At 44.1% G+C, this 288358-nt stretch overlaps 3 protein-coding genes and 1 pseudogene across 13 annotated transcripts; 2 read left to right on the top strand and 2 right to left on the bottom strand.

Moving 5' to 3' along the window:
- Positions 1–17286: 17286 nt before the first annotated feature.
- IKZF1 (IKAROS family zinc finger 1) lies at positions 17287–122624 on the top strand. 9 transcript variants are annotated; one of them, XM_084857692.1, is made up of 9 exons: positions 17288–17532; positions 38936–38989; positions 53297–53416; positions 77236–77295; positions 85284–85538; positions 103880–104047; positions 105357–105482; positions 114270–114374; positions 118247–122624. In XM_084857692.1, the coding sequence occupies exons 1-9, from the start codon at positions 17364–17366 to the stop codon at positions 118951–118953; spliced, it is 1764 nt and encodes a 587-aa protein (XP_084713818.1). In that variant the 5' UTR covers positions 17288–17363; the 3' UTR covers positions 118954–122624. The 9 variants fall into 9 exon arrangements, with proteins under 9 accessions (XP_084713820.1, XP_084713819.1, XP_084713822.1 ...); XM_084857691.1 differs by having other exon boundaries at positions 114270–114404; XM_084857694.1 differs by lacking the exon at positions 77236–77295 and having other exon boundaries at positions 17287–17532.
- Positions 122625–145015: 22391 nt separating this feature from the next.
- Positions 145016–150441, bottom strand: LOC146344588 (fidgetin-like protein 1). 2 transcript variants are annotated; one of them, XM_084857689.1, is made up of 3 exons: positions 150355–150404; positions 149488–149557; positions 145016–148510 (listed from the first exon to the last, which is right to left on the bottom strand). In XM_084857689.1, exon 3 carries the CDS (start codon positions 148505–148507, stop codon positions 146459–146461), a length of 2049 nt encoding a protein of 682 aa, XP_084713815.1. In that variant the 5' UTR covers positions 148508–148510; positions 149488–149557; positions 150355–150404; the 3' UTR covers positions 145016–146458. The 2 variants fall into 2 exon arrangements, with proteins under 2 accessions (XP_084713815.1, XP_084713814.1); XM_084857688.1 differs by lacking the exon at positions 149488–149557 and having other exon boundaries at positions 150355–150441.
- Positions 150442–158881: 8440 nt separating this feature from the next.
- DDC (dopa decarboxylase) lies at positions 158882–288085 on the bottom strand. Of its 2 annotated transcripts, none has more exons than XM_084857686.1 (14): positions 287884–288085; positions 224716–224935; positions 218005–218118; positions 216246–216365; positions 212553–212687; positions 206474–206617; positions 200304–200370; positions 187343–187437; positions 183298–183365; positions 182758–182834; positions 171886–171905; positions 171465–171563; positions 166676–166777; positions 158882–162602 (listed from the first exon to the last, which is right to left on the bottom strand). In XM_084857686.1, exons 2-14 carry the CDS (start codon positions 224914–224916, stop codon positions 162396–162398), a joined length of 1449 nt encoding a protein of 482 aa, XP_084713812.1. In that variant the 5' UTR covers positions 224917–224935; positions 287884–288085; the 3' UTR covers positions 158882–162395. The 2 variants fall into 2 exon arrangements, with proteins under 2 accessions (XP_084713812.1, XP_084713813.1); XM_084857687.1 differs by lacking the exons at positions 158882–162602; positions 287884–288085 and adding exons at positions 163514–163567; positions 237681–237729.
- On the top strand, positions 284584–285765 carry LOC146344587 (syncytin-2-like; annotated as a pseudogene).
- Positions 288086–288358: the final 273 nt, after the last annotated feature.

Below are 288358 nucleotides of genomic sequence, written 5' to 3'. Positions count from 1 at the left end.
TACCTCCTGTGGGTTCACAGGTGCTTCTAGATAGGGGATTTGGGGGCATTAGGCCTTGTGATTCAGCACACATGATACCCACATCTCTCATAGGGACTACCCTATCTCTCATAGGGACTCATAGGGACATAGATTACCACCAGATCGAACTGTAGATAGGGAGAAGTTAGCAAGATCAGTCCAAATAAAGATTGGCGCAGAGGACTTGTGGTAGGGTGGCTATGAGTCCCTCTTTTGCAGAAGACAGTCCTCTATTATGAAAGTGATTTCCATTTAAAGGGCTGTCCAGTCCAAATCCAGTTTAAAGATCAAGAACCATCAGAAGGAACAGCTGGGCCTTCAAATTGCCCATCCACAGCACCTGGACAGCAGACTGAGCAACGCACACAGGTCACCTGGTCACAGTCTTCCACACTATGGTGAGATGTACTGTATTTCTATTTAAATTATAATAATTATTTCTAAATTGGTATCTATACATATAAATCACCCTATGCAGATTTTGTGCAAATTGGTGTTCTCTTTTGTCCTCTCTTGTTCTTTCATCTTTTTGGATGATTCATAAGTGGCCATCCTAACTTGTCACCAGGTTAATGCTTTTGCAGCAGTAGTCCTCCGGTAAATTAGTGTACACATCATATTCTTGTGGCTTTCAGCCTGCTTGGTTCTGTTTCTTTAAAAGCAATTCCAGGAAGCCCACTAACCAAAAGAGACTCAATGCTTACGACTCAAAATTGGGTGGGAACAATGGGTGGTATCCAATGTTAGTCCTACTTAGAGTAGGAAATTAATGAGACCTAAGTTAGTCATGACTAAATTACTTTCCATTCACTTCAATAGGTCTACTCTAAGTAGGACTAACTTTGGATACTACCCAGTGCAGCCATTCTTCATGTTCTCAGATAGAGGGACATTTCCTTAGCATAGGGAAATTTTGGTAGAAGGAGAGGAAGAAGGATTTTTTTTTAAGGGGCATTTCTCAGAAAATGAAGCCATCAGCAGCTTAGTTGTGTTGGTTTCAAAATAGATGTACTTCCTTGGTTCTTGACCTGAGCTGAAGACTCCGCTGGCCAATTTGTGGCCTGTACTGTGGTTTTTGTCCAAGAAAAGGCCTGTTCTGACAACTGTACAGTTAATGTCTGCAGGGAAATATTATTCATAAATGGAAATTTGAATGCATATGGGAAGGAAACGTGAAAATATATAAATGTGTAGCTGCCATCAAACTGCATCTCTCCATGGCAGCTTCTGGTAAAAGAAACATATGACATCATCTCATTTAGCATTTCTGTGCCCCCAGCCCCTTGCAATTGTCAAGAGCTTGTGGGTGGGGAAACACCATACTTCCCACCTCTGTCTTGCAGCGAACAGGCTGAGAGTCACCTTGCATGTTACTTCCACCAGCACTGCCACTAGCCCCTATGATTCCCTAACTTGAGTTGGGCCACAGCACAGTTATGGGTTTTCCAGAGAGTAAGGAAGTAATGCTTACCAAGGCCCAAACTAAATCGAAATGGAATGAGAAATGCTTCCTGTTTTTATCTGGATTTTCATGAAATCGGCTTTGGTCCATCAGCGGCACATGAAGCAAGAAAAGCAGAGTATACACCACCTAAAAACCCACTTTCACAAGTCACACAAGAGCACTTTAAACCACCTTACTTTGGGGTTGGGTAGAGTCCCACCCACTGAAGTGAATGTCATCAGCCGCAGAGATGCTGCTCAGTGAATGAGAGAGGCTTGTTCCTTGCGCTGTCCGTGCTCCTGCTACTGGCTGGCCCCTCTCCTTCCCCTCTGTGTATTCTTTAGCTTTCAGTGTATCGCAGTAACGATACTGCGAAATACCACCACTGCTGGCTCCCACTGTTGGCCACCCCTAGGGATGGTGGAGAATTCTGCCACGGACCCCAATTTCTAAAGAATCCGGCCTCTGGAGTCTGTGGCGGAACGTCACTACTCACCTCCACCTCCCTCTAGACCCATGTGGAGCCGGATCCTCCTCACTGCGACTCCGCAGAGCTGCCAGCTGGCTCCACAACGCCAGCGATATGGTCTCCATTGCCGTGCCGTATCGCTGGCTGAGGCTGACTCTGGATGCAAATGGCGTCCGCTACGCCATTTGCGGCCGTAAAGCCCTTAGTTTAAGCTAAATGCAGCCATTTATGGCTGCATTTAGCTTAATCTAAGAGCTTTACGGCCGCAAATGGCGTAGCAGGTGCAATTTGCATCCGGAGTCAGCCTCAGCCAGCGACCAGCATGGCAATGGCGGCCGTATCACTGGCGCTGCAGTGCCGGGCGGCCGGCTCCACAGAATCAGCATGGAGCGGAGCCGGCCACAGAGGATTCCGGGGGGAGGGAATCCAAAGGCGGATTCCCCACCTGAGCCGCAGGTAGGGAATCCACCCATCCCTAGCCACCCCCTCTGTGAATGAAACTGCCCTATTGTAAATAGGAAAAAGAGGCTATAGAGCTAGTGTGCTACTCTGAAGGCCTGAAACAGCGCAGCTCCGGTTCTCTCAACGGGAAAAAGACGCTACAGAGTCTCAATGGGGGTAAAGCAGGAAGCGTGATGTGCTGAAGGCTTGAAACAGCACAGCTCCAGTTTTCTCGATGGGAAAAAGACGCTACAGAGTCTCAATGGGTAAATGCTTGTGAATGGGAAGTTGTGCTAAGTAGGAAGAAGCCTGTGTCCAAGAAGGAATGGGGGGAAGGGGCCCCCTGATCAGGTCACTGCCAGATCACAGAAATACGCACACCCAGGATTTAATGTTGGGGATGGGGCACACTGCAGCAGAACCACTCCGGAGCCACATTTAAGAAAAACACAGCGCTAAAGAGCCAAAATGTGCCTTTTCCAGAGGGAAGCTGCAAGGTGGCTGCGGATTGGTGACATCATCTGTCACAAACAGCCCTGATGTGCTCTCCCTCCACATTGTATCGACTGTGTAGATTGGCTCTGAGTCTGCCTGTCAACACCAGCCAGATTTAGCCTGTTATTCCCATCCCCCGATCCTCAGAAAGGTTACCAAGTAGTGGAGCAGTTAGATGAGTGCACAGGATACATTCTGGGTCGTGCAGAACTTCGTTAATGGTTAGTTTTCTGGTTTTAAATGTTTTAACAGAGGATGTTCTGTATTTCAATCTTGCATTGTAAACGGCTTTGAAATCTCTTTTCAGAGATGTCACGTTTCAGAGTAGCTGCAGGCAGAGGTGCCTGGATTCCATAAGTGGAAAGGGAGGACAATGCTCCTCTGAGCCAGGACATTCCCCAAAGAATGATATTTTTATGGGGGAGCTCTGGTGCGTATGTGGGGGGGGGGGGAATGAGACAAGGATCCAACCAAATAAAATTTTGACTGTCCCAAGTTGTTGCACATATGCACGGATGAGAATGCTTTGCACATAATTGAATTCCTGGAGATGTTTTGAGTAGCAAAAATTAAAAAGGATATCTTTCTTTCCACCCTTCCAGTCAGTTCCTTATGTATTGGGGCAAAACAAGAACTTAGCCCCTATATGCTGTCATATTTGGGGATTACAGAAGTCTTTGAGCAGAAATGTGGATTCTAAAGAAAAAAGGGGGGAACTGGCTTTTCCATTACACATGGTAACATCACAATTATTTTATTAGACATTACTAGGGAGATAAATAGGGCCGCGGTGGCTTAGTGGTTAAGATGCTGACCTGCAGACCGGAAGGTTGGCAGGACAGCAGTTTGAGACCCGAGTGCCGCGTGACGGGGTGAGCTCCCATCTTCAGTCCCAGCTCCTGCCAACCTAGCAGTTCGAAAGCAAGAAATTGCAAGTAGATAAATAGCTACCGCCTCGACGGGAAAGGTAACAGCGTTCCGTGCACCTCGGTGTTCAGTCATGCCGGCCACATGACCACGGAAGCGTCTTCGGACAGCGCTGGCTCTTCGGCTTAGAAACGGGGATGAGCACCGCACCCTAGAGTCGGACACGACTGGTTGGGGACACCTTTACCTTTTTAGGGAGATAGATGCATGGGGGAATTATGGGTCATCAGCCACTATGTGTCTCTAGTAGGCCCTTCTTTGTCAGTTGATTTGGAAGGGGAGGATTTTTTAGTCTACCCTTCAACAGGCTTCCAGGCCAGCTTACAATAAGTCAAAACTGCAATAAAACCAATTAAAACAACAACATTAAAACAACACCACGCTGCAATATAAAAGCAGTCAGTGGAGTTAGAACAAGCACCAAGCAGCATAAAAACAATGTAGAGAGGATTTAAAAGCATGAGAAAATAAAAAGGCCTTTGCCTGATGCTGAAATCACATCAAGAGAAAGCATCAGGTGAACCTCCCTGAGGAGACAATTCCATGGTTGGGGTCCCACTACTGCATAGGCCCTTTCCTCTGTAGCCACCTGCTGCACCTCAGGTAGCAAGGGAACCTGAAGAAGACCTCTGTTGAAGATTTTGGTGTATTAGTGGAGGCAAGCAGTCCTTCAGGTATCTCAGTTCCAAGCCATGAAGTGCTTTAAATGTGAAAAACAGCACCGTGAACTCAAATAACTGGAAGCCAGTGCTGTTGTCAAAGCAGACGGGTATTGTGATCATATCGCCCAGTCCCAGTTAACAGCTTTGCACGTGCATTTTAGACTCATTGCAGAGTCATATATAATTGTAGCAGTCTAATCTGGAGGATAACAGGGCGTGGGTCACTGAAGCCAGGCTATCTCTGCCCGTTGTGTTGTGATATCAACCTAAGCTGGTAGAAGGTGCTCCATACTGCCGAAGCAACCTGCACCTCCAATGACAACAGGCACTCCCAGATTGCGAATGTGTTCCTACAGGGGGAGTAAAACCCTGCCTAGCACAGGTTGAGCCCCACCAACCCAGGCAGATGAAACACCCACCAAGGCCTCCATTTTGTCTGGATTGAACTTCAGTTGCCTAGCCCGCATCCAGGCTATTACTGTACAGAGGCACTGGTTTAGCACCATAACTGCGTCATCTGTAATGGATGAAAAAGAGAAATCAAGTTGGGTGTCTGCATACAGATGGCACCTCAGACGAAAGCTCTGGATGACCTCACTCAGCAGTTTTATATAGATGGGTTGACATTTATATGCCACCTTTCAGAATACAACCCCTCTCAATGCAGCTTACAAGTAACATAAAAATAATAAAATCACAATAAATTATATATTCCATAACCACAAATCTGCGATTCTGACCAAAACCAAAACAAAACAGAACTGGAGCAGCCTCTTGCATGACATTTCAACTCACCTTCACATAGTCTCTTGGATTACAGTTGCTTCCAACAGAACAAGCAAAAGACAATGACATGCTTGACAAAAGGGAAACACTTTGGACCCATAGACTGAGAACTCTTAGTCCCAATTGCCTTAATCTGGAGGACAATTCATAAGCACTACACCAATCATCCCTCTGTTTTTTTTTCTCCTAAGGAGCTTTCATCTCCAGGTATTCCAAACTGCCACTCCTGATATGCATTTAATAACGCAGCTACTGATGAGGGCAGAAGCCAAAATGTTTAGCTTAAATATATTTTTGAATACTCTGTTGTTAGTCTTTCTATCTTTCATATATCAGGAGGGGGAGTCCAGCTAGGGCATACTCTGAGGTCTTCTTCACCTGCCTCTCTCCCTATTTCCATGTTTTAAAGCATGGGGACAAAATAGAACCCTGCATGATCCCCATACCATAGATGCCAAGGACTTGTGTAGTAGTCTTCTAGCACTACCTTCTGCAAACAGCTGTCCACGTAGGAATGGAACTACCTTGGCACAATGCATCCAATTCCCCAACCCAGACAGCAGCCAGGTTCGCATGATTGTGGTGGCTTAAATAAGGTTAAATAAGCCACCATGGTTTGTGGACACCTGTTCTGTAAATCAAGCCCTCTCATAGGTTGTTGTGTTGTGCAAACCCAGAAACGGTGCGATGTTGACATGGGTAACAAACCACCCACAACCCTAAAACAGCACATGGGTTGTGGGTGGTTTATTAACCTTGCCAACAGCCCACTCTTGTTTAAGCCACTGTGATTGTGTGAACCCGGTCAGCTTCTCTAGAAGGACACCATGGCCAATGGTATCAAAAGCTTCTGAGAGGTCGAAGAGACTCAGTGGGGCCACATTCTCTCTGTTCATCTTCCAGCATAGGGTATCCATCAGGTCTAGTCTTGAAGCCCAATTTAAATGGATATAGATCAAGAATAGGGTGGCTGCTTCGGCATCACTCAAAAAGAGGGGAAAGGGGGAAACCAATTTGCATAAAATTTACACATGCTAATTGATGCAAATTTCAAAACTACTATAATTTAAACAGAAACACAAAACATCTCAACATAGTGTTCCTGCTCAGTCAGTCAACTGTCTAGGTACTAACTGATGCTGGGTAACTTCAGGGTCCTTGTTCTCCCTTCTTATATATTATATCTTTCAACCGCACTTGAACAGGACAGCCCTTCAAATAGGGCTCTGTCCTTTGTAAAAGAGGACACATGGTGAAACTCAGTCTCACTGGGACATTAGTAATTGGTTGATCATTACTGACATCTTTGCTGTGCTCAACAGGAGAGGATGTTTGGAAGCATTTGCATCATTCAGCTGCATAAGATGAAACATAAAGGGAATAAGACGTCTCTGGTGCCCTTTCACTTACCTGACCCGCTGGTCCATCCATGCCATATCTCTCCCTGCCTATAATCACCAACATAGGGGCACCCTTTTCTCCCCCCAGGCCACCAGAGGCAACATTCCTGGTGCAGATGATCACACCAGCTTGGAGCAACAGTAAAAACAATCAGACTCTTCCTCTTGGCAATAGGAAGTGCTCTCACTTGATGCTTGAAGTGGTGAAACCCAAAGGAGTGTCCCGCTGCCTGAGTCAGACCTGGGTGAAAATAACCTGCCCACCTTTGAATGGCTCCTACAGCCAGGTGCTTCGAATGTCCTGGGGGGCCTTAGTTGTTCTACTCAATATAAATCGACAGAGTTGTTTTATGGTCAACTTTTTTTCACTCCCAGTTCCTGGCCTAAAAGGAAATATTACACAGTAGCCACTAGCCTACCTGTAGCATAATGTGAGATCAATTGTGTCCCTGCCTTGTATCCATCCAAAGAAGAAAAAACCCTGGTCCCAGAATTTTTGCTTTTGAAGACTTTGAGAACAACAGTGAAACTGCGATGGAATCATTTATATCCCCTATTGCAGTTTGGGAATGCTGCAAAGGTGGAGATCTGAACAAAGTGTAGAAGGATAAATCCTGCAAGGGATCATTTTATATTGCGCTAATTTGGGGAGGTTTTTTTCTTGCCAGACTGCAGAATCTTGCTACAAATTTTTAAAATGATGCTGGGGGGGAAACCTGAGCTAGCTTCAGCTTCACTGTGCTCTACTGAGACTGTGGCTGCTTTGAGAAGACATCATGTATGTGTCCAGATAACATTGTCTTCCACTTGTAACTCTCCCAGGTTTCCCCCTGCTTTTACCACCTTATTTTCTTTTCACATACAAAAAATCTATTAAGGAGGGAAAGATGGAATAGCTGCACAAGGCCTTGTGGTTTTGGATCTTGGAAGGATCTTGCAATTGTTGTAGATCACAAGCTAAATATGAGCCAACAATGTGATGTGGCTGCAAAAAAGACAAATGCTATTTTGGGCTGTATTTGTTCAGTTGTTGTTCAGTCATTCAGTCGTGTCCGACTCTTCGTGACCCCATGGACCATAGCACGCCAGGCCTTCCTGTCCTGCGCTCTCTCCTGGAGTGTGCTCAAGTCCATATTCATTGCATCAGTGATGCTATTTGGGCTGTATTAATAGCTTCCCAATCCTGTGAAGTACTAGTTCCCCTGTACTCAGCATTGGTTAGGCCTCATCTTGAGTCCTGTGTCCAGTTTGGGGCACCATACTTTAAGAAAGATGCTGGAACGGGTTCAGAGGAGGGGAACGAAGATGATCAGGGGACTGGAAACAAAACCCTATGAGGAGAGACTGAAAGAACTGGGCATGTTTAGCCTTGACAAGAGAGGGCTGAGTGGAGATATGATAGCACTCTTCAAATACTTGAAAGGTTGTCACAGAGAGGAAGGCCAGGATCTCTTCTTGATCATCCTAGAGTGCAGGACCCGGAATAATGGGCTCAAGTTACAGGAAGCCAGATTCTGGCTGAACATCAGGAAAAACGTCCTGATGGTTAGAGCAATACGACAATGGAACCAATTACCTAGGGAGGTGGTGGGCTCTCCCACACTGGAGGCATTCAAGATGAGGCTGGACAGGGATACATTGGCTTGGATTCCTGCACTGAGCAGGGGGTTAGACTCAATTTTCTTATAGGCCCCTTCCAACCCTACTATTCTATGATTCTATGATTGGTAATGCCAGCAGCTATCCAACTGGAAGTACCCTGGAAGCAGCATGTTTGCCATACTGTGCTCTTTTATTGTGCATTTTATCATCAGCCACAGAACCAAGGGCCACCGGGAGGCTGTACTCCCTGTCTCCCAGAAAGAGCATCATCACAACAAGGTGGGAACCAACCTGGTCCTATACATCAGCTAGAGAGGGAATTGCTGCAGGGAGCTTGCTCCACCCCTCCCTGCCAACAGGAACACTCAGCTCCAATGGACAGTTCCCTGGGACTGCAGACTCTGGCCCCATCCATCGGACAGAGAACCAAGGGCCACTGGGAGGCTGCCAGACTCCCTGTCTCCCAAGAAGAGCATTATGGCAAGGGGGAGGCCAACCTAGCCCAATACATCAGTCAGCGATGTATTTGCTTGCTTTCCCCTCCTCCCTCCCAGTCCCTTTTCCTTTTGTGTCATGTCTTTTAGATTGTAAGCCTGAGGGCAGGGATCATCTTAATATTAACCTCCGTAAGCCACTCTGGGAGCCTTTTTCAGCTGAAGAGTGGGGTAAAAATCCTCTAAGTAAATAAATAAATAAATTGTGGACAAATGAATCTTGATATACTGGGTGCTTCCAGACACGGCTCTTATCATGCCATTGCCTGGCCTCATTAACAGAATTTTTTATGGGTGTGTTTGTATCCAGATGACATTGGCTTCCACTTGTAACCCTCCTGCATTTTCCCACAGCTTCTTCCATTAGGGAAGAAACTGCACAATGTCTCTAGGAGCCACCCATCTGGAAATACTCAAAGCCTGCGCCTAACATTGTCATACTCTAATACAGAGGTGTAGAACCTCAGGCCAAATCTGACCCTCTGGGGTTCACATCCCTGTCCTCTGGCTCCACCCCTATCCCCCAACTACTGATTATTTGGAGGTTTCCCAGCTTTTGTGCAGTTTTTTCCCCCCATTCTAAAATGATGAAATACCTCTCCTAAGGCTTTAAGTTAAAATATGACGATGTTTTCGGCATTTCTGCATTTTGGGCCCACTTCTTCTGCCTTTGGTTCTACCCCCTTTGCCTTTGGCCCTGCGCACCACTGGAACATGGCCCTGACAACTTCTCCAAAATGTAATTCAGCCTTGGGCTGAAAGAGCTTCTACATCCCTGGTTGAATGTGTCCAAGAAACAGAATCCAGAATGGAGCTCTTCAGATTAGCATAGCCATGATTCTTAGTGGATGGCGCCACCAGGCAGGAAGTAGGTTTCACTCCACTCAAGAGACAGGCCACTTCAACTTCTGGACTGTCTTCACAGGCAGCCCCTCATGTACTTTGCCCTAATCCATTCCAGAGGTTACCAGAGCATGGATGACTGAGGCCAAATCCCTATTTGAGATAAGCGTATTCAGCCAGCTCACTGGCCTAAGCTGGACAGAGGCCCTCTCAGCCATCACAGCCACCCAAAACTCAAACAGGAACAAGAATCCAGCGGTGCCTCTAAAGCCATGAAACATATCCCTCAGGGGGAGCATAACCCTATCTACGGCAGATCTTCCCATCATCCTTACATCACTAGGCTTGGCCTACTCCATCATCACCTCAGCCTTTTCTGAATTAAGCCTCAACTTGTTAGCCCTCATCCGGCTCATAACCATTTCCATGTATTTGGTCAGGACCTGAATCAATGACTGAGGATTACAAGAAAAAGGGGGAAAAATAGAGCTTGTTGCCACCAACGTATTGATGCAACCACACTTCAAGCTGATGAACAAAAACTTCCCAAGACGGCCTACAGGCAGCACTAGTGATTGTGAAGCCAGAACGAGGGGTTGGTAGGTAGTCACTAAAATAAGGATGTGCTTTGGATTTGGCTGAATCCCGAACAAAATCAGATCTAACAGTTGTCTTCCATTTGTAACCTTCCCATGTTTTCTTGCTCCTTCTTCCATCATTTTTTCTTTCCTCAAAATAATCCCTTTAGGAGGGAAAGATGGAATAGCTGCACAAGGCCTTTTGATTGAACGTAAGAATATAAGAACAGCCATGATGGATCAGACCAAGGGTCCATCTAGTCCAGCATTCTGTTCACACAGTTGCCAACCAGCTGTCAATCAGGAACCCACAAGCAGCGCATGAGCGCTACAGCACCCTCCCACCCATGTTCCCCAGCAACTGGTGCACATAGACTCACTGCCTCTGCTACCAGAGGTAGCACATAACCATCAGACTAGTAGGCATTGAAAGCTTTTTCCTTCAGGAATTTATCCAATCCCCTTTTAAAGCCATCCAAATTGGTGGCCATCACTAGTTCCTGTGGTAGCAAGTTCCATAGTTTAACTATGCACTGTGTGAAGAAGTACTTCCTTTTATCTGATTGGTCAGAACTTTAATTGTTGGGATGCTTTCTTGCTCTGACACAGCGCCTCTTCTATTGGCTGCCTTGACTCTGACTGGGTGCCTCAGTTCTGCCTTGACTCTGATTGGATGAGGCAAAAGTATTTTTCAGCCTCACCTTCTGCTGCCTGCCCACTTCCGTTCTCCACCCACTGAGCTGCTGTAGCAGAGCAGTAATTCCACCTTCTGTCTTAAAACCCTTTGCTGCTCTAGCACAGTGCCCTGCCCAAAAGAACCATGTTCATGAGTGGCAGCACTGAAGGCAGCACTGTGCGTTAGCCACCATCCTCTGCCCACTGAGATGCTCTAACAGTACGGTAACTCAGCTCTCAAACTTAAGAGTTATATCCTTCAGGAATATGTCTGATCCTTTAAAAAAAAAAAACACACCCATGTATTCATGTTTCTTCCTGGACTGAAAGAGAGCGGAGGTTTTTCTGACTCAAATTAATTTCTGACAGTAAGTCATAGGATCTCATTAATTCACATCAACACAACCTTGAGATAAGAGAGAACATAAGAAAAGCCCTGCTGTGTCAGACCATCAGACCATCCAGCATCCTGTAAAGACTCCTTGCACAAAAGCCCTGCACCTATATAATGGAAATTTGTCAGACTTTATCCCCACAGAAGGGGCAATTATGCCTGCAAATGGCATCTAGTTCTGTCTAGGGATGAGGAAGAATTTCTCCCCGAAACTTCGGGGGGCTGAGTGCCAACGTATTCGGCCCCCCGAAGTAGTTTCGGGGAGAAATTCTCCGCACCCCCCCGCACCCCGCACCCCCCCCAGGATGGGATTTACCTTTCCCGAATGTCGCTCCCGGTGGCGGGTCACAGCGGCGGTTCGGCAGGGCTTCGGCAGGGGCGGCAGCCGGTCTTTCGACCGGCTGCCGCCGCCGCCATTCCAAAAAAAGTTAAAAAAAAAAAATGCCCCCGTGATAGGCTATGTGACGATTAACGTAGCCTATCATGGCTAGATTTGCAAAGTCAGCCATGAGAGGCTACGTAAATCGTCACGTAGCCTATCACGGGTGACTTAAAAAAAAAAAAAAGCGTGTACGGCTAATGGCGGTCCCCATAGGGAGCCGCCATTCGCGTTCCTTATTTGGTCGCTGTAGTCTACGTAAAGATTTACGTAGACTACAGCGACCAAATAAGGAACGCGAATGGCGGCTCCCTATGGGGGCCGCCATTTGCGTACGTGCTTTTTTTTTTTTTTTAAGTCACCCGTGATAGGCTACGTGACGATTAACATAGCCTATCACGGCTGACTTTGCAGATCTAGCCGTGATAGGCTACATAAATCGTCACATAGCCTATCACAGGGGCGTTTTGTTTTGAACTTTTTATTTCGTGGCCGGGCGAGGCGCCTCCTCCCCGGCCTGAATTTCGGCCGTGCGAGGCGGGAAGCCTCCCCCCCGGCCAGAATTTCGGACGGGCGAGGAGGGAAGCCTCCCCCCCCGGCCTGAACTTCGGGGGGAGCAGCGAAGCGCCTCCCCCCCACCGCGAAGCAAGCTGCGAGACCAGGTAAGTGACTTTCGTGCACCCCTAGTTCTGTCAACAACAACAACAGTTATAGATGTTTTCCTGTTTTTAAAAAATCAAAATTTAAAGAACCCTATAACCCAAACCCCTGCACCTTTCTGTCTGAAAGCAGGCAAGTTGCATTACCTCAGAAGGGTCAAATGTCATCCGATTCTGCTAAAAGGTTTTTGTTTGTTTGTTTGTTTTAAAGTTATAACCATTTGTGGATTTCCAACTATAGTGAATGGGGTGGGGCACAAAGTTTTGCATCTCCAAATTTCACTTTGGATTTGGCTCTGAGTCGAGACAGGTGGCCTCCAAATCAGTCCAGGGTGAATTCGGCTATTTTCCAAATTGCCAAATTGCGGTCTGAACAGCATCCTGTGGTTGGTACACACCCCTGGTTATTAACTAGCAAAATGGCCCATGAAGGACTTCAATTTGCAGTGCACACAGATGGTGCAGTGCATACAGAGTAGGGATGGCGGAGAATTTCTGAGAATTTCTCCACGAATCTCGGTGAGGCCGAATGCCAACGCATTCGGCCCCCTGAAATTGGCAGTGAAATTCTTCGCCACCCCCCACCACCCCCCCCCGGGATGGGACTTACCTCGTGCGAATGTCCCTCTCGGCGGCAGGTCCCAGCGGCGGTTCAGCGGGGGCAGTGGCCGGTCTTCTGACCGGCTGCCGCCGCCGCCATTACAAAATAAAGTAAAAAAAAAAACCCGTGATAGGCTACATAACGATTAACGTAGCCTATCACGGCTAGATTTCCAAAGTCAGCCGTGATAGACTACGTTAATCGTCATGTAGCCTATCACGGGTGACTTTGGGGGGGGGAAGCGCATACGCAAATGGCGGCGGCCCATGGGCACTGCCATTTGCATTCCTTATTTTGGCACGTCTAGTCTACGTAAAGATTTACGTAGACTACAGCGAAAATAAGGGCAACGCAAATAGCGTTCCCTTATTTTCGCCGTAGTCTACGTAAATCTTTATGTAGACTAGACGTGCCAAAATAAGGAACGCAAATGGCGGCACCCATGGGCCGCCACCATTTGCGTACGCGGTCTTTTTTTCCCAAAGTCACCCGTGATAGGCTACGTGACGATTAACGTAGTCTATCATGGCTGACTTTGGAAATCTAGCCGTGATAGGCTACGTTAATCGTTACGTAGCCTATCACGGGGTTTTGTTGTTTTTTTCACTTTTTGTTTCGCGGCCGGGGAGACGGGGTGCTTCTCCCCAGCCTGAATTTCGGCCGGGCGAGGCGGGGCGGGGCGCCTCCCCCCCTGGCCTGAATTTCGGCCGGGCGAGGCAGGATGCCTCCCCCCCCTTGCCTGAACTTCGGGGGGAGAAGCGGAGCGCCTCCCCCCCACCACGAAGCCAAGCTGCGATAAGGTAAGTGACTTTCGTACATCCCTAATACAGAGATACACTACATGCATGTGTTGACACCCAGAGATAATATGTTAAGGAGTGGCAGGTTACCCAGCACCAGCGATGGAGATGGAGAGCAGGGTTTGCCTTCTTGAACAACATCTGGGAGAAACTAAAGAGGTCCACCGAGGGACATTATTGTTGTTAGGCAAAACCTGGCTGTTCCAGAAAGCTTGTTGACTTTTTTCATTCAGTGCTGCTGCCCTCTTTATTTTTTCACTCAGGGATTTATCTTGTTATATTTTCTTTGTTGTTCCTTTTGTAGCTTCTTCTGTAATACAAAAACATACACTAAAGTAGTGGTTTAAAAATCCACCCTATGAAAATATACTTCCGCATTGTAAAAGATGTTTGGCAATGGATTAATTGGCTATACGATTTCCTTCCTCGTAGCGTTTAAGAAAAGTCTGGACAAGAAGGCACCTGCTGGAGTTGCTTTAAAGCCAGGACTAGATCTGGGGTGGCCTGCAACCTTAGGGGCTCACCCCTATTTTCCAGACACTGGCCTGAGGGCTGGAAGTGCACATATTCTACCTGATTCTACCATGCCCCCCATGGATGGTAATCGTACTAAAGTTGCATAATAAAAAAATAAGGCTTACTTCCAAGTATATATGGTGACGACAATTAGACTACAATCCCTAGGAAAATTCTGGACCAGATTATAAAGCAATCACTGTGAAAGTACCTTAAAAACAATGCAGTGACTACTCGAAGCCAACAACATGGATTCATCAAGAACAAATCCTGCCAGACTAATCTGATCTCATTTTTTGATCAGGTCAGCTCCCCTGTGGACTGTGGGAATGCGGTGGACATAATGTACCTTGACTGCAGCAAAGCTTTCGAGAAATGCCCCATGATATCCTGATGAGCAAACTAGCTAAAAGTGGACTAGATGAAACAACTATCAGGTGGATCCACAGTTGGCTACAGAATCGGACTCAAAGAGTGCTTATCAGTGGGACCTTCTCAAAATGGGGAGAGGTAACGGGCAGCGTACCACAGGGCTCAGTTCTGGGGCCAGTGCTCTTCAACATTTTTATTAATGACTTGGAGGAGGAGATGCAGGGAACACTTATCTAATTTGCAGATGACACAAAATTGGGAGGGATAACTAATACCCTGGAAGACAGAAACAAAATTCAAAGTGATTTTAATAGGCTGGAGCACTGGGCAGAAAACAACAGAATGACATTTAATAGGGATCAATGCCAAGTTCTGCATCTAGGAAAAAGAAACAAAATGCACAGTTACAAGATGGGGGAGACTTGGCTCAACAATGCTACAACTGAGAAGGATCTTGGAATTGTTGTAGACCACAAGCTGAATGTTGAGCCAACAATGTGATGTGGCTGCAAAAAAGGCAAATGCTATTTTGGGCTGCATTCATAGAAGTATAGCTTCCAAATCCCGGGAAGTACTAGTTCCCCTCTACTCAGCACTGGTTAAGTCTCATCTGGAGTACCTGTGTCCACTTCTGGGCACCACACTTTAAGAAGGATGCAGACAAACTGGAGAGGGTTCAGAGGAGGGCAACAAAGATGATCAGGGCCTGGAAACAAAGCCCTATATGAGGAGAGACTGAAAGAACTGGGCATGTTTAGCCTTGAGAAGAGAAGGCTGAGGGGAGATATGATAGAGCTCTTCAAGTACTTGAAAGGTTGTCACAGAGAGGAAGGCCAGGATCTCTTCTCGATCATCCCAGAGTGCAGGGCCCGGAATAATGGGCCCAAGTTACAGGAAGCCAGATTCCGGCTGGACATCAGGAAGAACTTCCTGACTGTTAGAGCAATACGACAATGGAGCCCATTACCTAGGGAGGTAGTGGGCTCTCCCACACTGGAGGCATTCAAGACGAGGCTGGACAGCCATCTGTCAGGGATGCTTTGATTTGGATTCCTGCACTGAGCAGGGGGGGGGGGTGGCCTCAATGGTCTTCTAGGCCCCTTCCAACCCTATGATTCTATGATTCTATGACTATAAAACTGCACTGCATAGTTACTTGGTACTAGTTATCAGAAAGGCAATGAGAAAGGTAAAGTGTAGGACCTCTATACAGCTTCCATGAAGCGTTTAGCCTGAAACTCAGATGCCCTTTATATGTTACTCTACCTATGTGGGAGATGCTTTTCCACAAGCACCCACATTTTGGAACCCTCTCCCACGTGTGGTCTGAGAGGCAGAAACGGTGGCAAGTTTTAAATGCCTCTTGAAAACACACCGCGTAGGCTTTCCCTGAGCTGGGAGGGACTCTCTTACTACCCTCTTGTTGTGGTTGTTTTTGTAGTATTGTAATGTTTTTACATGCTTTTCATGTTAAATTATTCATTATTTTATCTGGGCTGTTATATTGTCATGTTGTATTTTAATGTGAACTGCTTAGGGATTTTAATATATTAAGCGGTATAGGTGTATTTTAATTAATAAATAAAGAGCTCCCCCTGCATGGCTTGGGTAACTTTTAAATGACCCAACCATGTGGGCTGGGGCTAACTGTTTGCCTCTTTTCCACGGAATTAGCACCCTTCTCCCAGGAGAGTGTCTGTGTCCATTCTCTGGTCAGCCCACAGTCACATGAGGAAAAGTGAAAAGAGTAACACTTAATGGGCGCCTCTAGCTAAAATTTCACAATCTGAATGGTGTTATGTTTGTGTTTTTCATTGCATTTACACAGAGTATATACCAGCCAGTGAGCCACAGCAATTGCAGAGCCTTCCGAGCATGTGTACAGACTGTAAAAAAAAACCCTAACACATATGTAAGACCCTCCAGATTTGACAATCTACAAGTGGGCTTCACCATAATTCCTACCCCACAGCGCCTTTTGCACGGGAATTCTGTGATGTGGGAAGCAGCACTCGGGTTACCTGCTTAAGCACACTTACTCAGAAGTCCAACTGAGATCAACGGGTTGGATCCAGACTTAGTCACACTTAAAGCATACGTCCCTTGCAATCATGGTCCCTAAGAGCCATGACTGACTTAATTCCCACTGATTTCAGTGGGCCTTCTCTTCTGGATCCAACCCAATGAGACTCTGTTCCAAGGAACTGTGTTTAGGACTGGAGCATCATTTCCAAGCAAAGGATGGTTAGGATGAAGATGCGAGCTTAAGATCCGAGGCTTGAGGGGTGGGAGAGACCAGAAGAACTGCCCTGGTGGATTAGAACAAAGATCCGTCTTGTTGAGTAGGATGTTTCCAACTGTGACCAAGCCACAGGCTTCTGGGGTCAATGCAATTAGGGTGTGCAGGAAACAGCCCATCATCCAGTACTCCGAGGTACACTGCAACTGAAGATGGAAGCTCCATCCTGACTATTAAGTGTTGCTAGGCCTATCCTCCTCCATGCAATTTTCTATTATTTTATTATTATTATTATTATTATTAAATAAAAAGCAGCCCCGGGGAAAGACCTGCACGCTCTTCGCCCCTCAGGGCCCGAGAAGGCGAAGGCGGGCGGCTCCGTCGCAGGTGCGCGCCCGGGCCCTGCCTAGGAGGGGGCAGGAGGCAGCCCACGGGGGTGTCGCCGTCGTCATCTGACAGGCTCGACGAGCCTCCGCGCTCGCGCTCTCCCTCCTGCCCACAAATGAAAAAGCTCCGCGCAGCCGGGCGCAGGGGCGAGATGCCCGCTGGAGCCGCCGTCCGCCGAGATGCTGCACTGGAATGAGGAAGTGGAGTGGCGAGGGGAGGGACCGAGAGCGGGGCTGCCTCCCGCCGCTGCTGTCGCTCTGCTGGGGCGAGGGGCGGCGGCGGCGGCGGCGGCACATGGAGCTGGAGAGCTCTGGGCGAGTTGCCTGCATCCAGCCCCGGCCAGAGCAGGTACCGTATTTCTGCGCCGCGGCGCGCGCGCACATCCCTCCGCCGCCCTCTTCGGCTCGTGACGCTTCTGGCTGGTGGCGTCGAGCGCTTCCTTCCCGCACCTGCTCGAGCTCTTTTGCTCTTCGGCTGCTGGGGCAAACTTCTTTTCTCTGGAGGGGAGACAGAAAGTTTGGGTAAGGCGTGAGGGGACGGCGGAGAGGAGCGTGCCGTGCCGTACGTGTGCTTGGGCAAGTGGCAAGGAGTTCCTCCGCCTGCCCGCAGAGCAGAGCGAAGAAATATCGAAGTCGGGGGAGCTGTGCCCTCCGCGACTATGGAAGACTTCCAGGGGGAATGGGAGAAGTTCGCAACTTTTAAAGGGACAGGCTGGCTCTGCAGTTTAGGAGATGCTTGCTAAGTTTGTTTGTCTGAGGGGCTCGGGCGGGGGAGGGTGTTGAGTTTGCATTTTTGTTCGTAGCAAATCGATCGGTTGGAATCTGGCAAATGGAGACAGAGACGCTTGGCAACTAGTTCCCCAGAGTCTAAATTTCTGAAAGAGATAATTTGGGCAAAGGGGTGGATTCTTCTGTGTGTGCAATTTAAACATGAAGGGCAAAACAACACAAACAAAAAAAACCCAGCAACACTAAATTAACTCAAAGCTGAAGTGGGGGGGGGGGGTTGTGAAGGTAGGAAGTTTCAGAAAGCTGTTAAAGAAAACTGGAATATTAATTTCTGAATACATGTACATGTTACAAGAATTTCATTCCCCCCCCCCCCAAAAAAAAAAACTTAGGCTACAAACATACAAGGAAGAGCCTGAGATCAATGCATTTATGAATTTTCATAAACGTGTAAAAGGAAATGGTTGGTGTTTTTGCAAGGCAGAGGTGTTCAGTAAAAGATCCAGAGAAAGGGACCAAGTGCTGATTAATCCTGAGGAATAAACCAAACCTTAAATTTCCAACAGGTAGCCATGTTAACCACTTACAGCAATAGTCCTGTGGCACCCTGAAGACTAACAAATTTACCATGGCATTTGTCATTGTAGGCAAGAGTGGACTTTATCGGACATATGAATCTATAAAAGCGCATCCCACTATTAAACAAAAAGTGCTTTCCTTCTGCATCCCAGAATATTATCCAAAGGCCGTATTAACTAAAATCCAAATGTATACTCCTTACAGCGCAACCCAGAAGTAAGTCCTGTTGAGTTAGATTTGAGTTTTTTCCCATGTAAATGGGTATAGGTGTGCAGCCTTAAAGAGACTTTAAAGCTACTGAAGTGTGGTATCAAAGGAGTTGTGAAAGTAATCCAAGGCTTACAAAACCCACCAGAATGAAGGTATCAAGTTAGATGTCAGTTACCAGAAAATTGACATGCAAAAGAGGTTAGGTTCGGAAGTTTTTAATTCAGGACCTAGCAGGTATTTAAGGGAGAGTTTTCTTTGTAACCAATGTATATCTAAGAAAGAATGTACACTTTTAATTTTCTATATAGCATTTTAAGAGTTTTGACTGGATTTTAAGAAATAAAGTCAAGTTTCCAGGTTTCTGAATATATCATTGAAAGGTCGACCAAGACTAGTGTCTTAAGAAAAAGTGATCTTTTTTGGAGTATCCTCAAACTTTATTTCGTATTAGCAATATATTATTCATTTACAAGTAAATGCTCATTGCTGTAGACTCTACAATTTATAAGATCAGGTGTGGGCCATGAAATTAGTGTTTTTAAATTGTATAAAGCACTGAACCCAACAAAGAAATTGGTTCAGAAGATAAAACTTAGTTGTAATTTTTTAAAGTACTGTTATCGTACTAAAAAGCTTATGTGCTACGCAGATATTTCCTGATAAGTTTACATGTAGAAATGAAAAAGAAGAATGAGGAAATCCACTGTACTTGTCAACAAGATAGCTGGTAATATGTCATTAGCTGCATGACATGCGTTTCTTCCATAGGTAAGCAAGGTTAACTATCGAAAACCGACAGCAGAGAAATACATTTAGGCTGCAATCCTAGACACGCTCAATATGGCGTAAGCCTCACTGAACACCATGGGAGCTCTTTCCAAGGAAACCACAATGGATCACACTGTTAGTAGACTAAAAATTAAGCACAAGATCAAGCCAAACATAATCATTTTTACTGGGACAGATTTAAGTTAGATCTTGTCCTAAATTCCTCTAATTATCCCAACCTCTTTCTGTTTAAAAAAACTATACTTTTCTCTTTGTCCATAAAGCAGACACATTTGATTTGCACAATTTAATACAGTCTTAGTATATATCAAATGCAAATATATATTATTTTATATGCAAATATATGCATCTGTCTAGCCTTCAGGCAAATGAAGGATTCAATTTGGGCACACCTACTTTAGAGGATGTCCCATTGAACTCAGTGGGGCTTACTATCAAGAACAAAATTCATCAGATTGGGCTGTACTGTTAAGGTACTGTAACTGTCACATCCATTTTAAATCAATGGATTTCCCACATTGTTTAGGATGCTTAAGAGCACCAGGTTGTCAGCACCATTGGAATGTGCTTTTCCAAAATGGTGAACAATCCTGCCGAATCCAAGCTATTAAACAGCCAGAATCAAGAGTTAACCAGGTGCTTAACTCTCCCCTGAAATCAACTGGACATAAGACTGCAATACTGAGTGAACATAGATGGAAGTTAATTGGATTTATTTCTGATGAAAACATACAGGATCAGATTGTGGGTTAGTTTAAAATAAATCTCACAAAGAGTCACAAAGTGTTGACTGGAAGTATTAGAAATGATTTGTACCCTTCACTTTGGGTCTTTGAGCTGCTGTATTATAGAGGTTCTCTCTTTGGGATGAAATATAATTCCTTATGCAAAGCACTAAACGCAGGTGACTGAATTAATCTGATTTCTTCAGATGTTCTTACAAACCAACTAATTTTTTTCCATTTTACTCCTTAAAATAATTGTTTAATATAATAATTATACAAAAATAACAGACATATACTTGATAAGGAGGAGGAATTAAGATTTCTTATTTCTGTTCCTGGATCCAGAATGCTTTGCTTCCGAATAAACAAGTTTTCTGAAGTGAAGTAACTTAGAAGGTATATGAAGGAGCTGAGAAGTATTTATCAGACATTTAAGATCAGGCACCTGTACTGGAAAGGGAAAAGCATTTGTTTTATATTAAAATAGACACAGATGTTTATTCTAGGCTAAACACAGGCTGTTTAAAAATAATTTCCAAGAAATAAATCCTACACTTTCAAAATAGCATGTATGAATATTATGAGTGTGTGGAAATGGATCTTGGAAATACACTTTTATTTAAGAAGCTACGATCCACATTAGCTTAAGTGATTAAAAGAAGACATAGGCATCTTGGCAGATATGTTTCCCTTCTTTGCAGTTAGTGAAATAACGTCTATTTTCTAGTTATACAGCCAGCTCCAAATATTTCCTATTGAAAATGGGATAAAACTTGTGGTGATGACTGAAACTCCGGTTATTTTAATTTTAAACAGAAAGTTAAGTTCTAATCCAAATATTTCAAATTAAATATTTACATCTTGAGATTTAATTGACATTGTTAAGATTTTAACTTAGTTGCAAACCCCCGCAAATTAGATAGAGGTGTTATGCTTACAGTTCTATTTGGGAATGTACCATGTGCATTAATTGGGCTGAAGCAATAGTAGCTGTGCCCGAGACTGTAGCAAAATAGTAACCTAAATTTGTGCCACGCAGGGCATATTTGTCCACTTGTTGATCCAAATATCAGTGCACCTAATTATCTGACACACTGATACCATGGTTGTTGTACCAATGTACCTGATCTTTCACTGGATCTTTCTTTTTAGGGCTGCCAACTAACTAACTAACTAACTAACTAACTAAGTAATATTCAGTTGATGACAATCTGCCTTTAACCGATCAATTACATTTAAATAAAGCAGCATGTAGTCAAAACCTCAATATAGGCACCTTTTTGAAATAAAGTATCAGAACATAGAATTTAATACTTAAATGCTACAATTCATTATTAGAAGGAAAGACTATTTTTAATAGTTGCTTTTTCGTTCCGTTACTCTAGCACACCAGAAAAGACAAGAATAGAATAGGAAAGGAAAACAAGTATGCCTTAATTCTCAAATGCCAATTGATTGATTAATCTAGCAACTTAAAAGCACTAAAGCTTGCATTGCACTAAAGATTTACTGGAAGAGTAAATTCATACCAAGGTGACCTGTTGAAACATACCCATTTTATCCTAAGTAGTACAGGTATATTTCTGGTGACTCTCATAAAATGATTTCTCTGATTTTTATCAGATATATTCTGATGTTTGTCAGAGAGCACTATTGTATTAGTATATTTAGGAGCCAGTGTGGAAACCTACAGATAAAGTTTTGCGGTTGAGCTCCTTAACGTGAAGAGAACAAAACAAGCATTGAAATTCCTAAGCATGATTGCTTAGAAGTAAGTTTCTTCTCAAATCGGAGGGGACTCCCCCCCCCCCCCGAAGGGAGCATGTTTAGAACTGCAGCGTTGATTTCTTAGTGTATGCAATGAAACTGCAGCAGGGCAAAGGCAGTGCTGAACATGTGTCATGTGCCAACTCCTATAGGACATTGGTGTTGAAGACTGTGGGATATTGCAGTTTCAACATGTGCTTGATAAGCCATTTCTGGGCATCATAGTAAGAACATGCATCACCTCTTCTCCTTGTTATTAAAACTGGATGTTCTTTTTGTATGTTGTTGTTGTTTTAGCTTAGGTGAAACTGTTTGCACTCCTGAAGGAACTGTTCTGAAATCCATTGTGATAGGAGAAATAGGTTCATAATAGTGTTTGAAAGTAGTTTTGGATCATTTTTAGATTCATGGAGGAAACAAAACCAAATCTTCAGAAGCATATTGATGGATGTAAAATATTTACATTACACCATAGTCTAAAGCAGGGATGGCCAACTTTGTTAGGTGGGGATGAGAGTGGTCCTTTAGATGATTTGGACTTCAACTTCTATCAGCCCCAGCCAGCGTAGCCAGTGGTCAGGAATGCTGGGAGTTGGTGCCCAAAACATCTGGAGGGCACCAGGTTGGGGAAGGGTAGGAAATTGAGCATACTTTTTACGTTGCTATATGGAACACAGCTTTGCTGGCATTTTATTTATTCCTGATATCGAAGGAGCTCAGAATAACATTTTAGCATCCCAACAATCCTATGAGATAGTTTAAGTTGCAAGAGAGTGACCGGCCCAAGGTCACTCATGCAAACATAAGAAGGGTCTTTCTGGATCGGAACATGCTGGCCCATCTAGTCCAACATGCTTGTTTCCAACACTGGGTTGGCAAATGCCTCTGAGAAGCACATAAGGAGGCATGAAGACAGCAGACCTCCTCCAATATATGGCCCAATCTTCTGGTATTCAGAAGTATACTGCCTTTGAATATGGAGGTTCCTTTTAACTATTTTGGCTAATAACTGGTGAGGTTCATGGCTGAACAGAGTTTTGAATCTGTATTTCCCAAATTCAGATCCACCACTTTAGTTACTACACCAGCCTTCCCCAACCTGGTCCGTTCCAGATGTTTTGGACTTGAGCCCCAGCCAGCACGGCCAATGGACAGGAATGGTGGGAATTGTAGTCGAAAACATCTGGAGGGCACCAGGTTCAGATAGGGTGCACTATGCAGTATGAAATTGTTTACCTATATCCTAGGAAAAGACGTGGATGCCTAATTTTTGCTAGGCCAGTAAGTATAACGTGTTTTTTCTTTAAATATACCTTTGTTTACCTTTGAAATAATTTTATACTGACACAGTTCAACTAAATGTTAATTTATAAGCCTTGTCAGGCTGTACATGGTTTTAACATTTTTTTTACCAGTCAAGGTAGCAAATATAGTTTGCAGCCACTTTTCCACCTTCCTGTTTGCAGCCTGATTCCCCTTGAAAATAAATGAAATTATACTGGTTTGTGTGCAGAGGTGCCAATTTAAGGAGTTTGTGGATCACGCCAAACATGCATATCAAATACCGGATTTCTAGACAATGTATAGTGTGTTGTGCCCTGTTGGACAATATGTGCCCCTTTTGTCCTGTGATAAACTCAAGCTTCTGTTCGATCATTCCACAGAGGGGTTGTGGGCAAGAGAGTTCCATTTCCCCTATTCTACTTCCTGTAGCAATAATCGGTAACAAATCACTGTGGAAGTTCTGGGCATAATCCCAGAATTTTGCACAGTTCCCTCTTTAGTTCAGTGGAGCTTGTGCAATAAAATCTACCAACTGATCCTTTCTCTAGTGTCTGTTGTTTGGTGTTCAGCAGATGACAGCAGAGAGAGGTAACTGGGGCCCCAGGAGCCCAGTGTGGTTCCCAGTAATCCTCCATTCACCAAAGACAGGGGCAATTGGTTTTGAAACCTCTTTCTCCCAGCTAAGAAAGCAACAGAAGTTTTGGCAGAGTCAGAGGTGAACAAAGTCCAGGGCCCTGCAGCCCAGAAGAGAGCCAAAAGATCACCCAGTGATTTAAGTAAGTTTAAAATGCGAAACTGCACATGCTCCGAGGATGTTTCTCAAAATCAGGGTTGGCAAACAGTTTTGTCGTCAGCTTTCAAGCATATCAAGAATGTAGGAGCTGTTTGAAAGCATGGCAGTTGGGGGAGGGAAGAGATATGTTAGCTGTGTGCTTCACAATGGAAGTAATAGTATATATGACCATGTAAAGGTGACCCCCATCAGACAAGTATGACCAATAGCTGGAATTTAGTTTAATATACATTCCCAGAGGAATTGCTCTAAGTATTTAGATCTGTTTTGTATTACATACTGTATGAAGGTTTTATTCCTATTGATTAAAAGGGGAGACATGATAGAGGTGTACAACATTATGCATGGTGTGGAGAATGTGGAGAGGGAGTCATTTTTCTCCCTCTCTCAAAATACTAGAACCCAGGGTCATCACGTGAAGCTGATTGGTGGGAGATTCAGGACAGATAAAAGGAAGGACTTCTTCACACAGCGCATAGTCAAACTATGGAAATCGCTACCTCAAGATGTAGTGATGGCCACTACTTTGGATGGCTTTAAAAGGGGGTTAGATAAATACCTGGAGGAGAAGGTTAACAGTGGCTACTAGTCCTGATAGCGGTGTGCTGTCTCTGGTACCAGAGGCAGCAAGCTTATGTACACCAGTTGCTGGGGAACATGGGTGGGAGGGCGCTGTTGCATTTGTGTCCTGCTTGTGGGTTTCCCATGGGCAGCTGGTTGGCCACTGTGTGAACAGAATGCTGGACTAGATGGACCCTCGGTCTGATCCAGCAGGGCTCTTCTTGTGTTCTTATAATTTATGGAGTCACTTTAAGGATGGAGTATTATAAAACCTTTTCAATAATCCTGTGCATAATCTGCTCTGGGAAACACGTTGAGAATCCTCAGCCCTTGTTGCTTCTGTCCCAAGTAAGAACACTTGAGTTATGATCTAGCCAAAAAAACAACACTTTCCCAAAATCCAGAATTGGTTGTCTCAAACACGGCGATCTCCAAAGAAGAGCAGAAATCTCATTATAGACAGGCAAACCACCCCTATCTCCACTGGTTAAAAGAGATCCTGCAAAACCTCTTTAATTGTATGTCAGCTCAGTGGCGAAGAGCAAAACTGATTAGACGAAGCAAGTGCTTCTGTGGCTTGCTTGGCCCAGCTGTTTAAACCATGTGCACAAAATGCTCGCCTGATGAGCACTGTACAGGGAAACTGTGATATTTCTGCGACATTTTCTCACAGCACTGATTGTAACTCAGATCTTCCTGATCTAGGCCAATATGAAAATGGTCAGCCCTATTCATTTTGGTGTGTGCTGACTAGACAAGGTTATTTCGGGCTCAGCAAATCAGTGGGGCAGGTCTACCTTTCCCTCTCCTTTGTACAAACGCCTTAGCAATTACACTGTGTGTTAAGTCTGCTGAGCTGGAGCCAGGCTGCAGCAGGTGCTATGCAAGAATACCATGAGTGAAATGGGTGGCGTTCTCCACAGGTTGCCCTTCAAAAGAGCACACCATTGTATGCAGAGCAGCCTTGCAAAGAAGCCCACAAAGGTTACTAGCCAGCATGAGCATCATTGTCAGAAATACAGGATATAAATGAATAAATACATATAAAAAGGCGGCTTCCAATTTGATACTGGCATTAACACCAATAGCAGGAAACCCACCACACCAGCAAATGGTGCCAGAGATGCAATGTAATTTATGTTAGTACTAGTGTCGAACTGGATATTGCCCAATATTTCCTGTTTAGTCACCTGGAAGAAATTCTTACCACAGATGCCCAGGTAAGTGGCTATTTACAAATGTGTAACAACATAAGAAGAGCCATGCTGGATCAGACCAAAGCATCCTGTTTCCCACAGTGTTTTCAACCCAGTGCCTATGGGAAGCATACAAGCAAATGGCAGCCCACAGGCAAATAAAAATGAAGTTGTTGGTTTATACGTGGCCCTTGTTCTCTGGTGTTTTACTAGAACAACCTACCAGCAGCTTGGAATGTTTAGCCTTCTCGTCCTTTTTGTTTTGTTTGTTTTTTGTTGCCCTCGACATCTGACATATCAGTCCAGAGACACATGGCTCTGATAACCTATATCTTGGTCTTGACCTGCTATTTGAGAATCATGGATGTAACCAGAATTGCAAAGGCATCTACAAAAGTTAATCACCCAGACTAATCCTTACTAGACTTCCTGTCCATAGCATTCTTACATTAAGCATTTGTGGCACCAACAATGGGTCTGAAAGGAAAAATCCAGAGGTTTTTTTATTTTTTTAGTTATCCATAAAACAAAGTAAGCTGTGTTGGTCCATAAGAAAAATTCCCAAATCCAGACAGGCAATATTTTTATGGTCCTAATAAAGGGGTTGCCTGACTGCAGTATTTGCAGGTCGCCTGGAATTACCACAGGTGAGTAGCTCCTTATGCATCTGATGTTAGTGTTGTTCCTGCTAAACTGTATCTTTAATCTAAGTCACTGAAACATTTCTGTCGGGTAGTAATGGATGTAGCACGGGGTAGACAACCTTGTGGGCCCATGGGCACATTTGGCAATTTGAGAAACTGTCCTGGATACTACTACAACATAGTTGCCATGGGAGGCATGCTTAGTCACAAAATGCAAGTAACCTGCCCAAAAGACTGAGTACAAGGCCTAGGTTGGATCTGAGCCCCAACGCACTAAACAACTCCTTTGAATCCAAAGTTTCAGTGCCAACAGAAATCTGTTTCACAGAAGGCAAACTCCCCCTGTCTTGCCAGCAAACACATTCCCCCTTCACTTTTTCTCTCTCACTCTGGATCACCACTCATACACTTGGCAGGAACGAAGAAATGTGTCCAGGGTGCGTTGGTGCCCATGGGCATCGCATTGCCGACCCCTGATGTAGAATCTTTGCAGGATCAGCTGTGTGGCTTGAAGTTTATTTTTAATCTAAAACCAAAAGCTATTTATTAATTCTGTATATTTAGACACCAGATTAAGACCTTCTTCCTTAAGCAGAAATGTAATCATTAATCTGTTGCTTGGTTATTAATTTTATTCCTGGCTCAGCAGTGTTTTTAATATTTTTAATGTATAATATTATATTATTTTCAGACTCTTATTGTTGTATTTTTGTTGTTATTTTGTTGTTGTCATTTGGTTTTATGATTGTAAACTGCCCCAAGGGTATTTGCCAGTTGGGCGGTATACCAATCTAATAATTAAGTAAGTAGATAAATAAATACAATGTATATGTTTCGCCATTGGCATAGTTCTAAACCAGCCTTCTCTAACCTGATGCTCTCCGGATGCTTTGGAGTTTAACTCCTGTCTGCCCCAGCCAGCATGGTCAATGGTCAGGAAGACTTGGAGATGTAGTCCAAAACTTCTGGAGGGTACCAGGTTGGGGAAGGTTGTTAAAGAGAAGCATAGGACAGTTGAAGTGAAACGGGAGTTTACTTGCTACATGAACAGCTGTGGCAAGCAAAAGTTTAAGCAGGCTAACTTAGGGTGCAATCCTATGCATGTTTAGACAGCGAAAAGGCCTACACCTCCCAGCATGCCCCAGCCAGCTAGCTGGGGAATGCTGGGAGGTGTAAGCCTTTCCTCTGTCTAAACATGCATAGGATTGCACCCTTAATGTATGGGGCGGGGGAAGAATAAAAATGAATATGGCCATTTTTTCCCTTATCAGTAGAGCATCCTTTCTCCTCTGGGAAGGAAATAAAGTGGCTAATTGAAAGAGTGAAAAGGACTGTCTGTGTAACACCAGGTCAGGGACAACTGCATTCATCATTTTAATCCACCCCATTGAAATTAATGGGATGTCACTCATTTAATACTGGAGTCGGCAGGCACAGAGGTGCTTTTCAGAGACTCAAGTAAATAAACTGAAACAAGATGAAGAGGCAGACGATAAGTTGATTGAAGTCATTTTAGGAATCCTTTTGCCTATTTGAGTTGCAAAAATGCCTCCAGAATTAAAAGTTGATGGGTTCCTCCCTTTTTTTCTTCATTTGAAATGCTTTGAACAGTCCTAGCAAAATTAGGAAGTAGTGTCAGACTGACTGAATACAGTTCCTAAAATGTCTTGGAATTGAACAAGTCAAACATACTGAGGGTTCTTGCCTTGACCTGGGTATTCTACGGACAGTAGGGAACCTTGCTGATCACCAGTCTATGCTGTGCAAAGCAGATTTCTTTATAAATTGAACTACAAGTTGAATATTGGGAAGATTCTCAGGGCTGCAATCCAAGGCACTTAGGCACATCTAACTTCCTGGGACTGGGTTTGAACATCAAGCTTGTATATAGTCTGTAACATTTGCAATAAAATGGAAGGTTCTCCCCCTGCCCCATGCTGTTTTGAGTACATATATGTGAAAACAACGAAGGAGAGCTTTAACAGTTATTACAAAGAGGATATATCCCTTCTGTTATCACATATGTTGGTATAAATTTTCCTAAATAGAAGAAAGTGTTCTTAATAAATAATCTAGTAGATAGTCTTACTAGCATTCATAGTGCAGTGACAACAGATGACTATGTTACGTTTCCTGTAAATATTTCTGTTCACAACTGATATCTAAAATTTAGAGTAATTAAATTTTTACCTAGCATAGAAATGCTTCATGTTTGCTGCCCAAACCTGTGTATATTCCAGTCCCAGTGAGCTCAATTGCACTTTCTTCCAAGTCAGTGTGCATAGCATTGTGATATTAGTCACATGCAGAGCTAAATTTGCAAAAAGGTGGAGGAAAAGGACTAGCTTCACCTGGTAGACAGGTGCCTTACGTTAAATGTTGTAACTTGTAACTGTAGCTGTCAATTCCTATAACTCACTAGGGTAGAAACAATGACTAAATATCTCCCTTTTTTCTATAGAAAAGTTCCATACAGATGTGCTAAGAGAAAGGAGGAGGAAATGAATTGATCTTAATTATAAACTTTGTTTCTTACACATCTTGATAGTCCTTGGGGGAAAAACTTACTTAATGGAAATGAGAGAGCGCCTGGCCTGTTTCTCAGTTTCTGTTTCTAGAATGGACTTTTTTGTTAGTTATTATTTGTAGTGTGCGGGAGAGGAAATTAAAAATAGAATTAAAATGGTTTTAAAGTAGAATCTTTCATAGGGATTGAGAGGTCTACTTTATTAAATTCCAGTAATAAAGTTAATTATCAGCTGCTGGTGGAGATATTGAACACTTTTAATTAAAGCCAGTTTGCAATTTTGGACAAGGATTTCCATCCACATCCATCCAGAAGAAACTACATTTTTCAGTCCAGGGAAAACTCTGGTCCAGATAATTCTAATTATTGGGTGGCCTAAAAGTGAAATAAATAAATAAATACAACTGTGTGCATGTCTGTGTGTGTGTGTGTGTGTGTGTGTGTGTCTGTCTGTCTGTCTGTCTATCTATCTATCTATCTATCTTCTAAAGTATAAGTAAGTATATAAGAAGAGCCCTACTAGATCAAACCATATAGGCATCTAGTCCTTCCTTCCCCAACCTGGTGCCCTCTAGTTGTTTTGGATCTCAACTCTCATCAGCTTCAGACACCATGGCCAATGGTCAGGAATCCTGCGAGTTGTAGTCCAAAACATCTGGATGGCACCAGGTTAGGGAAGGCTGACATCATCCTGTATCCAACAATAGTTAGCCAGGTGCTGTTTGGAAGCCCACACCAGGCAGTGAAGGCAGTAACCCAACTCTGTTGTCTATCCCCCAGCATCTTATATTCAGGACTATACTACCTTTGCCATGGTGTGTGTGTGTGTGTGTGTGTGTGTGTGTAGATAGGCATAAGAAACATTCCAAAATCCATATTAATGTAATACCTTTATTAGGCTAACCAAAACATCACAAAAATGTGAAAGCTTTCAAGATCTCCAGATCTCTTAATCAGGCAAGATGTTACAAGGTGATTTGGCAGGGAGAGGGGTGAAGATGAGGAGAAGAAAACCTGACTTGATGGTGAACTCACAGTGGGGATCTCTACACCTCAAGTTTATTGTGCATTGCTCACTTGCTGGATTGTGCAGTTCCATTACATGATGTTGTCGTTGTCCAGTTATTATTCCACTATTTCCTCCCACCTATCCCGTGTTTTCCTCAAATGGAAAAAATGGGGTATTTTTCCAGATATGTGCAAATGGAGTGCCATGTCCTCCCTATATATTTCTCCCCTAGCGTGAATGAAGCACTGAGTGTGGTTGTTGGGGGCATGGTCATGATGTCGAAGGCGGTGACAAAAGTCTGATGGGCATTCAGCCTTCCTGCTCCTGAGCCATTTTGGCTCCTTGCCATTTTCAGCCTGCCTGTTCAAAACAGAATGGCAGAGGGGCAGAGGGGCAGCGTGTGGTGGTGAAGGGGGGGTGGCGGAGGGGGGGTGGCAGAGCGGAGCAGCAGCAGAGGGACTGAGCAGCAGGGACTGGCCAAAAGCATGGAAGAAGGAGGTGGGGCCCGGGGAGATCGTGGGGGGGCTGTCCATGTGTCAGTCCCCATCCACCACTAATGTGCAAGCGGAGGGAAAAGGGAACCTAGGAGCAAGTATCGCTGAACCTGGAGCATGTGTAATGCCTCTCCACAGAAACATAACGCTATGGGAATGGCCATCTACAGAGAAGGAAGCACGTGTAAAGAGAATCAGTTGTGATCCTGCATTTAAAACGGAAGTGGAAAGCCCCGTTTTAAATGCAGGATTTTAGGCTGGTGTAGAAATCCCCAATGTCTGCATGTTCAGAGTCCTAAATTGAAGTGGGGGAGGAGGAGTCTGCAGACATTCAAATTAGGCTTTGCAGGTCATCTAATGCTGGACCTGGAGCTGCCCTTGGGTTGCTGGTAGCAAGAAAGGGAGAAGTTCCATTTACCTTATATGGTGGATAGCCATTGGTAGACTTATATTCCCATGAATGTGTCTAATTCCCACTTCAAATCATATAAACTAGTGCCCATCACCCCATCTTATGGCAGTGAATTCCATATGCTTGTGATGTGATATGTGAAAGAGTACTTCCTTTTATTCACCCTGAACTGACTGTTAATTTCACTGAGTGACCTCACGTGTTGATGTTAGCTCTGATCATTTTTGCTGACCCTTTTCTAGCCCCGTGAGATCCTTCCTGAGATGGGGCAACCACATAAGAGGTAACCCACCTCTTTGTTGACCTTCAGTCTCATAACAATCTGATAAAAAGGAATCAAAGATAACATCTAAGACTTTGCAATTGAAAAGTGGGAAATAATAGAAGGATAATAAGTAGACATTTACAATTTGGGGCAGGAGGATTCATCCATCAATAGCGGTTGATCACTTTTGGTATCATTACAGATAACGTTGCAAGTTTCCAGATGCGTCTTAATCTCCAATTCTTGCTTTTCCCCTGCCCCCAAGACATGATATTAACTTGGCCTACTGGGCCACCATACAATGGATGGTTGGATGTGATCAGCTTGATGGGTTGCGCAGGCCTGGCTTATGGGATAGAGTCACAAGGGGCTAGGGCAGCACGCACACTCTGCACCATAGATTGCCCATGCCTGAGCATTTTTCTAGGAAGCAAAATTAACATAAAGTAAAATGACTGATTATCACTTATTTAAGGTAAAATAGAAAGGTTAGCTTTTCTCATTGAAATTTGTTGTTAAGGGTCTTTTAAATGAAATTGTTGTCCTGTCACGTTTTTAAAGAGACAATAATTTGCTGGTGTTGCTGTGGCACGGATTGTCAAACAGGTGTTGTGCAGTGAAACGTATGCATATTGGCTTGGAAGTAAGTCCCGCTGTCTTCACTCGGTCTTCCTCCCAATCCTTTGCACAGTTACTTACAAGTCAATCCCAATGAATAAAGTGAGGTAATTCAGAGTGGATGCGGTATAGAACTGGGGTGCCCACGCGTCAGCAGTACAGCTCTTATTTACATTTAACGATGGGATACAGTGTTCCTTGCAGCTTAGGTGCAAAGCGGTTAAATCTCGCCCACCGAAATCTGCGTGTCCTAGTTTGCTTAACTTTGTCAAAAATCATGCCACTCCAGTCTTTAAATATGCTCAGAAATTCAAGGAAAGCTTGGTTGACACGTGAATGGCTTCTCAGGGCCATTTCACACATCGTGTAGCAGCAAATATGGAAGCTGTGACCAGGAGCTGGAGCCAATTCTGGCTCCCAGATGAGTGTACCTGTACAATATACATGTCTGCAAACTCCTGCATGTTGCATTTCGCAAATTACAATATTTAGGTGTGCAAGTGTTGTTCATCTTAAAAGCCTGTATGTGTGAACCTGCATGTTAAGAATGCTGCATCTCAGGACCAAACTAGATGCTTGCTGGGGCATGCTGGGAGTTGTAGGACTTTTTTCCTGTCTAAACATGGATAGGATTGTGCCCTAACAAAATTAATAACTGGCACAGGGGGCATCATTATCTGGATTGGGACCTTTAACCCTTTGCCCCCTGCTGAGGTCCCAATTTGGACCACCCACCCCCACCTATTTGAATGAGGGAAATGTCCCATTAGCTCCAATGGGAGCTTTTTCTTATGCAAATAGCAGGTGTGGGGGGCCCAATCTGGATCAGGACCACAGTAGAGCGGGAAAAGATTAAAGCCCCCCTAGCTCCCCCTCCAAGTTCCCCATCTGGATCAGGGGCCCCCTGTTGGCTATTTTTTTTTAAAGCCTGCATCCTGTGTGACAAACCTGATGTATAGTTTGACTCCTAGAGGCTTTTCCCTTCCCTTGTGTTTCCAAACACATGTTGGCCTTATTCATACATAACATTTAGGTGTAACATGTAAAAAAAAAATATCCATAGGCATATACTTTAAAAATGTAGGGCACGGTACTGCCCAAGATTTGTGCTTTTAAGTTCCATGATTTCAGTGATATCTCTCACTGATATTAGTAGGACTTACAAACAAAAAGAGGACTTTTAACTTTGTTTGTATCATGTCGCCCATAATTTGTGACTCAGCCTTGAGCAGTATGCATTTACTCGAAGATGTCAGGTTTTCCCTTCCATCAAATACAGTATATTTCCCACTGATTGCTGACTTGGAATAATTTAAAGGGGAAACTAATGTTGTTGCAAGTTGTGGAGCAGAAATGAACTTGTTTACTTTGACCAAGCTTTGTTGTTCAGTCGTTCAGTCGTGTCCAACTCTTCGTGACCCCATGGACCATAGCACACCAGGCCTTCCTGTCCTGCGCTCTCTCCCAGAGCGTGCTCAAGTCGATATTCATTGCATCAGTGATGCTATCTAGCCATCTCATCCTCTGCCGTCCCCTTCTCCTTTTGCCTTCAGTCTTTCCCAGCATCAGGGTCTTTTCCAGAGAATGTTCTCTTCGCATTAGGTGGCCAAAATTTGAGCTTCAGCTTCAGTATCTGTCCTTCCAAAGAGCACTCAGGGTTGATTTCCTTTAGGATTGACTGATTTGACCTTCTTGCAGTCCAGGGGACTCGTAAGAGTCTTCTCCAGCACCACAGTTCGAAAGCATCAATTCTTCGGCGCTCAGCCTTCCTTATAGTCCAGTTCTCACAGCCATACGTTACTACTGGGAAAACCATAGCTTTGATTAGACGGACCTTTGTCGGCAAGGTTGACCAAGCTACTGTGTGATAAAAGCTTTTACCAATTGTTTGGAAGAGAATGAAATTTGATACAATGTAGAAAACAAAAACATTGTAGTAATTAGTTGCCAAAAGAGTTTCCCATAATAGCAGGATGGTGTGGAGAAGATTCAGCTATAAAGCATTTTTTGTCATAAAAATCCACAACAAAGGTCAAAAAGATGGTGCCATATGCACAAGATAACTCTCCATTCTGGGCTTCTGTTCTGCCTCTCTGCATATAATTTTTATGGACAGAAAGAAAAGCTATGTAAACATAAAGGAAAGACAATACAGAAATTTGGAGCATGGGCTAATCCAGTCAAAGTTAAGTACATTCACATTCCATTGATTTCAGGAAAGAATTAAAAAGACATGCTTAACTTCCCTGTTGAATTAAGCACTTAAAAGTGCATAACTTTGGCTGAATTATGCCCATGCAGCATGGGAGCTACTTATCTTATGGCACAATCCCCACACAGCTGTGGTATGCATGTGAATACTGCAGTTGTGTGGGCACAACCCGTCATGTGGATTCATTTTTCCCACCCAGAGCTGGCCCTACCATTGGGCGGAGTGAGGTGGCTGCCCTCCTCTGCCTAAGCTAGTCTGCTGCCCTCTAGTACACTGGAGGATGCCATCCCATTGACAGTATTGAAGAAAGATTCAACTGCCAGTCCAGTCGGCTTCTGTACATGGAAAGGGGAGCACCATCTTGCTTTTTCCCATCCAGTCATCACCAGCAAAGAAGGAGGGTAACCATCAGTTAAGAAAGACTTACGTGATTGGTCCTGTCCAAGTGGTATAAATAAAATATATTGTGGCATCTTGTGCAGAATATTTTTAAGTCACAGGCAGAGGTTTTTAAGTTTATTGTACACCACCAAGTGTAGCCTTCATGCATTATTAAGATGATGATGAAGAAGATCTATAGGTCTTCAGCCCATGTTTATTCATGTGTTGTCTGATCCTCCATAATTTTGGGTTAACAACATATTTGCACTGAGTTTCTGGTAGCCTCTGTTGCCCATCTGTGAGATGAGAATCACAGTGACCTTAACCAGATTTATAATTGAGACAGAAAAGTTGTTGCTGCTCATGTTTAGGGATAGAGTGAGATGATCTAAATCAGGAATGGGCAACCCATAACGCTCTAGATGTTGTTGGACTGCATCTCCCATCAGCCCTAGCCAGCATAGCCAATGCTGAGGGATGATGAGAGTTGTAGACCAAAACATCTGGAGAGCCACAAATTGCCCACCTCTGTTCTAAATAGATGAAATTAGTGGAAATGTTTCACACATAAAATTATACATACTTAAAAGATTTGTGTATTGTACTTGAAGCATGAGGAAGTGTGAACTACTTTCTTAAACCACCATTGAGATTAACATCAAGAGATGTTTCTCCACTGTTGAATTATTGGGTATGAAATAGAGCTGCAGGGTCTCCCGAAGCTCAGACCTTGAGCATCAAATTATAGTTGATGCATCATTAGGAACTGATGCATCATTAACTGCCTTGAGTGCCATTTTTTTGGTAGAAAGGTAAGATACAAATCAAATAAATAAATGTCAGATTTTTAAAAAGTGGGTTTAGGGCCCCCCAGTTTTCATAAGGACTGCAACATGCATGAAAGGGAGGTTTAACCCTTCTCTTCCCACTCATGATGCTGATGAAAGTCTCCCCCCTACCCCCACTGCAATTAGGGGTTAAAAAAAGCCCCATTCGCACCAATGGGAGCTTTTTTCCTAAGCTGTGCAAGGCGGGGGGCTATTTTCATCAGGCTCACATCTGGGAAGGGAAGGGTTAAACCTCCCCTCCTTGCACACTCGGATCCTACTGAACACTTGGGGACCCTGCATCTGTCATTAAATAAATAAAACAAGTTGACAGAGTTTGTAATGATGCACTTAGTATCACGTTTAGTTTGAACCTGAGATGCAGAGGCAGTGCTTGGGAGAAAAGGGGTGATGCCTAGCAGATCAATGGGTGGAGCCTGGTGGGATAGTGCGTAGAGCTTAGTGGTGCCAGCTAGTGGGGGCAGAAAATGGCGCCTGTCGAAAAACCTGGCTGTGCCTCCCCGTAGAACCAAATGGACAGAATGAAGAAGGGGATTGGAAGCAGATGGCCAAGATTCTCAAGCCAAGCTGAACATAACCTGCCTCCTTGGTTCTGGCCTGTCACTATGTGATTTTACACTTTTGCATGGAAACATTTAAGAAGAAAGCTAAAACCCTGAGGGTGCTACAAAAAATAAGAAGAGAGCTCAAAGTGCACTCACGGTGATATGAGATTCCTTTTACGTATATGTGGCTCTGTAGCATGTAAGCAAATCCAATGCTGGTATGTGCTCTCACTCATCCATGCTGGCTGGCTGTTCTGGTCCCTGATGTCTCCTCCTCCTGTTAGGGAGTGAAACACCATCTTAGGCACTCAGCTGCCGGAAGCATTCTTGCCCTGCTTTCTCATCTGCCCTCTCTCAACTGCTGCTGTTGCCAGCGCCTTCATCACCTTGGAAAGAAAGCACCCGACTGCCATGTGCCTGAGATGGAAACAGCACAGCATCCTCCCATCTCAGACAACCAGCTGTGAGGCATTTCATTTCCCAACAAGAGGAGGTGGAGGTGAAAGAGACTGGGGGCCAAAACTGACATTGCTTTAAATCTATGTCTAGCAGCTATGTCTTTCGTTCATTTTTACTTTAGAATAGGCACAGGGTCCCCTGATCCAGATCTTAAAAGGGCCCCCGCTACCTTCCGTGCTAGGCTCCCAGTATGAACTGGGGGCCCTGTGCCTACTTCTACAGTACCAATTTTTTAAAATTTGTATCTGCTAGATACAGATTTAAAGTAATGTCTGTTTTGGCCATGAGTTGACCAATCAGCATGGAGGGGCATTTTGAGTTCTCACTTTATATTGCGTTTGTGTGGACTCTGAAGCTGTAGGTTAAAATTGCTGAGTACTGGCAATGAAGCAATATGGCCGGTACCTTAAGGCCCAGAGACAGACAGTCTGACAAACTTTGAGGGATGAGCTTGCAGTCAGCCCCTTTAGGACAGATATATACATTTCAAAAGGAAATCATGCCAGGGAGCAACCATTTCTTCCTTTATCCAGGAGAGGCCAGTGGAGCAGTGTGCTGATTGGGTGGAGCGGTGTGCTGATTGGCCGAACCTCGTAGCAATAATAAAACTGCTTCCTTCCCCCCTCCACCCTCTTCTGAGTTCTGTAAAAATTTGTTTGTTTGATTGATTTACATTATTTCTTGGCTGCCATTCAGGACAGGAGCCTTCCCAAAGTGGCATGCAACAATAAAGCACACAATAAAAACCGATGCAGTATTAAAAATGGTAAAAACACCATAAAACAGTAAAAACAATAAAAACAGCAGGTTTCTTCCCGCTGTGTGTGCGTGTGTGTGTGCGTGCGCGTGCACCATATATATGGCTGAACATGCCAGGTGCCTAAGAAAATGTTTTTAAGGGGGAAAAAACACCTAAAGCCTGTACCTGTTGCAGGGGTGGAATCCAGCATGGAGTCAGAAACAGGCATATGGCCAGAGGAGTAAATGTGAAGGGAAGCCACAGCAGAGGGAAAAATAACCCCAGACCCACTCCTAAAGGGAGGTCTGTCTGTCTTGGGCCTAACTTAGGTGGCCTGTTTATTTCTTCTACCAGCTCTTCTTCAAAGGAGTTCTGAACTGCATTTTAGCTCTTCTAGAGGACACCTACAAATAGAGGACTGTCCTCTGTAAAGTAGTAAAGTGTAAAGTACGCTGCATAACCTTTTACCCACCAAGCCAAATGCAGCCCACAGCCATGTTTTTTGGCCCTGTCAGATGCTTGACTGCGCCTCTTTTGACGGTCCGAGGAAAGCTGCAACCACAGGTGTGTGAAGCCTCAGGTGGGCTGCCATATGTGGCTGTGTTCAGCTGTGCAGGCCTCTTTCAGTGCACCACACTGGGGCAGTCATTTCAAGAAAACAACATGGCACTAGGTCATATGTTGTACACTGGCCCGCAAATCCTCCTCTCTTTCCAGCTCCTTTGTGAAGGTTGACCTCTGGCTTTCTGTGGCAACTTTTGAAAGTCCAGAAAGCTAGACCACTGGAGGAGATGCCTTAAGCGTAAAGACTGCAAAAAGTCTCTGTCGTTAAAGGAACGGTGTACTAGTGAGAACCTGGTCTGAGCTGCTTTTTCCTGAAAAGAGGTTACCTGAGTTGGTGGCGCTGTGCTTAGAGAGTTCATTGCTGGGGTGTGTTGAGACTTGAGAGTACTTGCCTTAGCAAGGCATTTATTATCCAAAGCGCCAGCAGATGTCCACCCTAGGCTCTGGAGACCTCAGACCTGTAGTCTTGCATTCCGAGCAAAGGCTTTGACTTTTTACTTCTACCTCACTAAGCCCAGCCATGCTTCCCCCTGGTGCTTGTGGTCACTGTGCAGCTTTATTCTTTGGAACATTACGTGTTGCAACAGAAGGGCAAGCAGCTTCCCAGTATTTGTTACCCATCTGTGGAGCCGAGCCAGCTGTCAGCGAAACAGGAAGGCCTGGGTTCCCTTTCTCTCCAGGGCTCGCTTTGCTATTTTGGGGAGTACCTCTTCTCCCCATGTCGAAGGGAGCCACTGTGGTTCAAAGCAAAGGACTGCCGAGCAAGAGAAGGGCAAAAGACTGAAGCGGCTGTTTTGCCCATCTGCCACTGCTTGAGGTGTATTCATTATTAATGGAGGTAGTGGCAGTTGCTGTTCAGATATGCAGGCCTGCCTGGGTAAATGAGACATTCTTCAGCAAATTGCTTCGTTTTTTGATTGCTGATTGTACGCGTGTCACCAAGCTGACTCAAGGTTCATCGATGCATGCTCAGTAAATTAGAAAGAACATAACTATGGATCAGCCAAGAGAATGAATTCTTTGCCTACAATGACCCAGGGCCATTTAATTTTCTGCTTAATTTTGTTGCAGTCAGTTTGCATTTTGGGTTATTATGCAGTAGGAAATTAACAATAAATAACAAATTTGGTCCTCCTGTGCTTGTAATGATATTTTTATAAATCTTTGTAATGCTCTTTTTAAAAGGATCAAGGTCTGTGCCAGCCTGATACCCCCACAAGTATGCAGGATGGGAAAGAGAGAAAAATAATACATTAGTCCTGCCAGATAATCTCATAGTTAAATAGCAAAGATGTTTTTCCCCTTTCTCCCTCTCTTCTCCCGATCTATCTCTCTTTCTTTCTCTCCTGTGATTTTGTATTTCATATTAAACTTAAGGCTTTTATTTTTCTCTTTCTTTCAGATAACTTAAGGAAAATGGAAACAGATGGGGCTCAAGATATGTCTCAAGTTTCAGGTGAGATCTGCTAAACAACATGACTGGGAAAGGAGTGGGGAAGGAACCCCTCCAACCTCAGATCCATTTGGTTTTCTACCAAAACACAGTACTGTTATTATTGTCAGTGTGATTGCTTTGGGTCTTTTGTATTGCCAGAGTGGAAATCAGGATATAATTAATGTTTTATCACTTCATATCAAACCCAATAGTGCATGGATTTCTTTTTAAGTAACTTTACATAAAGAAATAAAGGAGCCCAAGAAGAGGGAGGGGGACAGTTCAGTCTTCCTTGCTATATCGGCACATCAATCTGCGGGGCATGTTCTGGATTCATGGCCAGCTTTACATCAGTGTCATATTTTCTCAAACCCCAACACACTGACCGTAGCAAATATAAACTGGGGTGAGAGGAGGTATTTGTTTTCTTTTTAATATACCTTTCCTGTCAAATTACTGATATTTCTCTAAAGTTTCTGTGACTTCAATTTTAGGATAAAAACCAAAGATGTACCACCTAGGTTTCCATGCAGTAGAACCACAGATGCATTTCTGTGTGATGAAGCAGAATGTAGTGTGCGAGTTGTGGACGCACCAGCGCTTTGGGCCTCAAGTAGGGTGGCCAAAAAAGAGGAAAGGCATCACCAGAAAAGGGGACAAAAGAAGGCATTGATTTGCATAACATTTGCACATTTTAATTTACATATATAGATGCACATTTAGAAACAATTACTATAATTTCAACAGAAATACAAGCCATTTCACTATAGTGGGGAAGGCAGACTAGGGCTGCCATCCAGTTTCTAAGTGTGGAAAGGCAACTTGAAGGTTCTAGCATTGCCTTCTTGTGGATCTTTGACTTTAAACCAAACATGGGCTGGACAGCCCATCACGTAGAGGATACCTTCAAATAGAGGACTGTCCTTGGTAATGTAGGACGCTTGGCCACCCTAGGCTCTCACGTAGGCTGCTGAGACCTGGAAGCTTTCTTACATTCCTGGTACACCTGCCATGTATGCTCAGTGGTGTAGTGGTAAATTTTGAAGTGCAGGCACTCATCATGACAGTCCCCATAGCCACACCCACAAGGAGAGTCCAAAAATGCAGGCAGTTGCGTTGATCCATATCAACAAACCAGTTCTTCCAGTTTTCATCTCCACCAGGAGCAGGTCTTCCGTAAAGCTAATAGGTCTTAATTGCTCATTCAAGGCCAGGCCTCCCCAAAGTACTTTGCATTAGAACAGGGAACAATATATTGTTGCTGGGGAAAATAATTCCCCCCGCAGCTACTGTGAGGATTGCAGCTTAGCCCAGAGGGAACCGGGAAGTCTCCCGGCAGCACATGACATCAGCATCGCTGCTACTAAAAAAGTGCTGGTGCTGTATCGCTGTGAGCCCGGGCTCCGCTACACCACTGCCTATGCTTCTGAGGACTGTGGAAAAGACTTGGAGAGCTGGCAACTGGAGCCACACACAGTGGGAAGAAGGTCAGCTTAGGTATTCTCTTTCATCCAGGTTCAGCTGCCAAGGTCAAGGTCTTTCACCATGCCTCTACAGCAAAGCCTGTAAGAAGGAGTGTCTTGTTTAGCAACCTGATCTTGGAAGTGCTAGCAAATGTAGCTAGGTTTCCCAGAAGTTATACTTCCCAGAAGATATCCAGGCCCTAGCCAGTCCATAAGACTTCTTGGATGACATGGAATGGCACCTGGAGCCCGGAGAATCCCCAAACACAAGGCCATCACACCCTTATTTGCCCATTCTAGATTATAAATTGAAACAGGATGAATGTTTTTACCAGGTCGCAGCACCAGTGGTAAGACATTTTCCAGGCTGCCCCTTTTGTTTATTTGTTTAAAATTATGGTTTTTAATAACATAAAACCCTCTCAAACTGTAAAAGCAAATATAATTCTACTACTACAAGTCACCATTCTTTGGTTCAAAACCTGGTTCACTCTGAGTTGGATTTGCCTATAAATTTGTGGATAGAATCATCTGCAATTATGGCAGCTTTGGAAAAAAAATCTCCTGCATTGTTTCCCCAAGTGTCTCTTTTCCCTATTTGGGAGAAATGAATGTAAAGTCATCCAAGCTTTCCTTCCCTCTGCATGTAGATACGCAGACACACACATGTCTGCACACTCATTCTTAACTTCCAGATTTGGCCCACAGTTGCATTTCCAATTTGGGCCTGTGCAATCTGCACCCACCATGCCAAATGCAGTTTTTCTGTAGATTTTGGGGCAGCCCACCAATGCCAACAAACCTCCTGTTTTTGCTGCTTGCCAGAGACAGCTAAAATAAGGTTGTTGCCAAGCCCCAGTACATGACGGATGAGCTGCATTCGCCTTTTGCCGCATATTGTGCAGACTTGTCTTAATTCAAAGTTTCAAGTGGATTGAGAAAGAGAGAGAGAACTTTTGAGTGAAACTTAAAGGCATATGTCTAAGTGAGTGGCAAATCCCGCTAAAACCAAGCCGAGGAGGAGATGAAGTACCATTTTTGCAGTATTTCCTCTTGTCTGTGGTTTCCTGTAGAGACACCTGCATAAGAGGGAGCGGGTGGGGATTAGGGTGGGGGCGAAAGCCAAGCTGTGCAGGGCTTCAGCAGGCTGGATATTAGGAGAGGAAGAACTTACTCAGATATCAGACATCCACTGTTCTAAAAACCAAGTAGTTATCTATCTAGAAGCGTCTTAACTCCCACCATTGAACCTCTATGATAGGGATGGGGAATGTGTGGGTCTCCAGATGTTGTTCGACTACACCCCCCATCATCCCAAGCTAGGATAGCTAATGGTGAGGGATGATGGGACTTGCAGTCCAACCACATCAAGAGAGGCACACATTCCCCATCCCTGCTGTATGTAACCCACATCTCCATGAAGACCAACCAATTATACCAACAACACTTTCAGGTTAGACAAATTCATAGAGCAGGGTGCAGAACCCAAGACCTGGGAGCCAAATCCAGCCCTCCAGGGTTCCCAGAAAGTTATGGCCCTTCCCTAGGCCTTGCCCCCAACCACCAACTGTTTGAGGTTTCCCAGCTTTTGTGCAGTTTTTCTCCATTCTAAACAGTTGAAATGCTTCTCTTAAGGCATTTTGTGACTGGCAGTAAGAGCTATAAGGTAAAATATGCTGGTATGTTTGGCCTTGCCCCTTTTGCCTTTAGCCCTGCCCCCTTTTTCCTCTGGCCTCGCCCACCACTGTAATGTGGCCCAAAAGAGCTTCTCCGAAATGGAGTTCAGTCCTTAGCTGAAAGAGGTTCTGCCCCCATGTGATAGAAGGTTAGGTTTATCCACAGCTGTGAGCCATGATAGTTAAATGGGAGCTCTGTGTGCAAAGGCAGTATTCCTCTGAATACCAGATACTGGGGACAAACAACAGAGCCTGGCCATCATTTGTTGGTGAGCTTGTAGTTTCCCAGAGGGAGCTAAGCTGGCTACTGTTGGACACTGAATGTGAACTAATGACTCTTATTTTCTTAGAACTACTAGTTAGCAGCAGCGCCACTGCTCTATACACTGTGGCCTAAATTTCCAGGGGACTGGTGGCCGCCTTGACTCACATGCTGGAGGAGGTGACATTCTTCACCTTCTTTATGGCCTGCCTTTACCCGGAAGGAAGTAGCTGAATGAATTCATTACGGGAGTGTTGATTTTTCACTAAGTCAACAAATAAAGACCATTCTCCTACCGAATCTCACCTTTACATTCGATGTAAAGTGTGTGCTTGGGTTCTTCTTCCTTTTCTTTTTTGACAAACTGATTCTGTTTTCACCAGAACAGAGGTGGCAGGAAGATACTTTTGCTGCAAATGATCTTCTGCTGGCGTACAAACTCTAGTGAATTTTAACATTTGTGAAATAGGCCCAGAGCTGAAAATAAATAGCTAGGGTTGCCAAAGGGGAGATATAACAAGAGGGTCTGTGAGAAAAATTCCTTGGCCATTAAGCCAGAGGGTGGTGGGGAGTCGGGGAGAAGGATTCACTTACACTGTGAATTATGCTATCCATAGCCTATTTTCAGCCCTTATCCAGTGTGCAAATGCCATTGTGATGCACTTCCAAGACCTAAAACTCTTGATTCCTATGCTGTGTTTGGGCACAATTAGACATTATGAAGGAAATGTGGGAACACTGCCTCATAGTGGAGGCATTGCAGGGGAGATTCAGTGGACATGTGTGTGCGCACTTAATTTTCTCCCATCCACCAATTCTCCCCCACAAATCCCCCTGTCTACTTTTAATAGCCTTTTTCTGTAGCTGGACTGAAACTGGAAGTAAGCTTGGCTGTGGATAAGCAGCTGCCAGGATGGCATTTGCAGGGGAGAATCAATAATCTCGGGGTAGGGGTGAGTTGTGCACCCTGCCCTCCTGCTTACTGATCTTCACCTGTAGTGCTCCGACATTCCCATTATCTCTGCTAACATACAATTGCCAATATAAGAGCTTATTTTCACCCTCAGATTTCACAAATGTCTAGAAAAAGAACACCAGGGGCTATGACTGGAACCTAAATTTCATAAATCCCTCCTCCCTACCCCTCTGCCAAGGTAACACTACCCCTTCCAGCTGGATGTGACCATAAGGGGAAGAGGGAAATGTCCCTTCCTTAATTTGAGAGTGTGGGGTGGGGATAATTCAGCTGCTCTGTGTGTAGTCCTGAGCTTGTAGTTCTTCATCCCATACCTCCTGTTCCTCTGTCCCTGTACCTTAAGGTTGGAAAGAATTCTCCTACCTCATGTGGTAATTTTGCTGGCAGTACAAATTTTTTAACTTCAATGGCACAGACTCCTTATGGAAAATGAAACCCACCTGCCCACAGTTTCTCTTCCATTTTGTAGGCAGTTTGGAGTAGTATAGCCCCTGGCCGGTTGCCTTGCAAGTCTACCTGATGCCAAAACAGACATCACCTTAAAAACATAGCTAGCAGCCAAGTCTTTTGTTCATTTTCACTCTAGAGGAGACACAGGCAACCCAAACCTCGAACCCTAGCGTGGGGAGTAGGGGCTTTAACCCTTTACTCCCCTGCTCTGGACTCAATCTGCATCAGGGGCCCACATCTGCAGTTTCTATTGCAAAATTGTTACTTGTTTGCTGCCAGCTACATTTTTCAACTAATGTCTGTTTTGGCCCATAATCCTTTGTGTGAAAGAAGCAGATAAGAGAGGAAATTCCATTTTAAAAGCTTGTGAGAAGCACACATATGGAGTACATGTCAGGGAAATCATTTTCATTTTTAAATTGATTGAAATAGGGGAGGGTGGATCAAGGGCGCCATTTTGCATTTTAATAGTGGGGTAGGGTCATGAGGTTTAAAGATGCAGGAAAAGATTCACACCAAAGTTCAGAGGGCCTGCTTTTAGATACATGCAAGATTAAATTGCAAAACAAACTAACGAAAGGAGCCTCAGTGCATTTTAAGAGTATTCACTGTGGGTGTTTTATTATACTTCATAACTATAGCAATGTCATGAACAAAGATCAGTCACCCCATTATCCCCTGCCCTTCTTTCCCCCTATTATTCCAGTTCCCTAACCTAACTGAAAGCAGGATCCTCTGTACACAGAACAAAGCATATCCTGCAGATAAGTATTTGTATTTCCTGTGGCAGCCCCTCCAGCCCCCTGAAAATGCTACACAGAGAGTCAGGAGATCCTGCTGAATGGATTGAGCTGTTGTGTCATGGGGGAGGGAGCAGGGGATCTCCCAAAATTGGGTGGAGGGACCTTCCATGAATGGAGCCCTTCCTCTTGTGAAAGGTCTCTTCCCGTCACGGAAAGCAGATCCTGGATCCATCTGATGTCTGCAGAATGTACAAAACCCTGTTGAGATCTGCACATTCTCCATAGCCTGTTGGAGATTCAGCATATTGACTGGAAAATGTACAAAATGTTGTTGAGATATCAACATTCCCTAAGGCCAGTTGGAAAGTATTGACCGGGAAATGTACACCATTCCCTCTTAAAGCACACCAAATGTGCACAATGGCTGGTTTATTATTTATTTATTTAAGTATACCTCCACCTTTCCACCAAACATGGTGCTCAAGGCAGCTAACAATAATAAAATACAGGTTAAAAACAACATTGTAATTAAAATGTAACATAAAAACAGATCCATTGGAACACAATTAAAACCACAACGATAAAAGAAATTTTACACAGCATCCAACTAATTAACCCCGCGCCCTTCTGCCATCTGTAAGCACCTTGAAAACAATGCAGTGATTACTCGAAGCCAACATGGATTTGTCAAGAACAAGTCCTGCCAGACAAATCTGATCTCATTTTTTGATCAAGTAACCTCCCTTGTGGACCGTGGGAATGCTGTAGACATAATATACCTTGACTTCAGCAAAGCTTTCAACAAAGTGCCCCATGATATCCTGATGAGCAAACTAGCTCAAAGTGGACTAGATGAAACAACGATCCGGTGGATCCACAGTTGGCTACAGAATCGGACTCAAAGAGTGCTTATCAATGGGACCTTCTCAAACTGGGGAGAGGTCATGAGTGGGGTACCGCAGGGCTCAGTCCTGGGCCCAGTGCTCTTCAACATTTTTATTAATGACTTGGAGGAGGAGGTGCAGGGAATGCTGATCAGATTTGCAGATGACACAAAACTGAGCGGGATAGCTAATACTTTGGAAGATAGAAACAAAATTCAAAGTGATCTTGATAGATTGGAGTGCTGGGCAGAAAACAACAGAATGACATTTAATAGGGATAAATGCAAAGTTCTGCACCTAGGAAAAAGAAACCAAATGCACAGTTACAAGATGGGGGATACGTGGCTCAACAACACTACAAGCGAGAAGGATCTTGGAATTGTTGACGATCGCAAGCTGAATATGAGCCAACCATGTGATGTGGCTACAAAAAAGGCAAATGCTCTTTTGGGCTGCATTAATGGAAGCATAGCTTCCAAAACCCAGGAAGTACTAGTTCCCCTCTACTCAGCACTGGTTAGGTCTCATCTGGAGTACCTGTGTCCACTTCTGGGCACCACACTTTAAGAGGGATGCAGGCAAAGTGGAGAGGGTTCAGAGGAGGGCAACAAAGATGATCAGAGGACTGGAAACAAAGCCCTGTGAAGAGAGACTGAAAGAAGTGGGCATGTTTAGCCTTGAGAAGAGAAGACTGAGGGGAGATATGATAGCACTCTTCAAGTACTTGAAAGGTTGTCACAGAGAGGAAGGCCAGGATCTCTTCTCGATCATCCCAGAGTGCAGGACACGGAATAATGGGCTCAAGTTACAGGAAGCCAGATTCCAGCTGGACATCAGGAAAAACTTGCTCTCAATACGACAATGGAACCCATTACCTAGGGAGGTAATGGGCTCTCCCACACTGGTGGCGTTCAAGACAAGGCTGGTAGGGATGTCAGAGAATTCCGCCACGGATCTCGGGGAGGCCGAATGCCAGCGCATTCAGCCCCCCGAAATCGCTGGCCGAACGGTCTGCCCCACCCACCCCTGGGACGGGACTTACCTTGGGCGGATCTTCCTGGCGGCAGCAGCTCCAGCGGCGGTTCGGCGGCGGCAGCCGGTCTTCTGACCGGCTGCCGCCGCCGCCGCCATTTCCAGTTTAAAAAAAAAAAAAACGTGATAGGCTACGTAAATCTTTACGTAGCCTATCACGGCTGATTTAAAAGAAAAACACACACGCATGTATGCAAATGGCGGCGCCCATGGTCGCCGCCATTTGCATTCCTTATTTTGGCACGTCGTAGTCTACGTAAACATTTATGTAGACTAAGACGGCGAAAATAGTGTCTACGCTATTTTACGTTCCCCTTATTTTCGCCGTCTTAGTCTACGTAAATGTTTACGTAGACTAAGACGTGCCAAAATAAGGAACGCAAATGGGCGGCCCATGGGCGCCGCCATTTGCATACATACATGCGTGTGTGTTTTTCTTTTCAATCAGCCATGATAGGCTACGTAAACATTTACATAGCCTATCACGGCTGACTGCAGGGACGCAAATGGTGGCGGCTACGGCCGCCGCCATTTGCGTTCCTGCTAGCCAGCGGCCGGATGTCCGGCCACTGGCGGAGCCAGCCGGCGGCTCCGCAGAATCCCTGCAGAGCGGAGCCGGCCGGCCAGGATTCGGGGGGGAAGGACGGAGCGCCTCCCCCCCTGGCCAGAATTTCGGGGGGAGGGACGGAGCGCTCCCCCCCCCACGAATGTCACCCTTCGAAAAGGTAAGTGACTTTCGTTCATCCCTAGAGGCTGGACAGCCATCTGTCAGGGATGCTCTGACTTGGATTCCTGGATTGAGCAGGGGGTTGGACTCGATGGCCCTCCCAACCCTACTATTTTATGATTCTATAACAGACTAGTTTTTATGCCACAGGCCTGCCTGAATAAAGATCTTTGCCTGCTGGTGGAAGGACAACAGAGAGGGGGGAAATCTAGCCTCTCTTGGTTCTGAGTTCCAGAGCCTGGGAGCAGCCACCAAAAAGGCCATCTTTCCCATCCCCACCAAACATGCCTCTGATGGTGGCGGGACAGAGTTCTTATGTACAGGAGCCGTTCATTACCCCCTAACATATACATACAAACTTCCCAAATGCCACAGGATCACATTACAGGGAAGTGACTCGCATGCCTCTGGGCGTGTGTGTAATACTGGCAAGATTGGATGAAAAACAAACCAAGATGGCATAATTTTAGTGGTTATAAAGAGAAGAGAATTGATCCCTGACTTAAGGCAGATTTGGATTCAAGCTTGCTTGAGGCAGCAGATAAACAAGCCAGCGAATGTAAATGAGACAAGAATGGCACATCTGTTCCCACTTCTTGGAATATGGCCATTGCTAGCTCCTGAAGGAACTCCCTAGGCTTCATGATAAGCTCAGAGTTCACACTTCTGTCCCTCTCCTGAAGGCAATATTTATGAGGCAAGCCATTACCATGCTAAACTGGAGGTGCAGCAGTGCTGACACACATTTAACCGAACAGTGTGTGGCATCAGTGCAGAAGGTGCAGAGATGATATTATCTGACTGGTGCAGCAAGTGTTTGCCCTGCTGTTTCTTTCTGTTCTCTTTAATTTCTGGATTGGCTTCAACACAACCAACGAAAGAGGGATGCCTAGCCCTGCAGTGGAAATACACACACACACCCCTCTTGTTTATTGTCTTTTGGGATAGTTGGGATCAACTTAATCAACCTAGGGTGCAATCCTATGCAAGTTTAGGCAGAAAAAAAGGCCTACAATGTCCAGCCTGCCCCAGTCAGCTTTTCTGGTTGGGGCATGCTGAGAGTTATAGGCCTTTTTTCTGTTTACACTAGCATAGGATTGTCCCTTTAGTCAACTGACAGCCCATCGATTTCAATAGGTTCTACATGGAAGAGACAACTATTATTCTGTTGTCCCTATAGCCCCCTCTACTCCCCTGAGCTCCTTGATAGCTGCTATCACTTCATTGTCTCCTGAGTAGGCCTCAGTTTAAAATAGTCCCCATTTCTGTTGCTTCTCCTCCTCAGCCTGTCAGCACACATAGCCTCATCAAGGTGTCTTCTCCATACACACACCGAGACAACCAGCTGCTCCTTCTGAGGCATTACCTGTGGCCCACCTTCCTTGAAAACCCATAGAGGTCAGGTTGCCACTTCCTTCTCCTACAGCCATATCTTCAATGTGTCCCACAAATTCAACAAGGCTTAACTTTGTGCTCTGTTAAGAATTACAGCCCTAGTCTCTGTTGATCCTGCTGTGTATCACCTCTGTCTAGGTGGCCGTAGGTAAGGCCTCTTTCTTAGCCTCAGTGCCCCCCACTATTTGCAACATGTATTTATTTATTAGATTTATATCCTGCCGTTCACCATGAGGTGATGCATAACAGTCAGTAACAACAATAAAATGCAACACAGTACAAACAATTAAAAAAATAAATCCATAAGGATAAAACCAGGAGAGCCAGCAGATAAAAAATAACACCTACAAATTATTAAAAGGACTGTAAGGGTGCAATCCTATCAAGATAGGTGGCTGCCTCTGAACTCAGAGGCGACCGCCTATCCAAAGCAAGGCAGGTTTGGCACGGGGAAGGGGGGATCGTTCCCTCCACGCCTCTCCTGCCCTGCTATTTTCCGCTAGACAGCTGTTTTCGCCTCTCTAGCTGCAGGGGGCCAATGGGGAGAAGGGGCTGCATGTACGACACATAGGATGTGTCATACACGCATCTCCGCTCTCCCCACCCTGGAACAGCCCCAGCCCTTTTCAGTCACTTTGCACTCCTCTTCTGAGCGCGGAGGATGGAGCATCTCTGCACTGCCTCCAAGGCAGCATGGATGTGGGGGGAGGTAGGTTTTCCGGGAACCGACCTTGGAGCATGGGCTCTGAGGTCGGTTCCTGGAAAAGAGCATATCCTATGGCCCTCTAGACATTGTCTAGTGGCCATAGGATTGCTCCCTAAATGTCATTAAATGTGGCTATAACACTGGCCTACCTTACAGGCTTGTTGCAAGGATTACTGAGATAATATATGAATATATTATCTTGGAACATATGAGTGCTAAGCTAAGTATTATTTTAATCTGTCAGCATGAACATACACATTTCAGATATTTGGTTTTCTCTTCTCAGAGTTCATGTTGGCCCTGATCCAACTGAAGTTAGTTGTGACAAAGACCCATTGAAACTAAGGGTGAGCTGCAATGCCCCCCCTTTTCTCAATCCCATTTGCAGGTAGCAAAAAATGGGACATTTTGGCAATTTGGCAGGGGGTGGTGGTGTGCAAAATGGGAACACAAGGGCAGCTTACTGGTGACAAAATGGTGCTTCTCTGGATGACTGGTGGCTGCTGTGAAACTTCCAGCAGTGAAAAAAGATGAGAGAGGTATTTTGTGTTAAATCCCCCACACACGCCAAAAAATTCAAGCTGAAAGTTCTCAGTAGAGGGCTTTCAGCTCTTATTTGAAATCAGTGGAGCAAATGACACACAACATGGGAGTAAGGAAGTACCACAGAACACTCTGGGTTGGATCCAGACTTAGTCATTCTTGGAGTAGACCTATTGAAACTATAGGACTTAAGTTAGTCATGACTACCTTAAGTCCCATTGATTTCAATATGTCTCCTCTCAGTATGACTTAAGTCTGGATCCAACCCCCAGGAACATATTTCTGAATCAGCATGCATGTGATTGGGCTGTTAGTAATAACTAACTTTAGCTTAGACCGGGCCTGGGTGAGCTCCACTGTGCCCTTTGAGGCCTCTTGTAGCGTGACATCAATGTGCTAGTGTTGTGGAACCAAATGTTCAACTCTCATTATGTTAACAGCTTCCTCTTCGTATGCTTGTCGACACCTGCCATAAACAGAGGGGTGAAGTCTAGGACAGGGCAGCAACTTAAGGCTTCACTTTTCCCTTTTAGCTTAGGCATCCCACATCACCCTTCTAATGTGCTTGTTACTGTTCTGTGAGAGATGAGAGGGAGTGCAGGGCCATTCCACCAGCCCTGCTAAAATAATTTTTTTTTTGCTCTTCACTTCCCATTCTTTTTTCCTTGTTTGCCATGTCTTTTTAGATTGTAAGCCTCTGGGCAGGGATTGTCTTGTCTAATTTGACTGTATGTAAGCTACTCTGAGAGCCTTTTTGGCTGAGGAGCAGCATAAAACAATAAATAAATAGTCTGAAAGAATGATTGCAAGGACTAGAACAAGGCTCTCCAAGCTCTCTCTCTCTCTCTGTGTGGCAATGGCAGGCATAGGAACTCCCAAGAATCCTACATCAACATTTTGTAGGAAAAGGCAATATTTAAACAGACATTCCAAATCAAATGCATGCAGGTGAATGAAAGTGCTTCTTTTGTGTTCATCTTGATCAAGCAGGAAAAGAAAACATTTAGGACTCCAGACGTTTAGATGGCATTTAAGTATTTTTGACCCAATATTCGCTTCTCGCTTTGCAATTGCCTACCTAGCCCCAGTTAATATTCTGGACATGCCTCTTAGAAATTAAATGGAGAATGGCTATTCCCCCCCCCCATCTTTCCACTTTGAAAGTCATCTGCTAGAAAATGTTAGTGTGATTACATATCTCTAAAATTGCCCCGCAGTTGTGAACTTATCAGGGTCTAACAACGTAGATGAAGTTAAGGCATGAAATATGAAATATCATGCTCTGGCGTCCAAGAGAAGAGGAGCCAACATGTATCACTGTGAATAAGCTTTATTTTCTCAAAAGAAAGGTTGTGCTGAGAGATACACAGGCTGGAGAAACAAACTCTTTATTTTCTGACAGGAGGTGTTGGGACAGAGTTTAGGAATACCCAGCTGTACAATGCTGGATTTTGGCTTCTGTTTAGGGCTAGTTTATGCAAGTGAAGTGTACAATGTCCTGCAATTTCTGTAGAATTGACAAGACTCTGGAGTATGTGGTTAGAGTATTGCACGTTATAACTGTTACCCCTCTATTCTACAAAGAGGTATAGATTAGTGCTGTGCCGAAAATTTCTCCCACATTTTTTGATCATTCTCATTCAATTTGATAAAAGAAAAATTGCTTCAAAAAACAAATTCAAAGGAGGAGAAATTTCAGAGAAATTCTCAGTGGTTGGGTTTGGAGTTCTTGTGCTTACCTTACTTGTGAGGTGGCTGGGGAGTGTACACAAGTGTCCTGTCTTTCATTGTACAATAATCTCTGTGGCGCCATCATGAGGCAATTCCTCCCATGGGGCATTTTCAGTTCAGGAAGTGCAGGTGGCTGCAGAGCAATGGAAAGATGTGTAATAGGGAGAGAAAGCACACACAGCACCCTTGGCCACCTTGCAGTGATTAGGTAAGCTCAAAAGTGCTACCAAAAGAAATTCAAAATTCTGCCTCAAAAAGGTGGAAACCGCGACACAGTTGACGCTGTTGCCACCCACAGAAGCAGTGCAATAAACCACAAACCCTTAGGAAAAAAAGAAAGAACCTGTGCTACAGCCCCTGCCAGTGGTGAGCCCCATCTGTGAGGAACAGTTGGAGAATTTCTCCTCCCCCGGGAGAAATTTGGTGAAATTGTCCCCCCAGTTTCTCTGCCCACAAATAGGCTGGAGAATTTTGAGAGGCCATTTGCACACAGCTCTAGTATAAATGAACATTGATTGATTGATTGATTGATTGATTGATTGAATTTCTTAATCGCCCATCTGGCCAGTCACCTGGCCACTCTGAGCGATGTACAGTGATACAATTTAAAAAAAATAAAATTCTACTTTAAAACATCATAGTTCTAAAAATACCCTAAGCCACCCCAAATGCCTGCCTGAACATCCACGTTTTTAATGCGTGGCAGAAGCTCATTAAAGAGGGGGCATGGCGGACTTCCCTAGGGAGGGAGTTCCACAGAGTGGGGGCCATCACAGAGTAGGCCCTCTCCCTCATCCTCACCAGCCTAGCTGTCCTGGCTGATGGGACAGAGAGAAGACCATCGGAGGCTGATCTTGTTAAGCGGCCTGTCTGGTGTTGCTGGAGGCGCTCCTTAAGATGGGCTGGGCCGGAACCATATAGGGTTTTAAAGGTCAAAACCAACATCTTGAATTTGGCCCAGAAAACAACTGGAGCTACTTCATGAACCATGATGGGAACAGGGAGGAGTACCAGTGTGGAAGGGTTTTTGGACTTCCCTTTACCATGCTGCTTTTAAGCCAAGATGCCTCCTCATCCCACCAAAAATGTTTCCTTTGAGCTATGAAAGGGGATTAGATATGTAGTGTAACAAAGTAATGGTCCTAGGGAGAATTAATTAATTGTTTATAGGAAATAATGTATGGGAAAAATATCCATTTATGGCACAGTTGCAGAAACTCAGGCCTGGGGGCCAAATCCAGCCCCAGGCCTGAGATTCCAAATTTTCTCATATTATGGTGAGATTCCAAATTTCCCATAACATGAATCTTCTTGTATAATGTATAAGACAAAAGTAGGTATTGGGTTGGATCCAGACTGAGATAGTTGCACTTAGGTGCCATTGAAAGCAGTGTGAACAGTTTGTCATTACTAGCTCAAGTCCCATTTATTTCAATGGGACTTAATTGCAGTTAACTTGGCTTTGACCCAATATGTTAAAAACAAAACCAAATTGTCTCTTTATTGTCACTGGATGGGCACGAGAGAAAGGTGGAGTAAAAGCTGCCTGCCTCTTTATGGCTTGCTCAATGCAAAGGTTTTCTCTTTTGAAAAATAATTGCTGACTAGGAGGCTAGCATGATGGTTCATTAGGTTTCGATGGTTTTGGAATGATGAGATTATCCACATGTTATTTGAAAAGGGACACGAGCAGAGCATATGTCTCCCTTAACTTACTTGGGCTCCTTCCTTTATCAATAGGAAAAGAAAGTCCTCCAGTAAGTGATGTTCTAGATGATTCTGATGAGCCCATGCCTGTACCAGAAGATCTCTCAACCAGCACTGGAGGACAGCAGAATTCTAGGAACGAGAGAGTTTTGGGTAAGAGTACTGATGGTTCTGTTACTGCCATACCCAAGGTGCTTCTAAGATTCTTGAAAGTCTGAGATCTGCCCTCACTTCTGACAGGCATTTTTATTTTGTTGCTTTTCTGTCTTAAACATAACAGGCCTTTTCCAGTTTTAAATAAAGGCCCAGCCTGTTACCTAGCTTTAATGTATAAGATTCCATCAAAAACTTCCCCCTTCTCATTATGCACCAAAATGCTTTCAGGATAGAGAAGTAAGTGAATGAAGCACATGGTTATGGGGAAAAGGAGTGGGAGGTAGTATGCGGCAACCATTCCCCCTTTTCTGTTCAAATTCTCAGAGCTACCTTGGGATATCCTGAGGGTCCTTTCAGATAGAGGGCTCCTGGCACTATGAATCACAGTGCCTTGCACAACTATTCTGTCTTTCCCTCCTTGATATTTTGTGGAGAGAAAAAGACAGAAGAAGTGATGGGAAAACATGGGAGAGTTACAACTGGAAAACAGTGTTGTCTGGAACACCCATGCAATTCTGTGAATGAGACAGATTTATTCCACAATAAAAGCCTTGCCTGGTAGCACCCTTTGAAAATCTAATATTTCTACGGACGGACGGATGGTCGGTCAGTCGGTCAGTCTCTGGAATAACTGCAGTACCACTATCATTATCCAAATATCAATTTTCTATCATTCCCAGCCATCTAAATAATTGATGTTCATCTGGTGGTTTGCAACTCACAATTGGAGGAAAAGAGGGAGGAAGGAGGGGAGATGGTGAAAAATGTAAAATGCAGCTCATATTAGAGGTTGGTTTCAACAATGGATGGATGAATCTTGGGTCTGAAAAGGCAGAAGGATCTAAATTCAAACTGTTGCTTGCTCTCTGTACATGTATCTACAAAAAATGAGGCCTTCTCTATAGCCAAATTAGTGATGATTATCAAGAGGTTTGTGAAGTTTTTCCAGCCATTTGGATTTAAAACACAGGATGTGATCCAGGCAAAGTCCCATAGATTTGCCATTGCTGAGGGTTACAAATTTGCTTGACTCTCTCCTGCTGAAGTCAATGGACCTTAAAAATGCTTAACTTTGGCTGGATCATGTGCACAATAACAGTCCTGAAACTTTGCAAGGGGCATCTGTAATATGTGTCTATTCTCTATATATCTGATTGTCACCTTCTTTTTTTGTAATGCAAAAAATGGGGTTTCTATGTTAAAAAAAAAAAAAGCTATAGGAGTCTAATTCTCTAAAGATTTGTTGTTTGGTTGGTGAGCTCTTTGGCCATGCAGATACAGATTTTAACACTCTAACACTTGTTAGAGTAAGTGCCCTTTATTGAGTCAATGGAACTCCCTCCTATATCCCCTAATGTTCCAGTTCTGCCATTGTCCTGTGTATGATTTTCCTGGCTGAGTTTGGCTGTTGAGTGGCTCATTCAGAAAGGAGAAGTAACAGAGTAAATGTGATACTCTTTGTATAATTTGACCATTTTCATTCTCCATCATTGGCCATCTGTTGATTACCCAGCATTTGATGACTGTCAGGCAGCTGGAGGTATGAATGGGCTCCATTGAAAAACAATTTGTGTCTGAGGTGATATGAAAGCTCTGTCTGTGGCACTTAATCTGTGATGGCTCAGTCACACATGCAAGTCACTGCTCCAGATGAACATACATGTGTGAACAACCCATCACTGGAATCCGGCCTATAGAAATGCAGACTTGTTCCATCAGGCAAAGTTTCTAAAATGCAGTCACACAAATGCTCAACCACCACAGCTTTGGAACCACATTGGGAGAGGGTTTCCTGTTTTACTCTGTCTGTGTTTGTTTCTACTAATCGACTACTGTGGTCCCTTCCCACTCTGTGTTTCTATTGATTCTAAGATAAGTAACAATACAGATAAGGCAAGAGTTTCTTATCATGGCAGCTGCAGCACAGCCATGAGGAAACATTTTTACATGGCAGATGGATGATGCGTCACTATATGGTGGTGTGTATTTTTAATCAACAGAGCCATAGTTTCTTCCTTTCCCTCTTTATTGTCGCAGGCACCAGCAAACTAGCTGACTGGCGAGAAATAAACTTGTGTAATGCAGGGTCAGCAAACTCTTTTTTTAATCATGGGGGGCATTCTGTTTTTTAGAACGCTAGTCTGGGGTCCGAACAATCGTATCCCATCAGGTTCTATAAATAAAGGTGGCATCACCAGCTGTAAGGATTTGACCTTGGATGGTATGAGGTCACTGGTGGGGTGAGTCTGCCTGCTTCAGGCAGCAGGTTTGAGGGTATCGTTCAAAGGCAGCCAATTACCCCCAGTAGCGGAGGCAGTATGCCCCTGTATACCGATTTCTGGGGAACATGAGTGGGAGGGTGGCATTGCACTTGTGCCCTACCTGTAGGTTTCCCACAGGCAGCTGGTTAGCCATTGTACGAACAAAATGCTGGACTAGGTAAGCCTTTGGTCTGATTCAGCATGACTCTTCTTACTTTCTTAATTGGTTTGTTCAGACTTCCCCAGTGTTGTGCCCTCCAGATGTTTTGGACTACAACTCCTATCGGCCAGCTTGGCCAATGGTCAGGAGAGCTGTAGTTCGAAACATCTGGAGGGCACCTGATTGGTAAAGGCTGGGTTAGTTTTTAACCACTACAAAGGGTGACATTTAGTTTTTCTGCCTCAGGCACCAAAACAACTTGTGCCATCTCTGATTATTGATTGGGAGGGGGCAGCCAAATACTTCCTGAAAGATCCTCCAAGAGACAGATCAGTCATAGTTCCTTGTCTTTCCAAAATGCTTATGACATAGAAATATAACAAAATGTATATGAAATATACATGCAACCTCGTATGGTTTTCTTAACAAAAGTAAACTATGAGCAATGTTTTGAACCACACCTTGAATAAAATTTGGAAGTGTCAGCAGGAGCTACCAGATACAGTTGCTTCAGGGGCTGGATTTGGCTGATGGGCTGCAATGCATTGCAATTCCTGCTGCAATGCATTGTTGCAGCAAGTTTTTTGTTTTTTTAATTAACTGGAGGAGGTGTGGATTATAGTAATCAGCAAAGGATGTCTAGGGGGAAATATTAAGTAGATTTGTTTTCTATGATCGCAAAGAAATCGTTAAATAGTTAAAAGATTAAAAAAAAGAAGTTCTGTGCACATAACACGGGGCAATCAGAGCAACAACCTGAGGTGCATTTCATGTAGGAGGCATCTGTCAGTCAATGGCTACTAGTCATAATGGCTGTATGCAGTCCCCAGGTTCACAGACAGTATGCCACAAAATCCCAGCTGCAGGAGAGCAACTGTGAGGTTATTGCCTTTATGTCTTGTTTCTGGGCTTCCCATAGGCATCAGGTTGACCATTATGAGAAACAGAATGCTGGACCAGATGGCTGGTCTGGTCCAGCAGGGCTCTTCTTATGTTCTCAAGAGCTGAAAGGTGTAAACAAGTATCTTGTGGAGGCCACACAAAATTTCTCCCCTGGGGGCTGCCTATCCACAGCAACTTGCCGAACAAAGAATCTTCCTGGCACCACACCATTATTGGATCCAGGACACAATTGCAATCCTAAAATCCCATCCTGTGGAATAGACTCACTAGTATCTGTGTGATTACTCCAGTTCAAGGATTCTAGCTTGCAGTATCCAAAGGGGTAGGCGTGTTAGTCTGTTGTAACAAAAATAAAGAGCCTTGTGGCACCTTAAAAACTACCATATTTATTCTGGGATAAGCTTTTGTGGACTATATATAGTCCACTGAAAACAGAAATAGAGGGAGTGATCTGGTCAAGGCTTAGGACTTCTAGGTCCAACTGATTTTCCATGGGAGAGAGCTAAACGCTTAGTTCTCCCAATGAAATCAATGGGATTTAAAAGGTGCTTGATTTTGGCTGGATTGTGCCCAGATTTCTTAAAAATGAGGAGATTCAGATAATGGCAGGGTGGGGGCGGGGCTGCCTTTTCCAGGAACTGTTCTTGGGGTCGTTGTTGTGTTCCTACAATACTGGGCATCTTCACATGGAGCTTTTATCCTGCTATTGAGATTGCTCATTCACGGAAGTTTGCGGGTCCTTTAGATGACGTCTTCAACCTCCAGGGCATCTCCTGTACTAAATGACCTTTGTTCCATTTTTTAAAAGATCAGAGATAATGAGTTAACAAATTACTGCGCTTGAGTTGCACTTGAATTCCCTCCTGCAAAGAGGAAAACTCACAATAAGAGGAGCTAGACCAATGAAACATATGGAAGACTAAGATAAGGGGGGAAGGGGGGGGGAAGCATGTGTAAAGGGAGTACATCATGATCCTGCATTTAAAACAGAAGCAGAAAGCCCATTTTAAATGCAGGATTTTAGACTGGTGTAGAGATGATCATTGGGAATGTGGTAAGCTACCATGAGTGCACCATAGGATTGACATGATGGTTAAATGGAACCTCCATTTTGTTGGAAACAACAGATCAGCTCCATTAACCTTGGTCTGATGCACAAGGCAATTCTTACATTCTTATCTCCATTTCGTTCTCTGTCATGTTCTGGAATATGGGCCAAGAGAAATCCCTTAAAGCCGGGACCATTTTGAATATGTATAGGAAAGAATAAAGGACAGTTGTCTGGAAAGAAAAGGCGCAAAAAAGGCAGGGGTGTCAAAGGAGAACAATGAGGAAGTGTCCTGCCCCAGGTTGAGAAATGCAGTCCCCTTATTTGGGACAGGATGCTGTTGCTCTAGCAACTGTCTTAACAAAAGTAGTGAATATCCAGAACTATTTACTGGCTTGAAGAGCTATGGAGTTGGGTTCTTACAGCTTCCCTGTATGGTCCCCAAAACCTTGTGGCGGAGCCCTCCTAGCTCTGAACCACTTCAAACTGCAGGTGGGAGTGGCATTGCATGCCACGTCAAACGCTCCCTTATAGCCTAGCTTTCTCTCTGATGTGATAGTTTTCTACATAGTGGGAATTTTTCTTGTGGGATATATGTGAACTCCCATGATGCAGAATACTTGTATATTCTGAAATGGATGTGGTTTCTCTCAACACACAAACCTATCTTAAGTTTTTGAGTGCTCTTTGCTCTAACTATGCTCATGAAGAAAGGAAGGAAGGAAGGAAGAAGGAAGAAGGAAGGAAGAAGGAAGGAAGGGGAAACAAACACTTGAGAATGAAATGGGTGTTGGGATGCTTGTATTTCTTCCAAATTGCAAGGTTATGGGAGAATTTATGCTGCCAACTAAGTACTGCATGAGTGATGAGCCCCACTCAATTTGAAAAACAGAATTATCCCACAGATATACAGCACCATCAGTGCACACGGCACTTTACACCATATGCAAAGAAGGCAGCTCCCTGCCCCAAAGTCCTTACAATCTCAGTGTTAATAGTGGGGAAAATAGCAAAGGAAGGAGGAATGAGAGAGGCAAAGATAAGTCAGCAAATGCAATTAACATGTACATGGTCTCATTGAGTTCCTGGGCTTGCTCCCAGGAAAGTGGGTATAGAATTGCAGCCTTTATTGTTTGGTTCTGCAAAATACAGTGATACTAAAAAAAGAAAGAAAGAAAGAAAGAAAGAAAGAAAGAAAGAAAGAAAGAAAGAAAGAAATCTCCCCCCCCCCCCTGTATATGTTAAATGTGTGGAACTGATGCCCATTCTGGATTACAGAGTAACACTGCAGGCAAAGGCTTGCTGATTTCCATTGATCTTGAGGAAAGGAACAAACATTTGGACCTTATGTGCTGGGGAAAGGAAAACAGCAGAGCCCTGGCTAAACTGGAGATATGAGTGTGTGCTTAGCTGTGTGGCTTTTTTCAGTTCTGATTGTGAGCCTCCTGATCTTATCTGCAGTGGGAGGAAGTCAGCTTTATCTGAGAAGCACATCTCTCCCATTTCTGATGAAGTCCTGCTTTAGCTGGGGAGTTGACATTATCTAGCGGGATCTTTGGCTCAGCAGCAGCCAGGCTCAGCTCAGGCAGGTAAGCTCATCCCCCCCCCCCGGGGGGGGGGGCTCCTCTGGACTGAAGATCCAGCAACACATTTAACCTCCATATCTTTTAAGGATCTACGTAACACTCCTGATCCTCTTCCTTCCCTGTGTAAGGAAGACTGGATAAGCCAAGTCCAAGGGCTTCTTCACACAGAGCTTTTACCCTGCTATTGAGATTCGTTACTCGGGGAAGTTTGCAGGTCCTTTAGATGACGCTGTTAACCTCCGGGGTGTCTCCCACACTAAATGACCTTTATTTCATTTTTTAAAAGATCAGAGATAGTGAGCTATCAAATTATCCCTCTTGAGTTCCCTGTGTGAAAAAGGAAAAGCTGCAATAAGAGGAGCTGGCCCAATGAAACATATGGAAGACTTAGATAAGGGGGGAAAAGAGGGAGAAAAGGAAGGGGAAGGAAGCACATGTAAAGGGAGCCCATCGTGATCCTCCATTTAAAACAGAAGCAGAAAGCCCTGTTTTAAATGCAGGATTTTAGTCTGGTGTACAGATGCTCCAAGTCTTTAGTTCTCTTTGACATGTGCTGGTTCTTAAAAAGAGTTCATACCACTGTTTTCCAGGGTACATCCCCAGGAAAAGCCGCTGTCATTCACATCAGATTGCAAATTGATGGTTAGTGCTCCACTTCCAAGTTTGTTAGTTCAAAAGTGAGTCCTTTAAAAAGGTGCATTACTTTCGCATAAAAAAAAAGAGTGTGGCTTTCCTGCAAAATTTCCCACAAATCATTGCACACAGGTCCACTGGAACTGTTGCTGAAATTTTGCTTTTTTTTTAAATTAAAAAACTTCCCAAACACACAATTTCAAGAGAGAGAACTCAGCATGAACAGAAACACACAAAGTTTATTTCAGGACAAAATGGGACAAAGCAGGTGAAATACGTCAATAAGAGAAGTTACGTTGGAAGAATGCTGGTGATGAAAGCAACTATTACCTCAGTAGCTCTGGTCATACAGTGAAGCCCACCCAGTCCTTCACACCACATACTTACATGTGCATATGCCCACACACACACACACACACACACACACACACACAGTCTGCCATGATAAAATACAAGTAATGTCGTGAAATGGGGTGGAGTACGTGTGCTTTGAGTGAGTTGGACACATTTTTCAATTGGTGTTGCAACTGATTCAAGATGAAATATTCATTCTCTCTTACTTCATCACTTAAAAGCATCCTGTATTTGCAACATCACCATATTGTATGGATGTGAACTTCCTGCATGTCTGTGTCTTCATTTTGACAGAAGGCAGTGAATCTTGGGGGAAAAAATAAGAAAATTGAGCTTTAGTATGAATTCTGTTATCCAGAAGGAACTTGCATGTGACTGGGAGTTTTAGTAGGTTCTTCCAAACCAGATGTGATGCAAGAGGTCCTTTAATAGGATCTCCTGCATTTAAAAAAAATCCAAAGCAACCGGGGGGGGGTGAATTTGGATCAGGACCACAGGGCTGCAGGAGGGGGTTTACGCCTTTCCCCCTCTGCTGTTTTCCAGACTGAGATCCTTGAACCCATCCCAAAGCTGCTGTTTGCTTTAACGGAAGAAATGATGCCTCTGTTTTCTCCTAGATTTCATAGGGCATTGCATCAGTAGGTGCTTGCAAAAATGCTGCCACCCAAAAGGTTGTGTCACTGTCAGTTTTGTTCCAGCCTAATGCAAACGTACTCCAGAAAATAACAACACTTTACCCACTAGGGTACCTGAAGTGCCAAGGCACAGGGTAGGGGTTCGTGGCTGCTGATCTTTCTCCTCTCCAAGGCTATCCCCTTCCCCTGCTGCAGCAGAGTGAGCAAAATCTATCCTTCTTTCAGCCCACCTCAGCAGATTGCTGTTGCTCCACACTCCCTGGAGATTCTGCTCATGCCATCACTGTGGGGAAGCTGCAGGAATGATCTGAGAAGGCTTGGGGCTCTTAAGGACACAGGAAGAGCCCTGCTGGATCAAACCAACGTCCATCTAGTCCAGCATTCTGTTCACACAGTGGCCAACCAGCTGCCTTTGAGAAGCCAACACATCGGACATGACTGCAATAGCACCCTCCTGCCCATGTTCCCCAGCAGCTGGTATAGAGAGTCATACTGCCTCTTAAACTGGAGGTAGCATATAGCTGTCAAGACTGGTAGATACTGCTAGCCTTATCCTCCCTGAATTTATCCAATCCCCTTTTAAAACCATCCTGATTGGTGGCTCTCACTACATCTTGTGGTAGCAAATTCTATGGTTTAATTATGTGCTGCGTGAAGAAGTACTTCCTTTTATCTGTCCTGAACCTCCCACCAATCAGCTTAATGGGATGACCCTGAGTTCTAGTATTATGAGAGAGGGAGAAAAATGTCTCCCTGTCCACTTTCTCCACACCATGCCTAATTTTGTCTCTTGTCCATTATATGTATAGATTAGGGGAGGACAACATCATTACCCTCCCAAAACCCACTGGGAGGCACACCCCTCTCTCTCCACCAGTAAAATTGCTTCAATGATGGCAACCCCCCCCCCCATGATTTTGAACAGAAACAAGGCATGAGGGGAAGCGTGTGCCTTGTTTACAAGCAGAATTGGGCTCCTGGGACACCCCGGGAAGCGCAATTCTGCTTCCAAACAAGTTCATGATTCCTGCACATCTTAAGTTTCTTTCAAAATCATGGGGTGGGGGCGGTTTGCCACAGCTGCCATGTCTGAAAAGTCAGCAGGGGCAGGGAGCAGCAACAATGGCCATGGTGGGTCGGTGGTGGGGGAATGCATGCAGGCCACAAAGGTACAGATGAAACTGAGCAAGAAAAACGGGGAAAATAGGTCTAGTCTATATTTCAGTGGACTCCCTTGACCATTCCTCGTATTTGATTTCCCTATTCTATCATCAGTATTTGTCTCTGGCCTGAGGCATTTTTCATACCACATTTTGTTTCTACCACTTCCGTCCTAAACCTTTCTGCCCAAGGGTGCTTCCAGACAGAGGGCTCCTAGCACTGCAACTCGTAAGGCACTGTGCAACTATTCCATCTTTTCCTCCTCCATGGATTTTCTGTGGTAAGGAAAAAGACGGAAGAAGCAGTGGGAAAACACGGGAGAGTTATGAGTGGAAGACAATGACATCTAGAGCACCTATAAAATTCCATGAATGAGGCAGAGTGATGGTGTGATAAAAGCCTCATCTGGAAGCACTGCAGTTAGCTGTTAGAAAGCAACAGAAGTAATGGGAGGGACAGGGTTTTCCTTAAGAAACTTGACTCTCCCATTGCATTAAGGCAGGAGTAGGCAACCTGGTACCCTCCAGATGCTTTGCCCTACAACTCCCATCAGCCACAGCCATCATTGTGAGAATTGTAGTCCAACATGTCTGAAGGATAGCATGTTGCTTACCCCTGCACTACACAAAGGTGCTGATCATCACAGTGTAGTCAGGCATATTTATTTATTCTTTGCAATCCTTTATTATTTATTCTTTGCCATCCTGGGGGTTTCTTCTGCCTGTTGGCCTGCACAGCAGCCTAGAAATTAAATTAAGAAATGTTAATTCATGAGAAGATTTTGTTGGCTTTGTAGGCCATCGTACATAGAAAGGATGGAATAACAATGATAATGTGGTATTATCTGTGCCTGCAACACATTTTCTTAATTTTATCTCAATGTTGCTAGTATATCCACGTGAAATTGGTATCCTGTGATGGGCTTTATGTTAATGCTAAATGGAATTTCTTATACTTCTAGCATAATTGGTTGAGGGGGGAAAGTCGTCTGTTGTTTATTCTTTAATGGAATCCAAGGAGGTCTTGTACGTTTAATGATCATCGGAATGACTGCAGTAAGAATTGTTCATATGATATGATTTACCTTGACAGCAAAGGCAATTAAATTAATTAATTAATTGAACTTGCAGGCTGCTTTCCTGTAAAAACAATACCCAAAGCAGATAAATATGTTCAAAGGGACTTACTCCCAGGTAAGTGTTTCTAGGATTGCACCCAGGCTGTCCCCTGAATGTGTTGGTATAAATCAGCTTTCCCCAATCTGGTGCCCCCCCCCAAGATGTTTTAGACTACAGTTCCCATCATTCCTGACCATTGGCCATGCTGGCTGGGGCAGATAGGAGTTGAAGTCTAAAACATCTGGAGAACACCAGGTTGGGGAAGGCTAGTATAAACCCTTTAAAAAAATCCAAACTGAATTGAACCAACTATACATTTACCGTGCAAACCACTGGGAAGCTGTTCTGCCCAAGCCCTATTGAAATGAATTAGTATTGAAGACAAACACATCTATATTTGGTTTACTGTAGGTCCCATTCACTTCAGTGGGGGTTGTATTTGTGCAGGAAAATGTCCTTGTGAATTGTGCCATTAGTCATTACCAGCTGTTTGTACTAAGCATGTGCAGACAGTCTTAGCAGTGGATGTGGGATCCTGCATTAAATATCCCCCAAATTCAGTGATTAGAATAAATTATGTAAATAGCACTCAAATTTAGAACACACCATTCTTGTTGGACTTTTTTTTTGCAGCAGCAGCATTCAGAGTTTTGTGTTTATTATCATGCATTAGAGAAGAAAGATTGGGACAAATAATATTATAGCGGGTGGGTTAGGAAAAACTATGTAGGGGCAAAAGAACAATGAGACTCAGATGGATCCAAGAAACTGTGCTCAGGAAAGTACTTCTAGCTCTAGACTGATGGTAGCGTAATTTAGCTGTAATCCTATACACACTTACCTGAGAGTAAGCCCCATTGAACTCAGTGAGACTTACTTCTGAGTAGACATGTATATATGTATGTATTTCTATACTGCCCAATAGCTGAAGCTCTAGAGTTGTGCTATTACATACCTGTTTTTAGAATGCAGTCCTATCTATGCATGTCTGCTCAGAAGTAAGTCCCACTGAGATCACTGAAACCAGGTAAGTGAACCTTGGATTGCAGTCTTAGTTAGTCAGGGTAGAATGCATTTCTTTATTTACAAGATTTATATACTACACTACATCCGACTGAACAACAACAACAACAACAGCTACATCCAATAAAATATAAAAACAATGATCAATAAAAAGGAGGAGGAGGAGGATGATAGGAATACAGAATTAAAACTGTTAAAATCAGATTAAGAAGTTCTCCTGGGCAAGCCCTTGTTGAAATGAATGGGAACTATGCAAAAGCACAGAAGTCTATTGTCTTCTGTGTGTTTCCTCAGCAGCCATGGCAGCTAAGAATTTTGCTCCTGCTGAAAGTGAAAAGCTCAGGTCTTCAGAATTCACTGGCAATTAAAAGATTCCATGTTAGAAGAACCCATATTTGCAGGCTCTCTCTGCAGCCTTGCAGACTGCTAACCATGCAAACATAGAAGTGCATTAAAAAGGTAAAGGTGTCCCCAGCCAGTCGTGTCCGACTCTAGGGTGCGGTGCTCATCTCCATTTCTAAGCCGAAGAGCCAGCGCTGTCCAAAGACGCTTCCGTGGTCATGTGGCCGGCATGACTGAACACCGAGGTGCACGGAACGCTGCTACCTTTCCCGCCGAAGCAGTACCTATTTATCTACTTGCAATTTCTTGCTTTCGAACTGCTAGGTTGGCAGAAGCTGGGACTGAAGACGGGAGCTCACTCCGTCACGCGGCACTCGGGTCTCGAACTGCTGTCCTGCTGACCTTCCGGTCTGCAGTTCAGCGTCTTAACCACTAAGCCACCGCGGCCCTGCATAATTTTGTTTTTAACAACCTGGGAATGTATGGGAATCATCCAACAATGCTGAATCTGGGAACAAAGTCATCTGCTTAACAAATGTTTGGTCTGCAGGTATTTCCCTAATGTACAAGTAGCAAAGAAGGTCTTGCTTAGCTAAGGATACATTGTGTGGCCTCCAGAAGAGTGGGCAGTCCCTCAGCATTAATATCAGTAGGAGGAGATTTTTCCAGCTTTGTGACATGTGTCTTCTCCCAAATGTTCCAGAGAAGCTGTTCTTGTCCTGTTTCCTTAGCCATGACAATGGAAAGAAGCAGAATCTTCAAACCAATTCCATCTTTCTTCTGCAGATTGGTGGCACCATAGGTTGGATCCAGAATTAGTCATACTTAGCGTAGACCCATTGAAATCAATGAGACTTAAGTTAGTCATAGCTTACTTCAGCCCCATTGATTTCAATGGGTCTACTCTAAGTACGACTAAATCTGGATCAACCCAGTATACATGTACCATCTACAACTATCCCTTTCTCTTTATGTAACATTTCAGTTATTTAATCCAATGTCAACAACAACTGCCTGCTCACTAACGCTCGAAGATGCGTACTCACATAAGCTTACCGTATAAACCATAGAACAGAGAAGAACCAACAAATCCCATTAACTAAGGATCACACATGCAAGCTTTGTATACCACGGTTGTGCCTTTGGCATGTTTAGATGCACGTCGAGTGTTGTTGCACGCATTTCAGAACCAAATATAAGATACCCAAAGTAGTAAGTCAAGCAAGCGAGTGGTAGCAATGATGAAAAACAGGAGGAAGAGCAATAGGAGCTGGTGACAATGGCAGTGGGAAGACAGACTCACTGAAGGAGCAGGCTCACTGGGGTGCCTTGCCCAAGGGCCCTCAAGAAGCCAACACTGTTTCAACAAATGGAATAACGGCTTGTTGTCCTGTTTTGCTTTTAATAGTGTTATCAGCCTCCCCCTCCAGTTGTGTCGGACTACAAATCCCACAATTCCCCAGCCAGCATTGCCAATGGTCATGCTGGCTGAGGATAATGGGAATTGTAGTAATACACCTGGAGGGTGCCGGGTTGAGGAGGGCTACTAATTATAGCCAAAGTGCTGGTGACATATAGCTGTACGCTAAATGTAACCCTTTACTAGGGTGACTTTATAGGATTTGATTGCTGGTCATTTAGTGGGACCAGCCTCCCACAGCCCAATCAACCGACGTAGTCAAGACCACAAAGCAGGTGCACTATAGTGAAAGGTACCTGCAAAACAAAGAGCTTCAGATGACGTAGGCCCTGTAGTCCTAGAAAACCCCATTCTTCCTGTGTGAAGACTGGTGTTGGCTATGTGAAATTCATTCTTCCTCCTCTTTTTTTTTTTTACCTTTGCAATATTTAGATTGTCAGATACGTGCGCATTTCCTGAGAACAGAAAGATCCAGTCATTTGGGGCTGTGGCTTTGCTTGGGTTGTGTTTTTCATGTTGAGACAGGGGCAAAGAGATCAGCAGATAGGTTTGGAGAGAGTTCTAGCAAATAGCACACTGAACACAGCAGCAGCAGCAACAGTTGCACAAGTCGTGCAGGAAAGTTTGCCACAGTGCACTGCGCCAGCACTACAGAGACCCTGCACACTTTTTTCTAACGACATCAGTAGCAAATGAAATCTGTCTCCCTTTTTTCTGCCTCATTTCTCCGAAGCACCACTTCCTGATATATGGAGCCTTAGGTCAGTGGATTTCAAACTTCCTACTCTCAAGGGACCTTTCATGTTATGTGCCTGTTCGTTCACTTATCCAGCTGAGTGTCTTGTTTACAAAAGAAAAAGGGTGTGTGGAAGCCCTCATGTTAGATATGGAGAGTAGGTTTTTCAATAGCTATGATCGCTAAATGAAACCTCACACAACGTGCTACCAAATGTGGATGATGGAGGGAGTAGGACATGCTCACTTCTCAGCACGCAAGGAGGATCAACAGCCAGGAGAGTGTATGAGCTGACTTGTTGATTTCTGTGCTGAAGAATCCTTGTTTTGCAGAGGATTCTGAGGCATGCTCTAGCCCACTTCCTTTTTGCAAGCACATACTGGTCTGGCCTGTTGCAAACTGGCCAGGAGGAATGGGAGTGGGGGCACCTGGTGTGACCCAACAGCCAATGGAGGCAGGCACCGAGGATGCTGGACTAAATCTTCACAACCTTGATTTTGGATGACTGAAAATAGTTGAAATTGTTGAAAAAAGAAATGGATGCCAATTTTGTTTGTAAACCTTGGAACAATTTACATGTGGCATGGTTTGACTCATTTCCACAAAGCAGGGGTGAGCAATTTGGGGCCCTCCAGATGTTTTGGCCTACAGCTCCCATTAGCCCTAGCCAACATAGCCAATGGTGAGGGATGATGGAATTTGTAGGCCAAAATATCTGGAGGGCCACAGGTTTTCCATCCCTGCCACAAAGCATCATGCATCCCACCTTTTCCACCCTTCATTGGTTAAAGTGAGTCACTGATGAACGCTTCTCTGAGCCCACTCTAGATTTCAGATATCAGTGCTGGAAAGGTCTCTGCTTGAGACTGTGGAGAGTGGCTCCTAGTCAGAGGAGAGAATACTAGACTCAGTGAAGCAATGACTTGACTTAGTGTAAAGCAGCTTCATGGCTTCATTTTAATCCTTAAGCAGTGGAGGCTGGCGGCTCTGATGTCAGTGGGGCGGTGAATCTGTTCCAGGTTTCAGTCAGGACTCTAAAGGAGCTATCCAAGGTGCTCCACAAAAAAAGCTCTGTTTAAAAACACTGATCCCTTAGTGTTGGCCATGTAACTTAAAGGGGGGGGGGGGACATCTATCAGGCACTTCTAAAAAACCCTCTATAACAGATGTCCAAAGGATTGTCAAATCACTCTGAGGAAGGAAGCTGCTACCCATGGTTATTTCAGGGGATACAGCTGGGAGTGGTGGAGGAAGCTGCTAGCCAACTGAGGAAACATGTCTGGAGCCTGAACCAGATGTTCCATAGTCTTGTAATATATACAGGCTAGGTCAGCCTTCCCCAATCTGGCACCCTCCAGATGTGTTGGACTACAACTCCCATCATTCTCTGCCAGCATTTCAAATGGTGAGTAATGATGGGAGTTTATGTCCAAAACATCTGGAAGGCACCAGGTTGGGGAAGGCTTGGCTACATGATGTGAACCTATGAACTGCCTGGTATCCAGGCTTTAGTGGAAAACTTCTTTGAGAAAGTGCCCTCATAATCCTTGTCACGGTGGAGCTCTACAACTAAGAAACAAAGCTGTTCTGAGGTCCCCAGGCACAACTACACGTCTGTTCACATATGCATATACCCAGAGCCGGCCCTACCACTAGGTAGAGTGAGGCAATCACTTCAGGCGGCAGATGCTGAGGGCAGCGGTGGCAGCCTCCTGAGCTTCCCGGCTACCCCCCCATTTGAGAACAGAGCTGTGTATGCCACAATCTGTCCTGTACCCCCCCCAAACTAGCCTGAGATGTGGTAGAGGACACTGTCCCATTGCCAGTTCTAAATTAAGGTTCAACTGCTTTTGTATGTGGAATGGGGATGGGGTGCCATTTTGTCCTTCACCTCAGGCAGCCAAGTGCCCTGCATGTACCTCACCTAACTCAAGTACTCAACACAAGGATGACAGCTGACTGTGTGGACTGACTCTGCTGAAAAGGACTCAGGATTAACGTTCATTCTGCAGTAATTAACCCATGATAATTGCACAGATTCTACAGGCAATAAGTGATGGAATCATGGGTGTAAACTAGTCCTAAGGCAAATAGGATTTGGTAAACAGAACTCACTCTTTTTCCCAGTATGGGCTAGATTGATCAATTGGCGGGGGGGGGGGCAGGAATTAGGTGCCGTTCTTTAAGTTCTTCCACCCATGAAACAAACAATAAAAGCAAACCGTGTATAATCTGCTGTTTGACACATTTTGTTGTGGAACGTGTGAAACCCATAAAGCCCTGAGCATTGACATGGAGAGTCTCTGACCTTTCCTAATTTCTCATCCTTTGGCACATCATGAGGGCTAGAAACAAGTCTGAGGTGCTAAAAGGACAGAGGAGGGGCTGCTCCTCTATGGTGTCTTCCCCTTCCCCCTCTTTTAATGCTAACCACTTTGAAAGAAAATGTATGGTCCTCTTAGCATTCATTCTTTATGATAGGTAGAATTAAGCATGGAGAGTTGGGAGGAGAACAGAGGCGGCTGCTTTCTAAATGTACAAGTAACCTGTAAGAGTAGAGGACAACTGCAGATCCTTGGTGCCCCTTACGCTAAGGCTCCTATCTGTGTTTCACTTGCTCTGCTATTTCAGGTGACTGTATGCCAACCTTATTTTAGTGAGTCAGGGCCTTCCTCGACATCAGGGGTTGGCAACCTGTGGCCATCTAAATGTTTTGGCCTACAACTCCCATCATGCCTCACCATTGGCTATGCTGGCTAGGGAGCTGATGGGAGTTGTAGGCCAAAACATCTGGAGGGCCCCAAATTGCTCACCCCTGCTCTACATGATGCCTCCACTTCCCTTTAACTCAGGTGGCTAGGCACCACTATATTGAAAACCTGAAGGCTATTGCATGGATCGTCTCGTTCAGCCAGCTACCTTGCATCAGTTCAACTCCATCTAAATTAATTAATGTTCCCAAAATGCACTCAGAACTCCTGTTGTCTCCTAGCTATCCATATAACGACATAGAACATTAACGAGAAACACTCATGCTATCAAAGAATCATTCCCCTGAAGTCCTTTCTCAACGTTTTGACATTCTTAACAAGGAAGAACCCTACTGAGATTTCTTTTAGTGAGATTTCTTTATTTCATTAACAGACATTCCTATTAAAGTTGATAGAAACACCTTTAGAGCTTTCTTAAAAGTATCATTTAGGGCTAGATCTAAACTATTGATTTTGTTTTCTTCTGTTAAAGCAGCCTTCCCCAAACTGGTGACCTCCAGATGCGTTGGACTACAGCACCCAGCATATTTTAATACACTGGGAGTTGTAGTCCAACACATCTGGAGAGCACCAGGTTGGGAAGTCTGCATTAAAGCATGTCAAAATGAACTGGCGTTTCAGATCTGTGTCCAAAGGAGAGCTTTATTCCAGTTGACTCCCTATCTCTGCTTGGGGGGTGGGGAGAGAAGAGGAAATGCTTAACAAGAATCTAACCCTTCCTGTTGCATGGAAGTTTCACTCTGAATGAACAGGATGCAGAATGTCACAATCTCTTTGGAAAGACCTTCTCCATTATCTGCCTCCATGCGTTGGTAGGTCTAATGCAGGACAGCCACTTATTGTCATCCTCTCCACATGTGCATTGACATGTTGTGTTTTGCAAGTAGCAAAGCAATCATCTGTCACATGCTGCATTTTGTAAATAACTCCACAATTGACTGCAGTAACACAACTGATAGGAACAGCATTAATAACATTGCTCGACAGCTGGGTTTTGAGTCCGTCATTCCAGAAGCATGAGTTTTGCTGTGCTTTTGTCTAATCTTTATGTTCATTTGTGAGTAACAGGCAGTAGTCATTCTCTTCTGCATAGCCACCTGTGGCAAAAAGATTGCATTGCCTAATGTGAATGGAAAATTTAGGGAGCTCCATCGTTTTCATTCTTTTCCTTTTCTTCTTCTCCTAGCTTGTTCAGCAATTGCTGTTGTCCATTCGATAGTCATTCATTTGCCTGGGCTAGCACCTTCTCATTTTGCAATGTTTTTTAAACTGTGTGCCTGAGAGCCCCAAAGGAGTTTGTTGGAGAACTATCAGGGTTTCCTCAACAGTAATGGCAGACAGGTTTCCCACAAAGGCAACTATCTTATCCTCTGTTTCTAATCTTCCCCTGCAATACAGACAGGGGAGTATAAGGCACACTGTAAGTTCATGTGGGGTAACAGCCAGGCTCAATGAGCCTGGACAGGAACTTATATGAATGGAGAGTGTGCTTTAGTACAGGGGTAAGTCGAAGGTAGAACTCTAGATAATTTTGGACTTCAACTCCCAGAAGCCCCTGCCAGCATGGCCAATGGTCAGGAATGCTGGGAATTGAAGTCCAAAACATTTGGAGATCTAGTTTCTGCCCACCCTTGCCTTACAAGACCCTGGGAAGTGCTGGGGTTGTACAGCAGATGTTCAGAGGTTGTTTGACCGACAAATTGGAAATGGAACAGTTCCCTGAGGGCAGAAACTTTGAAAACAGCTGAGTTATGTTGTAAACAAAGGGGGACTGGTGTTTTGCGTATTGCTACACAGGGCTTTTGTACTTTGTAAGACAGAGGAAGGCAACCTGGTGACCTTCAAATGTTTTGAACTGCGGCCCCAGTTGGCATGGCCAATTGTCAGGGATTCTGGGAATGTTTGTAAGACATTAGTCATTGGACTGCAGCATGGAAAGCTGATTCAAGGCAGAGCAGGCTCTCTTTTCTGCTGGCTTTGTTGTTGTTTGGCTCCTCAGCTAAGCCACCAAGTGCAATTCCTGGCCTGGGCTTCCCTTTCTGTCACTTCTCCATAACTCTTAGAATTTCAGTTGGGCTCTCAGCTGCCTGCTGCTTCCTCTTTTTCCTGCATTCCTATATTTCATTATTTGCAGCTTCTTCCTCTTCAGCCACTTTTACAACAACATAAGGAGGATGTGGAAACCCAGTTACATTATGAGCAGCAACCAAGTCAGAAACTCTGAAAGAAGCTGCTGTTGAGTTTCACCTCTTGGACTGTGGAGACAGGTTGCTCTGAGCATGTGTGAATGCATTGCTGCATAGCGGAAGAGCACAACCAGAAAGAAGTTCCATGGATGTCCCTTGACATAAATGGGAGATGAAAAAGACTGCATCTCCATTCATGTCAACGGGTCTTGTGCAAAAAGATTTTACTCAAAGAACCAGAGTACAAGAAGCCCATTAAAATAGTTCCACCACAAATATAGAAGAAGGGAACTGAAGCTTTGCCTTGTATTCCCCAACCCTGTCAGAGGACAAAAGAGATTCTCAGGACCTGTCTCTCTAAGTCACCCAGTAGAGTTACCCACCTGGGTGTTTTCATTTTCACTTCATTCTTTCTCCCATGCACAATACTTCAGCCAGCAGAAGTTAAAGGAATGGACAAATGAAGGCCCATGAAGATGATCTCCAGTAGATCCCAAAGACCAGCCTTCTCATTGTGGGGCATTTCCAGTGGGCCTGCAGGACTGGCCCAAGAAATGTTGGTGCCTGAGGTCCTTGGCCATGATTAGACCCACTGGCTGGAAGGATTCTAGCCTGTTCCTTGAAATAAGGGCCTTCTCAGACAGAAGAATGCACTTCTCTAGGGCCCTCCCAGCCAGCGGGCACATGGGAAAGCACCCAGCCTGCTACTTCTCATGAGAAGCTAAGGGTGCTTACTCATGAGTAATAACTTCGCTGCCATTTGTGGAGGCAAAGTGGTCATCTGCAAAGAACAGCAGAAGAACATTCTGGTCAGAGGAGGGAGAGCATCCGTTTCTTTCTCCCAGCACAGAACTCCATGGCGCAAACAACGCACCCTGAGATCAGTTACAGTCTTGTGCACAAGCAGATGAGGAAGAAAAGACTGGGGGGGGGGGGAACCAACTGCGGGAAACGGAGACCAGGCATCAAATGCCCAGAACCACTATGTTGGTGGATGGAGCTAGAGAGGAACAGTAGATGGAGGTTTCCTGTTAGACCAGACAGGGGGAAGCTGTGATATGCTGCCTCAGCTATACTATCCCAGTTCCCTAGGGAACTCAAAAGTTCTTCACCTTTTACTTCAGAGCAGCTCTTCTGGCTCACATAGCTTCACTACCCAGCCCGCCCTTCTAGAATCTAGATTTTCAGCATTAATTTATAGTGGAGTTAAACAGGATCTAAAACACAAGTTTTATCAGCGGCCAACAGTTGTCTACATGCCTTCTGTAACATTTTGTTTATTTAATTCATTCATTTATATTCTGCCTTTCCACTAAAAATAGAGCTTAAGATGGCTAACAGTAATACTGTAAGCTGCCCCACTGGCATTTACCAGTTGGGCGGTATACAAATCGAATGAATGAATGAATGAATAAATAAAAATAGGTAAAATACAGAATTATAATTAAAACAGAAAAACAAATCTATTAAAATACATCAGCAAAAAGAAATAAACAGTACTTACCAGATAACCTACTTTAGCAAAACCTACTTTAGCAAACAAGTCAGCTTAAAAGCAAAAAAGCCTTTCTGGATAAGAATGACTTTTCCTACCAGCAGAAAGCCAACAGAGATGAAGCTAGCCATGTCTCCCTTGTCAGGGAGCTCCAGAATCTGGGAATGTCCACCAAGAAGGCCCTCTCTCATGTGCCTGCCAAATGTGCCTCTGATGGTGGCAGGACAGAGAGAAGGTTTTTGTGAACCGCCCAGAGAGCTTCGGCTATTGGGCGGTATAGAAATGAAATAAATAAATAAATAAATAAAATAAAATAAAGGGCTTCTCCCAAGGAACTGAAAAGCCAGGCAGGCTCCAACTGTGAACCTGAATCTTCAATGGGAACGTTACCCCACCCAATATAGGTTGAATCCTTATTCCCTGACCTGCCTTTTGACAGACCAGGAGCACCTCCGTCTTGTCTAGATTAAATGTATTTGCCCTCATTCTCTCCACTGCTGACATCAGACACTGATTTAGGACCTGAACAGCTTCCTTGGATGGAAAGGAGAGAGTTGGGTGTAACCCCCAAACTCCAGACAACCTCTCCCAGCAGTTTTATGTGTAGGTTAAATAGAATGGAGGCCAAAAAGGAAACCTGATAAAATGGTGCCTCCAAGTCCCATCCCAGACAGGTGGTCCAGAAGGATACCATGGCTGATGGTATCAAAAGCCACCAAGATGTCCAGCAGAACCAACAGAGACACACTCCCCCTGTCCAGTTCTTAGCATAGATTATCCACCAAGGTGACTAAGAGAACAATCCTGTGTCCCCTAGCAGCGTCTGACAGAGATAGGGGTTTTCTGTATCCCAGCTCCGAGCTTATAGACAGTGCTATGAGCTCGCAGCCAGGAAACCGTGCTCCCCACCCCCTCCCTCTCATAGCTGGGGTGGAGAGAACCACGGTGGCTGCCCCTCCATGCCTATCTGTGCTCGTAACATGGAGCATGGTCAGGGCAAAAACGGGGTGTTCCCGGGGGAGGGGAAGGGATTGCAGAAGCTGTTCCAGACAGCTTCCTATGCGGTCCCCAGCCCCGTTCCTGCCCCTTCCCTGGAGTCGCGCTTAGACACCTAAAATGGGGCATCTAAGACAAACTCCAGGGCAGCCAGAGCACGGAGGGAAGCCTCTCCTCCATGCTTCAGCCACCCTGCATTGGATATGCAGTCACCTCCAACTTCAGAGGAAGTCAGAGGCGGCCATCTATCTCAACAGGATTGAGACTGCGCCCTAAAGCAGTCTGTCCTATAACCAGGCCTGAAGCCAGATTGAAATTGATCTAGATAATCCATCTCATCCAGAAATCCCTGGAGCTGAAAAGCCACCACACACTCCAGCACTTTGCCCAAGAATGGAATATTGGAGACTGACCAGAAATAATCCAATACAGTGGGGTTCAGGAAGGTTTTTTAAACCAAAGGTCTCATCATCGCCTCTTTTAAGCATGATGGAGTTACACCCTGTTCTAAGGAGCCTTTCACCAGTACCCCTTATCCACTCAGCCAGTCCCCACCCCAACCCCGGATGCTTTTATAAGCCAGGAAAGGCAAGGGACAAGCCCACATGTGGTCACCTTCACCTCTCCAAGGATCCTGTCCATATCCACAGGCTGTACGAATGGAAAAAGTATTCATTATAACTGGACAAGCAAGGAAAATAATACAATACACAGCTGAACAAAATGCAGATGGGTCAGATGTTAATTATCCATGGGAAATATCAGGCAACATTCTTACAATATTGTAAAAATAGATACCAAAACATTCAACTCCGGTAAGGATTCACCCCAGAGGGGTCTTTACTATAGCACAGCTTTTATCTACTGTGCACCTTCCTCAAGCAAAGCATGGGTGATGGGACCATGGGAGAAGCAGGGTGGGGGCTTGCACATGATGATCGTCTGGCCCCATTGAAAATTATGGAAGCATCTATTCATGTAGGCAGGGATGCTGATAGAATAAGGTCAGGATGATTACAGTCAATATGTTGCAGAATTTGACTCTATTTTCACGAATGTCTTAGCAGTGGTTTAAGCTTCTTGCTAAAATTGCAATTTTTAAAAATCCACATTTATTTATTTATTTATTTATTTATTTATTTATTTATTTTATTGCATTTATATCCCGCCTTTTTTCCTCTTGCAAGGAACCCAAGGCGGCTTACATTCTCCTCCTCTGCTCCATTTTATCCTCACAACAACAACCCTGTGAGGTAGGCTGGGCTGACAGTCTGTGACTGGCCCAAAGTCACCCAGTGAGCTTCCATGGCTGAGTGGGGACTAGAACCCGGATCTCTCAGCTCCCAGTCCAGCCCTCTAGCCACTACACCACGCTGGCTCTCTGTTCTTCATCTGTGCATCTAGTTGTGAATCCCTTTGTTTTGTACGTTTCATTTTAATGTGACTGTCCCAATGATAAGATCATATCTACACTACAGACAAAAGTTTATTCTCCTTATCTAGACAACTCCAGAAATAGGGTGCAGGGATGACGGATCACTAACAGAGAATTCTTAGCACCCTCACCGAACGACCATAGCTTAGAGTCTTTGTCTTTGGGGGACGGCATGACAGATACACTGGACTAAAACAGGGAGAGTTTATATATGGAATTAACAGCTTTAGAACTGCAGCCTGAGCCCATTGGCACAATTCACCAGGAAGGTCTCCTCCCCGGGTGCCATTGAACTGACTGGGAACACCACAGGAGCCTCTTGTACATCTCCCATTCATTTAAATGAGGCTTGTACAGGAGATCCTCTTGTTGGGCTGTGACCATATCTGGTTGTTTGCATTTTTATTTTTGCACACAATTTAAAATTCTTACTCTAGAGAGTAAGCTGCTGGAGGATTTGGATCACAGTTATAGTTCTAGCCCAAATAGAGACAGCCAAACTAAAATAAAAGGTCACGGCATTTCTGCCTGCGGTTTGTCTTGGGTGTTTTCAATTCAGGTTTGAAAGTACGCACAGACAAACCACGAACCTCTGGAGATGGGTGGAGCTCATTTCCCTGGTTGTTTAGCAGGAGATAGCTTATCTGTGGGAGGCCACTTTGCAGAAATCATTAATATTTACTTGGAAGTCCAACTCCAAAGGCAGGGAAGGAATTAACACACAAAGCTGGTTGGTTGGATCTGTAACCAGTAAGAACAATTCACTGTTCCCTGGGAAGATTAACCAGAATTTGTTGTCATTCCTCATAATAGGTTTGCTGCAAATGCAGAGCCCCCAAGCTGGGGATCCAATGGCAAATCTACACAGCAGACTTAAGCTGGTGTAATAGTCACCGCCACCCCGGTATCTTGAGAACCGTAGTTCAGTGAGGGGGCTCAGGCTCTCAAAGAGAGAATTCTTAGTACCCTCACCAAACTATAACTCCCAGGTTTCTTTGAGGGGGAGAGGGAAATCATGACACTTAAACTGGTATAAAATGGATGTACATTTATAGTGTAGTTATACCTTCTAAGTGTTACCCTTGTATTCATTCCTGGCCAACTCACTGGTTCCATGTATCGAGTGACATTTATAAACATTTAGCTGGGCACGTGCACTAGGCATGCATGCCAAATCCCTTTCCTTCAAAAGTTGGGTGACTTACCTGTGTTGATACCATTGCTATAATCATGGTGACATATCGGAAAACAATGCTGTTCAAGGGGGGTTGTTCTTTCTGTTTTGCAATTGAATATTTCACAGCACAGGTCTTTAAACCATGATGAGACTATCCCCCATCCTGAAATGGCATCCATGGTACAATCGCAGTATTAGATACCAAGGGCTTCTAAAACCCCATGGGCTTGCTTCTGTACTGTCATTTCTTTCTATATCTTATCTCTGTTGGTAGTGGTGCCTGTCCCTTTCATGGAAGCAATGTTTTTTATGGTTCTTTGACTTGTGCTGCTGGCTACCTTACAACCTAGCATCCTGTTTGCCTTCTGTATTGCAGCTGCATATGGGGCTGACGGCTTTAGGGATTTTCACGCCATCATCCCCAAATCCTTTTCTCGTAAGTATATACCGTGCATGTCTTGCCAGTATATTGCTGAGCTTTTCCACATCTTGCACATGTTATTTCTGTCAGTCTTGTGCTTCCATTTGTCTGTGTTTTGCTGTACTTGAACTGCTGTGTTTATTTCACTTCCTATTGTTCTTTTTGCAGCTTGCGAATATTTTTAGTGTTAGACACGAGTATATCTGTTTAGAGAGAAGACTTTATTTGCCTGATAATGTTATGCAATGGGGGGCTGGAAGCCCTGGTTCAGAACTGGTTAAAAAGAGTCACATGAAAGGATATCATCTACTAAAATCAGCCAATAACTAGACACTTAGCTACATTGACTTGTAGAACCATGTGCACAATGCAACTAAAATAAAGCACTTTTTCTTCCCATTGATGTGAATCTGAGAATGAAGTGTGGGCTTCATTTTCTCCCAGTGGCATATAGAAGTAGCTGGATTATGACCCAGATATAGATTTTCTTAGATCAATCCATTGCTTTTTAATTAATTAATCCATCACTTTTTGTTGTCACCATCATTACTTTATTTTGGTTTTTGAAAAAAAAAATGAAGAATAATTTCAATTTAAGTTATAACACACATGGCTCACAGCTTCCTGTGTGTATTTAAGAATATATTCATTTTTTAAAAAAATAGCATGACCTGCGCTGAAGCTAACCAGGTCTGGGTCTGATGACAAGTGCCTAGCTTGGAGGCTGTTATATGCCACCTTGCATTCTACGGAAGAAAGGCAGGATAGAAATGTAACTAAACAAACAGTAAGTACAAAGTATCTAGGGCCATTGGTCAGTGGTAGAGCACATGCATATATAAGGTCCCAGGTTCAATCTTGAAGGATTGTGAGTAGGAATGGGGAAAGACCTCTGCCTATTTATTTATTTATTTATTTATTTAAAACATTTCTTGGCCACCATTCAGGGCAGAAGCCCTCCCAAGTTGGCTTACAGCAGTAAAATACATTTAAAAAGTTAAAATATTAAAAGCGATAAAAACATTTTAAAAAATAAAAACAACAATAAAAGCCAACAATAAAACCAGCAACAGAGATAACAGCAGTAGCAGCAGCAATAGCAGTCATATCGAGAGACAGCCACGGTAAAATAGTATGTTTTCAAGGTCTTTTAAAAGCCTGCAGTGATAGAGCAGTCTTCCCAACTTGGTGCCCTCCAGATGCCTTGGCCTACAACTCCCAGCATTCCTGATCACTGGCCATGCTGGCTAGGGCTGATGGGAGCTGAGTGCCAAAGCCTCTGGAGGGCACCAGGTGGGGAAGGCTGGCCTAGGCCTTGGAGAGCCATTGCTAGTTAAGTAATCCTGATGGGCCAGTGGCCCGACTCAGGGTAGGACAGCTTCTTCTGCCCCCATGTATTCACCCGGATTGATTCAGAGCAGGGGTGGGCAACTCAGGAGCTATGGGGACCATTTTCTCACACACACACACACACACACACACACACCCCAAAACCAGCCGCACCCTGCTAGATAAGCCCAAAATGCATCATTCACACACACACACACACACACACATATATATCTGTCGTTAAGTCATTCAGTCGTGTCCGACTCTTCGTGACCCCATGGACCATAGCACGCCAGGCCTTCCTGTCCTCCGCTCTCTCCCAGAGTGTGCTCAAGTTCATATTCATTGCATCGGTGATGCTATCTAGCCATCTCATCCTCTGCCGTCCCCTTCTCCTTTTGCCTTCAGTCTTTCCCAGCATCAGGGTCTTTTCCAGAGAGTTTTCTCTTCGCATTAGGTGGCCAAAATATTTGAGCTTCAGCTTCAGTATCTGTCCTTCCAATGAGCACTCAGGGTTGATTTCCTTTAGGATTGACTGATTTGACCTCCTTGCAGTCCAGGGGACTCGTAAGTGTCTTCTCCAGCACCACAGCTCGAAAGCATCAATTCTTCGGCGCTCAGCCTTCCTTATAGTCCAACTCTCACAGCCATACATTACTACTGGGAAAACCATAGCTTTGATTAGACGGACCTTTGTCGGCAAGGTGATGTCTCTGCTTCTTACTATGCTGTCTAGGTTTGCCATAGCTTTCCTCCCAAGGAGCAAGCGTCTTTTAATTTCATGGCTACAGTCACCGTCTGCGGTGATCTTGGAGCCCAAGAAAGTAAAATCTGTCACTGCTTCCATTTCTTCCCCTTCTATATGCCAGGAAGTGATAGGGCCAGATGCCATGATCTTAGTTTTTTTAATGTTGAGTTTCAAACCAGCTTTTGCACTCTCCTCTTTCACCCTCAACAAGAGGCTCTTTAGATCCTCTTCGCTTTCTGCCATTAGGGTGGTATCTTCTGCATATCGGAGGTTGTTGATAATTCTCCCCGCAATCTTAATTCCGACCTGTGATTCATCCAACCCGGCATTTCTCATGATGTACTCTGCATATAAGTTAAATAAGCAGGGTGACAATATGTAGCCTTGTCGTACTCCTTTCCCAATTTTGAACCACTCGGTTGTTCCATGTCTGGTTCTTACTGTTGCTTCTTGACCCTCGTACAGGTTTCTCAGGAGACAGGTAAGGTGGTCTGGTACTCCCATCACTTTAAGAATTTGCCACAGTTTGTTGTGATCCACACAATCAAAGGCTTTAGCGTAGTCAATGAAGCAGAAATAGACGTTTTTCTGGAATTCTCTTGCTTTTTCCATGATGCAGCGAATGTTGGAGATTTGATCTCTAGTTCCTCTGCCTCTTCGAAACCCAGCTTGTACTTCCGGTAGTTCTCGGTTCGCATACTGCTGAAGCCTAGCTTGTAGGATTTTGAGCATCACCTTGCTGGCATGTGAAATGAGCACAATTGTGCGGTAGTTTGAACACTCTTTGGCGTTGCCCTTCTTTGGAATTGGAATGTAAACTGACCTTTTCCAGTCTTGCGGCCATTGTTGAGTGTTCCAAATTTGTTGGCATATTGAATGCAGCACTTTAACAGCATCATCTTTTAGGATTTTAAATAGCTCAGCTGGAATACTGTCATCTCCACTAGCTTTGTTGTTAGTAATGCTTCCTAAGGCCCACTTGACTTCACTCTCGAGGATGTCCGGCTCAAGTTCAGTGACCGCACTATCATGGCTATCAGGGACATTAAGATCTTTCCTGTATAGTTCTTCTGTGTATTCTTTCCACCTCTTCTTAATCTCATCTGCATCTGTTAGGTCCCTGCCTTCTTTGTCCTTTATCATGCCTGTCTTTGCACAAAACGTTCCCTTGAGATCTCCGATTTTCTTGAAGAGATCTCTAGTCTTTCCCATTCTGTTGTTTTCCTCGATTTCTTTGCATTGTTCATTTAAGAAGGCCTTCTTGTCTCTCCTTGCTATTCTCTGGAACTCTGCATTCAGTTGGATAGATCTTCCCCTTTCTCCCTTGCTTTTCGCTTCCCTTCTTTCCTCAGCTACTTGTAAAGCCTCATCAGACAGCCACTTGGCTTTCTTGCATTTCTTTTTCTTTGGGATGGATTGAGTTTCTGCCTCCTGAACAATGTTACGGACCTCCGTCCATAGTTCCTCAGGCACTCTGTCTATCAGGTCTAATCCCTGAAATCTATTCCTCACCTCCACTGTATATTCATAAGGAATATGATTGAGGTCATACCTGAATGGTTTAGTGGTTTTCCGTACGTTCTTCAATTTAAGCCGAAATTTTGCAACACGAAGCTCATGATCTGAGCCACAGTCAGCTCCAGGTCTTGTTTTGACTGACTGTATAGAGCTTCTCCATCTTTGGCTGCAAAGGACATAATCAATATATGATATATACACACACATACATATATATGGGGAAAATTGCATCTGTAGCATCAAAAAGGTTAGATTTTGCTCATCTGATCTTTTTAGGTCTCCGTAATGCTACAGATGCCTCCCCCCCCCCCAATTTAGGAGGGCAGCGGAGGCCACACTGTGGGCACTGAGAGCTGCATGCATCCCGTGGGTCAAATGTTGCCCACTCCTGATTCAGATCCTCACTGTACTCCATCGAGTTGCTTCCTGATTATCTTCAGTGGAGGGGGCAACCCTGTGCATTCACAGAGAGCCCCTTTGCCTGGTAGGAATTGCCAGATCAGGATGATGGAATTTAAGGTGTATGATAATGTTCATCAGATCCCCTCTAGTCCTACTGGCTCAAGGAATAATCCACCCATAGCTAATCCATAACTGCAGACAAGTTCTTGCATTGTAGTAGTGGCTTCCCACACTGCTCTGGCCATCTTTAATCCTGGGAGGTTGTGTTATGTGTGTATATTTGTGTGTGTGTGCTTTGATGGTGTGCTTGTGGAAAGGGTTCTTTCCCATGCCAGCACTGAGCAGTGTGATAAGAACTAGTCCAGATTAACCTGGTGTTTGTAGCTGATTGCTGTAATCAGTTATTTTAAATTTTAAATAATAGAACTTGTTCTGAAGTCAGATTGTTAATTTGTTACAACTGGCTTTATTTTAGGACAAGTAAAGAGCAATCCCATGCATATTTACTCAGAAGTAGGTCCCACATTGTTCATTGTTCATAAGTGTGCATAAGATCACATCCCCAAAGTCGTTTTCTGTTTAGAATTAAAGAAAGCAACAAACTGGAGGAATGCAATCAAAATACAGTGGATTGGATCCAAATGTAGTCATGCCTAGACTAGACCCCTTGAAATCAATGGGACCCGTTAGACATGACTTACTTGCCCTATTGATTTTAAATGGTCCCCTCTAAGCATGACTAAGTCTGGAGCCATGCCAAAGTCAGTTTAAAAAAAATTACCCTTCTAAATTTCACATTTAAATGACAACTGAAATTTCAGATTTTAGTTTACACTTTTGAAGTCTTTCTGGCCTTGTTGAAATGATATAAAATAGTAGAATTTGGTGGAGGGGGATGTTTTGGGTCCCCAAACAGGAAAGTGACAGAAAGCAAGTACTTTAACTCACTATTGTAAAGAACAAAGAAGAGTCGTCCTACGATCACAGTAAAGTCATTCTTATTTCATCACTGCATATACATTTTCTCACTTAAACTTTGCAATCATGTGGGTAAGAAACTTGCCAGTAATACAAAGAAAGCAACCTGAATCTCCCAAAAGCTGGGTTCTAGTTTTTGCTCTGCACTCATAATATGAAATATAAATTGTAATGGTCTGCAGAGCTTCTGCAAATACTTCCCCTTTAACATTGTGTTAAAGGTAACAATGGTAACACAGTAGCATTTTCCCTACTGTGGAAAAATGCTATTAGAACAATACTATGGAAGGATAAGAGCCAAGCTACATGAACAGCTGAGTAATGTGATACAGCTTTAGCTGTGCCAGTGTGGGATAGCAAGTTTGCATGTTCTCCACTATTCAAAAATAAAGCTCTCTGAACATAGAAAACTAGTAGGTCAGGAAGAAAGGCTCCAGCCTACTTTTCTCCCCAATGTCCCAGTTTTCCCTATTAAGAAAGCTGCTCTATATGGGAGAGCATTCCAACATGCAATATCCCTGGCCTCCAGTCTTGAGTGATACATTGCAGAAAGAGCTGAACCGCATGCTTTTCCTGACCATGTAGATTGGCCCTGCCTGGTGAAGTTATTGTAAGCCATTCATCTAGTTCATTCTCTGAGTTTTCAGATCTGCAGTGCATGTGCATAAAGATAACAATCACCTATCAGAGAAGTTATTATATTGTACATGACAAAATGCTCTACCTCTAGTGTATGCAGATTTGCAAGGGGAAACATTTCCATTTATGTCCTTTGACTTGTAGCACCTTTTCTGTGCAAGTAATTCAAATGTCTTCATTTGTGCAATGAAAAGAGAAAGGGGTAGGAGGACAAAAACAGAAAAAGAACTTTTTTTTTTTTCTGGTTTCCTTCTTTCTCTAGAAGAAAGAAGAGTTAAAGTACAAATCAGTTCCATTATGCTAGACCTGTACAACTTGTGACCCACCTAGGGAAAGGCACCACATTAGCCAGGTATGGTGGCCTCTAAGGCAGGGATTTCAAGTGGTCCTCAGCCTAATCTCAGAAGTCCACTGCATGAGATCAGCCTAGACCTCTGGTGGAGAGTGAGCTGCCCCTTGCCTTGCAGCCTACTGGGTGATAAGGAAGAGGGTGAAAGAGAAAAGCCACCCATTTTTGGCTCTGGCCCTGCCCACCTCTGACTTCTACCTGCCCACCACTGACATGCAGCTCCCAACAGATTCCCCATGGGCAGGGCTGGATTATCCATTAGGTATAATAGGTACAGTGCCTAGGGCCCCGTTAACCCCAAGGGCCTGTGAAAAAGTTTGGGGCCTACAAAAGGCTTCAGTTCAATTCAAGCAAATTATTGTTTGATTTAGCAGCTTACTCATACAGCTATAATATGTCTTAAGTCAATGTAAATTAAACATTATGGCTCTTTTTGTTAGCAAAATCACAGATTGCATCTTCAAATTTCATTTTTTGCAAAAGCTCATTCTCAATTGAGGTTAGTGCATGTGAAGGAAGATAAGTCGTTTTTGTCCCATGGTTGATCTAAGACAGTTCTTTATACATTTCAACTTTGAAAAAGAGCACTCCCCTTACAGCTTGTTCCCAAAATGGCGAGATACATTCTAAAAGTAATAATGACCTTTGGAAAACTTGTTACCAACTTCTCCATTATTTGTGATATAGTAATTTCTGCCACAATTTTCCTGTCTGCATACCTACATGAGGACAATAGAAATTTAACCGTGAATGTATGTTCAATATCTGATTGATCAGTGTCTTATAACGAAACCTTTAATTGAGTGTGCTTACTCAATTAATAGGCTGCTTACTGTCTGCCCATCTCAATGATAAGTTTATCCGTTATAGAAGGACGGTATGCGGAATTTGTCACTGGCGCTCAAACCCAAGTTAGTATTATCCATGCCACCTTTATTAAAAAAAAACACATACACACAGGTTCTCAGTTGTTTGCATTCTGTAGTCTCCTTGTAGTTGGATGGTGTGTGTTCTTTTGCAAAAGTATTCTCATTGGCTAATGGCAAGGCAAGGCTTTCAGACTTTAGCTTTGCCAAATTTTGTTACCAGTGGGTGTAGCCATATGTCTGATGCTAATGGGTCAGTATTCCAAACCTTTTGAAAATCAAAAGGAAAAAAAGGAAAAACACCAGGCAATCCCACCCCCCCAACCACCCCCTAAAGACAAGGGATAGGACCTCTCTGGGCAACTTTTCTGATTAGCTGTGCTATGTAAGAGCAATTGGTGACAACAGCACAGGTCAGCAGAAGCACAGAAAAGTCCCGGTATGTTCAAATGAAAAGATATGGATATGGGGGGAGTATCTGGGGTCTCTGTTTTGGGGTTCCGTGTGGATATTTTGGAGGCTAGCATCTTCCCAGGGTTATGCCCCACCAGCCCAAGGTAAAACACTCATTGTCCCTGTGTATAGATAGATGGGACCTATACAATGTAAATATTTATCTATAGATCTATCTTGGGGGCCTGCAATGATGAAGGTGCCTAGAGCCTACAAAGATCTTAATTTGGCCCTGCCCATGAGGGAATATGGCCCTTGACAGAAAAAAAGGTTGCCCAACCAGCTCTGGTTTTGCTAGGATTCCAGAAAAAAGGCAAGGTTTGCTTAGCGCTTGGCAGGCCACAATACATGGTCAATGGGCTGTGATTGGTCATGGTGTGCATTGTTTATCCAATCGCATTACGAGGAAGCAATACTGGTTGTGCATTAAGGAGTCATTGTGGCCTGCTAAGTGCTTGACAACCCTACTGTTTTGTGACTAATATGGGACTTATGAAACATAGAGGTATCCATGTAATAACCATTGCCTAATATTGCACATGCACTTGAAATAATCCCATTGGACACTTAGCAATGTAAGTACGTCAGGAATTTGTCACTTAAGTGTATTATACGTTCTGCTGAGAAATGCTTTCCTTTGTGTTCATTGTTTCTTTGCCACAATGTTTTTGATTGTCTAAAAGAAAAACACTGAGTGGCATCCCTCTATTGTTTCTTTCAGCCAGTAATATTAAAATAGAGAAACAGAGTGATGAAGAGAATGGGCGTGCCTGTGAAATGAATGGGGAAGAATGTGCGGAGGATTTACGAATGCTTGATGCCTCTGGAGAGAAAATGAATGGCTCACACAATGGCAGCAAAGCCCTGTCAGGAGTTGGAGGCATTCGACTCCCTAACGGAAAGCTAAAGTGTGATATCTGTGGGATAATTTGCATCGGTCCCAATGTGCTTATGGTTCACAAGAGAAGCCACACTGGTAAGGCCTAGCGGAGTTTTTTTTTTCCTATAGACTCTGAAAAGGTTGCCACAGCAATAGGAAGATATTTATTTATGTGAGGCTTGTGAGCATGTCATCTCTTGCCCGATGTGTAGAACTTCTTAACTAGTTATGGTGTCTTCCTCTCACACAAAGCGATTTGATTCCATGAAGTCATAAATGCCCTCTTCACATATGGGAAAGAGATGTATGGAGACAGTTCCACAAGTAGATTTGCTTGTTGGATTGGGAGCTGTGTGTACATGCACGCACGCGCGCACACACATACACACACACACACACTGATAGGATGGGGATGTTTATCTATATTACAATGCACATTTGGACAAATGGGATTCATTGTGGTCTCTGTTCACACCAGACAGTGGCTTGGATCCAGGATCTGCCTTCCTCATGAGGACCTTCCTTGAGAGAAGGGCTCTGTTCGTGGGAGGTCCCTCTACCCAGTTTTTGGGGCTCCCCCCCCCACACACACACACCATAGCTCACCCCCATCAGTAGGGTCTCCTGACTCTCTGTGTAGCATTTTCGGGGGATTGGAGGAACTGTTGTGGAAAGGAGTAGGGTTGAGAAATCCACTTCTACCAATGCAGTTGATCCAGCATAACTTTGGGTCCAACCCAGTATGTATGGAGATATGCCTTTCCATCTACATTGTCATCCAGATGGAAATATGCCATCCCAAACATTTTCATACTATGTACACATTGTAGCATACAGTTATATCTGGAAGTTTAAAGGAGGCCATAGTTCACATGTGAAGTCCTACCTTTTACCTATAGGTAAATTATGTACATTTTTATTTGTTCTACTAGCAACTCTTGAAAATGATCCTAATGATGGTATAAAAACTTCTGTTTTCATATCTTCCATTTTTATCCTACTTTTCAACCAGGTCAACTCCAAAAGCATCCTAAAATTAACTGCAATTATATCTGTTTTATTCTGGCAAAATTTGCTATAAATATTTCAAAACTTCCTTAAAAAAAAGTGATTATCAATTTTTATTATTCCCCAGATTAGCACATTTTTTGTGAGATCTATAATATGGGCAATACAAATTATATATGACATATTTTACAGTAGAATTGAATGTTTTGGTTAATGCATACACTGTGCAATCTTATACATGTCTACTCAAAAGTAAGTCCCATTGGGCTCAATAAGGTGTACTCCCAGGTAAGAGAATATAGGATTGTTCTGACAACTGATCAATCAGAGGTTAAAAATGTAAATGTTTAGTTTGATTTCTCTCCTCTTTCTTAACCACCCTTCATCGAAAGAATTCCAAGGCATAGTACAAAGTGTGAATAAAACTATTCACACACCATATAAATATAATATAGTAAAAACAACAAATAACCATAATAGAATACAGCAACCAAAAAGGAAGAATAAAAACAGACTAAAGGCGCAATCCTATGCATGTTTAGACAGAAAAAAGTCCTACAACTCCCAGTGAGCTGGGGAATGCTGGGAGTTGTAGGGCTTTTATCTGTCTAAACATGCATAGGATTACACCCTAAGACAGCAATTCTATGGTCACTGGGAGAGCATCCCAAGGATTATAGGGATTTTCAGATTCCACCTCCTGGGGCCGTACACACTCCTACGACTTTGGAAGCGGGACTTCGAGTTCTGATCCCTCCCCCCACCTCCTCGCAGACACTGTGGAAAGAACCGTGATGGCTGCTTCCCAGGGTCGCAAAGGTGACTTTGGGGTGTGTGAAAAGGGGGGCATTCTGGTGGACAGGGAGGGGAAGGGAGAGGGGAGGCTAGGATATGCAGTAGCCTGTCTGGAGGAAAAACGACAACAAGGAGGACAGAGAGGCAAAAATCTCCACCGTCGCTCCTTCTGCTCTGCTTGGTGTCTGCCTGCAGAGCATAGGCTATTTGGAGCGCTCTGAAATCAGAGCACTCCTTCAAAGGATTGTGCTCTAAAGCATAAAAATGGAGCCAAATTTCTTCTAAAATACCTGGGCAAATAGGTGTCTTGACATGGCACCAAAAAGATTGTAGTGTCGGTGCCAGTCGAGCCTGTTTGGGAGGAGCATTCCACGGTCAGGGGCCACTGCAGGAAAAGCTCTCTCCATTGTCAATGCATAGCACACATCTGCTAAAAAGTGTACACTCAGAGAAGGACTTTGCTTTGAACCGTTTGTTATAACTAATAAATAAATAAGAAAATGTTTCCAGTTGCTTTAAAAGTACATAAGAAAATGTTTATAGTCTGGATAGTTTGTTATATTTTCATATAAGTATGTAAGAAAATTTCACAACCAGGACAGTAAAAATGTTTGTTTGTTATAACAAAAAAATAAGAAAATGTTTGAATCACTGCTCTGGTTGTCGTTTGTTACGCAGCATTGGCAGTGCCGGTTTTCCATTTCATAAAATGGAAAAATTGGATTATTCACTTTAGATAAACATCCGATTCATTTACTGCATTAAGTGGTGTGATGTCATCACCTTTTCATGCAGTGGACAGGAACCTCTGTCCACTTACTGTGGTTTCTGAGAGATGCATTAAATGGAGGAAGGTGATGTCCTTTTCATGAAATGGATTGAAATGTTTTCCAGTTACTGAACAAAATTGGTGACAGTGTGGTATCTTCTCAATTCCAGGCAGTGCTGGATTATGCTGATGATTTAGATCCATTCTAGTCCAGTTTCAGACATGGTTTTGGGACAGAAACAGCCTTGATCTCCCTTGTAGATAATATACACCAGGAAATGAAGGGGGCAGTGCAATCCTGTTTGTTCTCCTGGACCTTTTGGTGGCTTTTGAAACCATCAACATGGAATCCTGAATAAACTTTCTAGGCTGGGCTTTGGAGGTACAGGGTGAACCAATAACCTCCATAAACTTTATGGGGTGCCGCAAGGTTCTATCTTGTCCCCTCTGCTTTATAATATTTATGTAAAACTGCTGGGGAAGGTCATCAGTATGTAGGTGGCACTCAGCACTACCATTCATTTCCATTTACTCATCCCAGGGAGGCTGAGGAACTCTTGAACTGGTGCCTGGAGGCAGTTATGGGTTGGGTGAGGATGAACAAACTGAAACTTAATCTAGACAAGATGTAGGTACTGTGGACAGGGAAAGTGACTCTTCTGGATGGAGGCTTGAAGCTGCTCCTAGATCGGCTTGCACTCCCCCTGAGGGACCAAGAACAGTGTGTGGAGGTCCACCTGGACTCACTGCTAATCAGGGAAGCTCAGGTAGTGGTGTGGGGGCCAGTAGTGCTTTTCAGCAGTTTAGGCTGGTACATCAATTGCAACCCTATCTGAAGACGATGGACCTTCCTTCAGTTATCCATGCTCTGGTGGCATCCAGGCTGGATTACTGAAATGTGCTCTATGTGGGGCTGCCTTTAAGCACATTTTAGAAACTTCAACTGGTACAAATGCAGTCACTTGAGTACTGATTGGTGTTAAGCAGTTGGATCATGTGGCACCTAAATTGTATGAATTGCACTGGTTGCCACTGCATCTCCAGGCCCAAGTTAAAGTGCTGGTATTTTGGATTCTGCATTGGAAACATGTAAGGTATATATAAGTGTGTGTGAAAATACACATACCCTATTTAAGTGATTCAGAGAAGGGATGCCTTACTGATCGATGTGTATAATATGTATTGCATTAATCTTGTTGTATGGGGCAGGGGAGTTCTGGATGATTGTACTAGCAGAACAACAATATGCAAACTTTAAAAAATGCTGGCATTTACCTTTAAAGCCCTAATTAGTTTGGGTCCAGGTTACTTGAAGGACTTTGTCCATACCATCCTGCCTATACTCTGAGATCAACATCAGAGGCCCTCTTTGAGTGCCTGCCTGTAAGAGCAATTAGGCTGCTAGGCACAAGGAACAGGGCTTTCTTAGTAATGGCCCCTATTGGTAGAGTTCTGTTCCAGTTGATGTCTGCCAGGCTGCATCATTACAGACTTCCAAGTGGGGCCTGAAGACTCACTTTGGCCTATAATTGAGTTAGGACTCTACTGAGGCTTTTATGTATATCATATTTTTAACTGTTCATTTTAATTTTATCATTGTTCTTGACTTATTCTTTTACTACGTCTTATGGTTTTAATTTTTGTTGTATGCTGCCTTGGGAGAGTTTACCTTAAAATTAAATTATGTATTATATATTGTTAATGTATAAGCTGTGTAAAAGGTGGCAGAGCCTCTGATATAAATATAGATAGATAAATAGATAGATCCGGATTCAACCATATCATTTAAAAGAAATTTAACAAAAAGGGTATGATCCACTTGCACCATGGGCACTGCAACTGCAGTATGAGTGGATCATGCATGGAGTGATTTGTCTGTGTTATTTGGCAAAAAGAAAATAGATTGAGTTTATAGGCATATTGAAGTATTGTTGGTTTCAGTGGGCCATTGATTTCATCTTTGGCTGGGTTTTGTCACATTTCTTACATATGAAATCATTTTGTGTATTTTTGAAATGCCCATCATTCTGACAAGTGGGGGGATTCTTCTCTTTTTCTGTTGGAGTGCATTTGCACTCCTGTGCAGACAACGTAATGAGGCATGAGATGGCACTTAAGTGGTCAGACAAGAGAGAACTATCCAAAATAAAAATATAGAAAATAGGGATGAAGGGAAGAGTTTATTGACTGAGCATTGAGCATCAAGGAAATACTTTGATCTGAAATTGGCAGATTTTCTATATCATAAAGAGATTGAGATATCAGATCACAAACTAAAGGTAGAATTAGAAAATTCAATAACAAATTGGCTACTCTAGATGTATTAACAAAATGCAAAAGGATCTAGTAGAACAATGAAAGAAATTGAGTGATAAGTTAGCTAAGTAGGAGCAACTATTAAACAAGTTAATTGTGCAAGGTGGCAAATTCTTAAAGAGATGGGTGTACCAGGCCACCTTACCTGTCTCCTGAGAAACCTGTACGAGGGTCAAGAAGCAACAGTAAGAACCAGACATGGAACAACCGAGTGGTTCAAAATTGGGAAAGGAGTACGACAAGGCTACATATTGTCACCCTGCTTATTTAACTTATATGCAGAGTACATCATGAGAAATGCCGGGTTGGATGAATCACAGGTCGGAATTAAGATTGCGGGGAGAATTATCAACAACCTCAGATACGCAGACGATACCACCCTAATGGCGGAAAGCGAAGAGGATCTAAAGAGCCTCTTGTTGAGGGTGAAAGTGGGGAGTGCAAAAGCTGGTTTGAAACTCAACATTAAAAAAAACTAAGATCATGGCATCTGGCCCCATCACTTCCTGGCATATAGAAAGGGAAGAAATGGAAACAGTGACAGATTTTATTTTCTTGGGCTCCAAGATCACCACAGACGGTGACCGTAGCCATGAAATTAAAAAACGCTTGCTCCTTGGGAGGAAAGCTATGGCCAACCTAGACAGCAGAGTAAGAAGCAGAGACATCACCTTGCTGACAAAGGTTCGTATCATCAAAGCTGTGGTTTTCCCAGTAGTAACGTATGGCTGTGAGAGCTGGACTTTAAGGAAGGCTGAGCGCCGAAGAATTGATGCTTTCGACCTGTGGTGCTGGAGAAGACTCTTACTAGTCCCCTGGACTGCAAGGAGGTCATATCATTCAATCCTAAAGGAAATCAACCCTGAGTGCTCATTGGAAGGACAGATACTGAAGCTGAAGCTCAAATATTTTGGCCACCAAATGCGAAGAGAAAACTCACTGGAAAAGACCCTGATGCTGGGAAAGATTGAAGGCAAAAGGAGAAGGGGACGGCAGAGGATGAGATGGCTAGATAGCATCACCGATGCAATGAATATGGACTTCAGCACACTCCGGGAGAGAGCGGAGGACAGGAAGGCCTGGTGTGCTATGGTCCATGGGGTCACGAAGAGTCGGACACAACTTAACGATTGAACAAATAATTCAATATTTTGTGGTGTCCCTGAAGGAATGGTGAGGGGATAGCTTCTTTATTAGAGCTGTAGGCAGAAGAAGCCAGGCATGATTCAATATTCATGCTAAAATCTGATCTGATTATCCTGGTGATATTCTTAAATGATTTAACTGTGATTGAAAGTAGGTGATGCACATTGGGGCAAAAAATATGAACTTCAAATATAACCTGAAGGAATCTGAGCTAGCGGAGACCAACCAAGGAAGAGATCTTGGGGTTGTGGTGGATGAAAATGTCAACCCAGTGTGCAGCTGTTGTAAAAAAAAAAAAAAAAAGGCATACTCCATGCTAAGCTTAATTAGGAAAGGAATTGAGAATAAAACTGCCAATATCATACTGCCCTTATACAAATATATGGTGTGACAACACTTAGAATACTGTGTACTGTTCTGGTCACTTCACCTAAAAAAAGATACTGGAGAGCTGGAAAAAGTTCAGAAAAGGGCAACTAAAATGATCAAGGGGCTGGAGGAACTCCCTTCTGAGGGATGGTTAAGAGAGCTGGGATTGTTTAGCTTGGAAAAAACACAAGTAAGGGGAGACATGATAGAGGCATACAAAATTATGCATGGTGTGAAGAATGTGGACAGGGAGACATTTCTCTCTCTCTCTCATAATAGAACCCAGGGTCATCCCATGAAGCGGATTGGTGGGAGATTCAGGACAGATAAAAGGAAGTACTTCTTCACACAGCGCATAGTTAAACGATGAAATTCACTACCATGACATGTAGATGGCCACCAATTTGGATAGTTTTTAAAGGGGCTAGACAAATTCCTGGAGGAGAAGGCTATCAATAGCTACTAGTCCTGATGGCTATATGCCACCTCCAGTGTCAGAGACAGCATGGCTATGTACACCAGTTGCTGGGGAACATGGGCAGGAGGGTGCTGTTGCACTCATGTTCTGCTTGTGGGTCTCCTGTCAACAGCTGGCTGGCCACTGCGTGAACAGAATGCTGGACTAGATGGACCCTTGGTCTGATGTAGCATGGCTCTTCTTATGTTCTTAACAACATACCGTATGGAAGAAATCAAATTTGATGACTGATTTTTTTTCATCTAGATACTATAAGTTTCACCTGAAACTTTAAGAAATCATAGGTTGTTAAATGGGATTGGCTCTTCATTGCAAGATTAATTATCTGTAGGTTTTCCCCTTTAATTATATTTTTCCCTGGGAGTGAGATAGTATATATTCTACTCAGGAAGAAGGATATTTGTTTTTGGAAAGAATTGATGTTAGGGAAGAGAAAGGTTAAAGTAGGTGTGATCTAAGTTATTGTATTGTATGATCTTTTGAATGAGTAATTCCACTTTGCAGTATGAAGGATCTGCCTAATTTCTTTCAGTGTCTGAGTGCACCCTGTTGTATCTATGCTGATGCTGACATTTTGGTTTGAATAGTCTGAGATGGTTGATGTTCTGTTAAATGCCTTTGGATATCACATATTCTTTTCTTAATTTCAAAACAATAAAAAAAGGCATTTTAAAAGAAGCAATTCCCAGCATGTTTTGAGCCAATTGCTTTCCATTAGGGGAGACCATATCAAGCAAAACATTGATGTTGTGATCAGTGTCAGTAATTTTACTATCAGTCTTACTTGCTATAAGGGGGATTCACATGACACCCCCTTAAACATTCATGAACACATATGGGGGGAGTGAAATTGTGCCGACCAACCATGCCCATGCATGCTAATAGGCACATCTGCCATGCCAGTCATGCAGGCATTATGTAGTCATGTGTGGGAGAGAACACCCTTGAGTGCCGATAATGAGGGAGGCCTCTGTGGAACTCTGAATGGAAAGGTAGGGGAACCGGAAGGCCATCTTAAATATCAGGATGGGTTCACCAGTTTGGGCTTGTTGCCTTGTGAAGCAAGGCCACCCCTGTCATGAAGCAGAATGCTACCTCAGGTGGGAGATTTTGAAGCGAAATGAGTTTTGAAGCAGAATTTTCAAAATTTTCAAAATTTTTGAAAATTTTAAAGCAGAATTTTCAAGGCTACCCCTGTCATGAAGCAGAATGATGGGGCCACCTCATGTGGGAGTTTTTGCATACTATTGTCAGTTATTATCATACTATTTAATTTTTTTATGGGGGTACCATTTGGATTTTTTCACCTGTTGTGAAGTCATTTCCATATGCCTGGGGCAGCATTTTCCAGATTTTCTGGTCTCAAGGAACTGCTCCACATCATTTTGCCTGTCGAGGAACCACTGAGCCTCTGCCACAGAATCTGTGGGTTACAGAGAATTTTGTAGCTAAGGTAGGCCACTGAGCAGGCCTGTTGGTCTGGCTGTTAGCTCACATGAATTGATAGTGGCACATTAGAATTTACCTAACACTTCCCTGTCCTATTGCTCAGGAAGATTGGTATTAGAAGTTGAGCTGTCTCTCAGGGAAGCTTGTTTCGCGATTACAATCTGTGACACTGCAGTCTGGTAAAAAGGAGAGGACTAGACCCAGTGGCTCCAGGCATTCTTCCAGACTGCCAGATCCTCACTGAGTGCTTCTTCATGTGCTTAGGACCTCAGCCTTAAAAATATATGCAGCACCTGCAGGTTGAAACCTGGACCAGCTGACTGACCTTGAGGAATCTTTCCACTTTCCTGCTTGAGCTCCATCTGGCTCAATGATTCTGAATGTTCTGGACTTCACCAGCTGTCTTTCTCTCCCCTCCTACCTCAGAATCATATTTCTGTACTGCTGGGTTTTTAAATCCCTCAGCATTAAACAGACAATGTCAGTGTTGGCTCTAGGTTTTAGGTAGGGTGGCTAGGTGTCCTCTTTTACAGTCTTCTATTTGAAGGGCTGTCAAGTCCATGTCCGGTAAAGATAATGAACCCAAAGAACTGTTGCCCATCAACAGTTAGCACCTGGGCAGCAGACTGAACAGGCAGGTACAAAGGTCACCTGGTCACAGTCACCTGCAGTACGGTGAGATGTACTGTATTTCTGTTTCAATTACAATAATTATTTCTAAATTTGCATCTATATTTATACATTGGCATATGCAAGTGTTATCCAAATCACTGTCCAATTTTGATCCCTTTTTTGGTGATGCATTTCTTCTTTTTTGCCAATTCATAATGGCCACCCTAGTCTGAGGAGGCCCTTGGCAGGATACCCTAAGTGCCCCCACCCCTCTTCGAGTGGTCAGTCCTCCTCCTTGCCACTGTCATCACTACCCATTTGCTTGCCCCCTACAATTGGCACCCCACCCCCAGAGGGAGAACGCACAGCAAGTGGTGGATGCAGCTCCATTCCCTCACTGTGGTCACTGCTTGCATGCTTGGAGAGGCGAGGGGAGCAGGCAGCAACAGTGAGAAGGAGGTGTGGCAGGGCTGTGAGGGCAGGGTTGGCAGTGCGTCCCCTGCAAAAGTGCTCCATAATGTTGACCCCTGATGCCAGCCCATTCAATAATATGACCCTTTCACAGCTCCTTTATTGAATAAAGTTCATGTCAGTAAACCCCATAAATGTGTTTTGTGTTAAGGAACTGGGAAACGAGATTAGGAATAAGCCCCGCTTTTTCTAAAGGAAGGGGTGTAATGAGAAAGCAGTTGCAGCTCCCACCGCCCAGGCCTTTCAGCAGCACTGTAAGAATTAAATGTGGAAATGGGATGCCCTATTAGTAAGATTTCAGTATGTGTCTGATGAAGGTATGAGGCTTGCAACATCAGGCCACTAATTTGTCTAAATCCTACATATCTCATAGACAGATGTTCTGTTAAATAAATATTTTATAAATGAATAAAATTCTGGCATTGTAAGTGCCAGTTGTGATGAAGGACTGACCCTAGTTGAAAGGCACAATCATGTTCAAGAGAGACACCTGTAGATATGCAAAACAAGTAACTGATATTTTCCATTAAAAAAAAAAAGACTGTAAAGATAACTGAACTGATCTATTTTCCCCCTCCTTGCCGCATAATATTCTCTCCACAAGTGCCTGACTGGTGCTCATGTTTCAGCCTTTTAAAAGTACTTAAACCCTCTGCAGTTGATCCAAGCCATAGCACAATACAGTAAGCATTGTAGTGCCTTTTACCAGTGTTCCCATATGTTGCAGGTATCCTACTTTTAATAAAAGTGGTTAACCCAGGGCCCCATCTACACTGGAGATTTACTCTGGTTCTACTGTGCCTCACAGATGATCACGGCATATGATGTTCTCCCCTCCCCGCAGCAACCGCACGGTTTCATGCCAGAAAACCCGCATTGTTGCAAAGTCCTTTTGTGATGGATTTTCCCATCACGCCAGCTTCAATGTGATTTGGGAGTCTGTGTGACCTCAACTAGCGATTCTGCCTTCGATGCAGGCTAGGGGGTGTAGCGCTGATAGGAGGAAGGGAAAGTTGCATCATATCCATAGGATCAGACCTGCACATGATCATGCTTTGTTTTCCCCCGATTGAGCCTTAACACCAGCACATTGTTGTGGAATGACTTTTGTTCTTTTGAAACCTGCTCTTCTGCCCCGAAAGCAGCCTGCTGCACATGTGTACTCAGAAGTAATTTCCATTGACTTGCACTGCACTTACTCAGCACAGAGCCAAGTTTTTTAATAGGAAGCTTGTTGATGCCAGGAGACAGCTACCACATATGCCCGAATTAATGCCATTTCTCGTCTGCGACACAAAAACGGTTCTTTTTTCCTTTTTCTTTTTCTTTCCTTTTCTTTTTTTGGTATACATCACTTTAATTGGCTGCGTGTGCCATGGGAGGACCAAATTTGATTTTATGAAAATGCAGTTTTTAACTGAACCACGTTGGAAAGTGTCTGCGTGTAGATGGGCCCCAGATCTGTTCTGGACTGGCCACTGTGCAACTCAAGGAGGATTCCACTGAATACTGCTGAACTTCGATGAGTTGCTTCCATTTGAAACAGCATACTAAGCAAGGAAGCACTGTGTAAATGGCTTCGTACCACTTACCATGGCACAGTGTAGCCTGGCTGGTCTTGAGCTGCAAGGAGTGTACTTGAAATCATCCTTACATTAAGATCTGAGCATAATATATTGTATAAGCTTCACGTAATAAACCTTATATGTCTCAGATTAACTTCAGTTAGAGAGCAGGTAATGGCCGTGAGCAGATGTGAAAGTGTTTGGTCATTCAGGATAAGAGCAGAAAGCATTACTTTCACTCTGAATTGGATTTGTGACATTGTCATGTAACCAATTGTGAGTGGCTACATGGCATCTCATTCAGAGTGAGAGCAGAAGTATTGTGAGATATTGCATGTTTACAATGTGGTTCCCAATTAGTCCTAGGAATAAGAAATGTGGGTTTCTTTAAAAAAAAAAATTATGCTGGAGTGAAGGCTGAACCCCCAAAATCCCTTTGGTTCCTTTTTGGTTTGAATGTTGAATGCATGGGAGGTGAACCCAGTTTTTAGGTATGGAGGGCAAAAATGGTAGGGGACTCACTGCTGCCACTCAGAGTTCTTCCCAGCAGATGCCAGCTACCCCACTGGCAGCCGCCATTTTTCCTCTGAAACTCCTGTCAGAGTGGTGCTATGTCATCTTGATTCAGCTGGAGGATTTGAGGAGGGAATGGTCACTGCCAGCTGGCAGCTGCCAGGAGGACCTCCAGGCAACAGTGATGAGCTTTGCCCCACCCACCCACCACCCATTTCACTGGAAAATGGCCCAGCTATTTCTGACTAGTACTAGCTGGAGCACATCAAAAGTAAACACTGGGAGCTTTTCAGGGAACATTTTAGGGGGCCCTTCCATGTTTGCTTGTGAACATTCTTCACAGCGCTAAGCTAGGAGGATCCCTTTGACTCAGTTATTTCCAAGGCATTTCCTTTTTGATAGCACATTTCATACAATATAAAATAAAACAACAAAATAACAAAGCATTTACATATCCATCTAAGATGAATAGGCAAATTCTATATTGCTACAATTTAAACAATTGCTCTACATTTTGAAGAGGTGTGTGCCTTTTTAGCCAGAAATCAATATTAGGGTTCCAATTTGGGCAGATTTTATAATTTTTGTTTTCCTTCTCTTAATCTGATAAAATTAGCCATTTTGGTATATTCATATACCAAAATGCTTCCCATGCTTCCCATTTTGAAATAGTAGGAATCAATGTCATTTTCCTTAATTTAACATAGCATCATCTTGCAGCTATGTTAATATATGAGATAGTTTTGCATTGACACCTTGGTAAATTTCTGATATAGATTAACAAGAACAACAGGAGGTCCAATTCTAATATTATTTTAGAGATTATTACATCTCTTTCCAATATAACTGCATGTCCGCATATGAAAATAGATTCTAATATCTTACATAGTCTGGCATTTTCAGCACTGGTTATCTAATGTATTTCACTTTCTCAATAGGCATCATCGTTTTTTAAAATTTTCCTGAAGCATTCATGTAGCTCTAAGTATTTGTGTCACGAAAGGTGATGAGAATTCGTTAACCACTTAAGCTCATCATATGACTAGAAATAATTGCAATTAAACAGATCTTTGTACCTATACGTGTTATCACAAGAAACAATCCTAAGATTGCATTTCTTTTAAAGTCAAGGTCATAATTAACTGCCACTCTTGGGAACTTAGAGGGTTAATTCTCCACATATATGTATCTCAGAACTTAATTAAACTACCTGTAATACACTTTTGTTCATAATATGCCGATCTTTCATGATTTTTATTTTTTCCTGATTTTTAATCCATAATAACAATTTCTTTTATAGTATATTTTCAGTCTACTCCAGGTCAACTAACAGCTGACCTGATTGTACAATATCAAGTTAGGCATGCCAAGACTTCCCTTTCTTTTATCATCCTGCATTCTTTTTTCTTTGCCTTCTGGTTTCTTTTTTGCCCAGAGAAAATGTAATTTTTGCCATTTTTCCAGATAATTATCATCATCAAGTTTTATCGGTAATATTTAGAACTGGAACTGTGGAAAAAGCATAGTTTTTGTAGTGGCCACTTACCAAATAATTCAATTCCCCCCCCCCCCAACAATGCCAATAGCAAACACCCTGATCTTGCCTTCATTAGGTATTTTTGATCACTTGCTATTGGCCAATATTTTAGGTCTGGGTGTTTTCATATATAGCCTTGATACATAATTCGGATTGGAACTGCTTCCAAATTTGAAAGGTTCCAGTACTTTAAAAAGAAGGGCTATTCAACATTGTCAAAGGCTTTTTCCATGTCTCGGAACACAGTTATTGACCCTGTGTTGGCCCCAGACTTAGTCATAGTTAGAGTATACCCACTGAAATCAATGGGACTTAAGTTCATCACGACTAACTTAAATCCCATTGTTTTCAAAGGGTCTGCTCTGACTAAATCTGGATCCAGCCCCCTAAGTTTCTTATTCTTATAAAGCTAATAGAACATTTCTCAAGTATTCCACTGCCTGGTCTCTTGCATTTGGGGGCCTTTGAAAGCATCATCTAATTGCAATGTCAGTATTGATTTGCCAGCTTCTTTTTTCTTTCAGTACTGTTATGAGTTTCTAGTGCATTCCTGCTGTCTGTCTGTTGTACACAACTTGTGTCTTTGCCCTTTGACAATGAGAGCTGTTGTTTAAAGGGAGATTTCTATTTACTATTCACAGTATATAGTTATTATCCTTTTCTAGGCTATCTTAGCAGTTGCAGGGAAATTTGGAGCTCAGGGCGTTTTCAAACACGTGACATGCTCCCCCCATGTGTTTTCAGTTGCATTGAGAATTGCCTTTCTTAATTCAAGCTGGCACTAAGTGTAGAGTTGCAGCCAGGTCTGACTAGGGATGAACAAATTGTGTAAAGTCCATTCTGTCTGTGTTTTGCGGAAAGACAGGCGCCTTTCATTCCACAGCCTGCCTATTGCCGGAATCTGGGTTTTTTTAGCTCCTAATTTTGCACAAATGCACACTTGCGCAACTGCACACATGGGAACATGCGCAAATTGCCCCAAAATATGCAAATCCCCCCCAGATGTGCATTTTCACACTTTAGTCTATGGAGAAATGCGCATTTTGGCTGGTTTGGGGGGTATTTTTCACCGATGAAATTTGCGCAGAATTTGGAAAGTTAGAAAAATGGTCCACAAGTCAGTAGAATCTTCCCAACGGGAAAACTGGTCCGCTGCAGAATCGGATGGTTGGATTCATCAAAATCTGAACTCATTTGGTTCCATTAGAGATTTCTCCAACATCCGTAGGCCTGACACTGTAGCTGATAATCATTTGCTGTACTTCCTAATTTCCTGATTTTGGGTGTCGCCTTTTCCTGGATGTATTCCTGTGCCTTTAATTACAGCCTGACACTTAGGAGTTAGTAGAGTGAAGGTTTTCCTGGAGTGGAGATACATAATGGCTTATGTATGGTCCCGCTGGCTTATCTCTATGGGGGTGCTTCTGCACTAGCTGTTTTATCCAGTATTGACACCATTTTCTCCTTTCATTCATTCTGGAGAATACAGAGGACATTCATATCAAGCTGTTCCATTACTGCATCAGTGACGTTGTTGGTAACTCTGTAATCTTGCCAGCCCAGCCCTAGCAGCACTGGCCCGTCCCCTGCTTCCAGCATTTTTTTTTTAAGAGCAGCAGTGAAACTAACAAAGTCCTCCCTCAGTAGGGAGTCCCAGAAGCCCAGTGAACTAACAATCATATCAGTTTCATAGTCTTTCTGCAGAGATAGTGGAAAGCTTTGTCAATTTCACAATTTCTTTGCATCAACTTCAAAGTGTACAGAAGCCTGATTAAACTGAGGGCTTTGTCATTTTTCCAGGCTTCTCCAGACTTCTTCTCCAGAAATGGGGAGGTGGGTAAAAAAAAAATCAAAAAAAAATCTGAGTACTTTGATGCGCGCGCGCATGCACACACACGCACACACAGAGGGCGAGAGAGTCTTTGGAAGAAGAAAACACCAGCATGGCAGCACTTTCTTGGAGACTGGATAATGTGCATTCACTACCCAACAGGCCTTGTACTAGTATAGAATCATTCATTCATTCATTCACAATATTTATATATTGCTTCTCATTTGAAACAAATCCCAAAAGTTGCTTTTTAAAATTGTGATCTAGAAGCACTCTGTGTCGGGTTGATGTTAAAGGCACAGAAGCAGGACCCCCCCCCCCAAAAAAAAAGAATGGCAAAACTAACTCCAGTTCTTTATGCCTTTGCTCTGTTCCAAAGAACTGTGGAAGAAACTGTTTTGATGTGTGGGCAAGGAATGTGGTTTCACATGTGAATCCATATTGTGGCTATAGTTTCCTTGTTCCCCATGCACCCCCTGCTTCTAGACATCCAGTACAGTAGACCCATATGTCAAAACCTATTTGCATTCATTAGATTCTAGCATCTGGATGGAAGTAATACTTGGAAAGAAGCCTGCCCCATATCCAATATGGTAGGCTTTTCCCTAAGTCCTTCCAAACGATACACATATTCTATGTGTATAAACCAGGGTTAGCTGCCTCTTTTTCCTGGTTAAAGCTGCAGAGACAGTCATGAGCATTCATTTTTATTTTTATTTTTGAGGAACGTACTGAGTTGGATCCAGTCTTAATCATACTTAATCACACTGAAATCAATAGGACTTGCGTTAGTTATGAGTTAACTTAAGTCACATTGATTTCAGTGAATTTGCTGTAGGTATGGCTAAATCTGGATCCAGCCCTCCGATTCCATAGCACCCATAGCCATATATGACAGTCACACACAGTCACATTTTAAAAACACAGAGTTTTTGACCACATTGCATGGACTCAGGGTGAGAAAAGGTGACATTTTGATGTAGTATCTGTAGGGCAGGTGCACAACAGTCTGCGCTGTATTTATGGCATTTGTAGGCTACCTTTCCTCTAAGTGTTGTTTTCACCTCACAACAACCCTGTCAGGGTAGGTTAGGCTGGGAGATAGTGGCCGTGTTCACATGATCAGCAGGGGGAACTACGCAGCATGGGTTGTTTCCCCTGCCCCTGTTCATGCACCTCGCATGACCAGCATTTCCCTAATTATCCACGCTGTGTTGCCAGTTGCCATGTCGTCCAAACCCAGCTCACAGCGTAGCAGGGGTGACTTTTCACCCATCACACAATCCCTACTTCACGCCGTGGGTTGTAGGGTGGGTAAGAACCTACCCCCGCCATGCCACGCCCCAGTTTCAGACAACACAGCAACCTGCAACGTGGTGCGGGTAGTTAGGGAAATGCCGGTCACGTGACCAGCACGCCCAGGGGTGGGGGAAACAACCCATACTGTGTTGTATCTCCTGCTGATTTTCTGAACCTAGCCAATGACTTGATCAAGGCTACAAAGTAACCTTTGCAGCCATGAGGGCTTGAACCTGGGTTTTCCACATCCAAACCTAGCACTTTGGCCACTGCGCCACGCTAGCCCTCAAGATGAAATTGCTTTATCCATAAGGTGTGGGATTACAATTCATGACTATACAGCACTCTAAACATTATGACACTACTGCTGTGTCTCAATAGTGGCAAAAAGAAGAACGATTCTAAACTGGTTTAATTTTCTAAATCAAATATGCTTGCCCTATAGATTAAATTCTTAATTTGAGATAAAACATATGTTTGCTGTTTACATATAAAACATGAGAGAACTTGTTAGTTTACTCACGCAAACCTATTTAATGCACAGCAGCAAATTAGCATTAAAAGGCCCACTAACTTCACAGTCTGAAAACAGTATCTTAACAACAATTGGCAAGGATTAAGGGGATGATCCCTAATATTTCTTTGTCGTTCCACAACTGGCTGCCTCTTTGGATGCATTCTGAAGGTCTCCACTCTTATCAGAAAATGTAAACCATTTGTATAAAATTGGGGCAAGTTCCATCCTTCTACGGGCAGTACTCCTCTGGGTAGGAGTAACTTGAGTGCTGGGAATTGGAGGGAGGGCTGGATCATTGCAGGAGACAGGTACATCACCATTTTCTCCTACATGGTAGCTGGAGTGCTATGATCTGTGCACATCAAAGGAGGGAGAGGGAGGGGAGGATTGATTGGGCTTTATGGCATTCCATTTCAAAGGAGTAGGTGCCTCTGCAAAAGACTGGATCTTGTCTTAATATTGCAAGGTCTTGTCGTTTTAATTGATACATTGATCAACTAAAGCTTTGGTTGATTAATCATTGGGGCCAAAGTTTAATCAGTTAAGGCCAAGAGTACACTTTCTAAAGGCTGTTTTGGTTCTGGCGTGTTACTGTAGTAAGGAATGACACAGAAATATTCAAAATTCCTGTTCCTTCTAAAAATGAGTGATAGCATTAGTGCATTGTAAGCTAGCATCTTCTGACCTCCTTCAGTGTTTAACAAGGCATCTATATTGGACCTTTGTTAATATGTAAATTTATTTACATTAATTGTTGAAACGTAATTAGCCTATTAATTGGTTAAAAGTAGATGACTGAGCAACTAAAAAACCTGTAGTTGATTGGCAGTGCTAGTAAAACTCATCTGTCTACCCAAAAGAGCCTATCGTCCTCAGGAGGCAGTCATAACAATAAAATAATCCCATTTATAAATCTCAGTATTGCCAAATCAGACTACATAATGTGTGCTAATTTATACCAATTGTTCTGGACTTTTTTCCCTAAAGGATTAAAACCAAAACAAAAAGCAAAGTATATTAGCACAACTCCTGTGCATCCTACCTAAGAGGAGGGTCAGGACTTCTGTATGGAAGATGCTATTTCCTTTGCTCTGTCTTAACTTCTCTTTTTAGTCCACCCCACCCCACCTACCCCCACGCTTTTCTCTGTCTCCTTCCTGATTTGGCTGCTTAGGGACAGCCAGGTAATGGAGAAGAAATTGAAAGGGAAAATACAGGGAAAATGTAAATGAAAAGAAGTTATTATAACTGTTATAATGAAGTGCCTTTCATTTAAATATAAGAATGTAACGCTGAAATGAACTTGTGATCCTGAAATGCATTTTTAATGAGTTTCCTTTTTATTTTGCTGCTTCAGTGGCATATTTTAAAGACCCTTTGAAAAAAGCCACATTAAAAAACCCCACCAAATGCCACAACATGCAAAATTGGATATTGGTTTATTCCAAAACTGCTGATCAGGAAGAGTGGCTCTTCAACACAAAATGTTGCAGTCACTTTATTTAAATGAGTTTGAATTTGCATTGTGATGTGCCATTCTGATTTAGGAAAAAAAAATTAGATTTTCAGATCAAATTGACCCAGCCAGTGAAGCGTTAAGGAACTGGCAGGTTTAGTCTGAAAGGCTCATGTTATATCAAACCTGCAGCCGGTGGAAGTCATAGAGCGCCAGTTGGAAAACAACTTTCTCACTGAAATCTTCCTCCTGTTACAATGTAAGAGTTTTGTTCTCACATATTTTTCCCTCTCGTTCTCCCTGTAGGCGAACGCCCCTTCCAGTGTAATCAGTGCGGGGCATCCTTTACTCAAAAAGGCAACCTTCTCCGCCACATAAAGTTACACTCTGGCGAAAAGCCGTTCAAGTGCCACTTGTGTAACTATGCTTGTCGTCGTAGAGATGCTCTTACGGGCCATCTGAGGACCCATTCCGGTAGGTGTCCACATTAGAAAATTCCAGAAAAGGTTTGCTGGCTGCCTGGCCAGGCCAGACATCAAGTGCCACATCTGTGACTGGTTCAGGATGAAAGATATGTCACTTCAGGTTTCCTCTACCCTTGTTTTGAAACCAAAGGCCTACTATTTTTGATGTCTGGAACTATTATTGTTAGTTTGTGTTCCAGTGGGCCTGCATAGGTTGTGCAGATGAGCTGAACTCAGCCCATCAGCCATGTAAGGCCTACCAGATGCTTGGTGAACCTCCTGTGATTCCTGTCTGTCTGGGATTGTAAGAACAGGGGAATTGTCAAGCCCCGGCAAGGCACAAGACATGGCTGATAGGCCACGTTCTGCTTGGCAGGCCATAGGTTTTGCAGACCTGATTTATGGCCAACAGTTTGTCAGAGAATAGTAAATACTGCTGAAGCAATTCAAGCCCTCCTCAGTACACTCACAATCTAAGTGGCACAGGGAAAAGGAAGATATGAAATTGAGTGTGGAAGAAAGTTTTAAAAGAAAGGAAATTATCCTAGTTAATGTATTACATGAAGAACTCAAGCTCTATGACTTCAGAAGCAGATTCCACAGTGCAAGGCCAGTAAAGGCCTGGACTGAATTCAAGCACTGGAGCAGGTTATTCTAATGTTCTACTGTACATGAGCTGGCCTGGTTGGAGGTTGTGTTAGGTTTGCCTGGTAGGTAGGTACCAGCCAGGAGAATTCCTGGAATCTGTGTCTGACAAATTTACTAGCAGGAACTCCTTCGCCATCAGATGCCCGTATAAACCCTTTAATGCTCCCATTTCACAGATGGCGTGGGGGGGGGGGGTGAGTCCTGGCATTAAACCAGTTTCCAAGACAAAACCTCACCAATCTTACTTTTCCTATATAAGAAATTCAAAATGACTGTTTCCAGACAGTTTAAAGAATCAGCTAGTTTTAGTTGCAAATCAAAATTTATTTTGATTTGTATCAAACTCCGACTTTAAACCCAGTATTGAACAACCTCTAGTTTGTCAGAATTAGTTCCCTTCTTGTTAGTGGTCCACCCTTCCTGGATGCTTCTATAAGAGAAGACAGAAATTAAACTGATATAGAATGGGCCTGTTTTTCCCTACAGCATGGCTGAAACACATGCATCAAGAATACAAAGACAAGTGTTGCTTCTGTATGGAACATTGATTCTAGGTGTTTGCTTAACTCTGCTTGATTCACTGATTGTAGGCATTTGCATTATTTGACTCAGGATTATGTTACCCCATAACTCATTTAGCTTATACGGTCAATTCCGTTTCCCCCCTGCAGTTGGCAAGCCCCACAAATGTGGATATTGTGGTCGGAGCTATAAGCAGCGCAGCTCTTTGGAAGAACATAAGGAGCGCTGCCACAGCTATTTGCAAACCATGAACCTCTCAGGTGGCCTCTATCCCGGTAAGAGCGCTAAGCAGAAAGGAAAAACCAAGTGCTTTCCTATCATTTCTCTCATTGCAAGATGCCATTATAAGCAGGGCAGGCCCAGCTGCATAAGCAACCCAAGCAGTCACTTGGGGTACCAATATTTGGGGGGTCATCAGTGAAGCAGGATGAATACTGAGGTGCATGCTGCAGCCTACCTTACAATGTCACAGAGAATGCTGGAAATTATCTTCAGAGCATCAGTACATTATGGAGGTGGGAAGAACTGGCGGAAATTGTCCCACCCACAAGTTCCCAAAGATGGTGGGGAATAGGGATGGACAAATCTGTCTAGCTCAACTTCACTGAAGTTCTCATTTTGCCACTGCTAAGTTTATTCCGTCCCGTTTCCACATTGGATTGCATTTTTTCCCCAGTCCACATGAAAATGCATACGTATTTCTGTGCGCATTTTTCACATTTCAAACATTTTGGTACACATTTTGCAAGTGTTTGCTTTTTTGCACACACTTTCAAATGTACACATATTTCGCAAGTGATTCACTTTCCATGAGACAATCGATCAGCACTCATCCCTTTCCCAACTCCCCCACTGGGTTAGGGCCTCCTCCCACACAGATGCTGCAGTTCTTTTAGATGTCTATCTGCGTAAAAAGACTATCACTGCCTCCTTCCATTAAGCAGGGATGGGTAGGTAGTGCCATTTGCTCCGGATGAGGGCAAGTGCTACTATGAGCTCTTAACAATACCAAGTGCTTTGGGTGGGGCGGGGGGGTCATCTGGAAAGGCTCTTAGATAAAAGATACAGTTCTTTTATCCAGCAGAACTAAAAGCTGCTTTACGTGGTGGGGGTTCAGCAGAAAAGCAAAGGGGAAAAGTTAAGTAGCTCCTCCCCACACCCTGCAGCAGCCTCCTTCTTTAAATGGTAGTCTTAGTGGCTGCATTTTATATACAAAATTATATACATTTTATATACAAAAGTCTGGGATAAGAATCATGGAGCTACAGGTAATGTGTGTATATTATATATGTCAGAGGTGGGAAACCTCTTTTAGTCTGAGGGCAGGCTGCAGTTCTGGAGAAATTGAATACCACCAGCACATTTACTCTTAAAGCAATTACTGCCAGTAACTAAGGAGAGGATTTCAACTGTTTAGAATGGGGTAGAGGGGAAGCATACAAAAGCTGGAAAACCGGTAAATGAGTGGCAGTCATGGGAATGGGTTATGGCCAGGAAAACAGTGTATGAGCATCTGTGGAAACCTGGAGGGAAGGATTGGGACCCCAGGAGGACTGGATTTGGCCCACATGCCCGTATACACCTACATCACCCATGGAGGCCTCATCCAATGTACAGGAGTTGCCTGTAGGTGTTCCACCCCTTTCCAAACAAATAGAGGCTGAGTAGTAGACACAACTATAAAAGCAGTGACCAACCCAACTAAAGCAACATCTAGAAGGTGGGAATTTGCTAATATTGGAGACTAGAAGGCAACTAGCTAGCGACCTAAAGCAAGGGTGAATGGTGCCCCCCTAAGATTCTGGTACTGTTCTTTCCCTACACGAATATGTCTGCATAGCATTCAGTTTTGTTTAGGAGCAGCAAGGACATATGCTGTGATCCAAAGTTCTATATAACTTTAAAGCAGACACAGAGCTTTGCTTGTACAAGGGTCACTTCATTGGTGGATAATACTGCATGAATGCAGCTGTCCAGCATGGAAGAGCCAGTGTGATGTGAAGAGCCAGTGTGTTGTAGTGGTTAAAGTGTTGGACTGGGACTTGGGAGATCTGGGTTCTAGTCCTCACTTGGCCATGAAGCTCAGCGGGTGACTTGGGGCCAGTGACTGACTCTCAGCCTCACAGGGTTGTTGTGAAGATAACACGGAGAGGAGGAAGACCATGTGAGCTGCCTCTGGTTCCTTGTGAGAGGGAAAAAAGGCTGGATATTAATGTAATAATGAATAAATGGAAAGTACATAGACTTTGCTTGGTGCACAGAACAGTACGCACAGACACACACCCGTGCGATTCAGGCAACTGTCTGAATCTTAGAGTTGATCTGCATAGTCTAGGTAATCATGTAGCACAATCACTTCAGACTGCACGTTGGAGATTGCATGTTCGAATGCTCCCCTGTGTAAAACTAGCACACATGAGGGTGAGGACTAGGCTACACAACGTTCTTCTCAATGTGTTGGTTTTATGGATGCAGGGAGGTCTTGTTTGGTTTGCACTGGGGAGCGTTTAAAGATAGGATGCCCCCCTGCAGGGCTAATGCAGACAGTGATTCTGAATATACAGCTCGGCTCTTTGAGAACACAGTATCTGAAATTGGCACCAAACAAAGATACAAATTGTGTGTGTGCAGCTAACTGCCTCTAAAGGGGCATGGGGGCAGAGGAGGCTTATACATGCATGATGTATATAGGAGGGGGAGGCAATGAGATGGAATTTAAGGTTATAATTGGTGAGATAAACGACATTCCCTGTATATCTTTTTTTGATTCTGTCAGTACATATTATGCAGCTTGTCAAATGACAAAAAAGGAAGGTTGCCCATGACCTAGCTGTAATAATGTCTCATTTAATACTGCCTAGCTGGACAGTGCTTGGGTAGCTGGGTTTTGTTTTATGGTGTTATCAGATAATGTAAAGTGCATGTATGTAATGATAACACTGAAAAGCAGCTGGGAGGCTTTTGACAGACAAGCATGTTGAAGATGTGTGGCCCTTTTGCTGAGTAAGTGGGGAATGTGTAAATATGGGGAAAGGCTGAAACTAAATGGACTTGCTCCATCCATCCATCCATCCATCTATCTACCATATTATGGTGGTAGGCTTTAGAAGCTAATGTTTTGCCTGGAAACTGAACTACTCTTGTCTGCCGGGGGTGGGGGAGGTTGCCGCAAACTATTTCAATACAAAAATTCAAAGATGGAAGAAATCCAGTGGATTGAACACAAGAAGCTGCTGTATGCTGAGCCTAGAGTAACCACTTAGAGATATTTTAAATATGGTTAGCGGTATATAAAGAGATTAAATATTATTATTAATAATAGTAATAGAGTGGGGCCTAGCTCAGCAGCAGAGCACATGCTTTGCATGCAGAAGGTCTTGAATTCAGTCCCTAGCTTCTCTAAGTAGGACGAGGAGAGAATCCTGCCCGAAACCCTGGAGAGCTGCTGCCAGTCGTGTTGACAGTACTGGGCTAGATGGACCCATGGTCTGACTCCATATAAGGCAGCTTCCTATGTAGAGATGTGAAGGCCTGGGGGAAAACACAAAAAATGGGGACAGGGGGAGAGACTGGACAAATAAACATTTCTCCCCATATTTTTGCCAGGAATTCTATGGCAAATTTGGGGAAAACTTTTCCCTCCCCCAATTTTTCAGTTTCCCCCCCCCAAGCATTCACATCTGTAACTGAGCCAGACCAGTGAATTTGGGTGGGGGGGGGAGGATTAGCCCTCTCCTCCCAGAGCACCGAGATCCCAATCTGAATTGGAGCCACACACCCTCACACAGGAGTTAAAAGTAAAAGAGGCTCAGCTACATGCTATGCGATCGGAGTAACAAGTCTGGCCCTTGGTATGAACAGATTCCAGCCAAAGTTGCACTGATTTTAATGAGCCTTAGGCTGAAGTCCAGCATTCCCTTGTCTGCAGGTACGCCCCATTAAGGTCAATGAACATGTTTCTGAGCAGATATGTAAAGGATTGCAGTTAGTCCTTACTCAGTTTTTCTGGATAGTGGCTCATTTTTCTATGGAGAGTACAGTCTTCAGACTATCCATTGGTATGGATTCCTTTTCTTCACTTTGTAGACTGAACAAACCATAGGAATGTCAAATAAAATGTACTGGGGGCACAATCCTAGGCATGTTTGGACAGAAAAAATCTGACAACTCCCAGCATTCCCCAGCCAACATGGCTGGATGGGGAATGCTGGGAGTTGTAGGCCTTTTTTCTGTTTAAACATGCCTAGGATTTTAGCCTTAGTTACTAAAGAGCAGTGAGAGGAACTTCCAAAGACATTGCAGTGAAAATAGCAGACGTTTGCATTCACATTCTAGCAAATTTCTCCAATGTTCATAAACCTAAACAGATTAAATATCAACAGCAATGAATTGCTGCTCCTTGGGATGGCTGGAGTCGTGCAACAATCGTTTGTAATCTTACAGCTTTGGTCATGGTGGCCCAAGAGCTCAGCAGTCATAATACAACTACCAGCTGCAGGTGGTTAAAACCTGCAGCCGTGTCTGACTAATCTCTGGGTTCACAGGGAAGGTTAAAAGATGCTATCTTTCTCCCACTAGTAAACGTTTGCTGATGAAACAGGGTGAGCTTTTGATTTTCAGAAAGCCTTTACAGTAAAAACAACAACAATGATCTGAGTGAAACAGAGGGTGCTTCCAGATGGAGGGTGCTACCCATGAAAAGGTGGTATGCCGCTCTTACGCCTTTCTGTCCTTAACAGAATTTTGTGGTAAGAAAAAAGCAGCAGCAGTGGGGAAACATGGGAGGTTACATGTGGAAGATGCCACTGTCTGGATCCCCCTGCCCCCATAAAATCTGGTGAATGAGGCAGGGTGATTGCACAAGAAAAGCCTCATCTGGAAGCACCCGGAGTGAACTTGTATGTAACAGATTTCAGGCACAATCCTATGTATGCTTAGGCAGAAAAAAGTCCTACAACCCCTGCATGGCTGGCTAGGGAATGCTGGGAGTTGTAGGACTTTATTCTGTCTAAACACGCATAGGATTGCACCCTTAATTGGCTCATTAACTTAAGGCCTCCCTAGACCAGTGGTAGAATGCTCTCCACAGAGAGGTTTACCTGGCACTTACCTTATTGTCCTTTTGGTTCATGGCAAAGATCTTTTCATTTTCCTGAATTTTTCAGATACAGTTTTAATCCTGCTGACTATTTTCTACTGCCTTTATGATTTTGTGGCTTTTTGTGTTATTGGGGGGGCGGGGGTAATTACACTGCAATTGTTTTATTCTTTTTGTAAGCTTCCCTGGGAATATGTTTGCATGGCAGAATAAAAATTCTTTACATAAATGGGCTTGTACTACTCTAGCAGTCATTCCGTCTTCCCAGGGAATTGCTGTGAGGATGGGATGGACGAACAAACAATTCTTACCTTACCTTACCTTACCTTACCTTACCAAACAACAATTTGCACAAAGCCGTAACAGTTAAAACTATAAAACCATTCTCCGACAGTTTACAGTGTAGATGTGTATTACATGGACAGCCTCCAGAAAGAAAAAGGTGATTAAGGTTGCCATCCTATACACGCTTACCTGGGAGTAAGCTCCACTGAACACAATGCAAGTACTTCTGAGTAGACATGCATAGAATTGCACTGTACGGCTGCAGTCCTAAACACACTTAGTAGGGAGTAGGCCCATTGAACACAGTGAGACTTGCTTCTGAGTAAACACGTATAGGATTATGCTGTCATTTCTGTTTGGCTGCATGCTTTCCCATGAAAGAAACTGAAAGGCACCATGCCTTTCATGTTGACATAATTTTTCTCCACCACTCTTCATTCCAGTTACTATTTGCACCAATCTTCATTCATACCTTTAATTTTTTTTAAACTTGACTGTTTAAAAAAAAACTCTCGGTGTTTCTGCATAGACACCAGGTGAAAATATGTTGTTCAGTTTCACTGGTTCAATAACGTTCATGCATAGAGGCACTCCCCCATATCATTTTTTGGAAAGAGGTACGTCGGAGTCCATGCACACCATGTCCACACATGCTGATCCCTGTATTAAGAAGGATGGTAGCGGGATGGAAAGAGATGCAGCAGGTGCTTCAGCAGGCACCCAGTGACACAGCCTAAAGCAAAGAATGTTAGAGCGGGAGAGCATTGGTGTTTATACTGGCTGGATTGTGAAATACCAGCCTTTATTCTGTATTCTTTTATTAAAAGAATAATAATATTAATATTATTACTTTTAATAATAATATTGTTTTATTAAAAGAATAATAATAATAGTATTATTATTAATATTAATAATAATACTATTATTTTATTCTGTATTACAACAGCTTGCAAACCAGAACCAGGAAATATGGGTGGTGGTGGTATGGGAGATAGATATGCAATCCAATGTGAACAGCACCAGCTAATCATGCTGGGAAAAGAAAAGAAATGAACTACAGCAAACTCGCCCTTTGCGAGCATGACCTTTTTGAACACAGAATTTGCACAGGAAGAATTATCCTGTATAGGAGTCTTTCCCAACCTGATGCCTTCCAGATATTTGGGACTTCAACTCCCATCAGCCCCAGCGAGCATGACCAATGGTCAGAAATCTTGGGAGTTGCTGTCCAAAGCATCTGGAGGGTACCAGGCGAGGGAAGGCTGCTGTAAAGTTGCACCTCTCTTTCCCGTAAGGAATGGTCCTACGGTCAGATCCTTTGGGCCTGCTGCATTGAAATGGTTGCTCATAGGATCAGACATATTTCATGATGGGCTGACAGTCAGAATCCCCTCCACAATCAGAGGGGGAAGGGAATACAATTAAACACATCTGCATCACTTTGTGCTGGTTTTCCAAATGAACCTTTAGTTCAAACTCAAACCAGCAGTCACATAGGGGAGCGTGTAGAATGAGTCACTTTATGACTCAGGCTGCCTTGTCTCTTTGGAATATGGCCAGGCAAAACCTTCCTATGGAGGGAGTCCGTTTTCTTCTAGCCCTAGCTTTGCACTAGAATCCTGGTTGCCTATTGGATCCTCTTCCCTGCAAAAGACAAACACAGTTCTGCCTGAGGGCAGAGAGAAAACAACCCACAGTGCTTGCTTATTGGATTGGACCATATACTTAGGACTTGTTGCCTGGATACATTTCAGAGAGAGAAGGGGCAGCTGGACTCATCCCATGGTTACTCAGCCTCTCCCCGCTTGTGCTTGAACTATATGTTAGACCCACCTGATTAAAGATGGTGTGTTTTTTACCAAACCCAGAAGATATCCTCCTTCTTCCCAGATGTATGGAGGGTGGTTGTGACAATGCAGTGGTGTGGTCCCCTGCCCATTCCAGGACCGAGCCAGGGTATTGCAGATAAGTCCTAGTGCTAAGTTCTGGTAGGCCTTGGCTCAACTTAGTTAGGGACAGGAGAACCAGAGCTCATCAAAATTCTTCAAACTTCACTTCAGCTCACACCTGTTTTCATTTGTGACATGTTTTTTGGTTCATTCGAACAGGGAAAGTGTGCATTTCTGTGCACATGTTTCAACACCGCACACTTTCTCCCCCTTCACTTAAGCCTGAAAATGCTTTTTTTTTAAGTGTGCATTTTTTAAAAAATATGCATTTTTCAAATATGATTGCAAGTTCAGGAATGTGCAAACATTTTCTGAAAAATGCTCTCCTGTTCACTTTTAGGGTAAACAAACGGGGCAAGTTTGGATGAGTTATGAACTGAAACAAAATTCTCATACATCCCTAAAATTAAAAAAAATTCTGTATGCAACCAGAAGCAAGTATTCCCAGACCATTTAAAACCTTGGATGTATCTGTTGTTTTGGTGTGGGGCAATGGGATGTATTCCCTAACAACGTATGAACTTATTCCATGTGTTATGGCTTAACTCCAAAACGAGAGGCACTGAGGCTCAGTTTTGTCTAGACCAGGAGTGGGCAGAAAGCAGATCACCAGATGGTTTGGACTTCAACTCCTACGGTCCCTGACCATATGCCATGCTGACAGGGGCGTCTGGTCTGGATGTCATGCTGGAGACCTTTCATGCAGAAGCTATTCCCTTCTTCCATGAATGTGTTGTGAATACTTGATGTTTCTTAGTGGACAAACCATAGCACACTGCACATGTCCTCCCCATAATGCTGTAAGTGCCCTACAGTGTGGTAAAGGGACCTTTCTTTTTTTGCTTGTTTATTTTAATTGCAACTCAGTGAAAACCACATTTGTGAGCCCCATCAACTCAAAAAATCACCCACCACCAGTGCCACAAGGTCAGTTGTGCCTTTTGTGCAGAGAAGGGCAGGTTTTGTGCAGGCTCCTTTATGTGAGTTTATGGGCTTTTCTGTCTCAAAGAAAGTGAAGAACCTGCTGTAAACATGCACTGGCCAAATTGGGGGGGGGGGGCTAGAACTGGCTGACTCCACCCTTCCAGCTAACATTGATCTATAAGCACTCTCTGCCTGCCTGTGCTGTGGACATCAGAAGAGCCCTCCTGGATCAGACCAAGTGTCTATTTTGTCCTGCATTCTGTTCACACAGTAGCCAAGCAGCTGCCTACGGGAAACCCACAAGTAGATATCAATAGGCACCTTCTTTTTAATAATATTGCAGTCATGCTTCCCACTTTGTATACAGGCCCCTAAGCTAGAGGACTGGCTGAGAGAGAGAGAGAGAGAGAGGAAATCAATAAAAATGGATCTTATTTGTGCAGTTTTGGATCATCCTGTTTATTCATAATCACAGGAGTGATGGATGGGCAAGTGTTTAGTTCAGACTCTGTCATCCTTTTAGAGCAGCCTTTCCCAACGTGTCACCCTCAAAATGCTTTGGACTGCAGTTCCCATCAGCCTCAGTCAGCATGGCCAGTGGTCAGGAATTCTGGGAGTTGTAATCCAAAACATCTGGAGGGCACCAGCTTGGGGAAGACCGACTAAGAGACACTAACATTGGATGTCTTGAGCTGCTTCTCTTTTTGCTACTTCTTGGCCACTACTGTCTGTAGACTGTGTCTCAGCAAAAATCTGGACATTTGTGTGTCTAAGACATCTGGTCTCCTTTAACTTTTTTTTTTCAGTCATGAAAGAGGAAACTAGCCAGGGTGAAATGGCTGAAGACCTGTGCAAGATGGGGTCAGAGCGATCCCTGATGCTGGACAGACTAGCAAGTAACGTCGCCAAACGTAAGAGCTCTATGCCTCAGAAATTTGTTGGTAAGAGTTAAATGTTTGCTGCCTCCTTTATGTGGTTGGATTGTTCAATTGTGTTTGTATTTCTCCATTGCAACAGGAAGGGCAGGGCAAAGCAATTAACCCTCCTAGCTCCGGTCAAATCAGAAATAGGCAAATATTTTGGATGAGTCCTTTACCTAGCATTTTTAATCTGAGAAATCTTGACAGCATTTTGTTTGTCTCAACATAATCAAGCACCATATATATATAATTTTTTTGAACAGACAACATGACATCCTGGCATTGTGCACAGAAGATTTTGCTGATTTAGGGCTATTTTCCACCACCCCTATCCTTTTTTCTTATGAAAGCTCAGGGTGGTTTACAGGAAGCTCCCAGCAGCCTCCTCTCCAGGTACTGATCAGAATCCACACATGTTCTGTTTCAACAGTACTGTAGCATCTGGTGCTCAAAGAACATTCACTGGACCAACCTTCCACAACCTAGTGTCCTCCAGGTGTTTTGGACTTCAGTTCCCATCAGTCCCACTGATCATGCCCAGTGGTCAGAAATCCTGGAAGTTGCAGTCCGAAACATCTGGAGGGCAACACACTTGGGAAGTGTGTGCTAGAATACCTAGAACTTCAGTAGCAGAAGGTTTTCCCATTTTGGCTTCCCTCCCTTAAAGCACTTTTACTGGTCATGGCTTCCTCTACTTGTCTCAACATTATCACAATCACTGCTTTAAAAAACGCAATATTTTAAGTGTGTGTGGGAAAAGCTCAGCTTTTGCAGCCAGACATACAAATTAAGTGCATATACATAAGAATGTGAATTTGTGTGATGTCCCTTGGAAACAGAATTAACAAGTGCTCTGGGCAGAAGCTAGAATGTGCCTGGTACACAAAAAGGGCTGGATAACTAAGTTCATCCTGCAGAATGTTTCACTAAAAGCATAATCCTGTGCATGTTTAGACAGGAAAAGACCTACAACTCCCAGCATTCCCCAGCCAGCCATGCATGGCTGGCTAGGGAATGCTAGGAGATGTAGGACTTTTTTCTGTCTAAACATGCATAGGATTGTGCTCTTATTTGTTCAATTCATTATTCAGTTTCTACCCCACTTCCCATTAGTGCCCTCAAAGCAGCCTACAATGCATGAAACACAATACAAAACACATAAAATGCCATAAATATAGTTTTAAACATTTTAAAATGAATCCAGATAAATAGCATAAATCATAAAACCACACTAAGACTCACAGTGTGGCGGTGCATAATGTACAAGGGAGAATTCCCCACACATGCGTGCAGACGTGCGCTCTCTCTCTCTCTCTCTCACACACACACACACACACAGTGTTTCTATCGATTTCCTAAAGGAGGAGAATAAAGGTGTCAGAACAGCCTCCTTAGTTGTGGCACTCCAGAGGTGTGACATCACTTCCAAGAAACGTCTAGTCCCAATTGCTGCCTAACGCACTTCTGTAATAGTGGTACCCTTGGCAGATCCTCCTCAATTGAACATAAAGAATGGGCAAATAAACACCTTTCCTAATGGACATCCCCGATGGTTTAAACATGTTCCCTTAAAGAACTTTTCATGCTTTCCCCCAGAATTGATTCCTATGGGGTGGGGAGACCCTGTCTTCAAAGGCTGGATTCACACAACACGCTAATCCACCATGGGTTATCATGTTGTCTGAACATAGCACATTTTCCGCAGGGTGGCTTCTAATCCATGCAGTGTGGTTTATTTTTCTCAAACAAGCCACCTTGAGAGCCCATGGCTTGTTGTTAGATTGTTCAGGGTCGTTAACATGCCACACTGCATGGTTAACGAGCAATCCTGCGGAAAACGCACTGTGTTCAGACAACAAGATAACCCATTGTTCAACAACAATCCACACTGGGTAGGTTAGCATGTTGTGTGAACCCTGTGTGTCTGTCCTGTGAACTTATTAAGAAAGGAGATTTTACAAGGATTTGTCAAGAACATTTTCGGTTAAGGATGTGTTCTGCTCCGGGAATGGGGCCAGACTCAGATTTCATTCTCTCACTTCCTTACCCTTTTGGTAAGAAAACCTGCCACATATGAGGACTAGAACACTGGCGTTTCCTGTCAGTTATACGGAGTGTGGTGTAAGAAGATACCATAATGACAGTACAAGTTTAGAGAGGCCCAGACTAAACTTCAAAAGATTCCATTCCTTACTGGCATGGAATCAAGGGTAGCCCACATTTCTTTGCCCTCCCAACCTCAATTCTGCTTTCCCTACAACACAGAATCTGTTTGCCCTTTCGGTTATTTCTTTCTCTCCCTCTCTGTTGTATTTTGGATGACCATGTGCCATTACAGTTTACTGTAGTCAGTGCTTAATTTCTAGAAAAAGGGATGGTGAGCCTCATGTCTGAAACACCACCTCCTAATCCTGGATGTTTGGGTGTATCTGTGTAGCTACTCAGTGGTGAGTGAAATGTAGTCCTCTGTGCTCAGGACAGAATTAGATGAGATGGTGAGGGATCCATGACTGGAGATCCTGCATTTGTATAAAGTTAAAAGTAGCTGGAGCAGAGGGGAGATAGAACTTTCCCCCCGCCCCCCACCCTGCACATGACATTGTCCCAATTTAAATTATCTCTTCCCCCCTCCTCCCAATATAGACACACCCAAACCTGCTATTTGCTACCCAGGAGGAAAATGTACAGGTCCGCACAGGTATGCATGGTCCTTCAAAGGAAAAGCAGCTTTGGGGGATAATTATTTAAAGCAGTGGTGAGGGAGAAGCACTTCACAAACGTGCAACTGGAACCTCACAGTGCAGGGAGTGGCTTGTGTGGGGAGTTGCAGAAGAAAAGCGATAGGTGGAGGGAGTTTACATGTAATATGTTGTTTGGCCCTAATATTAAAATCTCTGCAGCCTCTTCTGGCACCCTGTTTCTGCTGGGACAGAACTAGATGGGCAAGAGAGATGTCACGTGGAGGCCAGACAAAGGCGGGGGGGGGGCTCCTTCACTTTCCTTCTTCCAGCTGTTCCAGCCGTTGGCCTTCATGCTGCTGTCTCAGCAGAGGCTGCACTGCCTGTTCAATTTGCCCTTAGAGGAGAAGTGGGTGAAACAGTTTTCTCTGTTCACAGACTGTGTTGGTCTCTTCACCAGGGGACAGTGGATTGGGGTGGTCGCCCCCAGGCCAGTAGACTGCCTGTGACACTCCCCTTTCCTTACAGTGGAGGAAGCCTGGCAAATAAAAGGAATTCCAGAAATGGAAGGAGGGTTTGGTGCAGAATTGCCAAGTTCATTCTGAAACCCTTCCCTGTGGTGATTCCACAACAGGTCTATATATGCCAGCCTTCCCGAACCTGGTGCCCTCCAGATGTTTCAGGCTTCAGTTCCCATCAGCCCCAGCCAGCATGGCCAATGGTCAGCAAAGCTGGGAGTTGCTACTTAAAAATAATTGCTACAAAATGGCAACTTAGCTGGCTCAACAAAACAGTTCCACGCCATTTGATTTATGAATGAAGTATGTATATACATATGTGGTTATTTATTTTTAAATATGTACCGTGCTCTTTGACCATCAATGGTCCTCACATGATGATTTATGATAAAGCAGAATAAAAACAATCAAAAGCACATAAGACAATGGAATTGTTGAAGTGCATTCCATACTGATCCCATTTTTAATTTCCTTTACAAAATATTTGCAACTTTGCATAAACTTTCCCATAACAGCTTGAACTCACTGAGAGCCACACCATCCACAACAGCTTCAGATGTAGATTGTGTTAGGTTCTGCAGTGGCACGTTCAGTTCTGATTAGTTAATACAGATCTTGAAAGAGCCTTTCGAACCCATGCCTAACTTCTGACTGCTTTGCATTGCAGGTGAGAAATGTGTATCTGATGTTCCTTATGATGCAACCACGAGTTATGAGAAGGAGAATGATATGATGCAGACCCATGTCATAGACCAGGCTATTAACAATGCCATCAGCTACCTAGGGGCAGAGTCCTTGCGCCCCCTGGTGCAGACCCCACCGGGTGGCCCTGAAGTTGTGCCCGTCATCAGTCCAATGTATCAACTCCACAAGCCCCTTGGGGACAACCATGCTCGATCCAATCATGCCGCTCAGGATAGTGCGGTGGAAAACCTGCTACTGCTTTCTAAAGTCAAATCCATCTCTTCAGAAAGGGACCCTTCCCCCGGCAACAGCTGCCAAGACTCCACCGATACAGAGAGCAATAATGAGGAACGCGGTGGCTTGATTTACCTAACAAACCACATAGCACCCCACGCGCGGAATGGCCTCTCAATAAAGGAAGAACACAGGCAATATGATGTCCTGCGGGCAAGCAACGACAGCTCCCAAGATGCCTTCAAAGTCATCAATGGCAATGGGGAGCAAGTGAAAGTTTACAAATGTGAACATTGTAGAGTCCTTTACTTAGATCACGTCATGTACACCATCCACATGGGCTGCCACGGGTTCCGTGATCCTTTCGAGTGTAACATGTGTGGCTACCGCAGCCAGGACAGGTATGAGTTCTCTTCTCACATAACCCGTGGGGAACATCGTTTGCACATGAGTTAAATAAAACTCTTCCTGTATAGAAGTTGCCCATACGACTGGAGCTCCATGAACAGCAGCCAAAAAAAGCAAACAGACAAAATATTACAGGACAGTATCAAATAAAAACAAATATCAGAAGGCTGGATCCCAGAAATGAACTCTTCTTGTAGCATGCACTCATAATTCAGTTTTATATTATTAATATTGATGTTTTTATTGCAAATATAGGTCATCCAAAACTTTAGTATATTAAGTAGGAGCTTTTGTAGTTAGGTAGAAGAAACCTTTTCTTGCTAGCAGTTGTTTCCTGCAAAAAACCCTCCCAGCCCCCCTTTTCTTCCATCCCATGGCAGTTAACTGTGCACACTCATATCCAAATTTGATTGAAAACTAGAAAGATTTCAACATTAACTGTTTTTGTGTTGATATTCTGAAAATACACTTTTTTACACCGTACATATTTGACTTTCTGTAACGATTTAGTACATTCACTAACTAACAGCAATAATCCACACTTTGAATAGGTTAAAGATCACATAACATTTTCTGGTGGTCTCGGCCTACTGAATCCTCTCCTGGGCATAATTTGTTTGATTTATAATATACAGAAGATGAATGACCTGGCTGCCCTCAACACAGGTTACTCTGAGTATGCTTAGAATGGTAACTGAGCATGCTTAGAAGGATCCAATGTGGTGTTGCCCATGGTGGACAGCATGGCTGCACTTGTGTTTATCACTGATACTATTCTCAGAAAAATACCAGTTGCAGCACTTGTGCCAGTTACCTTGGGGGAGCATTGAATACTTTGGTCAAACCCAAACTCAGACCATGTAAATCAAACATTCAGGGCCTTGTGACTCTGATCCAATAAAAAATGCACCTAATCGAGATACAATTTAAGTCAGTTGGATGCTCAGTCTAGAGAAGTATGAAGGGAAGACCCTTAAAGAATTGCCTTTGTGTAGTGGCGCTTTAAGGAGCAATCATCTGCATGTTTAGACAGAAAAAAAAGTCCTACATCTCCCAGCTTTCCCCAGCCAGGCATGCTGGCTGGGGAATGCTGGGAGTTGTAGGACTTTTTTCTGTCTAAACATGCATAAGATTGTGCCTTTAATCTATTTTTGCCAACAGTAGCGCCCTGTATTGCATCTCAAACTACTATTTAAACTCCTCTGGGTTTATAAAGCAACATGTAATGCTGTGAAAGGGAGAGGGGGAGCCGCTATTCAACAAATGGTTTAACACACACACACACACACACATCACCATATGTGTGCAATCTACCATGGGTACAGGAAGGGGGTCATTGGGTTAGGGCCATTTTGTGGAAGTCAGTCTTTGTGGAACTCCATCTCCACAGAAAAATGCTGCTGTCAGCTTTAGTCCTATAAAAGGTGGATGAAATAAGATGGTAAACCAGATAAGACAAATGTTGTAAATACCAAAATATGCACTCTAGCATGGCTTGTATTGGTTCACCTGCATAAGACTGTTTCAAGTACATTAAGGCCACAATCCTATCTATACACACTTACCTGAGAGTGAGTCCCATTGAAGTCAATGGAACATACTTCTGCGTAGACATGCATAGGACTGCACTGTAAAGGTCTTTGTGTAACACACTGCAGTTGGACTTGCACATTTTCTACAGATGAAGTTAGCACGTGGTTAATAAACTTCCTGCCTGCCTCAGCACTCATCTGCCACTTTTAAAATCAAAAGATGAGTTCCCTCCTGCCCACTTTTAAAAAATATGAAACATATGTTTAAAAATGAAAGAAAGTTCATGGTTGGTATTGGGTGTTTATAGAATCCTAGATCATAGGGGCCTACAAGGCCATCAAGTCCAGCCCCCTGCTCACTGCAGGAATCCAAGTTTGTTGTTGTTCTGGTCCTATTAATTCTCTCTATTGGGGAAACAAAGACTTCTGATCATGAGACTAAACCACATCTGCAACACACACTTTGCCCATTTTGCATTGGTAAGTGCATCTTTTGCTTTTATAAATAGTCCTCCCCTTTGTGCTACAGCTTTAGCACATTGGGCGCAATCCTGTGCATGGGTAGACAGAAAAAAGTCCCACAATTCCCAGCATGCCCCAGCTAGCTTGGCTGGCTGGGGGATGCTGGGAGTTGTAGACCTTTTTCTGTCTAAACATGCACAAGACTGCACCCCTAGTGAAAAATTCTGCAGGATGAACTTATTTATCCATCTCCTTGTGTGTACCAGGCACATTCTAGCTTCTGCCCAGAGCGCTTGTTAATTCTGTTTCCAAGGAGCATTACAAAAAATAACATGCTTATGTAAATGCACTTAATGTGTATGTCTGGCCGCAAAAGCTGAGTTTTCTGCATACATAATTTAAAGAAAATTTTAAAACATGCACAGAGTTGCAGCCATAGTGGCTAAAGGCTGTTTCACGCAATACACAGCAACAAACTCAGGTTTGCCACTGAGTCTACACTGAACAGGGAGATGCAGCAGCCAACCCGGTCGCCATATTCACACTCTGCGTTTTTATGTATATGCTTTAAAAAATGTAGGTATGTACCTAAAATGCGATGTGTGAAGAAACCTAATACTGGATGCCACAGAAGAAACACACAACTGCACAAAGCCATAATGGGGTACACCCCTTTCCTTTACTATAAAGAATCAACCTGTTTTATAGCAGCATTGCATCTGACCTTAAACCATCAACCTGTTTTAAAGCAGTATTGCATCTGACCTTCATAGTTGAGAATAAGGCTTTTAAAGGTATGCTATCTGAGTTGTCATATTGGTTGGTCACTACTGAGACTTCCTCACTCCTATTCAACATTTTCTTGCAGGCATTGGCACTCTAGTACACTGCGCACGCACACACCTTTCCTATCAGCAAGGACTATCTTGATGTATTTCATTCGAGGCAGCAGATCCATGGCCACGTTCTTTTGGGCTCAGCTCCCTTCACTGAACTAAGTGGGCCTCCTGTGTACACCCAAGAGTTCTGTGCGGGCATCAGAATGCACATGGTGCTCTGGACTGGAGAATCTATATGCAGGTTGATGTCATTTTTAATGTTTACAAGGCACCCATGTGTACACATAAAGGTCTATATATATCATAGCTCTTCTTATATAGGCATCAAGTAATACATTACCAGAGTGGATGTGTTTCTTGGGTCTAGGTTTTCCCATCTATGTTGTCACTGAGTGCATGGATATTGAAAGCAAATACAGTTTGGTGAGTTACCTTATTTGTCAGCTACACTTTACAAGAAGTCACGGCCTACTGTCTGAACTGTCACTTCCCCCAACCGACCCCAAATCAATCTTGTTTTATTTGAAAATAAAATGTCCTGTTTATTTTAAATGTATGGTTTTGATAAACTTGACGCTGAGAACCAACTCTATTCTGAACTATTTATACTCTCAGAAGAGTGAACTGGATGAATTGCTTTACATTGATGTTTGTTACTATAGAATGCCTCACATCTGTAAATAGCAACAGATAAAGAAATGCTTTTCAGAATTCACACCCCATCCCTACTTTGACACTGCCTTTTTATACTTGTACTTAACATATTTTTTGCCGTGGTTTTATATTGTAATCCCAGTTACCTTTTCAGACCTATGTATTTAAAATGAAATGAAGCACATTTCTTTAAAAAAAATCAGAAAGTAAGTAAAATTTTGTCTGAAGGCAAAGACATATTCTTTTGTCTCACAGGGTACTTGGAACATTTCTTCTAAAGAATAGAAAGCGTGGCATGTTGAACAATTTTGGGTTTGTGATTGACTGCTTGTGTATGCATGCAAATGTTTGTCTGTGTGTGGTGGGGGGGCTGGGGTGGAGGAATATTTACAGAAAGAATGAACAGATAGAAAGGAAAAGAGATACAGACCACTGCTGTGTCCACCGCAGTGCCCCTTAGTACTGCTGAGAGATTGCTTTTCTGCAATTAGCTAGAAGTAGAATGAAAACTGTGATTCCACACCACACTATTTTACCCCATCCTCCCCATCCCCAGGGCCAAGATCCTTTTCTAACCTTTAATCAGAAGCAACTCCTATACACCAAAGGTCATGCAATGTTCATCACAGCCTTCAGCCTTGCAACTTCAACCCCCTGTATTGCTTCCTGTTGAGCACAGCAACATTTGTACATTGACAGAAAAAAGAGGAAATGCACTACCAAAACAAAAAGACAACACCAATTGTTAACTGGATGCAAATTTAGAAACAATTACCAGAATTTAAATAGACATGCAACAAAACTCAACATAGCGGGGAGAAGGCTGTCACCAGTGTGCCTGCTCAGTCTGCTGTCCAGGTGTTAAGTGTTCATGGGCAATTTCAAGGCCTCTGTTGCTTTTCCTACTTAGGGTTCCTTATCTTTAAAACAGACTTGAACTGGACAGCCCTTCAAACAGAGGATGCTTTCAATTAGAGGACTATCATCTAACAGCCCTTCAAAGAGAGGACTGTCCTCCATAAAGTAGGATACATGGCTGCCACCCTAACAGCAGCATGATCACTAATAAAGAGCTTCTTTGTTACCACTTACTGTTGTGTTTCGTTGCAGGGTGGGAGTGGGTATATAGCAGGTTTCATCTCTCTCGTCTCCCCCTCCATTTTCTTTTTTACATAGTGAAATAGCACTATTTTACTATGAGAGGAAACCAATATTTAAGGCTCCCCCCCCCCAATTAGGGAACTGGAACTGACATTTAGGGGTAATTAAGAGAGGCTATTCAAGGGGCAACTAACAGACTACTCATCAGTAGCACCACAGCTGTAATCAGCAAGAAGCAATATAAGGGACAAATGCTGCAAGGCGGAAGCTACTAATTAACAGCACAGTAGGTGCTGAGAAGCTTCTATAGCACTTTGCCAGTCTACAGTGGACAAGCTGGTGAAGCAAGTCTATTTTAAATATTTTAAATAATTACAAATTGGATCTGGAGAGGGAGGAGGAGGAGACCACAGAAGGTACTAAAAGGAATGGTCTGCCAACAATGTCTCATTTCTCTGTGAAAATGGAGTGAACAAAAGATGACAATTCCAGACTAAACTGTTAGTATGGAAGCAATCTATGACAAGCTAATCAACAACTCAGTTAATCCAAAGCATTTTAGTTTAAACCAGATTAGTCCCATTAATTACCTGAAACTTCCAAGCCACGTGATCAGGAGAATCATATGGTATGAATGCACAGAGATTGCACATTAAGAAAATAACTTTGCTGCTTGTAGAAAGCTAGTGCATTGGGGAGAGCAGCTAAGTGTAATTTCCCCCCCTCAATGTGCTAGTTTGCCATGTCCAGATTTTTGTGGATGTGGTGGAGGGGGAGCACAGGGCAGGGAAACTGAAACGTTTTTTTTCAGAGCAGGAATTATGATGTCATCTGCTGGAGCAGCCAGGTAATTGACAGCCCCCTGTGCTCTGGCATGTGACTAAGGCTCTCAAGTTTTGCTTTTTCTTTTCTTTTTTTGACAGATTAGCCTAAAGTCAGAAAATGAGGAAAATAATTAAGAGGCTAAATACTTCTTTGATGGATTTCCTACTTCACACTAGCAGTTTAAATGGTAACACTTTGCAAGATTGTTTGCATTTCCAGTTAAAAGTTAAAGGTTGCATTTCAGCTGGCTGAAGATCTTTTGAGAAAGCTCAATGTGTTTATGTAGTCAGGAGTAAGCACCACTGAGTTCAATGCAACTTACTCTCAAGTATTGATGCATAGGACTGCAGGCATGCCCCATAAACTTAATTGTGAGATTTTATTAATGGTTGGTTTGGGGGCGCCTGCGTGTTATGATGGGAGTTTTTAACCAGAATATTAGCTCCTTCAAGTATAAATCCAAAAGCAGGAGAATATATCTCTGTACATCTCCAGGATATATCTTCAGGATTCTTGGGATGTGGCTATGGAGGCTGTCTTGATGAGCTCCTGTGCTTCAAAATGTGCCGCTACACCACTGCATGGGAGAGCGTTCAGACATGTAACCATCACCTACAGTCTCAAGACGTACAATCCCAGCAGGTTGCCCCATTAATTTGGAAATTTGTGTCCAAATTTTGTGATTTCTCTGCATTGATTTGGAAAGGTATAAAGTCACTTCAGTGTTGGGATCAATTCAATTTCAGGGTGTTATTTACTGGTTGATGTTCAACACCCTTAGAGCACAGTCCTCTCTCTAATTATCCTGTTTCTAATCTGATTGGTTAACTGAGCAGAGACACTACATATGTCCCCAACCATTTGACTTGCAACGTGAGTTACAACAACAGATTTCACTCATGTGTTATGTGGCTGTGTGTGTATAAAGGGCTTTGCACAGGAGGCAGTATTCTTTGGCTGACCCCACAGTGTCCTAAGTCTCCATTCTTCCATTGCCCAGCCTCCCTGTACATCTTGCTCTTTTTAATTACAGCCCTATTCTGCACAAAGCTGTTACCTATCACAGAGGTTGCACAGCCACTCTGGGTACACAACCCAGAATTCTAGCACAAATTTAGATTCTCCAAAGGGCAATGTCCAGAGGGTTAGTCTGTTGCAGAAAAAAAAAACAGAGTCTTGTTCTTAACAAAGCTGCTATGAATTTACACATTGGTTCATTTGAGTTGCTGGGATTCAACCATGCCTTCTGCTTTAGAAGCCCTTGGGTTGTGATGACTTAACGGTTAAGGGGGACACTTGGCACTTGCTCAGAGGCACTCTCCTGTTATGATTTCACATGCTCCAAAGCTGAGCCTAAGCTCAAATTGAAGGATAAATAGATAAGTAAAGAGGAAGGGTCTTTTCCATGTTCCCTGAAGCCAAAACTCTTTATTCATCACACCAGTAGTTCTAGCAACAGAGCTTTGGCACTCTCTGCCTACCAAAGAACCTGTGTGCTTCAACCAAGGTTGGAGACAAATCTGAGTAACTACTGGATTTTATATTTTCAAAATGGAGGAAATCAGCCATTACGTGTTCACTTGTCCCAACTGTCCAAGCTGTAACCTGAAACCTCTATGACACTTATTAGAGTCTAATCAATTTAACGGTGTGATTCTTCCTCCATTCCATGTTCTGACCATGGAGGCATCATGGCCTCATCAGATCCGCCCTTCCCCCCCCTCCTCTTTCCCCCACCCCACACTTTTTGTTATCTCTTGCCTGATGAAGACATCTGGAGATCTCAAAAACTTGCCCACAATTTTGTGCATAATTGGTTGGTCCTAATAAAGTATTTCTTGACCATGGGTTCTGATTTTTTTTCTTGTGGGCTAGGATGTTTTATGAGTTACATAAAAGTATTTGACTCTATTTTTTTATTGGTAATGTTTATGTATCCATATGCGCTCCACATATACTACTCATGCCTTCAATAGATGGCTGTTCATATGGGATGTGGCTTTCTAATTCAGCAAATGAGAAGTGACCTGCTCCAGAAAACTTCCTAGCAGTTATGAGAGCCTGTTACCACAATCCAGCAAGGAGATGCATGCACCATTGCAGGCGTGTGTACAAAACCAGTGCAAACTGAGATTAGGATCTGGATGCACAGCCGCATCTGTATCACAATGCTTACCAAGGCATTATTGCACTGGCTGGATGCATCTTTTGATGTGGACGTGCAGCCTCATCAGGGCTACCAGTTGTTAGTGTGCAACAAGATGCCCATGTCTAGAGCAGGATCAGGGCCACTGTTGAGAAACTGGTCTCTGTGAGCATTCCACAGATCTTTGTAAATTCCATAAAATGCAGCAAGTATAGTATGGATGCAGAGCATCAGGCCCAGGGGATCCCAATCCTACCTTCTGGGAGATCCCAATCCTCCCCAGATGGCCAACCACTCCCTTTCCCAGAACCACCAATAGTTTCATGGTTTCCCAGGTTTTCCCCCCATTCTGAAAGGCTGAAATGCCTCTTCTAAGGCTCAGTTACTGGCAGTAACAGCTTTAAGCTAAAATACACTGGTAGGTTTGGTTCACACCCACCCCTCCCTGAATGGAGCTCCTGAGACATTCTCTGAAATAGAATTCAGCCCTGAGGCTGAAAGAATCATAGAATAGTAGGGTTGGAAGGGGCCTAGAAGGCCATTGAGTCCAACCCCCTGAAGTATAGTCAGATCAGAAAGAGGTTCTGCACCCTTGAAGTATAGTCAGATCTAGTCTGTGTACCTTAGCTGAGCAAAAACAGTTGCTTATAAAACTATTAAGAGCCAGATAAAATAATTAACCTGGGGTAGGTTACTCTTTTCAGGTTCCACAGAAAACCTTCCTAAGTCATGGGAGGTTCCCTAGTTTTTTATCTATTCCAGCCATGCACGAGGCACATGGGCAGCAGAAGGCAGCTGCCAAAGTCATCCCTGCTGCAAATCACACAAACCAACGCCTTCCTGTCCCTTGGGAGAAAAGTGAAGGTTCTGGTTTGTAAGCAGTTCAGAAAAGAAGAGAAAAAAAAAAAAACACCCGCCCATCTACACCTTGCAGCAGATAGCGGGCCTCGGGCTGGCTGGGTGAGGAAGTTAATCAGCACAGTGCAGGGTGTTCGGGATGAGGCCAAACAGATGGTTAGTCTCTGAAATGGCAAAACGGGAAGCAGATGTGGCCACCCCTTCTCCCCATGCATAACTGGGAACCAGCCGGTTGGGGAGAAAATTTGCATAACAGGGATAATTTGGTATCAAAACTACCCCCTTGAAGTGATCTGCATGGATCTGGGTGCAGTCAACTGTTTTCACTTCTTGTTTCCCAGTCTCTTGAGTTCAGCCAGATTGAATTTTAATTCTCAGCCAATTTTACCTACAATGAACTAATTCAAGGATTCTCATGCTTGTGAATACGAACTGCCTCAAGTCAGGAGAACTATTCAAGCTTCTCAACAGTAGGGAAGATTCAGACAGCTTAGTTAAGCCCCCCCATGTTAAGCAGTGGGAGGGGGGAGGAACAGAAAGGGAAGGAGGGGTGGTCACATGGCCCGCAGCATGCTTTAAGGCAGAAATATCAAACATAAGGCTGGTTAAACCCCTTGGTAAGGACAGAGCCTTGCTAGAAAAAAGGTAGTGTTGAAAATAAGACTCCAGGGCTGGCTTAAGTTATGCCTTAGGGGCCATCTACACTGGGCTTTTACTCCAGGGTGCGTGCAAGTCGAGGTCCCGCATGATAGATGATAAAGTCACAACTTTGCAGCCATCCGTGGTTTTCGCCCAGAAAATGAGGAGTTCCAAGGAGTCGTTTTACTGCGAGTTTGGGGGGTTGCTGCGGGTTCCCCTGCACTTGTGGGTTGTCTGTTCCTTCCCCGAACCGACTTCGCATTTTGCAGTGGGTGTGTTGTAGGCATGTGTAGTGCCTGTGTCATTCTGTGATGCCCCTTTACTCCCCCCATCCCTTCGCAGCAGTGCAGTTACAGAGGCACAGAGGGGTGTTTTCATCTATTTAATCGCACTTTCACACAGTTTTGCAGCTTCGCAGCTTCGCAACGGCTATGGACTCAATACCCAAGGGCCGGGGGGGGGCATCTTGGGGAAGGGCCAACACCACTCTAGCCACCATTTCGGAGCGATGGCTAGGCACGTAGCGCTCACAGTTGTGAGTGAGAACCATCACGAGCGTCTCGGGCTAGGGGACCGGCAAACTGATGGTGCGGAAATGAAGGGGCACAAAACACTCACTTTTTACCTAAAAAGGGATGGAAAGACACAGCAGAGCCCCTCAAATACAAAACAGCCACTGAAGTGTTGCACCCCCACACTCACGGGACTGCACAGCTGCGCATTTCAGTAAAATGGGGGGGCAAGGCAAGTCTGTAAGGGAAGCACACAGTACATCACGAGTGTATCACAGGGCATGCTGACTCAAAGCTGCATTGCTGCGCAGTTGCGACGGGGTGGGGGGTCAGAGCGGTGCCATATAGATGCAGCCTTAGGCACCATTTATGCTTTCCAAAATGAGAGTGCTTTTTAAAAGTTCTGAGGCTCCAAAAGGAGCTCCTTTCCAAAATGGTGCACCAAAAGCTTGTTTTTATAACAGGAGGACACTAGAAAACCTCACCTATGTTCCCTGCAAGTGGTAGGGACGGGCTTTGGTAGAGGTGGGGAGAAGAAGGCAGCAACCCCTGTACTGTCTTACAAAGAGAGAGGATCCACAGATTCTGAATGCCATCCTGTTTTGCTTCTCCCCCAACACAACTCTGTCACCGTGATCCAATTTCAGTCAATGGAATTACTGTGCTGATTCCTAGGTGGAGACTAGGGCTGCGAAATGCCTAGAAAACAAAACTAACTGTTGATGTAAAAAAACATCAGAATAAGCTTTTTACAGCACAGAGTTAAACATAATGACCACTAAAGTTTGCCCATCAAGCCACTATTAAAGGCACTGCTACAATGGCCAGTTGAAAAGCTGGTCACCTTAACCAAGACCAGGAGCACGGCTTGTAACTCCATTTCCCCCTATCATCCTGGTAGCATCAGGCTTATGTCACCTGCTTCCACTCAAAGTTCTTCTCCAGCGTCATTGAAATGACTACATTCCAGTAAGAAATCAAGCTGATAATTTTGAACTTAACAGCTTCTCAAACCACAAGAGTCATATGGCACCATAATGAAACAAATTCCAGGCACCCCAATAAGGGTGTCAGGCAAGCGATCAAGTGCCAGATGCCTGCTCACTGGGATGTGAAGGATTCTGCAGCAGTTCTCAAAATTGCCTTTGCCATGTGTTGAAATTTTGTAAGATAAACATTCCTGGTTGGGTCCAGATTTATGCTGGATCCAACCTTCCATCCATGCCACTCTTGGCCACCACATAACAATAACCAAAATGTTTTATCTTGCTGCAAGAGGACTGACAAAATGGTGGTAGTTTTCTTGTAAAGAGGCCATTTTCTGATATGCAGAAACAGAAGCTGTGTCACATATGTGTGAACACACATTCAAGCTGGCAGCAGCCATATGGCACAAGAGGAGTTGAGTGGTGCTTGAATAATATTGGTGTCTGACCGCACACAACAGAAATCAAGACAGAGGTGCCTCAACTTCTGACCTATTTCAAGGCAAGGTAAAGGAAAGAGTTGTGATTTTGAGGCATTCTCACTCCTATCAGTAGCCCTTAGGTGTTTTTGTATACCCATGAAATTTCTCATAACCAAACAAAAACCAATAAGCCACAACACACATCTCATGAGTTCTGCCCCTCATTATTAGGGTTGCAACTTTTTATCTTTTTTTACCGACACTGGTTTGGTGTCTTTGAAAAGCAATCTAGCATGCAGAATTTGGTCAATGAAACTTCTCCTCCCATGGAGATACATGATAGTGGAAAAACTGCACCTGTGAAATATCTTTGCAGTAGGAAAAGACACAGGAGCAGTTAAAAAAAAAGAACCCTACACTTCATTCAGATGTGCTAAATTGAACAGGCACCTAAACAGAAGGCAGATCTACACTACAAATATATTGGTTTATGTTGTTGTTGTTCAGTCATGTCCGACTCTTCGTGACCCCATGGACCATAGCACGCCAGGCCTTCCTGTCCTGCGCTCTCTCCCGGAGCATGCTCAAGTTCATATTCATTGCATCAGTGATGCTATCTAGCCATCTCATCCTCTGCCGTCCCCTTCTCCTTTTGCCTTCAGTCTTTCCCAGCATCAGGGTCTTTTCCAGAGAGTTTTCTCTTTGCATTAGGTGGCCAAAATATTGGAGCTTCAGCTTCAGTATCTGTCCTTCCAATGAGCACTCAGCGTTGATTTCCTTTAGGATTGACTGATTGGACCTCCTTGCAGTCCAGGGGACTCGTAAGAGTCTTCTCCAGCACCACAGTTCGAAAGCATCAATTCTTCGGCGCTCAGCCTTCCTTATAGTCCAGCTCTCACAGCCATACATTACTACTGGGAAAACCATAGCTTTGATTAGACAGACCTTTGTTGGCAAGGTGATGTCTCTGCTTCTTACTATACTGTCTACCAGTGTAATTGGGGATTGTAGTTTCGGGTGTGGCATGAGAGGAAGAGAGATATCCACTCTACTCTGTCTAACAGAACTACAATTTTCAGCATTCCTTGGAAAGAGCAAATTATGGTTAACTAATTTAAATCTATAGTGTGGAGACCTTGAAAGAACAGGCTTTATTGTTTTATCTCTCATTTTCTTTCAAAAGACCCACTAACGATAGCAACATCATTGATGGTTAATTAACTAGTGACAACTGTTAAAGGAGCCAATCTCAAATGCCTGGAGAGAGAGAAAGAGAGACTGTAAGACCTCTATTATATTTTATGGCCTAGCTGAGTCTTAAATGGCTGAGCAATATTTTGGCTATTCAAAGCAGAAGAAATGTACTGGAAGTGTAGAGAATGCAAGGAAAATGTACAGTAGCAGAAAATTGGGTAGAAAATTAATATCTCATATGGCGCAGTAGTGGCCTTCAAAATGCCCCCCCCCCCCCCGGCAAAATCCCTGGAGTTCAAGAAAAGGGACGTTTTTCCTCCCTTGGATTCCTGCTTTCAGTTGAAGGTATTTTTTACAAGTGATACTGAGGCCTAATACACTAGTGACTCAATAGCCATTTGGGCCCATGCTCTACATTTGTAACTGTATGTGGCCATTTCAATTCAGGCCATTTCAATTCAGGCCATTTCATCCATAGTTGCACATCTTTTTTACTTACTCCCCCTAACCCAAAAAAGAGGATATTCTAGCATGGTTGAAATTGGTCAAGCCATGGAGGCAGTCCCTTCTCACACAGAACAGTTCTCATGTGACTCCATTTTCAAGCAGCTACCGCACCAGGAATGCTTTAACTGGGTCTAAGAACCCCTTTTAGTCTGGAACATGTCCATTCTGAATGGTATTACCAAACAGGAAACAGACGAAAAGAATTTTGGAATAAAAAGTAAATAAATATATCTGATCAATGTGGATTCCCCCTCCTCATTTTACTTAGTGATTCAAAAATGCAAACACTCATGAGCATCTCTTGTAAAAAATAAGACAGTTCCAATTTGTGCCCTTGCTTTTACTTCAGTTGTGGAAATCAATTTGCAAAACGGTTGTGAAGTGATTATTCCTTTTAAAAAAGAAGATGCCACTGCAAGCTGAGGGTTACACTAAATTAAACAATACAAGACTATTTTTGTTGTTATACAAAGTAGGACCTGAAGACCTCATCGCATTAGCAACGTGTTGTTTTTTAACTGGGCTTTACTCCTGGCCCACTTTGCTTTATGCTCATGTGATGGGTATATAGAAAGGGAGATCCAGTAAACTCCCAGAATGCTGTGTAGTATCAACATATCCTACTCTTACAAATTACAAAATTCTTAAATGTAAATAACTTTGTTGTATTAATCTTGATTAATATACATTCCCTATAGATCATCATGGGATAGGTAGGTATAATTTCCCATTTTGTAATGTGTGAAGCAAACCAAACTGGACTCCTCTTCCCTGCCTAAAAACACAAGAGCCACATTTGGATGATCATATATCAGCTTATAAATTAAAATATGAACAAGTACTTTGCACTGTCATGGAGCTCCTTTGCTCCTTCACAATGTGTGCAATCAAACCAGGAATTCTCTAATTTACCAGTTTCCCATTGTGTCTGAACCAGAACCAGTAACTATGATTTGATCCAGCTTTAGAACAAGCCAGGATAGTAAATCATTTGAAACTGGATTAAATATCTTGGTTTGTTCTGAAACTAATAACCATAGTTTCCTAGGTCGGACAAAATAGGAAACTATTGGGGCTTCTTGGTTTGTTCACACTGCAAAGGGAAGAATGAAGGGGCTCCATGTGCAGAAAAAGTCCATATCTCAGCTAATTAAGCTACGATTGTCCAAATTTTTGTTTTTCATTTATTTCTCTCAAGGTTCATCTCAAATTAAAACAACACCTCCCCCGCCCACCACCAACCCCCCCCCCCCCCCGATCAAGACTATATTGCTCTTTATGTGTTTGGTGTGGGGGATAAGTCTAAAGCACTGGATTTGGTAAATGTACTGACTTGCAACAGAGTAAGAGGCACTTAAAAAAAAAGGAATTTGTACAAACGCCAACAGGCAAAAAGCAGCCCAAGATAAGCTATGGGGAAGGGGCGTGGGATTTCCAGAAAATAGGGAAGAACTTGCTACACCCTGCTTGTCAAGTTCTGCAGGATCTGGAGAAAAGAAAGCCAGAAGGACAAAATAGCCTAACAGCTTTCCTTTTGCTTCTGCTTCTCCTGAAGAAACTGCTTGCCTAATTTCCTTTACAATTAAATAAATGTTCCCTTTTAAAAACCATGATTTCCACACACACACTGCAGCATGTACATTTTGGAAGCATGCCTAGTTGGAATAAGTATATTAATTATTGGTTACTTTTCTGGAAGTAAGTCCCATTGAACTCAGTTGGGCATACTTCTGAGTAGACTTGCAATGAATTTTACTGTAAGTCTTTTACTGGGAGAGATTTATGCTTGTGTGTAACTCTCCTGTTTAAATCAATGGGACAAGCAAGTGCGTAACTTTGCCTAGAAATTTTTATTCTTGTTATGAACATTTATTAAGGATATGACACCTTTCCCACTTTACCTTGCAGAGAAAGCTTCAGGGGCTAAATGTTTGTTTGCCAGGCTGCTGTTATTAAGTTGATATTTGTTTCGCATTCTCATGGGAAATGTTTGGGGAATGTTAGGTGCCAAGAAGATACAAAAACTAGGGACAAACTGGGGAGGGTAGAACTGTGTAGCATTAAAACTTTCTAAACTTAACTAGGACAAGTAGCAGGCAACATACAGACAATGCAAGCAACCGTTGTTGCAATATTCCACAAGGGACAAAGTTCCTATGCCTTAAAAGAGTCGTTCAGAAGAGAGAATTGTGGCAGGCATAGCTTCTCCCATTAGTACTAGGACCAGAAAAGCAATGCCAGTCAAAACTTCCCTTCTAAACAACCCTTTGAATCATACCAGCTGTACACCCCATGGAATCTTGCAATCCTATCCTCAAGTAACCTATTAAAAAAATGAAACAGGAAGACTGTTGAGTAAGGCCTTTCCTGTGAGTATGCACACGGCTGATTTTGTACAGCTTTTAGCCAATACTCCCATCTGACCCATCCATCTACCAATCTTCTCCTGGTCTCAGTTCTGCAAAGGCAACAACATTAGACATTCTGCCTTTGCAGTAACCCACTGAAGTCAGCAACACTGCAGAACATTAAGCAAAGAAATGTTTGCTATTTGATATACAGGTTGGACTATTGTTTAACTTTTCCAATACACAGGAATATATACCTCACTTGGAACTTTCATGATGACCTTAGTTTTTCTGCAAGGGCAAAAAGGTCTATAAGCCCTCCATAGGGTTGCCAACTTTTCAGAAAGAAAAAAAAGAAAGAAAACTGCCTACCCTGCTGTTGTGCCTAATAGCAGCTTGCTCTGCAGAAATCACCAGGTGAAGACTTTCACAGCATTTTCACTTATTAATGTCTCCACATAAAGCTGCTAAGGGGACAGTTACGGTGGTAGGTTCAAAATCTAGCAGCTGCGGTTCTCCAGAATATCAAGATTTAATGTTTGCTTCCAACTTACAAATATACTTGGATGATTAGAAAACAGGACTGCTGCTGAGGGATCTCCAATTTCTCTCCTATTCATCTAACCTTCTTGTGTTCTTTGAAGTATGCAGAGAATTTATACCGTAGATTTTTAAAAACATAAGAGCTATGGTGGATCAGACAAAAGGCCTATCTAGGCCAGTATTCCGTTACCCACAGTGACCAAATATTTATACAAGATTCTTCTATAATGTGTTCTCGTAAGTTCTGTTCAGCAAATGTATTTTTAATGCTAAGTGCAAGCCTTCTGTTGGAGATTCATTTTATTGCTTCCTCCTGATCCAGACTTGGGATTAAAGGCGCAATCCTATGCACATTTAGACAGGAAAAAAGTCCTACAACTCCCAACATCACACTAGGCAGCCATGGTGCCTGGGGCATCCTGGGAATTGTAGGGCTTTTTTCTATCTAAACATGTATAGGATTGCACCCTAAGTGATGAATAGACTAAGGGTGCGATACTATGCATGTTTAGACAGAAAAAAGTCCTACAACTTCCAGAATTCTGGAAGTGATATCCTCTCACTTTTTTTAATGTCAAATCAACACTAATAAAATAAAAAAATAGAGAGGTAAAGTGCCATCATTTATCTTCAACCCCATTAGTAACACCAAGTAACACTCAGAATGAAATATGGCAGTTAGTAGTGACTAAATCTGGATCCCATTAAGTGGATGGGATTGACAAGTACGTGGAGAGAGACGCCTCCCCACCTGCAAGGTAAGCTTAGTAAATGCAAAGGAGGAAAATTAGCTTCAGATAAGGTTAGGAATGGGGGGGGGGGCTAACAGAAAGCTTTTTGGTTAGAGCTAGATCTTCCAAAGATTTTCAAGAACTCTCAGGAAAAGCTCAGAAAGCATAAACCCACTCTAAACTGAACTGGAGGGGAAGGGGGGGAATTTACCCATCATCTCTCATTACGTTAGATGTCGTGATACTGAAAGAATACACACACATATCCGTTATCAATGAGAACATCACTTTCCTTGGAACACTAATTTGTGCTCTTTACCTACTGGGCTCTATGTGCTTTGTGGTGGAGACTGTGCTTTCTAGATGCAAATCATTTATTTTTTTCTTGTACGTTAACCATCTGTTAAAAGTTCCTGTTCCCTAATTCACTATGTTGCCCTTTATAAATTTCATCTGACATTAAAGTCAATTAAATATGCCAGGTTAAAAGCATGCCTTTTATTTATCTTCTAAACTGAAGCTAAATAAAGCCTTTTCAGATGACCACAAACATTGCTCCAGATTTGACTATTATTAGGGCACAATCCTATTCATATTTAGATAGAAATAAGTCCTACAATTCCCAGCATTCTCCCAGCTGGGGAATGCTGGGAGTTGTAGGGCTTTTTCCTGTCTAAACATGCATAGGATTGTGCCTTTACTGTTTTATAGCCATAGCCCTGATCCAGTTCATGGCAAAATACTTAACATTTGTAAGCAAATGTAACATGTGCTTATTTTTAGCATACACCTTTCAGAGGATCATCTATGTCAGTGTGTTGTATCAAAAATAACCAGAAGCCTTGTCATAGACCTCCTCTAACATTTCCCAAGGCAGAAATGCTATGTAGAGCTTGTCTCCAGCGCAGTCTATCTGCTCAGATAAATCAAATGCGTTGTGTTCCTATGATAATCACACACACACACACACACACACACACAACTGGGATGAGATGACTGTTTGCAGCAGCTGCAAATTTGTAGGGGATGCATACAATTTTACACATCTGGAAGTACAAGACAGGACACAGCATTCTGAAAGTCATGAACAAATAAAATATGAAAGCTAGTGCCCAAAGCTTTCCAATTTGCATGCTAGAAGTGGAAGTAGAGTCAGAAGGTTTAGCTTTGGTTTTTAAATCCTTTCAAAATCCTGCAGCATCTCTAGTTTAATTAACAGAATCTAGGACATTGTTGGTGGGCATCAAGGGGAGCAAGCTACAGCTTAAAGTCATAGGATAGAATGTGCACCGTGATATTTCAGGCCCCTTCCTTTTCACCTTGCAACTGCTGAAAAGCCACTCCTGATAGGGGCACCCACAGTAGCATGTCAGATGTAAAAGTAGCGAAGTCTGTAAATGCACACTTGTGATTCTTTAATCCCACCTAGTGTCCAAGTTTGAATTTAGAGCTATTCGTTTCAGACCAGAAGAACGTTCTGTACCTTTAAGAGCTGCAAGGCAGGACTATTAGGGGTGAATGGTAACCACAGGTTAAAAAGAGCTCTAAATTGTTGCATCAGCCTATGTAACAGTAGTCTCACTTCTGAATTTTCTTGGATGCTCTTCCTGTTTGTGCAGGTGCTTAAGGAAACACAGCGATTCTGTCTCTCTTTCACTCAAACACACTCCCCTCTACCTCTATCTATTTCCAGAGCAGAAAGAATAAAAGTATATGTTCACCCTTATAGGCATTTATAAATGCAAGCATTTATTTGAGAAAATACCTCCACCTGCTGGCAGACTATTCAAAACTCTTGCAATGTTCCTTAAGTAGGAGAATTGTCAGCAAGGGCAGAAAACAAGGAAACATAGGGATAGCAGAAAGGAAGAAAAACATATAAAACCTTCACCCTGAAGTCAAAACATTTTACTTTTAGGGGAAACACTTCCCGTATGTCAGATATAATGAGTACAACCAACCAATCTTCTAGCCACTCATCTAAGACATCAGGCAATGCAAAGGAATAAGACAACAAGGATGAATAAGCAGGCCTGGATGGGGAGACCCAAGGGGGAGTTTCAAACATTACATTGCATTGCATTGAAAGCCAAAGCAAAAGATCATAGTATCAGAAACAGAGTAGCACAGCTTTTATATATGCATGCTCTTTTACAGATTGGTTTATAAGCAACATGTTTACATTCAATTCCTGTTTTTTGTTATGCTTATTATATTATCCCATTAAAGTTATTATTAGTTTCAGTCTGTTACCACATGTCTTCATTCTCACATCCACGTGAACTCACGGTTGTGCACATCTCTGATGAACTCAGATATATAGGGATCTTTCCCAGAGGTGTGGCATGCACACATGCATTGCATTCCCACAAAAGGGGAAATCCTTACTTCAAATGGGGAAAATTAGCTTGAGAACAAGAGTGAATAATGCAAGTTTTATTCTATCACAAACATTTTATGGAAAAGAATGTTACATTAGCATACCAATATCCCCTAGCACAGAGATGGACAATTTGTGGCCCTCCAGATGTATTGGCCTACTGTTCCCATGATCCCTCACCATTGGCTATGCTGGCTAAGGCTGATGGGAGTAACTTGTAAGCCAAACCATCTGGAAGGCCACAAGTTGCCCAACCGTGCAACTAGCACTATTCCTAATAACACTAACAGAGAAAGATGAAAGCGAGGAATTCGTGTTTGCCAAATAAGGAGTGAGGAGGGTGCTACGGAAATAGCAAGGCAGGGTTTAGAAGGCTATACGCAGGGAACTTCAAGTTCTGATGGCACAGGGTGGGCTATGTAAGGGGCAAAATGGATAGATCCAGACAGAAAGTTTTCAGGAGAAAGAGGAAATAGAGCCAAAGTAGGTATAATTTCCTTGTTCCACAGCGAGGAGAACCCAAAGGACATTAGTTCCTGGTTGGTCACAGATACTTGAAAACTCAGACTTCACAAGCTACCTTCCAGTCTCCTAGCTTTCAGTTATACATTCAAAATGGGATCATCATCCTTGTATTGTTGACAAAAGGATGCACCACGTTGTCCACAAACATCCAAAAGAAAGACTTTGGGGTGGGCAATGATGGGAAGACCAAACAGCTGGCTAAGCCATTATTAGGAACCTCAGAGCCAAAACAATTTGTTTGGAAAATTTGAATTTGGAATAGAGAACCTGAAAATGAGGCTTCTCCTTAGGCCACAGGCGCTGAACCTCTATCAGCCTGTGAGCCGAATTCTGTTTCAAAGAAGCTCTTGGTAGCTGCATTTCAGTGGTGGGCGGGGTTGAAGTAAAAAAGGATGGGGCCAAAATACCAAAAATGCCAGCATGTTTTAGCTTAAAGCTCCTATTGCCAGTAACTAAGCCTTAGGAGAGGCATTTTTAAACGTTTAGAAGGGGGGACTGCCCAAAAGCTGGGGAACCACAAAACAGCTGGTGGTCAGGGGAAAGGCCCAGGGGAAGGGGGTGTGGACATCTGGGGAACCAGACTGAAACCCCAGGATGGCTGGATTTGGACCCTAGGCCTGAGATTCTGCACCCTGTCCTTAGACCCCGACTACTCCAGGGAAAATAAGCAACCTGGACAGAGGCAAGAGAACTGGGGAAGGAGACAATAGAGAGAAAATAGCCAGGAGTATGGGTATGCAGGTGGTTGCACTTGAATCAAGTCTCTTAGGATAACTTCAACACAATGCCCAAGACTCCCAGCTTGTCAACCAAATGAATAATCCACTGGACTCAAGAGTCAGAAACTCATCAGGAAAGCATATCCTCCCACCAGCCACAGCTCACCAGAAGGGCAAGTACTGAGCCCACAGTCTGGCCCTGGAAACATGGGCGAGGCACCAGGGTAGCAGTGGGAGAGTGCTAAGAAGGATAACATGGAATGGGCTTGAGAGACAAGAGAACCTGGAGATGTACAACAGAGAGTCTATCTATGCTGAGTCCCACAACTGAAGAGAAGCTAAGCACTGGGTGCTCAAACTCAAGGCCAGTTATAGACTTCAAAACAAAAGGCACACAAGGATCATGGCTCTGAGCTGGAGTCAGGATGGGGTAGAACAAAGGGATCAATAGCTTTGCTCTTAGGAATGAAAGGAAACTTCAAGGAAGTTCCTGGCTACTTGGTTGACTGAGCATTACAAAAGCCATGTGTCTGGGAGACAATTACATAGAAGTATACAGAACAAAAGGTACCACAATGAGCGCCCAAGTATTGCTTTAATCCACTGATCTTTTTCTGTTGAAGACTCTTCAAGATTGGCCATGTTTCTCACCAAGGGTCTAGACAGGCCAGTTTAAAGGACTGTCTGGCTGAGATGGTGATGTGGTAGTAGTTGCTGGAGTAGATAAGCCTTTACTCTGATCCAACAAAGCTCTTCTTATGTTCTTTTTTGGAGTTCCCATGGGGGCAACTCCTTGGAAGGCGCAATCCTATCGGGATAGCCGGCTGCCTCCGAACTTGGAGGCAACCGCTTATCCAATGCAGGACAGAAGCACGGGGGGGATCGTCGTATGTTGGATGTGTCGTACCGACATTTCCGCCTTCTCCGCCCTGCAACGCCCCCCAGGAACAGCCTGTTTTTGCCACTCCGCGCTCCTCCTCTGAGCGCAGAGCCATTCCGAACTGCCTACAAGGCAGTGTGAGAAGGGGGGAAGGTCAGTCCCCAGAAACCGACATATCCTATGGCCGTCTAGCCGCTGACTAGTGGCCGTAGGATTGCTCCCTTGATCAGTAGAGGTAATTAGCAATTATTCCCCTGGTCGCCCGCTACTGTCCAGGGCTCTCTTGTTCCTGGCAGCCGTCAAGCCTCTTGCTGCCTTTCTCAGAACAAGAGATGCCGGTGTGGTGCCAATAATGCTACAAAATATACATCATAGTTGAGCTTCTCTGTAACAAATCAATTGTTGTTGTTGAGTCGTTAAGTCGTGTCCGACTCTTCGTGACCATAGCACGCCAGGCCTTCCTGTCCTCCGCTCTCTCCCGGAGTGTGGTCAAGTTCATATTCATTGCATCGGTGATGCTAAACAAATCAATTACATCTGCCTTAATTTACACATCAATACTATGGAAGGAAAAAAGCATACTTGTTCTAAGATTATGCATGTACACATCACAGTGGGAAGCCTCTTAGAAGAGGCATTCCCCCAACTGAGACAGAAGAGGGGGCTTGCCACCCACAGCTTTTGTAACAACTGTTTTTTGTACTTTTGTACTAAAATCAAAAGTTTAATGGATTAATCTAAAAATTGACTAAAGCTGCAGTCCTATACACACTCACTGGGGAGTAAGTCCTCCTGACTAGGTCTTATTTCTGAGTAGACATGAAAAGGATTGCACTGTAAATTTTTCAGCCCTAGTATTATAAAGGTTGTTGCCCAGGGTCCTAAAAGAATAAGAGAGTCAAAAATGAAATACATAAAGCATGTCAAAAGTATAATCTATGTCAGTCATAGGTAGGGATGCTATACCCAGCCTGTCAAATTTCAAATAAAAAGTAATGATAAAAATGTAACTATGGGTGACTTTTTTTCCTGCCCCAAGAAAACCTGTTTTCTTCTTTGTGGCTTTAACAGCTGCATCACAGGGAAAAATTCAACAGGTACTCACTAGTTTAGGTAAAGGCTTTCAAATTTCAGAAGCTCACGGACCTTAGCAGAATTTATGCTGAACACTATGTTATAAGCTTTTACTTTTAAAAACTCAGTCCATGGAAAAGTCAACCGCTAACACCCCCTGCCCCCACGAATATGTGTTTTAAAAATGAATATTTATTTAGATTTGTAGAAACAAACAAGTTCCTTATTTGAATATTTCAATTTCATTCAAAACTTGTCCATAGTTTTAGTTTATACTGAGGTTATTTTTATTAGAGTGGTGATCATTACTGTCTCATCAAGTTCTACATCCTAACTGGTCTAGTTCTTTTAAATGGAAATGTAGATGATTTCTAAATGTGCCAATGCAATTTAGCTAAGTTAGATATGGAAAATGTAGGAAGAAAATGAAAATATTTTGAACTGTCTTCTTAATGAAGGTTCACCTTTCCAAGACTGCAGAAATTATTTACTACAATTTAGGAGAAAGTGGGGGGGGGGAGCACCTAATGTTACTGAACCACATAAAAGAAGAGAGTTCTGCATTTCTTCTCACTAAGTTCAACCAGCCAAAAAGAATAAATAAGGGAGTATTATATTTTTGCATCTACTGAACATATCCATTAAAGTGGATTTATCTGCATCATTTGCCTTAAATTGCAGTCATGCCCTGCTTTGTTGCAATTGTCTATATTTTGTGAAATTACGTTATTTTTCATTTGGGGTAGCATTTTAATAGATTATGGAACACATACAGATTAGGCAGTCACTTCTTCGCGCTGGTTTCAATGGATCCACACACAATTTTCAGTAGCCAATCCGGATTTCTGCAAAATGGTGGGATAAATATGCATATAGCCTAAATACTAATGAAAGAAAAAGTCATCACAGAAGGCAATTTCATTTTAAGCACTTTTTTTTCTACATGAGCATAGACAGACAGAATATATGGAATACAGATGTAGAGACAAATTTTTGTATGCATTTTTCTTAGTTCATAAATTATGGGGCAGCCAACTTTTCTTTTAATGGCGATCTTACCACATGCAGAGAATAGGATTCAAAGAACAATTTTAGGTGCACTATGCGACTGGGCATACTCAGTGCCATTTTGGACCTTTATCTTCTTAAAATGGTAGACTGCCACTCCCACACCACACCCTGATTTTAATACCCTTCTGTTTCAAAAAAAGGTTTGTGGTATGGTATGCAGGGCTGCTGTCTTCCAAGGAAAACAAATCCAATATTTCCTCAAGTGTTCAGAAATAGCGATATAATTTTTTGGATCCAAGACAGTGATGCATGTGCAAGTAACACTGGATGTAATGGGACTTACTCTGAACAAGGTATCAGACACTTGATTGTTTCGATCAATCCCAGTAAGTAGCTTACCTGCTTTATTTTGGACTAGCTAAATTTTTTGAACCATTTTCACAGATAGTCCCACATACAATGCACTGTAGCAATCCATCCAGGAGGTTACCAGAGTGTAGATAACTGCTGCCAGTATACTGCCAGCCCAGATAGGGTTGCAGCTGCTATACCAGCCTAAGCTAATAAATGGTGCTCCTAGCCACCATCTGTGCCTCAAGTGACCATGATGGCTCTAGGAACTCCCCAAACTGCTCATCTGATCCTTCAGGGGGAAATACAACTGCTCCAGAAACAGCTGAAAACCACTCAACTGGGAAGATGAACTCCTGACTAACAGTACCTCCACTTGTCTGGATTGAACTTCAATTTATAGGCCCTCATCCAGTCCATTACCCTGCTCAGGCACTGATACAGGACATCCACTGTCTCACCTGCATTTGATGAAAAGAAGTGGTAAAGCTGTGTGTCATCTGCATAGTGACTTCTCAGCCCACATCCCCAGAGAACCTACCCCATTGGTTTAATGTAGATATTAAATAGCATAGTAAACCCTTTTTGTTTTTTTCAGTATAAGTGTTCATAACACCTCAAATATAATGGACTGTAATAGAATATTGATATTCTGTATCATAAAAATGCATGTCAAAACTATTGAGTATTATGTGATGAACTTTCTTTCTGCTGACTGTAACTATTTTCCATATACGACAATGATTGTCATCCCTGTTTTAAAAATATAAACTTGGACACAAGTTCCATCAATTCCTGTGAAACTAATTTCCAGGTAAGTGTGCTTTGGATTGTGGATTAACTCCAAACTGGCCATTACAGGGAACCTGTGGATGCCACTGACCTGCATTAAGAAAGCCTACCGTTATGCAAAGTAAGATAGCTACCTCACGCAGTGGGTGCTCGGGGATGGGGCAGGGCAGCAAAGTGCTAGAAGACAGAGTTTTGTACGCTCCATGGCTACCTCTGTATCCTAACCAAGCCTGAAAATCTGGTAGGGTGGAGGATGCTAGCCCATGACCAGTGCTAAAGTAAAATTCAACTGCTAATATGATTGGCTCGCATATGTGAGGGCTGGGGGAGGGGGGGGAAGCAGCTGCCATCTTGTCCTTTGCCTGAGGAAGCAAAATACCCCAGTAACATCCAGTAAAAGACCATCACATGACATAAGTGTGCTGTTTCTCCACCTCCTGCCTCACTTCACTGACTGCCACTCACTGGGTAGGGGAGAACCCTATTATGGTATCATCTTTTACTAAACATTACACCAGAAAGATGTCATTTGGCAGCAGCCACACATCCTTGCAACATCTACATTAGGCCTAAGAACAGACTGATAATGCATCAGTTTACCACTTCAAAAAGTAGGCAAGGTATCACATGATTGAAAATCTCACATTTAAAAACACCTTCCTGAATATTAAAAGCTATCATGTCAAGAAGAGACTAAGCTAAAATCCTTCTCCCTGGCATGCTAGCTTGCCACGTACATACATATATATGCTAGCTTGCTAAAATACTTTCAGATGCACGAAAACAGCTAGGGAGGTGATTACACCTTGGAATGACAACAGAGTTAAAGGAGTATAAGAAGACTGCAGAGAAACTTAATGAATTATTTGTGGCTGTCTTCACTGTATATGATGCAGGGCAGATACCCATGCCTGAACTTATTATTTTCAGGATGCGAGTTTGAGGGTACTGAGGCAAATAGTGATAAAAGATTAGGTTCTGGACCTTATTGAGAAATTGAAAGCTAACAAATCATCAGATCTAGAAGGTATCTATTCTGGTGTTCTTAAAGAACTCAAATGTGAAATTGCAGATCCTATCCTCTAGTTACCGTGTTGTCTGAAGGAGGCTTGCCCCACAGTTTGAGAACCATTGCATTATATGGTTAAATAATAAAATGTAGCTTATGCTACTGTTCCTTTGATGAATCAGTTATAAAGTCACACTGCAGCTTTTCAGAGGTTCTTATACGTAGTTTTATGAAGACATTTAGGCAGTTGGTTCAGCAAAACCAAAACATTTAAAGCAGCTAGTTTATTTTGTGTGCTGCCTGAGAATAAGAATCTTTCAGAAAAGAAATTGAGCTTTTGAAGAAAATGCCAATTAAGTCAAACTATTCCTTGTTTACAAATAACCAAGGGAAATTATATTTTAAAAATAAAAAATTCCTCCTGTGTTTTACTAAATTAACACACATCTAAGCACACAATCCTATTGGATCCGCCGATGACACTTGTAAGCCTCCAAGTTTGGAGGCTTCCAAGTATCCAAATTGCTCTACAATTTAGCTAGACAGGCGTTTTCGCCCATCTAGCTGAGGCATCAGGGAGGGACAGAGCCTGGGGATAGCTTGTACCCCACTTCCCCAGTCCCCTCCCCACAGCATGCCCCCTTTCCCTCCTCCCTGAGCTTGCATTTGCAAGCTGGGAGAGGCAGCTGGCACAGTTCTCTTCCCACTGGATGCGAGGGGGTGGGGGAAGGGGAGCTTAGACTTCTAGGTCTGAGGTCGGACCGCTGTCTCCGGTCTCAGATCTAGGAATCAACATATCCTATGGCCCCCCCAGACGCTGTCTAGGGGCAATGGGATTGCTCTCTAGTTTCATGTCAGCTATTTGAAATGTGGGAGAGGGAAGGATATGCATACTGAAATGAAATAAAAATATAGATTTTATGAGATTCAAATAGTCATAGTTTTGAGAAACTTAGCAATATATCAAGAATGATCTCTGAGGCAAGTGCTTATTCATATTAGGCATTCCCGTATACTCTATCCTGTAGTAAAGATTTCCCCTATGTAAATAATTTCTACATTTATCATGAGGGAAAAGTTGTTTATTTGCTATGAATATATTTTCAAGCTTACACTGATACAGACAAGGAAAGGAGCAAGACTGAGATACAAATATTTTGGTCCCTATCTGGCACTAAAAGGAAACTCAAGGCAAAAAAAAAAAATTGTTAAATGCATCTCATTTCAATAAAAGGATAAGAGAATCAGTGCCATCAGTGATAACTGCTGCTGGCAGCAATATGAAGCTTTAGGAGAGACCCAATGTTTCGGATAAATGCTGACCCATTTGTAGCAAAAACACAAGACCACTAGATTTGTTTTCTGGGTACTGTCTACTGGTTATGATGGAACAGCACTTTTACTCTATGGATACTGCAGGGATATGCATGCATATTTACTCATTAGTAGGCCTTAATGAATTCAAGGAGGTCTGCTTCCTAGTAAATGTGCTGAGGATTGTAGTAATAAATGACAAAGTATGACAAATGTTTGCCCCAGTAGTCTTTGCACTCAGCTAAACTCAGGAAAAGCAAGATTTCCCACCTAAGGTCAGGAAACATGTGCATTAGCTAAAAAAGTTGGGGAAAAGGATAAATGCTAACTGGACTGTTGTTAACATGTTCAGGTTATGATGCAAATTAGTGAACATAAAATATTAAAAGTAGTAAACCAGACCTATGAAAGAGAACCAGGTAGCATCTTGTTTTGAAATACAGCACTCCAAATCATAGCTGGGAACTTTGGATAAAATTATAACATATTGTTAGAAAAATTCCTGTCTTGTGGGAAACATACATCATTTAAATAGGAGAGCCAAAGCACAGGGACTGGCAAGACATACCACCTGTCCTCATGAGAGACTGAAACACCTGTCTCATATTGACTTCTCTGCTCTGTTTTGCTATAAGCTCAGTAATGCCATTTGGGTAAGATATTTTATTTTTACTTTAAAGGCAATGCTCCTAGAATTAAACTTAAAACAATTATTCAGAAACTTTTAAAATGTAACATTGTAACAATATATTCTGTATCTGATCTGTACTCTTATTTCAAATGTGAATCATGTAGAAACTGCTTAAGTTTTTAAAGTAAAAGATGAAAAGACATGCCTTATCTCAAGAGTCCTTTATCTAAAAATTGTATGTATTAATACCAGGAATTTTGTAAACTTAGAATTGCCATGGTGACACTTTCTTCTAGAATATGGTTACTTATGTGCTGATCCATGAGCAAGCTAAATACAGAAGTCCCATATCGTAATATCCTTAGGCAAGCACAAATCCGTCTCAAAAGAGTGTCTCTTGCTAAGCAATTTATCTGCAAAGAGGGCTTAATAGCTCAGGCAACAACACAAAAATATGTTCAAATCAAGAGTTTCCTCACATTTATTAGAATACCAGGAACATTTTAGAAAATGGAAATCAATCAAAATCAAAACTACCATATAACTTAATTATGCAAATTAATTCCTCTTATCTTCCACACCCAAATGTTTGATTCCAGGTTTCATACAACTCCAGGTCTTTGGAGGACACACTGGGGCGAACAGTTTTTAAAGCATTGTCAAAATCTTGAAAAACAATAGATCGTACTTGCTCAGGTGTGACAGTCGTAATGTCAACTGATTGAAGGCTGCGGATGGGGCCTAGAGAAGCCTCTCGACAAAGCTGAGTCATGTCAGCCCCAGAAAACCCGTCTGATTTTTTAACAATGAGATCCACTTCTTCTTCTGTTAGGGAGCAATGTTCCTTTGACATCAGACAGGACACTATCTGCTTTCTGGCAGTAGCTTCCGGAAGCGGGATGTACAGTCTCTTTACCAGTCTCCTTCGGGCAGCCTCATCAATCTCTTGTGGCCGGTTGGTTGCTCCTACGACTAGTATGCGGTCTTCAGAAGAGGTTGTCGCTCCATCTAACTGGACCAAGAACTCAGTTTTTATTCTTCTGGAAGACTCATGTTCACCATCTCCACGCTGGGACAAGAGAGAATCAATTTCATCAATGAAAATTACTGCTGGCTGCTGGCATCGTGCCACAGCAAACAATGCACGGACCATCTTTTCTCCCTCACCTACCCACTTGGAGGTCAGCGAAGAGGCACTGATGCTAAAAAATGTGGCCCCAGATTGGCATGCAATACATTTGCCAATTAGAGTCTTTCCTGTCCCAGGAGGACCAAACAGAAGAATACCTTTTGGAGGACCCCGTAAGCCAGTAAAAATGTCAGGCCTCAACATAGGCCACACTACTATCTCCTTGATAGTTGCTTTTGCAAACTCAACTCCAGCAATGTCATCCCAGTTTACTGGAGGCCCATGGTCCATGATTTCATGCATAATAAGTTCTATCATTTTTGGTTCTATATTCTTTAACCGTTCATCTGTTGGACAAGCCAGCTCTGTAGATACAGTTCCATAAGGTTTGCACTGCATTCCTATGTCTGCAATTCCATCTTGTTTTGGCACTGGAGGGACAAACTTTCCAAATGGACCCCGAGACCTTCCAGCTCCTAAAGACTTTTTTGTACCACCATAAGATGGGAATGGTGTACGCTGAAGTTGGTTTTGGTATTTCTTCTGCTGGTCTACCCAGAGTTGTTCTTTTGCAGTTTTGAAACTAGATGCTTTGTTCTCACTGTTTTTGCTTCCACACCCTGCAAAGTTCTTTCCTTCTGTATTAACTGACTTATTAGGAATGAAACCAGAAGATATATTACTGCTTTCTTCACTGGAAACAAAAAATGTTTTCCTTTTTCCCAGGTTGGCCATCCCTGCAGGGAAAGTTGACTGAGTGGAAGTTGATGTATTTTGTCCAAGACTAGAATTATGTGTAGCTGTCAGAGAACTATTAAATGCCAATTCATTGTTTGGGGTTACATAAGAAGAAACATCAGACCCTTCATTTATAAGCAAAGATGAAAAAGAATGTGCAACTCCTGCCTTGGTTGAGGAAAGCATAACATTTTGATGATGTTTCAAAGTTGCGGGTCTCTCAAGGATAACTGGTCCCTGATTTGATGAGCCAGCCCCAAGCACAGGTTCCCCATCATCACAGCAGAGAGTCTGTTTGGGAAGATTTGAAGAAACAGAGGCAGTGACCTCTTTATCAATGCTTACATCTGCTTGTGTCACCAGAGAGCTCTGGAACTTTTTGCCAGCCTGCATTATCTCCTGAACACACTTCAGTTCCATCACATTACTTGTTGTCAAAGCAGATTGCCACTTGTCACTGTCACTTTGCTGACATCTTGCCAAAGTTAAAATGTTTTTAGCATAGTTATTCAAGCCAGTCTCTGCATTGTCAGAGTCAATAACTGCAGAGTATCTTTCTGCATATTTTTTGAAGAGGTTGGCAGCACAAACCTGGGAGATCTCCGAGTTTGCCCATGCATACTGAATGTGTAAAATCTGTGCACGATACGCATCTGCCTTCTGTCCTGGTGTACAGGTGCTAGAGGTAACAACAAAGTAATTCTTCTGCCATTCACTCAGGTGTATGTCACTGGGGCTGTTGGTCTGCATGATCTACAGAGAAATAGACAAAAATGTGGCGATAAGGGGGAAAAGAAGACGCAATCAAAACAGTACTCTATTGTTTGCCACTTCTTATTTGACCACCATGATATTTGTCAAATATATTTCAGACAGTCGGGAAAATAATCTCACGTCTCTTCATTTAAGCAGTATCCTATCATTCAAACACTTCATAGTGTCATACATTAGCAAGGTCATGAATTTCTGCCTTCACTCATGGAGAGCACTACAACCAAACCTCCTGTTCCTCATACCATCTTTCCTCATATACACACAAGAATCCTTCCCACAAGTAGCCCTGACACTCCTCTTCAGTCCTGAAGTTTAATTCGCCTCCACATTAGGCCAAGTTGTCTGCAAGAACTATGTACATATACAGACAACCTGAAGAGCTGCTTTATTTACAGAAATGCATGTGGGGTGATCCTGACAGTGACCTCATGCAATTCTTATTTATTACTGTTGCACATAACCAAGCACAGTAAATGGCCTGGCAACAAATCATCCTCTTGGAGACCCACATGGTGAACATGGGAAGTTTATATATGCCCCATACCAGTCCCTGTCAGTTGCACCAACTGGCGGGGGGGGGGGGACACACTGAAGCATCTTAGACACCTGGACTACAGAGAGAGGTAGCACAGAAACCCTGCTTGCAACTTGCACTTTGAGAGCTGTCTAGTCAACTCCTGAAAGACATATTGTTTCTAGCTACTGGTTAAAATTTCATTCTATAAGTATAAGTATATTTCCCATCTCTGTTTGTGTATATCCTTTTGAAATACAGCTAAGCTGTCCGCACGTAGCTGTCCACATGTTGCCTGCTCAACAGGCTTTACATATAGTATCATACAGCTGAATCAAATGCATGTTCACTCAGAAATCCCTCTTAACTTTAGCAGGACTTAGGCTGCAATCCTATACCCACTTTCATGGGAGTAAGCGCCACTAAACGCAACAGGACTTACTTCTGAGTAGGCACGCAGTTACCCGCTGATAAATGTGCTTAGGATTGCGGTCTCAATAAGGCTGACATCACTGTATAAGATAGGCCACAATTATTATCCCCGCATTTTTGTGAGCCGCCCAGAGAGCTTCAACTACTGGGCGGTACAGAAATGAAATAAATAAATAAAATACTGGAAAGGGCAGGGAGGCGCACATGCTAAGGTTGACAGCGTGGCTGACTTTGAACAAGCTCAGGACAGGAGCTCATAGCAGAGCTGAGACGCTGCACCACCTAGGCTAAAATATTATTTTTCCCAACACAAAAAAAGCATTAACAGCACATTCTTAAGCTCCTTTCATGCACAACTACACAGAACATTCTTAACTGAAATCTGAGGAGGGCCTGCGAACAGAACTGCTGAAAAGGCGCCCTAACCACAGAGTACTACTGGGGACGGCGAGTATAGATAGATAAGTTCCAATGGTGTTATGATTACCGGGGGGGGGGGGGGGGAGATGAAATGTGTTGCACTATGTAGAAGAATTTCCAGATATACCACAGACCAAACCGGGGGTGCCCGCTGTGGGTCACTCTTAAAACACGCCCAGGGACTATTTCACTGAGGGCAAATCTCCCCTGCCCTGCGCGTTTATTACAGCCTCACTACGCGGGTATTGGGCGGAAGGCAGCGCTCGGGTGATAATGGCGCGCAAAGAGGAAGTCAGATAATGCGGCGGGGGCGCTTGCTCGCCCCCCCTCCTCCGCGCGCGCGGCGAGAGAGGCGGCGAGACTGGCCACACAATGACTCCGGCGGTTGTTCAGTCTTCAGGCAAATAAGGGAGGTGGACGGGAGGGGGGAGGGGCAGCGCTCCAATTCACTACGAACCAGGCGACGATCTTGGGATCTCGGCAAAGTCGCCTCAGTCAGGGCCGCCGCCGCGCGCCAAAAGCGAGCGAACGAAATCCCGCCCTTTTCGGGAGGGATTAACGGCAAATTAACGACGAACGGCGGCGTTGGTTGGCCAATCAGCAGCGCCTGTGCGCTCGTCGGTCTCTCTCCAGAAGAGGAGGTGCTTGTAGGCTGGCCGGGCGCTCCACCCGCCCTCATGAAACACAGGCTTCGTTTTAACTGCCGGAGTCGAGCCGTGTCAAGTGTATCGCGGCAGACACGATGGAGTCTTGTGGCGCCCTAAAGACGAACACATTTATTCTGGTATAAGCTTCCGTGGACTACAGTCCACGTCATCACGCGTGTATTATGGAGAGTTTGAGGTTTATATACAGTACATAAAGCTCAAACTCTCCTTAAATGGATAAATTCCTTCCTTGAGTGACCAGCCGCGGTTTATTCGGTCTTATCAGAACTGGTTTCTTTTTAAAATGTTTTAACAGGGGGGCTCATCCTTTTATCTTTGCTGTTCACTGCTCCGAAATCTTTTGATGTGGAGCGATATATAAATATTGTAAACAAAATAAATGAATGTGTTAGGATGCAATGCTACGCATGTTTTTTAAAAGCCCTACAACTCCCAGCATTCCCCAGCCAGCCATGCTCCCTAGGGCATGCTGGGAGTTGTAGGATGTTTTTCTGTCTAAACATGCCTAGGATTGCACCTTGAGTCTTTTTAAGGTGCCAGAAGATTCTTCATAGATTTTGGTTTGCCAGTGAAGCAATTATAATTCCCATCACACAGGTAAAAACCCAAATGGCAGTGTTTAATTTCCCAAAATAGAGATGCCTCTTGAGGTTCATGCCTGCCTGGTACTCTGCTGTGAGAGAACCCTGCATCTGACCCAAGGCTCCCGTTTCTCTATGCATAGCAAGCAGCTACTTTTTCAGTCATTTTTACAAGGTGCCATTTAGGGATCAATTACATGTTTAGACAGAAAAAAGACCTACCACTCCCATAATGGCTGGGGAACGTTGGGAGTGGTAGGACTTCTTTCTGTCTAAACATGCAGAGGATTGCGCCCTTACGCCCATTGGCAATAAATATTGCAGGCGCAAGAAACTGCAGGATTAGCACTGCAGGGGAGGAGATTAAAGACCCCCCCACCCTAGGGTCCTGATCTGGATTAGGGCAGGGAGGCGGGAGCTGTGCTTAGAGTAAAAAAAAAGAAAAAGAAAAGATATCGCTGCTAGTTCCGTCTTTAAAATAACTTGTGCTTTGGCCGCTGGCTTCCAGACAGATGGTCCCTAGTGCTACCAATCAGAAGACATTGTGCAGCTATTCCATCTTTCCCTCCTGACCAGGTTTTCTGTGGTAAAAAAGGAAATAGGAGCAGCAGCTGCCTTCCTGGGTTTGCTACCCATCTCCGCCCCAGCAGCAGACCTCAGAGGAGGTGCCACTGGAAGGGTTCCAGTGGTCTTCTAGGCAGGCAAGAGAGGTGCTCTTTTCCAGCCTTTGCTGCAGCCCAGAGGAAAGAGGCAATTGCTATTGACTGTATATTGTTTGATCACCTCTCTTCAGCTGCTTTTTCTTCAAAATTAACGTGGCAGTGTTACCCAAAGCTAGGAGCAGGCAACCTGGTGCCCTCCAGATGTTTGGGACGATAACTCCCATGATCCCTTACTATTGGCCATGCTGGCTGGGACTGATGGCAGTTGTAGTCTAAAATATCTGGAAGGCTCTAGGTTGCCTACCCTTGCCCTAAGCAATGCTTCAAATTAATATATTAATGTTGTCAATAGGGCTTGCCATGTGTGTTTGATTAATAGCATTTGAATACAGAAGGCAAGCACACGAAATTCGCACGCTATGTTTTATATTATTAACCTAATGTTTTCTAGGTGATGTACAGATATTGAAAGATAAGACAGTCCTTGACCATAAGATCACAATCTAATAGACATGCTAGAAAAGGGGAAAGGAGTGGGGAGGAAGAGGAAAGCAAGCACTGGAGCAGTAGTTCTTTCCCTGGCTGATGTACGGGGCCAGGTTGGTCTCCCCATTGCCATGATGTTCTTTCTGGGAGGCAGATGGTGTAGCCTCCCAGTGACCTTTGGTGCTCTGGCTGATGGATGGGGCCAAAGTCTGCAGTCTGAGGCCAACTCAGTATTCTGTCTGCAGCTGCTCCATCTCTGGCTGATGCGCTAATACTAAGAAATGGTTGTCCATGGACGATGCTAACACGGGGCTTCTCCACATGGATGTTTTTCTGTGCAATTGTCATCCACTCACAGTATTTCCTGTGTGCAATACACAACGTCATTGTCACCCAGCAGCTGTCCCACGCCTTCCCCCTGTTTTCCCCTTGAAGTTCTGTGATACTTCTGTACAGGGGAAATGCAGTATTTTTTTCAGGTCGCACTATCAAACCGCCACTGCCTGCCCATGTACTATTGCTATGGTGCAACGAGCTACTTTGGGTAGTTGCTGGGGGTGCAGTTATGACAACAGTGCCAGTGACCATGATGGGGTGGGAGTGACACCTCCGCCTCTTTGCCATTCCACTATTGGTTGCCTGCAGAGCACAACACTGTGGGAGTCCACAAGCACGGTAGAGCAGCATTGCCTCCTCCTCCCCCATCCAGCACATTGGCTGCAGCTGCTGCCTTCTCCTCCTCCATTTTTCCTTCTTGCCTGCCCTGCTCCCACCTCCACCACTGATTTCCCTGCGGGTCCCAGCAGCATTTTACAATGGGATCTGCTCTGCTCTGCAGTTGCTGCTTCCTGGTGAATTGGCTGTGGAGGTGGAAGGCAGGCAGGCGGGAACAAGTGAGCAAATTGGCAGTATGTGAGGGACAGGAGTGAAATGAAGCCAAGCTGTGCTCAGCTTCCCATCTCAGGGATGCCTAAGCAGATGGGCAGCAGCGGGGAGGGGTTGCAGTGGCCCCTACATGATACAGGCAAATGTGAGCACATGCAACCCCTTTCCACTCAATCCCCTCTCCCAGTGTATACTCAAACGAGAAGTGTTACTGCTTGCTTTTACAAGGACAATACTGACTTGCACACATGGGGGGAACACTTTGGCAGTGCAGCATACTGGCATTTCACTAGTACAGCATGGCAGAGACCTCTGCTGCTCCGAACACCCACAATGTTGCAACCTCTTTCTGCTCAATCCCCTCTCCCAGTTTATACGCAAATGAGAAAAGTGTTACTGCTTGCTTTTGCAAGGGCAATATTGACTTGCACACGTGGAGGGGGCGGGGGAGAGCCTTTCAGCTACAGCCTTTGCTGATCCAATCAAGTCTGGCTTCTGGGGGAACAGGTGGCAGCAGGAAAGGATGTGCCATTGAATTCAATGGCCTTTCCATCCACACCGGGAACTAACTCTTCCTGAGTTCAAGGGGATTACTCACAAGGAAGTCCTATTGTCTAGTCCACAGCGGCCACCTTTACTGGGAAAAAGCAAAGTAGGGATCAGAGCAGAAGTGAAAAGGGGAGGCAAGGAAGTTGAAATGGAACTTTTCCATTTCATGCCGAGAGGGGCTATGCCAGAGGGCATGGAATGCTACTGACATCCGATAACTTCTGGCCAGGCTCCACCCACCAATGTAAATGGTAGGTAGCATTATGCAGTCAAAGAAAAACCAGCTGTGTAAAGAACCTATTTAAATCCCACAAAGAATCCAGTAAGCAGAAGCCCCGGTAAACTGCAGGATAAAAAAGCCTGGTATGGTTAAGCCCACAGTCAGTCTGTGTGTGTGTATTGCTTTCTCACATGTATGCAGAGGAAGCAAACAGAGGGCTTCACCACAGCAGGCTAAAATCCTGCATCGTTACCTGGGCTTCTGCTTCCGGACTCTTTGAGGGTTTAACATCGGCTCCTTCACATGCTTTCTGGGGGTGGGGGATCAGGAGGGGCAGCTCTGGGAGAGGGGTGCCCACTGCACAGCATGATGGACAGGTCAGCACACCCCTCACCCCATGGAGGACGTGGCACAGCATGGAGGAATCTCGGGAAGGCAGCACCCCATAGGCGGGCAGGGGATGGGGGAGGCACATTTTCTATATGTTTTATTATACAGTCGGCACTGCCAATATATCAGATTATCACCGTGCCTTTTCATAGCAGGATAAATGAGGAAAAGGCATCCTGGAGGTTGATGACTAAAGGTCCCACAAACTTCTGTGAGCAGCCAATTGTGTGCATGCAATAAATCGCTTGTGTAAAGAAGCTTGAAGCAAACAGACAGCAGCAAGTGGAGCAGTGGTGGAAGGATCATCAGATACTGGGTGAGCAGATACCGAGGGGTTCATCACATGAAGCTTTTATACTGCTATTGAGATGGCTCTCTCTCGGAAGTTTGCAGACTCTTTAGATGATGCTGTTACCCTCCAGGGTGTCACCCGCCATTTCCTCCAGCCTATCTCGTGTTTTCCACAAACCAAAACGTGGTATTTTTTCCAGCCCATGGAACAGGAGCACCATGACCTCCCTGTGAAATTCTCCAATAGTGGAAGAAACCGCTGTGTCTGCCTGCTGTGGGTGTTTGTTTTCCGTTGTTGGGGGCAGTCAGGATGAGATTTGACAGCAGCGAGGGTGAGAATCACCTGCCGATTGCATCTCCTGCCTCTGCATTTCTCAGTTGGAGCGAGAAGAGGGTAAAATGCCACCCTGCAACAAAGGGAGACACATCTGATCCCCCACCCCACCAAGCTCGGAAGTAATGTCCTCTGTTGTTTCAGAACACCCTATTAAGTTCAGTGGGGCTTACTCCCAAGTAAGTGTGCCGAGGGTTGCAGACTTACAGGGTGATCTTATGTCTACTCAGAAATAAGTCCCATTGAGTTCAGTGTGGCTTACTCCCACATAAGTGTGCCAAGGGCTGCAGACTTACAGCACAATCTTACATTTTATGTCTACTCAGAAGTAAGTCAGAGGTTTCCTGGGAGCTGCGAGGAAACAGTACAGCAGAAGTTAAGCTATGAAAACAAGACTCCCCCACCCACTTTGCACATGTGCCAAGGAGGGAGGGAAGTACTATCTCATTTCAAACCACGTGGCTGCCTTGTAAAGGAGCCCTTCCTATTCCTGCAAAGAAACTGAAAGCAGGAGGCTCCAGAAAGGATGTGGGTTTTTGCAGGGGGTCTGCTTAATGTAGAAACACCCCAAGTCTTTTTAATGCTGTTGTTTGGATCAGTCAGACACACACACCCCTCTGCTTTGCACTCCTGTCCTGATGTTAAAACTTAACTTGCTTGCCTCAGTTTCCCCTTTCTGTGTAATGGCTTGCTGATGAAGCAGAGTAATATAGGCTGAAAGGAGTGCTTTGGTGTTTTTCCATGGGTCATATCCACCCAACACTGTTTTATGCTAAAGACCTTAAAGTTAATTTTCATGCTTCAGTTTCCCCTTTCTGTGCAATGGCTTGCTGATGAAGCAGAGTAATATAGGCTGAAAGGAGTGCTTTGGTGCTTTTCCTTGGGTCATATCCACCCAACACTGCTTTATGCTGAAGACCTTAAAGTTAACTTTCATGCTTTAGTTTGCCGTTTCTGTGCAATGGCTTGCTGGTGGAGCAGGCACATGTGGGTTTAAAGGACTATTTTTGTAGTATTGTTCTTACCCACCCTCTGCTTTGAACTCATGCACTAGCTGGCTTCACCTTCAGTTAACTGCTCTGCCCTCCACCCCATTGCTGAACACTTTGTATTTGGGGGGGGGTGTTAAAACAATGGGCAAGGGTATCAGGATACCCTTGTGGTTTCCTCCATCAGTCCTGAACCTATTTTGTACCATAGCAACCATTAATTTTACAAACACGGTGAAACCCCTAACAATGAAGGCAAGAATGGAACAGAGAAATGTAGTGTTGCTATACAATTTTAATGCAGCACAATATGTTACCATAAACCTTAGCAAAAGCAGGATTAACATCTATTTTAAAATATATTTATTGATAAGTATATTCATAATCTCTCCCCACAACACAAATATTATTCTTTTATAAAATGAGGGAACAATGCAATGTGAATCCAATAAATTTTTCCTCCCCATACTATATCTTTTCAGCAGCTACATATTGTTTGACTTTTGATATTATTTCTTTATTATTTATTTAAGGATATTAATCACTTACATTAAAAAATCTCTAGGTGATGTACAAAACAAATCTTCATACAGAATACAAGATTACCTTCCTGGGAATGCCTATTGGAAAAGGTATGTTTTTAGTAGGTGCCAAAAACCCAGAAGGGTTGGCACATGCCAAATTTGTATCGGCAGGGAGTTGGAGAGAGATTCTGCTAAAGTGCATTTATAAAGATATAATTTCAACTAACAATAAATAATTTCAGCCGCTTTGTGAGCTTTTGATGAAAAGGCACCATGGATTCTGGTTTACTAATTAATAAGTCATACAATATAGAATAAATCTATGAATGAAATATTAGGTGTGGGAAAATAGTGCCAGATATTGGTTTTACTTTAAGGCATACACATTTTACAATAAATGCTTCTGTCTTCAGCAGGTAAAATAATATGAGTACACCAGAGGAGCAGTTTAACTATTTACCAAGCTACATTAAATCAACAAATCTTTGTCATGTCATAACACCCTTAATAGGGTAGTGACTTTTTGTTTCCTGACAGGGCTACTGTTCAGAAACTTTACAAATTTTTCCCTGCTTGGATATGCAGTAATGGGAACATCTTCAGCAGCTGGGTTTCTGCCAGCCAATGCAACAGTAAAAACACAGGAGTCCTGGAGGGAAGGTATTCGGGTCCTAACTACACATGACATTAAATGTGTCGCTTACAGCAATATCAGGATTTGCTTTTTGTTTTTAATTAAAACCAGGCATGGTGGAACACAATCTGTTTTGAGACCACAGCATGCAGGAAGGGGAGGTTTAACACTTTCTTCCTCACTGCGATCCTGAAGGGAAAAAACCCACCCTGCACTACAAATACGGATAGAAAAAAGCTCCCATTGGTGCCAAAGGAATATTGTTTAAAATTGCTATTTGCACTGAAAGGCTGGGGATATTTTTCATGATCATAGCAGGAGAGGGAAGGGTTAAAACTCCCCTCCCTGCCTGTTGTGATACAGATCCGGATTGGGATATGTGTTTCGTTTAATTAAAATTAAAATCCCTGACATCACTGCAAGTGATGCATTTAACTTCACATATAGTTAGACCCTCAAAACAGTGGGAACTATGGATGACATTTTACAACAGCATTCAGTATATTATCAGACCAGAGAAGTTCAGGTATACAGAGCACACATGCAACTTTAAAAAAAACCTTGCCTTGTTACAAAATATAATCCACAGCTAATATTGTAAATGAGCCATTTTCCTAATTTAGAAATCATAAAGTGATACTTTATTTCTGAATTCTTTTGGATACTGTATAAATTAGGGTTACAGGAAAACTCCACATTTGGATATGGAAATGCATATCCAAAGCTGATATGCGATTAGTTTTATAGTAGATAAAACCCTGTTGGTATCTGAATGGAACAGAGGAGATTAGAAGGGACCTCAATAATTAATAAAGATAGGTGTCCTGGATTTGTAGGACTCTCACACAGCGAAAAGCCATATGAAACGGTTGCTTTTCCCCCTATAAACATTCACAATTACTACTATTAGCCTTGATAGGTTGCTAAATCTGGAATGCCACTCGTAGAATAACAGTTCTAGATAATTAAAAGCCTATTCGTTGTACAAGTGCTTACAATCTGGAGTGCATGAGCATCCTTTGTTATGTTTTCCCTTGAAAAGTTTATTATATTTCTATCCCAACATCAACCCGCACCCCCACCCTTTATCCTCACAACAAGCCTGTGAGGTAGGTTAGGCTGCGAGATCTTGACTAGCCCAAAATCGCCCACTGAGCTTCATGGTTGAGTGAGGATTTGAGCCTGCATCTCCCCAATGTCCAACAGTCTAACAACTATCCTGCACTGCTGCTACTTGATGTTGTAGTGCTTGGTTATGACATAGGTTTTTAACACAATACAATAACACAGTGGTGATGGAGCCAGGTCTTGTTCTCAACTATGAATCAGAAAAGGTTAGGCCCAGTATCCTTCAGTGCCAAACCTTCATCAGGCCCTGATGAACGCATGAAATCCTAACAAAAAGAGGGCCTTGAGCTTGCGCAGGTTATAGGAATTTGCCATGAAACTTTGCCAGCCACTATAGGGGCAGCAGAGGAACCTGAGTAGAAAGTACTAGCACAGTATTTCATTATACCAACCTTCCTGAACCTGGTGCCCTCCAGATGTGGAGGCTGGGGGAGTTATGGTCAACACATCTGGAGGGCAGCAGATTGGCGAAGGCCGCATTATACCATCACATTTGTTCCATTTATGCTAGCAGCAACAAGAGTCCCCATATAGCTTTTGTAGGTGCTGTCTGGGCTACTTCAGTATGCCCCACAGTTCCACAGCAGCAGGATGGAATGTGACCAAAATACATTGAGTTAGACATGTACGATGCCTGGTTCTTTTTCCTTTCCTTTCCTTTCCTTTCCTTTCCTTTCCTTTCCTTTCCTTTCCTTTCCTTGTACAAGTAAGGTTGCCAAAATCAGATTGGTCTTCTGTCAGCTGGCAGGCAGCCTATCTGTCACAAGGAATACAGCAGCAGAGCCTACTTGTTGCTGAAACTAGTGTACAAGCTTGGCCCGGGAGCTGTTAAGGGGAGGAAGAGTATCAAATGACCAGCTCTGGTCTCTTTTTGATTCCTTGTTAGCCTGACTGGTCTCCCTGTAATATGCTAGTCTAATTGATCACCTTTGGCCAATGCTGAGTTGTGATGTATAAACCAAATTCCCTGTTTAATATCCCTTAGCTTTCAGGTTGTGATGGGTTTGAGTCCTGAAGCCAGCCAGATTTTGACCATGACTTTAACACCGCCCGCCCCCCGGAGAAAATAAAGGCAGGAGAAAAGATTGTATATTCAATATTGTCAGTGCTTCCCAACTTTTAACATAACGTATTCTTACTCCCCTCACCCCGAGAAGCTACTTCCCAATCCCATTGGAGGTGTAAAGCACTCATATGCCTCAGAAGTGCTGTTCCTATGTCCATTTTAAAAAACAGAATCCATTTGCCTTCACAAAGGAAAGATATTCTGCAAATGCCCAGAAGCACTGTGTCTGTGTCTGTATGTATTTGCTCTTTGGGAGGGGAAAGCACTCTACAGATTTTCAGCTTGAGGTGCCAGAACTTTTAAAACTTAACAGCCCTAAATACTAATCTTTAATAATGTGCATTTGTTTAGACAAGGGAAGGTGAATACAATATAAAATATTTGTGACTTTTTACTTAACACAGACTTCCTATGCCTTCGATAATTTTGAAGAGGGAATTATGGAATGTGCAGCTTGACATGCACAAGTATCCAAGGTACAAGAGTAGTGTTCTTTAATGCACCTTGTCATAAGAGCTTAAAGCAAACTCCCCGTTATTGTGTACATTCCCTTGCTTAACTAAGGCCTAGTTCTAACTGAGATGGTAAACCAGGTTCCAGACAGTACAATTTCCAACCCCAGGCAGAGTGCCTCATGACTGAGGAAAGAAAATTGTTTTCAGATAGAAAACTAGATGTCAAGGGTAAAGATTCTAGCCTATCCTTATTTCCAACATTTAGTTTTCTATCCAGAAACAATGTTCTGTATGACAGAGCAATCAAAAGATGTGAGCCCCTTCCCCCTGCAGTTTGAAGTGGTGCATTCAAGACACAAGTTTATTATCTCAGTGAAAACTCAGTCTGGTTTCTTGGGGGTTAAGCCTTCCCTAAGATCACATCCTATGGAGGCACCATTGAGGGAGTCAAGACAGGTATCTACCCAGATTACAGAATTATGAATCAGCATTTCATACTGCAAACATACACACTAGCACATTTGACAATATATCCATTGGAAATCTAGATCAAAACTTGTAACATTAAGGGTATGAGCCAAGGCACAGTTACTTCAATAAAAGTTACAGCAAAATAAATTAAGCTTGCTTCACTGTATTGCAATTAAAATCAGGATGTTGGACATATCTGAGGTGTCATTAATATTTTCCTCATTCTGACTTTGTATGTATCATCAATAGTTTGTCTATACTAGTAAAACTACCATGTCAACAAGAGTACGTATGGTTGACAGGTTTATATAATTTCCCTCCAACTACCCATTCTCATTATCTCCCTTTGCTATGTATAACATAATGCAAAAGGCCTTGTTTACTGAAGTAATGATCCAGGTATAACTACCCCTGAATTGCCATACATTTTTTTATTTGTTCACACAGTCAAGGAGGAGGTAGTCTGCTTCTTGGAATAGGTGACACTGCAAACATATAGTCAACATCTTGGATATGCAGTGGATGAGGTGACTGAGGTAGGCCTGACATCCTGAAACAATGGATGAACAGCATTTTCAAGATGTTTTTGTTTGAAAAGAAGTGGGGGGACTAAGGGGAGGGGGACTTAACATTTTAAAATGTGGGTGGGAAGAAAATCTCAAAATTTGGGGGAGTGGGTGACTTACCAGGAAAGCAGCCGTTGCACTGCCTTTAAAAAATACCCTCTTGTCTGTTAAGCTTACTTGCTCCACTACAACAATTGGGAGCCAGCTAGGACGTACCCTCCTTCCAGAGGCATTGTAGGAAGAACTGATGCCCTGCTACTGATTCCTCTGGTTCCATCATCATTTGCAGCAGTGAAGCAAGTAAGTTTAAGAAAGTTGTTTAAGGCAATACCACTGCTGCTTTCCAGGTAAGCTGCCCCCCCATATTAGGTTTTCTTCTCACTCACCTCCAAAACTTTTGAGTTTTTCTTTCACCCTTCTGCTCAGCTCCACAGTTATTTTCAGAGAAAAAGCAACATAGGAAGCAACTCGGGAATCCCTGACTTTGAAAATGTAAAGAATAAATTGATTGGTTTGATAGCTTGGAAAAATAAAATAATTAAGGGCGCAATCCTATGGGGATAGGTGGCCACCTCCAAACTCGGAGGCGACTGCCTATCCAATGCAGGGCAGGAGAAGCGTGGAGGGAATCATCCCCTCCGCACTTCAGCCATCCTGCATTTGCAGCTAGACAGCTGATTTTGGCTGTCTAGCCATGGGAAGGTGGATCGGGGAAAGTGGCTGCCAGACGACACATAGGATGTGTCATACCAGCATTTCCGGCTTCCCCGCCCTGGAACGCCCCCCCAGAATGCCCTGTTTTCACTACTCCATGCTCCTCTTCCGAGCCTGCGAGGCAGCGCAGGAGGGGAGGAAGTTGGTTCTCAGGGGAGCGTGGGCTCTGAGGTCGATTCCTGGAAACTGATGTATCCTATGGCTGTCTAGCCACTGACTAGCGGCCATAGGATTTCTCCCTTAGTGTGCTTCACAAACCAAAAGTATAGTTTCCCAAATGTCATTAATTTCCAGTCTTAACTCACAAAATGTCATCACCTACAAAATGAATTTTATTTTTTACTATCTCCTTCAACAAATGTCACAAACTGTTTGCTGCTTGGTGCTGTTTATTTTTGTTTTTAAAGCAAGATTTTAATATTGCCTGGTTTTCATGTTTCATTTTATCACAAAACATGGTGATGCCCACTAGCCTAGATGGCCTAAATAGAATAGACAAATTCATAGAGGCCAGATGTATCACAGGTTATTAGGCATGATTGCTGAATGAAAGTTCTATGTATATAGAATTGCTATGCATGCCAGATACTGCAGACAAACAGCAAAAGAAGGACATCATTTTACTGGCTTGTTTGAGAGCCATCAAAGGCACCTCATTGGCTGTTGTTGGACACAGAATGATGGACTAAATGTACCTTGGCCAAATCCAGCCAAGCAATTAGTATGTTCCTATCTATATGCTCCCTGGATTTGGTTATAGCACAGCTTGCTGCTGGTAGTTTCACAAGTTTCAGACATGCCAGGACACACAATAATTCATTACTACAATTTGATGTTCACCATTCCTCAAGTCTTCAATTGGATTAAATCCTCTGCTTTTAGCCATTACTTTTGTTGTTTCTCTGCTTTCAAAAGTTCATTTGCCAACTTCGTGATGTGCTTCCAGGCAAACTGGACATGGGCAGACTCCACTGTGCGGGCACAAATTGCAAAACGCAGCACATATTTCTCTCTCAGGTGGCATGGAACGAGATGAATCTTCCTAGCCTCTTTTATGCTTTCAAGGAGTGCTTCATTAAGTTCATTAGTGCCCTAGAATAATGATAAAATGTACAATAATGATCAGTAACATCACACATGTTGTCCTAGCAGTTCTGCCATGGGCCATCCTTTAGGGAATTTCAGACCACATGTGATTATTCCTTAGCAGCACCCCTGTATCTGGCTACCTCATTAGTTCTACACACTGAGTGATCATTGCTATAAACAACTGAATAGGCCCTATCTACTATGTATTCATGCCAAAGGTTCAAGTTCCTTAAAAAAAGGCCATTGGCTTGTGTTGATAGTATCGCTATAGTTATATAAAAAGTAACCACAACAAATAGTATATAGTATACTTTTTGTTCTGCAGTTTTATATTGAATGTACTGAAGAGTGGATCTTAAACCTTGCAGGGAATGTTGTCCCCCGCCACCCCCCCAACATACACACAATTACTTTGTCCAATAGTTTCTCCCCATGGATCAAATCTCAGTCTGCACTGTGAGTTGTTGTATCTGTTCTAGCTCACTGACCCAGGATAAAACAATAGCGTTGGCACACCCTGAATCTAGTGCATTCCTACCCCCACACTCTTGGATCATTTTACAATTGAAGATAGAGATATAACTGTAGAATAGTTTCTGATTTCCTTGAACTCAGAATCTTCAAAGGAAGAGCCTCGCAACTACCTGACGTCTGTAGAGAATCTTGACCAGCCACAGCTATGGCCTCACTTCCTCTATATTCTAGCAAAACTCTAATTTCAAATGTCCATGAATTTTCATTTTTTTATTACAGGTTCATTTTTCATTACAGTTACTTTTGGAGTTATGTGATCATCATGAAAGGCTAATGACCCCTTGCTACTTACATGTTTGCAGTGCTTTTCAAACTTCTGCCTTCTACATTGACTTGTCTTCCAAAGAACTCTTAATTGCCTGCCAAAGTGCCACTGCATTGCCAAGGATTCTGGGGGCATGTTCTTTGGCCAGGCCTTTGGGGCCTCACCATCACTAGTACCAATAGGGATCAGAAAAAACAGATGTAAGGCTGGAAACCAAAATTTTAAAAGGAAAAGCTGTACCTATTGAATTCCCAATGTGTTTCTACACAGGTCTTTATCAAGGGAATTACAAACTCTTAGTGAACTTAGAGGCAACGCGGAGAAGCCCCGTCCTCTGTGCTCGCAAGAGGAGCACAGGGTGGTCAAAATGGGGTATGCCAGGGGGCGTGCCAGGGCGGGGAGAGTGGAAATGTTGGTACGGCACATCTAGTGTGTCATCCGGCAGCCTCTTCCCCCGCTTGGCCCTCCTGCAGCTAGACAGCCAAAATTGGCTATCTAGCCAAAAATGCAGGACAAGAGGAGTACAGAGCAAACGATCCCCTCTGTGCTTCTCCTGCCCTGCCTTGGATAGGCGACTGCCTATCTGCATAGGATTGCACCCTTAGAGACTTTTCTGGAGGATCCCTCTCCCTTACTTCTTCCAAAGTCTCTTAAGAGTTTGTAATTCCCTTCAAAAAACCCGTGTAGAAACACATTGGGAATCCAATAGGTGCAGCTGTTCCTTTTTTAATTTTGGCCTCACCATCACCCCATGTGAACTCAGCATGTGTCCTACAGCATGTACATCCTGCGTATTACAGGGGTAGGCAGGCATTGATGAACAAGCTTCCTTTCAGGCAAGGAATTTCACCATTACCCATCTTTTCATTGAGGAATCTTTAATAAGCTTCCAAGGAACTGCAGGGTTCCCTGGAATACAGTTTGGAGGGAGGAAAACAATACGTCCAAAAACTACCTCATCTAAGCCAGGATAGCCTTCATCTAAAACAAACATATTTTGCGCTTGTACTGAAAGGATATCTAATGAGGAATATTAGCAGGTCATGTTGAAAGTTTTTTGGTTAGTTCGCCTCTGATAATAACACTGAATTGTATCTTCCCTGTTTAATAAGAGATTCTACAAGTTTGCTAGCCATCTTTGCAGATTTATACACTTGCATGTCTTCATAGTAAATATTTATTCTGGTAAGAGTTGGTGCTGTTTGTTTTTGTAGGTCCAGTGACAGCTGTTAGTCATTGCTCTAAATGTGATGTGAAGAAGCACCCCTGGTGAAATGGAGCATAGCAACACAGGAATTGTCACATTGGATCAGACCACTGGTCTATCTCCTGAATCCCCTCCTTGTTCTCTCAGAGGAAGGTTCTTCCTAACCTTCCTCCTGAATGAATTATTGGTTTCTGCTGCTTTATAGACATTACGTTTACCCTGTGGTGGTGTGGCTTTGTTACGCTTGCAGCAAATGGAATATACCCATTATTTTGCATACAGGCCTATCCATTGTCATAATATGGGGAAGCCTATTACAGTCGAACAAGTTCAAGGAACATGGGGCTTCCTTCAAAACAGCAGCCCCACATCAAGTAGTATGCCATTTGCATACGCGCGTTTTTTTTTCTTTTAAATCAGCCGTGATAGGCTGCGTAAACATTTACGTAGCCTATCACGGCTGACTGCAGGTACGCAAACGGCGGCAGCTATGGCCACCGCCATTTGCGCACCCAGCTGGCCAGGATTCGGGGAGGGAGGGACGGAGCGCCTCCCCCCCACCAGAATTTGGGGGGGGAGGGATGGAGCGCCTCCCCCCCACCTCGAATCAAATTTAGTTAAAGGTAAGTCACTTTCGTACATCCCTACCTGCAGCATGTCTCCCACGCTAAATGACCTTTATCCCATTCTTTAAAAGATTGGAGATAATGAGCTTTCAAATTACAGTGCACTGAGTTCCCTCATGAAAAGAGGAAATCTCACAATAAGAGGAGCTAGATCACAGCCCCATCTAGTGGCTGTATAAAGAAACATACAGACAACACAGATAAGGGGGGGGAAGCATGTGTAAAGGGAGCCCGTCATGATCCTGCATTTAAAACGGAAGCAGAAAGCCCCGGTAAAGTTGTGGGATTTTAGCCTGGTGTAGAAATGCTCACAGGATTAATTGTACCAGAAATCATGGAGAAGGAAAATCAATATGGGGATACTATTTTTGGTGGCAGCCCTTTCTTTATTCTTTGCAACATGAGTTCTGCCTTTACAGTCTGGATAATGTCTTGAGCATGATGTTGGGGGGGGGGGGTCTTTATAAGCTTAAGTGGCATCTATTTTTCAAGTAATTGTTTTTTATAAAAATCTTCTCTTTTCCTTGAAAGTGGATGGAAAGGTGTGTAGGAGGAGGACATGAAGCATGCCAGAAAGAGAAATGGCTGCTTTGCCTGATAATGAGGGCAGCCAAAAGGTTAATTTTCTCAATTTCTTTCGTTTTTGTAAACTGTTTTCTCCTGCTTAATCACATCCCTTAAATCTTAGCATATCACTTTAGGCATCTGCTCAAGCGGTAAGCTAATGATAACCTGATATTATTTCTCCAAATGTCAAAGAAAGCAATATGGAGAGTTAATGTGGCTAAGGGTTAATTTTTGGTCCTCCTTGTCATAGCAGCAGATGATCAGCATTAAGAAAGCTGATGATTTCTTTAAGAGAGCTGGAAGAATGGTATTAAAATTAACAGGCTCAATCACTGCTGGTTACTTGCCTCCCAAAGCTGTGAGAGAATCTTAGTCATGACTAATATCAATTTCATGTGACAACCAGGTGCTGTAGTTTCATAGTTAAGAGTTTCCATCAACTTTCACATAAAGCAAGATTTTGAGCTGTCTTTTGAAGTCTCTGCTCCTAGGAGCAATATGTCCAAGGAATTTCAAGAGAAGCAAAAGGAATCTTGAAAAGGCTAGCAAAATTTCCTATAGAGCTTTTGGAAATGTCCCTTTAATGTGTCTTACTTTACAGCATCTGAAAACCCAAACATGTCATTAGTGAACAAATGACAATGACAATTCATTGGTACCCAAACCAGTTCAATGAATTGCAGTCTTTACATTCTTGTAATAAGTCAAAATGTCGTTTTGCTGTAGGGCCATGGCAATGGAAAACCAAGCCGCTGCTTTAGCATATTTTCAGTGAAGTACTCTGACTTTCCCATAATTTAGTGTTAAATGTTAGCCAGCCAAAAAGCAAGGACAACAAAAAATATGAGCACTGGAAACTACTGCACTGGAAACTTACCTTTAGTCGGAAGCACACCAGTCCCATTATGACATCAGCACAGATCTCAAATCGATCATCCTGAAGCACTAAGTCCTTAAATTCATGTGCAAGCTTAACATGCTAAAAATGAAAAAAGAAGTTAGTTAATACACTGAATCAGACTTCATCCAAAACAAATAAACAGAGTTGCAGAGCTACAAGAACACAACTACCATCTAGCCCTGTCCCCATTCTGCACTTAAGCTCACATATTTCTAATCGATGGAGCACCTCTCACAGATAAATAGTTAATGTGGTATTCTGGAACTCCAGCCTTGCAAATATACCTGAAAAAATTCCTGGGTCAGAACAATAATTACTAAGTCAACATAGCAATATCTGGTGCATCAGCAGCCTGACAGGTAAAAACTAGCAACTCATTTGGAATTTACGAACACTTGAGAGCATAAGACCATAAGAACAGCCATGCTGGATCAGACCAGAGACCTATTCTGTTCCCACAGCAGCCAACCAGATGCCTATGGGAAGCCCACAAGCAGGATATGACTGTAATAGCACCTTCCTGCTCATGTTCCCCAGCAATGGCATTGAGGGGCCTACTGCCTCAAATATAGCCATCTTGACTAGTAGTAATTGATAGCCTTATCCTCTGTGAATGTGTCTAATCCCTCTGAAATTAGAATTGTCTCATTTTCGCTGGAAAACTACATTCTCCCATACTAGCCTGCCCGGGTTTTAAGATCTTCTGAGGAGGCCCTTCTCTCAATACCACAGCCATCAGAGGTATGTTTGGTGGGGATATGAGAGAAGGCCTTTTTGGTGGCTCTCCCAATCTCTGGAACTCCCTGCCAAGAGAGGCTAGATTGGCTCCCTCTCTGCTGTCCTGCTGGTAGGCAAAGACATTTTTATTCAAGAAGCATGTAAGCTGGTCTGTTGCTGAAGCAGTTTTATTATTGTGTGTGTGTTTTTAAGTGCCCTGACACTGACAGCGACAAAAATCCAAGGTGGCTATAAAACCTTGGAGGTTTGCAGGATCAGCACCAAGCTTCATAGAAATGTAATGCTCATGCTCTAAAGTAAGGGTTTTCTAGCCACTACTCCCTTTTTGCTGCACTCAAGATTTTTCCTGCTTGGTGAGTAATCATGCCAGGTTTTGATGGTGGGTCAGGTGCCTCCTGACTGGAGGAGGCTGAGTATGAAGTTTTCTCCAGATCCTGCAAACCCCCAAGGTTTTATAGCCACCTTGGATTTTTGCTGTGGTCAGGGCACTAGGTTTTGATGTTGCATTGGGTGCCTCCTGAGAAGGCTGGCTATGAGGTTTGGTCCAAACCCTGCTCATTTCCCTCCCATGCAGACCATAAGTTATCAGTGTGGGTTATTTGGGCCAAATAAGCTACCGTGGGGTAAAAAAACCCCACCAGATGACACAAGAACCCACAATGGGTTAATTAAGCCATTGCAGCTTATTGTGACATCCGAACCCAGTCACTAAAAAGCATACATCAATATGGGGAGTCTTCTCTGTTGTGGCATCCTGGTTGTAGAATGTTGTCCCCAGGAAGGCCTGTCACTCACAAAAAGCCCTCACTTTCTTTTTATCTGCCCAGGCCTTTCAGTGTAAATGTTTAAATCTGTTTATATGCTGGAGTTTTATTTGTTTTATTGACATTGTGCCACTGCTGTGTTTTATTAATGATGGGTTTTTATGTTTTATCCTTTTAAAAGGTATACTGCTTTGATAGTCCCCAGACGGAGGAGCACAATATAAATATTTGTAGTAATCAGTCAATAAATGTTGGTAATAAACAGTTGTGTCAAAGAAAATGCTTCATACTGATAAAAATAGTCATACAGGCTGTAGTTTTCAATCTGTGTTCCAGAGCATCCGAGGATTCCATGTCAAGAAGATCAGGAATGGCAAACAAGCTGCTTCAAGGACAACTTGTCGACCATTACAGGTCTCCTTTTACAATGTGGAGATACAGGAAAGTGCTGGACACACTCTAAGACACACATCTACATGTACCCAGCTAGCACAGTTGCTACAGCCTCTACAATTCTGTTACATTAGTCAGGATCCATTTAGATCCGGAGTGGGAAACTTCAGGATGTCTCAAAGCCATCTTCACACACACACCCCGCGCCCGCAGGCCGCACTGGAGGTACATGAAGATAAATTAATAAACTTTGCTGGTTTGCTGCGAAATTTTGACAGCAAACTGCTCCATATTGCTCAGTAGTACTAAAAGGGTTAAATTTAGCTTGCTTGTATAGGGCTAAAACTACAAAGGAGAAATAAGATGGAATGTTTGACTTTTCTTGCATTTTTGCAGCTGATTTATACAAAAAGAATAATTCCCTGAGGTTTAAAATTTTGAAATGATTATAATTATTTATAATTACAATGAGCAATATTTACTAAAACCACTGGGGGGCACCAAAAGCTTTGGATTTTACAATGCCCCAGAAAGGAGTAAGAAGTGCTTTCTCTGTGGCTGTAACAAGATGCTTAACAGCCCAGTTCTCTACATGTTTATTCAGAAATCAGCCACATTTTGTTCAGTGGCACTTACTTCAGTAAGTATATGCCTAGGATTGTTGCCTTAAAACCATTATTTTTTTGAAAATCAAATATCAAAACTAGCAAAACGCTTGTTGTGCCTTGGTCTTTTAGAAGGGTTACTATGTACTACTCTTACAACAGAGAGATTCTGAACCCCCCCAAGGGGATTTGACTTATTAAGGCCAATTTGAGGTTTGTTTTTTAGGAATTTAGCTGCCATGTAATACTTTGATATTACAGCAGAGCTCAGGATAATTCACAAAATAATAGACTAAAACCAATTTAAATGTGTTTGTCATAATATAATCTATAAGGCCTAATGTTTATTGGAAAGCAAAATAGAAATCAAGAACATGCACAATTCTGTTACAACTATGGGTGCTTGAGAATTTTGTTTGGTCCATATTCTTAAACGAACCAACTTAATCTGCACTTTCTGGACTACTATGCTGATTGGAACACAGTTATCCTTCGGATTCCACACTTCTCCGAATTTTGCAATGCTAGTCCTTGGCTCAAATGTTTTGTACAAAAATGCATATATTCAGGGAAACTGTGTATAAATGTGCATATAGTAGGGAAAGATATGTACAAAAATACATGTATCAGAGAAAGATGTATACAAAATGCATACGATAGGAGAAATTACACATGAAAATAAATGCAATTTTTTGTAGTTTTTAAAATATGCAGAATGATGTGGAAATCGGACAGAATGGGCCTGTGACTGAATACACATGAAACTGAATATAGACTGATTGTTAACCACGCTGAGCAACCCAGCAACAAACCATGGGTTCTCGAGGTGGCTTGTGTTAGGGTGGACACTGAGCCCATAGAATCCCAGAGTAGTTCTGATGCTGAGGAAGAGCAGTCGCTCCTTCGGGAGAGGAGCGCGCTCCTTTTTTCCCAGGACCAACAGCTGACGGAGCTTCCTCCCACCCACATTCCTAGTTTAGAAAGCAGTCCAGGGAGTGACTCAGCACAGATAGCAGACTGGGGGGGATGCGCGGCGCAGACGCAGAGAGCGGCGCCAAATGGTTCGCGCTCAAAGAATGGTTGCGCCCAGAGGATCCAAGGGAAAAGGGGAGGGATTCTCCCTAGTCCTTATATTCAGGGGTCTGCCAGTAATTGCCCTTCAAACGGGGACCAACTGTTCTAACTTAGGGCATAGGGATGCTGCTGCTCAGATCTAGTTGCTACCTGTAGAGCTGTTAAGTTGTAAAAGAAGAATAAAGCTTTGAAAAGAATCCCTTTGTCTGTGTCTGGACTTGGCTACTGGATTAGACTGAGAGCCCTCCAAGGAGCCCTTGACAGCTTGTTCAAGAAAATAAGCCACACTGCATGGTTAACAAGCCACACTGAATGCTCCGTTCAGGCAACACGGTAACCCACGCACGGTTCAAAACCAACACTCAACCATTAAGTGTGGGTTAGCGTTGTCGTGTTCAATGTATAGGGGCAAGGGAAGCTTTGGGATCCAGTGACACAGCTAAGACATACACAAGACAAGCAGATGCAAATCCCATAGCCCTACTGTGTACTGGTTTTACAGAGTTGGCCAATGGTGAATATGTTTATTATTGTCATTTAAATCCCACATTTTCTGGGTTTTAGCCATCATGATCCATCGTTCCTACCTGCCATATTATATAAAGATATGTTTTAAATATTGGACATCTGCCCTTAAGTTTAAAAAGCAGTTTTCAATTCAGCAAAGAAGCTGCTGAAAACTAGTGCAACCCACTGTTGCTAATGCACATATAAATCATCCTGCTGAATCATGGCCTACAAGTTTAGAAAAGGCAAGCAGCCTCACTTTGTTTCCTTGTTCAAACTGTATTTAATTCCATATTCACTCCATTTTTCTCTTTTATGCATGGATGGATTCCATTCCTTACAGTTAATAAACCCATATTTTCATTTTTAAAATGACTTCATGTGTCACATTCTAGTAGCTAGGCCTGGAGAACCTGTGAACCACCAGGCTGAATGCAACCTGCCGCCATCCAGGTATTCAACAGTCTAGAATCCTGGGCAGGCAGGAGATTAATGGAGGCCAATAGATACCAGTTGGGCTGCATTTGGTTTGGTAGGTCACAAATTGTTGCATGCCTGCCAATGGAACATTGTGGTAAGGCTTAAGGAAATGTTGCATTCTTTGAATAATTGTGCTGTTCAGCCAAGTCTGTGTGTCTTTTCGGATACTTTCTGAGCATCCAATTGTAAAATAAAACATTTTACCTTGCGGATGTAGTCTTGTAGTCCCTTCACACCATACATCCGAAACACAAACCACAGTTTCAAGGAACGGAATCGTCGGCCCAGAGGGATCTGCCAGTGCTGGGGATAAGAGTATAAGACCACAAAATATTATTTTTGATACAGAAAGGGATCTGCATCAAAAGGAGAAACTGACTATGTATTTTCAGACATCTCTACAAACAATTAAATTACTTTAGAGAAAACACTGAAATGCTCAAGGCCAAATATGCCAAATTCCAGACTTCTTCAGACACAGTATGCAGATGTGTGGATGATGAACACCCCTGCTATTATCCCTCCTACTATCTACAATAACTCTTAAATTATTCTGATGAGAATGAAAAATAAAAGTATTGCAAGATATGTATATTAATGTTCTTGTGGGGAAAAGTGTACTTACCCTGTAATCTGTAATACATCCTGGAAGTTGAGAAGGAAAAAATATAATGCAATGATGTTATAATGTAGTAATATATAATCACATATTCACTATTACGACTATTATGCCACATTATACTTCAGGCAGTCCTATCCTTGAAACATCTGGGCTGACAGAAGGTTAAATTAAGTTTGGTGGGCTTCCACCCAGGAAAAGAAAACTGAGGAAAGCCTAGCTGGCACTCTGTAGGGCTCTTCAGAATTAGCAGTAGTGGTATACATTTAGGGCTGCTCCAAATGTGGCAAAATTCCTAAATGGAAAGCACTCTGCTATATCAAAATGCTTTCTGTGTAGGAAATAGATAGTTGCATGTGATGATCTTGTGTATTTTCCTGAGTGTGTATGTGGTAGAAAGAAAGAACCAAATTGTGGATTTCTCTAGTGCACTTACACACAGGGAAATAAAGGCACATCCAGTCCATACAATACGCACAAGTCAGTGCTTTCCATGCAGAAATTTTGGCATGATTGAGGTAGGAGACCTGCCTTTCTTTGGCAAATGAGACTATGCAAGTCCAAGCTATCAAGCTCATAGGTCACTTCTCACCTTATTTTATTTACTTATTTAATTAATGTATACATTTTTTCATTATAGAAGCTTTCATTATGAAACAACACTTTTTCAAAAAAGATGAAATAAAGGAACTTGTATATAACATCGAGCCAATTAAAAAATAAATCAGTTATATCTAAAAAAAACCCCAAACTTTGTTTTGTTGGCATAAGCCATTAACCCCCACTTCGCAATTAGCCAATTCTGACATCACATTTGTCTGGTAGTGAACCCATGTGATACTGAGAAAAGGATCGATTGCTGGGTTTACCAGTCCACTGCCACCACTTGAGGTATTTTCCTCCGTATCCTCAAGTTTACGGGACAACTTGGTTGTTGCGAAGTTTCCCAGGATCAGTAACAGACCACGCGGTAAAATCTGTTAATTTGGAGAACAGCCATTTGAGGACCGAATTTTTCCAAGCTACACTGGAAAGGCAAAAATATATAATGGGCTACATCCGATGTAATGCAAGCAGACTTCTGTTAACGCAATGGCCCTTTTCCTTTCCCTTCTCCACCGTGAAGCCCCCTGTGCCCAAACATCTGGAGCAGATTTGGAGGGCACCAAGGGTTGCAGGGGGAGGGGGAATGCATTCTGCTAGCAGATGCCATTCTGTTGGCAGACAGACAATATTTGATGCAACCCAATCAATGAAACCTCAACAGTGAATGTAATTTTATTTATAACTAACAAATGGGTAACATTCTTCCATGGTCAACCAAGCCAAGTAGATTAGCAAAAGGCCTATAAGGCACATACCCCACATTCCTATATACATTTGTTTAGGCACCTTTCTCTTCACTTTACACAGGTCTCTGTAGCCCTATGTGTTGAGTGCTAAGGTCTGAAAAGGGCTTTGCAAACACATTTGTCTTGACATGCTCCCGTTTCCTGTCACGGGAGCTCTATAAGCCCATTCAGCCAAGCATCCTTTTCAGACCTTCATGTCCAACGTGTGAAGGTCTAGTTAGAAGCTGGGGACATTGGGGGGGGGGGGGTTATGTGCGAGCCCATTAGTCCTACATGTGAGCAGGCACGTGCACAGGGCTTATCCCTAACTGACTTCAAATTGTTCTAACTGCCAAATTGGCCCTCAAACCCCACTGTCCAGTCAGGCCTCTCATCTGTAAAATGAACCAATCCCACACCAAACCAAAAATCATCAATCTGATCCAGGAGTTTGAATCTTTCCCCAGCCAAGAGGAATGGCATGTCTGGTGTGTCCAAGAAAGATATAATTTGCTTCCCTCCCCATGGCAGCTGGCTGGAATTTTAAACCCAGGCGAACTGGATAAAGGTGGGAGTGGAAAAGGAGGAGGGGCAGCTTCAATTTTGTAAGCTGCACCGAGCACTGAGGAAGGAAGAGTAAAGGAGGATTGCTTACAGTACAGAAGATTGTAAGGGAGGAGATGTAGCACTGACAGCCTTGGAAAAGACTAATGAAATAGTTGGTTTGTGAAAGGGAGGGAAATACAGTCCTCAACCCTCCCTTGAGATCAGCTAGGGCTCATAGGTCCACGAACAGAGATCTGGAGTGGTTCCAAACCATGCCATCTGTCCTAAGAGCGGGCTGAGAACTCTGAGAGGTCGGGATCTTTTTTGTTTTATTATTCAAAGAAATAGATATGAATACTGTGAAGGTTTGAGGCCTACAGAGACAAGGAAAAGAAAAATATCAGGCCTAGAGGCCTGGAGTTTTTGTTGGGAGGGGGTAGCCCTGAAAGGAGTAGTTTCATTTCCCCAGTTAAGTCTCATTTTCATTTCCCCAGTTAAGTTTCATTTCTTCAGGTTTGAAACATTCCTTTCAGTTTTGAGGAAGGAGGGTATATAAAGAGAGCAACAGAGCCAGTAAGAGAAGAGTCAGGGAGTCCAGAGCCTGAAGAGGGAGCAGGAAGAAGCAGCTTGCAGAAGACTTAAGTACAGCTAGGGTAAAGGAATTTGTGTTTTGCAACTTTTGTCTTCTCTGAATGCCTTTTGTATCACTCAGCTCTATTGTGTAAATACCTTTAGTTGTAATTGCTTGCTTTAGGGAGCAATCCTATGTGGATCGATGGTCGCTTCCGACCCTAGGGGTGACTGCCTATCCAGTGCAGGCTGGGAGGAGTGGTGAGGAGCAGATCTCCTCCTTGCTCCTGCTGCCCTGCTTTCGCAGCTAGACAGCTGATTTCGGCTGTCTATTCAAGGGACCTAGGAGCGTGGGAAGCAGCGGCCGGACAACACATAGGATGTGTCGTACCTGCATTTCTGACCGCCCTGCCCCTAGGAATGCCCCGTTTTTGCTGCTCCACACTGCTTTTATGAGCGTGGAGTGTATGGCCAATCCACACTGCCTACTAAGCAGCGTGGGAGGGGGTGTAGGTTGGCTGTCAGGGAACTGACCTATTCTATGGCCATCTAGCTGCTGACTAGTGGCCATAGGATTGTGCCCTTAATTTACCAGTAAACTGTTGTGGTTAAACCCTATGTCTCAAGTGTCAATCACCCCACATCTACAGCCTAAACCCCATGTTATTGGGAAGGGGAAGTTTAAAAGAAGGAAGGTAGGACTCTTAAGGAGGCAAGAGATCCTTAAGGAGTTGCTCAGGAGTCCAGCTCATAAGGGGAATCCTGACAAATAAACCCCACATCCATCAACTATATCACAATTCATTTTAATTATCTTCCAAATACAAATGTGTCCAATCTTCCCAATTCATAATAATTTTTTTTTAATGGCTGCCATTACCAAAGAAATTTGTTTGATTCCCATAATCAGACCAATCATGTACTAGGGGTTGGGGTCTTGTGGAAAGCCCGTTTGTTTTGAATCCATTATTTTCCCCCAAGCTTAACCTTATCCAATCTGTGTTTCTTGTCCCTAAATAACATTTCTCTTCACCCCAACAATCCACATCTAAAATATTGTGTTCTTCTTCAGCTATTAATGTTTATCTGTCACATCCCCCACAGCACATAATGCATAGGAAAGTCATATTCAGTGGACTGTATGTATTGCACAATTAACGAAAAAGATGCTGACTTTGCTTTGGATCCAAGCAGGGTGCTGTAGAATTCCCTACTCATCAGCCCCAAACAACTTTTTGAAAATTGGTGTTATCTAGTACAAGTCTCTGTGCAGAACTAGATGATGTATGAGAGAAACACGAAGTTCCCAGTTCCCATATTTCTTTTGTAATGCCAGCCATTTCCCATGGAGAACTGGTGGTTGGGAGGGGGATAAACCGGGGTGGGGAGGGGGGACAGCCTGGGGGCTATTTGCAGGGAAGAATATGCAGGCCTAGACTAGAGGAAGTTAAGCACCCTCCCCTCACCGATCCTGTAATTGCCTGCCACCTTATTCCCATTATCTCGGCAAATGTGGGGTTGGGACTGCACATTTGCCAAAATAATACCAAGGTCTGATACCAGTGTATCCCTATGTAGATAATACTCCCTTTGATCCATTAAAAAAATCCCCCAGGGGATTAGCATAAAGTAGTACAAAACTGGAATGATAAATATCTCATCTCAGTGAAACAGACAGATTTCCGTAGGAACTGAACCAGAACCTCAGATAAGCAGCTGAAAAGCAGACTTTGCCATCTCACTGGCAATGTTGATTTAATGGTTGCAGGGCTGGAGCAAAGGACTGAGGCAACTGGCAACGGGTAACTAATTGCATGTTGCCGTCACAGGCGATGTGTCTAATGATCCACTAGTAACCTCTTGGAAACAAGCTGTACAGCATAATGCAATCAGCTATTAGTCCTTGTCACCATGATTACAAGCCTTAGCCTTGCATCTTTGCATAGCCCAGATGAACTTAATTAAGGATGCATATGTGGTATTTATAATATGGCAGAGAAGGGCATCCTTCCAATGCTGCCACCTGACTGCCATTTGTTGGCTGCCAGGAAGTCATGTGCAATCCCTGACGTGAGAAAACAAATTGACACAAAATTATACTGGCAGACAAAATATGGATTTTTCTCTCTCTCCTGAGCAGAGTTAATTGCTAGGCAATTATGGAACTGCATACTACAAGCAGATTGACCACACACATGCACACACAACACACACACACACACACACACCCTTTCATTTACATTCTAGAATGACAGAGGAAGGGCTTTCAATATGTCAACTTTGCCAGCTATTGCCTGTAAATTACCCAATATTAGGCTCCTGCTGCCATATCCAGGAAGCTCTTCCAGATTTGTACGTTTCCCATTTAGCAACACAGTGTATAAATTAAAGGAAACAGTTACTGAGGAGGGTAGGATCAATTAATTGCTAACCTTTTTTTTCCTGGTGAAAGCTCAGAGTTTGATCCAAGAGCATAAAAAGAGCTTTCGGGCACAATCCTATGCACGTTTAGACAGAAGAAAGTCCTACACCTCTCAGCATTCCCTGGCCAAGTGTTGTAGGACTTTCTTCTGTCTAAACATGCATAGGATTGTGCCCTTACCGAGTCAAACTGATAAAGAATATTAGGAGCTATCCTATAATGTGTCAGATTACTGTTCCATCTGACTTGCTGTTGTTCTATAGCACCATCACTGTTATATAGCACCGCCACTGGCATCAATGGAGGCCTTTTTTCTTTTCTTTTTAGTGTGGGAGGGTGATTAGGGAAACAAGCAGCTGGAAGGGGAAGGTTTAAACCTCCCCATTCCGCACATGGTGGTCCTGATCCCCATTGAGGCCCATACACTAATTTGTAAGTAAAAACAGAAAGACAAGCTAAGCTGCGCAGGACATATATTCAATGCGTTGTGAAGTTTACCTCTACATTTAAACAATGGGAAGAAAAAGACCAACAGAGGAAGCATGGAAAGGATAAAAGAAATGTGAGCAAGTGCACTTTCACACAGGCACCGTGTCAATGGAGAATGAGATCTAAACCAATGCCTTTGTTAGGGATTATGAATAACTATTTTATGCTGAAGTTGAAAATGGCAGGAAGAGAATGAACAAACTCACAATGCAGATTTTACTGGAAGGAAGGGAAAGGTATATTTACAAAAACAGAATGGAGATAGATATGTTCAGCAGTGGAATTCGGGCAGGGGGGACAACCCATTTTGTTGTTTGAAAGGGTGGGCCCAGCCTGCCTACCTAGTTATTATCTTTGTGGTCTCAGTATTTAACTTTTTGCCTTTGTCAGGCGGAAAACAGAAAACAACAGAAATATTAAAAAAAAAAATTCAATTTTTTAAAAAAAATTATAGTCAAAAGAGATAGATATATTGCCAGGGAGCAGAGCATGGTCCATATGTAAAGACCTGCCCGTGCTGGCAAATTTTGGACAGAACAAGTTCCCTTCCCTGCCTGTGGATTTTCCGTTCCCTGAGAAAACCCCTTTTCAAATTTATTTATTAATTATTTCAGTATTTGTAGGCCACTTTTCAGGGTTACCCCAAGCTTACAAACATATTAAAACAATCTATAACAACATATTACAAACCATAAAGTATTACAAATCTATACTTCCTCTGAGGAACAGAGCATACTTGGAAAAAAACTGACATGTGAGTATTTAAGTATAACTGATTTCTAAAGGTGGAAGGGGAATGTAATAGAATGGTGATTCAGGAACTCCATTTCCTATCTGCCTGCCCTGCTCAGTCTCTTCCCTTTTCTCAGCAATCCTGCCTTTGAAGCAGGAGGAAACAAATGGAAATTCAAGGGCCTGGATGGAAGAAAGCTTTGACCAGTTCATAGATAACGACAATTCATGAGTTATTTAACTCATGAATTGTCGGGGCTGTCTGCCAGCATGCTGCCTCCCAGCTGACCTGCCCCTTCTGCTTTGGGAAACAACCCAGGAACTCCCCGGTGAAGTTAGCCCAGGAACTCCCCGGTGAAGTTAGCAAAAATGAATAAGAATCTGTCGCCTTTGTGTTGGAGAGGATGTGGAATTAACGGTACTCAAATACATATATGGTGGGAATGTAGGACGGTTAGAAAATTCGGGGACAAGATAGTTCAAGAAATAGAAAGAATGACTGATCAAGAGATTTGTAAAACACCAAAATTAGCTTTATTGATTATGTTTGTAAAAGAAGATAGATTAGAGAAAAAACATTAGTTGGTTTCTTGCTGACAGCTACAGGGCAATTAATTGCAAGTAATTGGAAGATAGCCTGGAAGCTGACAACACCTTTGTGGAAAAAGAAAACCTGGGACATAGCAATTAATGAAAAGTTGACACAGAAGTTAAGAGTGCACAGAGGAACAAAGAAAAGAGCCACCTTCAAGAAGGATAGGCGAAAATATATAGATTTTATGAAAAAAGATTCAGAATAACCTTGATAGAAGCTTATTTAAATTTGTGGGACTCATGAAAAGAAGAAGACAATAAAGGAATGAAACAGGATGAATTAATATATTAACCTGGAATAGAAATAGAAAATAAGGGAGGGGAGAAGAAGAATCCTGAAACTGTCCAAGCTGGGGGAGGGATTGGGGAGGGACTCTGAATCAATATTGATGTGTTTTTGTAATTTCTTTTGAAAAATAAAAAAAATTCACACACACACCCAAAAAGGAATGTTCTGGAATGTTCCTGGGTTGGTAACCATGACTCCCAAATCCAGCCCTCAGAGTTTTAGCCTAACAACAAACCATTTTAACCCAGAGTTTTAACCCAACAACAAACCATGAGTTCAAACTCTGGGTCGTTTAACCCTCAACAACCCAGAGTGCTGGTTTCAGACATCACAACTAACAACCCAGGAACACTGTTTCCCAAAGGAGAAGCAGCGAGAATGCGGGAGGCAGCACACACATGCTTGCCTGCATGCAGCCCTAACCATTAAACAACCCCTGAGTTGTCGTTATGTGCAAACCGGATCATTGTCTCAGGGTCAGGGAAGTCTATTGCTCTTTTGGATTTTCGAATTAGAGAGGTAAAAGCCTAGATTGAAGGAAGCTTGAAGCCTTGATCCCAGGTAGGCAGGCTACTTTTTGTAAAATCACTAAAGCCTGGAGGCCCATTTGGGGGCGGGGGAGTGGCCCCTGCAGTTCAATTGCTCACAATTCCAGATAACATCAGAAACAGCTATGAAAGCGTAGGCAAATTCCAGGCCACTCCCATGCCACTGAGATAGCCCATACACCAGGCCCCAACAATTAAAAACTCTTAAAGCAAAAGCTCGCTACTCCCTTATTTAAGAGAGACTGATAAAAACTAAAACATAATAAGAAATGATAAAATAACCCATTAAAATGCTGATAACAAAAAAGGAAGGCAGTGGAGCACCCAAACCATCAACTGCTGCTCTGCAACCCGAGTGGCCACTGTACTAAACTGAAAATGGCCTGGTTCGCACATAATGCTAAACCATGGTTTATATAAACTACAGTTCATTGCCTATCCAGGATTTGTCTGGCAGACAATCAAACAAACTGTGGTTTGTTTTTTCAAAACCTGGGTTGTTTCCCTCCTCCTCTGACTGCTTCCTGCCTGTATCCCAACTGCCTTTGCTGTACTGCAGTAAAGAGGCTGGGGTTTTCTTTACCTCGGAGGGTGGGAAACTGCGGCCAGACAACACATAGGATGCCTCTGTAGCATGACAAAACAACCCATGAACAACCCAAGGTTCTGGGCTCACACGTAATGACAAGCCATGGTTTAAAGAACCCACAGTTTACAACCCAACAAACCACGGGTTCCCTTTGTGGTTTGTTTGTGGTTAACAACCCATAGGTAACCCATATAACAACAACCCACGATTCAACCAACCATAGTTTGTTGTTGTGCAAACTAGATCAATATGAGGGCAGTTTAAGGATCACATCAGACAGTTTTAAGATTAACTTTTGTTTCCTTATTTTGTATTGATCTTCCCCATTATTCTCCAAATAAATCACTTGTTTGCATCTTTAAATCTCTCCTGGCTACATTAGTGTTACAAAAATATTGCTGTTGAATGCTAGTATTTCTGCAGAGGGGAGGCAGAATTAGGAGCTGAGGCCTCAGTTAAAATGTTCAGGCAATGCAATGAAACGTTTGGGGAGATTCAGTACGCCCTATCAACCCTGTTTTTGGATTTCCATGCTTAATTCCTTGACCAAATGCATGTATGTGAAGTTTATCTGTAGCCTGTGGCTTCTTGGTTAATTTTTCTTGACTGATTTGCTGCTCTATACGTAATTATACTTAGTTCTCTGTCAATGATTCACTCGCTGTCCTTAGATCTAACCTTAGCCATACTAATGTACTCCATCTGTAAAATGGGCATTCTCCCCTCCCCATGCTAGCTTGTCTTCTAGGGTAGGCTGGACAACTTTCCAAATGTTTACTTCATCCTTTGATAATATGCTACATAGATACATGCTGAGTTGATGGGTAGTCTGTAGATGAGGTCACATGTTCTTTAGTTATTGACTCTGCACATATTTCTAGTTCTTGTTTTCCCTTGTGGTTCATTGTACTAGTCTGGACTATGACAGGCCGATAGCATATGTTGGCCTTATATCATCTGTGAGGGCCGACAATTCCACCCCTGCATATGTTTATAATGCTAGGAATGGAGCCCTATTACTCTAGTACAGCCTTACCCAACCTGGTGCCCTCCAGATGTTGTGGATTACAACTCCCATCAACCCCAGTCATCATGGCCCATAGCCAGGAATGCTGGGAGTTGTAGTCCAAAACATCTGGAGGGCAAATTTCCTTGTATATTTGGGAACATTCCATTTCCCTGCCTTTGACACTGACATCCCGTAAATGTAGCACATTATTGCCAATATTAATAACTCTTGGCTAGAAAAAGGAAAATATGTTTTATATTAGCGTCTGGCAGAAAGATGGTAGAGAATAAGTATCAGTAATTGTATTGGAGAAACCTGAGCAGCCATGCCTTAAGGCTGTGCTTTGGGCCCTGTGCTTTTTAGCATTTTAATTTATGACCTGTTAAGAGGAAATGAACCATCAAATTTGCACAATTGTGTTACTCAAGAAAGCTAATAGCTGAGTTGTTCAGGGCCTCCAGAAGAAATAGCCTATCACTGAGGGAAAAGACAGTGAAATGGCTGGTCAACACTAAAAGGCAAGGCATTTTTGGTTCCAAATTAGCAAAATCAGGGATCAGGGGCTTCAGCTTTGCATGGACAGCTTTAGTTTTACTGGAATTCCTGTGGTCCTCTAAAGGTGATCCAAATTTACAAACCAAGTACTTAGGATCTGTGAGCAGTTAAGGCATAAATCAGGGGTCCCCAACCCATTTTTGTCAGTGGGCACGTTGGTGCCCACGGGCACCAGACTGGAGACCTCATGGATACATAATCTACACTATGAACCTAAGTATGCACTCTTAAGAACTTAATATAAGAAGTGCCTTGGTGGATGAGATGAAGCTGCTTCTATACTAGCCCTTTTCTCTGGAATAGTCATCTTTTGTCCACTCAGTTTTTATGAAGCATCCAGATGATACCATCATCAGCCTGTTACACTTGAGTGTTTTCTGTTACCCTCCTGTATTTTTTCACTCCTGATTTGTGGTAATTCTTTTGTAATAAAATGCAGCTGCAGTCCCAGCCTGTCTAGTGTGGACAAGTATTTTTTGAAACCTTTAGAGTGCGCAATCCTATGAAGATAGTCAGCAGCCTCCGAACTCAGAGGCTGCTGAGTATCCAGTGCAGAATGGCTGGAGCGCGGAGACAATCTTTGCCTCTGCACTTCAGGCGCCCTGCATTTCTGCTAGACAGGGGATTTCACCAATCTCGCAGCAGCGCTTCATAGCGGGAGGGAAGGAGACTGGGGCGGCCATAGAAAACATGGTATGACCGCCAACCCAGTCTCCTGCCCTCCCTGCCACCAGGAACACCTTCTTTTCCCATCTCTGTGTTCCGTTTCCTAGCACAGAGACACAGCCAGAACCACGCTGGCTATGAGGGGGAGAGGGAGGGGGCAGAGAGCATAGTTTCTGGGCTCCGAGCCCTGTTTCCAACCTCAGTGCCCAGAAACTGAACAATCCTGTGTCCTCCCAAACACTGCCTAGGGGGCATAGGATTGCTTTCTTAAGGGCTCCTCTGTCTTTCATTAATCACTTTCTGTCTGCAGATACAACTTATTTTATTGATTCCTGATGACTGTGGGGAGAGGATTAGTGATTAATAATCTAGTAATTGACCTTTGAGTCACATCTCTTAATATGCCCAGAAGAGGCGAAAGAAAAGTTATTTCTTACCATTTGGAAATGCTGTAATTGTTTTACATTGAAACAAACATTGACAGCCACAAACTATTTTTAAGTCAGGGGAAAGATAATATAGTTTAAAGACACCTTACCAGATTCTTCATGGTCATGCTTCAGGTAAACAGGATCTATTTTAAAGGTACTTGTTAAATCTGATCTCTTCTTCACCCTGCACAAATATTGAATATGGATGATTTGCCAGTGTATCGCCTTACCTCCATGACGATTAAAAATAGAGATGTAAGCTTTAATCAATTAGTAGATTAAGGGAACAATCCTATGGCCCCTAGAGAGTGTCTGGGGGGCCACAGGGTATTTTGTATTCCTGGATCTGAGGTCAGAGACAGCGCTCTGACCTGAGATCCAGGAATCTGCGCTTCCCACCCCTCCCCCTCCCCACTGGTGTGGAGTGACCTCAGAGAGAAGGTAAAGGGGTGTGGGGAGGGGACTGGAGAGGCCAGCGTACGAAGTATCCCCAGGGCTCCCCAGCCTCCTTCCTTCCCTCTCCGCAGCGCTCCAGCTAGATGGGCAAAAAAGCCAATCTAGCAAAAATGCAGAGTGGCAAGAGCGTGGAGGCAAAGATCACCAAACTCCAGATCTTAACTCTATCCCCTTTTGCATGTCTTACTTACCACATAGCAGAACAGTCAAAGTTCACCAGGAGCCATTTGTGAGGGTTAAAGTTAAATGAATCTGCAAACTGAAAGGAGTTAAAAAAAAACAATTAGAAAAATAATTACAGCAACCAGATCAGTCATATGATAACAGCTCTGAAAGGTTTTCCAATGTATCTGTGTGGTGTTTTGATCAAATAGGGCAAATATTGGAATATTCAGAGACTTCTGGTGAAATTCAGCATTAATATTAAGAGAGGAAGAATTTGAAAAAAAATCTATTTTACTAACCTTGAAAGTCTTTTTTTTTTTTTTTGGTCTGGTGGGTTGGATGGAGTCCTTTTCATATTCAAGGTGTGTGTGGGGAGGGGGGGTAGAGGGTATTTAAAATTCTATTTAGAAGTTACAAAGTATCCTCTTAAAGCATCAGAAAATGGGCAAGGATTATCACCCTGGCAAAATATTGAACCCCTTTGGGTTAATTTTGTGGGCCAGGATTCAAATATCTGTTCAGCTAGGTCAATGCACCAGCGTATTTGAACCTGAACAACAGCCCCCACCACACCTCAGTGCTGTATTCACCAACAAGGGACTACTGATCCAATGGGCATTTCTACAAAAGGCTTTTATTGTGCACTGCAGTCATGACTGGTCACTCATGGTTTTTTGCAAGTCCTTTATACATCGTCAACCTCCAGGGCCCCTCCCGTGCTTTCTTGCCATTATAGCAGCATAATTCTCAATGGGGATAACATGGTAAGAGATTTCATCACGCTTTTTAGCATGATAAATTTCTGGTGAATTTCCGGAATGCCACTTTATCGCAGAGCCACCTAGGGGCTATATAATGAAACATATAGAACTTGCCCAGAAAGAAAACCACCGGAAACAACCAAATGCAAAGGAGGTGATCTTAATCCCGCAAAGAATCTGGAAGCAGAAGCCCTGGTAAGGCTGTGGGATTTTAACCTCATGTGAAGGAGCTCCTTCTGTGGGAGAAAAGGTGGGGACTGCTTGGCTGTGATCACCACAAAGACAATCAAAGAGGATTCATGGCAAGATACAGTGTAAAATCCAGAATACAAAGCTCTAATGCAGCCTTCCCTGACCTGGTGCTTTCCAAATGTTTGGGACAACAAGTCCCAGAATCCTTGACCATTGGCCATGCTGGCTGGGGCTTATGGGCATTGAAGTCCAAAACATCTGGAGGGCACCAAGTTGGGGAAGCCTGCTGTATGGCAAAAGGCTTTGGAAAATGGGGAGAGCTGCTAAAGCAGTTTGCGATAAGTCCTGGCACCGGGGCCTCCAGCATAGTGTCTATGACCACCAATGTGCCCATGGGCTCTTCCTTGGTGCCCTGCTTCTCCTGATTTTTATTTTATGTTTTAAAGATATTTTTAATTTTTGAATATTTGAATCCCAGCCCATATGGCTGAAACTTCATGGTCCTTGACACATACAGTCCTACCTCTCAATTTGCCCTGAGCAGCAGTGCTCCATCACCAGAGTTGTAGCTCTGTCTTTTTCCCCCAATGAACAAGTCTTTTCAGATGTCACAGAAGTAGCTCAAATCAGCTCCCCATTTTGCAAATTTATCAAATTCTGTGGGGTGGTTTTGCGATTTCTGTAAGTATCTGAAGGGTAAATGATACACAGCTTTGGAAAGCAGTGTCTCTGTTTGTTCAATCCAATTGCGTCAGTTTCCCCTATTAGGCTACAGGTCTTTTGTGAAAAACCATTGACCTACCCTATCAGAGCAGGGGGACGACAACAGACCCCATCTGGCTAGAAATCTATTCAGACTTGTTGAATGGTTGATACATTGAAAGATGCTACGCCACACTACGAGTGATGATTCATTTCCTTCAGGATCCAATAAAGCTACACAGGAAATTACAGCAAGCCTTGTTTGCTGATAAAAATGAAAGAGTGGGATGCTTTACTGGTTAGGGCTCCCTCCCCCCCGCCCGCCTTCTTTTTCTTTATTAGCCTGTACCCACTGGCATTCTTTAGGCACTGGCCTTCACCAAACAGTAATATTTTTTGCTCTGTCCTGACATGGAAGACAAGGAGTTTATCTGACAGCCTGGAGGAATACTCAGGAAATTGCACTGCCCTTATCTAAGGAAGCACATGCAAAACGGCTCAACGTTATTTAAGAAGAAGAAGAGGAGGAGGAGGAGGATGGGGAGGAGGGGGAGGGAGGGGGGAAGAGAGAGAGAAAGAGAGAGAGAGAGAGAGAGAGAGAGAGAGAGAAAGAAAGAAAGAAAGAAAGAAAGAAAGAAAGAAAGAAAGAAAGAAAGAAAGAAAACTATTACGCATAGTATGTTAAACAGAATACCACTCCGTGTTTCTCTAACCTTAAGGGAGGAAAGCATGTATTTCCCCAACTTGATTTTCAGAAAAGATGCAGGCAAGGGAAGTGGTCACTAAATGAACATGTTTGTTGACAATATCAAAATATTATCTATATGGCTATTCAAGGAGAAAAGCCGACTTTTCTCATCTTTCTATTATGGCTTTGTGCTGTTTTGTTCTTCTCTGAGCAGAGGGAGGTTCAGGGTAGACATTCCAACATTAAGTCCATGGAGATACCATGGGATTCTTTCATTGCTCTTATGCCAATCTGTTTATTTACAACATTGATAGCTGTGGCTTGGAGGCAGCAGGCAGTCTCAGCAAAAAGGCAGAAAACATGTAAGCAACTGAGTTTAATGGTTTCAGAGCTCACAATGGCTTCTTCTCCCCGACCAATAATCCAGCCACTGTCCCAGATAAGCCCACATATGTGTATCTGAAACAAACAAAGCCTTGAGAATGTGCAACAGCACTTGTTTATATTCACCTTTTGTTACCCATGCTTCTCTCTTTCCTCCACCCCTTCCTCTCCAGTTGTCCATCTGTCACACACACCCATCCACCCCACGTCAAAATTTAGACTGCAAGCTCTTGGCGCAGGGACCTTTCTTTTTTCATGTCATGGTCAAGTGCCATGTATATTTTAACAATAACAATTGCAATAATAAAAGATGTGGGACTATGGTTTCAGTTCCCATATTTAATTTCTAGTAGATCTTGTACATCCCTTATATGGTTGGCCAGGGGAAGGCTTGAAGGTTTCTTTGGAAATCTGAAACTGTTTGTTTCACCTTTAAGGAGAGTTTAATAATACATAGTGGATAGGTTGCTAGACTAGGACTAGAGCAAGCTGAGTTCCAATCTCTGCTCAGCTTTGAAGCTCAATGGGGGGCCTTGGGACTGTTAATACATCTTAGCCCAAGAGAACCTATGGTCCTCCAGAAGTTGGTGGACTATAACTCTAATCATCCTGGACCACTGGCCATGCTGGCTGGGGCTGATAAGAGCGAGAGTCCACCAATATTTGGAAGGACCACTGGTTCCCAACCCCTATCTTAGCCTAACTTACCTCACAGTGTTGGTGTGAAGATAAAAATGGAAGAAAGATTGGATACAATTATGAAAAATACCTAAAATAATTTGTTCCATTTTAGCAACTTTACGACGCTCCAGGTTGGACAGTACTCTCCTCCGATATCTCCTATGTACGGTGGAGTGGCCAAAGTGTGCCTTCCTTCCCCTCACCTGGTTCCAAGGCTATCAGATTTTCACAGCTGGGCATAATGTATGGATAGGGTGTACATATGCAAAACCCAGCACACTTAAGCCTGAGATAACATGGTTGATCCATGGGTTTTTATCTGGGATACTGATTGCCCCATTCAGGTCTACATACCTTGTGTTTTGTGTGCATGCACCCTATTCATATGTTATGCCCATAGATTGGCAGGACAGGCACACCAGGGCAAGAAGGTGTGATGTTGTCTCCTACTATGCATAGATCAGACGTTGTGGGGACTGAGTATTGTCCAAACCAGGATATTTTTAGTTGCATCATGGAACAGAATTATATGGAAGCCACTCAATTTTCCACTGTACAAAAGAGAATACCTGCTGTACATGGCCATAAAAGTTGTAAAATCAGGGGTCAGCAGCTAAAGATTCTACCTGGATTTCATTTGGAATTCTCCAGACTATTGCTTACCTCCACTCCATTAAGAAGGTAGCGGAATTCAGGGCAGATGAATGAACTCCCAGCATAAGCTGCATCAATATGCATCCAAATATTCTCCTTGTTACCTAGAAGGAGAAAAAGCTTAAACTATAATGTTTTTTATCATTCACCTAACTGAGTGATCAGCAATGTGAGTGGGGTTGCCGTCACTCTTCAGTATGCCTTTAAAATTATTATTTTTTACTTTAGTTGCATTATGATGCGACTGATCTAATTCTGAAGTGTCCTAAAGCAGTGGAGCATTGACTCTGAGGGGTAATCCAAAGTTCATATCTCAGATGTATTTTTTGTCCTTTGTACAACACCCCTCCCTCCCAAAGGCCCAGTTCAAAGCCCTTAAAGACTTAACATTATATTGTGGCATATGCTTGTAGGCATTTTACCTACAGAAGCTCATGCCACAATTTGTGGATTAAGTCCTAAGGTGCTACAAGACTGTTATTTTTTTCTGCAAAAGATAACATGGCTATTTTTCTTCAATGCTCTAGTGGTACATGTTGAAGAACAGGAGCTCCTCATGACAACCCCCACAAAGACACACCCCCAGCTGTCAAACCAAACTGCTGCTTCGGACTTATTTCCACCTAAACATAGTTAATCTGAACTTCAAATTACTTTAATGTTAATAGTATATAGTGGTGCCGCAAAAACTGGAACACAGGGTGTCAGTCCTGGGCCCCACAGCCCAGGGCCCCCCCAAATGACTGCAGCAGCAGTGGCAATCACCACAATGTCTATGGTATGTGTTTTTAACTTTCAACAGAAGCTCAAGTTGCACCCTCTGTCTTCATTCCTCAGAGGGCCTCTGGACCCATGTCAGATATACCAACTAAGCCCTTATCTAGACAGAGATAGCCTAGCTACAGTTATCCATGCTCTGATAACCTCTCGTCTCGATTACTGCAATGTATTATATGTGAGACTGCCTTTGAAAACGGTCCAGAAACTTCAGCTGGCCCAAAACAGGGCAGCAAGATTGTTAATGGGGACTGGCCAACGAGATCTTATTACACCAGTACTTTTCCAGCTGCACTGGCTGCCAGTCCCTTTCTGGGCCTGATTCAAAGTGCTGGTATTAACATTCAAAGCCCTAAACAGCTTGGGACCAGGTTATCTGAAGGATTGCCTCCTCCCATATGTACTGGCCTGGACCCTAAGATCACTTTCAGAAGCCCTTCTCCAGGAGCCCCTGGCAAAAGAGGTAAGGCAGGGAAAAAAGTATTTTCTGCTGTGGCACCCCGGTTGTAGAACAAACTCCCCAGACAGGTTCGCCTGGTGCCTACATTGTACTCTTTCCGGCATCTGGTCAAGACCTTTTTATTTTCCCAGGCATTTTTAGCATTTTAGCATTCCACTTTTTTTAGCTCTGCTGTCTTAAATCTGCTATTGCATTTTAAATATCTGCACTGCTGCTAGTTTTACTCTGGTTGTATTCTTATTCTGTGGTTTTACTATTATATCTGTCAGGAGTGCCCTAGCTGCCTCTTGCAGGCCCTTGGTGTTGTTGTTTATTCGTTCAGTCGCTTCCGACTCTTCATGACTACATGGACCAGCCCACGCCAGAGCTTCCTGTCAGCCATCGCCACCCCCAGCTCCCCCAAGGTCAAGTCCGTCACCTCCAGAATATCATCCATCCATCTTGCCCTTGGTCGGCCCCTCTTCCTTTTGCCTTCCACTTTCCCTAGCATCAGCATCTTCTCCAGGGTATCCTGTCTTCTCATGATGTGGCCAAAGTACATCAGTTTTGCCTCTAATATCATTCCCTCAAGTGAGCAGTCTGGCTTGATTTCCTGGAGTAAGGACTGGTTTGATCTTCTTGCAGTCCAAGGCATTCTCAGAATTTTCCTCCAGCACCACAGTTCAAAAGCATCTATCTTCCTTTGCTCAGCCTTCCTTATGGTCCAGCTCTCACAGCCATAGGTTACTACGGGGAATACCATTGATTTAACTATGCGGACCTTTGTTGTCAGTGTGATGTCTCTGCTGTTCACTATTTTATCAAGATTTGTCATTCCTGTCCTCCCAAGAAGTAAACGTCTTCTGATTTCCTGGCTGCAGTCAGCATCTGCAGTAATCTTTGCGCCTAGAAAGACACAGTCTGTCACTGCCTCCACGTTTTCTCCCTCTATTTGCCAGTTATCAATCAAGCTGGTTGCCATAAGCTTGTTTTTTTTGAGGTTTAACTGCAACCCAGCTTTTGCACTTTCTTCTTTCACCTTCGTCATGAGGTTCCTCAGCTACTCCTCGCTTTCAGCCATCGAAGTGGTATCATCTGCATATCGGAGATTGTTAATGTTTCTTCCAGCGATTTTAACTCCAGCCTTGGCTTCATCAAGCCCAGCACGTCGCATGATGTGTTCTGCGTACAGGTTGAATAGGTAAGGTGAGAGTATACAACCCTGCCGTACTCCTTTCCTAATCTTAAATCAGTCCATTGTTCTGTGGCCTGTTCTTACCGTTGCTACTTGGTCGTTATACAGATTCCTCAGGAGGCAGACAAGATGACTTGGTATCCCCATACCACCAAGAACTTGCCACAATTTGTTATGATCCACACAGTCAAAGGCTTTAGAACAGTCAATAAAACAGAAATAGATGTTTTTCTGAAACTCCCTGGCTTTCTCCATTATCCAGCGGATATTGGCAATTTGGTCTCTAGTTCCTCTGCCTTTTCTAAACCCAGCTTGTACATTTGGCAATTCATATTCCATGAATTGCTGGAGTCTACCTTGCAAGATCTTGAGCATTACCTTACTGGCATGTGAAATAAGTGCCACTGTTCGATAGTTTGAACATTCTTTGGTGGTTCCCTTTTTTGGTATGGGGATATAAGTTGATCTTTTCCAATCTGTTGGCCATTCTTGTGTTTTCCAAATTTGCTGGCATATGGCATGCATCACCTTGACAGCATCATCTTGCAAGAATTTAAACAGTTCAGCTGGGATACCGTCATCTCCTGCTGCCTTGTTATTAGCAATGCTTCTTAAGGCCCATTCAACCTCACTCTTCAGGATGTCTGGCTCTAGCTCACTGACCACACCGTCAAATCTATCCCCGATGTTATTATCCTTCCTATACAGATCCTCCGTATATTCTTGCCACCTTTTCTTGATCTCCTCTGCTTCTGTTAGGTCCTTGCCATCTTTGTTTTTGATCATACCCATTTTTGCCTGGAATTTACCTCTGATGTTTCTAATTTTCTGGAAGAGGTCTCTTGTCCTTCCTATTCTATTATCTTCTTCCGCTTCCGCGCATTGCTTGTTTAAAAATAATTCCTTATCTCTTCTGGCTAACCTCTGGAATTTTGCATTTAATTGGGCATATCTCCCCCTATCACTGTTGCCTTTTGCTTTCCTTCTTTCTTGGGCTGCTTCCAGTGTCTCAGCAGACAGCCATCTTGCCTTCTTGGTTTTCTTTTTCTTTGGGACGTTTTTTGTTGCCACCTCCTGAACAATGTTGCGAACTTCTGTCCATAGTTCTTCCGGAACCCTATCTACTAAATCTAGTCCCTTAAATCTATTCTTCACCTCCACTGCATATTCATTAGGAATATTAGTGAGCTCATATCTAACTGATCTGTGGGTCTTCCCTATTCTCTTTAGTCTGATTCTATATTGTGCAATAAGAAGTTTGTGATCTGAACTACAATTGGCTCCAGGTCTTGTTTTTACCAACTGCATAGATGTCCACCACCTTTGGTTACAAAGGATGTAGTCAATCTGATTTTGGTGTCGACCGTCTGGTGAAGTCCATGTATAAAGTCATCTCTTAGATTGTGGGAAGAGAGTGTTTGTTATGCACATTGAGTTGTCTTGGCAAAATTCTATCTGCCTATGTCCTGCTTCATTTTGTTCTCCCAGACCATGCTTGCCTGTAATTCCAGGTGTCGTCTGACTACCCACCTTAGCATTCCAGTCTCCTATAATGAAAATAACATCTTTTTTTGGTGTACTATCCAGTAGGTGCTGCAGAGCCTCATAGAACTGTGATGTTAAATGGCTTACCCTGAATTCTAATTGAGATCATTCTGTCATTTTTGGGATTGTATCCAAGCACTGCTTTAGCCACTTTATTATTAATTATGAAGGCTACTCCATTTCCTCTGTGGTCCTCTTGTCCACAGTAGTAGATCTGGTGGTCATTTGATGTGAAGTGGCCCATTCCAGTCCATTTCAGTTCACTGACACCCAAAATGTCTAAATTTAATCTTGACATCTCCCCAGTAACCACATCCAATTTGCCCTGGCTCATAGATCTTACATTCCAGGATCCTATGGTGTGTTGATCTTTAGAACATCGGATTCTTCATTCACCACCAGCACCATCGGCTGTTAGCCGTCCGTTCGGCTTTGAGCTAGCTGCGTCTTCACATCTGGGGCTAGTTGAACTTATCCTCTGTTCCTCCCCAGTAGCATTTTGACCATCTTCTGACCTGGGAGTCCCATCTTCCGATGGTATACCGACATATCTCTGGTTGTACTGATCCATTTAGTTTTCATGGCAAGAATACTGGGGTGGGTTGCCGTTTCCTTCCCCAAGGATCGTATTTAGTCTGACCTCTCTGCCATGATCTTCCCGTCTTGGGTGTCCCTTCACAGTTTAGCTCATCATGACATCATTGAGGTGCTCAAGCTCCAGCACCATGACAAGGTAACGATCTCCTTCGCTGAAGTTGCAGTCCCTACCAAAAGCCAAGTCAGGACACAGACGACGAGGAATTATTTCCAATACTTTATTCCTTTATTACTTTATGACTCTTTCAGAATACTAGTCACTAGCCCCAAAGCAAGGAACAGCACTGGGGAAAGGTAGCTGAGTAGTCTAAGCTCCAGGTAAGACAGTTGGTCCCCGTTTGAAGGAGAATCATGGGAAGACCCTGAACTTATGGGCTAGGAAGAGATCCTCCCTCTTTCACTTGGGTCCTCGGGACACGACCGTTGTTTGCGCGCCAAACAAGTGCTACGCCTCCTTTCCACGCCCTCCATCTGTCGTCGCTCCCTGCATCTGTGCTGAGCGTCCAGCAAGCCCCCCTCCAGCGCTCCCTCACTGCCAGGGTCACTATCTCTCCCAGGAGTGCTGGCAGGAGGAATCTCTGCCAGCTGCTGTGCTTGTGAGAGATGAGCGAGCACCTCTCCCACGGATTGCTGTTCCTCCTCAGAATCAGAACTGCTCTGGGGCTCTATTGGCTCAGTTTCCACCCCGACATCATCTCCGCTCCCATGAGGCCCCCCCTTGTGCTCCTCCCCTGGGGCCCCGGGTTTGTGGGGGTACAGCTGGTGGAAGCACCTCAGCAGCAACGGAGCATGCACATTTTCCGCAGGTTCCCAGGATTGCTCATCTGGCCCGTACCCCTTCCAGTCCACCAGATATTGCAGGCAGCCGCGAGAAAGACGGGAGTCCAGAATCTCCGCGACCTCAAACTCCTCCTCCCCCTCCACCAGCACTGGCAGCGGAGGGGAGCCAGCCGAGCGATGAGGGTCACCAGAAACCGGGGGGACAGCAAGGACTGATGAAAAAGCGGATGGATCTTCATGGTGTGTGTGGGGGGGAGAGCCAGGCGAAAAGCAACAGGGTTAATCTGAGCCGTAATCTGGAAAGGCCCTGTGTGGCGAGGCGTGAGCTTCCTTGCAGGTGAGTGAGAGGGGAGGTATTGGGTGGACAACCAAACCCAGTCCCCCAGTTGCAGAGACAGACCCGGCTGGCGCCGCCGGTCTGCAGAGACCTTGTAAGCTGTCTTGGCTTGCTCAAGGGAGTCCCATAAGAGGTGGTGTACCACTCACAACTCCTCTAAAAAGTCATGGGCCGCTGGCACCGAAGAGGGAGCTAGGGTGGACAGGAAAGTCTTGGGGTGGTAACCAAAATTGGCAAAAAATAGAGTTTGGCGGGTGGAAGCATGCCAAGCATTGTTATAAGCAAATTCTGCAAGAGGCAGTAAGGAAAACCAGTCATCTTGCTGGTAATTGACATAACAGTGCAAATATTGCTCCAGAGTCGCATTGATGCACTCGGTCTGACCATCCGTCTGTGGATGGTGGGCAGAGGAAAGATGGAGCGTCACATGGAGAAGCCCAAGTAGCTCCCTCCAGAAATGGGCCGTGAATTGGGCCCCCCTATCCGAAATGAGACCCTCGGGCCATCCGTGGAGCTGGAAAACATGCGCCAAAAAAAGCTCCGCCATCTCCCTGGCTGTGGGCAACCCAGAGCAGGGGATGAAATGGGCCATCTTAGAAAACAAATCCACCACCACCAGAATAGTGGTCTTACCATGTGAGCGAGGCAAGTCAGTGATGAAGTCAGGAGAGAGCAGTTTCCAAGGTCCGGAGGGGGTAGACAGGGGGTGAAGCAAGCCTGTGGGCTTGCCTGAGGGGGGCTTCGCCCTCTGGCAGGTTGGGCAGGAGGCGACATAGGTCTTGATGTTCCGACATACACAAGGCCACCAAAAATCCCGTGTCACTCCGTGCAGGGTCTTGGCGAAGCCAAAATGCCCAGCGGTGGGGGAGTCGTGGCACTGATGGAGGACCTTCTCGCGGAGGGGTCTAGAAGGCACATAGACCCGGCTGGAATAGTAAAGCAGGCCACCTCGCAAAGAGAAGGGGGTAGAGTGGGGGGGGCAGAGGCTAGCCCCAATTCCTCCACTTTTGTGCAGACAAAAGCATCCTGAGCCTGTTCAGACTGAATAAGTTCCTCCCAAGAATGAGGTATCGCAGCTGCTGCCAGGCTCTGCGGGGGAAGAATCAGAAAGGGGGGGATTTCCCTCACCCCCTGGCTGGAGGTCCGGCTTACGAGAAAGAGCATCTGCTTGTAGGTTGTCGGAGGCCTTCACATGGCAAATCTTAAGGTGGAACTGGGGGAAAAAAAGTGACCACCTAATCTGCTGCTGGTTTAAGGCACGGGCTGTCTGAAGATGTTCCAGGTTGTGATGGTCAGTTCTAACTTCGACTAGGTGCTGTGCCCCCTCCAGAAGATGACACCAGGTCTCCAAAGCGGACTTGATGGCCAACAGTTCCTTCTCCCAGATGGTATAATTCCTCTCAGACATGTTCAGCTTCCTGGAGTGGTAGGCGCAGGGTTGCAACCTGCCGCCCGCCCCATCTGGCTGAAAACGCACCGCCCCCACCGCAAAGTCAGAGGCATCAGTTTGCGCTACAAAAGGCTTCCTCAGGTTGGGATGTAACAGGATCGGCTCAGAACGAAAAAGCTTCTTAAGTTCCTCGAAAGCCTGTTGGGCAGATGCCGTCCAATGAAAAGGAGATTTCCTGCCCTTAAGGAGGTCCGTGAGAGGAGATGTCAGCCAAGCAAAGCTGGGCAGGAACTTTCTGTAAAAATTAGCAAACCCCAGAAAACGTTGCAAGTCCTTCTTGGTGGATGGAGCCTGCCAGGAGAGGCCAGTCTGGCCCTTTGCAGGATCCATCCTGATACCATCAGGTGAGATAATGTAGCCAAGATAGTCCAAACAGGTTAGGTCAAACGCACTTTTCTCCAGCTTGGCATAAAGATGGTGCTCGCGGAGGCGCTGGAGGACTGCGGAGACATGGGCTGATGGGCATGGGGGTCCTCAGAAAATATAAGTAAATCATCGAGATGCACAATGAGGAAAGTGTCCAAATAGTCCTGGAAGATGGCATTCATAAAACGCAAAAACGGGGGGGGGGGGGCGCAGGCAAGCCCAAATGGCATCACTAGGTATTCATATGCTCCGTACCGGGTGCTGAAACAGGTCTTCCACTCATCCCCCTCCCGGATGCGAATCAGATTGTAGGTGCCACACAGGTCCAACTTTGTGAAAATCTTGGCTTGCCCCAGGCGCTCCAGCATCTCCGGTATGAGGGGGAGGGGGTACTTGTCAGGGATCGAGACCGAATTCAAAGCTCTGAAATCATGCACTGGGCAGAGTTGGCCCAATTTCTTGCGCACATACATGGTAGGGGTGCAGGCGGGGGGGGAGGAGGAGGGGCGAATGAAGCCACGTCTGAGGTTTGTGTCCAAAAACTCCTGCAGAGCTCGAAGCTCTGGCTCCGACATCGAATACAGCCAGCCAGTGGCGATGGTCACCCCAGGAATAAGGTTAATGGCACAGTCAAAAGGGTGGTGGCCGGGGGAGCTGGTCGGCCTCCTTCTTGCCGAAAACATCCCGAAAAGCCGCATACTTCTCTGGGAGGATCACGCTAGCTGAAGAACAGCCAGAAGCAGACGAGGAGGGGGAGGAAAGGGTTAAGGCCTGGACTGGGACTGGCACCTCGGTCGGGAGGCAATGCTCCCGGCAGTAGGGAGACGCAAACTCCACTTGCTGAAGCCCCCAAGAAATCTGAGGATTATGCTTAGAGAGCCAGGAAACACGTAGAACGAGTGGGTATTGGGGAACCTTGGCCAAGTGAAACTGAATCTGCTTAACGTGGGACTGGGCGCGCAGAGTGAGTGGAGCTATAATCCGGGTCACCGCGCCTGAAGAAAGAGGATGCCCATCGATGGTCTCCACTACCAAGGGGGCAGGAAGAGGCAGGGTAGGAATCTTGTGGAAGAGAGCGAACGTTTCATCCATGAAACTGGTCGTAGCCCCAGGGTCCACTAAAGCTAGGGCCTCCACCCCACCCCACTGGGAGGAGTGGAGGTGAACATGCAATAGCAGATGGGAGGGTGGGGGTTTGCGGAAGGCACCCACCTGGTGGGGGACGAGGAGGAGGAGGAGGAGGAAAGAGAGGAGGGGGAGGCAGTGGGGCTGCGGGTCTAGCGTGGCAGGTTTTGGTGAAATGTCCCAGCTTTCCACACCGAAAGCATCGGCACTCCGCGCGCCGCCGCTCTAGTTCCTCCAGCGGCAGCAGGGCTCAGGTAGCTCCCAGCTGCATCGGGGTCTCCTCCGCCCCCACCGCAGGGGCAGGGGGTGGGGGAGGGGGCAGGAAACATGGGGGAATGGGAGGAGGGAAATCTCGGCCCCTGGCGCCCCGCCGGGTCTGCTGGCGCCCCTCCAGCCAACTATCTATCTGGAGGCAGGTCTGGGTGAGGTCCTCCAAAGTAGGCAGGCTAGGTGTGCGTGCCAACTCATCCAAGATCTCGTTGTTCAAATTGTCCAAAAACTGAGCCACCAGTGCAGCATCATTCCACTGTAAATCCTGAATCAGCAAGCGAAAAGTTGTCGCGTAGCTGGAAACTGAGTCCTTGCCCTGCCTGAGGCAGCGAATCTCCCGAGAAGCCGTCTGCATGTGCAGGGGTTCACCGAAAAAACTGGCCATCGCTGTCATGAAAACTTGATAGTCCCTGAGCAGGGGGTCATTAGCGAGAAGAAGTCCCGAAGCCCATTTAGCTGCCACACCTGAAAGTAGGTTAATGATGAAGCCCACACGAACCTGTTCTGTCAAGAAATCCTCAGGTCGTAGGCGCATGTACAGCTCCAATTGGGCCCGGAAAATCTGAAAAAGTCCTTTCTCACCAGAAAACTTATCTGGCAGAGCCACTGGGCACTTGCGGCGAGGGGGAATCAGAGGTGGCGGGGGTTGAACCGCAGCTTGCAGACTCTGTACGGCAGTCGTCAGTTGAGCCACTTGATCACAAGCAGCCTGGTTCTCTTGCGCGAGAGCTTGCACCGCCGGGTCCATGGCAGCCTCCAGAGGCAGTAGGAGTAGAGAGAGGAAAAAAAAGAGGAACGGGGACCAAGCTGTCAGGAGCGCCCTAGCTGCCTCTTGCAGTCCCTACCAATAGCCAAGTCAGGACGCAGACGACGAATTCTTTCCAAGACTTTATTCCTTTATGACTCTTTCAGAATACTCGTCGCTAGCACCAAAGCAAGGAACAGCACTGGGAAAAGATAGCTGAGTAGCCTAAGCTCCAGGTAAGGCAGTTGGTCCCTGTTTGAAGGAGAATCACGGGAAGACCCTGAACTTATGGGCTATGGAGAGATCCTCCCTCTTTCCCTTGGGTCCTTGGTGTCCATTCACAGTTTAGCTCATGACATCATTGAGGTGCTCAAGCTCCAGCACCATGACAAGGTAACGATCTCCTTCGCTGAAGTTGCAGTCCCTACCAATAGCCAAGTCAGGACACAGACGACGAGGAATTATTTCCAATACTTTATTCCTTTATTACTTTATGACTCTTTCAGAATACTAGTCGCTAGCCCCAAAGCAAGGAACAGCACTGGGGAAAGGTAGCTGAGTAGCCTAAGCTCCAGGTAAGACAGTTGGTCCCCATTTGAAGGAGAATCACGGGAAGACCCTGAACTTATGGGCTAGGAAGAGATCCTCCCTCTAGGGAGAGATCCTCTTTGGGTCCTCAGGACGTGACCGTTGCTTGCGCGCCAAACAAGTGCTACGCCTCCTTTCCACACCCTCCATCTGTCGTCGCTCCCTGCATCTGCGCCGAGCGTCCAGCAAGCCTCCCTCCAGCACTCTCTCACTGCCAGGGTCACTATCTCTCCCAGGAGTGCTGGCAGGAGGAATCTCTGCCAGCTGCTGTGCTTGTGAGAGATGAGCGAGCTCCTCTCCCACGGATTGCTGTTCCTCCTCAGAATCAGAACTGCTCTGGGGCTCTATTGGCTCAGTTTCCACCCTGACAATATCTTATATTGTATTTTCTGTTGTATTTTTGTGGTTTTAATTCTGTGAACCGCCCGGGTATAAAATAAATAATGGTGGCATTTTTAGCATTTTAGCATTCCACTTTTCTTTTCTTTTTTAGCTCTGCTGTCTTAAATCTGCTATTGCATTTTAAATATCTGCACTGCTGCTAGTTTTACTCTGGTTGTATTTTTATTCTGTGGTTTTACTATTATATCTTATATTGTATTTGCTGTTGTATTTTTGTGGCTTTAATTCTGTGAACCACCCAGACAGCTTCAGCTATTGGGTGGTATAAAATAAAGGTGGCAGACACAAATGGACCTTTGCTCCACAGCACACCTGGCCTCTATTTAAGATTTTTAAAAAGTACAAGTTACATTACAGTGACAGCTGCTACCTGCACTGTCATTTGGTGGCCCACTGCTGCACAGTCATCACCTCCTCTTACTCTGGCTCTTAAGGTGGTGGTGGTGGAGGACTGGGGGGAAAGAAGACGGAAGGAAGGAAGGAAGGAAGGAAGGAAGGAAGGAAGGAAGGAAGGAAGGAAACGGATTCTGTTTTCTATCTTTTTTCAAGATCCATTACAGAGGTTGTCAGGCACCCTGGAGCTTCACTGTCCACTAAACCCAACAACCTCTGTAAAACATTTGAAGAAAGCAAAAGGGACTCAGTTGCTTCCTTCCTGTTGCCTAATAAGCAGGGGTGGGGGAGTGAGTGAGTAAGGCTCTCTTCACACCTGCCATTTTATCCCACTGCAAACCGATCCTTTTGATTCTGAATCCTTTCCGGAATTTAGGGCATCTCTACACCAGCCTAAAATCCTGCATTTAAATCCTTTCTGCTTCCATTTTAAATGCAGGATCACTCCATTTTTCATGCTTCCTTTCTCCCCTCCCCTTTTCCCCTCCTTCTCCCTGTATCTGAGTCTTCCATATTTTTCAAGGATCTCGCTCCTTTTCTTGCCACTTTTCCTCTTTTCACGGAGGGAACTTAAGCAGAACACAAAAGGGTAATTTGATAGCTCATTATTTGCAATCTATTTAAAAATGGAACAAAGGGCATTTAGTGCAGGAGATGCCCTAGAGGTTCACGGCGTCATCTAAAGAGCCCGCAAACTTCCGTGAGTGAGCAATCTCAATAGCAGGATAAAAGCTCCATGTGAAGGAGCCCTGAGTGAGTGAGCAGGATGTTGGGGGGTGGGGGAGAGAAAACATGGCAGTGAAACAGCCAGGGGTGGGAGACAGAGGGCATCTTGACCAGGATTTCTTCAAACCTGTCAGTACCACTGATAGTATAAGATCCAATCCATATATGAGAAGAAAACAGCCATCATTTATTGTGTTTTTCTAAAAAAAAAAAATTAGTCTATAAGCAGCTTTGAAGGGCTGGAGTAGAAATGCAGCCTATAAATATATAAATATTGCTAACCCTTTACAAAGTATTGGAGTAGATGAGTACTCCCATGTCAGAACAGGAGAAAGAATGCACAGACTTAAAAGAACTACATTAAATTAAAATGCTAAATGCAAAAGGATCCCCCAATGATGGGGCATTGCTATGATGGGGCAGCCTTGCTGTAGTTCATCATTTAAAAAGAAGTTATATGAATAGTACATTTTGAGAATGCTCAACTTCTAAAACTTAAAAAAGCCAAAACCAGTAAGTCACAAAATGGTGCAAGCATCACAGCCAATATCATTGGCACGGGGAAAAGGTTAATTCTTCTCTCTGGGGCTACAACCCAGATCTGGATCACTCCTTCCTCCACAGGTTGTTTGTACACTTTTGTAAGAGATCCTCTGAATGGGTCTCCCATGTCACATCTACCTTTGCAGTTTGTTCCCCGATGTGCATTTTTCCCTTTTCCAAGGTCACTGGCCAGTTATGCACCAGCATCCCTAAGCAGGGAAATATGCACACAGATGCTGACTCACCTATGGGCAAAGCTAGGAAGGTCTTCTTTTAACTCCATTGCTGCAAGTAGCTATGTAATTAAACCAGATGGAACAGATTTTAAAAGGGACTAAACCATCCTTCGCCAACCTGGTACGCCCCAGTTGTGTTGGACTACTGGCTGACGACTGTGGAAGTTGTAGTCCAACACATCTGGAGGACACCAGGCTGGGGAAGTATTCAACCATCTAAAGATGCTAAAGTATTCAAAAACAAATGTTGCCACATAAGTGTTTGTTTCATTAAATGGTACAAACATGCTGCCCTTTTCTACTGGGATGTTTTCCTATACAAGCCCCACTGAAGGAATTTAATTATGTGACAATGTCAATGTGTGAAACCCCGTGGAGGTGAAATGGCAACTGGTTTATGGCAGACACAGCAACAGATTTTCAACTTTGAAATAAAAGTAACACTTATTCACTTACAAATAGGACCCAATTCTAGCAGATTGTCAAAGGAGCAGCATGGTGTGCTTCCAAGTGTTGCACAAAACTGCAGAACCAAAAACAAAACAGAAACAAACTCAGCAATTTTAAAAATCCAGTTGAATGAAAACCAACAAGCCACAAAGACATAGTCCCAGGATAGTACAAGGTTAGCTACAAGGAGCCAATATGAGTCAATTGTGTACTACTATAGCGACTTTCTAGAACGAATTCTGAGGAGCTGTGTTTGTGTTTTATCAAGCAGGAGCAGGGGTTATATTTTCAGTTAAAATCACTCCATATTGGCTCCATGTTAACTAACATAGAACACTTTTGTGAAATATGAGAGTAATTACATAACTGAAGAGGCACGGGATCAAGATCTGTAATCCACTGATCAAGACCTGTGATGCATTGAATACAATGTCCTATCCTTATCATCATTGTTATCATCATTGTTTATTGACTGGTTTTTGAGAGTGTTACAACAGAAAAATCCCCCTTCCCCCTTATATCAGTTAGTGATAAAACCATAGGAAATGGAGACTTATATCTCTTAAAACAACCTATCTTAAATTGACCCATATTCCATACATGCTTTGGAAGAAAATCACATGCTTTAGATCAGGGACGGGGAACCGGTGGCCCACCAGAAGTTGCTAGACGACAACTCCTATCATGCCTGATCAATGGCCATACTAGCTGGGGCTGATGGTAGGTGGAGCCCATCATCATCTCAAAGTTCCCCACCCCACTTATAGACAAAAAGGGGTTGTTGCAGAGTTATCAATTCCATTGCAGGTTTGTGACATGCTTCAAACAGCAAAAAGCCTCTTCGACCAGAGATGATAATGGGACAATTAGATATCTAGTTCACAGAAGGATGACTCTGGGGAAGGTGCAACAATTAAACTGGTGCCAAACTGGTTTGATATTATAGTGTGGATGTGCCTATTCATTCTTGGCTTAACTTGCTTAAAGGTGTGTTGCAAACATAATAGCAACTTTGGTGTAATGGCAGCTTTGGGTGTCGAACCAGGACTGGAAAGTCCAGGGGCCCATCTACATGGGAGTTTTTCTTTGATGCTGCTGTGGCGTAAAGTCACTGGGACACATGACATTGTAGCCACACTGCAGCCACCCTGGAGTTTACCTGTGGGGAAGCCACATATTTGCAGAGTGCTTTTAGTCCATTGTTTTTCTTTAATTCAGCTCCCCTGCAGTTCAGCTCCAGTATGCCTATCCCTCTGCTTTAAATTCAGTATGATGGAGGCATTCCTAGCGGTGTGGGCATGCCCTCAGTAACTTAGGTAACTACAGAAACTTGCACGCCTTTCGCACACATCAAAGCCCTAGAGCGCTTTCGAGCCTTCAGAATCACCCTGCATTTCCTTTTCCCCAATGGGCGCAATTAGCCTCAGTTTGCATTACTTTGCTTTTTCAATGTTATGTTAAATCGCTTTTCTGATGCTGTGTAAAGTCACATCTTTGATGTTACGTAAAGTTGTTTCTCTGATGCTGTGTAAAGTCGATTCTCTGTTTTATCGCGGTACCGATCTGGTGAGGTCTTGGGTGGAGCCTGCATTTGCAAGCAGGGAAGAAGTGCCCAGAGAAGGAGGGATGTGTGTGGAAGCTAGAACTCCCTGACAGTTTGCTAGAATGGGGTGAAATTGTGGGGGGATGCTCTCAGGGGGAGCCTTCAGATGCTGCACTGGATAATCGGGGATTTTGGCTTCTTCAGGGAAATCTGTACACATGGGGAAAAATTAGTTGCTCTCCATTCATAATAAGGTAGTAGCAGGGGGAAGCCTGGACATGGGCCAGGAAACAAGCTTCGCTCATTGGTTGGGCAGCCCTTCCCAGTTTGATGATGTTCATCTCTACTCCCCCCACCCCACTAGGAAGTATGTTCCTTTCAAGTGCTGTGTGACCCCTGAAAACTGGATTCTAAAGGTATGATACACTCTGCTTAACTTGCTTCATGTGTCCCTGACAGACCAAAGACAATTCCATTAAAATCTGGATAATATTCCAACACGCCTCTCATTCTGTTGTCGTGAAGATCCCCGCCGCCCCCTGGTTCAAATACACACTCAGCCTGAAGCTCCCTAGATGACACTGGGTCAGTCCCCATCTCTCAGTCTAACCTACCTCACAGGGTTGCTGTGAGAATAAAATGGAGTTTGGGGGAAGAACCAGGTACACTGCTTTGACTTCCTTGGAAAAATGGTGGGATAGGAATGTAATAAATAAAAATAAATAAATAAGGATATACAGAAGTATTGTCAAAAGGAGGTTCAAAACTCTAATTATTCTGGATAAATCTGTGTGTGGATCCATTGCATATATACATGAGCCTTTGCACATTTATTATTAGCATAAAAATAGATACAAAAATGCTGCAAAGTACATCATTTTGTCAAGTGACATTTCAGAAAATTAGTACGTACAAACTGCAGAAGGACTAGATTTCCTTTGACAAGGTATTCATTTCTAATTATTTACATTTATTAAAATATTTATACCCCACCTCTCAATTGTGATTTCAAAGGCAGCCCACAACACGGTTAAAATAATCAATATAAAAACAACAAGGTTTAAAAAAAGCCAATACAATGAAAAATTACATTCCATTAAAATTAAAATAACAGCAAAAATCAATTTAAACAGCAGCAGAGATCAAATCAAAAGATCAAAGAAAAAGATGCACTTATCGTTATGCATGCACTTACACTGCACTCCTATAGTACTCATTTGTGTAGTATTAGTGACAGTGACAGATACTATAAATCAGGGCTGAGGAATCTCAGGCCCAGGGGCCACATCCAGCCCGCCCAGGGTTCCCCAGATGGTCACACGCAGCCCTCTCCCTGGAAGTATTTTTTGCCCTACTCACCACTGTAATGCAGCTTCCAAGAGCTTCTCAAAAACTGAATTTGGCCCACAGGCTGAAAAAGCTTCCCCACCCTGCTAAAAATGATAGGGTTATGCAGCCCACCACCATCATTGCCCAATGGTTACTGATCCCCCCTCCCTCCTCATCACACACAGCTGAATGGTACATTGCATCAGGAAATAAGGTAAACACGTATATATTCAATGAGAAAGGCCTACAGATAAGAGCCACCTTTTCATTAAGTCTGCACACGCAATCTTACTCTGCTGTCTCTCTGCACGGTTCCATAATGACAAAGCATATTAGCTGTTACCAGGACACATGTCAGTGGCTGGCAAGAGGTGAAGGCAAACAGTGATTTCAGTGGAGACACCTATATCCAAATTAAAGGCACAGCACCTTGGTGTCAATGTCCTATTACTGTTAAGTGCTGTTACAGACAAGGCCCTATAATCAGCTCATGCTTTGTGCTGTTAGAACAAGAGATGTTCCTACGTGATGAAGGTCAGCACTCAGCAGTATTTCATTGCCCTGGGTGTCTTCCCTGTAGGTGTGTAAAGTAACCTCAAAGCTCCTTGTATCAATTCCAAAAAGCCACTTAAGCGAACACCATCTGCTGTCAGGGGAGGGGGGGATGAGGGGGTCTTCTTATGCTGTATCACTGTAACCCAATTTGTAACCCATGTTACAATCACCTAATCGCATTTCGGACAGGGAAGGATTGCCTCTTGCAAACGGAGCTGACAGCTCAGAGGAGCCCCTGGACTTGATCCTCTTCAGATGGCAGCATGAAATATTAGCACTGCTGCTCTCATGCTGGATTCAGAAGAGTCAGTTGACCGTGCCAGTCAGGTAACAGCAGCACTTGGCTGAGCACAGAGCCTGGCCTGTACATTTATTAGGGAATAGGGATCCATAGCCAGACATTGTATAGTGGCAGGGCCCTAAAAGTTCATGGGGCTGGGGAGCATTTTAAGTTATTGCAACCCCCCCCCCCAAATACAGATAGTTTATTACATCTCCTGGTATGAAGCTACCCATATAATACACTCATCATCTGAGGCCCTGCTCCAAGTGCCTCCTCTGACGGAGGCTTGGAGGATGGCAACAAGGGAGAGGGCCTTCCTGGTGGTGGCCCCCCGATTATGGATCACTTTCCCCAGTGAGGAATGCCTGGCACCAACATTGTCATCTTTTCAGTGCCAGGTCACAACCTTCCTCTACTCCCAGGCGGGGCCATCCTATGAAGCTGATTGGTGGGAGATTCAGGACAGACAAAAGTACTCCTTCACACAGCGCGTAGTTAAGCTATGGAATTTGCTACCACAGGACGTAGTGATGGCCATCAATTTGGATGGCTTTAAAAGGGGGTTGGACAAATTCCTTGAGGAAAAGGCTATTGATGGCTATTAATCTTGAATTGATGTCTATGTGCTACCTTCAGTACCAGAGGCAGTCAGCCTAGGTACACCAGTTGCTGGGGAACATGGGTGGGAGGGTGCTGTTACGTTCATGCCCTGCTTGTGGGTTCCCAGCCGACAGCTGGTTGGCCACTGTGTGAACAGAATGCTGGACTAGACGGACCCTTGGTCTGATCCAGCAGGGCACTTCTTATGTTCTTATGTTCTTATGTTATTAGGACAGCATTTGATAAGGTTTTTAATGGATTCTGGGATTTACTGTTGATAGTTTTAAAACTGTTATACTTTTGTATATTGGTTTTGTATTATGTGTTTTTAGGGTTTTAATCTTGGTAAATCGCCCAGGAAGGGCTGGCAACACAGGTCGGCATGGTAGGGCACCTGCCAAGGGCCCACAGCCCAGCAAGGAGGGCACTGACAGGAGACCCCTGGACTTGCTCCCCCTCTTCACCATTGCATCCTCCTTGTTCACCCACCTCTCTCTCTCTCTCTCTCTGCCACAGACAATGGTGGTTGTGTGATGGCTGAGCAGCTCTGTGCCTGGCAAGCAAGCAGGTGGTAGCAATGATGAGGAAGAGGAGCAGCTGGTGTCAATAGCGGTAAGAAGGGAGCAGGGCCATTGAGGGCATCTTGCCCATGGGCCCTCCAAAACCTGGAGCTGGCAACACTGGACACCCCCACATTTCTCCCTGGTAACGTTTGGTAAAAGAAACACATGGTGTGACAAGCAGCCAACTGGAGCGCAGGCAAGGAACTGCCAGAAATGATGCTAACTCATCCTGCATTTCTTTTACCAGCAGCAGCCACACAGCAGATGTAACATGTAGTCAAAGATTGGCCCTACATTTCTTAACAGATTTGTTGACCCAAGAAGTTTTTTACATTTGGAAAAATAGAAGTGTGTATGTGGGGGGGGGGGGATATTGGCCTGAGAAGAAGCTGCATGTTATGCATTTGTGGAAAAGTTCTAAACAGGCAAACACACTATATAGGCAGGTGCAAAATTTTCCCACTGAAATGCAAGTGGTGTTGGATAGATGAAAAGCAGAAAACTGCACAAAATCATTACACAGACAGAAGCCAAATTTCAAGTTTTGGTGGTGGTTGTTTTTTAGCTGAAGGAAGCGCAGGTTATTCAGCCAGCTCATATTAGAATCTGTGTAGTTTTTGTAAACCAATTTCACTGACTTTGCTTCCTTTTCATAATGTGATTATTTTATCTAGCTAGCGGGGAGGAGCCAAGGAGATAGCAGAAGGTGCTACATCCTCTTCCCCTGCCCCTGCCCCCCAACCATCAATGGTTTGATGGTTTCCCAGCTTCTGTGCAGTTTTCCCCCCATTCTAAAAGGTTGAAATACCTCTTCTAAGGCTCAGTTACTGGCAGTGAGAGCTTTAAGGGAAAACATGCTGGTAGTTTTGGCCACACCCCTTTTGCCTTTGGCCCCACCTACCACTGAAATGCAGCCCCCCAGAGCTTTTCCAAAATGCAATTCAAAATGGCTGAAAGAGACTCAGCACTGCTGTACTAAATAGAACACAGCAGACAATATTTGTACCTTTCAATATCCCTTCCTTTGTGACTATATATAACAATTAGCACAGCCTAATAAGAAAAGAATCAGAGTTGGATTGCCAACCCTTGAACTGGCCCACAGCTTTCTGCCTTTAACAGCAACAATCTGCTGAAATTAGCAGGTAAAGCTTTTCATGGCAGAGATAAATGTTATTGCTGCAGATTGCACTGCAGTTAAAGGCAGAGAGCAGCAGGCCAACTGAAAAGTTGACCACCCTCATTGTATGCTTATTAATTGGATATTTGAACCATTAACAAAAACACAGATGTCAGTACTTACAAAGAATGGGATGAGACCAGCAGCTTTATCTTCATCTAGAACTTTCCTCAGAGCTGACCCACGTACAGCAAAGGTTTCATCTGTGGGGACCTCTTTAATTTTCACTCCAGCAATCAAGCCAGCCTTTTCAACGGATGAATGAGCCTGCAGATGAAATGGGTTGAACTTTATCCTAGAAATACTGGTGCATAGGGATAGTCCATACCACAACCCTAAAAGCATAATAGCGATGAAGTGGAGGTGGGAAAGTTAGGACTATTTTTTTGGTCCTCAATTGAAATGTAGAAATGACATACATGTAGCAAAAAAAGGAAGTGACATGCATGTAGAATTGACATGCATGTAGAAAAAAGGATTTGAAGTAAGGCACTAAGGTTAAATGCAGGTAACCTCAGCCTTATTATTATTTTTGTGCAACAGGCTTTCCCCATCCCTAGCCTTCTTTCTCTCCTTTCCTAGCCCCTAGCCATGCTCTTTCTCTCCCATTCATCCCTTTGTCTTCCTGTTCCTCTTTACTCCCAGCCTCACACCTTGTTCTTTCTCTCCCCTCTCTCCCCCTTTGCCTTGCTATTTCTCTATCCCACCCAGCCTCCAGCCTCGCTGTTCCCCTTACCACTTTAGCTCACTGTTTCTCCCCATCCTAGCCTCTAGGCTTGCTCTTTCCCTACTCTGTTGCCTTGCCTCTTTCCCCCTCCCTCCCAGCCTCTAGCTTTACTATTTCTCTCCCCACCTCTTTACCTTGCAGTTTCTCCTACTCCCAGCCTCTCAGCTTGTGCTTTCTCTCCCCTCTACTGCTTTGCCTTGCTATTTCTCCTACTGCCCAGCCTCTAGCCTCACTATTTCTCCCCTCCCCCACTTCTTTTGACTGGCCCCGCCACACAGCAGCCATTATGTAACTAGCAACATCCCCAATGGGAGCCATTTTGTGATGGTGCCCACAGCAGTTTCTCAATTCCCAAATGTGTCCATGGGTTCAAGAAGGTTGGGGACCCCTGGTCTATTCATAGTCACTCTATGGTGCATTTTCACATTCAGCAGACATGGGGATGTTAATACAAGGTCATAAAGGCGAATTAGAAACCCCACCTCTGATAGCATCCTTGTATTGTAATCTTTACTGAGGAGAGCAGAGAACTTGAAGTATCAGGCAACAGGAAAACCATTGTGATACGTGAAAGAGTCATGCTAACAACCCCCACTGAAAAGCAAACTTTGATCTGATATTCAAGCAGCTACTGGCACTTCAAGTTAGCAAATGAGATTACATTGATTTTAAGTGCTCAAGATGCATTGCATTAATTATCTTGGCAAATCTTACTACAGATTTCCAAAGTAGGCCAGTATTTTTATTCTTTATGTTGCAAATGGGAGACTGAGACTAGGTGAGTGGTAGCTTGCTTGCTTAAGTATACCTAGTTAATCAGTTGCTGTCCTAAAACAACCACTTTTGGAGTGTGAAACAGTATACAATATGCCTGAATTCTTTGCCATTTCCTTTTCCAGCAACATGCTCCCTTGTCAATCCTGATTTTTCTCCTTTGGTTGGATTTTCTTTCTTTGGATTACTGAATCACCCAGTTTTGAATTTAATGCAGGAGGAGCCATGAGCACAGCAACAGGCTACTTTAAAAGGTCAGAAATACCTTAAGGCGAATCCTTGAGCAGACAGAAGAATCCCCTGACCTTCAGCAGACATACAGCCCTGTCATTCCTCATTGAGGATCAGCCATTCACAATACAAAGTGGGGAGGGGCAGTCAAGAGAGGGATGTGCAGTAGATTCAGAGCAGTGTGACTGGGACTGAACAGCAGGACTTCAAAGGCTCCAAAGAACAGAAGAAAAGTATTGTTCGTTGCTCACATCGGTGTGATATTTCTATGATCTTAAACCCTCCCTTCCTTCTCACACCCTATCTTCTCACGTGCATGCTGGGTTCTAACAATATTCAGCACAAATATAAACATTGGAAAAGGAGCCTGGAACAAGGGGGAAATGTTATTTTCTTATCTTTTATTCATTCGATGGAAACAAATCCACACACTGCATACAAATCAGTCATATGTTGTATTGATTTGTATTGATTGAACTGGGTGCCTTTTTAGGTACAGTTATCCTTTGGGGTATGGGGTAACAGAGATGATGGTAATTGATCATTGACTGATGTGGTGAAAGAGACTTTCAACAAATGGTTAACGTATATTTTTTTCTTATGTTTTATGAGAGTTTGTCTGGGGGGTGGGGAGGGATCTGTGCTCAATCTTTTGCAGGCAACGCAAACATTCATGGTATCTAAAGCACAGCAATAGAATAAGGGCGCAATCCTATGCATGTTTAGACAGAGCAAAGGCCTATAACTCCCAGTATCTGGCTGGCTGGCTGGGGCATACTGGGAGTTGTAGGCCTTTTCTCTTTCTAAACATGCATAGGATTGTGCCCTAAATTCGCTTAATATGAGAACAGATCAAGTCTGATGGATTTCCTCAGCGAAATCATGGTCAAGATTTTTCTTTATCCTTGTCAGACTGCGGGTGAAGGCGACAGTTCCATCACGCTTGTATTGACCTATATACCATCTAGTCATATGGCATTAAACAGGTGCTTACGTTTACAGCAAAACCTTTTAAAAATATAAGCATGTGTACGTGTGTTTCAAAAAGAAAAAAATGTGTGTGGGCACATCTAATATTGTAGTATCAGATGCTGCAAAACCAGGGGATTCTTTAAAAAAAAAAATGCCAAAGAAAAGAAACAATTCTGCCATGTCTCTGACATTTAGATACTAAAATGTCATCGTTGTTAGAAGAAGCTACTGTCATGGGTTCCTCCAGTGGACTTAGCACTTTTTAGAAATGTAAAAATGGTAAGAGTACAAGGTCGATGTTTGCTTTCATTTAAGTTCAAAGCTTTTCCTGATCCTGGCCCTGCTGAGAATTTATACTTAAGGAGGGCTGCTAAATGCTAATCGCATTAAGGAAAAGAGATTGCTTTGGCATAAACATAAGGTCAATTTTCGGAAAGTGTTTCTGGACTGCTGGAGCTGATTAGGAGTTACTCACTGGCCAGGGTTGCCATGGAAAAGTCCTGCCTCATGTAGGGTCACTTTTGAATATCAAATCCACATTGAGAAAACTGAGGTGCCAGTTCTAAGAAACTGTTTGAAATGTCAGCTCTTCCCTTTCGTGAGTTATGACGCCTTCCCCAGCCTTGTGCCCTCCAGTTGTTTTAGACTACAGCTCCCACCATTCCTGACTATAGGGCACATTGGCTGAACCTGATGTGAGTTGAAGTTCAAAACTTTGAGGGAAGTTTGGGGAAGGCTGAATTAGACCAGGAGTGGGCAGAAAGTAGATCTCCAGGTGTTTTGGACTCCAGCTCCCAGCATTCATGACCATTGGCCATCCTGGCAGGAGCTTCTGGGAGCTGAAGTTCAAAACATTTGGAGATCTACTTTTTCCCACTCCTGTATTAGGCCTTTGCTTACAGCAGGGGTGGGCAGACTGCAGGCTTGGAGAATCTACTTTGTTTTTTCCTAGATCCCCAATATCCACCAACCGGAGCTTGGTGCAAAAGACACACTGAGAATTAAAGAAACCTAAGACCAGGAATTTATTCTGAATACCAGAACTGAACAGATCTCATGGTCCTTCCACACAAAAATCCACTCCTGGTTAGCCCAAGCTCTCTTCATTTCAGCAATATCATTTAGGGCAAGGAGAGGGAAGTCATTTTGTTGCTATGTATATATTTATTTGTTTAGGGAGCAATCCTATCTAGATAGGTGGCCGCCTCTGAACTCGGAGGCGACTGCCTAGGCAAAGCAGGGCAGGAGAAGCGCAGAAGGGATCATTCCCTCTGCGCTTCTCCTGCCCTGCTTTTTCAGTTAGTCAGCCAAATGCGGCTGCCTAGCCATGGGAGCAAGGAGCAGGGAAGGAGGCTGCATAGGATGTGTTGTACAGGCAATTATGGTCTCCCCGCCTCGGACCGCCCCCAGCCACACCCCTTTCTGGCCGCTCCGCTCTCCTCTTGTGCACTGCTCCTCCGAGGCAGTGCAGAAGCAGGGGGAGGTCGGTTCTCCAGGAACCAACCTCGGACCACGGGCTCCAAGGTCATTTCCTGGAAAAAAACATATCCTATGGCCTTCTAGCCACTGTCTAGCGGCCATAGGATTGCTCCCTCCATCATTCAATTTATGAATCGCCCTATAGCCAAAGCTCTCAGGACAATGTACATAATGAAAGCATTATGGTAAAACCAATAGTAAAACCAATGGTACCAAACCAATGGTAAAACCAAACCAATGGTAAAACCAATAGTAGAACACATTAAAACATTATTTGAAAAAACACTAAGAAAAAAATCAGCATTTAAAAGAGATAAATAACTGAGCATCTAGAATCATAGAATAGTAGGGTTGGAAGGAGCCTATAAGACCATCAGGTCCAACCCCCTGAAACAGATGTTTTTAAAATGCAGCATTACATATCTTAAAAATAAAATAAGCAGCAGTTAAAAATACTTTTCAAAGGCCTGGGAGAATAAAAACATCTTTGCCTGGTGCCAAAAAATCACCAAAGTATGCACCTCTCTGAAGAGGACTCTCTGCAATTTAGGCACCACCACAGAAAAGGCCCACTGTTAAACAGTTGGTTGTCGGTAATCTTTCGGCTGCCTTTACACTAAAGAAAAACCCTGCAGTCCTCCCATTGCGGAGCCTTTCCGCATTTACAGCAGGCTCCCAGACTGTGACCAGATGATTGCTGACAGGGGAAGTTTTTAATTTTCAAGGTTCCATAGAGATCAATGAAATAGCGCCATCTAGTGGCTGTTTTAATAGTGTAACAATCCGACTTAAATAGTTCATTATTTCTGGATCTTTTTGAGATGGAATAACCAGGAAATTAATTTAATTAATTAATTAATTAATTAATAATTAAATATTAATTAATTAATATTAATAATTAAATATTAATTACTTAATATATTAATAATTAATTAATATATTAATATGAATTAATAATTTATTAATATTAATGAATTAATATTATTATTAATATATTAATTATTAATAATATATTATTAATATATTATTAATACATTAATAAATTAATATAAATTAATTAATATATTAATAATTAATTAATATATTAATTAATATAACTTGAGCACGCTCCGGGAGAGAGCGCAGGACAGGAAGGCCTGGCGTGCTATGGTCCATGGGGTCACGAAGAGTCGGACACGACTGAACAACAACAACCAGGAAATACTTCTGGATGTGCCCTGGAGGTTGACAGCATCATGAAAAGGACCCGTAAACTTCCGTGAGTGAGCAATCTCAAGAGCAGGATAAAAGTTCCATGTGAAGAAGCCCTTCGTGATCTAATGAGATCAGTCAGAGATGTACCAGAAGATCCAGATTTACCATCTCCCCAGCCCTGGCTTGCAGAATAAAAACTACATAATTCCAGTGTTAGTAAAGATAATTTATTATGGCAAAGTAAAATAGACAAATGACATTTAAATCCTTGACTTCTAATAACAAACTTATTTCTTAATTTGTGGGAGTTAACATTAAAACTGATCCCTTACCTATTTTGTTGAATGATAATGAGAACCTTTCAAGCAGTTCAAACAACTTCTGGAAAAACTGCACGGACACTCTCTTCTGGAAAAAAGACTTCCGGGGGTGTGCTTAAAATGGCCCCTTGTATTTTGAAAAAAAAGCAGCTGTTGAGCCCCAATCCAGAATGTGTCATTTTCAGCAGGAAACTGCTGCAGATCCCCAGTACAGATTGGGAGCATGTTCCAGACTGGGTCCCAGCAGCTGCTTTTTCATCAAAATTAAAATGGCCGATTTAAACACACTTGTTGGAAACTCTGTTTACCATAATGTGTAGTTTGGCCCTCAAATGTATGCAACTTTGGGGACCATTCCAAAAGCCTAATGTGGATGAATGATGTCATGTTATTACTAAACCGTAGTCTCTGTTGCTTTGAGCATTATGAAGCACATTATTGTTGTTGTTGTTGTTGTTGTTGTTATTATTATTATTATTATTATTATTCCCAAGGCCGCACTCACTTGGTCAGAGGTATAAGCCACCAACCGGCCAATGATGTCTCCCTGAGTCAGTTCTTTGTTTTCCAATAGGGCATGATGGATCGCTTTGATTCGAGCCGCAAGCATTGCAACCAGGGTTGCCTCACTGGCTGTGCCCTGTGGTAAGGAAGAGAAAGTTGGACCAGACAATCCAAGAGAAAATGTCCCCAAATAGTGGGGAGCATCCACTGCATGGAAGACAAATAACATTTTAAAGACTTAGGGCTCCAGTGGTCTTCCAAACTGGACAACAGCCCAACAAAAAGTACATCATTAAACATGCATTTCTTGTGTTTTGACCCAACTACTACTCTTTCTTCTGTGGTGATCCTGCTAATCAAGGTGATCTAGCAGTGATCAGATTTGGGGATTCCTACTCCCTGCCCCAGATGTGTGCTTTGCAGCTGATCTGACTTGGAGTGCCAATCACCTAAAAATACATTTCAGGAAAGAAGGTGATCAGACACACAAACAAGAAACTCTATATGGGTATCTTGTTCAAGTTAAGGACACAATCCAGTTCAAGCTAAGGGCACAATCCAATGCAGGTTAAGCATTTCTCAAACCCATTTATTTCAAAGGGCAAATTAAACACTAGCCTAAATCTCTCCCATTGAAATCAAAGCCATCCCATGAAGCTGATGGGTGGGAGATTCCCGACAGATAAAAAGAAGTACTTCTTCACACAGCGCATAAACTACGGAATTCGCTACCACAACATGTAGTGATGGCCACCAGTGTGGATGGCTTTAAAAGCAGGTTAGATAAATTCCTGGAGGAAAAGGCTATCAATGGCTACTAGTTCTGATGACTATCTGCTACCTCCAGTACCAGAGGCAGGCAGTATGCCTATGTACGCCAGTTGCTGGGGAACATGGGCAGGAGGGTGCTGGTGCACTTGTGGGTTCCTGGTTGACAGCTGGTTAGCTACTGTGTGAACAGAATGCTGGACTAGATGGACCCTTGGTCTGATCCAGCATGTTTCTTCTTATGTCCTTAAAGCACTTAAATATGGCTGGATCAAGCCACAATAAAATGACAAAGGGGAAAACAGTGAGACTCCTATACTGAACGCTCTTGCTGAGAAAGTTGGCTTTTATGACACACATACTAAGCAGACTATTCTACTTTCCTCTTCACAGCAAGCAAACAAAGGTTACCATGGTGAGCAGGCTCAAGAAGTGGCAGAAATACTGGTGAGTAGTGCTTCTTGTGTCAACCAGAGCCCCAAGCTGAAATTTTCTTTCATCTTCAAATTTTTCAAGTGTCACTTTTCAGGCAAGAAGAGAGGGTTTCATATTGATTTGGCTTTTCAAAGGTAATTAAGCAGCAATTTCCACAGGCCAGCACGCCAATATCCATTTGGCTTTTCAGCCTGGAATGCTTGGCAGTCTGATATATAGCCCATCTTGATCATGTCCTTTCTTGTTTTTATCATTACTGTTACAATTTGTAAGGCGAGAGGATCAGCTCCGCAAACTGTCTCATCTCCGGCAACAGCAGGGACTTAGCCCGCATGCATCCTTCAGCGCCTAAACTGAACAGTGATCAGCGTCTTCCAAAATTATAGGAAATCAAGAATTGTAAGCTTAAAATGACAGCATCCCCAGTTGGTAAACAGACATAATTGCTCATTGTTGTCAGCACAAAACGGGCTACTGCAAGGTGACGTAAAAAGATACTTTTACACCACTCAGCAAGCCACTCTGATGTGAGGCTTCAGCAGCTAGCAGCAGTTCAAGGAGAGTTATTTCAGACAGTGCCAGCTCCAGGGTTTGGAGGGCACTTGGGCAAGACACCCCCAAAGGGCCCCCTCCCTCACCAAGTCTACCTTCTCATTATTGTCACCAGCTGCCCTTGCTCCTCATTCTCTCTCTCAGCATTGCGACCGCTTGCTTGCTTGCTTGCTTGCTTGACAGGCAGAGAGCCAGTCAGCAAGTAAGCAGTGGCATTTACTGCTCCTCCTCACCACCACCACCACCACCACTGTCTGAGCAAGAGGCAGGTGAACAAATAGGTTGCAACTGTGAAGAAGACAGGAGGAAGTCTAGGGGGTTCTTGCCAGGGGGGCCCTAATAGGTTGTGGGCCCTTAGCAGGTGCCCAGCCATGCCTACCCTTGACACCAGGCCCAGGCCAATTCTAAATTAAAAATTGAGGAAGAAGGGTGAAGGTCTAGCCAGGGGCCTTAATATCCCTCATTCATTGGGCTGGTTCGCACTTCACAATAAGCTACCCTGAGAACAAGCCACCATGGGTTCTTTATTTGATTGCTAGCCCATGGTGGTGTCAACAGACAACCAGCCTCTCCGAGGCTAATTATTGCTTATTTCCAACTTACACCGTTCCTCTTCCTTGCACAACTGTGCATGTATGCATGTTTGACTTACTTCTGGGTAAGCATGTGCACCCCCAATTCAGGACCATGGCGATTCAGAAGAGGGGGATTTAAGCTTTCCTCCCTCCTGTTTTCATGCCAAAATGGTTTTTTAAAAAAAGAATAAACATGTGGGTTGTTGTGGCGTGCGAGTTAGGTCACTGCATTAGAACAAAGTTCTGGAATTCCAACTAGCCATGGGAGAGTACAAATTTTGCACACTCTGTTCTTCTGGGTCTGGGGAAAGGGGTAAAAGCCATCAGAGGTCTGCCATGCTACACCACTGCAGGCTTTTAAGAAGGCCTTGAAAACATATTATTTTACTGTGGCCTGCTCTTGGTATGACTTCTATTGTTGCTGTTACTTCCCTTATGTTGCTGGTTTTATTGTTGGCTTTCCCTGTTGTTTTTATTGTTTTTATCACTTTTAATATTTTAATTGTTTTAATGTATTTTATTGTTGCAAGCCACCTTGCGAGGGTTTCTGCCCTGAAAGGCAGCCAAGAAATGTTTTAAATAAATGTATGTATGTATGTATGTGCAGGGAGTCCAAGGTTGATGCCCATCCCTCATCCTTCAATAAAGTCTGAGCCTGCCTTTTCTGTTCCAAGGTACATAAAGATGGGTCCATCTATCGTTCCAGGAAGCAGCAGGTCTCAATTGAGAGTTTATAAACTGGCACTTGCAGAGCCCCACCCAGAACTCAGCTGCAGCACCTCAGAGGCTCTTTGTCAAAGGTCTGCTCATGAGGAGGCCTGTACTCTTGAGGAGCCCGCTTCAAGCAAACAGGCATTCTTTCGCCTGGCCACCATCCTAGCCTCAGTGTTAAGGCAACAGCGTTCTTGGGAGCTAGGGGGTGGCTCAGCATCCCCCTCTGGCTCAGAAGCTGAGCTCTCTGCCTCTCCAGAAAGGAGATCTGAAGGCATCTCCCCTGAGGGCCCAGGAACATCTTGGGTAGTCTCTGGTCCTCCAAGGCAACCTATGCCCTGGGGACATCTGCCTCTGAAGTTTCATGCTCTTCCTCTGATGAGGAATGTCCCAGAGGAGTCTTTAACAGACCTTTAAGAGTGATTACAAATGCGGTATGGCTTCCTGTGACAGTTTAGGAGTACAATGTTTCTTGACTAACATCTTGGCTGAATTGTTTATTTTATTTTAGTAAGATCAAATCGGTTAGAACAACTAATCACAGGGCTTCAGACTAAAGATAAATTGTTTGAACATAATAAATATCAATTTCTGTCCAGTTTCAGCAGAGCACATGCCAAGCAGTAATTAAGGCAACAAATATTCCAGCTTACCTGGATCACTCCACCACCCGTTCCACCATTCCCAGCCAAAAAGTGCAGAGGCAAATTTATCATTTTCCCTAGCCAATCCATCATGACTGTCTCCAGTTCTGTGCAAGCTGGGCTTGCGGCCTCGAAGGGAGAAACACATGGTAAAAAGAAACTTAAAAAATGTGGTGGCTTCTCTGAAATATTTAAACATGTAACAAACAGGCTGTAGGAAGTATATGCAGTGAAGCAACTGGGATGCTCACTCATGCTTAAGCAGAATATCATCTGTGACCCAATCTGGGCACCACAAAAATGGAGGCAACAAATCATCCACTTGGATGGACTATGTGCAACATTTGACATGTGTTGGTGTGCCACACATGTGCGTGAGCTCAATAATCCCTCTCACACTGTGCCTCATAGAAAGCCAAAGTGCCAAGTAACGGTGTGAAACAGTTTTGAGATCCCACACTTACAGTGCTATCCTATCCATATTTGCTCAGAAGTAAATCTTGCTGAGTTCAAGGGTGCACAGCCCCAGGTAACTGCATATAGGGTTGCAGCCAGGATCTAAAAAGGAGGTCACAGAGGCCATGTGAATCTGTTTGTTACCAGTTTGCTGGCCATGGCTGTTGTGAGTAGTACACCTCCACATACTAATAGGTAGCCCACACTTTTCAGAAGGAAGGCTGAACAGCTAGGTTTCAGAATAGACACAATTCATTATTTAAACAAACAAGAATTAAACACATCACTTATGTAATAAACAGTTATTATGACTTGTAATAAATAAATTACATTAATGCATTAACAATATTTGTGAATGTATTCTTATGGAATTGTTATTGATCCAACACACAATAGATATTTGGGAATTACTTTCCCTCCACCCAACCCATGTTTTTGCAACAGCAATTAAATGGAAGGAATTATTCATTTATTTGGTGGTTCCCCTTAAGACAACATGGGGAATGCAGCTTATGGGTGGGGGGCAGGGGGACTCTGAGAATGTACTGCCCAGCCTCCCACAGACTTCCAGCTTTCGAGCCTGAATTTATTCAACTTCTGGCTGCCTTTTTTTCGGACCCCTGATCCTGTACTGTTAGCAGCAGCTTGATCTGCAGACATTCCTCCATGCCATAAAAAGCTTCCCCTGTGGATTTGTGCAGATTGAACTGCTATTAAGGGCAAAAGCACCTCAAAACATGGGGCACAATAAATTAATGTGACCTGTAATCACTGAAGTAGTAAACCCGTGCCAGAGCTGTACCATTTCAGACTGTGGGCAGGGGCTCACATGTTGGAATGCTTCTCTAAACAAAACCGCTCCCTCCGTATCAGAAACTAGAACCTGGGTAGAAGGCTAGATTAGAACTCTTCTCTCCATCATCCAATTTTCTATGCGAAGGAATTTTTTTTTGTACAGATGACCAGCATCCAGTCATGTTGGTCCCCAGCTACACTCTGAAGTGGTATAGCCCTGGCACAGGTCTACCACCTCAGTGAAAACCAGGCCTTTGAAAACCTGTTTTTACCCAGCTGTTCCCCAGAAATATTCTTAAACTGTCCAAAATTGTCCAAATATCCCTATCATCTTAACTTTTGAAGAACGAATCTTTGGACACATTCCACCCCACCCCCACCCCGCAAACCTCCTGGGTACTTGTCAACAGATGTGTGCTTGAGAAAGGTGCCAAAGCTCAAGTCTGCCCAGGAGCCAGAATCACAAATGGACCATTCCCAAATGGAATCTTGATGGACTTGATTGCATGCCACTTACCCAAGAAAAACCTATACATCCTATGCCCCCAGACAGCATGTCAGCCAGAAGAGCTGGGAAGGAGTTGGCAGTAGGGAAGTAGGCAAAGAAGTAGGGATGATGCCAGTGAGTCACCTGGGGGAAAGAACAGAAGCAAGCATGCATCAAGGTGAGAGAAATCTGGTTATGCAGAACAGAAAATATCCAGCCTGCAACCCATAATATCTATCCATCCATCCATCCATCCATCCATCCACAGAGAGAGACTTGTATATATATTTTTCTCTTTGTTCTCTTTCTTTTCATAAATTTGTCGTTGGAGTTGAAATTTCACAATAAAAATGATGTGTGTTTTTTTAAAGCCTGCAACCCATAAAACAATGAATGGTACTATGCATCTTCATGCTCTAGCTAACATGGCCCGAAATCGAAAGTAACTATGTATTCAACGGAACACCCTTGGCAAGAAATCTTGCTACAACTGCACAGGATCAGTAGTGTACCAACTTTTAGAAGCAACTCTACTCCTGCTTCACTCTCAGATCTCCTGGCCATTCCCAGTGATAGGGGTAGGCAACCTACACCCTCCAGATGTTGTGGTCTACAACTCCCTGCAGTCTGAGCCAGCATGGCTAATGGTAAAAGGTTATGTGAATTTTAATCCAAAACTTCTGGAGGGCATCAGGTTGCTGATCCCTCGTCTGCATAAGGTGTACACGAACACTATCTTACGAGAAGTGAAAATGAACCATCCCTGTTTAAACCGAAACAACTTTCCTTTATAAGTATTGTTATTCTAACACTGTTGAAAGCTAGCAAACAAATGCACACTAGAATGGAGATGAATGGTTAATAAGATTTCTTCTCAATCTTAAACAAGGTCTTAAGAGCTTAAGGGCACAAATAATCCTATGCATATTTAGGCAGGTATTACGATAAATAACTTTGGGGGTATGTTAAGTTCTTTTGAGTGGGCAAGGTGATGGCCATTTTCCAGTCTGACATTTAAGTGCAATTACTACAAGAAACCCAGGAAAAGTCTAAGAGAGAAAGGGAGATGCTGACCACAGCCCCTTATGACTCACACCCACTCTTGATGAGACAGAAGTGGGAAGGCGCTAATCACTGTAATCCTATGCAATAATACTTCAGACAGTGACACACTCTTCGGGGATTAAATCAAGTTAAACTGCTATTTGCTTGATGAAACAAAAGAGGAGGGCCTGCAAAGAGCTGCATTACAGAAAAAAACAAAGGCACAACCCTGAGCAATTGGCCCTTCTCCAGGTTCCATCTATAGTAGAAGTGCATTATCAATGTACAGTCAGGGCTAGAAATATTGGAACAAGGACAACTGTTTGGGCAGTTGGCCTCTGTACACCACCACACTGAAGTTGAAAGGAAACATACCCAGATGGGAGCCAAATCAGGACTTCCAGCTGTAATTCAAGGGGTTTGACAGAAGTGGGGCACTAACCATTCTGGAAGTACAGCCAGTGGCATGCACACACACCCATCGTTGGGGGCTCATAAGTAATGGAACAAACCAACATCATTTCAAACTTAAGGATCACCTTAATACCTGGATGAAAATCCTTTGCCTGCCTGAAGTCTGGAACCCATGGACATGGCCAAATGCTGAGTTTCCTCCCTTGAGATGCTTTGCCAGGCCTTTACTGCAGCTGCCTTCAGATGCTGCTTGTTTATAGGTCTTTCTGCCTTCAGTCTTGTTCACTAAGTGAAAAGCATCCTCTATTGGGTCGAGATCAGGTGACTGACTTGGCCATTGAAGAACATCATACTTCTTTGCCTGGAGAAACTCTTGGGTAGCTTTTGCTGTATGTTTTGGGTCATTATCCATCTGCAATGTGAAGCGGCGTCCTATCAGTTTGGCAGCATTCGGCTGAATGTGAGCAGAAAGTATAGCCCTATACACTTCAGAATTCATCCTGCTGCTTTTATCAGCAGTCAGGTCATCAATAAACACCAGTGACCCAGTTCCATTGGCAGCCATACATACCCATGCCATAACACTGCCTCCACCATGTTTGACAGATGATGTGGTATCCTTTGGATCATGAGCTGTTCCTTTCCTTCTCCATACTTTTCTCTTCTCATCATTCTGGTACAAGTTAATCTTGGTTTCATCAGTCCAAAGAATCTTATTCCAGAACTGGGCAGGCTTTTTTAGGTGTTTGCTGGCAAAGGCTAATCTGGCCTGTCTGTTCTTGAGCGTTACCAATGGTTTGCACCTTGTTGTGAAGCCTCTGTATTTACATTCATAAAGCCGTCTCTTGACTGTAGATGTTGACAATGACATGCCTACCTCTGCAAGAGTGTTCTTGACCTGGCTAGATGTTGTGAAAGGGTTCCTCTTCACCATGAGCAGAATTCTGCGGTCATCCACTTTAGTTGTCTTCCGTGGTCTTCCAGACCTTTTGCTGTCGCTGAGCTTGCCAGTTAATTCCTTCTTTTTCAGGATGTTCCAAACTGTTGTGTTGGCCACTCCCACTGTTTTTGCTATCTCTCTGATGGGTTTATTTTGTTTCCTCAGCCCAATGATGGCCTCCTTCACTTGCATGGACACCTCTTTGGACCTCATGTTGGGGTTCCCAGTGAACAGCTACCAAATGCAAATGTAACACTCAGAACCACCTCCAGGCCTTTTTATCTGCTTGACTGGTCATGGGGTACCCAGGAAACAGGCCACACCTGGCCATGCAGCTGCTTGTCAGCCATTCGTTCCATTACTTATGAGCCACCAACGATGGGAGTGTGTGTATGCCACTGGCTGTCCTTCCTGAATGGTTAGTGCCCCACTTTTGTCAAACCCCTTGAATTACAGTTGAAAGTCCTGACTTCGCTCCCATCTGGGTGTGTTTCCTTTCAATTTCAATGTGGTGATGTACAGAGGCCAACTGCCAAAACAGTTATCCTTGTTCCAATATTTCTGGCCCTGACTGTACGCCTCTGTAGCAGCGCCCTGATTGTGGAATGTACTCCCGAGGAATATACGCTGAGCTGGTTGTAGAATAAACAGTTCCCTGAGTGAGAAGTGCCTTCAGCCCTCTTCCCCCTCCATCAGCTTAGAGCAGTGGTCCCCAAGCTTTTGGAGTTGGTGGGCACATTTGGAATGTTGAGAGAGTGTTGTGGGTAGGGATGTCAGAGAATTCCACCATGGATCTCGGTGAAGCCGAATGCCAGTGCATTCGGCCCCCCGAAATCCATGGTGGAATGGCCTGCCACCCCCCCCGCCACCCCCCCCAGATCCGCCCTGGTACGAGACTTACCTGGGGCGGATGTTCCGGATGGCGGCGGCTCCAGCAGCGGCTTTGGCGGCGGCTGATCTTCTGACCGGCCGCCACCACCATTTGCAGTCTCGTCTTTTTTTTTTTTTTTACATAGATGTTATAGGCTACGTAAAGACTTACGTAGCCTATCATGGCTGGGTTAAAAACAAAACAAAACCGTGTACGCAAATGGCGGTGGCTACGGCCACCGCCATTTGCCTTCCTTATTTTTGGCTGTCTTAGTCTACGTCAGTATTTACGCAGACTAAGACGGTGAAAATAAAAGGGGAACGCAAATAGCGCCCGCTATGCTATTTGTGTTCCCCTTTCTTTTCTTCGTCTTAGTCTACGTAAATATTGACGTAGACTAAGACGATGAAAAATAAGGAACGCAAATGGCAGCGGCCGTAGCCGCCGCCATTTGCGTACGTATGTTATTGTTGTTGTTGTTTTACCCAGAGCCCTCCGTGGCCGGAAATCCGGCTGCGGACAGCCCTGGCCTGGGCCTGGCCGGCTGCTCCACAGAGCTGCCGCGGAGCACAGCTGGCCGTCGAGGATTCCGGGGGGAGGACCGGATTGCCTCCCCCCCATCGAGGATTCTGGGGGGAGGGACGGAACGCCTCCCCCCCACCATGAACAGAATCCGCGAAAAAGTAAGTGACTTTCGTACATCCCTAGTTGTGGGAGATCTCACAAAATGGCTGCCATGGTGGGCATAACTGGTCACAAAATGCTCATTTCCCAGAAGGCAAACCAGAGAGACACAAAGAAAAGTAATTTGCCCAAGAACCTATGTACAAGGCAGAGGTGGGTGTCTGAACTTTGAAAGACAAAACCATGCTCTTTTAGGCTAAAATAAAGGTGGTGGTGGAAGGCAGCATTTTGCTTTGCAGCATGCCAGCCTCTCACTTAAAATAATAATAATTTTTTTAAAATCTTAAGGTATAAAATAAAAATCAGGAGAGGCAGGGAGGCTGGCGGGCACCAAGAGAGCTGTCTGTGGGCACATTGGTGCCGAGAGGCACCAGGTTGGAGACCCCAGGCTTATTGGGGGGAGGTGTTAACTAAATAATAGTGAATTGCATCCAATGTTAGTCCTACTTATAACAGACCAAATGGAATGAATGGGACTTTAAGCTAGAGTAACATTGGATACAATCCACTGGTTACAACCCAGTGCTTATAGTGTTTATAGTATGTATAGTGCTTATAATTGCTTGGTAATTGCTCGGTAGCCTCAAAGTAAAACATATGTTCTTCATAATTTTATCTGGAATAAATGACAAACTTAAAATTTAAAAACAAACATACTTTAAAGTTCATTTTTGTAGTTAATACCCAAACAACCTGTAGAACTTTAAAAGGCTAAGGGTGCAGTCCTATTGAGATAGGCAGCCGCCTCCAACCTCCTCTGAAGTCGAAGGCGACTGCCCATCCAATGCAGGGCAGCTGAAGTACAGAGGAGAGGATTCCCTCTATACTCCAGCTGCCCTGCAGTTTGCCTTAGATACCTGATTTCGGGAGTCTAAGCATGGCTTTGGGGAGGGGTGGGAATGGGGCTGGAGACCACATAGGTAGCTGTCTAAAACAACTTCCGCAGTCTCCTCCTCTCCCCACCCCCGGAATGCCCTGTTTTCACCCTCTCTGTGCTCTGTGTCACGAGAATGGAGAGACACAGAGGGGCAGCCAGCGTGGTTCTCTCTGCGCCAGCTGCGAAGGGGAGGGGAGTGTGGTTTTCTGGCTCTGAGCTCGTAGTGCTGTCTATGAGCTCAGGGACAGGAAAACCAAAAAATCCTGTCTTCCCAGATGCTGTCTAGGGGACATAGGATTGCCCTCTAAAGGTACTTACTACATTTTTTTCAAACTTAGGTCACTACAGACAAATATCGAGTTACTAAACTCAGCTCGGTGCCCCCTTCAGTTCAGTGCTCAGTTCAACCACCCCTAACGTAGCCTGGTGCCAACATTGTATCCCTTTCAGCCCCAGGTTAAAACCGTTCAATTTGCCCAGGCATTTTAAATTCTTGTATTTTCAGCTGGTTGAAAAGTTTTGTTTCACTCAGCTTTATTGTATTGTTTAATGTTCTATCGTGCTTTGTAAGTTTTTTTTTAATGGTTATGGATACCAACCTGAAATCCCCCTTTATTACCAAGGCACAAATTATGCATTTCTAAAATGAATAGTTTTAACATTTATTGGGCATTGACTCTAGCCCTGTGCAGATTACATTTTCTACATGGGGAAGATTATTATGTACTTTAAAACATTGTATACCCTACCTTTTCTCCTAGGAGTTCAAAGCAGCCAACAATAATAGAAAATCACAAAATCAACAATTAAAAACATCCTATCAATAAATACTAAATGTGAAAAAAGCAGCAGAACACAACAGTGTAAAAGCAATTAAAATATTTGAAATATTCAAAAACAGAGACAGATTAAAAGCAGCTAGTTAAATCACAATACCAAATGCCTTCCTAAAATGGAAGGTCTTTAGCAGCTTCCAGAAGGCTGTTAATGAGGAAGAGAGACAGGCCTCATTGGCAGAGCATTCCAGAACCTAGGCACAGCCACCAAAAAGGCCCTCTCCTTGTCTCAACTAAATGTGTCTCAGGGGCCGTTGGGACATACAAGAGGGCTTCTGAAGATCATCTCAATAAGCAGGCAGGCCAAATTATAAAGTGACTGTAATGTATGCCTTTTGTATTAATGTTTGTGTTTGCATTGTTAAATGTAACTCAGGTTAGATAAGGTTAATGGTATGACAGAGAGCAAGTGGAAGTGGAAAGGGCATGAGTATGTGAGAGGATTCTGAGGTTATGTGAGGAATGAACTGACAGAAGTCAGGGTTTATGGATTGAAGAAGCAACATCTAGGTAGTGGGATTTTGTGTGTGGGATTTCAGGAGAGGTAGAGTAGATAGGGCAATTAGGAACAAGCATTGATTAATAATAATAACTTACAACGTTTCATGCTTTTAAAAAAGCCTTTCTTTGTTTTTAAAAGCCAAATTCCCATGTGTTGGTTGATTTTTGTGCTACCTTTAATTTATCTATATCCTGGTTATTTCTCTTGTAGTGGGTTGAGAGAAAGAATTGAGCATATTGACTTTCTCTGGAATCCACAGAGAGTAAAAGGGCTGAAACTTGTGGGACAGTGGGCACAGCTGTCCCAAAGTGAAAGCAGGCATTCCTGAGGGGTTTGTTTCTCAGTTTCTGAGGAGGAGGCTGGGGAAAGGTGGAACCTCTGGTGGGAACATCACAGTGACCCTAAACAGTTTTTATGTGCTGTGGTGATTTCTACAAACAAGGAAGATTCAGCTATTCCCATATGGACAAGTCATTCCTAATCAGAGCTAAAGTACTTTGTTATGAGTATTTTTAAACATTGAAAAATATACATCAAAGCTTCTTTCTCGTTCTAATACTTCGATATTATTACCCCTGGCATAATGATCTTTTCCACATCTTTAAGAACGTCTTCAAATCTCTCAGGTTCTTCAGGAGCAGAATCTGGGATGAGGGCCCTCAGGTAGCCTGGCTCCACATCAGGATATACCCGCCTCGTTTCTATGTTCTCGAGGTAATCAGCAATATAGTCCACCATCTCTCTTCCTCTTTTTCGGAACTCTGTGGGATCCATATGAAGATTTCAGAATGACCTAAAAGAAACCAGTTTGCAGCTTTGAAAAATGCACATCTGAAGTTGGTTTATTTTCTGTGTAAGTGAAGCTTGATGCATACATACAAACAAACAAACAAACAAGATATTGCTTTTCAGGTAGAATCTCCAGGTCTCCAACAGTCCAAAGCTGGAGACTTACAAGGTGTAGCTTCATGTCACATGGGCAAACAAACAAAATAAACTGGTGCCCATGCAGAGGCCAGCAGTAAATGTGCAGAACCAGAGATGTGAAAGCTTGCGGGGGGGGGGGATTTCCACTGGGAAAAATGGACATGAAATAATTGAAAAAAATCAAACACAATATATTATTTCTCAGAATGATGGACGAAATACTTTTTAAAGTAAAAAATAACAGAGTGTCCAAAAATATAACAAATTTTTAACATAACTACCAATATCTCACTCAAATTAAAACAAATGAATCAACAGTCACAAATGCCCCTAAATGCATCTTGTACATAGGCTGTACATATTAACAATACCAGTGTCCCAAATGTGTTTCAACAGATCTGGTCCTCTTCCGTGGGAGAAAATACAGCAATAAACCATTATTACAGCCCTCACTAAGATGAGATTAGCATCATACTTGAATTCCTATATGAACCCCGAAAAGCAAAATACACAAGCTTAAATATACCGTGAGATAATATGCCATACCTCAATAGTTAAATAAATATATACAAATAAAAGAAGCCATTTACCAGTAGCTATTATTTATACAGAAGCTGTATATCAGCCTTTCCAAACTTAGGGCTCCCCAGATGTGTTGGACTACAACTCCCATAATCCCACAGCCAGGTGGCTGTGGGATTATGGGAGTTGTAGTCCAACATATCGGGGGGGGCAGGTTAGGAAAGCCCGCTATATATATGCTATTCAACTGGCAACTGAAGAAAAAAGGGGGGTAACAGCCCCTCTTACATTCTGAAACATAATAAAAAACACAACCTTATGTTAATGGTGATCTCATAGGTATATCTACCATGTAACTAAACCATGATGTAAAGATTAGTACAAAGAACCCGGAGAGTAACCCCAAATCAGAAAAGCCTAGGGTGTTCTTACCAAAATTACTGATTCCCTTCTGACTGTAACAGCTATTTACCATAATCAAACGGACATTCTCAAAGAAGGCTCAGATGCTATGAGTGACCATTCAATGCTGTGAACCAGACTGCTATATACAGGCCCGAATCAGAACTCAATGCAGGTGTGTTATCAAATCAATTTGGAAGGCATGTCCATAATTATCTATTACTGGATAAGTTGCACCTCCAGGCCCTAAAAACACAGCCTAAGCTTTAAAGAAACATCCATACCACTGAAAGGCATAAAGTAAATCACTGTTCACAATTAACACAACAATTATTATTTTCTCAAACACATGTAAAGGGTGTAATCCTATGGGGATAGTCAGCTGCCTCTGAACTCAGAGGCGGCTGACTATCCAGTGCAGGACGGGTGGCACGCGGAGGGGATCTTCTCCTCTGTGCTCCAGCCACTCTGCATTTGTGGCTAGATGGCTGATTTTGGCTGTCTAGCCAGAGCGGCTGGGAGAGGGGGGCGGGGCGGGAGGCCGGATTGTGCATAGGAAGCGTCGTAATGGCGCTTCCGCCCTCCCTGCCTCTAGGAACGCCCCCTTTTCCCCCACTCCACACTGCTCTTCCAAACACAGAGCTGGGAACAAACCGGGCCGCCTACGAGGCAGCAGGGGCAGGGGTGGGGTGGTGGTTTTCTGGGAACCTACCTCGGAGTGCTGGCTCTGAGGCCAGTTCCCCAAAACCAAAAGATCCTATGGCCATCTAGCTGCTGTCTAGCGGCTATAGGATTGCACCCTAAAAGAATAAATCAACAGTAACAAAGATGAAAATGAAACAAAACACTGGCAAGTTATATGTACAAGACAGAACAAAACAAGGAGATGTTACAAGACAAACATCCAATTACACTCTTCATTTAGTCCCTGAGGCCACCCTGTCTTTAATGTCTTTAAAGTATGTATCCAGAAGATTTCTCTCCTCCTCAGTAGGGATGTCAGAGAATTCCGCCACAGGCTCCAGTGAGGCCGGATTCTTTAGAATCTGGCCCCCCGGAATCTGTGGCGGAATGGCCTCCCACCCCCCGCTCCCCTGCGGAATCCCCCCAGGACGGAGCTTACCTGGGGCGGATGCGGCGGTGGCTCCAGCAGCGGTGGCGGCTCTGGCTCCGGCTGGTCTCCCGGCTGGCCACTGCCAGGCTGCTGCGGCCACAAATGGTGGCCGTCGTAGCGGCCGCCATTTGCGTGCTTGCAGGCAGCCGTGATAGGCTATGTAAGTATTTACGTAGCCTATCACGGTAAAGAGCAGGGACGCAAATGGCGGCCGCTGTTTTTTTAGAGCAGTGTTGGTTTGTTTTGTTGTGTTGTGTTGTTCTATTGATTATGTAAATTCGTTGTATTTTGTGTTGTTATTAGTATTGTACGCTGCCTAGAGTGGCCTCGTAGCCGGCCAGATGGGCTGCTAATAAATCTAATAAAGAAATAAAGAAATAAATCAGCCACTAGGTGGCGCTGTGGTCTAGCTCCTCTTATTGCAGCTTTTCCTCTTTTCATGAGGGAACTCAAGGGAAACTCAAGTACTGTAATTTGATAGTTCATTATCAACGATCTTTTAAAAAATGTGATAAAGGTCATTTAGTGTAGGAGATGCCTGGAGGTTGATGACATCATCTAAAGGACCCGCAAACTTGCATGAGTAATCAGTCTCAGTAACAGGGTACAAGCTCTGTGTGAAGAAGGCCTGTGCTCTAGCAGCAGCTGCAGCGTTAGGTGCTCTGTCTTGAGAGGGAGGGCTATTCAGGGAGGAATAGGGCAGGGACAGCTCCCAGGTGCCAGGAAGATTAAGGCAGGAGGGCTAATCTGGGACAAGTGTCACTGAGAGTAAGTTAGCCTGTGAAGCAGTTTTGTTTTCTAGCCACTCTTGCTTCTCACCTCTGTTCTCCCGCGGCAGCTTGGGCATGATACGGAAACATACGCGGCAGCTTGGGCATGATATGGGTAAGTCGTAATTCCAGGCTTGAATGTAACAACAAGCCATGATTAAAACAAGCCAGAGTTCATAAGCCAACCCCCTCCCCCCTCCAAACCACCCATGGCTTCAAATTCTGGTTTGTTGCTATGGTCTGTGGCCAGTGCAGGTTCAGACATTCAAACAAACCACAATTTGGCTAAGCAAATTATGGCTTCATGCGGGGGTCTTTTAGCCTGAAGCCTGAATTTCAACTTGGAAAAGCTCTCAGGGGCCACATCCCAGTGGTGGGCCAGTCCAGAGGCAACAGGGGTGGTTCCCCAAATACAAAAATTACCAGCATATTTTAGCTAAAGCTTTTACTGCCAGTAATTAAATGCCTTGGGAGAGACAATGCAACCTTTTCGAATGAGGGGGGGGGGACTGTACAAAAGCTGGGAAACCACCAAAGGATGGGCAGTTGGGGGAAGTGGTGGAACCAGGAGACGGGGGCGTGGCCTTTGGGGGAACACCAGAGGGCCAGATTGGGATCCCAGGCAGGCTGGATTTGGCCCACAGGCCTCAGGTCCTGCACTCCTGGCTTAGTGTTATGTGCCAATGCAGCCAGAATTTAACAGTGAAGAATGGCTAATGCCCTAATGCTGGCAAGACTGAGGTACTGCCTGGGGCCCATGGATGTGTGAGGGGCTTCTGGAGTCAAGTCTTTGGACCCAGTACCATCCTTAACCTGTTCTGCTGCTATACCAATGCTCCAGGTACCTGTTGGGAAGGTGGATTAAGAATTTTGCAAGGGGCACCCTCTCACCTAATTCTCTTATCTGAAAACCCACAAAAATCTGGAGCTGTGCCAACAGTGAAGGTATTGTGGGTTTTACAGAGCAAGTGGAATAAAATGGGACTGCCTTATCTGCACTTTTGACTGAGTGCTTTGTTAGCTATCTGCAGCTGAAACAAGCTGATCTCTCTCTCTCTCTCTCTCTCTCTCTCAGGATAAGGTCACCAAAATTAACGGCTGATGGCCTGAGTAGATCTGGAGATCGTTCATACAGATGAGTATTTAACTGAATAAGAAAGAAACTGTCCTGAGTTTTTGCTCAAGGGCATATCTACACCAGACTTCAACTGGTTAAATAGACATTTTGTCTCCTCAACAGCAGTGCCCCTTGGTAGTTTTAGTCCCTGGATGTAATGGTCTTATGCGGGGGTGGGGGGTGTCCTTTAGATAGCCATGTGTATTACCTCAGTTGTGAAGTACACAACTAACATTTCTCTTCCCCCACCCTTCCAACTGCCATTCCATGCTTTAAAACTGCATCCCAATATGTTGGAGCAACAACAACAATGAAAGTGTTTGCCGACCCTGCTTTAAAAAAATCAATATTCTGAGCATGTGCAGTTTTGCATTTTAAACTCACTTAAATAATAAAATGGAGTTTGCTTTGGCTGCCCTGATGCCGCAATCAACTGCCTCTCTCTGGGTGGTGACTTGCCCCACCCCCACCCCTGAGATGCAGGTTCCTGGACTTTGGCCCCAAGATCCAGCCCAAGCTGCATGACTGCTCCCCAGGGAACTCCGTGGACTGTAGTTCTGGGAGGGGAACTAGGAATTCTCTAACAGTACCTTCAACAAACTACAATTCCCACGATACTTTGGGATAAACAGTGACAGTTAATCTGGTATAATGCCATGGACATCCGCTGGAATTTTTCCAGACCTGGATGGGGTGGTGGCAAAGCTGCAGAGCAGTTTGTGGTTGTAATTTGTGCACATAGCGCACACCGCTACAACACACTTGTGCACTTCCTTTGCGTGTGCTCTTTGTTGCCTAGCATCACATTCCATGACATTTAGAAGCCTACACAGAGTAGCAGAAGATCCTGAGAGTTGAACAGCACTAATGCAGAAGACTGTTATGTTCAAGAAACATCACCAAGTCCAACAAAACTTTATTTGGAGTGAGGGATTAAAAAAACACACACCTAGGAACAAGAGGGAAAAAAACTCAAATGCACAAGCACAGTACAGCTGTGCCATAAAATAAACAAAATATATCGTATCGTATATTTTATGGCATCACTGCCTTTATCATAACATTGACAACTTCACAGGACATGTCCTAGAATGATTTCCTTCATCTTGGAAACATTGCTGAACACTCTCTAGAACTGTCTTCTCCAACATGGTGCCCTCCAGATGTTTAGGTCTGCAACCCCAGCATTCCGGACCACTGGCCATGCTGACTGGGGTGATGGAAGTTGAAGTCCAAAACATCTAAAGGGCACCAGGTTGGGGAAGGCAGCTCTAGAGAGTAGCAGAGCAGTGGAGTCTGTGAGGAGTGTCTTTAGCACTGGAAGGAGAATCAGTATGTTTGATCAGGTTTTAGGGTTCTAAAGGAACGTGGCCTACTCACTTTACTTTTCACATAGTTATCAGCCACTTTGTACATCAGCTAACAATACAACTTTTGCATGTCCTGAATTTTGAACAACAGCAATGTTCTTTTGGAATTGCATATTTTTCTTTGAAGTGCACATATTGTGTGTATGGTTGCACATTTTAAAAAAGCCCTGATAGCATCAGAGAACAGGTCTACCATGTCTGGTACATCTGGTGACTGAGCAGCGCTAAGGCCTGGGCATCAGGCCTCTGAGAAATTTGTATACCAGGTCTACCCCTCTGTTACTTCTTTGAACTGTACTTTGAACTGTATATATATCAACGTAGGGTCACCAAAATTAACCGGTGCTGGCCTGTATCAGTAGATCTGGAGGTCGTTCTTACATTCTTATTATTTAACTGAATAAGTAAGAAACTGTCCTCACTTTTTGCTCAAGGGCATATCTACAGCATAGACTTAAACTAGTTAAATAGACATTTTATTTCCCCAGCAGTGGTGCAGAAAGGTAGTTTTAGACCCTGGACGTAATAGTCTAATGATGGGATGGGGTGGGGGGCTTCTCAGTGGGTAGACCTGGGGCTCCTTCACATGGAGCTTTTATTGTGCCATTGAGATTGCTCATTCATGGAAGTGTGTGGGTCCTTTTCATGGCGTTTTTAACCTCCAGGGCACATCCAGAGGTATTTCCTAGTTATTTCGTCTCAAAAAGATCTGGAACAAATGAACCATCTTTTTAACTCAAAATGTTATGTGATTAAAACAGCCACTAGATGGTGCTGTTTCACTGAATTCAATGGAAGCTTGAAAATTAAAAGCTTCCCCTCTCAGCAATCACGCGGTCGCTGTCTGGGAGCCCACAATAAATGTGGAAAGGCTCCAGAATGGGAGGACTGCAGGTGTTTTCTTTAGTGTAAAGGCAGCCCTGGTGTCCAGACAATGTCTTTCTACCCACAGCTGAAACCCTCAGTTCTTTCCATGACTCCCTTCACCTCTGTAATGGCTCTTTGGGCCAAAGGCCATTACAGGGTTGAAGGGCATGGTTAATATTGGGCGGGGTTAATATTGCAGCCCACTGCTAGTTTCTGCTCTACAGGCAATGCACAGTTGATTCACAAGAGGTTTCTTTATTTCTACAATAAATGAGAAAACACCACCTTCTGTGGAGCTGTCTTAGGTCCAAGGCCAATACTAAGAGAGAGATGGGGAGAGGTTGCAGTTGGGCCTCCTGCAAGAGCTAGAAATGACAAGTTCTCTTAAAGCTATGTATATATCACAACAAGCCATTCTAACCCTTAATAAATTGCACTGCTGCCACAATCTCTTTCACAGCCCCATCTTCATTTTCCTAAAAAACCAACTCCACTGGACTACACTGCAAAGTTATCATACATTACTCCAACACAAACACCACTCCGCAAAATGGGAATAAAAACACTGGGCTTCTTTGCAGGACTCGTGTAACCCACACTTTCTCAGCCACAGCCCTGCCTCCTGCAATATGGGTATAATAATTATGAACTTTATCAGCACACATTGTCAAGGTAATTTTTTAAGTGTTTATAAACTCAGGGGGCGGGGGGGATTAAGAAGATCTGAGTTAGAAAGATCACGAACTCCTGACTTTGCTGCTACCTTTTGTTTTTTGGTAGAAACCCTACTGCCCAACCCAGCTATAGGAAACTCCTAAGATTTCTAAATTGTTTTTATGAGGGTGCAATTACTTCCTAACAGGGAAGACCCCCAAAGGGCTTAACACACTCAAAAAGGTTACCACACCCAGATAGTGAGTGCGATAACCATTGCTGTGACTGCATTCATTGGCTACAAATGCTAAATGTGAGAGCAGGCGAGTTTCTCGCAAAATGAATGGGCAGAATAGTGGCTGCACATTTTGCCTCATACTGGAAGTGCGGTTTTACAAGGGCTTTTTAAAACAAAAGCTGGGAATCTGGAGATTATGGCCTATCCCTAGGGGTCAATTGCCCCTCCTTGCCCCTTTCTACAGATGCCCATGAGCATGGTTGACATTTGGAATGGCTATCCTGATAGCGTGACAGTTCCCTCTCCCTTATGTTCCCTTTCTTCCCAGCCTTGGGGGGGGGGTGTGTGCAAAAGCATAGGGTTTTAAAGTGCGTTCACATACCAGCATTAACAGCCCAATTCTATGCGTGCTTATGGGGTAGGGGGCTAAGCCACAAAAAGCCAGTGTACATAAGGAGTGCATATTCTCTTGTGGGACTGGCAAGGATTGTCCTTACAACAACACCCCACTCAATAGGGTGATGGGTGATATTCCAGTGTTCTCCCCCCACCTCACCTCACCTGTGGATTGGAAAACAACTCATTGGTTCACTTTAAATTAAGGTGAACTCAGCCAGGGGCCCAGGCCAGGTGGAACAAGCCAGGAAGTTAGTGATTTGCCTCCTCGCTGTCTGTGAGGGAGCCTGTCACACTACTTCCCATTTGCTTTATGAGATAGGCGCTCCCGCAGGCTACCAAACCGAGGGCCTATCAGGCTGTGACACCGCCTGGCTGGGGCTGCCAGAAAGCCAGCCTCGCTGCCCCTTCCAGGTCCACATTCTACCATTTGCATTGCAGCCACTCTCAAATGAGCGCAATGGAATCCCACTCCCAGGTTTAGGGTGTTTCTACATTAAGCAAAACCCCAGCAAAAATCCACATCCTTTCCAGAGCTTCCTGCTTTGGGTTTCTTTGTGGGATTAGGAAGGGCTCCTTTACATGGCCGACACATGGTTTGAACTGAGGGCATGCCTCCCTCCCTCCCTGGCATGTGTGCAATGGAGCTGGGGGGGGGTCTTGTTTTCGTAGCTTAACTTCTGCTGTACTCTTTTCTCGCAGCCCCCAGGAAACCTCTGACTTACTTCTGAGTAGACATAAAATGTAAGATTGTGCCGTAAGTCTGCAACCCTCAGCACATTTATGTGGGTGTAAGCCCCACTGAACTTAATGGGGTGCTCTGAATCCACAGAGGACGTTGCTTCTGAGCTTGGTGCGGTGGGGGATCAGATGTGTCTCCCCTTGTTGCAGGGAGGTATTTTACCCTCTTCTCCCTCCAAGTGAGAAATGTGCTCAAGCATTTACATGGCAGCTACGTAAACATTTACGTAGCCTATCACGGTATTTTTTAAAAATCTAGCCATGATAGGCTACGTAAATGTTTACGTAGCCTATCACGTTTTTTTGTTTTTTTAACTGGAAATGGCGGCGGCGGTGGCTGGTTGGAAGACCGGCTGCCGCAGCCGCTGCCGCCGAACCGCCGCCGGAGCCGCCGCCACCGCCACGGACATTTGCACAAGGTAAGTCCCGTCCCGGGGGGGGCGGGGGGGCAGACCGTTTCACCACCAATTTTGGGCAGCCAAATGCGCTGGCATTCAGCCTCCCCGAGATTTGTGGTGAAATTCTCTGACATCCCTACAGACACCTGGGAATCGAGGAAAGTCCTTCCTCAGCAAGACTTGAGCAGAGGCAGGAGTTGCAATCAACAGGCGATTCTTGCCCTCACGCCTGTAAGATCTGCTCCTGCACACCCCGCTCCCATCCTCAATGCATCCTGACCGCACGCACCCCAGCAACTGAAAACAAATGCCCACAGCAGCTGGACAGAGCAGTTTCTTCTGCAAATGGAGAATTTCACGGGGAGGTCATGCCACTCCTGTTCCATGGGCTGGAAAAAATACCACATTTATTGCGTTTGGGGAAAACACAGGACAGGCTGGGGGAAATTGCGGGAGACGCCCTGGAGGGTAACGGCATCATCTAAAGAGCCCACAAACTTCCATGATAGAGCCATCTCAATAGCAGGATAAAAGCTCTGTATGATGAGCCCGTTAGTTTACTGACCTCCCCTGGCTGGGCCACACCGCCAGAGAGCAGAGATAGATGGGGCAGGCATGTGTGGCATGCGGCACTGTTACCGCTCTCGGAACGGAGCTACTTCGGCAAAGAGGAGACTGGTCGTGCTGCTGCCTGCTACCACCTCTTTGCTTTAGGAGGAGGCATCCCTACGGCACCGGTTCAACTTGAGGGCATCCCCCCCCCCACATTTAATTTACTGACCTTCTGTCCTGTCCTGAGCTTTGCCCGTGTTGCTGGAAACAAAGTAGAGATGGACAGGGCAGGCACAGCATAGCAACCACGGTTGCTGCTCTCAGAGTGGTGTCATGATGACTAGAATCGGCAGGTGGGGGTAGTTGCATCCCTTCATCCCTATGAGCAGGTGCCCATGTATAATACTGCCTTGAGTGCTATTTTAGCCTCCTATTTTAGTGAAAAGGTGGTATATACATTGAATAAATATAAACAGCAAATACCAACCTAGTGTGGAGTTGGTCTGCATAAGGGGGATAGACACAGAGATGTCTGACTTCAGAATCTTCAAATAATGCAAAATTACCTTAGTTTTCCTGGGTTTCATGTTATGTTTCTCTTCCATGGAAAACACCTCCATGCAAGGAAATATGCATTTACCATAACATGTGAAGTACATCCTGAGTGTACCTTTGGCCAGGATCAGTCAAAACAACTTTAGGTGAATCCAAGTTTTTGGGTGCATCTGGTGGACATTTTATATTCTTTTATGCCTTTGAACAGCAGACGCCCCCCGGAAACCATTGCCTGAGCTGCTTATGAAACACGGGTGGCTGCTGTTTGAGAAACACAAATTCTAACCCCTTTTGGACACACAGAGCTATTTCTTTAGATCCAGACTACCGTGTGCTTCGAGGATAGAATGCTTCCCGGCTAGGGGTTCTAAGACAATATCCAAAACCCACAAACCCCCATAATACAATTCACAACTATATTGTCAACAGTGTATGATAACAGGAATGAAAAACGTAAGATTCATAACAACAGAATGCTGGCCAAAATATGTTTCAGCAAATTGCCTTTATCAAGACAATATCTGTAGATTTTCAATCCTTGGGGAAAAAAATCATTTCTTGTCTCAAAGATGTTTTCCCGAGGACTGAAAATCTACAGATATGGGCGTGGTAAAGTCAATTTGCTGAAACAGATTTTGACCAGCATTGTGTTGTTATGTATCTATGTATTCATTTGTATTATTGTATTATTGGGGTTTGTGGGTTTTGGATAATATTACTGTGTATAGCAACCAGCCAACCTATATACTCACTCTGTATACCAATACAAAAAAATCACTCATACCACAATACTCATCTTATGGCAGACTTACATTTTGCTATGTGGACATTTTATTTATTTATTTATTTATTTATTGCATTTATACCCCGCCTTTCTCCCTCTCGCAAGGAACTCAAGGCGGCTTACATTATCCTCCTCCTCACCGTTGTATCCTCACAACAACAACCCTGTGAGGTAGGTTGGGCTGAGAGTCTGTGACTGGCCCAAAGTCACCCAGTGAGCTTCCATGGCCAAGTGGGGACTAGAACCCGGATCTCCCGGCTCCCAGTCCGTCACTTTCACCACTACACTACACATTTTCTCTGTGTAGAAAGATTGTCAAGCATAAAATGGCCCTAACCCAATAATGTGGGCCTTTAGCCACAGTCATAAATCTAAGTCAAACTAGAAGTTTCAGTCAAACTCAATGTGGCCAGATAGAGATTTATTTATTTTTTTAAAGGTAGATTTGAACAAGGTGCTTATTCCTTATCACCCATTCCCATAATTTAAGAGATGTAAGCTTCATGGATATGCAAAGGATAGGTGCTCCAAAGCATGTTCCACAGTGGCCACTGATATACTCATATTCCATTAAAATGTCTCAAATGTTTTTTGTCACTAGTATTACTTGTGAATCTACTTTCTACCATTAGTGGCTATATAATCTACTAGTGTGCTATATAAATTAGAGCTCTATATAAATTATTCAATTAATAATAATACAAATATGAATTAAGGCCACAGTCCTGTCAAAGTTAAGCACTTTTTACATTCATTTCAACAGGAGATTTAAGTCCATCCTCTTGAAAACAGCAATTAAAAGACCTAACATTGTTTACACTGAAGGTCTAATGGGGAAAAAACCCCAATCAACTTTCATTAAAATTAGGTATGAAGGGAGTTAAGTATAGACATAATGGGAAACTTATAGGGGCAACTATCTTGCTGGAAAGTAGCCCTCTTAATGGTTAAATGTGACTGATTAATGTTAATATCAAAAGAAAGTACAATATACATTTCCATTGGTACACAATTCCCCTAAAATTAAAGCATATATATTCTGCAGCATGAGCACTGCTGGTGATGCCATCTACCAATTGCTGATTTCTCTCCTAAATTCTGGGCATCTCATGAATTTTTTTAACACTGATATTAAAAAAAAAAGGAAATAACTCAAGGGATGAGAGGTTATGGCTTTCTCAAATAGTTCCCAAATAGTAATACTTCCCAAATATTTAACATACGCTATTGCAGATGATGTTCTTGAACTTTTGCATCTGTTCCTGAACAGCAGCAAAAATATAAACAGCTTCTGATTGGAGATCTGAGACATAAGTTTTGGTTGTAGCACTGTTGACAATTAATGGAGGAGAGCAAAGGCAGTGATACATTTGGAGAAATTTGTTGAAAAATTGATTTTATTTACGATGCACTGGAATAGTACATTTCAATACAATACACAACCTTTCATCATCAATAAGTAAACTGTATAACTGCATTCCTTGATTTTTTACTGATATAATACACATTTAAGAAAACAATTTAAAAGTGTTTATTTTGGGCTGGTTTATACCCTAGATTAATATAATACTAATACTATTGCTAACATTATCTTAAATTTTATATTTTGTCTTGTCATTTCAAACAGTTTCATTTAAATGAAAATGCATTCCGCTTTTAGTTTATATAGGATGGAACCCTTAAGTCCTGTGGTTATGAACAGATTTTGTTAGTGAGAATATAGGACAAAAAATTATGTGGTTATTTAACTACTTCCTTGACTGCCCAGCACTGATGAATCCAGAACAGCAGCATATATTTGTTTTTATAGAGAGATGGTGCATTACATGTACATGGCCAGCATTTATATTTAGATCCCGAAAATATCATCTTGCATTTGTTTCCAGTAACACTATCTTTCTGTACTACCCTATATAGGATGAGCATATTTCAAATTCATTTTGTCACCCTCAAACATGCATACATATTCAAAGACACCAGACAGGTCAATAAAAATACATATTAATTGGTGCAAGTCTCCCAGAAATATTGCTATTGACTATGTATTTTAGTAAAGTTCTAGACCACGGTGTGACAAACTGTTGCATCACCATGTTTCTACAACCATTAAGCTTGAAATGTGCAGACTTACTGTTGGTGAGATTTTGTCGGCTCTCTCTTTCACCCCGTCTGCTTTCTTTGTGACAGTTATAAAGAAGAGGATGCAGTTGCTCATTTATATCTAGAGTACCCACTTCCCATGAACCAATCAGAGGAGGGTGCTTTGCATTTTAACATTCTGCCTGTCACACTCCCCCTCCTGCCCTTCATCCATCCATTCATTCACACATATCAGAAGCAGTGTTCCTAACACCAAAGCAAAATGAATACAGCTCAGTATTTGCTTTCGGCTAAATGCAGCGTTCGCCCTCAATATATCTCAATAGCCTTTTATTGCTGTGGAAGCCTCTAAAACAAATTTTATTTACACACACCACAATTATGGAAGGAAACATTTTGTGCAATTATTGCATCACACTGACAGAGTTTTGTTTGAGCTTGTGTGGCATATGTCTCTACAAGCTTTGTTGGACATCCATCCATCAAAGGTCTATCTGTGTGCACAGGATTAATCTGGAGTTATATGTGTTCTAAAGCTTTATGAGAGCTGCTTCCCTTTTATAAACCCATTGAATACATGTGGAAAAGCTGTAAACATTTTTTTTAACCTCCCAAGATGCAGATGTCAGATTGGCCTGTTATCTCTCTGTAGATTGCAGAAGGGCACTGCTGACAGAAGATGGCATATATCACATTGGAAGATGAGCAAGTGAATGAACCCCTAATGTTGCGGGTGAAATTATTAGGCCCTGTAATAGTATTTCCAAAGTAGATATGGGGACAGAGTTGGCATATGGGTTTGTTGCAGGGTCTAATCCCTGTGTTTGCATCCTTGTTATGTGGCCTGTTGTTGCCAATGAGTAGCAGCTTTAGGTTCGTCGGTTGTTTACAAGCAAGTACAGGCCTACTACTAAGGCCTGTGAGAGGGAAGTGTCATTGTCTAGGATGGGCTGTAGATCACTGATGAGCTACAGGCCAGTCTCTATAGAAAATAATAAACAGGCACAAATCTGACATCAGAAATGGCAATATTAAAAAACCAGTAACAGAACACCGTAGCCTCCCAGGACACTCAACATGGTTCACACATCCCGGCAGCACTTCCTGGGTTGTTTAACCCAGGAATTGTGGTGATGAGTGGCACGTGAGTGCCATGCACTGGTCATTTCCATTTTTAATTAACAATCCAGGAAACGATAAGTGTGTGGTTCATGTACACCACTCATCACCATAATTCCTGGGTTAAACAACCCAGGAATTGCCACTGTGACATGTGAACCGGGTTTCTGTGAATGAATTTAAAGTGGCCATTGTGGCCACTTTGAAGGGAAATTAAAGCAAGAGTCTGCTAAGTTAGAATTCATCATCAGGTTTAATTCTATCACCAGAGGCTTGAATTGGGATAAAGGATTTTTATCACACTACCTAGTGCACTGTGAATGATCATTGATAATAATGCAATTGTCACTTTCTGCATTTAATTTCCTTCTGACCTCCTGTTTACAGTTCTTCCCCGCAGCCCACCACACACATTACATCTTATATAAAAACCTGAAACTCTCCATAATACCTCCATAATGCATGTGATGAAGTGGGCTATAGTCCATGAAAGCTTGTGTCAGAATAGATTTGTTAGCCTTTAAGTCTTAAAGGTGCCAGAGGACTCTCTGTTGTTTATTCTGCAATAGTCTAATAGCTACCCTCTGGAAACTGAATGTCTTTATCTGCAACTATTCTACCAGATCTAATATAAGATTAAGCAGTGTTCTCCCATTAAAAAAGAAAAGAAAACTATGGTGGTTAATTTACTGACATCCTTCCTTCCTTCCTTCCTTCCTTCCTTCCTTCCTTCCTTCCTTCCTTCAGTCTATCACTGGGAAATGAATACACACACACAGGCAGACAAGTGTCTTAACCAATGTATTTGGGGGGGGCGCTCTGGTAGTATCCTTGGCATGAAAATAGGGGTGTACACAAGAGCATCCTTATTTTCAGTGGTGCAAAGTTGGAAGGTGTGCAAAAGCGATACATAATAATAATAATAATAATAATGAGGAAGGTGTTTACTTTGCCCAAACCCAAGAAAGAAAAATAAATTGCATGATCACAACAGAAGGTAGTTATTTTGCCACTGCTGATTTATGCCTTTTATGTTAGCCTAGCATCAGACAAATACAGAGAGAAACTAGTAAAACTCTTAAGGACGCAGTCTTAATAGAGTGGTCAGAAATTATCTCATTGATGAAAACTTTGATCCAGTTAAGATGTTTAGAGAAATGGATACAATGCCAGGGGTAAAATGGGAGTGTGTGTCCCCCTCCATAACCTACCTAATTGTGACAAACCCCTATTTCTGATGTAGCTCAACAGTGTCTTTTAGAATGTTAAGTTGGGACCATGCTAGGATGCCTGAATAAGGCTTATCTTATCTCTGTATTTTCCAGTACACATCAAAACCTTAAGCTCTATTTTTATAATGGGCTGTTTCAAATTGGCTGGCTTGATTGAGATGTAAATTTAGGGTCATTATGAAGATGGGTTCTGCCACTAAATAATTTTCTGATTTGCTGGCTAGACTACCGGCATCCGAAATGGAGGACATCACATTATTGGAATCAGTCTCCACTGAGAGGACAGCTTTTACTGAACTCAAATTCCCATAGAAGTAAGTGTTTGCTCACCCTTCATGAGCTTTCCATATAACATCTAATTGTAGGCTAAGATGCTCTCTCTCTGTCCATCCTCTCTACATGAACTCTGCATTTCATCTGGAACCCAAGACTTTACTCAAGAAGGTAATATGTAACTAGATAAGTTAGATTGCCGTTATGATTTTATTTGGAATTTTGTGTCTGTGTGATAGCTGGCTCCCCCCCCCCACACACACACACCACCCAAATAAACTCCTTTTAATATTTAGACATTTGGCTGCTTTTTTTTCCTTTCTTTTTTTTTAAAGGAATTTCTTACTAAAAATCCTTCCCCACATGAAGGATCGCACAGTTACAAAACTGCAGTTTGTACTCTTAGGGGTTTCATAAGGTTTAGTTAAGTTCTGTGTTTCTGGGCTTTGGGCCAAGAAAGCCAAGGTGCCCTTCTTTTTATTTTTTCCTAGGGATGGGCTGAAGGGAGGCAACAGGGCTCAGAAACTCCTCAAGAAGCTGGACAGACTAAGGTATGTCAGAAGCATAATCCTGACTAGTGTCAGCCTATCAGTAATTCTTTTTCTGGGGAACCCTTGAAAAGAAGGGCTCCACCAGCAGGGAAAGTTATCCCCATCACTCAAGTCTGTAACAATGTTGCAAGCCATCTGCATCTCCCTCAAATAAGCTTAATGTACGTATGAACCTCCAAATGGTGTGCCTATCTCATACATTACATTGGGGGAGGTGGGTGCATAGTTGCTCCTCCACCATGGGAAATCGATCCTTACCTGCTGACCATCAGATCTGGGTGTTCGGCTCAGAGTTCAGGTTGCCACATGTTGTTGCTGTTTTTCTGGTTCTCTGCCTTTCACAGAAACCTTTAATGCCAAACCCTAACAGGTGATTAATTTTCTAGCACTTTGTTACAATGCCAGGACATTTCTGCATGTCAGCACAATCTCTGAGGTTGCAAAACATACCTAACGATCCAACAGCATATAGGGTTGGATCCATATGTAGTCATACAGCATTGCCCACCTGGGCTTTCCATGCTGTAGCAGGCAAGACTTGGGGGCAGGGGCGTCATTATCTTCAGGCCTATATGGGCACGGGCCCTGAATCTTTGGAGCTGTGCCCCAGAATTTTTAAGCTGTCCTAATTGCCTTTTCTTTTTTTACATTTTCTCATTGACTTACATTGGAAAACAAAAACGGCCATATATTTTTTTAGTTTGTACAATAACTACATGACATTTGGCGAGCTTGTAGCCTCCAAATAGCTGATTGAACCTGCCATATTTCAGGCAGTTTGGTCCAGTTGCTTTTGTGCTAGCCACAGGTAAAATTTGCTTTCTTCAAGAAAATCTGTCAAAATAAAGAGCTATAAATGTTTTGTGGTTCCGCATAAGTTCATGGAATCTGGGGACCTGGAAGCCCCTATGAAGCTAACTGAACCAGCCAAATTTCAGACAGTTGGTCCAGTGGCTTTTGTGCTAGCCATGCATAAAGTTTCCTTTTCTCAAAGACTAAAACAAAAAGTAAAAAACTGTCAAGCCATAGAGGGGATTAGAGATCCTTATCAGAAGGTGTTTAAGGTGACCATTAGGAGGTCACTATTTCTTATCTCTGGTGTAGGGTTTTGTTTTGTTTTTGAGGTGCAAAAAACCTCTCTCCCCCTACGTTTCTGCTCTTCATTGCCCACTGTTGGGAGCTTGCTTGCAATGAAATTTTGAAGAGAGAGAAGGAAAGGAAGAAAGTGCTGCATGTGAAACACTGGTATTTCACACAGCATCTGATTTTACTGCCCCAAACTGGAACCTTTGGATTCTGCAGAAGTTTAGTAGCTTCAGTACAGCAAAGGATCCCATCAGCCTTCACAAACTTCTTTCTCCCCCTCCACTTTAATTTCTCCTTAATAGCTGTAGGACTCAAATTATTCCAAAAGGAGAGTTAGGACTATGTGCCATCATGATCGAGGAACTGCTGAGGCTTTTAAATAGGTTCTATAGTTTTAAAAATCCTAGAAAAACCCCTCAGCCACCTCACCTCATAAAGTTAATTTAAGTACATGCAATCCTTACAAACCCTCCACAGCCTCCTAAATTCCTATTCAGTACTGCCTCTCTACAAGGAGCCATTTGGCTTAGGGAATTCTCTCTACACCCCCCCCCCATGCATTTCCAATCACCATTCTTCTTTTATTCTTCCTTCCCCTAGCCGGTTCTTTCTTTCTCTTATTTATTCCACCCAGAACGTATCTTGGGGAATTCTTAGAGAGAATTCTGTTTGGTGGGCAAGAGAAGTTCTGAACTGAATTTGACTTTATACAAACAGACAAGAGGGTTAGTTTTTCTCCTTCTCATTCAAGTCTTTGAAAAAAGTGGGTTCACATGGTTGCAGAGAAACAAATCTGGGGCTGTTTTGTTTGTCAGTTGCCGTTATCCAGCAATAAGAAGGGCTATAGCTCAGAGGTAGAGTGCATGCTTGGTATGCAGAAGGTCCCGAGTTCAATCCCCAGAATCTCCAGGTAGGGCTAGGAAAGAATCTGGCCTGAAACCCTGGAAAGCTGCTGCCGCCAGTCAGTGTTGACAATACTGGGCTAGATGGACCTAAGGTCTGACTCAGTACAAGGCAGCTTCATATGTTCCTCTAACGGAAAGCTTTAATAAAAATAGGAGTTGGGGGGTTGTTTTTTAAGTGGAGGGGAGATAAATACTGCTCATTTATACAAGCCTATGTATGCCTACTCAGAAGTAGGGATGGCAGAGAATTCTTCCACAGACCCCAGTGAGGTCCAGCCTCCAGAGTTCGTGGAGGAATGGAGTACTTACCTCTGCCTCCCATCGAAGTCCTCACTGGCCGGATCCTGCCCCCTGCCGGCTCCAGAGCGCCAGCGATACGGCCGCCATTGCCGTATCGCTGGCTGATGCTGACTCCACTCCAGACGCAAATGGCGTCCAGTACGCCATTTGTGGCCGTAAAGGTTTTAGATTAAGCTACATGCAGCCATAAATGGCTGCATTTAGCTTAAACTAAGGGCTTTATGGCCGCAAATGGCGTCTGCTATGCCATTTGTGTCTGTGGGTTTTCACGCGATAGGCTAGCCTATTGTGGGAAAAACCACGGATGCAAATGGCGTAGCAGATGCCATTTGCAGCCGTAAAGCCCTTAGTTTAAGCTAAATGCAGCCATTTACAGCTGTGTTTAGCTTAATCTAAGACCTTTACAGCCGCAAATGGCATACTGGATGCCATTTGCGTCCGGAGTGGAGTCAGCATGAGCCAGCGATACGGCAATGGCGGCCGTATCGCTGGTGCTCCAGAGCCAGCTGGCGGCTCCGTGGAATCACCATGGAGCAGAGCCAGCCGGCTAGGATTCCAGGGGGAAGGACAGATTGCCTCCCCCCACTGCGGACCCCTCCCCCCCCCGGAACAGCAGGTAAGTATTCCGTACATCCCTGCTCAGAAGTCCCATTATGGTTAATGAGGCTTACCCTCAGGACAGTGTGCATAGGATTCAAGCAGAAGTTACTTTTGCAGGGAGGTTTGCACCTTGGTGTTCTGCATGTTTACTCAGAAATAAGTCCTGAGATGTGAGCATGGTACCGCAGACTTAATACAGTGCCTACCCAATTCCATCTAATGCATTGACTACCCTTTCAGCTCCGTCCTATGCATGTTTTGTCGTGTGTGTGTTAATTTTGCATGAACTCTAGCTTCAGTGGTGAGGGAAAGGCACTTAGTACATGCTCAGAGCTTCTCCATAACTTAACCCTAGTTTTGAAAACAGACTCATTGGCTGAATCCTGGTGAAGTCTTGGCACAAATGAAGTTATGAGGAGGAAGATACAGTGACAGCTTGTGCATAACAAGGAGGAGGCAGAGAGGATTTGCACAAAACAAGACATCTGTTTTCATGAAGAGTTGCTGGAGGATGGTAGGATGAGGAGGGATGGTTGCACGGAGGGGAATAGAATTGGTAGGGGGAGAATGTAAGTACTCGGAGGTGAAGGAAAAGCATTCTGCATATGCTCAGAGGCATGCTGTATTTAAGAACATAAGACGAGCCATGCTGCATCAGACCAAGGTCCATCTAGTCCAGCATTCTGTTCACACAGTGGCCAGCCAGATGCCCACTGGAAACCCACAAGCAGGACATGAGTGCAATAGCACCTTCCCACCCATGTTCCCCAAATATAACCTATTTTTCAGACATTGAGCAGGTGTAATCCCCTTCTAGGGGCCTACTATACAAGAGAAAAAAGTTACAGTTTTTTTCCAATTCCCCATGGTAGTCAGCAGGAAGAATAAAGACTCATTTTTCCAAACCTTGACTCAGGTTTGGTGCTGAACTGAAATGGTCCAACTATAAATTGTCCTGAGCAGAAGTGAGACATTTTCCAAAATGCTGAATCAGGATGTGAGTTGAAGTGGGGTGGGGGGTCTGTGCACACTTATATATGTATGTATGTATTCTATATACACATGCAAGCACATCACATGCGCACCACACACACACACAGACAGATAGATATGAGGTGCACTTAGACTTGGAGAGGTAGAGATAGAGATAGAGATATGCAAATTTGTGTTATGGGCCTGTGCCCCGGATAAGAACGGAAAAGAACGGGGCTCTTTTAAGAATGTAGCAACACCCCTGCTTGGGGGGCTGGGAGGCAGAGTTGTGGTGCTCTATCATGATTCTATCACCCTGCCCAGGTGCCGCAGTCTCCTGGTTTCAAGTTTGTGTATCTGAAGTTGGACATTCAGGACAGAATAGGGATTCTATTGGTGTATGGCCTGCCCTGCTGCTCAAAAGTCTCCCTTCCTGAGCTGGACAGTTGTGGTCTTGGGGGGGGGGGTGCTGGAGTCTCCCTGGCTTGTTGTGCTAGGGGACTTCAACATACATGCTGAGGCTGCCTTGTGAGGAGTAGTTCAGGATTTCATGGCCTCCATGGCAAGTGTGGGTCTGTCCAAATTAGTATCTGGCCCCACTCTTTCGTCAGGACACACTTTGGATCTGGTTTTCTGTGCTGGGTGGGATGATGGTGATCTAGAGGTGAAGTAATTTTCTGTAGTTCCATTGTCATAGGCAGATCGCTATTTGGTGGGGGTTCAGCTGACTGGAACTCCGAGCCTCTGCAGGGATGAGGGGCTGATTAAGCTGGTCCGCCTCAGGAGACAGATGGATACAGATGGTTTTCTGATGGCACTTGGGGATTTTCCTGTCACCTCGGCAGGTGATTCTATCAAAGCCCTGGTATTATCTAGATCCATCTCTACAGGCCTGGTTATGGGACAGATATTGCTTAGGTTATCTTGGTGGACAATGTACCCCAGGAACTGGACAGAGGGAGTTTGTCCCTGTGCATTCTGCTGGACCTCTTGGTGGCTTTTGGTACCATGGTATCTTTCTGAGGCATCTGCCTGAGATGGAACTTCGGGGCACTGTTATACAGTGGCTCCAGCCATTGTTGGAGGAGTGATTTCAGAAGGTGGTGCTGGGGGTATAGAAGGAGCTGAAATTATCAGATGGGTACAGCAGGGGATGAGGGAAAAAAGCAAGGTGCCCAGGTAATGGAAGAAGAATGCTGGCAGTTGATGTGGTGGGAGGGGGAGAGAAGGAAGAATGGAGAAGAAGGGAGTCATGGCTGACAGAGAGGGAAGCTAAAGAAAGTTTTCATGAGAAGAGGGGAAAAACAGATGAAGAAGTTGAGAATAAGCACCTGAGATAGCAAAAGACCGAGAGTAAAAGACTTGACAAAGAAAGAAGCAGTTACTGTTAACAGAAGTGTCCATTGCTGAAAGAACTAAAGATCTGTGTTGTGTGTTAGGCCTGACTGAAGCGGAAAGTTGGACTTTAGGAGTTTTTGTTTTCTGAAGGGACACCTCTGGAGGTTGGGGGAAGGAGAGACAGGACTGCAACAGACTTACTGTGGTATAAGTGTTACTGTTTGTTGAAACTGCATTCATTTAAATGCTGGAAGCATTTGTTTATTGTAGCATCATTATTGACTTCCCTTTCTTTATTATCTGAATTCTGTACTTGCCTTTCCATTATTTTATAAATTTGTGTTAATCTTGCCCTGTTGCTTAGATCTGATTACATATCTGGGAACCTGAGGTCCACTACAGGGGATTAGTATTTGACACTGCGGCCATTTGCCTGAGGTGTCCCTCAGGGTTCCATCTTGTCCCCTGTGCTAATTAACCTATACATGAAATCCCTGGGAGTGATTGTCCAGAGTTTGGGGGTTCAGTGCCAATATGCTGATGCCACCCAAATCTTTCTCTCCTTTCCATCTAAATCCAAGGAAGCTGCTGTAGTTGTAAATCAGCACCTGATGTCAGTAACTGCCTGTATGAAGATGAACAAATTGAAGCTAATTTCATTTGAGTTTAATTTAATCCAGACAAGTCAGAGATGCTCCTGGTTATTCAAAAGGCAGATCAAGGAACAGGTACTCAACCTGTGTTGGATGGGGTTACACTTCCCCTGAAGACTCAGGCTTGCAGTTTGGGTGTACTCCTGGACTTAGCTCAGAACCTGGATGCCCAGGTTTCAGCAGCGACCAGGGGCGCATTTGTACAGCTAAGGCTAGTGTGCCTGCTGTGGCTGCTCGCAGAGATGTCTGATCTGTCCGTGGTTACGCATGCCTTAGTTACATCCCACTGTACCATGCTCTACAGCCTTTGAAAACTGTTTGTGAACTTCAGCTGGTTCAGAATGCTGTGGCCAAACTGTTTACCAGGGCCAGTTACAGGGCGCATGTAACTCTCTTGTTACAACAGCTTCATGGGCTACTGGTCAGTTTCCAGGCACAATTAAAAGTGCTGATTATGACCTATAAGCGCCATTATGGTTTGGGACCAGGTTACCTGAAAAACTGCCTTCTCCCATACAAGCCTGCCCAGTTGAAGATCTCTGGGGGAGGACCTTCTCTCAGTACCACCCCCATCAGAGGAGGAGGGGATGAGACAGAGGGCCTTCTTGGTGACTGCTCCCAGGCCGTGCAACTCCCTGCCAAAGGAGGCCAGATTGGCTCCCTCTTTGTTATCCTTCTGCTGGCAGACATTTATTTCTATTCAGGCAAGCCTTTGGCATATAAGCTGTTCTATTCAACTGGGTGCGCTTTATATTCTTTTATTCCTGTTGCTTTTTAATTGTGTTTTTAATGATTATTTTAACACAGTTTTTATTTTAAATTTTGATGATTATTATTGTTAGCTGCCTTGAGTGCCATTTCTTTGGTGGAAAGGCAGTGTATACATATCAAATAGATAAATGAAGAAATACTTAGAGTAGACCTATTGAATTCAACTAGACTTAAGTTAGGCATGACTAATGTAAGTCCCGTTGATGTCAATGTTTCTACTCTAAGTATGACGACATCTTGCTCCAACCCATTATGTTTCGTCAGAAAAGGGGCTACGATACTACTTACCAAATGAGTTGGCAGTCATATGTGGAACTTTTTGAATAACACTGGATGTATTGCTTTCTGTATTTTTGGCTAGATACAGATGTATGGGGAAATGGAACATATTGTGACATTTATTACTTCTCTGTACAATATTATATTTTTATGTTGTATTTTGTGGTTTTAATTGTTGTGAACTGCCCAGAGACCTTCAACTATTGGGTGGTATAGAAATGTAATAAAGAAAATAAAATAAAAATCCCACTTACCACCTTCGTTTTAAAAAATAGCTGTGAGGATTTTGTTGGTTCAGTTAGGAAGGCTCAACTGTTTCGTGGTTCTTTTCTGGTTGTTTATATGATAACATATAAAATCCTTCCATAAACTATAAATAAGATAGTACATGGTGCATAAGCACCACATGCCTGAGTATCCATTGTTCTAAGTATTCTTTAACACAGTTAAAGTTATCCTCACAGATGCTGTAATAGAGCAAGAGAGATAGACAGGCACTGTTGAACCTGATGCACCTGCGCATGCACATCTGTGTTGTGATGCTCATCCAATTCCTCCTCAACTGCAAACAGGGATGTACCTCCACATCTGGAACAGCCAGCTATTCTGTATATTTTCATCAATAGCTGCAGCTGGATCAGGGCTAGAGGAGTTCATAATTATATAATCTTATATCATTCCTCCCCTTCATGGATCACTGCCTTGTGGCGAAGGGGCTTGCGTAACTCAGTGAAGCCATAAGCTATGCTGTGCAGGGCTACTCAAGATGGACAGGTCATGGTGGAGAGTTCTGACAAAATGTGGTCCACTGGAGAAGGAAATGGCAACCCACTCCAGTATTCTTGCCAAGAAAACCCCATGGAACGTATCACAAGGCTAAAAGAGATGACGCCGGAAGATGAACCCCTCAAGTCGGAAGGTGCCCAATATAGTACTGGGGAAGAGCAGAGGGAATTTCCAAGTAGCACCAGAAAGAGTGAAGCGGCTGGGCCAAAGCCGAAAGGACTCTCAGATGTGGATGTGTCTGGTGGTGAAAAGAAAGCCTGATGCTGTAAAGAACAATATTGTTTAGGAACCTGGAATGTAAGATCAATGAATCAAGGTAAGCTGGAGGTGGTCAAACATGAGATGGCAAGACTGAACATCGACATCTTGGGAATCAGCAAACTAAAATGGACAAGCATGGGCGAATTTAATTCAGGTGACCATTATATCTACTACTGTGGGCAAGAATCCCTTAGAAGAAATGAAGTAGCACTCATAGTCAACAGAAAGGTGGAAAAAGCAGTACTGGGGTACAATCTCAAAAACGATAGAATGATCTCAGTATGAATCCAAGGCAAACCATTCAACATCACAGTAATTCAAGTCTATGCCCCAACCACTGAGGCCGAAGAAGCTGAGGTTGATCAGTTCTATGAAGACCTGCAACACCTTCTAGAACTAACACCCAAAAAAGATGTCCTCTTCATCATAGGGGATTGGAATGCTAAAGTAGGAAGTCAAGAAATCACTGGGATAACAGGCAAGCATGGCCTTGGTGTACAAAATGAAGCAGGACAAAGGCTAATAGAGTTTTGCCAAAAGAACACGCTGATATAGCAAACACTCTTTTCCAACAGCACAAGAAGTAGGGATGGCGGAGAATTTCTCCCCGAAACTTCAGGGGGCCGAGCACCAACGTGTTCGGCCCCCCGAACAAGTTTTGGGGAGAAATCCTCCGACCCCCCCCCCCGCACACACCCCCGGGACGGGACTTACCTTCGCCGAATGTCCCTCCCAGCGGCGGGTCCGGCCGGCGGTTCGGCGGGTGTTCGAGCGGGGCGGGAGCGACAGCCGGTCTTTCGACCGGCTGCCGCCGCCGCCATTCCAATGAAAGAAAAAAAAAAAACGCCCCCGTGATAGGCTACGTGACGATTAACGTAGCCTATCACGGCTAGGCTATGCCCCAACTAGGCTATGCCCCAACCACTGAGGCCGAAGAAGCTGAGGTTGATCGGTTCTATGAAGACCTACAACACCTTCTAGAACTAACACCAAAAAAAGATGCCCTCTTCATCATAGGGGATTGGAATGCTAAAGTAGGAAGTCAAGAAATCACCGGGATAACAGGCAGGCATGGCCTTGGTGTACAAAATGAAGCAGGACAAAAGCTAATAGAGTTTTGCCAAGAGAACATGCTGATCATAGCAAACACTCTTTTCCAACAGCACAAGAGGCGACTCTACACATGGACGTCACCAGATGGTCAATATCGAAATCAGATTGATTATGTCCTTTGCAGCCAAAGATGGAGAAGCTCCATACAGTCAGTAAAAACAAGACCTGGAGCTGACTGTGGCTCAGATCATGAGCTGCTTCTTGCAAAATTTCGGCTTAAATTGAAGAACGTAGGGAAAACCACTAAACCGTTCAGGTATGACCTAAATCATATCCCTGATGAATATACAGTGGAGGTGAGGAATAGATTTCAGGGATTAGACCTGATAGACAGAGTGCCTGAGGAACTATGGACGGAGGTCCGTAACATTGTTCAGGAGGCAGCAACTCAATCCATCCCAAAGAAAAAGAAATGCAAGAAAGCCAAGTGGCTGTCTGAGGAGGCTTTACAAGTAGCTGAGGAAAGAAGAGAAGCGAAAAGCAAGGGAGAAAGGGGAAGATATACCCAACTGAATGCAGAGTTCCAGAGAATAGCAAGGAGAGACAAGAAGGCCTTCTTAAATGAACAATGCAAAGAAATCGAGGAAAACAACAGAATGGGAAAGACTAGAGATCTCTTCAAGAAAATTGGAGATCTCAAGGGAACGTTTTGTGCAAAGACGGGCATGATAAAGGACAAAGAAGGCAGGGACCTAACAGAAGCCGATGAGATTAAGAAGAGGTGGAAAGAATACACAGAAGAACTATACAGGAAAGATCTGAATGTCCCTGATAGCCATGAAAGTGCGGTCACTGAACTTGAGCCGGACATCCTGGAGAGTGAAGTCAAGTGGGCCTTAGGAAGCATTAGTAACAACAAAGCTAGTGGAGATGACAGTATTCCAGCTGAGCTATTTAAAATCCTAAAAGATGATGCTGTTAAAGTGCTGCATTCAATATGCCAACAAATCTGGAACACTCAACAGTGGCCGCAAGACTGGAAAAGGTCAGTTTACATTCCAATTCCAAAGAAGGGCAACGCCAAAGAGTGTTCAAACTACCGCACAATTGCGCTCATTTCACATGCCAGCAAGGTGATGCTCAAAATCCTACAAGCTAGGCTTCAGCAGTATGCGAACCGAGAACTACCGGAAGTACAAGCTGGGTTTAGAAGAGGCAGAGGAACTAGAGATCAAATCGCCAACATTCGCTGCATCATGGAGAAAGCAAGAGAATTCCAGAAAAACGTTTATTTCTGCTTCATTGACTACGCTAAAGCCTTTGATTGTGTGGATCACAACAAACTGTGGCAAATTCTGAAAGTGATGGGAGTACCAGACCACCTTACCTGTCTCCTGAGAAACTTGTACGAGGGTCAAGAAGCAACAGTAAGAACCAGACATGGAACAACCGATTGGTTCAAAATTGGGAAAGGAGTACGACAAGGCTGCATATTGTCACCCTGCTTATTTAACTTATATGCAGAGTACATCATGAGAAATGCCGGGTTGGATGAATCAGAGGTCGGAATTAAGATTGCTGGGAGAATTATCAACAACCTCCGATATGCAGACGATACCACCCTAATGGCAGAAAGCGAAGAGGATCTCAAGAGCCTCTTGTTGAGGGTGAAAGAGGAGAGTGCAAAAGCTGGTTTGAAACTCAACATTAAAAAAACGAAGATCATGGCATCTGGCCCCATCACTTCCTGGCATATAGAAGGGGAAGAAATGGAAGCAGTGACAGATTTTACTTTCTTGGGCTCCAAGATCACCGCAGACGGTGACTGTAGCCATGAAATTAAAAGACGCTTGCTCCTTGGGAGGAAAGCTATGGCCAACCTAGACAGCATAGTAAGAAGCAGAGACATCACCTTGCCAACAAAGGTCCGTCTAATCAAAGCTATGGTTTTCCCAGTAGTAATGTATGGCTGTGAGAGCTGGACTATAAGGAAGGCTGAGCGCCGAAGAATTGATGCTTTCGAACTGTGGTGCTGGAGAAGACTCTTACGAGTCCCCTGGACTGCAAGGAGGTCAAATCAGTCCATCCTAAAGGAAATCAACCCTGAGTGCTCATTGGAAGGACAGATAATGAAGCTGAAGCTCCAATATTTTGGCCACCTAATGCGAAGAGAAAACTCCCTGGAAAAGACCCTGATGCTGGGAAAGACTGAAGGCAAAAGGAGAAGGGGACGGCAGAGGATGAGATGGCTAGATAGCATCACGGATGCAATGAATATGAACTTGAGCACGCTCCGGGAGAGAGCGCAGGACAGGAAGGCCTGGCGTGCTATGGTCCATGGGGTCACGAAGAGTCGGACACGACTGAACGACTGAACAACAACAACAACAACATCACGGCTAGATTTGCAAAGTCAGCCGTGATAGGCTACGTAAATCGTCACGTAGCCTATCACGGGTGACTTTAAAAAAAAAAAAAGCGTGTACGGATAATGGCGGCCCCCATAGGGAGCTGCCATTCCCGTTCCTTATTTGGTCGCTGTAGTCTACGTAAAGATTTACGTAGACTACGGCGAAAATAAGGGTGACGCTATTTGCGTTGCCCTTATTTTCGCCGTAGTCTACGTAAATCTTTACGTAGACTACAGCGACCAAATAAGGAACGTGAATGGCGGCTCCCTATGGGGGCCGCCATTAGCGTACGCGCTTTTTTTTTTTAAAGTCACCCATGATAGGCTACATGACGATTAACGTAGCCTATCATGGCTGACTTTGCAGATCTAGCCGTGATAGGCTACGTTAATCGTCACGTAGCCTATCACGGGGGCGTTTTGTTTTGTTTTTAAACTTTCGAGTTAGCGGCCGGGCGAGGCGGGAAGCCTCCTCCCTGGCCTGAATTTCGGCCGGGGCGAGGCGGGAAGCCTCTCCCCCCGGCCTGAACTTCACGGGGGGAGCAGCGAAGCGCCTCCCCCCCACCGCGAACAACCTTCGACGAAAAGTAAGTGACTTTCGTCCACCCCTAACAAGAAGCGACTCTACACATGGACATCACCAGATGGTCAATATCGAAATCAGATTGATTATGTCCTTTGCAGCCAAAGATGGAGAAGCTCCATATAGTCAGTAAAAACAAGACATGGAGCTGACTGTGGCTCAGATCATGAGCTGCTTGTTGCAAAATTTCAGCTTAAATTGAAGAACGTAGGGAGGCCTCTCTCAGTCTAATCCAGTAGCCAAGTCCAGACACAGACGAAGGGATTCTTTTCAAAGCTTTATTCTTCTTTTACAACTTAACCACTATACCGTTTGCAACTAGATCTGAGCAGCACCGAACCTATGCCCTAAGTTGGAACAGTTGGTCCCCGTTTAAAAGGGAATTACTGGCAGACCCCTGAATTTAAGGACTAGGGAGAGTCCCTCCCCTTTTCCCTTGGATCCTCTGGGTGCAGCCGTTGTTTGCGCGCCAACCGGGCACTCCGCCTCCTTTCTGCGCCCTCCATCTGGCGCCGCTCTCTGCGTTGGCGTCGTGCAACCAACAAGTTTGCTACCTGCTCTCTGTTACTCCCTGGACTGCTATCTAAGCTAGGAATGTTGGTGGGAGGAATCTCCGTCAGCTGTTGGCCCTGGGAAAGAGGAGCGCCCTCCCCTCCCAGGAGCGACTGCTCTTCCTCAGAATCAGAACTACTCTGGGATTCTATGGGCTCAGTGTCCACCCTGACAGTAGGGAAAACCACTAAACCATTCAGCTATGACCTAAATCATATCCCTTATGAATATACAGTGGAGGTGATGAATAGATTTAAGGGATTAGACCTGATAGACAGAGTACCTGAGGAACTATGGACAGAGGTCCGTAACATTGTTCAGGAGGCAGAAACTCAATCCATCCCAAAGAAAAAGAAATGCAAGAAAGCAAAGTGGCTGTCTGATGAGGCTTTACAAGTAGCTGAGGAAAGAAGGGAAGCAAAAAGCAAGGGAGAAAGGGGAAGATATATCCAACTGAATGCAGAGTTCCAGAGAATAGCAAGGAGAGACCAGAAGGCCTTCTTAAATGAACAATGCAAAGAAATCTAAGAAAACAATAGAATGGGAAATAATACTAGAGATCTCTTCAAGAAAATCGGAGATCTCAAGGGAACATTTTGTGCAAAGATGGGCATGATAAAGGACAAAGAAGGCAGGGACCTAACAGAAGCAGATGGGATGAAGAAAAGGTGGAAAGAATACACAGAAGAACTATATAGGAAAGATCTTAATGTCCCTGATAGCCATGATAGTGCGGTCACTGAACTTGAGCCGGACATCCTAGAGAGTGAAGTCAAGTGGGCCCTAGGAACCGTTACTAACAACAAAGCTAGCGGAGATGACAGTATTCCAGCTGAGCTATTTAAAATCCTAAAAGATGATGCTGTTAAAGTGCTGCACTCAATATGCCAACAAATTTGGAACACTCAGCAGTGGCCACAAGACTGGAAAAGGTCAGTTTACATTCCAATTTCAAAGAAGGGCAATGCCAAAGATTGTTCAAACTACTGTACAAATGCGCTCATTTCACATGCCAGCAAAGTTATGCTCAAAATCCTACAAGCTAGGCTTCAGCAGCATGTGAACCGAGAACTACCGGAAGTACAAGCGGGCTTTTGAAGAGGCAGAGGAACTAGAGATCAAATCGCCAACATTCGCTGGATCATGGAGAAAGCAAGAGAATTCCAGAAAAATGTCTATTTCTGCTTCATTGACTACGCTAAAGCCTTTGATTGTGTGGATCACAACAAACTGTGGCAAATTCTTAAAGAGATGGGAGTACCAGACCACCTTACCTGTCTCCTGAGAAACCTGTACGAGGGACAAGAAGTAACAGTAAGAACTGGACATGGAACAACCGATTAGTTCAAAATTGGGAAAGGAGTACGACAAGGCTGTATATTGTTGCCCTGCTTATTTAATTTATTTGCAGAGTATATCATGAGAAACGCTGGGTTGGCTGAATCACAGGTTGGAATTAAGATTGCTGCCTGGGAGAATTATCAACAACCTCAGATATGCAGACGATACCACCCTAATGGCAGAAAGCAAAGACGATCTAAAGAGCCTCTTGTTGAGGGTGAAAGTGGAGAGTGCAAAAGCTGGTTTGAAACTCAACATTAAAAAAACAAAGATCATGGCATCTGGCCCCATCACTTCCTGGCATATAGAAATGGAATCAGTGACAGATTTTATTTTCTTGGGCTCCAAGATCACCGCAGATGGCGACTATAGCCATGAAATTAAAAGATGCTTGCTCCTTGGGAGGAAAGCTATGGCAAACCTAGACAGCATAGTAAGAAGCAGAGACATCACCTTGCCGACAAAGATTCGTATAATCAAAGCTATGGTTTTCCCAGTAGCAACGTATGGCTGTGAGAGCTGGACTATAAGGAAGGCTGAGCGCCGAAGAATTGATGCCTTCGAACTGTGGTGCTGGAGAAGACTCTTACGAGTCCCCTGGACTGCAAGGAGGTCAAATCAGTCCATCCTAAAGGAAATCAACCCTGAGTGCTCATTGGAAGGACAGATACTGAAGCTGAAGCTCCAATATTTTGGCCACCTAATGCGAAGAGAAAACTCGCTGGAAAAGACCCTGATGCTGGGAAAGATTGAAGGCAAAAGGAGAAGGGGACAGCAGAGGATGAGATGGCTAGATAGCATCACCGATGCAATGAATATGAATTTGAGCACACTCCGGGAGAGAGCGGAGGACAGGAAGGTCTGGTGTGCTATGGTCCATGGGGTCACGAACAGTCGGACACGACTTAACAACTGTACAACAACAACAACAACATATAATTCCTCCCCTTAATTGTTCTTCCCCACCCACCCCTATAATAAACACATGCTCCATTTTTTTATTTGGCATTAATGGGGGAACAGTGTCTTTCAAGTAAAGCCTCATCTCTTTTGATGTATGTCCACTTGATCTAATTTTAAATTACATGCAAGTGAGGAAATGAAAAAGGGAAATGGGTTCACTGAACAAAGCTTACATGGGCATAACAAAGACAGAAATTATTTTTCATGTGGTAATAATGACAAAAAGGTAAGTTCAGGTTCCAACTATCTGACCATTGCAAGGATAAAAGCCTGCCCAAGCAGGACTTCCAGAGTGAATGAGATGAAAATAATTCTGAAGGTGAAACCAACCAAAGATGACATGAATGAGTAGCAAGACATAGGTTCACTTTCTGAACAGTACTGTGCAACTACATAATAGACATATAAGCCCAAGCTTATGTCAGAAATCTACAGACCAATATGCATGCATGCTTTAAGTTTCCACCTACAACACACCGCAAACCTGTTGTCTACAGCTAAGCCCCACAATATGGCCACATATGTTCAGACTTGTCAGACAGAGACTCACAATTTAAATCAGGCATTTCTCAAACTACAATACACACCCAATGAAGTGAAAAACAGCTAAACAAAGCCAAACTGGTTCCCAGGAATAATCTACCATAGGATAGACCCAGAAGATTAAACAACAGAACACCACTGGTCACCTACACTTCCCAGCTAAAGCTACTCCAACTATAGTTGTGCGCAAATGACCTCTTGAAATTCACCACTGTATTTGTGGACAGAGAAACTGGGGGGACCATTTCACTGAATTTCTCCAGGGGCTGGAGACCTTTTCCAACAGTTCCTTGGTGGTGGGGCTCACCATTACCAGTGGCTGAAACCCAGTTCCTCTCTCTGTCTCTCTCTCCCTTCCTTCCAGTCCTGTGTGTGTGTGTGTGTGTGTGTGTGTGTGTGTTACCACTGTGAGTGGCAATAGCTGCAATGATGTTGGCAGCCTGGCCACCATTTTGCATCCTCCACATTGCCCCATTCCTAGCATTGTTCAAGGGTATTGTGGGGGTGGGGGAAGTAACCACTGCAAAGAAATGGTGGGAAAAAACTGCAAAGTAGCCTTCTATTTCTACAGGTTAGAAAAGGAAAAATCTCAGAACTTTTATCAGAAACATTTCCTCTGAGAAATCTTGGTCCAGCTCTAGTTCTCATTCTGCAGAGTTCAGCACTGTCCTCAGGGTCTTCCAAACATTAATATTGTCAGGGGTGTTTCTGAGTGCAGGGAGTGGGATAGCAGTTCAGATTCTGAAGGAGAACCGCTAGACATGGGGGGGGTGTTTTCTCAGGCTAGTCTAGATACGAGTAGGTCGGCTGTTCACCTTACAAACGTCTAGCTGGCTGAGGATCAGGGTCTTTCTTCACACACACCCCTGTGAGAGGCAGCGAACAGGAGGAGGTGGGGTCTGGGGAGTAGGACCTAATAGACGCCAGACGCAGGCGCAGAGCAAAGAGAGAGAAGGCCGGGGCAAAACTTAGATGGTCTACCCGATTGGCCTTGTGTGAAAAGCTGCGCTTAGAGGCCTCACAAGAAGGCAGGGACCTCCCCTCTTAAGTTAGGCTAGTCAAACAGCCTCCCTCTTCAAATGGCGGGCAACTCTTTTAACTTCATTTGAATCCCCTGAAGGCATTCCTTTGTAGACTGAGAGTCACAGAGAATTTGCATCGTATAACCCTGTGAAGTAATGGATTAAAAGCTGTAGACTGAAGCCTCTCGTCTGTGTATGTTTGGGCTTAGAAGTAAAGTGGGGGCTAAAGGAATCCTGACAAATATTCTGAGGAGTGACTGTGGATGCATCTTGTTTCTAATGCAGATGCTTATAATACTTTGCCTTCTGGGAATGCCCTGTCGCAGTAGCAGGTGTGTCTGTGTGTGTGGGGAGTGTTGTGTACAAGGGGTGTCTCCACAGAGAATTTGCTGTGACTACATTTGGAGGTCATTTGGGGCACATAACATTGTGGCCATCCCACAGCCATCCCAGAGATTTTCACAGAAAAACTGGATTTTCTGAGACTACTTTTAGTCTCATTGTTTTCCTTAATTTGGCTTGTCTGTGCTTCTGTTGCAGTGTGTACCAACTGTCCACATTTACTTCGGCATGATAGCCCTGCCCAGGGGTGTGTCTTTCACCTGGCTGTGACCTCACTGACCCTGGTCAAGGGGTGTTTTCTCAATGTTTCCCCTCCCTGTGTTTCCCCGATGCTTCTGCCATTCTGCAGCTATCCATTCAGAAGTTCTGAGCTACCTCATGGTATTTACTCCACCTTGCCTACCACTAACCTCTATCGGCCCTCCCTCCAAAAGTATAGGTGTTCTCTGCTCGGCAGCCCCTACCTTAAAAAAAATCCTCTCAAATTGATCCTGCGTAAAAGTGCAACATCAAAATAGCTTATTGCCACTACATCGTGAACCCAAAGTAAGTGCTCCAGTTTCATGAACCACAGCCACCTGTGTGTGTGTGTGTGTGTGTGTGTGTGTGTGTGTGGAGTTATTTACAAGTTCGGTATGGGGTGGGTGGACATGGAGAAAAAAAAGGTGGGGAGACCAATGAGTGAGGCTTGTTTCCCACCCCATTTTCCCCCAAGTGTGCACTTTTGCCTATTGCTTCCAACCCCCTCCCCCTTTCTCCCTTTCTCCTTCCCCCTGCTCACAATGAGAAGTTACCGCAATAAAGCGATAAAGTGGAGAAGGGACAGAGAAACTACAGAACATCAAAGAAGCACAACATCACAACAGCAATTTAAAAGAACATTGGAGAAGCGAAAGAGCTCTTTAGGGAGAGTTGCTATAGTTAGCCCTTAACTCTTTCACTGCAGGGAGTGATATTTATTTCTTATTTCTGAGTAAACAAGCACAGAAGTGGGGGCGGGGTTGCCGCTCTGCTCCTGGGGATTTTCTCAATGGGAATGGGAAAAACGACTTCCATTGCGGAAACAAGAGGGAGTGGGACATCCCAGGGCTCTGCCTGGTGAAGGGGCATGCCCAGGATTCTAAAAGTGCCTTTTTTCTTTTCATGCAAGCATTACCATCCTCAGTGTTCAGGCCTTCTGGGATCAAATGGAGGCTGGGGGGAAGAAGAGAACTCAGGAGCAGAGCTGAGCTTCTGTTATTTCATTTATTATTATATTATATCCCATCTTTTCCCCTCTTGCAAGGAACACAAAGTGTCTTACATGGTCCTCCTCCTCTCCATTTCATCCTCACAGCAACCCTGTGAGGTAGGTTAAGCTAAGAATCAGCGATTGGCCCAAAGTCTCCCAGTGAGCTTCATGGCCAAGTGCAGACTGATACCCAGATCTCCCGAGTCCCAGTCCAACACTCTAACCACTGCACCGCACTGGCTCTCTTGGCAGACTACCAAATGATAGCAGGATGTGCAGAACCAAAGGCAGGCCCTCACCGAAAGAAGAAGAGGGAACTGCCCCCATAAGGCTCCTAATGGCACCCCAAAGACCAGCTCTTATTGCTAGGCACCGCTCCCTTCTGCAGTGGCCCTGGTTCCATAGAATGCCAGCCAACGCTTTAATTCTTTACATATATCTACACATACATACATCTTTCCTCTAATGAGCACAAGGCAGCTTACATTGTTTCCACCCCCTTTTTTTATCAGCACAACAACCCTGTGAGATAGGTTTGGTTGAGAGGTAGTGAGTAGCTGAGGCTCAGCCAGCGAGCTTCGTGGCTGGTGGGGATAAAACCAGTCTCCCTGGTTTTAGTACAAGACTCTAACCACTGCACCATGTCAGCGTTGCCAATCCAGACTTTCTGTGACTTGCAAGCCCTAACCTTTGTAACCCCAGTTAGGTGGGGAGCTGGTTGTGGTGACACTCCGGTGGTGGGGAAAAGGCACTCTGCACATGTTCAAAGGCACCTCATCCTCTTTAAGATAACGTCCCATTATGTTCCGTAAATGGAACCCTAGCACAAATTGCCGATACAAGGGTGCTAGTAAGGACTTTCTTAGAGCCTATAGCAGCCTTGATGGTGGTGGAACCCCTCCCCAAATTTTCATTCCTTCTGCATGAGGAAAGAGGGTCTGGGTGCCTGGACACCTGGGCTCTACAACCCCTTGAAAGCTAACAATGCATTGAAATGCTTGGGTTCCAGAATGGAGCATCTTCCATTAGCAGACTATTAGAGGATAGCGAGATGTACAGAACCAAAAGCAGGCTCTCACTGGAAGAAGAGGAGGTTGACAGCTCTTGCTCATTTCAGTGTGGTTTGCACAGGAGGACAACTCACCCCATGAGGACCTAATGGCACCCCACATCTGCCACAATAGGTACACCACCCCTTGCCTTATGGTAAAGCTGTCTCTATGGCCACCACCCCACTCCAATCCTTCCCCTCTCAAATGTGCCCATCCCATCTGCTTATTTATATATTTGTCAGTCCAATAAATATCTCTGATTTGGGGGGGTACCCACCCACACCCTCTTAGCAGAGCTTCTGTGCCTTTAACTGCTGAAGGACAGGCATACATTTAACAGGTGAAGATGGCATTCTCCCCTTCTCTGCTTCAGGACAGCGCAAGTTGAATGCCTGCCTGTCCTGACAAGAATCAGGAGCACTGCCTGAACCTTGCAAAAGGGAGTTGTGTACAGTGGTTAGAGCCAACATGCTGTGTCCCTGGGGTAGCTGGAAGGGAATCGTGCCACTTAATGGTTAAACAGAAAAGAGGGGTGGGTCTTCTTGGCAGCTTCTTGGGGTCCCAAGAAGGGAATACATGAGATACCAGACACCTGGGTTCAATTCTCTTTTTTGGCAGAGATGGTGCTACTTCGCTGCCTTAGAGCGTGGCAGCAAGGGGGGGAACTTTATCACTGTCCCCAACTCAGACAGAGGGGTGGTGTGGGGGGGCATATTGGGGGCTTGGAAGCAAGAACTTCTGAGTCCTTTCCAGACTTTGTCCTGTGGGAACCATTTTCCCACTTGGCTCTGCCCCAAGCTAAGGGAGTGAAAGAGCCAATGTGCAGCATGGGGGTGGGGTTACAGGACACCAAATTCCTTCTCTCCTTTCTTTTCTGGGGGTGGAGGAAGCCATCTTTTCACTCCACTCCACTCTGATCCAAATTGTTCATTTCAACTGTGGTGCATTTCAGTAATTGTAGACTGGACTTCATAAACTTAACTGCCCCCCTCACACACACACACACACATCTTTATATGGCTCCTGAGAGCTCCCCACCCAATTTTGCCATATCCCAGCAATCTGCTGCAGAGTTATTGCTCCTACCCCATTTTTCCCCATGTGTGCACTTTTCCAACCTCCCCTCCCGCTTTCTCCTTTCCCCTGCTCACAGCGTTACTGCGATAAAGAAGGGATTTTACATAACACATAACAGAGAAACTGCGGAACATCACAGAAGCACAACATCACAATAGCTATCTAAGAGAACATTGGAGAAGCGAAAGAGCGCTTTAAGGTGAGTGGCTACATAGCCTTTAACCCTTTCACTGCAGGGGAGTGAGATTTATTTCTTACTTCTGAGTAAACATGCACAGATGGGGGATACTGTAAAGATTAAAAGCAGGCTAGCTATGGTGAATGAGTGTCCCCACTACTGTGGTAATGTGAGGGGTCGCTGCTGCACTCCTGGGCATTTTCTCAATGGGAAAAACTACTTCCATTACGGAAACAAGAGGGCAAAGTCCCCCAGGAAAGAACTACTCCACCTGATGGTTCCAGCATCCCAAGTAAAATGAAATCAGTGGGTCTGCACATTTAGTCCTGTCGCTATTGCACTATTGCAGTTTGAGAGGGAAGATAAGTTTTTTAAAAATTGGGTGAGGCGGGTTGGACATAGGACGGGGAGGGTGGGGGTGCTAACACACACACTGGCCAGAAAAAGCAGAAGGGGCAGAACAAGGTGAGAGTGGGAGGTGACTCCACCCAGTAGCTAAACTGCTGTGTGATCTGCTGCTGAGAGCCCCAAGCTAGCTTTGGATAATCCAGGTTTTCAAGCCCTGTGTGTCCCCAGACAGAGCAGGTTCGACTCCAGTAAAAAGCGCAGCGAAGTGGAGAACAAACTAAACCCATCACCGTGGAGATCCCCCCAGGTCCAGGGAAGAGGTGGAGCTAATGCTGTGCCAAAATCTGTCCTCCAATTTCCCAAGAATATTCTTCTTGCACAAAAGAGCCTTAAGTTCTTCTAATTTCATTCCCAGGGTGCTTTAGAATTTATTTTGATGGTGCTTTTGAGCTTACCTTATCATTGCAAGATGGCAGAGGGTGCTGTGTGTGTGTTTTCTCTTACATATCTCTTCCAACACTCTGCAGCCTCCCTGGCTGTCCTGATCTAAAAAGTCCCATGGGGGAAGAGTTGCCTCATGTCATGTTCCCCTGGGCTTTAATTGAAGTATGGGAAGCCAGGGAGGCTGCAGCAAGAGACAGGACACACACACATACACTCTTTGGCCACCTCTTAAGTAAGGTAACCACAAGAACCCCAAACCTTACCCATGAGAATTTCCCTGAAGTTTTCTGCTCCATTCAACTTAAAAAAAAAAGAGCAACTTATTTTCTATCAAACTGAATGAGAAAGGTCAAAAAAATGTGGAGGAATTTTTCAGCATAGTACTAGTGATCTACAGCCCATTCCTGTGCAATGACACTTCTCTGACACAGGCCTTGGGTGGTAGACCTGTACTTGCTTACAGACAAAAAACCCCAAAGACAAAATCAAAAGAACCCGTAACAAATGAGTTAAGTGAACATAATGGTTATATTTTACACACACACACACACACACACACGGAAGAGGTAGGAGTAAAGCAGCAGAACAACAAAGTTACAAGGACACCCTGGATCCACAATGGATGCAATCAGTCTTAAGTTAAAATATATAAGAAAGATAGACTAACAACTGAGTAATCTGCAGACCAATTCGTAAGTTTTACCCCAGTCATACCTCTTTTTTTCTCCTTAGGAATTTTTATATCCCGGCATTCCAAATGGCCACTCTTGGTATCCATTCAACATCACAGCTACTGATGAGGGTGGAAGCCAAAATGTTTAGCTCTCAATATATATTTTAATTACTCTGTTGTTAGTCTGTATATCTTTCATATATGTATGTATGTATGTATGTGTATGTATATGTGTATATATAGAAAATACACATGCTAAAGCGGCAGATTCTTTGTATCAACATTACTGCTCTATTTTACAATGACACATAAAATACATATGACCAATACACATGTTGTAGCCAGAAATCCCTAGTATAAACAACGAGATCTCTGGATTATATATCCTGTTTTATCACTTCATTGGAACCACCAAAGGCCATTTTCTCATAGAAAACAAGCTGAAAATATGCCTCTAGCCACTTGAAAAGGGTTGTTATGTTATAAAGGGTAAATACGAACAATTAAATTGAGCAATTGTGGTTTGAACAAGGGCAAAGGATTTTTTAATTGCACTACATGAATTAACCTGTTCACCAATGCAGTGATGACAGAAGCCCTATTAATTTTGAACCTGACTTGAGCAAACACACAGACAAGGGGGAGTGCTGCAGCCCCATCCCTCTCCTTCGTCGCATCTGTTGCCCTCCACTCATGGAGGGTGACTGTCAAAGAGGAGGAGAGCCTCCTGTATCTGAGGAGGCTCTCCTCATGGGCAAGAATGCTGATTTTCCAGCATCCTGGCTTTTGCGGAGAACCTCCATCTATACAGGAGGGTCTCCTCTTCAGGCCATTGCCCTCTTCAAGTAGGGTTGTCAGGTCCAGAACATCCCAGCCCTGAAATTTCAGGGCAAAAACCTGTAGGGATGTGAGAACTCCCCGCTGCTCGCCTCTCCTCCTGTTCGTCGAAGCACTCAAGCGATCGACGATCACTGTTGATTGCCCCACAAACTGATCGCGCCTTCGCCAATTCTTTTTGACACGGTGATTAATATGTGCAAAAAAGGGGATGTTCACACACAAAGAATTTGCGCACTTTTAAATCTCTGAAATTCGCACTTTCATCTACATCTGTGCAACATTTGTATACAGTATTGCTCAATCATCCATTCGCCATTGCAGTGTTTTTGGGGAGGAGGGAACATGAGGAGCGTTGAGTTGTTGCTGCGATGTGCTAATTTTTTTTCCTGATCGGACGGATGATGTGAGGCAGGTCCCCGTGTTTCCCAACTGAACAATGATCTTTCCGTGTAGTGAATGAGTCCGACCATTTTTCATTCTGTAAGCCATTAGCATGATGAGTCATCTCTATGACTCACTCATTGATTCTGCCACCTCTCCTCTCCTTTTGTTTTGCTAATGCATTGACATTTGACAAGGAGCCTCCGGGGCACTGGGCACTGGGTACTTCAGACTTTTGTTGTCTGAGAATATGCACAATTATATGGTGGGGGGGGTCAGGGGTCAGTTCAGTTCAGTGCGATTGCAGATGAGCAGACATGGGAATTTTTGGAATGAGGCTCACTGGGTGACTTAGGGCCAGTCACAGACTCTCAGCCCAACCGACCTCATAGGGTTGTTGTTGTGAGGATAACATGGAGAGGAGGAGGTTCATTAGGTAGAATGTGGGAAGATCCACTCACTCAGAAATCAGCAATACTGTTCATCTGCTAACTGAGGGCAACAAGCAAAATCACCTCTCCCTTGTTTTAAGAATGCATTTCCATGATAAAGGATGGGCCAGGGCAGGTGACTGAGTACCTCATTCATTCTCTTTAGCTGACTGCCTGGGGATATAACTGAATGTCTATTGACTACGGTCAGTCAGATATTCATTCACATGCCTGGCTGTGGAAAGGGCAGTGGGTAGGGGGACTGATTTAGGTGCATGCTGCTGTGTCTGAATGGAAGAGGTGCCTTTCCTTTTCTATATCTAGCAAGCAATACCTCTGCTTGAGAATATTAAACTGTACACCTTCTTACACAGGTTTCATGGGACTGGTGTACAGCGTAAGTCACTGCAGTCATCCCAGTGCAATAAGAGCCAGGTTGGAAATGGTATTAATATAACTGTGCTCCTTGGTTTGTCCTGGGCTCTCTTCCCATGCCTGCAATCTTTCCTGTTTACACTGGGATGTCATCACAGAGCCAGCCATACAAGGGAAACTAGTGTTCAAGTAGCATGTCCCCCCCGCCACATGCACACTCTCCATTGTGTAGTGTATTCTTCATGCAAACTTGGAGGAATTGCCCCTTGTAAAAATACAACTAGTTGGAAGCGCTGCCTCTCAGAGCATGTTGAGAGAGAAAATGCCATAGGTCCCCTGTACTCTTCCTTCTTTGAGGAATGCATTGTACGCTTGTGAAATGCCATGGTACCCAAATACTCATTCCAGCAGCAATGTGACTATTTGTTATTGGTGAGGAGAATACTTTTCAGAACATATAGGTAGGAGGGTTGGAGTAATCCTTGCTGTGCAGAAAAGGCACATGTCTGTCTTCTCTTACCATATTGGGATGTGTTGTTAGTTAAATTCCTCACACAACGGTACTCCGATATGTACAGCTCAAGTTAAATCATAACGAGAAATGAGAAAAAAAGGAGAGCTTTTTAAAAATGCACTGCACATTCAGTGGGCCACAAGAAACTCCAGCCATGCCCAGCAATTCTTCCTACTCATGAAGGTCTTCCAGCTATTTCCTATGAGACATCAGGACCCTTGTTTGGGGTGAGGGTTCTGATGGCTTCCACACTGCGACAGACACACAGAAATGCAAGAAGCAGAAATAGGGGAAATGAGGTTTGTGCGCATTTCACCACGACTGACAGAACTGCCGGAAGCTTAATATATATATAGTATATAATTCCCACTAGTGTGACAGTGGTATCACCATTATGGGCATATTTCTTGGGCTGTCCTTTTGGTTCTCTCAACGGCCAGTGGTCACCCCAGCCAAGCTGAAACTCAACACAAAATGCCGCCACAACCAAGAGACCAAGACCACACTGCTCCCTTATTTATTTATGTATTTATTTAGGTATTTCATTTCTATTCCGCCCAATAGCTGAAGGTCTCTGGGCTGCTGTCCACAAACATTACAACCAAAAAGCACACAGTAAAACAATAATTTATTTCTCTATTGAAAAGCACTGCCCAAAGATATGCGTGCATATATTGATTTATGAATGAAGGAACTATCTTTTTCTTTCTGTATTTTCTGCTTGTGAACATATTCTCTCAAATGCTGGAGTAAATTCTAAGTTCTAGGAGAGATTTGCCCCATAATAGCATGCATCTTCTTGCTCGGTGGCTATCAACTTGCAAGTGTTAAGGAATAGTACTTTGTAACTGTTATGCAGAAATTGAGGACAATGGCCCATTTCAATCTGAATGAAATGACTGTCATTCAGGTAGGAAGGGGCTTGCTTGCTCTCTGCTTTTTCTATTCCCCTCCTCGACGTCTCCCCACCCCCCACAACACCTGGATGCTAGATCTCCCTGTGGCTGTGACATTTCTCAATTCATTGAATGCGCAAAAACAGATGGACCTGTCAGCTGCGCTATTCATTTTTTTTCACCCAGAAAATGAGCATATATGAAATCAAGTAAATGTGCAAAATCAGAAGGACCCTGGCAACTGCGCAATTATTTTTTTTAGGCACAAAAAAATGCACATATATCCAGATGCTCACATTGGGGGGCAAATGCACACAAAAAAAGAAGGGATAGCTGCTGGAGCCGTTCGCTGAGCAGCTGCTGGGCGAGAGCCAGGGAAAGCATGCGAACAGGATTGCCATAGCGCCCGAGACTTCAGGGGATTGCTCGACCGCAGCTGAGCAGTGCCGGGTGAGAGGGTGGGTTCGCAAACTCCAGTTCAGGAGTCTGAACTCCCAAGACGATCGTCGAACATGAAGCTGGAAACGAACGTTTGCAACATCACTACAAACCTGAGACCTAGGGACAGCCCCTGGTGATGTCACAGGGGGCACCAGAGTTGGACCCAAGGGCACCTCTTTTGCTATACACAAGCCTTTTGCTACACAGTTCAACCCACTAACCCCCCTCCCAGACATTTCCCCAGAATAACAACACAGAGAAAGCAATTTGTGGCAGAGCCCACTTATTGAAAGCAATGGGTGGGGCGGAGAAACCCATTTCACACACAAGCAAACTGAGGCAGCAGGCAAGTCAAGTCAATGACTGCAAGAGGGAGAGTGAGTTTGGGTTACATAATCCCAGCATATAAATTCACAGAACCAACAGAGAGCACGCTTTTTTACAAAGTGGCTTAAAAACCACCCACTCAATTTATCCAGAGTATGTCACAACACAGAGAAAGACATTTGTAGACAAGCCCACTTCTCCAAGTTCTAAATTAAAGGGAGATGGGAGACCAGGAAACCCTTTTCACACACAGGCAAACTGAGGCAGCAGGCAATTAAGAGTCAATAACTGTAAGTGAGAGAGTTTGGGTTACATAATCACAGGTTGTTGTTTTTTTATGTGGCCCAGGAAACATTAAACAGGAGGAACTGAGCCAGGAGTATGTGTTAACTTGCACCACCAAAAGAAAAGAAAGGATTTTTAAAACCACATGTTCACAATGTGACTCAGATGCATTATATAGTCAAACAAAATGGATTCCAGGACCAAATTTACAAACAGTTCAACTTACCAAACCTCCCTCTCCTCCCCCCCCCCCAATGTTTCCCAAGTAACAACACAGATCCATTTCTAGCAGAGCTGGCTTCACTAACATTGAAAGCAAAGTGGAGGAAGGAAGAGGGAAAAACGCATTTCTCACACATTTCTTCTTAGACTTACTTCTAAGTAGACCGACACAGGATTGCTATATATATCCTATCATTTAAAAGCACCTGGCACGCACAATCCAATAATGCCAATCTGTATTATATCACAACAACAACAACACAATGCTCAGCTATGTCCCTGAAAAAATAAGCGCTGGGGCTCACATGTCTCTCAAAATGATCTCTAGAGGATCGCTCGCCTCCTGGGCCTCTTCCCGGCCATTTTCTCTTTCATCATGTCTTCCACCCTTTTCTTCCTCCCGCTTTTCCCTACTTTCACCCTTTCCCTGCTGTTTTCTTTCCTCTTTCCCTCTCTCTCTCCTTCCCACTCTTCCCTGTCACAATACCCGCCAGGCCAACCCAACAAGCCCGGGTTGCCCTCCCAGCCGCTGAGATTGGGCTGGCGAGAGGACAGTGCATGCTGTGGATGTTGTCTGAGGGGACCATACAGGAGGAGGGGGAGGATGGAGAGGAGCCGCCGCTTTTCGCCTTGCACAGCGAGCCCTCCCGCCACTCCCTTTTTAGGCGTAGCAGTGGCCACTTCTTGCCTTGCGCAGCCCTCCCTCCGTTCCCTTCCATTGCGTCTGCCTCATCCTCCTCCTGCTTAGGAGAAAAAACCCCACATCTGGCAGAGAGCTGTCACCAAGTGATTTCCGTTGTTCCCCTCCCACCGAGAGACTCAGGGTGAGGACTGGAGACATTGGGCAAGGACCAGAGGCAGACCTGGCAAGCCTATACTTGACTACAAGATGACAGAAACATGTGAGGAGGGGGGCGCGGAACTGGAGTGCTCCCTCTCATTGCATGTTTTCTCTGTTCAGGTTCAGAATGTCTGAAAAGGGCTGTGCTATCCCCAAATGAGGTGCAAAAGCGGGTAAGCATCCAAGACCCCCAAAGGAGAGAAGCATCTCAGAATGCTGAAACAATGATTTCATTAGTGAAAAGCCCAACACATTTTGGCCTCTTTTTATTATAAGGCTGTCTTCAGGGGGCTGCAATAATAAAAATAATAATAATAATGGACCACATTATTACAATATAATTTTTTTGTCTGACAAAATATATATCGTAGCACATTGCAACTAGGCCTGTGCATACAGTTTAGCATTAAAAACATATAAATCGCTACTCATTGCAAATAGGCCTGTGAGTACATACTTACTTATAAAAACGTCTGCAGAAATTCTTCTAACAAAGTATCTCCTGCTGTAATTCACTCGCTTCTTGGTAAGAGTGTACAGAAGCCTGTAATTTATATTCTTGCTATTATTGCAGTGTTTTCTCAAGAGTTCTTGCAGGTGTTCCCGAGGTGAAAAAATTGGCTCAAGTTTTCTCATATCTGGACAAGACCATGCTAGAAAGTCACACAGTGTCTCCAGGAATCCTGTATGTTGTCCATACAATTGAGAAACAGAGGATACCCATGGAGAGTAGTCACCCAGAATTTCAATAAGGCAGCACAAAGGACATGAGCTGACCTTTTAAGACAGCAGCATAGGACACCATCTACACCTGAACTGTAGTTTGATATTTAATCACATCACAAACAGTTTACAGGGAAGCACAGAAAACCACTGGCACATAATTAAAAATCAGGTTGCCATGATTTAAAAAGAACCAGGAATATAATTAACATACTGGTGAAAAGTGAATTCAAGGAATGTCTGCCTGACTTCTAACCAGGTGCAACCATGCCCAGGGTCATCACGCTAGCGGACACTGTAGCTATTGTAGACAAATGTCTAAAGTTACTGAATTTGTAGATCATTCTAATCATAAAATGCATGCCTTACAGCATTTTACCACCTGCACCAGTAATTTTGTTACTTATGCTATCCATCAAAAGATCTATGTAGGGGTGTACGAAACCCCGCTTACCTGGCTCCGCTGGGCTCCGCAGGTGGGGGGAGGCGCTCCGTACCTCCCCTCGGAATCCTGCCCAGCTGGCTCCACTCCGCAGCCAAGTCACGGAGCCACCAGCCGGCTCTGGCCGCCCGCAGCCGGACATCTGGCCGCTGGGCAGCCCTGCAGGGATGCAAATGGCGGCTGTCGTAGCTGCCGCCATTTGCATCCCTGTATTGAGCCATGATAGGCTACGTAAATATTTATGTAGCCTATCACGGCAGGGGGAAAACCCCAGCGTACGCAAATGGCGGTAGCTGCCGCCATTTGCTTACACTGGGTTTTTTTTCCCCTTGCCGTGATAGGCTACATAAGTATTTACGTAGCCTATCAGGGCAAGGGGGAAAAAAACCCAGCATACACAAATGGCGGTAGCTGCCGCCATTTGCGTATGCTGGGGTTCCCCCCCCCCCACGCCGTGATAGGCTACATAAATACTTACGTAGATGATCACGGCCTCCATAGGGACGCAAATAGCGTCCTTGCATTAGCCGTGATATGTAAGTATTTGCGTAGCCTATCACGGCTGAAGAGGAAGAAGCGAATGGCGGCCACAGGATGGCCGCCATTCGCACAGCAGCGCGGACGGGAGCAGGTAAGTGCTCCATTTTGTGCGCCTTTCGTGGGGGGGCGGGGACTTCATTCCGCGATGGTTTTCGGGGGGGCAAAATGCACTGGCATTTAGTCTCACCAAGATCCGTCGCGGAATTCTCTGACATCCCTAGATCTATGTGGGCAAAACCATTAGACCCCTAAAAAGATTGGATAGGGGAACATCTATCCAATAGTTGAAAATATACACCTTGCAACAGACTTCAAATTTTGGAAACTGGAGAAGCCTAACACCATGGAAGATAGGAACCTGCTGAGAAAATAAATGGAATGGATTTTAAGATTAAACACCCTATCTCCATGGAGATTAAATGGAGAACTGGAACGTTTACCACTTCTGTAACCTCTGTGCAGTTTTTAGACACTCCCTTCAGTTTCTTGCACAGTCATACCCAGATATGAGAGGCCTTGAGCCAATTTTTTCACCTGAGGAACACCTGCAAGAGTCTTTTAGAAAAAAAACCTCTCTAAAAACACTTCCCTAGCCAGAATATAAATTACAGCCTTCTGTAAACTCTTTCCAAGTTGGCAGTGACTTACAGCCACAGGTATTTTGTTATAATGATTTCTGCATGTGGTTTCATAAGTAAGCATGTATGCACAGGCCTATTTGCACTTTGTAGTGATTTATATGTTTTTAATACTAAACTGCATGCACAGGCTTAGTTGTAAAATGCGGTGATATATATTTTATTAGGCAAATTTTATTATTATGTTGTTGTTGTTGTTGTTACGGCCCCCCGAAGAAGGCCTTATAATAAAAAAGAGGCTGAAACATCTTGGGCTTTTCGCTAATAAAATCATTTCAGCATCCTGAGATGCTTCTCTCTTCGGGGGGCTATCACGAAATGACATTTTGGCCATGTTCATGTCATGATAACCCGTGATGGGTTAATAAGCTACGGACAGTAGCTTATTTTTTAAATCGTCCATGATCCCCCACCACACAAACAAGTAAATAAACAAGCTATTGTGAGTAGCTTCTTAAGCTACCGCATGTAATTTGACTCACCCCCAGCCCCCTGTCCTGCTGCAGTCCTCCCTCCCAAGCAGTGGCATTGTTTCAGCTTTAAAGCACTGGAAATTTGCAGTTGGGAAGCACCTGATCCTACATCAAAACCCCACACAACTACTCGCCAAGGAGTGAAAATCCCAAGTGCACCAGGGGGGGAGGCTATAAAACCTTGGAGTTTGCAGGATCAGGACAAAATGTCACACACAACCTCTCCTAATCAGGAGGCACCAGATCCAATAACAAAACCCTGCACAATTACCCCAGAAGGTTGAAAGTGCCCCAAAAGAGGGGGTGGCAATAAAACCTTGGAGGTTTGCAGGATCAGGACAACACTTCATACACCACCTCCCCCAGTCGGGAGGCATCAAAATCCTGCGTGACGACTCTCAAAGTAGCAAAAACACACTAGCAGCCTCCCTTGACGAGAATCCCAGCCTTCCCAGATTGTGTGATCCCGCTATAGCAAAGCTACACAATCACAGGACTTCCTGATTGCAGCTGTGCAAATGTGCATTTGTGCATTTCTGTAAAAAGAAAAGATGAAGTACTAAGGGAAAGATCCTTGTTTGCAACTCTGAAAATCTGCAAATTTGAAAATGCACAAAAGTGCAAAGGATTTTTATTTTATTTTTTAAGCAGAACAGAGACAACTGTGGAATAGGGGGAAATGGGGCAATAGGGGAAAAGCACCCATTGACAACAACTCAGCAGCCTGTTTTAACCTTCCACAATATCCCAGTGGGAGGGGAGAGATGTGGAGTGAAGTACAGAGGCTTAATTCAGCGCTTCCAGCATCACCCCGACAAGGGGGTGGTGAGACTAAAGCACTGGAACTTTGCAGGATCCAGACCAAATTTCATACACAGCCTCCCCGAGTTGGGAGGCACCCAATGCACCATCACAATCCTGCACAATTACCCCAGAGGAGTGAAAAATCCTGGGTGCACCAAAAAGGGTGTGGCACAGATAAACCCTTGGGGGTTTGCAGGATTGGGAGGACACTCTCAATTGCACATTTCCCCCATAGCCATTGCTGGCATGGCGGCCTTTATTGCCATCAAAATTGATGACAATAAAGTGGAGTTGCGCATTTCAGGCCCCGACATTCCTGATAGTGTTAAAATGCTATAGCAAAATTGCGCAACCCCCCCCCCATTGCTGGCAGAGTCACTTCTGTTCGCTAGAGCACTTTAGTACTAAGACAAAATTGCACAAAATCACAATTGCACATTCCCCCCACCTGCCCATAGCCATTTTGCTTCTTCATGGAAAAGCGACCAGAGAAGGAAAAAGTGGGTGGGAGCTATAACTCCCTGACAATTTTCTGGAATGGGGCAAAATTGCACAGGTGAGGTGCCCTCATGGGGAGAATTCAGATGCTGTAGTGGATAATTATGCAATTTTGCTTCTTCACGGAAAAGCGAGAAGTTCTTTCGCTATTTCCCCCTATTTCCCAAGTTGTGCAGTCTCACAGTAGCCATCAGGGAAGCCTGTCATTGTGTAACTTTTCTGTAGCAAGGTAGCACGATAGCAATAGCATGAGATTGTCATTGTACTCGGGGAAAGCTGTCATTTTGTAACTGTAGCACAGTATCAGGGAAGGCTGTGCTTGTTTGGCTGTGGTTGTCTGTGGGCTGTTTGTCGGGTCTTGGAAAAAGGGCTCTGCAGGCTAGACAAAGCAGCAGCAGCAGTTTTGGCTGCTCTTGGCAGCCAACTCTGTAGGCCACCGAAATAAACCACGGTGAGTTCCACACAACACGATAACCCATGGTGGGTTAAATAACCCTTACTGCAGACCACAGGTTATCAGGGTGGCTTATTTCAGCTTATTTCAGTAAGTGTCTTTTGCACATCCCTAAAAAATCCACAGTGGCTTATTTAGCTGAAATAAGCCATTGTGGATTTTTTAGGGATGTGCAAAAGTCACTTACCTTTTCGAAGGGGTGATTTACAGTGGGGGGGAGGTGCTCCGCACCTCCCCCTGAAATCCTAACCCGGCCGGCTCCGCTCTGCTGCAACTCTGCAGAGCCGCCGGCTGAGAGCATTTGCAGGTGTGCGGAGCCTGCAGACACAAATGGCGGCGGCTACGGCGGCCGCCATTTGCGTTTCTGTTTTTTTGCTGTGATAGGCTACGTAAATATTTACATAGCCTATCGTGGCAAAAAAACAGGGGCGCAAATGGCGGCGACTACGGCGGCCGCCACTTGCAGTCCCTTTTTTTGCCGTGATAGGCTACGTAAGTATTTACGTAGCCTATCACAGCAAAAATGGGGAAGTGAATGGCGGCCGCAGACGCGACCGCCATTCACAAAGCAGTGCGAACGGCGCCAGGTAAGTGCTCTGTTTCGCGCGCCTTTCGCAGAGTGGTGGGGCGGGGGGGCATTCAGCCGCACTGAGATCCGTGGCGGAATCCCCTGACATCCCTAGGATTTTTAAAAACTCTCAACAGACTACATGATAACCAATGATGGATTAAATGAACTGCTGTGTCTTATTTAACCCATCATGTGTTGTCGTGTTGTTCGAATCCAGTCTTTGTGAATGGCACCTGTTAAAGTAATTATTAGTGCCCGGCAAAAAATTCTCCCACATTATTTTCGACCATTCTTATCCAATTTGATAGAAAAGAAAATGCTTTTGAAAAGCAATTCAAAGGAGAAGTAATTTTGGAGAAATTCTCCTGGGTTGGTTTCAGGGTTCTTGTGAGGCAGCCGAGGAGTGTGCATGAGTATCCTGTCTTTCATTGTACACCCATCTCTGTGCACCTGCATTAGGGACAAGATGTATCCACAATCCGCACTCAGAAATTTAACATTTGGAAAATCATGGAGAAGGTGCTGAACCCTAAAGAATGACAATTAGAGCTGAACCAAAATTTCTCAGAAGACATATTTCTTAGAAAAGTCTTGAGATTTTTCTTTTCTTACTCCCTAGAAATAAAATGCCATTTTGCAGAATTTCCCCAAATGTCTTCCTTGTTTTTTGGTGGGGTCTGCCTCCTTCCCCCAATGCCTCAGAATGATGCTAGGTATGGGGTTTTGTGGACAATGAAAAATGGGGGTCAGGCTGCCAACATAATTGCTATTGTTGCCACTTCTAGTGGCAGTACAACAACAACAAAACTTAGGAAAAAAGAAAGCCATGCTACAACTCTTGCCAGTGTTGAGCCCTACCTGTGAGAAATTGTTGGCGAATTTCTCCTTGTACTGGAGAAATTTGGTGAAATTGCCCCCCCCCCATCTGCCCACAAATCGGGTGGAGAATCTTGAGAGATCATTTGCACACAGCTCTAGTAATTATCACTGTCTGTCTTTTTTGCTTTTCAATTCCTTCTGACCTCTCTGTTTACAATTTCCCCTCTCCAAATATGAGCATAGAAATCTGCCAAAATGAGGTTAACACTTCATGCATCAGCTGTAATGGACAGTGTTCACGAAAGCATAAGCCATAATAAATGTATTAGTCTTTAAGGTACCAAAAGACTCTTTTGTTGCTTTTGCTGCAACAGACTGAAATGACTACCCCTCTAGAAAGCATTAAGAATAACAGCAACAAGTGAATGCAGAAAAATGTTTGTCACTGATTTTGATTGTGTGATTTTTTTTTAAAAGCAGACTGTGCCTAACCCTTAATCCAGTGTTTCTTAGACTTTGAGGGCCAAACTAAATGTTCTTCTAATCACGCATAGTAGAGCTATCCAGGATAGGTTTTTTTTACTTTGGCATAAGTGTGTGTTGCCCCAATTTGGACTGGGACCATAGCAGTCTGGGAGAGGGAGGATAAATCTTCTTCCCCTGCCAGTTTTCATCCTAAAATCCCCCCCCCTCCCGAGTTATTCCGTTTTTTAGAAGCCTGCATTGACTCCAATGGGGACTTTTTCCTTTTTTAACTGCCCCTCCCCTATCGGGGTTGGAATTTCAGGACAAAAATGGGGGGGGTTAAACCCTTCATAGAATCATAGAATAGTAGGGTTGGAAGGGCCCTATAAGACCACTGAGTCCAACCCTCTGCTCAATGCAGGAATCTAAGTCAAAGCATCCCTGACAGACGGCTGTCCAGCTTCATCTTGAGTGCCTCCAGTGTGGGAGAGCCCACTACCTCCCTAGGTAATTGGTTCCATTGTTGTATTGCTCTGATAGACAGGAAGTTTTCCTGATGTTCGGATGGAATCTGGCTTCCTGTAACTTGAGCCCGTTATTCCGTGTCCTGCACTCTGGGATGATCAAGAAGAGATCCTGGCTTTCCTCTCTGTGACAGCCTTTCAGGTACTTGAAGAGCGCTATCGTATTTCCCCTCAGTCTTCTCTTCTCAAGGCTAAACATGCCCAGTTCTTTCAGTCTGTCCTCATAGGGCTTTTTTTCCAGTCCCCTGATCATCTGCATTGACCTCCTCTGAATCTTTTCCAGTTTGTCTGCATCCTTCTTAAAGTGTGGTGCCCAGAACTGGACACAGTACTCAAGATGAGGCCTCACCGGTGCTGAGTAGAGGGGAACTGGTACTTCACAAGATTTGGAAGCTATACTTCTATGCATGCAGCCCAAAATAGCATTTGCCTTTTTTGCAGCCACATCACATGGTTGGCTCATATTCAGCTTGTGATCTACAACAATTCCAAGATCCTTCTTGCCGGTAGTATTGTTTAGCCAAGTATCCCCCATCTTGTAACTGTGCTTTTGGTTTCTTTTTCCTAGGTGCAGAACTTGGCATTTATCCCTATTAAATTTCATTCTGTTGTTTTCTGCCCAGCACTCCAGCCTATCAAGATCACTTTGAATTTTGTTTCTGTCTTCCAGGGTATTAGCTATCCTGCCCAGTTCTGTGTCATCTGCAAATGTGATAAGCATTCCATGCACTTCCTCATCTAAGTCATTAATAAAAATGTTGAAGAGCACTGGGCTCAGGATTTAGCCCTGAGGCACTCCGCATGTTACCTCTCCCCAGTTTGAGAGGATCCCACAGATAAGCACTCATTGAATACGATTCTGTAGCCAACTGTGGATCCACCTAATAGTTGTTTCATCTAGCCCACTTTGAACTAGTTCACTAATCAGGATATGATGGGGCACTTTGTCGAAAGGTTTGCTGAAGTCAAGGTATATTACGTCCACAGCATTCCCACAGTCCACAAGGGAAGTTACTGGATCAAAAAATAAGATCAGATTAGTTTGGCAGGATTTGTTCTTGACAAATCCATGTTGGCTTCAAGTAATCACTGCATTGTTTTCAAGGTGCATACAGATGGATTTCTTTATAATCTGCTCCAGAATTTTCCCAGGGATTGATGTCAGGCTGACTGGTCTGTAGTTCCCAGGATCCTCCTTTTTGCCCTTTTTGAAGACAGGGACAATATTAACCCTTCTCCAGTCATCTGGCACTTCATCCGTCCCCCATGATTTCTCAAAGATAATAGTGGTTCTGACAATTCTTCTGCCAGTTCCTTTATTACTCTAGGATGCAGTTCAATTGGCCCTGGAGAGCTTCATAGTGTGCTGGGAATGCTGGGAGTTGTTGGACTTTTTTCTGTCTAAACATGCTTAAGATTGAACCCTTGTTCTTCAAATGGAAGCTGTCATGTCACAAATAAAAAGGCTTTTAAAATATTGGCTGGTGTGCACCGATGCCCCAAGTGGGACAATGCACCTATTGGCCCCACCCTGGCTATGGCCCTGAGTGCAATCATGGTAACAGATTTGGTGGTTAATGAGCAGGGACCATAAATATTTGTTTGTTTATTTACTTAATCAATATATAGCCCACTCACCATATCCAAAAATACCTTGAAGTAGTTTAGAGTACAAAAACAAGAATCCAAGAAAAACATAGTATGATGTTCCTGCCCCGAGTTATACCTTCTTCAGCTTCCACCTGTTGAAACTGAAAAGCCCCTCAGGACATCTGCCTCCACTTTGGTCAGTTGTCCTCACTGACACACAAAGCTTCCACCCCTCTTGCTCTCTGGGTTAAAGAGACACCCAATATCCCTAATTGGTTCCCTCTACCCAATACAGGAGAAGTAACAAAGAAATAGATTTTCTAATGGTAGTGCAATAAGCCAAAAAAACACATGGGATTTTGTATTAAAAACAAATAAAATTTATTAAACACAAAAAAGTTACATATACTATTAATAAACCTATACTTGGTCCTAACCTACCTACTCTACCGCTTTGAAATCCTGGTTCTAAAACCCCACTAACCAGATGTAGTTTCTTCAATCCCTAAGGCCCTCTCTGCCTAACTGACTGTCAGCTCTCTCCTTTTATAACCTCAGAATCCTCACAAACATTCATGCCCCTCCCACCTTGCACTCACTCTCCCACGATCCTTTAACCCTAACTTACCTGGGTTACACTTAACAATGCAAGCACATGATAGAACCAAAGAGGCACCATCTTAAAGTATTGGCAGCCATCCGAGGCAGCCTCCTACAGTGGAAAGTCCCAGAGGAAGATAGTCCTATCAACCGCCTTGTTGGCACCAACAGTAACGGTCTGTTTCATATCAGGTACAGCCAGACGAGCCCCCCCCCCCTCGAGTAGCCGCCACTCCTGCAGCTGGTTAGAACTAGTTCCAGCTAGATCGCTTCCTGCCCAGCTTGCAAGGACAGGTCAGCCATAGAGACATGTCAACTACGCATGCTTAATGAAGTTCATGAATATTATGTGGCCCACCCCGCATAGCTAATGAGGTCATTATACTGAATGTATATAAGCTATACAAAAACATCTAGGGTGCGGTTCTCCTTTGTGGTGTTAGCCGTGAGAATCCACCCGAACTGCGCTGTTTGTCTCCTACCAAATAAAACTGTGTTGGACTGAATCTCAGAGTTCTGTGTGTCTCTAAGGGGATATTGGCATACCCCTCCTAGAGGGAACGAACTTAAGCATAATTTGTGCAACAAATGGCGATTCCACTGGGACTTTTCCTCTAGTCGACCCCCGTGGCCAAACGACCTCCGACAGCAAGGAATGAAGTGCGCACTAGAAGCCTGAATTAGGATCCGCCATTCCCCTGCTTCTCGGACGTGTGTCGACCGGCGCCAGTGACCCTAGAGGGGAAGTCCCTTTCTGGACACAGAACAAACAGTCCTCCGCTCAGAGGTGACCGTTTGAAGCAGCCGGACGCGCCACCTCAGACGAGGTAAGAGTGTGTTTCTCTTTTGGAATTAACATTGGAACAGAGGCCAGGAGAGCCATGGGTTCTGCCTCTAGCAAATGTTCTGAGGGCACACCTCTGGGATGTATGCTTCAACACTGGAAACAGTTTAAGGGTGATTATGGTGTTAAAATGTCTAGAGAAACTTTGAAGAAATTTTGTAATCGCGAGTGGCCAACGTTTGGCATCGGATGGCCCAAGGGAGGGTCTTATGACCCTTCGCTGGTCTCTTCTGTTTACCAAGTAGTCACCAGAGACGGCCATTTAGACCAACTCCCATATATTGATTCCTGGAAATCCATGATTACAAGGAGACCTTCACCGTCATGGTTATTGAAATGTAAAATGTCTCAGTGTAAAATGATGATTGTCCGCAGAGGTCCCCCGAAGGCTGCAGCTTCGGATGGCCTCTGCCCGCTGTCAGCCCCCGTTATTCCCCCGGCACCCGAGGACCTTTTAGGCCCCCCCTTTATATCCCAGCATCCCACAACCTGTGTCCCAGGAAACTCCGGCTGAGATTCAGGCCAAGAAAAAAATTTGGGAGGATTTTTGGAAAAAGGAACGTGAAGAGAGGGAAGCAGCCACTGCCAAGGCTCGGTTAGAGTCTCTCTGGAGCCACGAATCAGACCCCCCCAAAACGACCCTGAGGCGGTGCCAGAAACATCTCTCCAAGCTCCCTTAAGGGAAGTCCTTGACTCAGAGGGACACACGGCTTATGTGTATGTTCCCTTTACTACCAGTGACCTCTATAATTGGAAACATCAAAATCCTACCTTCTCTGAAGATCCAGGCCGAATGGCTGGGGTCTTCGAGACTATCACTGACACTCACAAGCCTCCTTGGCAAGACATGCAGATTGTCATGCGCACCCTATTGACAGCTGAGGAGCATAGACTAGTAAAAACAAAAGCAAGGGAATGTGTTTTTGAGACAGCTCGAGCACAGGGCAAGGACGAAGATAAGATTAGCGGAGCCAAGGCCATCCCTGACACCAACCCTGGGTGGTCACATGGGACTGATGTGGAGCGCAAGTAGCATGCCAACTATGCTAATCTGCTTGTAAAGGGAATGAGGAAGTGTATTAAAAAGACAGTCAACTTATCCAAACTGTATGAAATAAAACAGATAAAAGAAGAATCCCCAGCGGGATTCTATGAAAGGTTGTGTGAGGTGTGTCAGAAGTATACTGATCTGGATCCTGAGAACCCTGACAATCAACAGGTTCTGGTGTCCCTATTAGTAGGCCAGTCATATGATGACATTAGAAGAACATTGCAAATGGTAGAAGGAGTAATGGGAAAGGGCACTGAAGAGCTTATTGAGATTGCTATGAAAGTCTATGATAGGCAGGAAGAAAAAGAGAAAGTCCAGGGGGCCAGGCTCCTTGCAATGGCCATCCGGGGTGAAGATCCTGGATGCTGAGGAAGGGGCCGTGGGGGACGGGGAGGGTCCTCGTGCAGCAGACCAGGGCGTGGCGAGAGTAATAGAAACACAGGCCGCCGTTTAGACAGGAACCAGTGCGCCTGCTGCAAACAGCACGGCCATTGGAAGAACAAATGTCCCCAGAACCAGGCCAATGGTGCACCCGCTGGTCCTGCACAGACACACACCCCCCGGCTCCCCTGTTCTATGCTGAAAATCACTCGGAATAGGGGCGTCAGGGTGCCGGGTACCCCCTCTTGGCTCAACAATGAGCACACCTGGACCCTGTAGCAAAAACTGAAGTAGGGGGCCAGACCATGCCTGCCTTAATTGGCACTGGGGCCATGCTTAGCCTCGTCCCCTTTGCAAGGGCTCCGGGGGGCTCCGGGGGAAGTGTGCAGTTCCAGGGCGTTGAGGGTCATACGACCCGCCTCGAAAAGACCCGACCCCTCCTCACTAAAACTGGTGACACCCACCTTACTCATCAGTTCGTTTGCAGCCCCGCGTGCCCTGTAGCCCTCCTGGGAAGAGATATCCTGACAAAACTACAGGCCGAGATAAGCTTTTCCAATGGCCAAATAGAAGTTAGAATTCCCAAACAACAGGGGTCCAACTACCAGATGGCCTTGTTGACTTATATGGTCAGGGCTCCTGAGGGGAGTCCTGAGTGGTCACAATTCCTGGGTGTAGACCCCTCCACCTGGGCTGAAAACAGAGGATGGGCCCGGGCAAAGACTGCAGCTCCCATTGTTTTTACTCTAAAGCCTGGCCACGGCCCTGTCAAGGTCTGCCAGTACCCAATGAAACTGGCTACCCGGAAAGGCCTGAAACCCCTCATTGAGAGATTCAAGGCTTGCAGCTGGCTCCGTGAAGGAACTTCCCCGTACAACACCCCCATTTTGGGGGGCCCAAACTGGGGGCCCCAGATTTCAGGCTTGTGCAAGACTTACGCTTTATCAACAAATTAATTATAGCTCCCTATCCTGTCATGCCAACCCCCCCCCCACGATCCTGACCCAGATCCCTCCAAAGAGCACCTGCTTTTCTGTCTTAGACTTGAAGGATGCGTTCTTCTCAATACCCCTCCATGAAACGGCCCAGTCCCTGTTTGCCTTTGAATGGGAAGACCCTGACACCCACCACAAGACCCAGCTAATGTGGACAGTAGTGCCTCAGGGGCTCACATGCGCTCCTGAGATTTTTGGGTCCCAACTGCAAAGAGACCTGGCCATCTGGAAGGAGGGCCTCGAAAAAGACCAGGTCTTACAGTATTGTGATGACCTGTTGATCGCCGCTGAGACCCCGCAAGACTGTGAATGATATACCCACGAATTGCTCAATTTGCTGGCTACCTGCGGATACAAAGTCTCTGGCAAGAAGGCGCAACCCGTAAAAGCTGAAGTCACCTTTTTAGGCTATAAAATCTCAAAGGGCCAGCGTCACCTTGATCATAGCCAAATACAGGCCATTCAAGACTACCCCTCCCCGAGCTGCCTGCGTGAACTTCGGGCGTTCTTGGGCCTCACCGGATTCTGTCGCTTATGGATTGCAGACTATGGTGGCAAGGCTAAGCCACTCTATGAATCCTTGACAAAAGAAGGGGCGCTCAATTGGGCTTGGACCAGGGATATGGAAAAAGCCTTTCAAGAGCTTAAACAGTCCCTAATGTCTCCTCCGGCCTTGATGATCCCAAATCCTGCCAAGGCCTTCCGCTTCTTTGTGCATGAGCGAAGGGGGGTGGTGGCAGGTGTGCTTTGCCAAGAGCATGGGCCCTCCCTTCGCCCAGTAGGATATTATTCAAGGGTGCTGGACCCCGTTGTTCGATCATGGCCCACCTGTTTGCGAGCTGTTGCAGCCTGCGCCCTCCTCGTTCAAGAGGCAGAAAAGCTAACCTTAGGAGGAGACATGGAAGTGGTTGTTCCCCATGGGGTTCCCCAGATATTAGGCTCGGGGGGGGGGGAATACCTCAACCCTGCCCGGCATTCGCGCTATGAGATTGCCCTTCCGCTTGCCCCAAATCTCACCTTCAAAACCTCTACAACTCTGAATCCGGCAGCCCTCGTGCCCCAGCCAGGCCAGGGAGCCACCCACGACTCCCTAGAGGTCCTCAATGAAGAAACCCTGGCTCGACCAGACCTGCGAGACGTTCCCTGGCCCAACCCCAATGAAGAATTCTATGTTGATGGGTCCAGTTTTATGAAAAATGGGCATCAACACACCGGAGCAGCTGTGGTATCCAGCGCAAACCGCTGGCTATATAAACTCCCAGCCCACCTTTCGGCCCAGGCTGCTGAAATGGTCGCAATGACAGAAGCTTTAAAAATGGCCTCCGGTAAGCAGGCGAACATTTACACCGACTCCAAGTATGTATTTACGACAGTGCACGCACACAGCAAGCTATGAAGGGAGTGAGGTTTTATAACCGCCTCTGGACACAAGGTGGCCCACGGACATCTGGTCACAGCCCTCCTTGAAGCCCTGATGCTGCCCAAGGAACTAGCAGTTGTGCATGTATATGCACATGCATGGGCCGAGGATCCCGCTCAAAAGCGGGGGAATCGCCAGGCTGACATCGCAGCCAAAGAAGCCGCCAAGGATGGGATGACCTGGATATGCCTGGCCAAGCCCGCACCAGTAACAAAGCCACTGAGGAGGAAGAGACACAGGCCAAGATCTGTGGAGGTCAAAAGGGGCCAGACGGGTGGTGGGTCCTGCCCCATGGAATCGTGTACACCCCTTTAGTAATTTTAAGGCAGATCCTGGAAGACCTGCACAATACCCAGGGCCATATGGGAGCTGGACCCATGGTAGATTTAGCTAGACGCACCATCCTAGGGCCCGCCATGCACACGGAGGCACAGAGAATAGTCACACACTGCCCTGTTTGCCTAAAAACGCACAGCAAAGGGAAACAGCCTCCCGCCCTGATGGGAGGTAGACCGTGGGCTCACTATCCATTCCAAAGGCTTCAAGTTGACTTTGCTGAGATGCCCCCATGTAAAGGTTTTAAGTATATGCTTGTGTTTGTTGATCAGCTCACTGGATGGGTTGAATGTTTCCCAACCCATACCTGCCAATCCCAAGCTGTGGCTAGGGCCCTACTCAATGAAATAATACCTTGGTTTTCCCTCCGTGAGTCCATTGAATCTGATATGGGGAGCCACTTTGTCTCCCAAGTTACTCAGAGAACCGCATGGGCTCTGGGGATCCAGTGGCACCTTCACACGCCCTGGCAGCCCCAAAGCTCTGGCCAAGTAAAACGAATGAATTGGACCCTAAAGGAAACTTTAGTTGAGATCTGTGCTGAAACTCACCTCAAATGGGTTGAGGCCCTCCCCCTTGCCTCAACTAAAATCTGGAAAACACCCTGCAAAGGGATTAAGTTGTCCCCTTTCGAGCTCATGTTTGGGCGGCCACCCCGGGTTCTGCCCCCTGGACAACGCGAGGGAGCCACTTGGGAGAGGGAAAGCAAATGTTGTGGGACCATGTTACTGGTTTGCAGTCTGTTTTGTTTCAGTTACACCGCCATGCCGCGGAGTTCCAGTCTTTGCCGCTTGACCAGACCGTCCACCCTGTCTGCTCCAGAGACCAAGTCCTGGTCAAAAAGTGGAAAAAGGAGCCCCTGACTGCCAGGTGGGACGGACCCTATACTGTGGCCCTGACTAGCCACACAGCAGTAAAACTTTTGGGGTGGGATAGGTGGACTCATCATACTAGTAGGGATGTCAGAGAATTTCGCCACGAATCTCGGGGAGGCCGAATGCCAGCGCATTCGGCCCCCTGAAATTGGTGGCGAAACGGTCTGCCCCCCCCCCCCGGGACGGGACTTACCTTGGGCGAATCCTCCTGGTGGCGGTTCAACGGCGGTTTGGAGGCGGCAGTCGGTCTTCCGAACAGCTGCCGCCGCCGCCATTTCCAGTAAAAAAACAAACAAACCCCCAAAAACGTGATAGGCTACGTAAAGATTTATGTAGTCTATCATGGCTAGATTTTTAAAAAACACTGTGATAGGCTACGTAAATGTTTACGTAGCCTATCACGGCTGAGTAAAAAAAAATAAACTGCGCATACGCAAATGGCGGCACCCATGGGCACCGCCATTTGCGTTCCTTATTTTGGCACGTCTAGTCTACGTAAACATTTACGTAGACTACAGCAAAAATAAGGGGAACGCAAATAGCGTAGACGCTACGCTATTTGCGTTCCCCTTATTTTCGCCGTAGTCTACGTAAATGTTTACGTAGACTAGACGTGCCAAAATAAGGAACGCAAATGGCGGTGCCCATGGCCGCCGCCATTTGCAGCCCGGTCGGCCAGGATTCGGGGGTGGAGGGACGGAGCGCCTCCCCCCCGGCCAGAACTTTGGGGGGGAGGGACGGAGCACCTCCCCCCCACTGCGACTCTAATTTCGTTCAAGGTAAGTGACTTTCGTACATCCCTACATACTAGGATAAAAAAAGTATCCAGACCAGACCTCTGCATCCTGTCCCCAAGGAGACCCGGGGTCCACAAGCAACAACCCCCTGACCTCCCTGACCCTGGACGCTCGAGGAGGCACAGGGCAAGATTTAGAGATGGTGTGGGACTATGAGGCTCTTGAGGGCCTGAAGGGACTTTTTTGCCGAAAATGAAGTGGCTGTGGGTCCTAGCACTACTTTCCAATGGAGTGGTGGGAGCGGGGCAATCTTGTTGTCAAGGAAGTGGCCAAACAGTTTTCAGAACCTCTTTAGGGGCAGAATATTATAAATCCATGAAGTCCATCACTTGCCTAGGAAAAAGGGTTTTTGAGGTACAACTGATTAAACCTTACACTTACTACCCTGGCAGCCAGAAAAGCCAGTTACCATTAGGGACCAAGGTCTGCCTCACCAAGGGAGGACAGTGGGGATTAGATCAGTGGAGCCCGCCGCGGGTCCATAAAACCATCAAGCAAGTCATATAACAGGCCAGATTAATTACAAAAGCCCCTCCTAAGCCACCCTTAGTGCAAATCCCAGAAATAAAAGACTGCCCCTGGAGAGCCCGGTTAGGGATCCCAATGACAAAAGAAACTGATAATGTATGGCTAGAGTGGATAAAATACACAGCCAAGTCCTTAAACAAATCCGATTGTTTTGTATGCGTGGCCGGAAGATCTGTTGCCAAGTTATTACCTTTTCCCTTAGGATGGGACCAGCCTTCCCTCCTTACTTGCACGATCCATCGGTTTCAACATCCCGATGCATGGGCGACGAGAGTTGCCAAGACCTCAATAAACTCTACCCCCCCCTCAAAATAGAAGGTCGCATCCTGCCCCCTGTCTCTTCCATGGAGGAATGGAACCACACCGGATGCATCTACCGGTCCCTAGAGCAAGCTAGTACCCTCTGGGCAATCTCTCAACCTGCCTCAACACCACAACATTCCATAATAACTCTCTGCCCATTCCCCGAGCCGACCTCTGGTGGTATTGCGGAGGCCTGGAGCTCTTTGAAACCATTCCCTCAAATTGGTCTGGGACCTGTGGGCTGGTTCAGCTTGCGGTCCCCTTTTCCATTGCTTTCCACCCACCCCAGCAGCCTGCCCGTTCCCGCCGAAGGCGAAGTGCAACCCCTTTTGACAATCGAATATATATAGATTCCATAGGAGTGCCAAGAGGAGTCCCTGATGAGTTTGAAGGGCGAAATCAGATACCGCGGGATTCGAATCTACTCTGTTTTGGTGGACAACCATTAACAAAAATGTAGATTGGATTAATTACATCTATTATAATCCTCAAAGGTTTATAAACTATACCCGAGATGCTATAAAGGGATTGGCCGAACAATTAGATGCCACTAACCAAATGGTCTGGGAAAATCAGCGTGTTCTTGACATGATGTTAGCAGAAAAAGGAGTATGTGTTATGTTAGGCGGGAGATGCTGCACCTTCATCCCCAATAACACTGCCCCTGATGGCACGGTAACAAAGGCATTGCAAGGCCTCACCACCCTATCTGAAGAACTAGCCGAGAATTCAGGAGTTAACAACCCCTTAACCGTCTGGCTGGAAAAATGGTTCGGTAAATGGAAACATTTGACAGCCTCTATCCTTATCGTGCTTGTAGTGGTAGTCGGAGTTTTGGTACTGTTTGGCTGTTGCATCATCCCGTGTGCTAGGGGTCTGTCCCAAAGATTAATTGAAGCTGCCTTGCCAAAAAAAATGCTTTTGCTTTATGACAAAGTCGAGATGGCTGACTAACGTGTTTAATGCTCGATGAAAGGCTTTTAAGGGGGGATTGATAGAACCAAAGAGGCACCATCTTAAAAGTATTGGCAGCCATCCGAGGCAGCCTCCTACAGTGGAAAGTCCCAGAGGAAGATAGTCCTATCAACTGCCTTGTTGGCACCAACAGTAACGGTCTGTTTCATATCAGGTACAGCCAGAGGAGCCCTCCCCCCCTCGAGTAGCCGCCACTCCTGCAGCTGGTTAGAACCAGTTCCAGCTAGATCGCTTTCTGCCCAGCTTGCAAGGACAGGTCAGCCGTAGAGACATGTCAACTACGCATGCTTAATGAAGTTCATGAATATTATGTGGCCCACCCCACATAGCTAATGAGGTCATTATACTGAATGTATATAAGCTGTACAAAAACATCTAGGGTGCGGTTCTCCTTTGTGGCGTTAGCTGCGAGAATCCACCCAAACAGCGCTGTTTGTCTCCTACCAAATAAAACTGCGTTGGACTGAATCTCAGAGTTCTGTGTGTCTCTAAGGGGATATTGGCATACCCCTCCTAGAGGGAACGAAGTTAAGCATAATTTGTGCAACACATATACATTAATAGAACAAGCATTTGTTACACATAGCATCATAACAAGATCTGCAAATCCTCAGCCATTAAAAACTTAACCTCAGCATTCAACCATTCAGAAAACTGAGCAGCACAATCCATGACTGAATCAGGAAAGGCCTGAGTGAAGAGAGATGTTTTTAACAAACACCTAAAAGACCACCTAGATACCAGGTAGGAGGGCATGCCAGCGGGTGTAGGCCACTATGGTGAAGGCCCATTTCCGGGTCGCCACCAGAGGACAATCTGTAGGTCACAGTATGGCCAACAAGACCTCCAGTGATTGCAGCCATCACATGGGTCTATAGTGAAGGCAACCTCCCAGGTAGCCTGGTCCAAAGTTGTTCAAGGCTTTATATGCAGTGGTACCACCAGTGTCAGAACATGGGACACACGCCCGGGTCCCTGCGGTCCAGAAGGGGCCCCAAACAACCCCCTGAAGGCAGCCATGGCTGTGTGGTGGTGGCAAAGGCTCCTCCTCCTCCTTGCTCGCTGCTGGCAAAAGGAAGCACCACAGCAGCCACCTGGGCAAGGCTGCAGGCCCGTGGCGCACCTTTTTAGAGCAACCTTTCTTTTTCTTTCTTAATTCTTGACTAGCAGCAGTCTGAATCAATCAGGAGCTACCTTTGGGGAGTCATGGCCAATGAAGGCACAGGAACAATATAAAGACTGCCCCTTTGCTGCTCCTGTGCCCTCATGGGCCATCCCCACCCCACCCACAAAGCCAGGGTCTGGTTGGTTCAGATAGGTGCTACTCAAAAGTTAAGCGGGGCAAAGGTCAATGAAAATGGGGCTTTGGCCTCACCCAGTTGACTGCTGCGAAAAATTCCCTTCTGACAGCACCAGGTGAGGAGGTGAGGAGGAGGACTTTTTTCTGCCTAAACATGTATAGGATTGTGCCCTAAGTATTCAGAATTTTGAATAATCAACAAGGCCCACACCAGCTTGCCAGCTAGAGTTGAGAATGTCTACACATGCAAATTGTTGTGAGCCGAGGGAAGGGGCTGCCCTTCTGGCTACTGTTTTCACACAGGCTCATCCCTTTCGAAGGAGACAACCTGGGACCTGCTGGCTACTTCCCAAAACAAACCTCTAAAGGAGCTGGGGAATTTGGGAGACTTGCCCACCAGTAAAAAAACTAACAGATTCTTCTCACCCTCCTCATTCTCCACTTTCGAATGGTATTTCAAGTGAAGCAGTTCAGAAAGAGAAGTCAGATGGACTAAGGTGCTCACTCCCTCATGAACTCGTGGAATGTTATATAGATGGGTGCTTTCCAATGATGAGTGCTTTCTAATCATTTAATTTAAAAAGCCAAACTAGTAATGATTTTAAAAACATCTTGTATTCAAGAAAATATCATGTATATCTAACAAATGCTCATATGATGCAGTAATATTGAAAACATGGTATTCAGCTAATCAGTTGCAACTAAGTGCTGAGTTAACATTTTTAGACAGACTGGTCCAAAGGTGAACTGATAATGTTCAGATCCCCAGTCCGGTTAACGCATTCATTTTTACTTACTTTTTACGTGCAACATTCAGGTGTTTTGGATAAAGTGGGTTGCACCGGTGTACAGTCCTTTGAACCACAAAAGTCAGGCGTCAAGAAACAGACAACTCTTTTCAATCAGCCGGAAGACCATTCGATTTTACTATCTCTAACCTACACTAAACATAAGAAATCATTAACCTCCTGTAGCATGCAGAAACTCCTCCCCTTCCACACGTCCAGCTCAGATTCACCGGAATTTATCCCAGCAACACAAAAACAAAATTCCATTTACCATTTGGGTGGCCACTTATGCCCCCCGAAAGAAAGAGGGCAAAACAGGATGCAGATTTGCATAACACTTGCATATGCTGATTTATATGTATAATATACCCATTGGTGTATTGTTCTTTAAGAATTTTGAGTGGGGATATTCCTGCACATGCTCAGTAAAAGAGTGAGGTAAGAGTGGCCACTATTTTAGGCAGTTACCAAAATGCAGTGTGGA

This window comes from Heloderma suspectum, chromosome 5 (genome assembly GCF_057233095.1).
Source record: "Heloderma suspectum isolate Gila_16-S chromosome 5, 16-S_ref, whole genome shotgun sequence".
Taxonomy (NCBI): Eukaryota; Metazoa; Chordata; class Lepidosauria; order Squamata; family Helodermatidae; genus Heloderma; species Heloderma suspectum.
Note: the sequence above shows the minus strand (reverse complement) of the source record. Positions and strands in the feature narration are given on the sequence as shown.

What these genes read in the sequence shown, in the direction of transcription:
- LOC146344588 (XM_084857688.1), bottom strand. Translation starts at nt 148,507, where the DNA reads ATGCAGACCAACAGCCCCAGTGACATACACCTGAGTGAATGGCAGAAG.
- IKZF1 (XM_084857691.1), top strand. Translation starts at nt 17,364, where the DNA reads ATGCTGCACTGGAATGAGGAAGTGGAGTGGCGAGGGGAGGGACCGAGA. An exon ending in TAGGAACGAGAGAGTTTTGG is followed by an intron (nt 53,417 to 77,235) that starts GTAAGAGTACTG and finishes TCTGTATTGCAG; the next exon opens with CTGCATATGGGGCTGACGGC. An exon ending in CATCCCCAAATCCTTTTCTC is followed by an intron (nt 77,296 to 85,283) that starts GTAAGTATATAC and finishes TGTTTCTTTCAG; the next exon opens with CCAGTAATATTAAAATAGAG.
- DDC (XM_084857686.1), bottom strand. Translation starts at nt 224,916, where the DNA reads ATGGATCCCACAGAGTTCCGAAAAAGAGGAAGAGAGATGGTGGACTAT. An exon ending in TGGCTTATACCTCTGACCAA is followed by an intron (nt 206,618 to 212,552) that starts GTGAGTGCGGCC and finishes TTTCATCTGCAG; the next exon opens with GCTCATTCATCCGTTGAAAA. An exon ending in TACAAGACTACATCCGCAAG is followed by an intron (nt 166,778 to 171,464) that starts GTAAAATGTTTT and finishes TTTCATTTTTAG; the next exon opens with CATGTTAAGCTTGCACATGA.